Source organism: Elephas maximus, chromosome 3 (genome assembly GCF_024166365.1).
Source record: "Elephas maximus indicus isolate mEleMax1 chromosome 3, mEleMax1 primary haplotype, whole genome shotgun sequence".
NCBI lineage: Eukaryota > Metazoa > Chordata > Mammalia > Proboscidea > Elephantidae > Elephas > Elephas maximus.
In genome coordinates, this window is record NC_064821.1 from 11,720,992 (window position 1) to 11,977,436 (window position 256,445).

The 256,445-nt window shown below is 45.8% G+C and overlaps 1 protein-coding gene across 2 annotated transcripts; it reads right to left on the reverse strand.

Moving 5' to 3' along the window:
• Window positions 1–8,840: 8,840 nt before the first annotated feature.
• Window positions 8,841–188,540, reverse strand: INSR (insulin receptor). 2 transcript variants are annotated; one of them, XM_049876620.1, is made up of 22 exons: window positions 188,430–188,540; window positions 159,686–160,237; window positions 72,944–73,265; window positions 68,560–68,708; window positions 65,953–66,097; window positions 63,935–64,149; window positions 62,436–62,562; window positions 59,755–60,005; window positions 57,047–57,214; window positions 52,497–52,698; window positions 48,944–48,979; window positions 40,155–40,429; window positions 37,469–37,608; window positions 28,059–28,218; window positions 25,116–25,218; window positions 23,457–23,524; window positions 22,481–22,725; window positions 20,575–20,685; window positions 20,326–20,485; window positions 18,647–18,776; window positions 17,674–17,808; window positions 8,841–13,879 (listed from the first exon to the last, which is right to left on the reverse strand). In XM_049876620.1, the coding sequence occupies exons 1-22, from the start codon at window positions 188,527–188,529 to the stop codon at window positions 13,525–13,527; spliced, it is 4,149 nt and encodes a 1,382-aa protein (XP_049732577.1). In that variant the 5' UTR covers window positions 188,530–188,540; the 3' UTR covers window positions 8,841–13,524. The 2 variants fall into 2 exon arrangements, with proteins under 2 accessions (XP_049732577.1, XP_049732579.1); XM_049876622.1 differs by lacking the exon at window positions 48,944–48,979.
• Window positions 188,541–256,445: the final 67,905 nt, after the last annotated feature.

Genomic DNA, 256,445 nt, shown 5'->3' on the forward strand with positions numbered 1-256,445 from the left:
GACGGTCCCCGCCAGCGACAAGGACGAACGTGTCCGTACTCAGCCTGGTTCCCCCCAGCTTTGATGTCAGCGCTGAGTGGGATGATGTCAGTCAGCGGGGAGTGACCCCTCTGGGGATGCAGCAGCTGGCCCAGCGCTTGGGAGGGCGCTGGCGGGGCGGTCCGCCCTGCCAGAGTGCCGGGGAGAGGCGGACAGAAGGCAGAAGGTCGGACAGAAGGCAGAAGGTCTTTTTAAGTATGGCATACAGCAAGAAGCCACAAATAAAAGATTAATAAGACTGACTTCATTAAAAAATATATATGCAAGGCACAAACAAAAGACAAATAGAGGAAAATATACTTGGCAAGAGGCCCCTTCATAAAAGGGGGAGTCACTGGAACGCACTGTTAATGGTGATGGTAGCACGACATGATTGATGGAATCGGTATCGCTGAATTGTACACGTAAAAAATGGTGACTTGGCAGATGTTCTGTTATATATTTTACCACACCAAAAAAAAAAAAAGCAGTAACAACCACCTCACCACCTTAAACCAAAAATATCCCCGGAAGTCCTCTTAAAACCACAGTTTAGCTTGACTAGTAAAGAATGTCTGCCTTGAGCATTGTGCTCTTTTAAGGATTTATCTATATGGGATCAAATTGTCAGCAGAATAGGAAGATTAGTTAGGAAGCTTTGGGGGCAATGAGTCTAAGTTAATGGGGGAGGAACAACTCAGAAAAAGGAGGGTGAGAATGGTTGCCCGACTCAATGTGATCAATGTCACTGAACTGTACATGTAGAAACTGTTGAATTGGTGTATATTTTGCTGTGTTGCTCAACAACAACAAAATACATTTTTAAAAAAAGACCTCACCATCGTGAAAAAAAAATTTTTTTAAAGGTTGGCTATTGTTATTAATTGTTCCATTTATAAAATAAAAGTTAAAAAAAAATTTTCAGTCCATGCTGCTGGTCCCTCCGGAAAAAAAAAAAAAAAGAAGTTGGGAGATAGTCAGTCCAGAAGGGGAAAATGTTCTCTCAGTTATATTCCTGTCTATCTTCTAAATTCCCAACTTCTCCACAAGCCTGGATCGTGGATTGAATATGACACGAGCAGAGCTGCAGCCAACGTGCAGGGGACGTGCTGTGTGAGCAAGAAAAGAAACCACTGTTGTCATAAGCTGCTGAGCCCAAGCAAGGAATGGGCCAGAGGACTAACCACTGTCCCCTCTCTCTCCGGTTTCTTGTTGGTCCTCCTTCTTAGAAACCACCAGAAACCAGAGCACAAGGGTGCGTGTTGATGAAACCCACCTGAGTCAGCCTTCTGAGGCAGAGAACAATGTGGAGAAGCATGGAGGGTGGTCCTGGAGGGACAAACAGAACACATCCAGACTAGCAATGGACCAGACCCTAAGCTCCCTTCCTCATAAACAGTCAGTAAAATAGGGATAGACACTATTTCCCTGATGTGATAGAAAATATGTTGTGGTTAGGTACTGTCAGGCCAGTTCCGACTCATAGCAACCCTGTGTATAACAGAACGAAATATTACCCAATCCTGTGACATCTTCAAAATCTTTGTTATGCCTGAGCCCACTGTCGCACCCACTGTGTCAATCCATCTCATTGAGGGTCTTCCTCTTTTTCATTGACCCTCAACTTTACCAAGCATGATGTCCTTCTCCAGAGACTGGTCCCTCCTGATAACGTGTCCAAAGTATGTGAGATATAGGCTCGCCATCTTTGCTTCTAAGGAGCATTCTGGCTGTACTTCTTCCAAGACAGATTTGTTCATTCATGGATAATATTTAAAAAAAAACAAAACAAAACAAAAAACCACTGCCATTGAGTCAATTCTGACTCATAGAGACCCTATAGGACAGAGTACAAATGGCCCACAGGGTTTCCAAGGAGCAGCTGGTGGCTTTGAACTGCCAACAGCCAAGCTCTTAACCACTGGGCCACCAGGGCTCCAAATAATATAAAGTCAGTTAAAAATAATATAAACTCACTTAAATAGCTAGGCATTGTGCTGAGGGCTTTCAGGTATTAACTCATTTAACCTACACGACATCTACAAAGAAGGTGTTGTTATTATCCCTATTTGTGGTGGCCACGGGAGCACGCTGTTCAAATCTCACTTCAAGAGAACTTGGGGGAGCTCAGTTAACTGACAGCTTCCAGCTGCCACACCCCCAGACCTGCCGCAGGGTTCATGCCAAAGGCAAGTTGTCCCTGGCCTGCTCCCAGGCAATGACTGAGCTTGATGGGGGTACCAGAGCCCGGCCATTTCTGCCCAGTTCAGGGGCCCTCTAATGGGCAAGGTTTGCTCTGGGGCACTCATCAGAACGGCACTGAGAAAGACTTCTCCTCCCTCTCCTCTTCCTCCTTTACATGTCTGATTCCATTTTGGTGTCTGCTTTTGGGAGGACCTGAACTAGGAGACTGCTTTACCAATGTGGAAACTGAGGCACAGGGGAATTAAATAACTTACCCAAGCTCACACACCTGGTAAAAAAAAAAGAGATTCAAAATCTGGAGGTATCACACCTGAATCATTTCTCTTAGCTGTTCTGTCATGAGAGACAGAACAAAAGCTGAATGGATGCCCTTTGTCACAATTTTGTAGCCCTTCTGTTCTTGGGTGACTTTGAGTCAATTTTTGACTCATAGCAACCATACATGTCTTACATACTTTGTACATGTTGTCAGGAGGGATCAGTCCCTGGAGAAGGACATCATGCTTGGGTTGGCGGAAAAGAGGAAGACCTTCAGTGAGGTGGATTGACACAGTGGCTGCAACAATGAGCTCAAGCATAACGATTGTAAGGATGGCTCGGGACCGGGCAGTGTTTCATTCTGTTGTGCATAGGGTCGCTATGAGTCGGAACTGACTCGATGCCACCTAACAACAACACCAACCCCGCATGACAGAGTAGAACTGCCCCACAGGATTTTCTAGGCTGTAATCTTAACAGAATTATGGCGTTGGTGAAGAATATTGAATATACCATGGACTGCCAAAAGAACGAACAAACCTGTCTTGCAGGTACAGCCGGAATGCTTCTCAGAAGCAAGGATGGCGAGACTATGTTTCACATACTTTGGACATGTTCTCAGGAGGGATCAGTCCCTGGAGGAGGACATCATACTTGGTAAGGTAGAGGGTCAGCAAAAAAGAGGAAGACCCTCGATGAGATGGATTGACAGAGGCTGCAACAATGGGCTCAAGCATAACAAAGATGGTGAGGATGGCTCAGGATCAGGTGGTGTTTCGTTCTGTTGTACTTAGGGTCACTATGAGTCAGAACTGACTCGACAGCGCCTAACTATCTTTGCAGCAGTAAATCACCAGGTCTTTCTCCCGTGGAGTTGGTGGGTGGGTTCGAACTGCCAGTCTTTCAGTTAGCAACCGAGCACTTAACTGTTGAACCACCAGGACTCCTTTGTAGCCCCTCTAAACGCATTGCCGTTGAGTTTATTCCAACTCAAAGCAACATATAGGACAGAGTAGAACTGCCCCCATAGGGTTTCCAAGGCTATAAATCTTTATGGAAGCAGACTGCCACATCTTTGCCCCATGGAGCAGCTAGTGGGTTCGAACTGCTGACCTTTCAGTAGGCAGCTGAGTGCTTAACCACTGTTGTGCACCAGGGCTCCTTGATTCAGGATTTTCTGCTCTTTCAATTCATTTTCCAAAGGCCCACAACAGAGCCATTCTTTTTTAATGCCAAAGTATGCCCTGAAGGTGGCAGTATATCACCACCCTAAATCCACAAACCAAAAGAGTACTTTTCCCAATTCAACCAAGGGTAGCAACAAGCAAGGCCCTACTTTCTGTTTTGTAACCTGCAGGCATGGATCCTCCTTAGGGTACATTGTGGCTTACAAGCTCTGCGAGGACTTTCTTTTCCAACACACACGTCAGCTAACAAAAGGGCCCAAACCCAGAGCCACAAAATGCCAAATAAAATTCCTATCTCCCTTATCCCCTGCGCCCCAAGATCATGTGCCAGAAAAAGCACTGAAACTTTTATAAAATCGCAGCAAAGCAAAAGCAAAAACTGAGAACATCCTAGATAGTCATCCACATGAGGGCTGCGAATTTGCATTTGTTATGGTAACAACATTCCCTGCGGACGCTGTAGTGAAGGGTTCTAAGGGGCAAAATATTTAATGACACAAGAAGCATCAAAAGATGATGGAAGGAATACACAGAGTCGCTGCACCAAAAAGAATTGACGTTCAGTCATTTCAGGAGGTAGCACATAATCAAGAACCCATGGTACTGAAGGAAGAAGTCCGAGCTGAACTGAAGACATTGGCAAAAAACAAGGCTCCAGGAATTGATGGAATATCAGTTGACATGTTTCAACAAACAGATGCAGCGCCGGAGGTGCTCACTCATCCATGTCAAGAAATTTGGAAGACAGCTTCCCGGCCAACCAACTGGAAGAGATCCCTATTTATGCCTATTCCCAAAGGTGATTCAACAGAATGGAGAAATTATTGAACAATTTCGTTAATATCAAACGTAAGTAAAATTTAGCTGAAGATCATTCAAAAGCGGCTGCAGCAGCACATCGACAGGGAACTGCCAGAAATTCAGGCCGGATTCAGAAGAGGACGTGGGACCAGCGATATCATTGCTGACGTCAGATGGATCCTGGCTGAATGCAGAGAATACCAGAAGGATGTTTACCTGTGTTTTATTGACTCTGCTAAGGCATTCGACTGTGTGGATCAGAACAAATTATGCCATTCTTTTTTAATACCAAAATATGCCCTGAAGATGGCAGTGTACCACCACCCTAACTCCATAAACCAAAATGGTATTTTTTTTTCCCAATTCAACCAAGGGGAGCAACCAATGAGGCCGTACTTTGTATTTTGTAACCTGCCGACATTGATCCTCCTTAGGGTACATCGTGGCTTGCAGAGAATGGCAATTCTGGAACACTTAATTGTGCTCATGAGGAATCTGTACATGGATCAAGAGGTAGTCATTCAAACAGAACAAGGCGATACTGCATGGTTTAAAGTCAGGAAAGGTGTGCTTCAGGGTTGTATCCTTTCACCATACCTATTCAATGTATATGCTGAGCAAATAATCCGAGAAACTGGACTATATGAAGAAGAACGGGGCATCAGGATTGGAGGAAGACTCATTAACAACCTGCCTTATGCAGATGACACAACCTTGCTTGCTGAAAACGAGGAGGACTTGAAGCACTTACTGATGAAGATCAAAGACCACAGCCTTCAGTATGGATTACACCTCAACATAAAGAAAACAAAAATCCTCACAAATGGACCAATGAGCAACATCATGATAAATGGAGAAAAGATTGATGTTGTCAAGGATTTCATTTTACTTGGATCTACAATCAAAACCCACAGAATCAGCAGTCAAGAAATCAAAAGATGCATTTCATTGGGCAAACTGGCTGCAAGAGATCTCTTTAAAGTGTTGAAAACAAAGATGTCACTTTGAGGACTAAGGTGCACCTGACCCAAGCCATGACGTTTTCATTCACCTCATATGCATTCGAAAGCTGGACAGTAAATAAGGAAGACAGAAGAATTGACGAACTGACCTCTTTGATTTGTGGTGTTGGCAAAGAATATTGACTATACCATGGACTGCCAAAAGAACCAACAAATCCGTCTTGGAAGAAGTACAGCCAGAATGCTCCTTGGAAGCAAGGATGGGGAGACTGAGTCTCGTATAGTTTGGACATGTTGTCAAGAGGGATCAAGTCCCTGGAGAAGGATATCATGCTTGGTAAAGTGCAGTGTCAGCAAAAAAGAGGAAGACCCTCCACAAGATGGATTGACACAGTGGCTGCAACAATGGGCTCAAGTATAACGATTGTGAGAATGGTGCAGGTCCAGGCAGTGTTTCATACTGTTGTATATATGGTTGTTACGAGTCACAACCGACTCAACGGCACCTGACAACAACAACGTGAAGCTTCTATGACTTTGCCTTGCTCCTCTTGTGTTGACTTTCTCAATATTGTGTACTGTCTTACCCTTCACCAGAGTTACCACTTATCTATTGTCTAGTTAATGTTTTTCCCGCCCTCCCTAGTAGCCATCAAAGGTTGTTTCGTTCTGTGTAAATCTTTTCACGAGTTTTTATAATAATGATCTCATACAATATTTGTCCTTTCGTGATTGAATCATTTCACTCAGCAGAACGCCCTTCAGATTCATCCATGGCTTGAGGTGTTTCACAGGTTCATTATTGTTCTTTATCATTGCGTAGTACTCCACTGTCTGCACGTGCTACAGTTTACTCAGCTGTTCATGGGCATCTAGGTTGGTTGTTTCCATCTTTTTGCTATTGTGACTAATGCTGCAACGAACATGGGTGTACATATGTCTCTTTGTGTGACGGCTCTTATTTCTCTAGGATATATTCCTAGAATGGGATTGCTGGATCGCATGGTATTTCTATTTCTAGCTTTTTAAGGAAGTGCCATATAGTTTTCCAAAATGGTTGTACCATTTTGCCTTCCCATCAGTAATGCATAAGAGTTTCGTTCTCCCCGCAGCCTCTCCAACATTTGTTATTTTCGTTTTTTTTTTTTTTTTTAATTAGTGCCAGTAATGTCGGGATGAGATGGTATCTCATTTTAGTTTTGATTTGTATTTCTCTAAAAAAAAAAAAATTTTTTTTTTTTTAATGTCTAGTGATCTTGAGCATTTCCTCATGTATCTGTTAGCTGCCTGAATGTCTTCTTCGGTGAAGTGTCTGTTCATATCCTTTGTCCACTTTTTAATTGGATTTTTTTTTAGGGGCGATTATAAATGGTATTGCTTTCCTGGTTTCCTTTTCATAGTTCTTTTTATTGGTGTGTAGGAATCCAACTGATTTTTTTGTATGTCTATCTTGTATCCTGCTACTCTCCTGACTATTAGTTCCAGTAGTTTTCTTGTGGGGCCTTTTGGGTTATCTATGTATGTATAGTATCGTATCATCTGCAAATAGGGAGAGTTTTACTTCTTCCTTACCAGCTTGGGTATACTTTCTTTTTCTTGCCTTATTGCTCTAGCTAGGACTTTTGCACAGTGTTAAATAGGAGTGGTGATAAAGAGCATCTTTGCCTTGTTCCTGTTCTCAGGGGGAATGTTTTCAGCCTCTCTCTGTTGAGAATGATGTTGGTTCTTGGTTTTGTATATAAAAAAAAAAAAAAAATGCCCTTTATTATGTTGAGGAATTTCCCTTCTATGCCTATTTTATTGAAAGTTTTTATCAGGAATGGGTGTTGGACATTATCAAATACCTTTCTGCATTGATTGAGATGATCATGTGATTATTTTATTTTTGTGGTGGATTACATTGGCTGATTTTCTAATGTTTAACCATCCTTGACAACTGGTATTAATCCCACTTAGTTGTGGTGAATTATTTTTTTGATACGATGCTGAGTTCTACTGGCTAGATATTTGTTGAGAATTTTTGCATATATATTCATGAGATATTGGTCTGTAATTTTCTTTTCTTGTGGTGTCTTTGCCTAGTTTTGGAGCACTGGTGGTGCAGTGGTTAAGCATTCAGCTGCTCACAGAAAGGTCAGCAGTTCGAATCCACCAACCACTCCTTGGAAACCACATAGGGCAGGGTTTGGTACCATGGTTATGCTGGCTTCATAGAATGAATTCAGAAGCATCCCTTTCTTTTCTACGTTCTGAAATAGTTTGAGTAGTACTTGTGTGAGCTCTTCTCTGAATGTTTGGTGGAATTCTCCAGTGAAGCTATCTGGGCCAGGACTTTTCACTGGGAGGGTTGGGTATTGTTTGTTTTAACCTTTTCAATCTCTTCTTTTGGTATGGGTCTGTTCAGATTTTCTACTTCAGTTTCTGTTAGTTTAGGTAGGTAGTGTGTTTCTAGAAATTTGTCCATTTCTTCTAGGTTTTTTAATTTGCCAGAGTAGTTTTTCATAGTACTCTGTTATGATCCTTTTTATTTTGGGTGGAGCTGGGGGACAGTGCAGGATGGGATCCAGAGATTCGGGGGTCCTCACTGGTGCCACTTGGGGGTTTGGTGCTCGATAGGGTGGGGCTGGGGCAGCACAGGGTCACTGCCGGAGGTCTGTGCAAATGTCACTAGAGGGTACAGCGCTTGGCGTGCCATTCAGGGTGGCAGGAGGGGAGAGGATGTGATGTGCAAAGCAGGTGCTCTGTCTCTCCCTGGCAGCTCCATGAAGTTGCCTTCCCATACTCCCTGTCTGGGGTCCTTGGCAGCTGTGCACATAAGCTGGCAGGGGACCTCCACTCCATACCTTTCCTCATTCTTTGTCAGTTTCTTCTTCCATTCAGGGCTCGATCTAGTTCTCTATCCCTTCATTTTATGCTTAGGGTTCCAGGATTGACGTTTGCGTCTGTTTTAGTTTTTCGCATCTTTGCTGCAGAGGGACGGTGTGGTGCTTCTGTCTATACCGCCATGTTGGCTCTGCCTCCTAAGCCTCAAATTTTTAATAGGCTTTACAGGGGTTAGGTCATACCTATAGGTTGTATGTAAGTTGGACTTTCGTAACCTGTAACCTGCCCTACATGGGGTTACTTGGCTTTTTCAAAGTCACACAGGGAGCTGAAGAGAGGGAGCCTGTCTCCTAATGCACTACGCTATGTATTCAGCCCAAAGGACAGCTGTTCAAAATCCTCTTTTAATCCAAGGTCCCTCCCTGGCCAAAGGATATCCTCACACATGCCCATCCACCCACCCTGAGAGCAGATCCTCGATCTCAGGGTGATAATAGGAACCCACGACTTCCTGGGAGATTTCCTTTAACCTAACCCACAGCCACAATGCTACACAGGCCACAGGTCCTAGCATGAACATCACTCAAAAACAAGTATATTCTCAGATAATTTATTCAGAATTTTAATATAAACAGGTAATTAATTATCCAATATTTTACATGCAGAACGATTTCAATATTCCCAAAAGGCATTTTCTGTACATGTCACTACTTGGCTCTTGTAGGAAAACATTGAACAAACAATAATTGAGTTTTTGTGGGTTATGTGTGTTTCTGAGCTTTCTGCTTAAGTCACGGCACACTGGATCCCGCACTGCTGACCGTGGACAGGAGATGTCTGCTGATACACAGGGCCAAGACCACCCAGGCACACAAATGAGCAAGGAGCAGCAACTTTGACGCCAAGTACGAAGACTAAACAAGCCGTGCTTGAATGTCTGTGTGGACACGCACTCATTTTGGGCCATTCCTTCCTTCTGACGTGGGGCCTGGAGTCCCAAGTCCATTACCTATCTGCTTTTTAACAAGGATTTTTATTGCCAACACCCAAATAAAAATTTAGCTGGAGCCTGGTTTGAGGCCTTCGCTGGCACGAGAAGGTGACACTGAGCTAAAAAGAAATCATTGTTTCGTACCCCTAAGGAAACATTCACCTTCAGTCACAGCCCCTGAAAGTCCATCACATTCTTTCGGTTCAAGCGTTGATCTGTTCTTCCACTCCCAGCCTCTCCTCTGCTGTAAATTGATACTCTGAAGATCATTCGGGAAGGCCTTCTGCAGTGACACCACTCCACGTGCATTTTGTATAAAATCAGCATTCCCCATCCCCACTCCCAACAAAACCATCATTACTAGAGTCCAAGGTGTCAAGGGCTCACTAGGTGGCATCCAAAAGACATTTAACCCCAAGCTTCCACCCACTGTGAAGTAGAAAAATGATTGTCATTGAGACCACAGCACATCCAATCACTTACCGAGACAGCCAGCATGGGTTGCGCCCTGACAGTGTTCCTGCCCAGAGACCAGTGGTACAGCTGGCTACGAGCAAACATCTAATACCCGAAAAGAACCTTTCATAGCAGACTGTCACCCTGGTGGGAGACGGTGGAAGATCTGTCCATCAATTAGTGGCATAGTCTCCAACGGTCACAAGATCGGATGTGTAGACCTTTGCATCAATCCCCACATCTTCTCTCGGTTGTGTTCAGTCTATTTCCAGAGAACCAGCAGCACTCCACCCTCCTACTAGCTTAGAACAACACACCCAGCACTGCGCCAAGAATGCAAACATTTTCAGATCTGTGCTTGTCATCACTGATCCAGGGTGAAAGTGATGTGTTTGGTATTCTTCTCCCAGAAGAAGAAACTACTACATGTCTTCCACCAAGTTAATGAAATGGGTTTTAATAGTAGTGAATCATCTTTAAAAACAAATGCAAAGCTTCAACCTAAGCATGGCTCCGTTGCTTTTCTAAACCCATCATTCCAAACCCCCAGGAGATACATCACTTTAAAGAACCAAAGTTCTATTGTTACAAAGTCAACAGTTTCTGATGCAAAAGAAGGCTTTTGACCCAACAGCTGCTTGCTCTTTTCACTGTGGCAGAAGAAACAGCTAAATGTAGTTGGTGAAATCCCACTACACAGGGGGGCCCAACATGCGTCCCTTTTCCAGGGCAGGTGGAGAAGGGCGAGTCTGCAGGGCAGTGCCCCACGTTTGAAAAGAGCAGCCCTGCCCGACCTGCACATGGGCTCTCAAAGCCACACAGGATGAAGCACTATCAGCTGGAAGTCAATGAAACCCCAACCCGGGGGCCTCACATTTTGTTGTGCTCGTGGGTTTTGGATTGGGATTTCCCATAATGCCCCCTTTCCACTCAGGAAATAAAAAGGGGCATAGACTTGGGTGTTTGTGTCTGAGGTACCCATGAGTATGATTTGTTCTGCTCCCAGTGAGCATCCTCAGCCTAAAAGGGGTAAGAAAAATCCATTGGAGACCCAGGACACTGGATGCTCACTGAAGGAGTATGGATGGGTAGGGGGAACACTGGCTCTGAACCAAAGCTGTCTGCTTCAGCAGGAGATGCAGCGCCCACTTCTCACCAAAAGAGGGTAGGCCAGGTTGGGGTACCCCACACATCAGATATGTCATGGCGGCCTGAAGCTTGGTTCATGTTGGGAAGCAGTGTTGATGGAGGACCCCTCGCCCCCTCCGCCTCCAAAAAAAAGGAAAAACAGGCAGGCAGATGGAATTCCGAAAGAATATTGACAACCAGGAGAAAAAGGATCTGTGCTCACACGCGTTACACCTTCCCCATCCCGACTCCCTCCCTCACAATTCTTCCTGGTCCCTGGTGTTCGGAATCGGCTGATCTGGGTTTCCCCTGATTCAGACGGGATCTAGGCAGAATTCTGAAGTCTCGAGATGTCCGTTATTAACTACATCCTAACAATACACTGAGGTAGACTGTGCTGAAAAACAAAAAAATCATCACCCCACATCCACCTGTTTATTTTCTTTGATAAAAATTTACATGCGCTTCATTTTTTACGAAAGTGATTTTTACAGTGATTTTATATATTAAAATAAATAATTTTTCCCCTAAATGTAAGAAAACCTTTCTGAATTAGAAAAACATGAAAATTGCTGCTAACGTAGTTTGCGGCCACTACAAATTCACTATGAAAAGAACAACACACCTAGATCTACGTGTTTTATAATTTACTGACAGACCCTCTTCTATTTACAAAACGAATTTGGCGAAAATAAATTTTGTACTCTTGCTTCTTGTATCCGATCACTGAGGCTCGCTGGCAATATTTTACATGCTGTTAATTTCTCAGATCATATAAATAAGATAGCAATGGACCATTGGGATTTGTGTCTACCTGTGTTCTTAACTGAGAAGGCTCGGAGGTTGAGGATTACGCCTCTATTCCATTCTTAGTCCCACAACTGTTACGAGAAGAAGAGAAGAAAGCAGTCAAAGACTTGTGAGAAAATGCACTCAGGGATAACCTGTGGGTGACGGTTTTGAGGAACCCAAGAAAAGAGTTCACTGTGTCCTTTATTTGAGCAGCTGTAGTTCTCTTCCCAAAGAGAAGAAACTACGGATTCAAGGCCATCCGCGATTCCTCGGTGGTGTAAAGGTCCTTTGCTGGCTTCCCCTCCAGACTCCACTCTCCTGGGGATTACAATGCCATAGGCACCTGAGAGTTCTGCCCACGCCTGGCACATCTGAGGTCGCTGGGCGCAGGGCAGCTTCTAGAAGGTCAGTCCTGAGGACAGTCAGATGCTCCAAGGGTCGAGGGGGCCAACAGGTGTTTTCAGCATGTCTTGCTTTATAGTGTTTGTTTAGTGTTCTCAAAATTTCACCTGTCTAGGTTGCTCTTTGGGATTGGATGCTGTCGCGTTTGCACAGTTACTGCAGAAAACGCACACCCAGATTGGAAGGAAGCACGTGCAGTACCCGCGGGGAACCAAAGGACCACGGAGCCACAGGTGCCAGCGAAGACAGGGCTTGGCTCTAGGTCGCCACCAGCTTAACCGAGCAGGAATCTTCCAGCAGATGGTGCTGTCACAACCAAACCACCTATAAGACACAGTTGCCCACACCCTTAACATGGCCTACAAACGTCCAAAAGGGTTAGCAGCTAATGTGGCTTTATTCCCAGAAAATGGATGCCTTTAAGACCAAACAAAGAGGTCACCTGCTTTATGATGCTCCCAAGAGTCGATAACTCACGAGGTTAATGCTGGACATTTTTTAAAATTAAATATGTTACAAATATATTCTTGAAACATTTTGTCACCTCAGTTCCCTTTTTTTTTTTTTTTGTCTTTTTCCTTTCTTTTTGTCCTGGCTTTGTTTGGTCTTGAAAAGATCCATTACTCCAAACTAAATGTTACTCCCTCGGCTCCTGGAAAACGTTTTTCACCAAAGTTAAGGGAGAGGAGTCCTGAGGCTCAAGTTAGGACACAAGAAGATTCTGTCCCGGGCACAATCTCCCGGTCAATGAGGAAGAAAGGAGGGAGGGAAATGGGCTCACACACTCAGGAAGAGCAGAACCTTCGGGAGCCAACCCCAAAGCATCAACCCAGCGTGAGTACTCTGCACACACACACCCACACACACACAAACACACACACACCCTGTGTCTAACCGGGACACACGCACACACACACGTGCACACACGTGAACGCACACCAGACTGCAGACTCTTATCTTCTGAAAGCAGCAGCTATTGGTCAATTTGAGGAACTGATTTTGTGAAAATTAAAAAAAAAATTTCCTTCAGCCTGGAAAAAAAAAAAATCTTCCCGAAGCTCTAATGTTTGGAATTCTGCTGGAACAGACTTTTTCTTTTCAAACTTCTGTTCCACAGACAAGTTTTAGGTTTTATACTGTAGCTGAGACACCAGCAAGGGAAAAAAAAAAAAAAAAAAACTTTGTAGAAACGGGTGCTTTCTTTCCATCTACTAGAAAAAAGAAAATAATAATAATAACATCCTGGCTTGAAGCCACGGTTGCCGGCAGCCCGGCAGCCAAGGAAACCCCTTCCCCTCCATGTTCACAGTTAAATCCGCTGACGATGAGTCAAATTGGCAATCCAAAAAATGTGTTTTAAGTCTTAGGATGACCACAAACGTAGAGTCGTTATCTCTTGAGTTCGGGGTGACACTGTAGCAGAGTCGTGAGAATCCTGAGATTTCTGAAGGCCTTCACACCAGAGGCAGGCGGAGACAGGGACCCCTCCCAACGGGCACCGTTAGGAAGGATTCGACCTGGGCAGAGGCAGAATCCGCCCGTTCTTCTTGCCCCCGTTCATGTGGGTGTAGGGGATGTGCTCGTCGTAGTTCCGCTTTAGGCTCAGCGAGGACCCGCCGTCCCGGCCCCTGGCCTCGTCCCTCTGAGAGTGCGAGGACTGATCCAGGGGGATGTTCTCCATGTCCTCAAACTCCATCTCCAGCTCCTCACTCTCGGGAGCCTTGTTTTCCTCGCTGTGGAAGAAGGAAACTTCCGGAAAGCTGGGGTGGAGGTCGTCCTTGAGCAGGTCGACGATCTCCAGGAAGGTCGGCCGCATCTTGGGGTTGAACTGCCAGCACATTCGCATCAGGCTGGTGCTGTGGGACAGAGGGACACGTCAGTGGGCAGACACGGGGCTGGGGGCCTGCCTAGTGGCCCCCAGCCCTTCGGCTGCCGGCCACAGACAATGAGAGCTCACATCAGATGGCGGCCATGTGTTTGGGCAACAGTCAAGGCAGGAGCGACAATTCTATTGGTGCTGAAACCTGCTTTTGCAGAGCAAGCCAAATGGACTGTCCCATTCTGAAACCAGGTCAAGAAGGCTTTTCCCGAAGGTGACACCTGTTGAACAGTTTTCATCAATCTGTAGTGACATCCCCAATTTTTTCTCTCACTTGGTTTATTTCCCGGACTCAGGGTGGAGTAAACGGTTAAGGTGCTCAGCTGCTAAACAACGGTTTGGCGGCTTCAGTCCACCCAGAGGTGCCTCGGAAGAAAGGCCTGGTGATCTGCTTCCCCCAAAATCAGCCATTGAAAACCCTATGGAGCCCAGTTCTACCCTGAAACACACGGGGTCCTTATGAGTCAGGGTCAAATTGATGGCAACCAATTAGGAGTCTGGGTGGTACGAGCAGTTAATGCATTCAGCTATAACAAAAGGTTGGCAGTTCGAGTCCACCCAGAGGCGCCTCGGAAGAAAGGCCCGGCAACCTGCTTTCCCCAAATCAGTCACTGAAGCCCGTGTGGAGCGCGGTCCTACTGTGACACATGGGTTGCCATGAGTCAGAGTCGACTCAACAGCAGTGGGTTTGGTTCCGGGGGCTGCTTGACAAGGCTTCCCTGTGCCAACCAGCAGTCCTTCTGGGTGAAAAGATCATTCAGGGTTGGGGTGCTTGGGACTTGTGGGGATCCCAAACTTAGAGGGCCAGATCCAGAGGCCCTTCCACAAGCCTAGCCCTCATTCCCAGGTGGGTGGGTAGGGGCTCAGGCATGGGACCAGTCCTGACCGCCAAGTGGGCCACAGGGCACCCACCTGACAGAGACACGCTGCTGTGGGGGTCTTCTCTACAGATGCATGCTATGCTTTTTGTTTTTCCCTCGTGCCCCGTGGCACAAAAGGCCCCAGCTGTGCATCCTCACAGGCCACCTGGGACTTCAGGGCTGTGATTTTCCTCTGCCAAGAACACTCAGGATGAGGGCAGAGAGGGTGTGCTTTCAACGTTACCTCTTCCTTTTCCCATTCTAACTCCTTCTAGGGCAAGGGTTGGCAAACTCCTGCCTGTGGGTCAGATCTGGCCCCTGACGGTTTTTGTAAAGTTTTCTTGGTGCACAGTCATGCTCATTTGTTTCCAGATGGTCTATGGCTGCTTTGGTGCTGGAACGGCAGAGCTGAGTAGTTACAACAGAGGCCGTGTGGTCCACAAGGCTGAAAATATTTATAACAGACCCTTTCCAGAAAGTTGCTGACCCCTACCATGTTGTTAGGTGCTGTCAAGCCGATTCCAACTCCCAGCCACACTACAGGGCAGAGGAGAACTGCCCCGTAGGGTTTCCTAATCTGTAATCTTTACTAGAGCAGATCGCCGGGTCTTTTCTCCCAAGGAGCTGCTGGGGGGGTTCGAACTGCAGACCCTTTGATTAGCAGCTGAGAGCTTAACCGTTGCACCACCAGGGTTCCTTACCTCTACCCTAGGGTCTGCTTAATCTCCCTGGACCTGGAACTAAGGCTGACAATGAATTGTTGTGACTATGAAAGGATATCAGGAGCCAATGTTTAGAAATGTTTACCTGGAGTTTCTATATAACCCTGCCTTGTACTCTTTCAGGGTTTTTTAAGCTGATGTCTCATTTTTTGGGGGATGAAGCATTAAAATGGGTCCCCTCTGTGGATTTTCAGGTGGGCAACAGCAATAGTTTTTCTTAATAAATACTAATAGAGAACTTTACAGATAATCATAGAAACTTAGAAAGGATTCAAAAATACAGAGAAAATACAACTCACACACAAAGTCTTTGATATATATATATATATAAAACCAAACCCACTGCAGTTGAGTCGATTCTGAAGAAACCTGTTGCCATCAAGCCGATACTGACTCATAGAGACTCTATAGGACAGAGTAGAACTACTCCACAGGGTTTCCAAGGAGGGGCTGGTAGATTTGAGCTACTGACCTTTAGGTTAGCAGACATAGCACACCATAGCTATTAACCCTGTGCCACCAGGGCTCTCTATATATGCATGTATATATGTATATATACATATACACACACACACACACACACATATATATATGGAAACCCTGGTGGCATAATGGTTAAGTGCTATGGCTGCTAACCAAAAGTTTGGCAGTTCGAATCCACCAGGCGCTCCTTGGAAACTCTATGGGGCAGTTCTACTCTGTCCCATAGGGTTGGTATGAGTCAGAATTGACTCGACGGCAATGGATTTGGTTTTCTGCTTTATGTATGAGTCAGAATCGATTCGACGGGAGTGGGTTTGTTTTTTGGGGATATATATTACATATATATTATATATATATATACACACACACATATATACTGAATATGCTTATGTTAAAATATTAAATGAGAAAAGTGTGTATGTATTATATTTCCAAATGTGTCCAGATAGAAAGGACCAGAATGTCCTTTAGGGTTTCCAGAAGGTCCTTTCTATCTGGACACATTTGAAAATATATACACACTTTTTTCACTTAATATTTTAACATAAGCATATCCATCAAGTTATAAAATATTTTCATAAGCATCATTTAACATCTCAATTGCGACATCGTATTAATTTACTGATTTACTTAGCAATTCTTATATTGTTGGATATTTGGGTCATTTCAATATTCTTTTTTTTTTTAACTTTAAATAACATAGGTGTGAATAGCGATCACAAAGGAGGATAAGAATGGTTATCTAGCCAGAGCTTGGCTAGCACTATATAGCACTAAATAGTATTTTAATTTTTTTTTCTTTCTTTTTGCTAATTTTGCTAATTTAGAATGATAGGCCTTCTTGTACTTTACTTCTATTTATTGGATTATTAGTGAGGCTGGTCAATTCTCTCAGTGTTTAACTGTGTGTGCGTGTTGCCCATTTGGTCCTTTAGCAAAGATTTAAAACAAAGTACAATTTTGGAACACATATGCGTATGCTTTACAAAAGTTCCAGGGTATAAGGAGCAGACGGTTAAACATAAGCTTCTCTCCCACCCCAGTTCCCCAGCTCTCTTTGCCTGAAGCCACCACTGTCACGGGTTTCTTATATAACCTTCCAAAGATGTGACGGGCAAATGCAAGCATTCCTGCAAAGACAGAATATGCAGACACATACATTTCAAGACATGACATGAAAATACAAGCATGCATGTAAAGATACCTTTGCCAGCGAGTCAATTCTGACTCATAGTGACCCTATAGGACAGAGTAGAGCTGCCCCATAGGGTTTCCAAGGAGCAGCTGAGGGATTCGAACTACCCACCTTTGGTTAGCAGCCAAGCTCTTAACCACCGCACCACCACAGTTCCACACGTAAAGATAAGATATGCAAATACATACATGCATGAAGAGAGAGGGTGTGGAAATTCACATACATGTAAAGACACGATATGCAAATACAAGCATGGGTAAAGATATGAAACAAAAATATAGGCATATGTGAAAGACAGGCTATACGAATACAGGCATGCAGGCGAAGATATGATATAAAATACCACACGCATGTAAAGACAGGCTATGCGAACACAGGCATGCGCATAAAGGCAGGATGTGTAACCAGAAGCAGGCATGTAAAGATGGGCTACAGAAATACAGGCATTTGTGTACAAAGCGATGCCTCTTCCATGAAAACCCCGGACACTTCACACCCTCTCTATACTTACACTCTCTCTGGACAGTTGTCAGGTTGGTCCAGATACCCCCCATCCATGACAAATTTCAACACCTGCTCGTTAGACAGGCCTTGGTAAGGCTGCTCCGCCAAGCTGGTGATTTCCCAAAGGACCACACCAAAGGACCTGTGAACGACAGGTGACAGTAGTGACACAGAAGTCATCCAAATGCACCCATACAATGTACCTACACGCACATGCACACACGTGTACACACACACATACTTGTTATCGTCAAGTCGATTCTGACTCACAGAGATATACATACATACACAGGCATTTATACACATATCTCTGTTTCACACATATCCGTTTATGCACACATACGTACCCATATTCACACTCAAGCACACGCACACTCATGCACACAAGCACCCGCGCACATATGCACACATATACCCATGCACCTACGCACACCCATACACATGTACACGCACACACATATATATACCTATCCACTTATATGCATATACACACCCATTCACACTCACTGAGACACATGCACGCCCACATACACACGCACCCACATATACACATATATACAAAACCCACTCACACACATACTACACACACATTCACATTCACACTCAAACACACGCACACCCATACATGTACACCCAGGCACACACATATCCGCTCACACACACACACACATATTTACATTCACACACATACTCACACCCCTTCTTGGCTTACTAAGAACCCGGGTTGGCTGACTGGTCACACAATGCATGCAGCAGTGTACAAAGGCCTGTAAGATAAGCCTCACTTGGAAACTAAGGTCTGCTGGGCCAGGGTCCTCAGTTAGGACTTGGCCCTCGTTTTCTTGATGGAGAAATGGAGGTGTGGCAGGGAAGAGGCCGTGAGGAAGGCAAGCTTTGATCACCCCCTCTTGTAGGGCACGGTAGTGGGGCACCCGGAATTCAAACCCAGCATTCCGTCTGCCAGTCCACGCACAACTCACCACATGTCAGAAGACGTGGTAAAGACACCATCCTTGAGCGATTCCGGGGCCATCCACCGCACAGGGAGCAGGCCCTTCCCCCCTTTCCGGTAGTAATCCGTTTCATAGATGTCTCTGGTCATTCCAAAGTCTGACAACACACAGTTCACACACTCTGAATGTTCAGCCTGTTGCCCAGGAGTCCGCCATCTAGCTGCCCCACCCCTTATGGAGCCCTTAGGTGGGTCCACCCGTTCCCAGTGTGTTCCGCATGTACGGAGGGCAAATTCCAGTCAGAATGGACTCTGAGGGTATTTGTGGGGATGCGGAGAGAGCATGGGCCACCACTGAAGGGGGAGAAGAAGAACCACCAAGTGAAAAAGAGCAAAGCCCTGGCCTGCAGCTCAGAATCCCACTCTCAGCAACACTTCCTTCCTGCCATGATCTCACAGGCATCCCAAACTGAATTTTGACTTTCTCCGGCAAATCTACTGCTCCCAGTGGGTAGGACCCACCAAGCACCAGCTGCCCAGCTAGAAACCCTCCTTTGACCATGCCCGTCCCTTATCCTACCCCCCATCCAAGGCAACAGTGAGTCCTGTCCACTTTCCCTCTGCATCTCTCTCTAATCTGTCCACTCCTCTCCATCACCCTGGCCCCACCCAGGCTCCTCCACCATCTCTCACCTGCAGGGCTCTCACCCCACCATGGCCCTCTGACAGTGCATCATCCAAGACAAGCTACCATAAATAGGATCGTGTCACTTCCTGCTTCCCATTGGCTATGTAGGAGAATGCTTTTGGGATCATAAATAAGATCACATTAATTCCTGATTCCCGTTGGCTAAGTAGGATAACATCTAAATGACTTTACATAACTTGCAAGATCCTTCTGGGTCCAGTTCCTGTCTCTCCTTAACCTCACATCTCATGCTGCTCTGGTCCCCTCTACATTCATCTTATTCAAATCACATCAGCCTTCTTTCTGGCCTCCCGGTCTTTGCATGTGCTGTGCCCACCACCGGGCATACAATCACCCAGGCCAGCCTCTTCTCATCCTGCATGCCTTGACTAAAATGTAACCTCCATATAGAGGGGTTTCCTGAGCCACCACTACCCCTGGCTTTTCTTCATCACAGAACTCTTGATTTCCTTCAGAGCTGTTTCCCTAGCCTTAAGGATCTTGTCAATAGAATTGCTAACTATTTTACTGTTCACCTAGAACAGCACGATCCAACGGAGCTTTTCATGATGAGGGACGTGGTCTTTAGCTGCACTGTCTAATATGGTAGACACCAACCACATGTAGCTCTTAGAGGTCTTGCAATGTGGCCAGTGTGGCTAAGTAACTGATTTTAATTGATTTTGATGGCCGCATGTGGCCAATGGCTACTGTTTTGGACAGCGTAGATAGACTGCAATCTGTATGAGGGCAGGAACATGGTAACTTACCCACTGTTAGATCTTTAACACCAACTATAATGTCTCACACATAGAAGACATGCAATAAATATTTTTTGGGGAAGTGAATGAGTGAGTTAATGAATGAATGCCATTAAATTACAGTTTGAAGACTGAACCCTGGTCCATCATCCTGCCCTTTTTTGTTTTTGGAAAAATTTAGTGACTTAACAACAGAAAAGTCATTCTGAAATCCAACTTGGGCTTGCTCACACATTTCCAAGCAGAAAGCCAACAAACCTCCAATTTTGACGGTGAAATCGTGGGCCACCATGCAGTTGCGAGCTGCGAGGTCCCGGTGCACAAACTTCTTGGCATTCAGGTATGCCATCCCATCTGCAATCTCAGCTGCCATCTGAATCATCTCTTGCAGGGTGGGGGGAGGGCGGCCGGGATTGTTCTAAAGTTGAAACATGGGGTCATGTTCAGTGACACACATGCCCTGGGCCAGGAGCAGGTGCTCTGCTGGGTACCTTGGAGGCAGCTCACCTCAGCCTCTGGCCGCAGCGAACGGAGGTAGCTCTTCAGGTCCCCGTGAGCCATCAACTCCATCACCACCAGCGTCGGCTGACCTTTGGACACCACCCCCAGGAGGCGGACCTGCGGCATAAGCATGGGGTTCTTGTCATTCTTTTTCTTTTTTGTTCTCTTCTGTGAATTGCCTATTCATATTCCTTGCTTGTCTTTTCATTGGATAGGTTTCCCTTTTTCTATCCATTAAGGTTTTATTTATATGTGTTTTATTATAATAATACTTTTATTGTAATAACTTTATAATATACAGTATCATTTTACTACAATGTTTGATGACATGTGTAATAACATTATAAAAATCTGTGTGTGTGTGCGCACATGTGTGTTGCTGTGTGCTGTCAATTCTGACTCATAGAGACCCTATATGACAGAGTAGAACTGCCCTACAGGGTTTCTTAGGCTGTAATCTTTACGTGAGCAGATTGCCAGGTCTTTTCTCCCGTGGAGCTGCTGGTGGGTTTGAACCGACAACTTTTCAGTTAGCAGCTGAGCACTTAACCATTACACCACCAGGGCTCTCTCACTATATATATATATATATATACACACACACACACACACACACACACACCCTTCCCTCACTTATCAACATGGTTAGGTTCCAAAAACCAGGTCATTATGTGAAATCAGTGTTATGTAAAAATGGAGGATGACCACATCATCACATAACTGCCAAATTACATCATCACATAACTGCCAAATTACATCATCACATAACTGCCAAATTACATCACTACATAACTGCCAAATTATGTAACTGCCAAGCCACTGAGAATCATGGCCCAGCCAAGTTGACACATAACCTTAATTATCACGGCCAGCATTACTCTTGCCTCACACCTTGGCATTCGTTACTGCCAGATATACGTTGTTAGTGCACAAAATAGTTGGATGTAGATTTTTTACTACAGTCATAAATATGAAATGTCAGATAACAAGACAGTCAATAAGTGAGAAGGCGTATATATAGTAGAACTGCCCCATACGGTTTCCAAGAAGCAGCCAGTAGATTCAAACTGCTGACCTTTTGGTTAGCAGCCGAGCTCTTCACCACTGCACCACCAGGGCTTCATATATAGACATAGATACAGACATATATTTATATATATATATACACACACACACACATAAACCCATTGCCGTGGAGTCGATTCCGATATTATACACATATATATATATACACATATATATTATAAAAAACCAAAACCCAGTGCCGTCGAGTCGATTCCGACTCATAGCGACCCTAGAGGACAGAGCAGAACTGCCCCACAGAGTTTCCAAGGAGTGCCTGGCAGATTTGAACTGCTAACCTTTTGGTTAGCAGCCATAGCACTTAACCACTACGCCACCAGGGTTTCCAATATATATTATACACATATGTATACACACACACACGCACACACACACACACACACATATAAATGTTGTCTGGTTTGGGAGACCTGGTTCACTTCCCGGCCAATGAGCCTCATCCGCAACCACCACCCATCTGTCAGTGGAGGCTTGCATGTTGCTATGATGCTGAACAGGTTTCGGCAGAGCTTCTAGACTAAGACAGACTAGGAGAAAAACCCTGGCGATCAACTTCCAAAAATTAGCCAGTGAAAACCCTATGGATCACAACAGTCTGGCTTGCCATGAGTCGGGGCCAACTGAACGGCATCAAAGAACAACGATAGAGTTTGCTTTCTGGTGAAATGGGAGGGGCTGGGATTGGAGAATGGCCTGTGACCTTTAGGATGCTTGGAGGGGGCCGGGGTGGGGCAGGGGTCCACACCCAGCATACCCAGAGGAAGTGGCTGAGGCAGGGGAGGCATGGACTGAAGCCTCTGTTGGACCTCAGGGCAAACACAGGACTCACCACATGGTGGCAGGTGAAACCCTTCATGACAGAGGCCTCATTGAGGAACTCGATCCGCTCTCGCAGGCTGGCTGACTCGTTGACTGTCTTCACTGCCACGTGGGTCTCCGCCTCGCCCTTGACAATGTCCCTGGCATTGCCCTCGTACACCATGCCGAAGGAGCCCTGGCCCAGCTCGCGCAGGAGGGTGATCTTCTCGCGGGGTACCTCCCACTCGTCAGGCACGTAGACAGAGCAGGGAAACACTACTCCTCACTCATCTAGAAAGCGTCCTTGGCGGGTCCCTGGGGCTACCCTCCTCGCCCACTGCCGTGCCCTGGCCAGCCTGACCCGAATCGGAGTCCCTGCAAATGCTCCTGAAAGTGACTTCTAAGATTCAGGACCTGCCCTCGAGGAGAGGACGGAAGAGGCTCAGGAAGGAGCCCCAACTTATCCAGGGTCCGAGCCAAGAAGGGCTGAGCTGATCCTGTACCCCCATTTTTTCTGTCTGATTTCAGAACCCTTGCTACAGATGGTGCAGCTTCCCGTAGGAGGCTGTGGTTTCTGCAAATTGCCCAGGGGGTGGGTGAGAAGTTGTAGTAGGTTGAAACAAAGGCTACAGTATTTGGCAGCTCCGCCCATCAGGGGGAATCTATTCCCCTAGCCCTTGTATCTGGGCATGGCCATGTGATCTGCTTTGGCCCATGGGCATTAGTGAGATGGACCCAAGAGAGGCCTAAAATGGGCCTTTGCCCTGGGACTTGGCCTGTCTTGCTATTGGGAACCACCAGAGCAACAAGCGAAGATGCCCCAGCTAGCCTGCTAAAGGCTGACCACATGGTCCCAGCTGAGGCCACCCAGCCCACCAGCCACCTGGCATGTGAGTGAGGCTGTCCTGGACAACCCAGCCCTGGCTTATAAGCCAGCCAACTGCAGCCACGTGACACTCACTGGATGGTAATGGCACCGGGACAGCAGGGGAGGGTACGGTACTCACCATCGCTGGCACTGAGGTACTCAGGGTTTGAAGAAGCATACAGCGGTCCCAATGGACCGTCCGGTTGCCTGGGTGAGAAAAATGAAACCACATGGACTGAAGAGTCCCAGGAACTCTGGGGGAGTTTACAACCCCCTCCCAAAGCAAAAACCGAAAACTCAAAATGGTTGTCACAGAGTTAATTCTGACTCATCCCGACCCCATGTGTGCAGAGTAGAACTGTGCTCCATAGCGTTTTCAAGACTGTGATCCTTTGAAAGCAGATTGCCAGGCCTTTCTTCTGAGGCACCTCTGGGTGCACTTAGTAGTTGAGTGCTTAACTGCTTGCTCAACCCAGGAACTCCACCCCAGAGCAAACAGAAACACTTATCAGCAGCCTGGATACAGGCTGGGGCAGGGACTTATGTTTTGAGTGGAAACTCATCAAACAGCTACTTTGGTGCACCAACATAGGACTGTTCACCACGGGGGGCTTTTATTGCAATTTATGCTTCTCTGCGCAACTGTCTCGGAGTCCCTGGATAGTGCAAACTTTTAGCATGCTCAGCTGTTAACTAAAAAAGTTGGAGGCTCGAGTCCAACCAAGGCGACTTGGAAGAAAGGCCTGGCAATCTACCTCTGAAAAATCAGCCATTGAAAACCCTATGAAGCCCAGCTCTACGCCGACACATGAGTTGCAATCGACTCCACAGCAATTAGAGGTTTTAAGTAAGACAATGAGGAATTGATGAGTTCTTAATATTTATTAAACCAAAAAAACCAAACCCATTGCCATGGAGTCGATTCTGACTCATAGCGACCCTAACAGGGCACAGCAGAATTGCCCTACAGGGTTTCGAAGGAGTGGCTGGTGGATTTGAACTGCCAGCATTTGGGTTAGCAGTCAAGCTCTTAACCACTGCGCCACCAGGGCTCCCAGAATATATTTATTGTGAAAAGATATGATTTGAATTGGGCAGCGTCAAAGTATTCACAAAGGTGAAGACCTGTTGCCGTCCAGTCAATTCCGACTCATAGCGACCGTACAGGACAGAACAGAACTGCCCCACAGGGTTTCCAAGGAGCGGCGGGTAGATTCTAACTGCCAGCCTTTTGGTTAGTAGCCAAGCTCTTAACCGCTGCACCACCAGTGAAAGGCAAGCTTACGTTACTTAATTTTTAACAATGGTCATATTTAACAACTGGCTGGCGAATTTCCTGAAAATTTAACAGTTGTTTCTTGTGAGCTGCTGCCAGCTGGCTCCACCACTCTGCTGGGTGAACAGCTTTTAGATGTTGCTCTTTTTTTTTTTTCCAGTTGCTGTCAAGTCGAGTCCAACTCCTGGTGAACCCATCTATGTCAGAGTAGAACTGTGCCCCATAAGGTTTTCAGTGGCTCATTTTTCAGAAGCAGATTGCCAGGCCTTTCTTCTGAGGCAGCTCTAGGTGAACTTGAACCTCCAACCTTTTGGTTGGCAGCCAAGTCGGTGTTAACCATTTGCACCGCCCAGGTACCCTTGTCTATACCTGTTGTTTGGCACCGCTGAGTGGATTCTGGCTCATACGGAGCCCACGTAATGGAGCAGAACTGCCCCAGAGGCTTTCCTGGGCTGTAATCTTCAGGGAAACAGGTCATTCTCCCACCTGTGCGTGTGTTTTCCCCAGAGTCACTGCACTCACCTCTTTCTCAGGAATAGATAAATACTCCCAATCACAACACTGACGAGAAAGACAAAGATGAGTGGGCCAATGATGATTTTTGCAATATTTGATGGGACGTCCACTGAAACAGAGTAAGAAAATAAAGGTGGAATCGCCAGCATCAGTCTCTTGACGCCTGTACTGGTGGGTTATCCTCATCCCTTCTCTCTCCTCTTGTCCCTGGGCCTCTCTCTGCTGTCTCCCAGACCCTTATTTTCCGGCAACCCTGAAACGGCTCACTGGGGCTGGTTGGCAGGCTGGGAGGTCTGTATTCCAGAGAGCACGCCCCTGCCAGACCACAGCCCATCACCAGCCTGCTTCCCACCTCCTCTCAGGGCCCGTGGTACAGGCAGGTGGCCTGGACAGTCACACAGGACCCCTTGCTTAGCTCAGCACTCCACTGCTGCCACCTGGAAATTCTTCATACTTTTTGAACAAGGATCCCCATGATTTCCACTGCACTATCTCGAGCTGGTCGAGATCCCACCTCACCCCTGTCAGGGGAACAATTCCCCAGTCAGTGTCTTGTGGGTGCCAGAAGGTCCTGCCCATCCTCACTGGGCAACTGGACCATTAACAGCTTTGTTCCAGACACAAAAAGCCACAGATCACATGATTCCATGTACACGAAATGTCCAGAGTAAAAGACAGAAAGCACTTTGCTAGTTGCCAGGGGCTGGGGCAAAGGGGGAATGGGGAGTGACCACTTAACGGGAAACCAAAACCAGATCCGCTGCGAGTTGATTCCCACTCTTGGCGACCCCACGTATTTACAGAGTAGAACCAAGCTCTGTTGGGTTTTCTTGGCTGGAATCTTTGTGGAAGCAGATCACCACGCCTTTCTTCCAAGGCACCTCTGGGTGGACTCAAACTGCCAACCTTCTTTAGTTAGCAGCCAAGTGCTTGGACTGTCTGCACCACCCAGGGACTCCAGTTTGATTGTCAGGTGGGGAAGTGTTTTGGAACTAGGCAGAGGTAGTGGCTGCACAACGTGGGGAAGGTACTAAATGCCCCTGAACCGCTCACTGTAAAACGGCTGATTTTATGTTCTGTGAATTTCACTTCCATTAAAAAAATATTTTGCAAAACCACAGCTTTGTGGGCGTCCTGGTTGCCAGGATGAGCACCAGGCTAAGCAGAGAAAAGTGCATTTCCCATAGAACGCCTCTTAAAGCTGCTGAATAATGTTAAGCAGCTTCTTCATTTTTTAAAACTTCCATGCGTGGCTGAATTGTCTGTAAATACAGACATGCCCATGTACTCAGACTCTTGAAAGCCCAGGAAGAGTTGAGGAGAGAACTCGGCCCTTTCAGGTCTTTAAAATAACACTTTACTGAACAGGCACTGTTCCAAGAGCTTTACACAACGACCTTATTTAATTGTCACAGAAGCCAAGGACGAAGCCCCTGGGGGTTGTAATCGCTTACGCACTCGACTACTAACGGAGAGGCTGGTGGTTTGAACTCACCCAGAGGCACCCAGGAAGAAAGTCTTGGTGACCTGCTTCTGAAAGGAAACAGCCTTGAAAACCCTATGGAGCTGTTCTACTCTGCACACCGGGGGTCGCCATGAGTTGGAATCCACTCGAGGGCAACTGGTTTGGTTTTTTGGTTTAAAACAAGGAGGTAGGTGCTCTGAGGAATCTCGATTTACAGATTGGGAAACAAAAGCTCATAGAGGAGAGAGGTCTTGCCCGAGGTCACAGAGATGCTCAAGGGCAGAACAGGGATTTGAACTGGGGCTGGCTGAGCGAGCGCTAACTACTGCACAACACTGCCCTCCACAGAGGGCATGGTTCTGAGGAACCCTCCCCTCCTCCTCCTTCTGAAGTGACAGCAAATGGCCTCACTCTGTCCTGGGGAGCTCCCGGCACACAGAATGTCTCTGTCAGCAGTGGGCGATTGAATGGCACAAGAGAAATGGAAACCGTCCAGTCACGTGCTCCGTTTGTGGGCCCCTTTCTTGTCTCGACTTCCTTCCTCAGGGGTAGGGTGAATTCAGAGGCTTGTACCAAGTGGTCTCTATAGTTTGGGGCATGGAGGGCAAAATCTGAGCCTTGCTGTCCCTTTTCTGTGCTTCTCAGACTCTACAGTCCTGCCCACTCCTCAGATTCCAGCTGCCATCAGAGCCAGAGCTGGGATTAGGGTGAGGCAGGTGGGGCATCCAGGGTGCAAAACTGGAGGAGACGCTTCCGCTCCAGGTCCTGCAAGAGCAGGGGTGGCCCCTCCCCAAGGGGTGAGCGACTCCTTCCATTATGCACCCTGGGTGCCTCGCTCGTCTGGCCCCAGTCCTGACTCTGATCAGAACCACCCCTGCAAGCCCCATTTCCCACTGTCTGCTCTCCCACAGTTCCCAGCACAGGAAAGTCCCACCTCACCCCTCACACCCCAGCTCCTGCTTCTCCCGGTCTGCAATCTTCACCTCTGCCAAGTCATTTGTGTGTTTGCTCATTCAAGTGTCTGGGTTGCTACGGTAAGCCCAAGCTGACCTTCTCCCTCCTTGGCTCCACTCCTTCATTCAATCTCCAGGTCTCTGCTGAGATGTCACTGCCTCCAGAAAGTCCTCCCTCACTACCTCAGCCTTCCCCACTTCTCCCAGCCTCACTGGCCCCACCGCATCTGGCTCACTCGCCCGTCCATCATCAACACTTGCTGACTGCACGCTGGGAGCACTTCCTGCTTGGGAAGCTCCACTCCATCCAAGGCTTGGGGGGTGGGCATCTTGGTGGGGAGGGCTCATCTCATAATAAAAATGGACATAATAGTAACAGGAGTTAAGGTGTTGATTCAGAGTTGCCCAGTGCCAGCTCTGAAAACCTCTTGAAACCATTCCAGTGTTCAGCACTTGCAGTCTCCAAGCTACCCCGACCCATTCCGGGGCCAAACACAGACCCCACCGACCCAAGTTGCCATGGAGACTTACAGTAGTCTGTTACGTAGAAATGGGTGGCTTCGGTCCAGGAGCCATTGCCCGCCAGGGAGGTGGCCCGCACGCGCACGCTGTAGTTGCCTGGGGGCAGCCCTCGCAGCCGGCAGCCCCGCTCCAGGGCAAAATGCCTACGGGAGACGCAAAGGTGCAGCTCCTGGAAGACAAGGTGAGGAGGGCATGAGGAAGCTGGCTGTGCTGTGTCCTTTGGGGAAGGTCCCTTCCAGGCGGGGCCTTCACAGGCTGGACCCCACTCGGGGATGACAACGTGGAGTAAGAGAACCATAGCTCTGTGGATAAGGAAACAGACCCAGGGGTTACGTTAGTGGTAAGAGCCAAACTTCCTGAGCCGGGAACCAAGCTTTTGGCCTAGATCAGTTCATTCAATTCTTACAGCAACCCTGTGGTTTAGATACTCTTCTTCTCATGTTGTCGTTGTTGCTGTCAGCTGCCCCTGAGTCTGCCCCGACTCATTGTGACCCCACGCACAACGCAGTGAAATGCTGCCCGGTCCTGCGCCACCCCTACGATTGGTTGCATATCAGACCATTGTGATCTACACGGTTTTCACTGTCTGATTTTCAGAAGCTGATCACCAGCCCTTTCTTTCTAGTCTGCCTTAGTCTGGAAGCTGCGCTGGAACCTGTTCAGCACCAGAGCAACACGCAAGCCTCTACTGACAAACAGGTGGTGTCTGTGCATGAGGTGCTTTGGTCAGGCATTGAACCCAGGTCGTCAGCATGGAAGGCGAGAATTCTACCACTGAACCACCACGGCCCTCTATTCTTACAATAACAAAATAACAAAAACAAAAACCCGTTGCCATTAAGTTGCAGCTGCACTCCATAGTGTTTTCAATGGCTGTGATCTTTCAAAAGTAGATAGGCAGGCCTTTCTTCCGAGGTGCCTCTGGGTGTTCAGATCGGCAGCCTTTCGGTTAGCAGCCAAGTGCTTAACCATTTGCTCCATCCAGACACTCCTATCCTCACATTGGAGACGACAAAACCACAGCTTAGGGCAGAGGCTGGCAAACTATTTCTGGCTCTTTCTGTAAAGAGCCAGAGACAATTTCAGCTTATTGGGCCAGACAGTCGCCGTCAAAACTACTCTGCCACTGTAGCGTGAAAGCAGCCATATAAGATGCAATATCTATAAACAAATGGTGGTGCTGCGTGCCAATAAAACTTTGCAGACACTGAAATTTGAATTTTATATAATTTTCACATGTCATGAAATGCTATTCTCCTTTTGATTTTTTTTTTTCAACCATTTTAAAATGTAAAAATGATTCTCAGCTCACAGGCCATACAAAAACAGGTGGTAGGCCAGATTCGGCCTGAGAGCCATGGTTTGCTGACCCCTGATTTAGGAGATTAAACGATTTGTCTGAAATCTCCTGGCTGGTAAGTGGTAGAGTCAGCCCTGGCACCTAGAATCGCCTGGCTACAAATTCCTCCTTGAAGCCACGGTGGGATATTATCATCCGGACTCCAGCAAGTTAGAGACAGGGGGAAAAGAAGGGACCCACATGGTCTCTGCATTAGCACCAAACGGTTCGATGGGCTTGATGCCTAAGGACAAATAAAAAGCTGCTTCCTTCCCACAGGGGTCCCTGTGTGGCACAGTTAAGTGCTTGACTACTGACTGAGATGATGTTCGTGGTTCAAACCTACCCAGAGGTGGTTTGAACTCACCCAGAGGCACCCAGGAAGAAAGTCTTGGTGATCTACTTGAAAAATCAGCCATTGAAAGCCCTATGGAACAAACCACGGCCTCATCTACCCTGAGACCAGAAGAACTAGATGGTGCCCGGCTATTACGATTGACCATTCTGATTAGGGCCACAATAGATTGATCCCTGCTAAAATGGGAGAAAAACATGGAACAGAACTGAAATTCTTAAAAAGTTCTGAATTAATGGACTGGTTGAGACTAGAGGACTCCCTGAAACTATCACCCTGAGATACTCCTTAAACCTTGAACCGAAACTATTCCCTGAGGTCACCTTTTAGCTAAATAACAGATTGGCTCATAAAATAAAGAACAGTACCCATGAATGAGTACTGTGTATGAGACCAAATGGTCAACAATTACTCTAAAGCAAAGATGGACAGATAAGGGGACAGGGAAACCAGATAACTGGAAATGAAACATCTAGAAAGGAATTAATGAAAATGTTGACACATTGTGAAAACTGTAACCAATGTCACTGATCAATTTGTGTAAACCCAGAAAAACCAAACCCATTGCTGTCGAGTTGATTCCGACTCATAGCGACCCTAGAGGACAGAGTAGAACTGCCCCACAGAGTGTCCAAGGAGCACCCGGTAGATTCAAACTGCTGACCGTTTGTTAGCAGCCATAGCACTTAACCACTATGCCACCAGAGTTTTAACAATTTGTGTAGTAATTGTTAAATGGGAACCAAATTCGCTGTGTAAACTTTCACTGAAAACACAATAAAATATCATTTAAAAGAAAAACAAACAAAAACCCTATGGAGCACAGTTCTACTCTGACACACATGAGGCCACCCGGAGTTGGCATCAACTTGACAGCAATTGGTGTGGTTTGGGTTTTTCTTCCCAAGGTGCTGCCTTTTGATTTTTTTTTTTTTTAATCATCATTACGGTCTACCTATGCATCACTGTTCATTGCAGCTAGTCACAACAGCCAAAAGGTGGAAACAACCCAAGCGTCTATCAATAGATGAATGGATAAACAAAACGTGGTAGTATGCATACAATGGAATATCAGTCATAAACAGGAATGAAGTCCTGATACATGCCACAACATGAACGAATTTTTAAAACATTATGCTGGGTAAGAGGCAGAAAGGGCCACATAAATCAGAGAATACATCAGACTGAGATCAGAAGAACTAGATGGTGCCTGGCTACAACCGATGACTGCCCTGACAGGGGGCACAACAGAGAACCCCTGAGGGAGCAGGAGAGCAGTGGGATGCATACCCCAAATTCTCCTAAAAAGACCAGACTTAATGGTCTAAGATTAGAAGGGATCCTGGTGGTCATGGTCCCCAGACCTCCTGTTAGCCCAAGACACGAACTATACCCAAAGCCAACTCTTCACACAGGGATTGGACTGGACTATGGGATAGATAATGATAGTGGTGAAGAATGAGCTTCTTGGATGAAGTAGACACACGAGACTATGTTGGCATCTCCTACCTGAAGGAGAGATGAGAGGGCAGAGGGGGTCAGAAGCTGACTGAATGGACAAGAAAGGAGCAAGTGGAGGGAAGGAGTGTGCTGTCTCATTAGGGGGAGAGCAATCAGGAGTATATAGCAAGGTATATATAAATTTTTGTATGAGAGGCCAACGATTTGTAAACTTTCACTTAAAGCACAATAAAAATAGAAATACAAAAAAATATGCTGGGTGAAATAAGACAAACGTAAAAGGACGAACAGTGTCTGATCTCACTTGTGTGAAATATCTAGAATAGGCAAATGCACAGAGACAGAAAGTTTATTAGTGGTTACCAGGGGCTGGGGAAGAGGGAAGGGGGAGCTAGAGCTTAAAGGGTACTGAGTTTCTGTTTGGGGAGATGAAAAACTTTTGGAAATAGACAATGGCGATGGTTGCACAACACAGGGACTGTAATTAATGTCATTAGATTGTACACTTAAAAAATGGTTAGCAAAGGAGAACAAAAAAACGAAGACACAAGGAAAATATCAGTTCAAAGGACTAAAGGACCACACCAGTCACAGCCTCCACCAGCCTAAGCCCAGAAGAACTAGATGGTGCCTGGCTACCACCACCTACCGCTCTGACAGGGATCACAATAGAGAGTTCCAGACAGAGTGAGAAAAAAAATGTAGAACAAAATTCAAATTCACAAAAAAAGACCAGACTTACTGGTCTGACAGAGGCTGGAAGAACCCCCAAGATGATAGTCCCCATACCCTGCTAACTCAGAGCTGAAGCCACTCCCAAAGTTCACCTCTCGGCCAGATTAGACAGGCCTATAAAACAAACAAAGCACACAGGAGGGACACGCGCCTTTGTTTAATTAAGTATATGAGGTCAAAGAAGCAACACCTGCCCAAAAGCAAAGACCAGAAGGCAGGAAGAGACAGGAAAACCGGAAGAATGGACACAGGGAGCCCGGGGTGGAAAGGGGGAGAGTGCTGACCCATTGTGAGGATTGCAACCAATGTCACAAAACAATTTGTGTATAAATTCCTCAATGAGAAACTAATTTGCACTGTAAACTTTCACCTAAAGCACAATAGTTTCAAAAGTAAATAAAAATAAATGGTTAGAATAGTTTTGCTGTTGTTATATATATTGCACCACAATTAAAAAAAAAAAAGGGTCGGGATTCACCTCAAAGTCTGGCAAGAGGAGGAGAAATGAAGTGGAGCACGCACCCTTGTGATAAACATGGAACTAGAGATAAGCCCAGAGCTTACTGTGAGAGGCACGAGGCTTGTTGCAAAATAAAACGACAAAAACCTGCAAGCGTCAGGCCAAAATTTCTGAAAACTTTCTGAAACAGTTCCAGGCTAATAGCGCATGCAGTGAACTGGGCTGGAAAATTGTAGGGGGAGGAGATGGGGGGAGAGAAAGAAATGTAAAAACTTCCAAGCTCACCATGTGACAAGAACAGCTAGAAAACAAACCGGCTGGCAGTGGGGGCTGAGGGGTGGGAGGGACTCCAGTCCAAAGGTTCTTCCAAGTCGGATGAGTCACCAAACAGAGTGGGACAAATACGCAAATATAGAAACCAAAGGTAGCTGCTATCCGGGACAAAAGGAAAATGTAGACAGCTCGAGGGTGGGGACCAGGAAGGGACCATAATGGAAGGAGTGCTCTCAGGAGACACTAAAACACAAAAACCAAACAAGAATCAAAGCCCAATCAAAGACGAAGATGCCAATCACATAAAAGTTTGTGCAAACGTGAGAAAAAAAAAAAAATGGAGTAGTGACACATGCTACAACATGAACCTTGAAAACATGATGTTAGTTTGGACAAATATTGTATAATCCAACTTAAATGAAATACCTAGAATGTACAGAGCCCTGGTGAGACAGGGGTTAAGAGCTCGGCTGCTAACCAAAAGGTCGGCAGTTCAAATCTACCAGCTGCTCCTTGGAAACCCTATGGGGCAGTTCTACTCTGTCCTCTAGGGTGGTTACGAGTCGGAATCAACTTGATGGCAATGGGTTTTTGGTTTATAGACATCAAAGTAGACTCTTGGTCACAAGGAGCTGGGGGGAAGGGGAGAAGAAAGGGGAGATATTACTCAATGGGTTTAAGAAAAGAAAGAAGAAACTAGTTTTTAGGTTTCAAAAAAATTTTTTTTTTAATCTTTTTTCCTATAATCTAAGTTGGTTTGATTTGTTACAACATACTATCGTGAAATCTTCCATGTGATAAAGCTTTAAGAATTCGTACTTTATAAATCCACCTTCTTTACCCTAATGTGAACAGTGATGAATTAAAATTTAGGTTTAAAAAAAAAATTTTGCTGTTGTTGTTGATAACATACGCAGCATAACACCAATTCAACCATTTCTACACATACAACTCAGTGACACTGATCGTATTGAGTTGTGCAGCCACTCTCATCCCCCTTTTCTGAGTTGCTCCTCCCCCATTAACATAAACTCACTGCCCCTAAGGTTCCTATCTAATCCTCCGGTTGCTGTTGTCAACTTGACCCCATATAGATAGTTCTTAAAAGAGCATAATGGTCAGAGCAGACTTTTTTTTTTTTTTTTTTTTAACCAGTTTAGCTGTAGTATTTGGTTTAAGTTTTAAAGATTATCTCAGGGCAACAGTTTCAGGGTTCATCCAACCCCATGGCTCCAGAAAGTCTGGAGTATGTGAGAATTTGAAATTCTGTTCTCCATTTTCCCCCTTTTGATCAGGATTCTGCCAGAGAACCTTTGACCAAGATGTGATGAATTAAAATTTAACTTTACCCTATTATATATGATGTTGTTAGTTGCTGTCAAGTCGATTCGAGCTTTCAGCAATCCCATGTGCTCAACTACAAGCTGAGAGGTTGGCGGTTTGAATCCACCCAGGGGCACTGGGAAGACAGGCCTGGCAATCTGCTTCTGAAAGGTCTCAGGCTTGAAAAACCCTACAGAGCAGTTCTACTCTGCACCTGTGGGGTCGCCATTCTATCTGTACTAGAGGATAAACACTTACTTAATAAAATTATACGAACTTTTATGTTTTAAATTCCTCTAACCAAATGTGACATCAGCATTTTTAAAGAATGGAATGTTTTGTTTTCGGGGTCTGTATGCTGCTTCTTCACAGCTGGATTCAGGTTATGCATTCCCGTTCAGAATGTTACATAAGAGCTGTTGTTTTCTTCTCAGCACATGATATCTGAATGGAGATTCATACATGCGTTGTCGTTATCAGGTGCCGTGAAGTTGATTTAGGTTCACAGTGACCCCATGTGATACAGCAGAACTGCCCCATAAGGTTTTCTTGGCTGTAATCTTTATGGGAGTCTTTCTCCTGTGGGGCCACTGGTGGGTTCGAACCACCAACTTTTCAGTTAGCATCCAAGTGCTAACCATTGTACCACAAGAGGTCCTTTATACGCGCGCGCACACACACACACGTGCACACACACAGACACCAAAAAACAAAACAAAAAACCCAACGTCACTGCCACCAAGTCGACTCTGACTTATGGCAACCCTATGTGTTACGGAGTAGAACTGCTCCATAGGGTTTTCAAGGCTGTAACCTTTACCGAAGCAGACTGCCAGGGCTTTCTCCTGGAGAACCGCTGGGTGGGTTCAAACTGCCAACCTTTAGCTTAATAGATGAATGCAAACTGTTCCGGGCCACCCAGGGACCTTTATATGTACATACTCTTACTGAAAAGACCCCTGGTGGCACAATGGTTAAGCACTCGGCCGCCAACCAAAAGGTTGGTAGTTGGAACCCACCCAGTAGCTCTGCAAGAGAAAAGACCTGGCCATCTGTTTCTGTCAAGATTACAGCTAAACTTAGGAGCAGTTCTACTCTGTCACATGGGGTCACTATGACTCAAAATTGACTCGACGGCACCCAACAACAATAATTCTTACTAAATACAAATAAACAAATTAACAAACTACGAGATGAGAAAAGGGTCAAAACTCCAAAAGATACTGGGGCAAAGGACAGGAACTCACAAAAAGTGGACATCTTTCCAGGGAAGGGGTGGTTTCCCTTGGGCAAGGATATCCAAGCGTAGGGCGGGGGACGTGGTGAGAGGACGAGCAACTCTAAGGACAGGTTCGCAGACGGCGATACTCAGAGGCAATGCTAAGAAAACACCCAGAGATGATTTTGTCTGCTGAAATAGCCAAAAAAAAAAAAAAATTGTTTTTAAATTACCTTCCATCAAATACTGGCGAGAATTTTGGAAAACTGGTGAAATCATACCCCAAAGGTATAAACTGTGTTAAAAAAAAAAAGTTCTATGGTATTTTTTTCTTTATGAAAATACTGCTAGGCAATAAGGAAAAAGTTAGAAGCAACTGTCCAGTCTCGCTTACGAAAAGATGTTTTAAAAGCAAGCTCCCAACTCTCTCCTGAATGTCTCCCCCATTTCTCTGCTCCCCTCAAGGGCTAATACGGTAGGTCTGGCTGGGCTTGGGGTTGGGCTGTGTGGGGCAGAGGCTGCAGTGGGATTCCTGTTAGGGATGCTTGGCCCTACAAGCTGGAGGGTCTATAGGCAGTGGGAGAAGTAGGGTTAGGGTTAGGGATAGGGACAGGACTGGGGTTGGGGTTAGGGTCAGAGTTGGGACTGGATCAGGGTCAGAGTCAGGGGCTAGGATTAGAGGCTGGGGTTGGGGTTAGGGCTAGGGCTAGGGTTAGGTCCAATCCCAATCGGTGACCAACTGCCCGGGTTTACCTAGGACTGCAGGGTTGTTGGGACGTGGGGCTTGTCCCAGCAAACCAGGATGAGCTACTCACAGCTGCAGGAATAACCTAGGGGAGTCCACAGTGGACGCACGTGGTGCTTGCCACAGACTCTGTTCCCCTCCTCACTGCCCACAAGTCCAGAATGTGCCTTGGTATCTGCTCCTCTACCCTCACCCTACCCTAGTTCCAGGGCTGGTTCTCACTGCTTGTTGTCGTTGGGTGCCATTGAGTCGATTCCGACTTACAGCAACCCCATGTAACAGAGCAGAATTGCCCCATAGGATTTTCTAGGCTGTAGACCTTTACAGAAGCAGATCCCCAGATCACAGAGCCCCTCAGTCGGTTTGAACCACCAATCTTTAGGTGAGCAGCCAAGGACTTAACTGTTGTGCTACCAGGGCTCCTTCCCACTGCCTACCCAGGCTAATTTCCCAGAATTAGCCTTCAGGAAAATGCAAATCAAATTCACAATGAGATAGAACTTCATAGTCACTTGTTGTCAGCTGCCCTCCAGTCAGCCCCTGACTGATGGCGTCCCCATGCACAAGAGATGGAAAACACAGCCCAGTCCTGCATCGTCCCCATGATTGGGGTTGCAGATCAGACCACTGGGATACATAGGGTTTTTACTGGCTCATTTTCAGAAGTAGATCTCCAAGCCTTTCTTCCTAGTCCACTTTAGTCTGGAAGCTCCACTGAAACCTGTTCAGTATCATAGCAACACCCAAGCCTCCAATGACAGATGGGTGGTGTCTACGTGTGAGGTGCACTGGCTGGGAATTGAACCTGGGTCTCCCACATGGAAGGCAAGAATTCTACCACAGAACCACCACTGCCCTCGATAATGTCTTAAACCAAACAAACAAACAAAACTAGTTGTTGTTAAATCAACCCCAACTCATGGCGACCCCATGTGTGCCAGAGGAGAACTGTGCACCATCGGGTTTTCAAAGGCTGATGTTTCAGAAACAGATCACCAGGCCTTTATTTCAAGGAGCCTCTGAGTGGATTTGAACTGCCAACTTTTTGGTTAGCAGCTGAGTCCATTTTGTTACTCTTATTAGGTCTGTCTCCTGTTGATCTCTGTGTTCACTGAGCACCATGCACAGTGTCTAGCACCTTCTCTGGGAAGGCACCCAACAAAAGGTCACATATTAAGGCATCAAGTGATTTATTCCCAGACACAGACAACTCTCTCCAAAGTGAAGTGAGCCAGTTATGTCAGAAGGGACAAAAACATAGGCTACCCTCGTCTAACTTGTAGGACAGAGCTGAAAGGCAATATGAGAGACTGGGGAGAGAAATAAAAATTTGTAGGTTCACATTTCTGACCCATTTTCCAGGAAAGTTTAGATCAAGGCTCTAGGCCCGAATGACAAAGCAATCAACAAAAAGTCTGCTTTGGGAGCCTCTGGGACAGGTTTTAAGCAGAGGAAGGAGAGCACTAAGGATAGCCTTGAAGGCCCAAGCCTAAGCATCAAGACCCTTACCTCATCGCCATATCGCCGATAACTCACTTCGTACAGCACAATCAGACCATTGGGTTCCTTTGGCTCCTGCCACATCAAGTGGACGACATTGTTCTCGAAGATTTCATGGGTCACTGGACCGACGATGTCGTCAGCCTTGGCTGTAAGTAGCAGCAGGGAGTAACGGTTAACAGCAGGGACACAACTGATACCTGGGTCAATTTCCAGCCCCACCACTCACCAGAAGAGTGACCTTGAGCTGGTTACAGAGAACGGACATTAAAAAACTCACCTCACAGGACCGCTGGGAAGATAAAAACGTGTTGTTTTCTTTATATACTTTTTCTGTTGAAATAATTTTAGACTCACAAGAAGGTGCAAAAATAGTACATAGGCAACCCAAATGTCCATTAGTGGATGAATGGATAAACAAATGATGGTTTATCCATACACTAGAATGCCATTCAGTTATTAAATGGAATGAAGTACTGATACATGCTATAGTGTGGATGAACCTTGAAAACATCATGCTAAGTGAAAGACGCCAGACACAAAAAGCCAGATATCATATGATTCCATTTATATGCAGTGTCCAGAAGAGGCAAATTCGTAGAGACAGAAAAGTAGATTAGTGGTTGTTTTTTTTTTTTAAGGCTTGAAGGCAGCAGGAAATAGGGAGGGACTATATAATGGGCATGGGGTTTCTTTTTTTGTTCTGGAATTAGATAGTGGTGATGGTTATACAACACTGTGAATATACAAAATGCACAGAATTGTTCACATTAAAACAGTTAATTTTGTCATCTGGATTTCACCCGAATTTAAAAAAAAAGAGAGAGTTCTGTGTACCCTTCATCCAGCTTCCCCCAATGACAACACCCCACATAAATATAGCACATTATCAAAACCAAGAAACTGACCTTGGTACACAACTACTGATTAGACTACATGCCTTATCTGGATTTAAAGGGGTTATTATACAAAAGGAGTCCCTGGGTAGCATAAACTGTTAACGTGCTCAACTGTTACCTGAAAGGTTGGCAGCTCGAGTCTACCCAGAGGTACCTCAGAAGAAAGGCCTGGCAATCTATTTCCAAAACATCAGCCAATGAAAACCCTACAGAGCACAGTTCTACTCTGCCACACATGAGGTTGTCATGAGTTGAGGCTTACTGGATAGCGCTGGTTTGGTTTTATTATATGAAAAGTGCCTCAAACGTGGATGATACATAGAAAGTGCTCAAAACACTAATCACTGTTTTTACTATCATTGGAGGAAAGCACAAACACAGAGACAGGAATCTCACGATAGGGACAGTCTCAGGAGATTTTCAGGACTAGCTCTCCATCTCCATGTTGCTTTATTTTAAAATTAGTAAGTGTTAACCATAGAATTTCCTATATGCTCAAAAGCTGCACATTTTATTATATGTAAATTATATCTCAATAAAATTGATTTGGAAAATGATAATAATTTAAATGGTGTGGTATCAGAGTACAAAAGTGATGGACAAATCATTGAAGACAAGAAACAGTGAGTCCAACTACTACAGCCTCCACCAGATTGAGCCCAGCACTACTACATGGTACCTGGCTACCACCACCAACCGCTCTGACAGGGATCACAATAGAGGGTCCTGGACAGAGCTGGAGAAAAATATGGAACAAAATTCAAACTCACAAAAAAAGACCAGACTTACTGGTCTGACAGAGACTGAAGAAAGCCCCACCCCGACACTCAGCTAACTCAGTATTGAAGTCACTCCTGAGGTTCGCCCTTCAGCCAAAGATTAAACAGGCCCATAAAACAAACAATAGCTCAACCACGTATAGGAAACTAAATGGGCACACCAGCCCAGGGGCAAGGACGAGAAGGCAGAAGGGGAGAGGAAAGCTGAATGAACGGAAATGGGGAACCCAAGTCGAGAAGGGGAGAGTACTGATACGTCGCAGGGTTGGCAACCAATGTCACAAAACAATATATGTATTGTTTAGTGAGAAACCAATTTGCTCTGTAAACCTCCATCAAAAGCACAATAAAAAGAAAGAGTCCAGAAATTGAGCTGCGTATACACAGGAATTGGCTTTCAGAAAGGCCGTTATCTCCTACTACTGGTTAACCCAGGTAAACGCGTGCAGCTCTTCTGGAGGGCCAAGTGACAAAAACAGACCATCATACTATTAACTGCATATACCTTGAGCAGGCAATTCCAGATCTACAAATGGATTTAAAGGAAATAATTGGAGAAGTGCACAAAGATGTTTATCTTGTTTTTAAAACAGAATATTGCAACACAACCCAAATGTCCATCGAGAGAAGACTTTAAACTAAAACCAATGGCATATCTACGGCCATTAGTATGTTTTTATGTGCCCCCCCCCCCCCGCAAAAAAGGGTGTTAAAAACTGTACAGCATGATTCCGTTTTTACAAAAGGTAAGTTCTGGAAGAAGATACAAGAGGTTAACAGGGCTTATTACAGGGATTTAGGGTTAAATGAATTTTATTTTTCTTACTGCTTATACGTATTTAATTTTATTCCTCTCATTGCTTGTGAATAGTTTCTAAAGTTTCATGTCATTAAAAACCTGAGAAATGTGAGTAAGTTAAAGTTCATATACACACTGCCTAGAGTGTGGAGGGCTTCCCTTCGGTCAGCCTGGGTCTCCTGCCCAGTGATGTGCCAACCCGGGGCAAGCAGACTCACCTTCGGGCATAGTTCTGGCGCTGACGTAGGCTGCCACGCTACACCTTTCCTCTGGGGCATCTTGGTTGCAAGCCTGCACCTCGATGCGATAGCCGGTGAAATGACGCAGGCCAGAAATGACCAGCGACTCCTTGTTTACCACTTTCTCGAAGGGCCGGTGCTCTGCCGGGCTAGTGGGCACTCTGGTTGAGGAGACATTGGGGAAACCTGGAATCGTGGGCACGGCCACTGTCACGTTCCCAACATCGCCAAGGGCCCTGCGTTTCCGCGATGGCCTGTAATGACAAGAGGACACACACAGTCATTATCTTCAAGAATAATGCTGGGGATAACGGGCTGAAAATGAAGACTATTGCAAGGGGGCGGGGAATGCACAGGGATTAAAATGCAAATTACTAGGAATTAAACCCAGTGAGGCTTTCAAGATACCCTGGCAGACGTGGTAAGTGTCAGGGCCACCCCATCCCATGAGGGCTGGATGAGTGGTTTCCAGGGGCATCGACTGAGCCTCAGACACTGATATATTCCCTTTCACATGCTTGATTTCAGGTTTCCATTTTGCAGATTAATAGGCCATCCAGGGTCAGAGTTAAAAATAAGATGCCAAAAGCGTGTAAGAGTTAGCCTTTCTGGAAGATCTGCCAAAGGCATTGGCCCAATGGCCCAAGCTACTGGCCAACCAACATCATCCCTTTCAACAGGAGAAACACGTCCTCTAATTTTGATGACTATCCAGGCCACCTGCATAACTGGAGCGATCAAGTTTCCATTCTTGGTAAAGCAATCTTACCACTCAGACTCACAAGGGTAGCTCCACCAAAACTCGTACGCAATTGGCATGCTTTTTTTCCCCCTTAAGAGCACATGGATAGAGGAATGAAGTACCGATTATACTACCAAACCCAACCCAACCCAACCCATTGCCATCGAGTCGATTCCGACTCTTAGCTACCCTATAGGACAGAGTAGAACTGCCCCATAGAGTTTCCGTGGAACACCTGATGGATTTGAACTGCTGACCTTTTGGTTAGCAGCCGTAGCATTTAACCACTATGCCGCCAGGGTTTCCGATTATACTACAGTGAGGATCCGGCTTGAAAAATCATGCTAAGTGAAGGAAGCCAGACACAAGAGGCCACATATTGTATGATTCCACTGGTATGAAATGTCCAGAATAGACAAATCCGTAGAGGCAGAAAGCAGACTAGTGGTTGTTTGAGATTGTGGGGGAAGGAAAGAGGGGAAGTGACTGTGTAATGGGTATAGGGTTTCCATTTGGAGCGATGAAAACAATTCTAGACCTAGGCAGTGGTGCTCATGATAGCACACATCATGAACGATCTTAACACCACTGAACTATATAAAATGGTTGCAACGGTAAATGTGGGGTATTAACATAGTAAATGGGGGCAGAAAAAAACATACACGGTAACCTGTGAAAGCCAGAACCAGTCAAAGAAGGAAAACTCAAATATTTCCTACTAATAGTGACAGAAAAGTGGTGACTACACCCTGTCAGAGGCAGAAAACTTCGGCGACCTGGAAAAACAAGGCAGTCCTGTGGGCTTTCGGCCTTCACAGGTTTCACTATATGAGGAAATAAATGTTGATAGCCTAATAATTTAAGAATTCAAAAAAAAAGTAAGAGAAGAAAATTTAAACTATTGTTAATTTCACTGTCCACTGCTCCCTTTGGGAATTTTTGAAAGATAAATATTACACGAGTATAATTAGGATCAAATTTGTTTTATAACCCACTTTTCTTCACTTATTACATGGGAAGCATTCTTCTATGACATCAAATATTTCCCTCACAACATAATGTTTTAAGTTTCTGTGTTTTTTTTTTTTTTTGTCAATGTTAGGGTTTTCCTCCTCATTAAAAAAAGCATTGCAAAAAAAACTTGGAAAACATTGAATGGCTGTGAAAAAGTCCAGCTAACACATGAACCGTAATTTGCTTAACCATTCTCCTATTTTTCAGTATGAAGGTATTTCCAGTTTTTGTTTTGCTATTATAGATATAATATCTATATAGGAGAAAGTAAAAATTTTTGTTTTGCTATTATAGATATGGAAACCCTGGTGACGCAGTGGTTAAGTGCTACGGCTGCTACCCAAGAGGTCGGCAGTTCAAATCCACCAGGCGCTCCTTGGAAACTCAATGGTGCAGCTCTACTCTGTTCTATAGGGTCGCTATGAGTCGGAATCAACTTGACGGCAGTCAGTTTGGATTATAGATATTGCTGTAATCATTGTCTGACTGAATTTTCAAAACGTTGCCACTGAACTGATTTCAACTCAAGACAACCCCATCCTCTCCGGTGGATTCAAACTGCCAACCTTTCAGGAATCACGCGCTTAGCCATTTCTACCACCCAGGGACTCTGATTGTCTTATTAGTTCCTAAAAGTAGATTCCTGGAAGAGAAACCACTAAGCCAAAGGGGATACTAAACCTTTGGCTAAACTGTGATCTGGAAACTGCACCTCAGGACCAACCTCACCAACACTGAGGACTAACAGGAGTTTTTAGATTTTCAACCTAATGGATAAAAAAATGACGCCTGCTTATTCCACATCTCTTTGTACTACGAACTGGAGCTCTTTTTCCCTCTATCAGTTCTTTGTGTTTCTGCAGGAAATTAATCCCTCTTGTCCTTTGCCTATTTTTCCACGAGGTTTTAGTGCTTTCCTTAATTATTTGTGATAGTTAATGTCATGTGTCAACCTGGCCCAGCTACGGGGCCCAGCTGTTTGGCCAAACATTACTCTGTTGTTGATGTGTGCCACTGAGTCAATTTCAACTCATAGCGACCCTACAGGAGAGAGCAGAACTACCCTACAGGGTTTCCTAGGCTGAAATCTTCACGGGAGCAGATTGCCAGGTCTTTTCTCCCAGGGAGCCCTGGTGGGTTCAAACCGCCAACCTTTTGGTTTAGCCATTGCAACACCATGTTAGTTCATGTTATGAAGTAGTTACATGTGATTAAACTAGCTGACCTTAAGTAAAGCAGACTGTTGTTGTCAGGTGCCATCGAGTCAGTCCTGACTCATAGCGACCCTGTGTACACCAGAAGGAAACACTGCCTGAGCCTGCACCATTGTCACAATGGTTGTTACGCTTGAGCCCATTCTTGCAGCCACTGTGTCCATCCATCTCCTTGAGGGTCTTATCTTTTGTTGACCCTCTACTTTACCAAGCATGATGTCCTTCTCCAGGGACTGGTCCCTCCTGATATCATGTCCAAATATCTGAGACAGTCTCGCCATCCATGCCCCGAAGAAGCATTCTGACTGTACATCTTCCAAGACAGATTTGTTGATTCTTCTGGCAGTCCATGGTATATTCAATATTCTTCGCCAACACCACAATTCAAAGGCATCAATTCTTCTTCGGTCTTCCTTATTCATTGTCCAGCTTTCACATGCATATGATACGATTGAAAATACCATGGCTTGGGTCAGGCGCGCCTTAGTCTTCAGGGTGACATCTTTGCTCTTCAACACTTTAAAGAGGTCCTTTGCAGCAGATTTGCCCAATGCAATGCATCGTTTGATTTCTTGATTGCTGCTTCCACAGGTATTGGTTGTGGATCCAACTAAAATGAAATCCTTGACAACTTCAATCTTTTTTCCGTTTATCATTATGTTGCTTATTGGTCCAGTTGTGAGGATTTTTGTTTTCTTTATGTTGAGGTGTAATCCATGGTGAAGGCTGTAGTCTTTGACCCTCATCAGTAAGTGCTTCAAGTCCTCTTCACTTTCACCAAGCAAGGCTGTGTCATCTGCATAACGCAGGTTGTTAAGGAGTCTTCCTCCAATCCTGATGCCCCATTCTTCTTCATATAGTTTCTCAGATTATTTGCTCAGCATACAGATTGAATAACTATGGTGAAAGGATACAACCCTGATGCACACCTTTCCTGACTTTAAACCACAAAGTATTCCCAGTTTGCTTTTGCCAATGAGTTCTTCTTAACCAATATGAAACACAGTCTTTCATATTTATTTGTAAAAGTTTCTATATCAGTTAAAAAAAAATTTATTTTTCCCTACAAGTAAATTCTAAATGGGGTTATGATGAGGTACACTGAGGTTTCATGGCTATTCCGAAAGGAATATTTCCCTTATTTTATGTTCTAATTATTGCTGGTATATCTAAAAGCTACTTTTTGTTTGCTGATATTACAAATTATTATTATGTTTATATCTACTTTTCACTCTCAGAGTGTCACAGTTGATTTTCTTGGTTTTTTAATGGAATCCACTAGAAAAGGGGCTGGCAAACTTTTCTTGTTAAGGAACATACAGTAAATACTTTATCTCTGCAACAACTACTTAACTCTGCCATGGTCGTTCAAAAGCAGCCACAGATAACACGTACATAAATGGGTGTGCTTCCATTCCAGTATTTCATTTACAAAAACAGGACGCCAGCCCATGTGGTTTGCCTCCAACTACAATAGACTATCTGCAAATATCAGTGACTTTATTTCCCACAGCCCACTATTGACAATTCTAGTCTGTTTTGAGTCTTACTGCACTGGCTAAAAGAAAAAAAGAAAAACCATCCCCGTTGCCGTCGAGTCAACTCACTCATAGCAACCCTACAGGACAGAGTAGAACTGCCCCACAGAGTTTCTCAAGGAGCGCCTGGTGGATTCGAACTGTCGACCTTTTGGTTAGCAGCCATAGCACTTAACCACTATGCCACCAGGGTTTCCGGCAAGAGAAATGTTAATTAGTAATGGTGAGATTGGGTGTCTTTGTTCATAACTCCAATAGGGACAGTTTTAAGAATGGTGTTAGCTTGGCTGCTGGTTTAATATTTTTGCTTTTGTTTGTTGCCACAAGTTGATTCCGACTCATGGTGACCCCATAGGTGCAGAGTAGAACTGTTCCACAGGGTTTTCAAGGTTGTGACCGTTCAGAAGCAGATCACCAGGCCTGTTGAGTTAGGACTGCCAACCTTTCAGCTAGTAGTCTAGCACTTAATCTGTTTATCTTGTTGAGGAATTATTCTATTCCTTGTTTTAAAGGAGGCCTCTTCTATTTTTCTTTTTCTAAATTAGGAATTGGTAATTAATGTTACTGAATAAGGTCTATGATTTTTCTTACTGGGCGCCTTGATGAAATAGATTATCAGACCTCCTGATCATAAACTATTTCTGAGATAAATGATATTGTGGCCAGTAGAGTATTTTATTTAGGACATTTGGACCTAAAGCCAATTATTAGCTTGGCCTGTGGTTTTCTTCCAGTGGAGTTAATGCGAGTGGTGTTATATTGGTTTTCATATAATGAACTGGGAAGATTTACATAGATTTCTAGGCTCTGGGACAGTTTCTATATCTAAGGAAACAGTGGGTCTTTCGGTGTTTGAAAGAACTCATCTAGAAAACTCTCTGGGCCCAGGGCCTTTTTGGAGAAAATTCACTGATAAATATTTTTTAGTCTTCTTTTCCAAGGTTATTAAATCCAAACCAAACCCTGTGCTGTCGAGTCGATTCTAACTCATAGCAACCCTGTAAGACAGAGTAGAACTGCCTCCATAGAGTTTCCAAGGAGCGCCTGGCGGATTCAAACTGCCGACCCTTTGGTTAGCAGCTGTAGCACTTAACCACTATGCCACCAGGGGTTCCAAGGTTATTAGACTACTTAATTTTCTGCTGCTTCCTGAATCAGTTTACTTGGTGCCGTCAAGTTGATTCCAACACTTGGAGACCCTATGGGATAAAGTAGAACTGCCCTATACAGTTGCCAAGGAGCGGCTGGTGGATTTGAACTACCGACCTTTTGGCTGGCAGCCTGAGCTCTTAACCACTATGCCACCAGGCTCCTGCATCAGTTTAGACAAGTTAAATTTTCCTACCTTACCGCAAGTTTCAAATTTACCAGCCTGTGGTTGTCCAGAGGTTTCAACATTTAAAAAATTTCCTCAAACCCTAGCTTTATATCACCTTCTTTATTTCTACTTATTTGTGTTTTTCTCCCTAGATTACATTTACCATGATGTTAGTTGCCATTGAGTTGGTTCCAACTAATGACGAGCTTACGTATAACAGGATATAAGTTAGCCGGTCGCCATGTTGTTGCTGTTAGGTGCTGGGGAGTCAATTTCAACTCCTAGTGAACCCGTGTGACAGAGTAGAACTGCCCCATAGGGTTTTCTAGACGGTAACCTTTACAGGATGAGATCGCCGGGTCTTTTCTCCCATGGAGCGGCTGGTAAGTTTGAACCATCAACCTTTTGGTTAGCAGCCGAGTGCTTAACCATCGTACCACCAGGCCTCCTTCCCAGTCATCATAAAAAACAAAACAAAACAACCCACCAAACCCAATACCATCGAGTCAATTCTGACTCCTAGTGACCCTATGGGACAAAGCAGAACTGCTCCATAGGGTTTCCAAGGCTGTAAATCTTTTACGGAAGCAGGCTACCACATCTTTCTCCCGTAGAGCAGATAGATGGTGGGATTGAACTGCCAACCTTTCAGTTAGCACCTGAGAGCTTAACCACTCCACTACCAGGACTCCCTCCCCAGTCACCACAGGCTTAGCTATTGTTGATTCTCTCTTCCTAATACATTTACATTTTTAAGTCTTTATTCATCAGACCATTTAAGTCTAGTAATTTGAGTCAAAGTCCAGCTTTGGCAATATTCTGAAAGTTATTCACAACTTCAGTATTTTTCAAGCGGACTTCCACAGAAGTTTCAGTGTCCACTCTGATCCAAATCAAAACCCACTGCTGTCGAGTTTATCTCGACTCAGAGCGACCCTATAGGACAGAGTAGAACTGCTCCATAGGGTTTCCACAGAGCGTCTGGTGGATTTGAACCACGGATCTTTTGGTTAATTATTTAAGCCAATAACTTAATCACCAGGAAGTAGAGTATTCTTTTCAAATTTTGGAAATCAACATTTACTTTTTACTGCAGTGTAGTCAGAAAACATGACATCAGACACTAATTCCTACACTGGGGTGCTTACTAAGACTTTCTCCGTGGCCTTTTTGCATTAAAAGACCACAGACATTCTTGGATAGGAAAGAAGACAGCTGCACCTCCATAGTAAGCTACAGACAGACCCACGTTGGCGGGATTCAGAACTTTTCTACACAGGCACAAACTAGCCTCACAAAAACGGCTAAGATATTGGTGTCTAATGAATAACCACCCGTGAGACTGAGAAATTGATATCTGAACAACTTGAAAACAAAACGGTCTTGTCAAAGACGCCAAATGTGTATATACCAAAAGGATTATCTCCACAAAGACCAAACCTGGTAATGAAAGATCTGGGGATGCTTACCATCAACTGCCTCTTGCACTCGCTCCAAAAAAAAAAATTGCCGTGGAGTCGATTCTGACTCACAGTAACCTCACGTGTATCAGAGTAGTACTGTGCTCTATAGGGTTTTCAATGGCTAATTTTTCAGAAACAGATCTCCAGGCCTTTCTTCCAAGGTACCTCTGGGTGGACTTGAACCTCCAACATTTCAGTTAGCAGCCAAGTACGTTCACCATTTGCTCCATCCAATGACTTACTTGACTCCCTACTAAGCGTCATTTTATTACCCTACCATCTCGCACTCATCCAGGAGTGATCTCAACCAGGGGAAATTCTGCCCCCTGGGGACACTTGGCCATGTCGAGAGACACTGTGGTTGTCATGACTGGGGAAGTGGGGAGCTCCTGGCATTGAGTGGGTGGAGGCCAGGGATGCTGCTCAACACCCTACAGCACATAGAATGTGCCCCCACAGCAAAGAATGTTCCAGCCCCAAATATCAAGTGTGCCAAGGGCGAGAAACCCTGGTCTGGACCAAGGCCACAAACGTCTAGGTCTTTCATCACTTCAAGGAACCCTGGAAAGGTCAGCAGTTGGAACTCACCAGCTGCTTCACAGGAGAAAAACCTGGCAATCTGCTTCCTTAAAGATTACAGCCTCAGAAGCCCGATGGGGCAGTTGCACTCTGTCCTTCAGGGTCCCTATGAATCAGAATCGACTGCAACATGTCCTTGCTGCAGATTATATTCCTAGCAGACACTAGAGGTCAGATCAGGCCACACATACTCCTGAATTTAAAAAAACCATACTTTGCTTAAAAAATAAATGCTCTCACCGGGCCTCAACCTGCCTTCCCTTCTCGCTTCCAGTTCTTCCCCCTCCCAGCCAGTCATCCTCTCACTGGCTCCCCAGGAGCCCGCCATTTGTCCCACCTCCTTGCCTCTGCCCACGTTCTTGTTCGGAATACTTTCCCGCTTTTCTCCTCTGAGCCAACACAACTCAAGAGGAAGCTTCCCTAACCCTCCTTCACAGAATGCAGATACCCAGCACCCCTACACTTGTCACCTCAAAGAAAAATGCTCTGCTTCCATATCAGTCTCTCTCACTCTAGTATAAACTGCTGGATTGGGGCACCTCGCCTCATGTGTCTGTGACTCGGTGCTGGGCACAGTTCTGTACACACAGTGGGTGTTGACAAATATTTAGTGAGTGGATGGCGGTAATGTGCAGCCTATCTGGGAGGTGCCCGGTCAGTGCCCTGTGGATTCTATTTTTTCAAAAGCGTGTGTTAGTTAAGATTATTCCCTGAATTCACGCCCAGATCTCATTTCAGTGTGAAGACATTTAAAGGGAGCTTGTGAAGCGTCATCCCATCAGCGCGGCCCCATGTCATGCAATAAGCCCCAGAAGCCCTTAGAAGCTTCATGGCACACAGCATGCTTCCTGCCCGCCTGGCCCGCCGGCCCTGGACGGACGTCCCACAGGTGAGTCGTACCTAGGGTCCTCAGCGCCAGGGCCTGAAGAGGTTTTTCTGTGGAAACAAAATCAACCGCTTTGAGGGCAGATGGAACTTCTGCAGACAGACCTCACGATTCTGACCCCCAGACGGCCCTGCCCCAGACCACTGCCCTTGACCATCATTTGATGGCAGGGATGAAGCACAACTTCCCCAGCTGGTACAGGAGAATCCAGCAAGAGGGGAAAAAAAAGAGTCAGAGAAAATACCTTTCTCTCCCAGAGACCTGGCCTGCTGCTGAGGTTCCCCTTGGGCCTCAAACCTGACTGTGTTGAAAAATCAGGACAGACTCAGCAATTTCCCCACGTCAGGAGAAGGTTTTGTGTTTGATGAGTAAGACAATAACAGCTTCAATGCCGGTGCTGCCCCACTTAGCACTCTTTGGACCCAGGGTCATGGGGGAAAATGCCAGAAAGAAAACAAACAATGAAAACACATTCCACATGGATGGTTCTGGAGAAAAGCCTCACTTGGATGAGTAGTAATGGTGGACATTTGAAGAGATACACTTTAAAATCCTGTTTGATTTCCAACATAAACCCTTTGGGGTTTTGACTCACTTGGGAAATGGCCAACGGTATCAGATATTTTTGATATCTGTACTTTAGATGAAGGTTTACAGAACTAGCTTCTCATTACACAGTTATCACACATATTGTTTTACGATATTGGTTAATAACCCCACAACGTGTCAATGCTCTCACCTTGACCTTGCGTTCCCTATTACCAGCTTTTCTGTCCCCTCCTGCCTTCTAGTCTTTGCCCCAGGAATGGTGTGCCCCTTAGTCTTGTTTTGTTTTATGGGCCTGTCTAATCTTTGGCTGAAGGATGAATCTCGGGAGTGACTTCATTACTGAGCTAAAAGTGTGTCGGGGGCCATACTCTTAGGGTTTCTCCAGTCTCTGTCAAGCCAGTAAGTCTGGTCTTTTTTTGAGTTATAATTTTGTTCTACATTTTTCTCCAGCTCTGTCCAGGACCCTCTATTGTGATTCCTGTCAGAGCAGTCAGTGGTGGTACCCAGGCACCATCTCACTGTACTGGGCTCAGTCTGATGGAGCCCATGGTAGTTGTGGTCCATTAGTCCTTTGGACTAATCCTTTCCTTGTATCTTTAGTTTTCTTCATTCTCCCTTGCTCCCGTAGAATATTTTAGATGGCCGCTCACAGGCTTTTAAGACCCCAGATGCTACTCACCAAAGTAGAATGTAGACCATTTTCTTTATAAACTATGTTACGCCAACTGAACTAGATGTCCCCGAGACCATGAGGTATCAGATACTTTTGGGTAAAAACCAGTCATCACGAGTTGATTCCAAGTCATGGCAACTCCGTGTATGTCAGAGTAGAACTGTGCTCCAGGGGGTTTTCAAATGGCTGGTGTTTTGGAAGCAGGTTGACAGGCCTTTCTTCCAAGGTACCTCTGGGTGGACTCAAACTTTCAACCTTTCATGTGCTAAAGTGCCAGTGAAGAGAGAGGCAACAGTGGAGAGGTGGGAGGGGGCCCAGCTGTGGATATACCAATCTGGACTCAAACCCCAAACAGGCCGTTTGCTGCAGCACCAAGTCACTCATCAGCTCAGAAAAACAGGTTTCAGACCCATAAGAACTTTGGTGGGTTACTGTGAAGATTCATGAAATAATACAATGGAGACAGAGGAAGTATTGGCCACTTACGATATGCCAGAGATTCTTCCAAGCACTTGACTCACTCTATCCTTACTTAACTCAGTGGTTCTCAACTGGGGGGCGATTTTGCCCCCCCCCCCGAGACATCTGGCAATTTCTAGAAGCATTTTTTGTTGTCACAGCTGTGGCGGGGGTACTACTGGCATCTCATGGGCAGAAGCAGCCAGGGATGCTGCTCAACACAGGACAGCCCCCATCACCACAGAGAATGATCCAGCTCCAGCTAGTGTTGAGTTTGAGAATCCCTGAATGACACATTTCACCCTCACAATAACCCTAAGAGACAGGAACTATTATTATTTCCATTTTACAGATGACTACACTGAGGCACAGACAGGTGAGAGAACCTGCCCAAGCTAGTATGTAGGAGGGCAGGAGCTAGAACCCAGGTGGCAGGCCTCCTGAGTCTCACTGTTGACTGCTCCACTATTCTGCCTCTTGGGCACAAAAGCACGCACGCAGCCCAGCACGGGGCACATCGTACCTATATCTCCACGCACCTGTGACTGGATATGAGGACTCTGAAGGTGGAGCCTGCAGAGAAACATGCGTGGGAAGCCCTCATCTAACCCATTTCCACAAACGTCTGTGAATGTAGCTGAGACACCTTGACCTAAAGGAACATGCTTTTTACCTGAGTGTCTTTGCTTGCAGGGCAGGTAAGAAGAGATGAAAGGCCTGGAGTCGCTTTTACTGCTGCGAGGTGTGCAACCCCCTGCAGTCAACAGTCTGGCCTTTGGTCCTGCTTCCTGAGAGCCGACCACGCCTGAGGCCAGTGAGTGGGGTCTGACCAGGCCAGGAGAGACCACCTGCGGCCTGACGGTGACGAAGCCTCAGGAGGCATGATGTCATCTATCATGGCCACGTGGGGAGGCCGAGAGGCCTTGGAAGACAAGGCTCAGTGGAGCTTCCTGGGTGGACAGAGGGAGCATCTGCTCTCGGGAGGGAAAGCGTGTCCCCTGGGGGCATGGAAGCTCTGCGTAGAGACCCCTGCTGGGCCTCGCCCTATGTGTTAGTATCCTTTTTCCTGCTGTATTAAATATTGCCCTTTCCCTGGAATTTGTGAGTCACTGCAATGGAAAATCAGACCCGAGAAACAGAGAACGGGACAGTGCCCACTGACCTGGCCCCAGGTGAATGGGGATGAGAGAGAGATGGGGCCGGTACCCATTGACTTTGTAACTACAAACCTTCTCAGTAGATGAGCAAGTCCCTTTACAAGCTCAAGGAAACTCAGCATATGTAAACAGGGGAAGCCATTGGCTTTTGATGGTGCTGTGAATGGTAGATCCAAACCAAACCTGCTGCCGTCTAGTCAATTCTGACTCATAGCGACCCTACAGAACAGAGTAGAACTGCCCCATAGGGTTTCCAAGGAGTGCCTAGTGGATTTGAACTGCTGACCTTTTGGTTAGCAGCCCAACTCTTAACCACTAAACCACCAGGGTTTCCAAACGGTAGCTAGTGTGGCTAAAATGTAAAGAGACCGCGCTGAGTTTGGACTCGGGATAAATCAAACAGGTGGCAGGCAGGCTTTTCTTAGGACCGGCCTCCATTAGCTAACTGTGCATCTCAGAGCTCAGAAACCTGGAGGCTGGAGCAGTGATTTTGTGAGACACAGGGAAACGCACACATTGAGTCTGAAGAGGTTTCTTCAGAATAGAATTTTTTTTTTTCCTAATTATTTGCTCTTCCTGGGAAGCTCCCTGTTGACCTGCAAGGTCTTTTTCTCTATCCGAGGAAAAGTCTCCACTCAGGCTCCATCCACTCTCCTGTGGCTCAGGGCCCCCACTCCATCGGGTCTCCTAAGTACCGCCTGTCCCCCTGGTGCCCGCGAGGAGTCTGACCTGGGGACGAAAACCACATTGTGCAGGTAATCCTCGAATGTCTTGCGGAACGAGGACTCCTCCAGCTCCTTGAGGATCTGAGAGTCGGTCTTGGGACAGGCACAGCAGTCGCTGGCTGACTCTTCATAGTCACTCTGGTTGTGTTTCTGGGACTCTTCAGACTCGAACGGTGGAGACCAGGTCCGGGAGGGCAGCTTCAACCCTACGGACAGGCAGAGCAAAGGGGCTTGGGTCTCCCGCTGCCCCCGACCCCAGCACATGCACACAAACCAAAGGGGGCTTTCACAGAGAGAGGGGCTGTACACAAGAGACAGAGGGGGCACTGGTGGCTCAGTGGTAGAATTCTCCCCTTCCATGCAGGAGACCTGGGTTCAATTCCCACCCAGTGGGCCTCATGTGCAGTCACCATCCATCGGTGGAGCTTCCAATCTAAGATGGACTAGGAATAAAGGCCTGGCAACCTGTTTCCAATAATCAACCAATGAAAACCCTATGGATGACAATGGTCCCTCTCAACTGATCATGAAGATGGTGCAGGACCAGACAGCATTTTGATCCATTGTGCATGGGCATGGTCAGGAATCAGGGGCCGACTTGACAGCAACTAACGACAGCCAAAGGACAGAGCTTGGGGCCAGGGGCTGGGTTTGAGTTCCACTGCAAAAATTAAAACCTCCCTCTCCAGAGTCCTGTGAGCCTCAACAGAAAAGGCAGGTCAACGTGTTCTGGAAACTATCAGCCACCACAACCCTGTGGGGCTGGGATTGTAGGGGACCCAGACAATGTCCCTGCTCTGCTGGAACTCACATTCTAATGGGCTGGGGGGGGCTGTTCACAATAAATTAATAAATGCATATGCCATGGATAAGACGGTGGTGCATGTTTAAAAGCTGGGGGAGTGGACAGAGGGTGTGTGGCGGTGCTATTTTTTATGGAGTAGTCTTGGAGAAAGGAGCCCCCGGGTGGCAGAAACAGTTAAGCATTCGACTACTAACCAAAAAGTTGGCAGTTCGAACCCACCCGGAGGCATCTTGGAAGAAAGCCGGCAACCTGCTTCTGAAAAGTCACAACCTTGAAAACCCTATGGAGCAGTTCTGCTCTGCACACATGGAGTTGCCATGAGTCAGGATCAACCCAACAGCACTGATGTGTGGTTTTTTTTTGTTTTTTTTTTTTTTTGCTTCAGAGAAAAAGACCTTTGAGCAATCCTGAAATTAAGTAAAGCAATGAGCCAATCCTACATCTTGTTCTCCTTAGGTGCTATGGAGTCAGTTTTGACTCAGAGTCGAGCCCAAATCATTTGCGCCACTCAGGGACCTTTCTTCTCCAGGTACCCATACCACACCTGTTGCCATCCAGTCATTTCCAACTTATAGCAACCCTACAGGACAGAGGAGAACTGCCCCACAGGGTTTCCAAGGAGCAGCTGGTGGATTTGAACTGTCAGCCTTTTGCTTAGCAGCCAAGCTCTTCACCACTGCACCACCAGAGTTCCCTTCTCCAGGTAGCAGTCCTGAAAATACAAAGCTGGTTTTTAAATAACCCCTGGTGGTGTCTTGAGGCCTGGGGTCACATCCCAGAGGCACCTGTTACCTGCCGTGTGACACAATCGCACCTCTTAAGCTCTCTGGAACCTGCTCACACAGCCATGAGGTTTGGACAACACTGCTCCTTACAGAGGAGCCCCGGTAGTGCAAGGGTTAAGCGCTCCACTGCTAACCAAAATGTTGGCGGTGCAAACCCACCCCGCTGCTCAGAGGGTGGAAGACCTGGCAATCTGCTCCTGTAAAGATTACAGCCTAGGAAACCCCACGAGGCAGTTCTACTGTGTCCCATGAGTCTCTCTGAGTCAGAATCAACTCGATGGCATCCAACAACAAAAACACTCATTATGAAGGACCCTCAGAATCATCTTTCCCATGTTGAGCCCTCGAGGCTGCGCTCCACACTCACCGGATGCCTGATGTCTGCTGAGCAAAAGCAAATCCATTTATTGCAGCCCCTTAAGTGCCTCGAGGGTAGACAGTGAACTCTAGATGAGGGTCAAATGCCTTCCGGAGAACAGCGAATACCCACTTGGAAGCATGAGTGTTCGTAAAGCTTTGAAAGCCTGTGGACTTTTAATCCCAGTTGCCATTGTGTCAGAGTAAAGCTATGCTCCATAGGGTTTTCATGGTTGATTTTTCCCAAGCGAATCACGAGGCCTTTCTTCTGAGCCGCCTCTGGGTGGGTTCAAACCTCTAACCTTTAGGTTAGTACCTGAGTGTGTTAACCGACCACACCACCCAGGGACTTCTAAGTTTATTAACAGACATAGAATACCTTGGCTGGTTTGACTTTGAGGGGACTAGTTACGGCATTATGGGTTGAAGAAAGAAAAAACCAATAAGGTAGGATTTTCTTAGTAAAAGGGGCTCGTGACATTTTTTTGCAGAGGAAAGGATGTTCACAGGGCACTGCCAAGGCTCCTGATGCCCATTGTCCCTTTCTAGCATCCACAGCATGAAACTTCTTGTTGTTAGCTGCCGTTATTGGCTCCATGGCAACCCCATGCACAACTTTTCATTAGCTGGTTTTCAGAAGTCCATCTCCAGGCCTTTCTTCCTAGGCTTAGTCTGGAAGCCCTGCTGAAACCTGTTCAGCATCCTAGCAACATGCCAGCCTCCACTGACAGACGGGTGGTGGCTACGGTGAGGTGCCTCTGTTTTTTCCGGAACCATAAAAGTACAGCACTGATGAGGCGGGTAACGACTCTAGCTGGTGGTTTCTGTTACTTGAATACTGGGCCAACAGCTCACAGCCAAGCCAGCAACCAGGCTTGCTCTCAAGTTATATAAAGCAGCCGAGGAGATAAATCACGTTTGTAACCCTCGGCTCAGGAGGGGGATGAGGTCACAGGCATACATATAGCATATGACTGAAGAGTTGGGACGGCTCCCAGAGACCATGTGTCCTCTGCCCCTTCTCCCGAAAAGGAGGCAGATGGACACAGCAGCTTACTCCGTGACTCGCCCAAAGCCCTACAGCAGGTCAAAGAAGGCACCCAAGGGCAAACCCTAGGTTTTCTGGTCTCACCAGCCACCCTCCTCCAACCTCATCCCCAAAGTCGAGGGCTGAGGATATCCCCAATTCCAAAAAATCTGAAGGAAAGCAAATGAAGGAGAGGGAGGAGGGAAACCTAAAGAAAAAAAAGTGACTTAGGATTCTTTGGTTTGGTGGGGATTTTCTTTTAAATCCAGTTTCAAATTAATATTAAACCAAATTTTACAAACTAATTTGAGGTTTCAAATAGGACCTTCCATTTTCCTTCAGATGGAGGGAGTCACATTAAATACACAGGATTAAAAACTGGGGAAAAAAAAGTTCATATAAATGTTTAACGTATTTTTACACAAATAATGCACGTCTTCTATGTTTAATTGCCAACTGTGCCCTCCCCTGTGAAGCATTTTCATAAGCGCCACTAAGCTAGTTTTTTACAGCAATGTAAAAAAAAAAAAGGCACAGCAGCTTATGAAAATACCTCCTGGGGGGAGAGCACAGTTGGCAAACAAATGTAGAAGGTGTGCGTTATTTGTGTAAAAAAACCAGTAATTGAAAGTACGGGAGAGAATTAGAGAGTATTACTTCTTCTAGTCTTCAACCATGATCTGGAAAAGCCTTTTTAAAAACATGTTATACGAAGCTACACTATGTTAAGGTACGTTGTATTACTACACATCACATTAAGTTATGCTGTGTCATGTTACGTTACGTCACGTTAGCTGCTGTCACGTCGGCCCCCAACTCATGGTGACCCCATGCACAAGAGAATGAATACTGCTCAGTGCTATGCCATCCCCGTGATCAGCTGGTCAAGGACTGGATCATGGTGATCCATAGAGTTCTCACTGGCTGATCTGCAAAAGGAGGTCACCAGGACCTTCTTCCTCGTACACCTTAGTCTGGAAGCTCTGCTAAAATCTGTTCAGCATCCTAACAACATACAAGCCTCCACGAACAGACGGTGGTGGCTTCAGGTGAAGTGCACCGGCCAGGAATCCAACCCGAGTCTCCTGCAGGGGAGGTGAGAATTCTGCCACTGAGGCACCACTGGCTCATTTTCTCAAACTAAAGGGTCTAAACGGGGCCCAAACCCTTCCGCGGCTTTGTCGATGACTTCTCAACACTCCTGTTTGTGTTTCTAGCTTTGCAAAGAAGTCCTATATGGGTTAACTCAGCCACATCACATCAGCATGGGGGGTGGGGAATGTGGGGGAAGAAACGAAGAGAGAGAGAGGAGGGGAAAGTTCCAGAAGGAGATGCTGCCAGGGCATGGGAAGTATCTGGTTTGGATGCATGGCTTCAGGATGTGTACTTGTGTTAAGATATTTAGAGACGTGTGTGTGTTTTCACAGGAGATACAATGGTGTGTGCACGCATGTGCATGTGTGTGTGCACCCATGTACACGTACTGGGCAACGTGGGGAAAGAGGGGCTTCCGTGGAAAGGGGACAGAGTGAATGACGTATGTGGAACCAGCCACTCCCAGCACTCCTGCCGGCACTCACCTTTGAGGCAATAATCCAACTCATACAGCTCACTGTCTTCCGCCTGCCTCTCCCAGAAAACCAGGTAGTGAGTGATGTTGCCGTTGGGGTCCGAAGGGGGTTTCCACTTCAAAATAATCTGGGATGAGGAATTAGAAACCGAGATTGGATCCAGGGGGACGGAAGGATCTGGAAGGAGAAAGGGAACAGGTCCGCCATGAGGATAAGAGGATGAGAGTGTGGGTTGTCGAGTGGCCAGCACACAAGGGAATCACGAGGACATTTGCTACAGTGTTATTTAAAATCTGGGAAAAATGGAGACACCTGGAATGATCACCCAACAAGGGGGTGGGTTACCACATCACAGTTCATTTGTACCACACACTGCTGTGTTCTGTGTGTCAAGCAGGAGCCCTGGTGGTGCAACGGTTAAGCACTCAGCTGCTAACTGAAAGGTTGGTGGTTCATACTCACCAGGTGTCTCCCAGGAGGAAGACCTGGTGATCTGCTCCCAAAAAGATTACAGCCTAAGAAACCCTATGGGGCAGTTCTACTCTGTCATGTGGGGTTGCTGGGAGTCGGAATTGACTTGACGGCACCCTACAACAACAATCCTTTGTCATGGGGGTTCTGTCATGTACACTGTGTGGTGTGAGCAGCACCCACTGGATGCTAGTAGCGCCCCCACCCAGGTGGTGACAACCAAAAATTTCTGCAGACTGTGCCCAGTGTCCCCTGGGGTGGAACTGCACCCGTATGAGACCCGTTGGATTCGGGGATTCCACGACCCCTAATGAACAGGAAAATTAATAACAGACATCTTACTTTGATTTTAGGGTTTTTCATGTCCAGGAAACCAACTATTAACCATAAAAAACCTGACCTAAACTGCAAAAGCCTGCCAGAAACTGTTCTATAGCAATATAAATTTGTCTTATCCTGCCAGAAAAGGACAGTCTTCAAACCAAACCCAAACCCACTGCCGTTGAGTCGATTTCGATCTAGTGACCCTATGGGGCAGAGTAGAACTGCCCCATAGCATTCCCAAGGAGCAGCTTATGGACTTGAACTGCCAACCTTCTGGTTAGCAGCCGAGCTCTTAGCCACTGCGCCACCGGGGCTCCAATTTAAATCTCAAAAGGTCTCATGGCTACAGGTGGGAGGAGGGTCAAATTATCAGCAGCCAGGCCAGAAGTAAACTGGTATCAGTTGATCTCAGTAAAGGGCGAGGGCAGGGTTCGATCAATCACATTAAGATTAGCCGGTGACATATCTTCTCTATCACTCCCTCCTTTTCTCTCTATAAGCCTCATTGTACCTAGCTTCTTCAAGCCAATTGTTTTTTCAGGAATCAAAATGGCCTCCCTACATGCATACACAATGAATAACTGCTCGGAATAAACCTTATGTTTAAACTTCAGTGAGCTTTGATTATTTTAACACCCCCCAGAAGACTCTGCTGTCCCATCATCATCTGACCTACTGACGTCCCAGGACGCTGCACACTTCTAAATACACACTCTGGGTGGGGAGGGAGAGAGGAGTGACATCACAGAGCCTGGAAGGTGAACACTGTCTAACTGACTGGAAATTTATTCTGCTGTGGGGTGTGAGCAGGGATCAACCTAATTTTTTTTTCCAATTAAACCCAGGGTTTCTTGGCCTCAGCACTACTGACATTAAACCCACGGCTGTTGAGTTGATTCCGACTCATAGTGACCCTACAGGACAGAGTAGAACTGCCCCACAGGGTTTCCAAGGCTGTAATCTTTACAGACGCAGACCTTCACATCTTTCTCTCATAGAGTGGCTGGTGGCGTCAAACAGCCGACTTTTTGGTTTGCCGCTGAGCACTTAATCACTGTGTGACTGGGGCTCCTTACTATTGACATTAAGGGCCAGATCATTCTCTATGGTGGGGGCTGTCCTGTGCGCTGTAGGGTGTTCAGCAGCAATGCTGGCCTCCACCCACTCGATGCCAGTAGCAACCCCCAAGTCAGGACACCCAAAAGTGTCTCCAGATATTGCCATGTGTCTCCTTGGGGATGAAACTGTCCCTGGTTGATAACTACTGCTCCAGGAAAAAGAACTGATGATTTACAAAAATACAGCTAAATTGCTATAAATACTCCAGCCAAGAAAACTGTGTGTATACGTGTGTGTGTGTGTGTGTGTGTGTGTAAGGCAAGGTGGGGTAGAGATGAAGCAAACACGGCAAAATCTTGATAACTTTTGAAGCTGGGTGATGGTTATATGGGGGAATCACCGTTCTTCCTGCTTGTGTGAATGTTTGAAAATTTTCTAGAATAAAAACCAGAAACCAAACCAGTTGCCATCGAGTCGATTCCGACTCGTGAGGACCCCCTCCCTGTGTGTCAGGGTAGAACTGTGCTCTGTTGTCAATGGCTGTGACCTTTTAGACGCAGGTCTGTGAACGCCAGGCCTTTCTTCCAAGGCACCTCTGGGTAGACTGTAACCTGACAACCTTTAACTTAACAGTCGAGTGCTTAACCATTTGAACCACCCCGGGAGCCTCATGAAGGAAAAAATATACATTCCCCTCAGAAGCCTTGTGGCTACGGCCTCATCCTCTGAAAATATAAACCTCGAAGCCCCGCACCTGTAACAGCAATAACCACGCAAAAGAGCGTCTCACATGACATTGCTGTGCCGGCCTGATAATGGCAAGATGTCTGATCCATGTTCAAGTTCATAGTCACAACACTTACTGGTAGCATCTGTCTGGACATAGATGATGTCACTCTTGGCCCCATAGGTCCGGCGCTCATCAGAAAAGGTGACCAAGGTCTTGACAAAGATGGCGTACTGAGTCCAGGGCTTGAGGCCCCGCATCAGCCACCCAGGGTGGGGCTGTGACTTGGGGTCGTTGGACCTCTGGGGCGGGTCAATGTCCACCACCGTCCAGCTGTTGGAACCACAGGCATCCTGCCCGTCAAATTCTGTCACATTCTGATAGGGGCTTCCAAGACAAAACAGGAGAGAGTGGTTACCACTTCCTCTGAAAACTGCAGAAGTGGACAAGTTACAAACAGTTACACTGGGCTGTGACCTACTCATCCACCCAATCTTCTTTTTTCTTTATTTGTTGTTGGTGAGAATGTACACAGCAGAACATACACCCACTGAGCAATTTCTACATGTACAGTCCAGTGGCGCTGATCACACTCTTCGAGTTGTACAACCATTCTCACCCTCCTTTTCTGAGTTGTTCCTCCCCATTACCGTAAACTCACTGGCCTGTAAACTTCCTATCTGACCTTTTGAGTTGCTGTTGTCAATATGATCCCACAGAGACAGATCTTAAAAGAGCACAACACTCAAGGCAGATGTTCTTTATTAGTTAAGCTAAACTATTCTTTCGTTTTAAAAAGACTCCAGGTCACTCACCCCATCGGATGGCATAAGGAAAGAGATAAAGGAGAGCCCAAAGAAAAAGCAGCAGCCAGCCCCAAAGTCTCAATTTCCTTATAACAACAACAATAATAGCAGCAGCGACCTTATGAGTTATATTGTTGTTGTTAGGCGCCGTCGAGTCGGTTCCGACTCCTAGCGACCCTATGCACAACAGAACAAAGCACTGCCCGGTCCTGCGCCATCCTTACAATCGTTGTTATGCTTGAGCTCATTGCTGCAGCCACTGTGTCAATCCACCTCGTTGAGAGTCTCCCTCTTTTCCACTGACCCTGTACTCTGCCAAGCATGATGTCCTTCTCCAAGGACTGATCCCTCCTGACAACACGTTCAAAGTATGTAAGACACGGTCTCACCATCCTTGCCTCCAAGGAGCATTCTGGCCGCACTTCTTCCAAGACAGATTGGTTCGCTCTTTTGGCAGTCCATGGTATATTATATTATGAGTCATATACTAAATCTTGAGAGATGGAACTATTATTAGTATTAATATTAATTCCTAATTAATATTATTAATCACTGGAAACCCTGGTGGCATAGTGGTTAAGTGCTACAGCTGCTAACCAAAGGGTCGGCAGTTCAAATGTGCCAGGCGCTCCCTGGAAACTCTACGGGGCAGTTCTACTCTGTCCCATAGGGTCACTATGAGTGGGAACCGACTCGATGGCACTGGGTTTCGTTTTTTGGTTTCGTTTTATTATTAATCATTAATTAATATTAATTATTAACTCTAATATTATCAGTATTACCACCTGGACCGCCGTTGTTGCTGTTGTTAGCTGCCATCAAGTTGGTCCCCAACTCACGGCAACACCATACACCACGGGAGAAAATGCTGCCAGTCCTGCATCAAACCCATTACCAGTTGTAGATCAGGCTACTGTGAACCACAGGATTTGCACTGGCTGATTTTCTGAAATCGATTCCAGGCCTTTCTTCCTAGTCTGTCTCAGTCTGGAAGCTTTGCTGAAACCTGTTCAGCATTATAGCAACATGCAAGCCTTCCCAGACATGAGGTGCGCTGGGCAGGAATGGAACCCAGTTGTCCCACGTGGAAGATGAGAATTCTACCACTGAACCACCAACGCCCGCTCCTGGATTACTACCTTCCTTAAAATTCCAGCCCAGCTGTTTACTCAAAACTACTAGGGAGACTGAGCTCCTTCGCTGAGAATGTCTGTGGAGTCATACACATGAGGGGCAGAATGGAATATTCCTCCAGGAAGTCGGCCAATCTGGATTTCCAAAAGAAACATGTTTGCTTCAATGTCTGGCTTTTGACAAAAAGAAACCTCTTTCAAGTGCTGAAGAGCAAAGATGTCACTTTGAGGACTAAGGTGCGCCTGACTCAAGCCATGATGTTTTCAATCACCTCATATGCACGCGAAAGGTGGACAATGAATAAGAAAGAGCGAAGAAGAATTGATGCCTTTGAATTATGGTGTTGGCAAAGAATACTGAATATCCCAGGAACTGCCAGAAGAACAAACAAGTCTGTCTTGGAAGAAGTACAGCCAGAGTGCTCCTTGGAAGTGAGGATGGCGAGACTGCATCACACACTTTGGACATGTTATCAGGAGGGACCAGTCCCTGGAGAAGGACATCATGCTTGGTAAAGTAGAGGGTCAGCGAAAAAGAGGAAGACCCTCAACAAGATGGACTGACACAGTGGCTGCCCCACTGGGCTCAAGCATAACAAGGATTGTGAGCGTGGCGCAGGACCGGGCAGTGTTTCATTCTATTGTACCTAGGGTTACTGTGAGTAGGAACTGGACAGCACCTAACAACATCAGCATCATACACCACCAACTGGTGAGATGGTAAGATGAAATCTATGAGATCTGTTCAGTGCATAGAATGGAAAATAGAAAGGAACAAACCCCAGAGGGGAAGGTAACTGAGTCACACACAACAGGCACAAAGCTCGCTGACCTCCGATCCCCACACTGCCTCCTAAACTCCTCGCTCTTGTACTTACGCCTCTTTATAGAAAAGCATGAACCCCAGGAGGTCTCGGAAGTCGGGGGGCCAATATGGCTCCCACCTGAGCAAGATCTTGTCAAAAGATGTCCGGATGTAAGAAAATTTAAGTAATTCATTTTCACCTAGAAAAGTAAAAAAAAAAAAAAAAGCTACATAAGTACAAATGGTTCGTTTCAGGCCATGGCTGGTGACGGCACATTTCCAGGAGTTGCTGTGAGAAGGGAGAGGACAGTCTGACATCCCCTTGCCGTTCCGATGTGCCCCTCTCTGCGTGAACATCTCACCCCACTGAGTAGGAACAGGGGTTCAAACACAAGAACCAGCCACGTAACTAGGCCCCTAACGCAAGCCAAGTACTTCACCGGGTGCTCAACTGAGTAACAGCTGTCCACTGCAACGCTGGAGGGCAACAGGCCAATCGTTACTGGGATTTGCAAGAGAAACATTCATCTTGACACAAATTTGTCTTGCATACTTACTTTCGAGACTAACCTCAGAAGATCCAACTCCGGTGCAAACGAGCACACACAAACGAAGTATAGAGAGCATGCGGAGGGAGACGTCAGGGTAATCCCCTCTGCCCGGAATCCAGTCCTTTAAGCTCCAACTCCACCTTGCTCTTCCCTCTCTGGGTCCCCATAGGTTGAACCACATTCTGCCGTGAGGAACTAGCTCCTCGTGTGGGTGTTATATAAGCCCTGAGAGGGCACCATTGAGATACCCCTCAGGAAAGAACCTGTGCTGGGGAGTGCAGTTAGCCTCAGCTGTGGGGTCTTCAGGGTCCTCTGCAGCATTTGAGCCAAAGCCTCGCTCTCCCTGGTCAGCACCCACCCATGACTGAGCACAGCCCGGGCCTGACGTTTCTCTCCAACACGGGATTCTCTATGGCAATGTTAGCCTTGGAACTCCCGCTAGGCGTGGCCAGGATGCACTGCGGTCTGAAGGTTCTCCCTGCCCAACTCTTCTTACTTCCCCCTGTCCACTGACAGGGTCAGACCCACCCTGCAGTCTGAAGGTTCTCCCTGCCCAACTCTCCTTTTTCCCCCTTTCGTATTCCACAGACATTACCCCCAGTACCTTGTTTGCACTTCTGACCCCACTTGGAATCTGTTTCCCAGAAGACAAAAACTGACACAGGCATTTACTCATCTTTGAACTCCTCAGCTTTAGCACTGGGCCTGATACATATATAATAAGTAGGTGTCACTCATTTACATATTCATTCACTCACTCATTCCTCCATCCGTCCGTCCGTCCATCCATCCATCCATGTAATGCTTACTTGGGTACCTTCCCGTTATCAGGCACCATCCTCTGTGCAATAGGCATAGAGACAAGATGTACAATGCCTGCTCTTAGTATTTCAGAAAGTCTTCCCTAGATATGGCTGTCTTAGCTCATGATGGGGCGGGGACATCCCCTGGGGGCCAGTGTTGGGAGGGCAACCACGTTCTCTGGTCCATGGGCTGAACAGACCAGGGCAGTACCACTTACAGGATGCCTGATCCCCATTGGTCTTCACGGCAATGTCGTTTCTTTCCTGGCGCCCCTTGGTTCCCGAAACTTCCTCCATCTTATGAATTTCTGACAAGCAAAGCTTGGGGTTATAGTGGAAGAAGAGTTTCCCCCGAGTGATGGTGAGGTTGTGTTTGCTCCAGTCCCATAGCTGCCTTAGGTTCTGATTGTCCAAGGCGTAGAAGGAGTAGTTCCTATAGAAACACACACACATCGAGTCATTCAATGCTCATCTGCTTCAACTCCAAGATGGCGGGACAGGTCTGGGGTCCCTCTAGTTCAGTGCTACGGCCCCAGTTCTTCCCACGTGCTTGGCACATACTCAGTAAGCATTGGTTGAATGAGCAGAGGGGGAGCTGAGGAAATCTTTTTTTAATTTATAAATTTTTTTTTTAATTGTGCTTTAAGTGAAAGTTTGCAGAGCATATTAGTTTCTCATTCAACAATTTATACACAAATGGTTTTGTGACATTGGTTGCAATCCCTGTAATGTGTTGATACTCTCCCCTTATCCACCCCGGGTCCCCTGTTTCCATTTGTCTCATTTTCCTGTCCCTTTCTGCCTTCTCGTCTTTGTGTTACGGCAGGTGTTCCCCATTTGGTCTCACATACTTGACTGAACGAAGAAGCATGTTCCTCGCATGTGTTATCTGTTTTATATAGGCCTGTGTAATCGTTGGTTTAAGGGTGAACTTCGGAAGTGACTTCAGTTCTGAATTAAAAGGGTGTCTAGGGGCCACAGTCTCGGGGTTCCTCCAGTCTCAGTCAGACCAGTAAGTCTGGTATCTTTTTTTGTGAATTTGAATTTTGTTCTACATTTTTCTCCCACTCTGGCTGGGACCCTCTATTGTGATCCCTGTCAGAGCGGCCGGTGGTAGTAGCCAGGCACCATCTAGTTGTTCTGGGCACAGGCTGGTGGAAGCTGTGGTGCTTGTGATCCATTAGTCCTTTAGGCTAACATTTCCCACGTGTTTTTGGTTTTCTTTATTCTCTTTTGCTCTGGATGGGATAGGACCAGTAAATGTATCTTAGATGGCCATTTTTGAGCTTTTAAAACCCCAGATGCTACTCACCAAAGTCAGATGTAGAACATTTTATGAATTATGTTATGCCAATTGACTAGATGTTCCCCAAGAATGAGGAAGTCTTTGCAGCCAGGAAAGTGTCTGAACTTGGTCTTAAAGGGAGGGGTAAGATGGTGGTGGATTGAGATACAGGTTTTGCAGAGGGGAAGGATCAAAGACATGGAAGCAGCTGAGTGCAATGCAGGCCCACCAGAGAAGAGCAGATAAGCCTGTTCTGGCCTGAGGACAAAGGAAACGAGGCTGTAAAAGCTACAGTGGGCCAGTCCCTCAAGAACACCACATGCTAGACTGAGAATGTGTGGCCCTTCTCAGTAGGCAGAGGGAAACCACCGATGGTTCTAGAATAGCTCAGTGACTTGACTGTTCCTTCCAGTGATTAGCGGGCTACTCAGCGTGTAATGGGTGGGGTAAGGGAAGTGTCCAGGCCTGTTCTGTCCAGTACGAGAGCCACATGTAGCTCTTGGGCATCTGAAACGTGGCTACTCAGAACTCTCGTTGTTGACAGCTGCAATCCAGTTGGCCCCTAACTCATGGTGACGCCATGCACAATGGAACGCAATACTGTCCGATCCTGTGCCATCCCCGATACCAGTTGCAGATCGGATCATTGTGATCCATAGGGTTTTCACGGCTGATTTTCAGACGTGGATCACCAGGCCCTTCTTCCTAGTCTGTCTTAGTCTGGAAACTGTTCAGCATCATAGCAACATGCAAGCCTCCACTGACAGATGGGTGGCAGCTGTGCATGAGAGGCACCGGTTGGGAATCAAATTCAGGTTTCCTGCGTGGAAGGTGAGAATCCTACTACTGAATCACCACTGCCCCCATAACCGCCAATGCCCCTAAATGTTTCTAATTCACAAAATTCATTGTCAGCACTCTGGCCACAAACTCAGAACCTGGCCCACATACCCGACTTCTAGGGTCTCTCCTCGAATCAGACGTAACTTCCGGAAGAAGGAAAGTGACACGAGAGCGTAGGATCGGCGAATTTTGAGATACCCTGAAATCTCTTCAATGAGACCTAGGTTGGCCTCTAGCTCAGCTGCCAGGTTGTCTAGGGAAAAGAGAGAATATTTAGTAGGTTTCTACGGAAATATTTTCATTGTCCCATAATCATCCTAAAAAAGAAAAATCAAACCCATAGTCATCAAGCTGATTCCAACTCATAGCGACCCTACAGGACAAAGCAGAACTGCCCCATAGGTTTCCAATCTTCACATGAGCAGATTAGCACGTCTTTCTCCTGTGGAGCCACTGTGTGGGTTCAAACTGCCAACCCTTCGGTTAGCAGCTAAGCTCTTAACAACTGCACCACCAGGGGCTCCTTGGAGTCAACCTACAGGCTGCAAATGAGCTCTGCTCAAAACCCACCATGCTTAGAACACAACTGAAGTCCTTACTGTGGGTTCTGCTGTTGTTGCTCTTAGTTTTCGTGGAGTCGGCTGACTTATGGCAACCCCATGTCCAAGAGAACCAAGTGTTGCCCAGTCCTGTGCCATCTTCATGATTGTTGGTATGTCTGAGTTCATGGCTGTGGCCACTGTGTATTTTGAGTGCCTTCCAACCTAGAGGGCTCATCTTCCAGCACTGTATTAGACAATACTCTATTGTAATCCACAGGGTTTTCATTGGCTCATTTTCAGAAATAGATCACCAGGACATTCTTCCTAGTCTATCTTAGTCTGGAAGCTCTGCTGAAACCTGTCCACCATGGGTGACCCTGCTGGTATTTGAAATACCAGTGGCGTAGCTTCCAGATCATTGCAACATGCAAGTCACCACAGTATGACAAATGGAGAGGTTTTTGTTTTTTTTTTTTTGCCACTACTTGACTTTATGCTATACATTGATTTATTTGTAAGCTCTGCCATGGTAAGGGCTTTGCTTTGTTCACTGTGACTATCTAATAAATGTTTGCAGAATAAAGAGACATACAGGATGCCTTTTTCCTTATGACAGCATTTTTTTTTAATAGGATTAAAAAAAAAAGCTTTATTGTGATGAAAATGATAGTTTTTCTTAAAACATAGTCTGCAAACTCATATAACAGAACTTACTACTTGATTGTTACAAATTCCAATTCCTGGTGTACCACCGTCCACTGCAGCATTATTCACAATAGCCAAAAGGTGTTAACATCCCAAGTGTCTACCCACAGATGAATGGATAAACAAAATGTGGTCTGTCCATACCATGGAATACTACTCAGCCATAAAGAGAAACGAAGTCCTGATATATCTGTTATGGACTGAATTGTGTCTTCAAAAAATGTATGCAAACTGGGCTAGGCCACGATTCCCAGTATTGGGCGACCGTCCCACCATTCTGTCATCTGATGTGATTTCCCTATGTGTTGTAAATTCTACCTCTATGATGTTAATGAGGTGGGATTAGGGGCAGGTATGTTAATGTGGCAGGGGGACCAAGAAATAAGAGCCAGGAGAAGAGCACATCCTTTGGACCTGGGGTCCCAGCACTGAGAAGCTCCTTGACTGGGGAAGCTTGGTGACAAAGACCTTCTCCCAAAAATGACATAGGGAGAAAGCCTTCCCCTGGAGCTGGCACCCTGAATGCGGACTTCTATTCTCCTAAACTGTGAGGGAATAAATTTCTCTTTGTTAATGCCACCCACTTGTAGTCTTTCTGTTATAGCAGCACTAGATGACTAAGCTAACAACATGGACGAACCATGGAAACATGAAGTCAGCCACCAAGGGACAAATATTGTATGATCCCACTATATGAAGTAGGCAAACGTAAGAGATCAAAGTTACCAGGGGTGGGAGGGAAGGCAAAAGGGAGAGACACTGTTTGGGGGCGCTGAGTTTCTGTAAACGGTGTGGGAATAATTTGGAAAAAAATAGTCACAATGTTTGTATAACATGATGAAAGTAATCAACGTCACTGAATTGGAAATGTAAAAATTGTTGAATTGGCAAATACTTTGTTATATATATTTTTACCACTGAAAGAAAAAAAAAAAGAGAGAGAGGGAGAGAGAAAAAAACAAATTCCTACATGCCCCAAATCCAAACATGGACGAGCAGAACCTCTGGGGGTAGGGTCAGGACTAGGCTGTTGATTTCTGGTTTTGAAGCAAACGCCTCCGTGGAGTCCAACTAATGAGAGAACCACTGACGGATGGTGTTAAAATCACCTCTTTGAGTTTCATATTCTTTGCCCAGCCATCGGAGTCCCTGGGTGGGACAAATAGTTAAGTGCTCTACCACTAACTGAAAGGTTGGTGGTTTGAACCCACCTAGAGGTATCTCTCTAGGAACGAAGGCCTGGTGATCTGCTTCGGAAAGGTCAGAGCCTTGAAACCCTATGGAGCAGTTCTATTTCACACACAGGGGGTTGCCATGAGTTGGAACTGGCCTGACGGCAACCAGTGGGGCAGTGTGGTGCCCAATCATCAGAGAGGTTTTGGGTTCGGCTGTTTCCCTCTTGCTCCCGGGCACAGTGGAGCTCAGCAGGTCCCTGCCTGCCCGCCCATCCGCTCCCCAGGGGACTTACTGCCTCCTCGGATGTTGATGATCAGGCTCCCGTTGACCACGGTGCACCCCCGGAGCTCCTGGGCAGACGTCACCGAGTCGATGGTCTTCTCGCCCTCCAGGAGGTGGCAAACCTTGGGGCAGGGGCCCAAGCATGGGGTGCACATGAGGCTGAAGAGAAAGCACAGCAAAGAGGTCAGGGGAGGCACAGGGGGTGCACACAAGACCCCCCACCCCCGACCTGACAGATGGCATGCTCTGCAGGGTCCCAAGTGACAGGACTTTATACCGTTACCCTCTGGGCCGAGTTTCTCAACTCCAGTGCTAACGACATTTGGGCCTGGAACATTTTTTTTTTACGGGAGACAACAGGTTTTTCTTGGTTTTTGTTATCAGGGAGGAAAACACCTTTAATTTAGAGCTAATGTCTTGTATTAGATGTGTCGCCGAAGCGAGCACTAAAGCTAATGTCTTTTAAACAAATGTCTTACCAGCAGACACTAATAGCCACTCTATTTCCAGCATTAAAAAAAAAAAAAAAAACAGAAATGAAATCAAAAGGAATAGAATCATTTTCCCAACCTTCGTAATAAACTGGCAAAAAATAGCTCCATCTGGCAGGCAAAGGTGATTTACACAGTCCTATTTTTAGCCAACAAAGCCATTTGATAGGCTTTATCAAAAAAAACAAGCAAAACAAAACGTACGTACTTTGCAGGCTTCGCAAACACTGAAAGAGAGGCCTCCAAGACCCAAAATAAAGGCTGTTTTCCTTCCCACCCTCCCCACCCAGGGAAATAAAATTTCCCGCCAGAACATGCTCGCTTGGCTAATTCTCAGGCCTTGAGGAGAAAGATTTCCTACGTAAGCAGGTCAGCTGCAAGGCCCTTCAACGTACGTCTGTTTCTGGTTTGTTTGGTGTTGTTTTGTTTTTGTAAAGCTCTCCATACAAAAACCAGGAAACAGATTTTTTTAACTTGGTTATGACCCCGAGACACTGAAATAGCTCCTCAAAGAAGCTAACGGTATGAACAAACGGCCTTCGGTGTGGCAGTGGAAACCTGACTCACCACCAAAGGGAGAAAACACGGCTGTCTCTCACCCAAATGGTAGGAAATGGTTTGATTGCACCATCCTTCGGAAAACAACAAAGCCCTGAGAAGAATCTGGAAGGGGGGTTCTCCCTGTTGGAGACAGTGCATTTGGGTTCACGCGCTGCAGAAAACATCAGACATGAGGGCAGTCCAGTCCACACAGAAGATTCTGGGGGAAACCAAGGACTCGACATCTTCTGTCTTGAAGTTAATCACAGCAAGCTTAGAGATGGGGTGTGTTGTGTGCCCACACAGCAGCACCTTCTCTGTCAGCCAGCATCCGCTAAGGCAGCACTTCTTACCTGGGACTGGGTCTGCTAACCAAAAGGTCAGCATTTCAAATCCACCACCTGCTCCTTGGAAACACTATGGTGCAGTTCTACTCTGCCCTATGGGGTTGCTATGAGTCAGAATCAACTCAAAGGCAATGGGCTTAGAGACACTCACAGCTGTCATAACTTTAGGGGTGCAACTGGCATCGGGTGGGTGGAGGCCAGGGATGCTGTTCAACACCCTAAAAAGAACAGGATACCCCCAACACAGAGAAGGATTTGGCCCCAAATATCAACACTGCTGAGGTAGAGAAACCTTGCAGTAATCATTTGGGAAAAAATTTTGAGTTCCATTCCTGCTCACACTCTACACCAGAATAAACTCCCAGTGGGTTGGACGGTGTAAATCCGGGTGATTGTCCAACTTCTGTGATTCTCCAAACCAGTCGGTTTGTGTATTTAAGCGTGGGCAGCAGCCTAGGACTTCAGTAGGTCCTGATTACAGGACCCAGAGGGGTCAATGGAATCCCCCAACCCAGTGGGTCTCAACTGGGGATGCTTCTGCCTCCCAGGGGACACTAGGCGACATCTGGAGACATCTGTGGTTATTAAGACCTTGGGGCAGTGCAGCTGGCATCTAGTGGGTAGAGGCCAGGGATGCTGCTCAGCGCCCTACAGCACACAGGATGGCCCTGTCCCAGAGAATTACCCAACAACTGTCAACAGCACTGAAGTAGAGAGACCCTGGTCCAAGGAATGAGTTTAAAGACGTCATCCACTGTGAATCCTAAGAAACCCATTGCCGTCAAGTCAATTTTGACTCATAGAGACCCTACAGGACAGATTAGAACTGCCCCATAGAGTTTCCAAGAAGGGCCCAGTGGATTTGAGCTGCTGACCTTTTGGTTAGCAGCTGCAGCTCTTAACCACTACGTCACCAGTGACTCCTAAAAGAGACACAGTCAAAAACAGCATATTCCTCTTCCAGAGCTGGAGCCCCTGCGGACATGGCTGGACAAGGCGGGACCTCTTCCTGGCTTTGGAACAGCCAGCCACGGAGCCAGAGGCAGCCCATCATTCATCCCCGGCCACCATCAACGACTCCAAAGTCGTCAGTGACATGCCATCCAAGTCTCTCTTTCAGGCCAGAGACATTCATTTCCCAGCTGCTGGTGGCTCACTGCTCGCTCACAGCAGGAAGCTGACCTCGGAAATGCGACCTGACCACTGTGCAGCCCATAACCAGTAACGGGTCAGTGCACAGGTACAAAGGCTTGTCCTGGGTCTCGATCCAGGGTATCTCTGCAGGGCCTTCCCTCCTCCAAAGCCCCTCGTGGAATCACCTGAGGGCTTCGCTGGAGACTGCATTGCAACTCAACGTTTCCTGGTGCCCAACCCTGCTTCCCGCGCTCCTCACAGGCATTGCTTCCAAGAACTCGCCCCATTTGACCCCCTGCTGGAAGATCCCTATCTCAGAGTCTACTTTTAAGAGATCGGCCCCAAACAACCACTTGGGTGGCAGGGATTGCACCCATACCATACCTATTGCTGTTGAGTTGATTGCAACCCATAGCGACCCTACAGAACAGAGTAGAACTGCTCCATAGGGTTTCCCAGGCTATAGTCTTTACAGAAGCAGTCATCCATATCTTTCCCCCGTGGGGCAGCTGTTGGGGTCGAACTGCCGGCCTTTCAGTTCGTGGCTGAGCACTTTAACCACTGCACCACCAAGGCAGGGACTGTAGTCCTTGCAATCGCTGCTTCACCAGCTGTTTGTTGGGGTTATTTGCCATTGAGTAGACCCCTGATTCATGCGACCCTAAGTACAACAGAGCAAAACGCTGCCCGGTCCTGTGCCATCCCCATGATCAGTGGCAAGCTGGACCGTTGTAATCCGTAGGGTCTTCGCTGGCTGATTTTCAGAACATGATTGCCAGGTCTTTCTTCCTAGCTGAAACCTCAGCTGAAACCTGTTCTGCATCCCAGCAACACACAAGCCCCCACTGATAGACAGGTGGTAGCTGTACATGAGATGCACTGGCAGGAACTGAACCCAGGTCTTCCACGTGGAAGGTGGGCATTCTACCACTGCACCACCACGGACCCCATGACCAGGCAGTCTAGGTAGCTGCTAATATGGTCAGGGAGACAGAAGGCTAAGACATACAAGGAGATGTCTGAAGCGTTATAGTCCCGGGGATGAGATAGGAAAGAGTCTGGGCCCTGAGGTATGCGTCCAAGGATGAAGAGGGGTCTGGAAGGGAGAGGTAAGCTCTGGGATTAATATGGTTGGGGCGGTCCTCGTGTAGAAGCTAGAATTGCGGACCGTGTGGGGCAAAACAAGAACCGCCTTTGTCACCCTGCCACTTCAACAGAAACATTTTATGACACTGATCCATTTTTTCAGTCTCCTCAGTCCTCTAAGGCAGGAGTTGGCAAACTCTGGTCCATGGGCCAAATCTGGCCCACTGTCTGTTTTTGTAAATAAAGTTTTATTGGGACACAGACACAGCCATTTGTTCACATAGTACATATGGCTGCCTCTGTACTATAACGGCAGAGTTGAATAGTTGCATCAGAGCTGAATAGATCCCACGGCCTGCAAAGCCAAAGATATTCACTAGCTAGCTCTTTAAAGAAGAAATTTGCCAACAACTAACCTAAAGCCCAGGAACAAAAAGAAAACATCTCGGTGGTGCAAATAGTTAACATGCTTGGCTGCTATCTGAAAGGCTGGCAGTTCGAGTTCACCCAGAGATGCCTTGGAAGAGAGGTCTGGTGATCTACTCCCAAAAAACCAGCCACTGAAAACCCTATGGAGTGCAGTTCTACTCTGACACATTGGGGCCACCGTGAGTTGGAGCCAACTGGACACAACTGGTATTGGTACCAAGGGACCCAGGCATTCTGTCATCAGCGGCCCCCTCGCTCAAAGCCCATTAACCTGAAGTTTACATGCAGTTCTAACTGGCAGCACCACCATCCTTCACCCCCGGTCCCACCCTCTTCACCGCCCCGCAGACCCACGCTCAGAACTCACTTGCTGGAGTTCATCGTGTATCCAGAGGGACACTCGGGGATGCACTTGTTGTTGTGAATGACGTACTGGTGGCAGCCCTGCCTCCGTGAGTTCTTGCATTTGTTGTGCAGGTCCTGGCAGAAGCTGAAGTTGACGCAGCGCCAGTCCTGGAAGTGGTAGTAGAGGGGCGGGCAGGTCTCCACGCACCTGCCGTCCAGGTAGAAGTTGCGGCAGGCCACGCACTTGGTGGGGTCGTCGGGCTCGGAGCAGTTGCCCAGACACTCACTGTGGCAGCAGAGGCCTTCAGCGGTACAGCCGTGAGACTTACAGATGGTCGGGCAAACTGGAGAGAGACGGAAAACAGCTGGTCAGTGGCTCTGCCCGATGCACGTCTGCACGGGCAGCAATCCTGAAAGACTTCCCAGTGGACCTCAATATGCCACTGGGTTCAGGAGTGAATGGCAAGCAAAACAGTAACTGCACTTACCACACGCCACGCATTGAAGCCCCCCGAACCAGTAATGTGCTCATAAATCCTTAACAACTGCCTATGAGAGGCCCCCAGGTGACACGCACGGTTTGCACTTGACTGCTCACCTCAAGGTTAGTGGTGTGAACCCGCCCAGAGGCACCACAAAAGAAAGACCTGGTGATCGCCTTTCACATAAAGATTACAGCCAAGAAAACCCTACGGAGCATAGCTCTATCTGCAACACATGGGGTCACCATGAGTTGGAACCGTCTCAATGGCAACAGGTTTGGTTTTTGCTTTTAAGGGAGATAGGAGAGACTACTTTATAGCACTTGCCACCAAGGCCAGTTACAAACTACCAACCTGATGTCCCATCACTGATGTCAGTGTGTCATTCTGTGGTTGGCTTGCATGTTGCTGTGATGCTGGAAGCTATGCCACCAGTATTCCAAATACCAGCAGGGTCACCCATGGTGGACAGGTTTCAGCAGAGCTTCCAGACTAAGACAGACTGGGAAGAAAAGCCTAGGGATCTACTTCCGAAAATTAGCCAATAAAAACCTTATCAATTACAACAGGATATCATCTGATGTAGCGCTGGAAGACCCCCTAGTTTGGGAGGTTCTCAGAAGACACAGTGGCCACAAAATGAATTCAAGCATACCAACGATCGTGAAGATGGCACGGGACTGGGCGACGTTTCATTCTGTTGTACATGGGGTCACCTCACCATGAGTTGAAGCTAACTCGATGGCAACTGTTATGGATTGAATCGTGTCCCCCAAAACTGTGTGTCAAATTGGCTAGACCTTCATTCCCAGTATTGTGTGACTGCCCATCATTTTGTTACCTGATATGATTTTCCTATGTGTCATAAATTCTGTCTCTATGAAGTTAATGAGATGGGATTAACGGCAGTTATGTTGATGAGACTCAATCTACATGATCAGGTTGTGTTTTATGCCAATCTCTTTTGAGATACAAAAAAGAGAAGCAAGCAGAGACATGGGGGACTTCATACCAACAAGAAAGAAGAACTGGGAGCTGAGTGTGTCCTTTGGACCTGAGGTCACTGTGCTGAGAAGCTTCTAGACCAAGTGAAGACTGATGACAAGGACCTTCCCCCAGAGCTGGTACAGAGAAAGCCTTCCCTTGGAGCTGGCACCCTGAATTCAGACTTTTAGTCTCTATGGCTATGAGAGAATACGTTTCTCTTTGTTAAAGCCATCCTCTTGTGGTATTTCTGTTATAGCAGCACTAGATAACTAAAACAGCAACTAACAACAACAACCTGATGTCACCAAGCCCAGAGCTGGCATAAGATACACAGTAGCACACTGTTCTATAGTATTTCTGCCCTATCGATACAATCGTAGCAAATAACCTCAGAAGTATAAATAAAAGTAAAATGGAGAAGGATTATTAGGAAGTGGTAAACTCTGAGCATTTATTACCTTTGTTTCTAATGTAACTTGTTTAATTGTAAGTTTATACAATTTAATTCTTTATAGCAGCTGTGTTTAATAACCAACTCACAATTTACTGGAAATTTCATAATAGGCTCTGGCCAGCCAGCTCCACCATGCCACTACACCACTATGAAGTAGGTAAGTTATTATCTCTGTTTTACAAATGAGGAAACTGAGGCACAGGAAAGTTAGGCAACTTGCCCAAAAGCCATTTATTGCTTCAACAACCATTTGCTAAGACATTATTCTGGATATTGCAGGTACTGTGGGAACAAGACAGCCACAGACCCTGCTTTCTAGAGTACACAGTCGAACAGAGGAAACACGTTAGTTATAAACCCTCTCAGGATATGCGGGATTTATGGTTGCCCACTCACTTTTTCCAGTTCTCAGGTTTATTGGGAAGCCACGTTCCCACCAACAGTGCGTGGTGCCACAAGGCAGGGGCTTTTTTTTTTTTTCTTTCTTTCTTTCTTTCTTTAAATCATGCTTTAAGTGAAAATTTACAGTTCAAGTTAGTTTTTCATACAAAGATTTATACACACATTGTTATATGACCCTATAACATAAGGGTTGCTCTCCTTATAATGTGACAGCACACTCCTCCTTTTCACCCCGGATTTCCCATGTCCATTCAGCCAACTCCTGTCCCTTTCTGCCTTCTCGTCTCACCTCAGGGTAGGAGCTGCCCATTTAGTTCCATGTGTCTACTTCAGCTAAGAAGCACACTCTTCACTAATATCATTTAATGTCTTATAGTCCACTCTAATCTTTGTCTGAAGAGTTGGCTTCAAGAATGGTTTTAGTTTTGGGCTGACACAGAGTCTGGGGCCACGTCTTCCAGGGTCGCTCCAGTCTCTGTCAGACCATTAAGTCTGATCTTTTTACTAGAATTTGAGTTTTGCACCCCACTTTTCTCCTGCTCCATCAGGGCAGTCATTGGTGGTAGCCGGGCACCATCTAGTTCTTCTGGTCTCAGGCTGATAGAATCTCTGGCTTATGTGGCCCTTTCTGTCTCTTGGACTAATATTTTCCTTGATTCTTTGGTGTTCTTCATGCTTCTTTGCTCTAGGTGGGTTGGGACCAATTGATGCATCTTAGATGGCTGCTTGCTAGCTTTTAAGACCCCAGACACCACTCACCAAAGTGGGATGCAGAACATTTTCTTAATAAATTTGTCATGCCAACTGACCTAGGTATCCCCTGAAACCACGGTCCCCAGACTTTATAACTGTTTGAAACTAAAAAAAAAGGTGTGTGCCACAAATTATTCTTTCTACACGATATTATTGCATGAGGTGTGTGACTTGTTGGTAGGAAAAATAGAAAATTTTTATGTGGGAACCCATATGTCCCAGTAGACTCCAGTGGGACAATGTGATTTTTCAGGGTTCCAATTAGTGGGACAATGTATTGTCCCTGTGGACCCTGAGGGTAGGCTTTTGAAAGGGGGCTAGGAAAAAAATTCATACCACCTACCAAAAATTCAGACACACTCAATGATTCAGCATGCTTCCATTAATGAAAACACATGGTATCAACAAAAAAATTCAAAGCAGAAAATAATAGGATCTTAAAAGGGATTATTCGAACACGCCACCACCACCAGCTGCTGTCAAGTCAGCCCCCGACTTGTGGTGACCGAAGGCGTGTCAGAGTAGAGCTGTGCTCTATAAGGTTTTCGACAGTTGAATTTTCAAGAAATAGACTGCCAGGCCTTTCTTCCAAGGCACCTTTCAAGGTCAGCAGTTGACCACATTAACCATTTCTACTGGTGGCATAACTGTAAAATGCTCAACTGTAAACCTAAAGGTTGGCAGTTCAAACCCACTCAGTGGCACCTAGGGAGAAAAGACCTGGTAATCTGCTCCCGTAAAGATCGCAGCCTAGAAAACCCTATGGGGCAGTTCTACTCCGTTACATGGGACCACTATGAGTCAGAATGGACTCAACGGCACCCAGCAACAACAACCCTCCAAATCTGTTTATTATTCTTAGCTGCTAACAAGTCAGCCCCCAGCTCATGGGGACAACAGAATGAAACGCTGCCAGGCCCTACACCATCTTCATGATCAGTTACAGACTGAACTGCTGTGATCCATAGGGTTTTCACTGACTGATTTTCAGAAGTAGATGGCCAGGCCTTTCTTCCAAGGTGCCTCTGAGTGGACAAACCATCATTTTAAAATGTCTCTCTGTCCCCATTCTTATTTGGCCGGTTTATGTGAGCGACCATGTTTACAGTTGTAATCATAGTGAATATACAAAGGGGTCACAGTTTTCGTGTTGCTCTGTGGTCTTTGTAAGCATCACTTTAATCATTTCCTTGTTGTCAGACGTTAAAGGCATTCCAATGTCATACACAGCCTCAGTGAGACAGAACGACAGAGGCGAAAGTTAGAAATGTTTTATGATTTAATCTATAACATCAGCTCTAGCACCAAAGGGACCATTTGCCATGGAGTTGACTCTGACTTCCGGTGGTCCCACATGTGTCATAGTACAACTGTGCCCTACAGGGTTTTTGGTGGCTGATTTTGTGGAAGCAGATCACCAGGCCTTTCTCCGGAGGTGCCTCTGGGTGGACTTGAACCTCCAACCTTTTGGTTAGCAGCTGAGCGTGCTGACCATTTGTGCCTCCCTGGGACTCCTTGGACACACAAACAAACGTGTAACTGCATATGGCAATAGCACATACTTCAAGCACAACTTGAAGAATGAAAACAAGAAAATGAGTGGGGAGGAAGGAGAAGGCTCTCAAGGTGGGGGGCAGAGCCCGTGCGAAGACCTGTGGCTGGAGAGAGTTGTCTGTTTAACACAACGGAATGTGTCCATGGAAGGCTGACTCCACCTGGCTCCCTCAGTAGCCTGTCACTCCTCCCGTCCTCCTGATGTCTCACTAGTCATCAGCCCCGATGACAACTAACAACAACAACCTGATGTCACTGAACCCAGAGCTGCCGGCGAAAGATACGGAGTAGCACACCGTTGTACAGTATCTCCACCATATAGATACAGTCAGCTTCCCTGAGTGTGAACAGACATCGATGCTCGCCTGTTCTCCGAGGCGCTTCCTTCTCTCGCTCCCTGCAGTTTGATACAGTTTGGAAATATGGGATTGTTAGTCACCCAAAAAGAGTCCTGGTGGAGCAAGGGTTAAGCGCTTAGCTGCTAACCGAAAGGTTGCGGGTATAAACACACCAGCCGCTCCACGGGAGAAAGACTTGGCCACCTGCTCCCATAAAGATTACATCCTAGAAAACCCTACAAGGCAGTTCTACTCTATTATATCGGGTCACTATGAATCAGAATCATTGAGATGGCACCTAACAACAATGACATTCACCCAAAATCCTCAGACTCCGTGACTGTTGCAGCAAACTTTGCCCACCAGGTAGACCCAGGGAACAGAAGTGATGCCCCAAGGCCACATCCACATGCGAGCAGCACAGTCTGATGGAACTTTCTAGAATGATGGCAATGTTCTATCCTGGGCTGTCGAACATGGTAGCCACCACCCCCACCTGTGGCTACTGAATGTGGTCAGTGCCACTGAGGAACCCAACTTTTAATCTTTTGATTATATTCAATTTTAGTTCTTTTTTATTTCAGTTTTCTTAGTCATGGGTGGCTTGTGCTCCTGTACTGGACAGAGACTCCTTGCCAAGGCCTGCAAGGCCGCCTGTGGTTTGGTCCCTGCCAGACCCTCGAGTCCCTCTTCCCACCCAGGCACCAGCCACTCTGGTCTTATTTCTGTCCCTCGCACACTCATGCTCGGCCTCACCACAGGGCCTTCGCACTGCTGTTCGACCTGGCTAGAGCACCCTTCTCCCTCATCCCTTCATGACTGGATCCTTATAAGACCTGCCCTGACCCCCCCATAGGAAATCACTCCCTGCTTCTCAAGTCATGCTCCAACATGTTTCCTGCTTACATTTTCCTTAGAGCTTGGGTCATTTTAGAAAATCATCTTGCATGCTTGTTGACTGTCCGCCTAGAGGAGAGTCCAAGGGAGTGCCTGTGACAACCAGGCCTGCGAGCCCCATGCCTGTGATAGGTGCCTGGCAGGAACTCAGTGAACATGTGCCCAGTTAGAGAGAAAAAAGACAAGAGGAAGGACTTCACAGCACTTTCGAGTCTCCACCATGGTGTGCAACCATCACCATCAACTGTTTCCAAATTATTCCACCACCATTAACATGGGGTGTGATTAAGGGGCCCTGGTGGTGCAATGGTTAAGCATTTGACTGATAACCAAAAATGTCAGGAGTTCAAACCCACCCGGGAGCTCCTCGGTGATCTGCCCTGTGAAGCAGGTCTACTGTGTCCAACACGGTCGCGATGAGTCAGAATTGACGGCACACAACAAAGTTATTTTTATCGTCATCGTTATTCTCACCATTGTCATTATCACTCATCTGACTGCAGGGACCTGAGGCTGAAACTCAATTGGAGGAAGCAATAAGCCAGAGAACAATTATCTGGGGCTCCCTCTTGGGGAGTACATGAGAGCAGGAAGGGGCCCATTTCCTGGGCTGGGGCCTTTTAATTCAAAAGAGGCGTCAACAAAGGCCTAACAAAAACTTCCCGAACACATAAGGCTTTCAGCCTAGACAATGCGAAGAAAAATTATACAACACACTTGGGAACAGGGCAAAAGATTCACTGCTGGAGCCCCGTTTGAAGGCAAACCCGAGGATTACAGAATTCTCTAGCACAGGGGTCGTCAAACTTTGCCCATAAAGAACCACACAGCAAATATTTTAGGCTTTGCGAGCCGCAGAGTCTCTTGAAAAGACAATTCTGCCGCTATATCATGAAAGCAACTACCAAAAAAACCAAACTCATTGCCTTTGAGTCAATTCAACTCATAGTGACCCTATAGGACAGAGCAGAACTGCCCCATAGGGTTTCCAAGGAGTGGCTGGTGGATTCGAACTGCCGACCTTTTGGTTAGCAGTCAAGCTCTCAGCCACTGCGCCACCAAAAGCAGCCACAGACAACATGTAAATGAACAGTCGTGCCTGTGTGACAACAAAACTTTATTTACAAAAACAGGTGGTGAAATGTATCAGTAGTTGACCATTTTCTATCAGGACCTGTTAGCAGCCATTGAGTCTGCTCTGACCGATGGCAACACACCACGTACAACAGAACGAGACATGGCCGTCTCTGCACCATCTTTACCATCACTGGTATGTCTGAGTCCATGGTTGCGGCCACTGTGTGTTTTGAGCGTCTTCCAAGCTAGAGGGCTCATCTTCCACAACTATATTGGACGATACACTGTTGTGTGTGACCCACAGGGTTTTCGTCGGCTGATTTTCAGAAGTAGATGGCCAGGCCTTTCTTTCTACTCTGGCTCAGTCTGCAAGCTCTGCCAAAACCTGTCTGCTATGGGTGACTCTGCTGGTATGTGAAATACTGCTGGCATAGCTTCCAGCATCACAGCAACACAAAGCCACCAGAGTACGACAGACAATTAGGACCTGGACTCTGAGAAGTTGAGGGTTAACTTATAGATGGATACATCGCAAATCGTTTTTCTCAAGTAGAAACGACAACCCCTAAAGATTACAGTTTTACTGCTCTGTAGGACACTAAGCAGTCTTGTATCCAACTTTTCAATAGTATTTCAGTGATAAATACTTTGGCTTTGTCCCCTGCTGGTTCCCACACTAATGGATTAAAGAAATCTTTGACACTTTTTTTGCAAAGAGTCGTGTTTTTGACTTTTTGAAACTTCTACCCTTAGCGGGATGGGTAAATGAACTGTGGCACATCTGCACAATGGAGTATCAGTAAGCAGTACAAAGAAACTATTAAGCCATGAAAAGACACAGAGAAATTTTAAATGCATATTGCTTAGTGAAAGAAGTCAACCTGAGAAAGCTAGGTATTATGGTATTATGTAATTCAAACCATATGACATTCTGGAAAAGGCAAAACTATTTAAAAAAAAAAAGACTATTGCCGTTGAGTTGATTCCAACTCCTAGTGACCCTACATGACCGAGTAGAACTACCCCATAGGGTTTCCAAGGCTATAAGTCTTTACGGAAGCAGATTGTCACACCTTTCTCTCAAGGCGCAGCTGCTGGGTTCGAACCACTGACCTTTTGGTTAGCAGCCGAGTGCTTAATCACCGTGCCACCAGGGTTCCTTAGCAAAATTATGTTGTTGTTGGGTGCCATCAAGTCAGTTCCAACCCATAGCAACCATATGTGCAACCAAACCAGACACTGCCCTGTCCTCCGCCATCCTCACAATCATTGCTGTTTTGAGCCAGTTGTTGCAGCCACTGTGTCAGTCTGTCCCAATGAGGGTCCTCCCCCAGTATCTGTCAGTTTGTCCTATTGTGGTAAGTTGGGTGTTGCTGTGATGCTGGAAGCTGCCACCAGTTGTTCAAATACCAGCAGGGTCACCTGTAGTGGACAGGTTTCAGTAGAGCTTCCAGGCTAAGACAGACTAGGAAGAAGGACCTGGTGATCTACAAAACTGGCCAGTGAGAACCTCATGAAGAGCAGTGGAACAGTGTCTGACATGGTGCCAGAAGATGGGCCCCTCGGGTTGGAAGGCACTCAAAACACGACTAGGGAAGAGCTGCCTCCGCAAAGTAGATTCGGCCAAACTGCAAGCACAGTGAAAAGATGAGTGGTGGTCAGGGGTTCAGGGGGAGGAGGGAGGGTTCAGGAATAGGTGAGCACGGGGCCTTTCAGGCCGGTGGAACGACTCTGTGTAATACTGTTACGGTCAATAACTAGCAACGACAATAGTCAATAAGTAAATGCTCTTGATCGGTTACATAAACCTACCCTCAAAATTCCAGTAGTGACTGTGCGAGAACAGATGACAGGCATCTTTAAGAGTTTTTGCAACCTGGGGTGGAGAAGTGGAGAGTGTTGACACATTGCAGGGTTGGCAACCAGTGTCACAAAACAACTGGTGTATTAATTGTTTAATGACAAACTAATGTGCTCTGTAAACTTTCACCTAAAGCACACATACAGCCACATACACAAAGAGAAGTTTTTGCGAACGGTTCTCTTAAAATCGTCAACCTAGAGGATTGGGAAACTATGTCTGTTAGCGTATTTTAATAATAGCTCTGTTTTTATGGACTATTGAATAAACTTTTGGCATCTCATTTATTCGTGCATTCTACAAATACTTATTGGATGTCACAGCATGCCAAGGACTATAGCAGACATGTGTGAAGCACAAGGAAACCTCTGTTCTCTTATTCATTCAACAAGCATCAGAACACAGGGGATACAGAAGCCCCACCCCTGCCCTCAAGAAGTTCAGTCTAGCACTGTCCTGGCCCCCTCCTGCAGGAAGAAAAAGAAGAGAGGGGGGAGGACAGGAGAGAAGGAGGGAAGGAGTGAAGGAGGGAGAAAGGGAGGGAGGAGGCAGGGAGGAAGGAAGGAAGAAAAATTCAGAGCATAAAGAGCATGGCAAGAGTAAACCGTGTTACATAAAAGTTTCCTTTCATTTATACACATTTCGTGCACTGAGACTTAATGGAAAATGCACTTCTTCTTCAGAAGTTCCAAAGTCAAAAGACATTTCAAATACCGCCACCAACAACGGGATAAACTGACAACATAAGCCCCAGATGCAATGTGCTGAGGAGGACACAACGTGTGCGGTTTTCTTTCCAAAGATTAACGATCTGATTTGGTGACATTCTATAAAATAACCAGCTTGCACTTCTGAAAAAGCATCAATGTCATAAAAGACAAAGAAAACTGAGGAACTCTTCCAGATTGGGGGGGGGGACCCAGTGCTGTCAAGTTGATTCCAACTCACGGCCACCCCAAGCATTACAGGGTAGGACTGAGCCCTGGTAGCTCAGTGGTTAAGCACTCCGCTGCTACGGTCGGCAGTTTGAACCCAGCAGCTGCTCTGCAAAAGAGACCTGGCAATCTACTCTCAAAAAGATTACAGTCCAGGACACCCTATGGGGTATTTCTACTCTGTCACATGGAGTCACTATGAGTCGGAATCAACTTGATGGCACACAACAATCTTTAAGAAGGCATATATCACCAGGCTTTTCCTTCACAGTGCTGCCAGGTGGGTTCAAACCACCAACCTTTAGGTTAGTAGTCGAGCACAATCATTTGTGCTATCCAGGGCTATTCTAGATTAAAAGAGTCTACAGAGACATGAAAGAGCCCTGGTGGTACAGTGGTTAAGGGCTACGGCTGCTAACCAAAAGGTCAGCAGTTTGAATCCATCAGCTGATCCTCAGAAAACCTATGGGGGCAGTTCTACTCTGTCCTACAGGGTCTCTGTGAGTCGGAATCTAGTTGACAGCAAAGGGTTTGGGTTGGTAAAGAGACATAGCATGGATATAGTGTGTGTATCTTTAATTAGAGAGAGAGAAAAAATAAAACAGGATGAAACGTACACGGTTGAGGAATCTAGGTACAGTTCTTGGAACTTTCTATAAATTTGAAATCACATCAAGATAAAAAGTTGCCAATTTGTCAAACAACAAAACAGTGGTGTGTAGCAGAGTAGAACAATGCTCCACACGGTTCTCAGTGGCTGATGTTCTAGTAGATCACCAGCCCTCTTCTCTGAGGCACCTCTGGGTGGACTTGAATTCCAACCTTTCAGTTAGCAGCCTAGGACGTTAACACTTCGGGCCACCAAGGTTAAAAGCTAAACTAGTAGGAGACAAACATAGCACTCCGTTATAAATGACGTGCACAAAAATGTAGTCGCTGACTTTTTTTTGCCTTCCTTTTTAAGTTCAAATCGGTCTGGTTTTTTCTTAATCAATAAGCTATATGCTAAAAACCACTATTACATGTTTCCATAGAAAGACAAATGTTAATAACATTTTGCTATTCCTTTCCAAAGTCTGTCCTTTAAACAAAGAAAAAAAAAAATCAAGCTTTATTCTTAAAAAAAAATGACTGCTTTCCAGAAATTTCCAAAGAACGGTTGCGTCACGGAGCTGCGGGCACGTTCACGACATGGCCCTTAGCTCTCCCCGAAAGTGTGAGTTTTATAAACTCCTTAAAATAATTTACTTTGTTTCCAATCAAAGCCTTTCTTTCCCACGACCACCCTGGACCAGATGGCAGAGTCCCCGGAGCCCCGGGGCGCAGCCTGCACGTTGTCAGGAAATTCCTCCCCTTTGAACCAAGTAAACGATTTAATGGCAAGGTCGGTGGCACAGCGTGAACTTTTGACAGCTCCTCCGCAGACTACCTTTGGAGCCTGGGATCCCCGAGGAGCAGCGAACCGCAGTCAAAGCACCGCAGCCCCGAAAGTGCGTGCACTTGAACCGGGAAAGCGCGAGTAAGCGCGAGTGGTTCTCCCCGCCAATGCCACCCCCACGCGCGCTGATAGACTCTCTGCCTTCGAAATCGAGCTGCGGAGGCTCTTCTGAGATATACGGCGCGCACCGACCAAGAGGGGGGCGGAGCCCCAGGGGGCCACCCCCTCTAAGGCAGCTTCAGGACTGGTCGGGCCCAAGCCACGGGGGGCGGGCCCAAGGCGCACAAGGCCCCGCCCGCGCGAGTCTGCGGCGGCCCGCGCAGCACAAAGCTCTTGGCGCACTCCGCTCCGCGGAATCCAGGCCGGGCTGCGGTGGCGGCCACAGCGCCGCCCTCGCGCTCAGCCAATGGGCGGGTGGGCTGCTGACTGGCCCCGCCCCGGGCGCGGGGCTCGGCTCGCCAAGCAGCGCTGGGTCGGGGGCGCCCGGGAGGGCCGTTGGGGGGGTGCAGACTCTGCGGGGCGGCCCAGAGCGGACTCAACTGTGCAAAAAGTGAAGGGAAAGGAGAAACCGAGGACGCGAGCCGCCCCAAGCAGCAACCGGGTGGCTTGGCGCGCGGTGCTGGGCGTGTGCCCGGGAGGAGCCCGGGCCACCGCGTGGCAGCACCCAGGATGGCCGAGGAGTGCCCTGACCCCGGGCCTCGCTCGGGAGGGGCCCAGAGAGGGGCAGCGGCTCGCCAGGGTCACAGCGCCAAAACACCCCAACTGGGGGGTCCCTGCATCTCTGGGCTCCCAAGGCAGCGCTCTCCAGCTTCCCCTCAACGTCTCCACCCCATGTTGTTGCTGGGTGCCCTGGAATAGATTTCGACTTACAGTGACCCCACGTGACACAGCAGAACTGGCCCATAGTTTTCTAGGCTGTAATCTTCAAGGGAGGTCTTTTCTCCACCGGAGGCCCCGGGGGTGGGGAGGTTCGAACTGCCAACCTTTCGTTTAGCAGCCAAGTGCTTAACGGTTACATCACCAGGGCTCCTTTTCCACCAGAAAACCAAGGGTTAAACTCGTGAAAATTTGCGTGCTGCTTTTGGGGGTGTCCTCAAGCCAATGCTCCCCGTGCATTTTAAACACATTCAAACCTGCGTGACCCACGTGTGTTTACAATTCCAGTCAATGGAGGCTGCCAACAGGCATTACCTCATTTAGCCACCCCCACAGGGTCACACAGCAAAATTCCCCAATATACACTTTAAAATGTGCATTCCATTTGTAGAATATAACATTCAAACCACATCTGTTAATAAAATCTCATTAATCCTCTAATCAGGAGGTACCAGTCCCTGGGGAAGGGCATCATGCTTGGTAAGGTAGAGCGTCTGCAAGAAGGAGAAAGACCCTCAAAGAGATGGATTGACACAGTGGCTGCCACAGTGGGCTCAAGCATAACTATTGCCAGGATGGCACAGGGCCAGGCAGTGTTTCATTCGGTTATACATAGGGTCGCTATGAGTCAGAACTGACTGGATGGCACCTAACGACTCCAATCCTCTAAAGCAGCAGTGGAGTCAATAGGGGTGGTATCACCCCGAATGTAACTCAGGGGTCACCCCATCCCACAGACCTCCTCCCATACCAGACCATACAGAATCCTTAGTAATGACTTTTTATACTGTTACTAGTAAATTGTAATTCCCGTGTATCATTCCTTCTTTTCCTTTAATTACTACACTTCATTCCTGAAAAAATTATTGATACAAGTTCAAAAATACTAATTATGACAATACTGTAGCTAAAACACCAGAAATTTTGACAAAATTAGTGACTATAAGAACCCTGGCAGCAAGAAAAACAACAGCAGGTGCTGGCAGCATAGACAGACGAAACCACGTGATTCGAAGCATTACTGTAATTGGGTGATGATGACAGCTCTGACCCGAGGGCGTGAGAAGGTTCAAAAAGTAAATTAGCACAGAGTTTTAGCCTTGTAGGTAGATTGACACACTTAAGCTGGGCTTTATAAAAAATGTGTTTGTTGTGATAACTAACTAGAAAAGCCGTTACTGTCAATTCTGACTCGCAGCGACCCTACAGAACAGAGGGGAACTGTTCCATACAGTTTCCAAGGAGCTACTGGTGGATTCAAACCGCTGACCTTTTGGTTAGCAGCCAAGTCTTAGCCACTGCACCACCAGGGCTCCTATAACTTACAGGAGTATTTTTATGAGAAATAATCAATTTCTACTGAAACACGGCACAAAAATTTTATAGACAGTCATTTTAGTGTCACCTGGTGCAGCCCACGCCCCCCCACACACACTCCTATAGTGATGCCACTGTACAATGCTCAACTACTAGTTGAAAGGTTGCTGGTTCAAACCCACCCAGTGGCACCCAGGGAGACAGGCCTGGTAATCTGCTTCTGAAAGGTCACAGCCTTGAAAACCCTATGAAGCCGTTCTACTGTGATACACATGGGGTCGCCAGGAGTCTGACTGGACTCAAGGGCAACTAACAACAACCCTGTATTGAGTTGGAATTGACTCCTTAGCAATTAACAACAACAACCCGATTATGCAAAATACAGGAAAGACTAATTGCCAAAAAAGGACATCAGGTTTGGTAAAGTAGAGGGTTAGTGAAAAGGAGGGAAACCCTCTATGAGACGGACTGACACGATACCCACAACAATGGGCTCAAACGCAGCAATGATCATGAAGATAGCGCAGGACCAGGCAACAGTTCATTCTGTTATACATAAGGTCACCATGAGTCAGAGACAACTTGAAGGCAACTAACAGCAACAACCCTATTATTCAAACGACCATTCCCCTTAGGAACAAAACAGTGTGCACTCAGCTAGCAAGTTGCAGAGTCTGAACTTAAACCCGGGTCTCCATGAGAGACTGGGACTAGGTATGGCATCCCAGGGTTACACTGGATTTTATTCACCTCTTCCCCACCCCGGCTCACCTGCATCTGGCCCCATCTAGGCACTGGAATATACCATGGACTACCAGAATAATGAACAAATCTGTCTGGGAACAAGTACAGCCAGAATGCTCCTTAGAGGTGAGGATGGTCTCACACACTTTGGACATGTTATCAAGAGGGATCAGTCCCTGGAGAAGGATATCATGCTTGGTAAAGTAGACAGTCAGCCAAAAAGAGGAAGGCCCTCAACAAGAGAGATTGACACAGTGGCTGCAATGATGGTCTCAAGCATTAACAATTGTGAGGATGGTGCGGTGTTTCATTCTGTTGTACGTAGGGTCGCTATAGTTGGAATCAACTCAAGGGCACCTAACAACAGGCATTGGGATGCAACAATGGATCGAGACATGATCCCTGCCCTCCCAGGATACACAAAAGACTGCTAAGTTCCATGGAGGGTTACTTATTATTGCATCCCAGAGCTAGCCGTAGTAGGTGCACACAGTAGAGACACCGTACATCCCGTAGGAAAACGGTGGGGGATTAGGTGAGGTGGCTCTCTCGCAGAAGAGGAACGGTATGTGCAAATGTGTGAATCATCAGGCTGCCTTCAGGGAACTATAAACAGTTCAGAGTTGACTAAGGGCAAAGTACAGGGGATAAGAGGGGGGAGACCTGGCCAGAGAGGAAGGATGGGGAGCCTAGGGGTCTGGACTTTACCCTGCAGGAGGAGCCAAAGAAGGGTTTTAAGCAGAAAGGGCAAGACCCACTTTTGGGGGATAGCTTTTCTGGCTCCATGGTGGATGGGGTACAGAGGGAATGGGGAGAAGAGGCTAGGTTCTGAGGCAATCAAGGTGATTTGCCAGGACTTATCAACTGGACGGCGCCCAAGTTTCTACCTCGGGCAGCTGGACACCACCAATGAGAAGAACAACCCATAGGTGCTCAGATTTAGACATGGTGGTTTGAGGTGGTGGTGTCCAGAACATCAGGGCTGGAGACACACTTTTGGTTGCATTTGTGGTTGCCAAGTCACACCTCAAACCACCCTAGCCTGATCCTGACAACCACTGTTACTAAGGTGCAAGGGCTCCTGTTCGCTTGTTGTGGACACTGTTAAAATTTTTCCTCATTTATGTACGTAATAATTACAGGTTAGGTAACTAACTACCAAACCAAAAAACTCACTGCCATCGAGTCAATTCCGTCTCATAGCGACCCTACAGGACAGAGTAGAACTGCCTGATAGGGTTTCCAAGGTTGTCATCTTTATGGAAGTAAACTGTCACAGCTGAGAAGTGGCTGGTGGGTTCCAACCAATGACCTTTCAGTGAGCAGCCAAGCGCTTTAGCCACTGTGCCACCAGGGCTCCTTTAATTAGCTATAGGAGTAGCTAAAAAAGTTGTTGGGTTTCAGCCTACTTAGATTTTCTTTTTTTTTAATATAATTTCTTTTTGTTTTTGTTGTTGTGGAGGATAAACACAGCAAAATATACACCAGTATATATGTACAATTCAGTGACACTGATTACATTCTTCAGGTTTTGCAACCATTCTCATACTCCTTTTCTGAGTCATTCCACCCTGATTAACATAAACTTGCTGCACCCCACTCAGGTTTTCTGCTCCTTGAGTCAATGTAAAATTGACAGACTATTTAGAAATTAATGATGATAAGAGAACGCAACTTATAAGATGCAGGCATTGCTGTTCTAAGGGGTAAATTCAGAGCCTTAATTTACTGCTGAAGAAAAAATCAATCCAAATGAAACAAGCACTTAAATCAGTAAGAGAAGTTACTTTAATATTTCCAAAATTATTGGCAGAGCTGTCTTTACAATGTTTTCAGAATTTTAAGTTATATCTCCACTTTCATTAATTTTATGTTCACTATTTGTCCTCCCCCCTTTTTTTTTCCTTAGTTAGACTATTCAGTCTTCCCTCTAAAATAGTGCTGTCCAATAAACTTTCTGCAGTAGTGGAAAAGTTCTGTGTCTTTGGTGTCCAGTTTGGAAGTCATAAGCCACATGTAGCCACCATGAGCTAGGAACGTGGCCATGTGACTCAGAAACTGAATTTTTAACCTAATTTTCGTGTGGATCATAACCTATTGGGCAGCACAGTTCTAAAAGGTCCAGCTCTTCAACTTGTCAGTTCAATTTGTTTTCCAGTCAATTTGTTGTTGTTGTTAGGTACCATCACGTCGGTTCCAACTCATAGCAACCCTATGTACAACAGAATGAAACACTGCCCCGTCCTGCACCATCCTCATAAAGGCTGTTATACTTGAGCCCATTGTTGCAGCCACTGTGTCAGTTCATCTTGTTGAGGGTCGTCTTTTTTGCTGACCCTCTACTTTACCAAGTATGATGTCCTTCTTCAGGGTCTCCTGCATGGAAGGCGAGACTTCTACCACTGAACCACTGCTGTGTCCCTTTGCTAGGTTAGGCCTTTAAAAATTAATTTCCAATTATCTTTACTGGCAGCCAGAGATCACAGACAGTGCAATGTGTGCTTTTTGGACTGTACTAGGTTTTGTTTCTTGTTTTTTAAGATTTAACAGATGATTAATTCTTCTGAATCTTCCAAGAGCACTTTAAAATGTGTATTCTGCTGGCGGAGCACAAAGTTCAGCCCATATCTGTTAGCGCGATCTTATTAACCATGTTATTAAACACCTTGTTGCCTAATTGAGTCTCACACACACGAGCAGGGCTATGTGTGCATCTCCCCCAGGTTTCTCCGTGTCTCCTTGTGCCCCTAACAATTTACTCTCTAAAGTTCGATTCTATGCTAGCTGACTTGCATTATGGATCATCCCTTCAATCCATGCAATGCCTCTTTTTTTTTTATTGTACTTCAGATGAAGGTTTGTAGAACAAACTAGTTTCTCATTAAACAGTTAGTACACATATTGGTTTATGATACTGGTCAGCAACTCCCCAACGTGTCAACACTCTCCCTTCTCAACCTTGGGTTTTGGGTTCCCTATTACCGGCTTTCCTGTCCTTGCCTACCTTCTAGCCCTTGGCCCTGGTCTGGTGTGCCCCTTTATCTCATTTTGTTTTATGGGCCTGTCTAATCTTTGGCTGAAGGGTGAACCTCAGGAGTGACTTTATTACTAAGCTGAAAGGGTGTCAGGGTTTCTCCAGTCTCTGTCAATTGCCTGGAATTCTTTATTTTTCTCTGGCTCATTTTTGCCAGTATGTTTAAATTTTCGGTGTCATTTTTGGTACATTAAAACCTGCAAAAGCCGGAACCTGTATAAGGCAGAAACCTATCAGAGAAGGAAAATTCACATATTTTCCACTAATGCAAGTCCCTTGCTGTCAAGCCAATTCCGACTCATAGTGACCCTATAGGGCAGGGTAGAATCACCCCATAGGGTTTCCAAGGAGCGGTTGGTAGATTCGAACTGCTGACCTCTTGGTTAGCAGCCGGGCTCTTAACCACTGTACCACCAGGGCTCCTAATACAGAACGAGAGAAAAATGGTAAGACCGCACCCTGTCAAAGGCAGAAAACTTTCAAGACCCTGAGAAACAAGGCAGTCCGGTCGAGTTCCGGCTCTCACAGGTTTCACTGTGTTAGGTATCACCATTCTTTAGTAGTGGGGAGAGGAGGAGATAGAGAGATAACAACCGCAGCCTCCAAGGGAACAAAGAAGTGGGGATGGGGAATGTCAGCACTTGAAATCAGTCCCTGCAGAAGGTTTGAATTGTCAGGAGGGTTTCCCTGGGGACAATCTCAGCCGGAAAGAGGTCTGATCACATGACTGATGGCTCTTCAGTAGACAAGTACGTGGTGGTCCTGAGTGCGGGGAGGTCAACAGAAGCCAGTTTCCTGGGAGCGGCTACACCCACAACTGACAAGGAAATGAGAAAATTCCCTCACCTCCTAACGCGCAAAAGTAAACAGGAGAATGTAGTGAACTTCTGCAGGGACACCACGAAACAGAATCCTAAGCCAGAATGATTTCAAATTCAAATCCAATTTCAAATCCCATCGTGACAAAAGGGAGACAAACTTTCAGTTTCTCTCCTTATTGCTCTCGGTTCGACAGCCAGTCTGGCTGCTTTATTTTCCAGTCGAGAAGTTCAGTGTGTCGTGTCTCTGTGCCAGGAGCCCTGTGGCTGTTCTTGGGACACGCCCCGTGTGTACACCTCAAACACCGCTACGCTTTTAGAAATGACAGAGTCCCTGAGATCATCTTTAAACCTTAAACCAAAACTATCCCCTGACGTCTTCTTTAAACCAGACAATAATTTAGCTCAATTAGTAAAGAATGTCTGCCTCGAACACTGTGCTCTTTTAAAAACTATCTAAACCCAAAAAACCTGTTGCCATGGAGTCAATTCCAACTCTTAGCAAGCTTATAGGACAGAGCGCAGCTGCCCCATAGGGTTTCCAAGCAGCGGCTGGTGGATTTGAACTGCTGACCTCTTTGTTAGCAGCCAAACTCTTAACCACTGCACCACCAGGGCTCCCAGAACTATCTATATGGGATCAAATTGACAACAGCAACTTGAAAGGTTAGATAGGAAGCTTGGGGGCCGGGCAGTGAGTTTATATTAATAGGGAAGGAACAGTAAGGGTAAGGAAGATGAGAATGGTTACACAATTTGAAGAATGTAACCAATGTCACTGAATTGTACATGTAGAAATTGTTGAATTGGTTGTATGTTCTGCTATGTATATTTTCAACAACAAAAAAACTAAATTATTTTTCAAAAAAGAAAGAACATGACGGGGTTCCTCTGAATGGAGGGAAATCCATTTCCCACCCGTACTATGTCAGTGAGAGCAATGAATGAGTTTGCCCCGTTGTCATGGGGTCTTCGGACTTCGCTGGCTCCTCAAGAACACTCTACAGCACCTCTCCTTCTACCTGAGTCCCTGGACGCTGCAAACAGTGAACGCGCTCAGTTGGTGGTTCAAGTCCACCCAGAGGCACCTTGAAGAAAAGCCTGGAGATCTACTTCCGAAAAATAAGTCAAAGAAAACCCTATGAATCACAATAGAAGAGTTCCAATAGCAGGCTGGAAGATGAGCCCCCTAGGTTGGAAGGCATTCAAAATACACAGTGGCTGCAAACACGGACTGCAGCAGAACAATGATGATGAAGGTGGTACAACTGGGCAACATTTAGTTCTGTTGTACACAGGGTCACCGTGAATCGGAGCTGACTCAATGGCAACTAACAACCACAGCATGAGGACAGTAATAGTACCTCGGACTGTCTTGAGGATCAGGTCAGGTGATGCACAAAACGTAGTCAGCACAGCATCAGGCACCTTGTAGGGCCTAGGGCAGGGTTTTTAGTGTGCCATCAGCACTTACCAGTAACCAGTTGCCACTGAGTCAATTCTGACTCATGGAAACCCCACGTGTGCAAAGTACTACTATGTTCCATAGGGTTTTCATGGCTGTGACCTTTCAGAAGCAGACTGCCAGGCCTTTCTTCCGAGGAGCCTCTAGGTGGCTTCAAACCACCAACCTCTCAGTTAGTAGCCACACACTTAACCATCTTCATGCTATCCAGGTACTCTGTCATCAGCACTAGGAGCAGCTACTTAAGGTGTCTCGTTTCTCAGTTTCAGATTCGGCCACATAATTGAGATTACAACCTTCTGAAAATCAGCTAATGAAAACCCTGTGGATCACAATGGTCCAATCCTGTTGTGCATGGAGTCGCCATGAGTGGGGGGCTGACCTGACAGCAGCTCACAATAGCCACAGCATCACACTGGGGGGGGCGGTGTTGGATGGTTGTTGTTACTGGGTGCCTTCGAGTCAACTCTGACTCGTAGTCACCACATGCAGCAGAGTAGAACAGCCGCCCAGGGGTTCCTAGGCTGTAATCTTGACAGGGTAAGGCACTCTGGTGGCACAGTCGTTACAGTGTTTGGCTGCTAACTGAAAGGTCAGCGGGTGGAACCCACCATCGGCTCTGTGGGAGAAAGATGTAGCAGTCTGCTTCCATAGAGATTACACCCTTGGAAACCCCACGGGGCGCTTCAATTCTGTCTTAGAAGGTCACTATGAGTCGGAATCGACTTGATGGCAATGGTTTTTTTTTTTTTTTTACAGTAACAGATTGTCAGGTCTTTCTCATGCAGAGCCACTGGGTGGGTTTGAACTGCCAACCTTTCAGTTAGCAGCCAAGCACTTAACTATCCCGCCACCAGTGCTCCTTGTTGGATGGTTCAATGACCAAATTTAAAGCGTCCCCCAAGAAACATTCATTTCCTCCCCCTTGAGGCATTCTTGGGGAAACCGTGTTCATCTCCCCTTCTTGTGTGTTACCCCTCAAACCCAGCAGACATAGTGGGTGGACTGAGATGCAATATCACTGACGTCCCTGGCCTGATGGCAGGTTTGGAAGTCCAGCTGGTCACTGCAGTCTGCTCACATCAGCAAACCCAAACAGGTACCTGTGCCAGGCAGGCCAGGTAGGCACGAGGAGGCAGAAATGATGGCCATCCCTGCCCTCCAGGCCCCAGAGCCAAGTGCATAAAGGTGACAACCAGCCACCTCTACGTCCGTTGGAACAAAATCCACACCCCCTACGCTCTCCTGTCAACCTACAGTAACCTCCACCCCAGAAGGAAAACTTAAAAAAAAAAAAAAAATTGCCATCGAGCTGATTCCAACTCATAGCAATCCCATATGTAACAGATGAGAATTGCTCCACAGGGTTTTCTTCCCTGTTATCTTCACGTAAGTAGATTGCCAGGCCTTTTTTCTGTGATGCCTCTGGGTGTGTTCAAACTCAAACTGCTAACCTTTAGGTTAGCAGTCGAGTGCAAACTATTTGCCCCACCCAGAGACCTCCTAGAAGGAAAGAGCCTAAAAGAACTGTCAGGGGATCAAAGTAAAAACACGAAACATGCTCTTCCTAAAGCCCAAACTATCACATCCTGGTAAAATAACCACACTTCCCATTGATACCTACAGGAACCACTTGGAAGTTTCTAGAAGAGCTTGCCTACAGTAGCAGAAAAACTTTAGCCTTAAAGGGAAAACACAAAGTATCCAATTTTCCTCTCAGAAATCAAGATTTAATAGCCTCCTAAGGAAACCATAATTGGAGGGCGATTGGGCGCATTCCTCCCTGAGGGCCGTGATTATGGAATGCAGTGGAAGGTTGGGAGCCTGGGCCTCAGCAGCTTTCAGCTCCAACTAAAACGAGGAAGACCCAAGCCAGGAAGTATTGCTAAGTTAGTTCACACACACAAACGTGGAGGGGGGGCGCTGGAGCGGCACAAGGAAGTTGGAAGGAGAGAAATTCTCACGCAGAGAAATAAAGCTAGGCTCTCAAATAAAACATGAGTCTAGCTGGTTATGTCTCCCCACCCTGGCTAAAGAAACCAGAGTGTCAGGAGCTTGGCCTTGGGTGTGGAAAGGCATTAACATTGAAGAACTGCCCCCCCTTCCTGCCCTTGCACCCCCAGAAAACCACCTGAAACTACCAAAAATTTCTGCTTCTTGGAACTCAGCTACAGCAAAGACAACGAGCCCCTCGGACATGTCACTGGTCTGGTGCCACGTAACCCTTAGGTGGCTGCCAGAAGAAACTTCAGGGCAAATTTGTTCCTGGTTCTACAGTGGTTAAGTTCTCAGCTGCTAACTGAAGGGTTGGAGGTTTGAACCCACCAAGCAGTTCCACGGAAGAAAGACCTGGCAATCTGCTCCCATAAAAATAACAGCATAGAAAACCCTATGGGGCAGTTCTACTGTCACATGGGGTCACTATGAGTCAGAATCAACGAGATGGCACCTAACAACAACTCCTCAGTGAAAGCTCCACCTTGCCTTGCGTTTCCCACTTTGAAATCTGAAGATCAAAGGTGATTCTTGGCTCTAAAACAGACCTCTCCCCGGAATTTCCTTCCTATTTGTTTCCTTGGCAATTCTTATCCTTGCCTGCACAGTATTCACACGCGTTCCACAGGATGCAAAGATAAAATCCAATACACTTTCCATAATGACACCCCCCTCCAAAAAAAAAAAAAAAAAATCCTTGGAAAACTAAACAGCAGGTACCCAAATAGAAACTGTGCTTTAGGAAAACGGGGTCTAACACACCCAGACACAAAACAAGCGTCATAACTTTGACCAGCTTCAGAGAACAATTCTCACACCGATGAGAAACCCACGGCCCTCGGCTGGCTGGGAGCTCCATGGAAACTGGGGTGGGGGTAGCCAAAATAAGCACTGGGCCTCCAGTGCCCCCATCCTTCCAGAGAGGCTGAGGAACTACTAAACCAAGGAGGATGGTTTAATGGAGGGACCCGAGGCAGTATCTTCCTGAGACCCTCCACATAAGAATAGGTGGGCCAACACGACAACTAAGAGCCCAAGAGACAGAAAGGGCCACATGAACTAGAGACCTACATCATCCTGAGAACAGAAGAACTAGTTGGTGCCCGACCACAATCGATGACTGCCCTGACAGGGAGCACAGCAGAGGACCCCTGAGGGAGCAGGAGATCAGTGGGATACAGACCCCAAATTCTCATAAAAAGACCAAACTTAATGGTCTGACTGAGACTAGAGGAATCCCGGCGGCCATGGTCCCCAGACCTTCTGTTGGCACAGGACAGGAACCATCCCCAAAGACAACTCATCAGACATGAAAGGGACTGGTCAGCGGGTGGGAGAGAGACGCTGATAAAGAGTGAGCTAATTATATCAGATGGACACTTGAGATTGAGTTGGCAACTCTTGTTTGGAGGGGGGATGGGAGGATAGAGAGAGAGAGAAGCCGGCAAAATTGTCACGAAAGGAGAGACTGAAAGGGCTGACTCAAGAAGGGGAGAGCAAGTGGGAGTAGGGAGTGAGATGTATGTAAACTTATACATGACAGACTGATTGGATTTGTAAACGTTCACTTGAAGCTTAATAAAAAAAAAAAAAAGAATAGGTGGGCCAGTGGTTAGGAACCAAGGCGCGAGAATCAGACAGATTTGGGGTGGAATCCGCTACTCCATGACTCTGGGACCTTGCGCAAGGGTTTTAACGTGACCGAGCCTCAGTTTCCCCTTTTGTAAAGTTGAGGATAACTAGGTCACCTATGGAGCCCCCGGAGTAGGGCAAACAGTTAACACACTTGGCTGCTAACCAAAAGGTTGGGGGTTCGAGGCCACCCTGAGGTACCTCGGAAGAAAGGCCTGGAGATCTACTTCTGAAAACTCAACCACTGAAAACCCGATGGAGTACGGTTCTACTCTGACACAAACAGGGTCACTGTGAGTTGGAGAAGACTCAAAGGCAACTGTACTGGTGGGCCACCTACTGTTGCTGTGAGGGTCATTCTGCACCTCAGGGGAGGCAGGTCCCTGGGTGGCGCAAACGGTTTATGGTCTACTACTAACCTAAAGGTTGGCAGTTTGCGCCTGCCCAGAGGCACCATGGAAGAAAGGCTTGGTAATGTGCTACTGTTAAGATTACAGCCAAGAAAACCCTATGAAGCAGTTCTACTCTGTAACACATGGGGTCACCACAAGTCAGAACTGGCTCTATGGCAGCAGAGCAGGTGAGACACAGGACAACCAGGCAATAAAAATCTGAAATCCAGGCTGGTCCCTGACAACCTCTCTGCTCTTTATCTTGCCCATTTCCCCTTTGCCCTCTGCACATCTGCCTCACATTTTTCTTTCTGTTCCTTAAACTCTTTCATACCCTTTCCCACCTCAGGGCCTTTGCACATGCTGTTCCGGCTACTTGGAACTCACTTTGCCCCCATTTCTCCCACAGAGCTGCACTTCTTCCTTCTGCTCTGAGCTCAAATGTCAGCGTCAGAGGGGCTCTGCCAGCCACTCTACCTAAATGAGCCCCCTACCCCTCTCACTACCCTGAACTAGTTCACTCCTGGAGTCCCTGGGTGGTGAAAATGGTTAACACGCTCGGCTGCTAACCAAAAGAATGGAGGTTCCGGAGGCACCCAGGAAGAAAGGTCTGGAGATGGACTTCTGAAAACGCAGCCATTGAAAACCCTATGGAGTACAGTCCTACTCTGACACACGTGGAGTCGCCATGAGTTGTGGCTGACTCCATGGCAGCGGGTAACCGGTAATTCCGCCAGGCACACCTTGCAGAGAGAGCAATGAACGTGTAAGCCCACTCCACCCCACGCAGCCTGCGTAAACTAGACATTTGCTATTTGAAATCTCCGGCTTCCGCTCCTGCATTTATGCAAATGTTGAAATCAACGCCATTAAAGAAGTGCCTTTTACTCCATTATAGACTCGTGTGGGTTTCAGCATAAAAATAATGCTTGAATTGCTTACTGGTGAAAATACAGAACGTTCTGCACCACCCCCATCTCTGAATACTAGCTCATCCACCCGGTTCCAATTCAAACAGCAAGGTCTGAAATGTTTTCAGCACTCAGGCATCGCGCCTCAAAACAAAAATTCTGTGCATTTCAGATATGAAGACGGTCACTGCTCCGCTGCTGATAATAACAAAGAGCTGGAAATGACCATCGATTGTGGGCTGGATAAATAAATTACGGATGAACTTAGCCACAAAACAAGCATAAACTCAGAACGACTTCCAAGAAATGTTTCTAAGGGAGAAAGCCAAGGAGCAGAGCGGCGAGTAAGTATTATCTGTGCAGGAAGGGGGCAGACGAATGTGAGGCAGCTGCGTGCGTGAGCACAGAAGTCTTCTCCGAGGAGACATACAAGAAGCTCTGGGGCCTTACTTTTCCTTGCAATCCTCTTCACAGATAGTTTCAACCAGTGCAGGAGTAAAACATCAAACCAGAGTGGGTTCCGACTCACGTGTGTCAGAGTAGAACTGTGCTCCGTAGGGTTTCCAAGGCCATGGCTTTCGGGTAGCAGACTACCAGGCCTGTCCTCTGAAGCACCTCTGGGTGGGTTTGAAATGCCAACTTTTTGGTTGGTAGCTAAGCGTTTAACTGTTTAGGCCACCCGGGGAGTCCTACTGTATATATAACATCCCTTTATTTAAGAAAAAGAGAGGAGCAGGCAGTCAGTGGTTCAGTGACAGAATTCTCGCCTACCAGGCAGGAGACCCGGATTCAATTTCCAGCCAGTGTACCTCATGCGCAGCCACCACCCACCCGTCTGTCAGCGGAGGATTGTGCGTTGCTATGAGCCGAACGGGTTTCAGCAGAGCTTCTAGACTAAAATGGACCAGGAAGAAAGACCTGGCAATCTATTCCCAAAAGTCAGCCAGTGAAAACCCTACAGGTGACAATGGTCCGATCTACAACCGATCATGGGGATGGCGTAGGACTGGGCAGTGTTTCATTCCATTGTGCAGGGGGTCGCCATGACCAACGGCAGCCAACAACAAAAAGAGAGACAGGCATAGATCGAGGGAAATCTGAGAGTTTGTGCAACTAAGTGATAAAAACCAAAAGCCAAACCCATTGCCGTCAAGTTGATTCCAACTCATAGCGACCCTATAGGACACAGTAGAACTGCCCCCTAGGGTTTGCAAGGCTGTAATCTTTACAGAAGTAGGCTGCCATATCTTTCTCCCGAGGAGCAGCTGGTGGGTTCAAACCACTGACCTTTTTGGTTAGCAGCCGAGTGCTTAACCACTGCACCACCAGGGCTCCCACAGGTTCTTAATAGTCTATGTTGCCATCATTTAATTCAAGAAGGGAAAAACCAAAAGGACAGAGGGTGTCTCCTCTCCATAACAAATCAGTAAGAGGAACTTGATTCATTCGAAACTTACACAAATTTAGGAAATAGACAAAAACAGAAGACCCAGATCTGAGAAAATTATCTAGATCTTCCCAGCTGAGAGACTAGGGCGAGGCAGGTGAGGCATCTACCTCAGTGCAAAATTTGAGGTGGCGCCAAAAAACTCAGTCATCAAGAGAAATAATATTTCCATGCAAGGTTTTAAAAAATCAAAACAAATGCCAGAAAGTCCATGAAGAACAAAAAATATCAAAATTTTAATTAAAGACAAGATTCAACAGGGCTGAGATATAATGTTGTTGTTGGGTGTCGTCAAGTCGTTCCAACTCCTGGCAGCCCCATGTGACAGAGTGGAACTGCCCCACAGGGTCTTCTTGGCTGTAATCTCTACGGGAGCAGATTGCCAGGTCTTTCCCCTGTGGAGCTGCTGCATGGATTTGAACTGCCAACCTTTCAGTTAGCAGCCAAGCGCTTAACCGTTGTGCCTCCAGTGGTTCAGGGCCAAGAAGCTTAGGGTAAGGTAAACAGGTTTGATGCCCGCCTTTACTTAAAATTTTGAAATTTTTGGCATTCGTTTTGATTTTTTAAAACATTGGATGAAAACACTACTGGATTTGCCTTGATGACTAAGGTTTTTGCACCACCTTAAATGTTGTTTTTTTCTTTTAAATGTTGTGTCCCAGGCAGCGACCCAGATATCTTGGCCGAACTGTCCTTGGTTAAAGGAAAAAACAAACCTGTTGCCTTTGAGTTGATTCTGACTCATGGCGACCCCTTGTGTTACAGAGTAGAACTGAGCTCCATAGGGTTTTCCTGGCTGTAATCTTTACAGACAGAGATCGCCAGGCTTTCCTTTCAGCATCGCTGCTGGGTGGGTTCAAATCACCAACCTTCCGGTTAGTAGCTGAGCGCAAACCATTTGTGCCACCCCGGGGACCCCATCTGTAATTTCCAGGTAATTCTGGAAAAATCATCCCTGGAGATCAAACTGGGGGTTCATTTGGCTTATTTCTCCCCTTCAGTTTTCGAAGTGCCTCCAGGCAAATTTTTTTTCTCTGTCCCCTGCTTTTCCCAAAGCCAACCTTTGAAAGGACGAATGTTCCACAGTGTTTTCTTAATGACCTGGGGCTTCGGGCCAGGTAAGTTCCGGATATTATTACTAGTAACAAATTAAAGTGACTTACAACAAAAGGAAAGCCCACAGCCCAGTGACCCCTGCAAACCAAAACATGCACAACCACGTTTACACAGGGCAGGTAACTGGGCAGAGCAGGTGTCTTCTTTCTCATGGACAGATTGCGATGGAGCTGGAGGCTGTGGAGTGGGAAGCTGTGGCTCGGTCTGGAACAATCCGCAAGCTTATCCAGGGAGATACTACGGGCAACAGGCCACAAACACGTCTTCTGCCAAACAAAGCTGCTTTGCAGGGAATATCAGCTTGTCTGAGAGGCAGGACGGGCCGCCGGCTGGCTCCCCTTTTCTCCTGCCAGTTCCACATCTATGAGTCTGGGGCGCTCGCCCATGTCACTGACTCAGACCAGTTTGGATCCGTGGTGGTCAGCTGCCACGGAGTCAGCCCCTGACTCAAAACAACCCCACACACAGCAGAATGAAATGCTGACCGGCCCTGTGCCAAGCCCACGATCGGTTGCAGATCAGTCTGTTGTGATCCACAGGGTTTTCACTGGCTGATTTTCGGAAGTTGATCACCAGCCCTTTCTTCCTAGTCTTAGTCTGGAAGCTCTGCTAAAACTCGTTCAGCATCCTAGCAACACACGAGCCTCCACTGGCAGATGGGTGGGGACTGCACATGAGATGCACTGGCTGGGAATCGAACCTGGGTCTCCTGCATGGAAGGCAAGAATTCCACCACTGAGCCACCACAGCCCCTGTCCATATATGGTAGGGACTACTCATTATCCTTATCTTGTAAACAAGGAAGCAGACATAGTTCAGTAACTTGCTCAAGGTCACTCACCAAGGACGCGGTTGGTGGGTAGATGGAGCTCGGATTCGAACTCCAGAGTCCCCATTTGAATATTCACAGCGTGTTGTCTTTGAACGCAGGCTTCTTAATTCTTTGCTTTTGCCAACGCCCCCTGCCTTCCAGTAGATTCCTCAAATCAACTGGACGGCAACAGGTTTGGGTTTTTTTTTTTGAACTGTGGGAATCTCTGGCAGCTGCTTTTCTGCCCATGACCACCAAGGCAACATGTGGGAATTGTGATAATGACAACACCCTCCTCCCCACTCACATCACACACTCTCTGCAGTCCAACAACTGGCCTTGGGCTGGGCTCAGGGGACACACAGGGACTCAAAGAATTTTCCATCCTGGTGGCGCCGGGAGGCAGTGCTGTACAGCCAGTTAGAGTCAAGAGCTCAGACATCCCACTTTGGAAAGTGGCACCTGAGGTCTTCAACACTAGCAAGCGGCCATCTAAGATGCATCAATTGGTCTCAACCCACCAGGAGCAAAGGAGAATGAAGAACACCAAAGACCCAAGGCAATTATGAGCCCAAGAGACAGAAAGGGCCACATAAACCAGAGACTACATCAGCTTGAGACCAGAAGAACTAGATGGTGCCCAGCTACAACCTGTGACTGCCCTGACAGGGAACACAACAGAGAAACCCTGAGGGAGCAAGAGAGCAGTGGGATGCAGACCTCAAATTCTCATAAACAGATCAGACTTAATGGTCTGACTGAGACTAGAAGGACCCCGGTGGTCATGGTCCCCAGACCTTCTGTTAGCCCAAGACAGAACCATTCCCAAAGCCAACTCTCCAGACAGGGACTGGACTGGACCACGTGATAGAAAATGATACTGATGAGGAGTAAGCTTCTTGGATCAAGGAGACACATGAGATTATGTGGGCAGCTCCTGTCTGGAGGGGAGATGAGAGGGCAGAGGGGGTCAGAAGCTGGCTAAATGGACACGAAAATAGAGTAGAGGGAAGGGGTGTGCTGTCTCATTAGGGGGAGAGCAACTAGGAGTATATAGCAAGGTGTACACAAATTTTTGTATGAGAGACTGACTTGAGTTGTAAACTTTCACTTAAAAGCACAATAAAAAAAAAAAAAAGAGCTCAGACTCCGAAGCTGGGTAGACCAAGTTCAATGTCTGACTCTGCCTCTTATGCGAAGTTGGGCAGGTGACTCAACATCCTTGGGCCTCAGTTTTCCATCCGTAAAATGGGTGATAAATAACAACGGACCACCTAAAGGTCCCTGGGTGGCGCAAACCATTTGACTTAGCTGATAGTTCTTCCAAGACAGGTTTGTTTGTTCTTCTGGCAGTCCACGGTATGTTCAATATTTTTTGCCAACACCATAATTCAAAGGCATCAATCTTTCGATCTCCTTTCTTCACTGTCCGGCTTTTGAATGCATATGAGGTGACTGAAAACACCATGGCTTGGGTCAGGTGCACCTTAGTCCTCAAGGTGACATCTTTGCTTTTCAACACTTTAAAATAGTCTTTGCAGCAGATTTGCCCGATGCAATATGCCGTTTGATTTCTCGACTGCTGCTTCCATGGGGGTTGATTATAGATCCAAGTGAAATGAAGTACTTGATAACTTCAATCTTTTCTCCATTTATCATGATGTTGCTTATTTGTCCAGTTGTGAGGATTTCTGTTTTCTTTACGCTGAGGTGTAATCCATACTGAAGGCTGTGGTCTTTGATCTTCATCAATAAGTGCTTCAAGTCCTCTTCACTTTCAGCAAGCAAGGTTGTATCATCTGCATAACGCAGGTTGTTAATGAGTCTTCTCCAATCCTGATGTGTGTTCTTTTTCATATTGTCCAGCTTCTCAAATTATTTGCTCAGCATACAGCTTAAACAGGTATGGTGAGAGGATACATCCCTTACGCACACCTTTCTTGACTTTAAACCATGCAGTACCCCCTTGTTATGTTCTAACAATTGCCTCTTGGTCTAAGTACAGGTTCCTCATGAGCACAATTAAGTGTTCCGGAATTCCGGTTCTTCACAATGTTATCCATAATATATCATGATCCACACAGTCGGATGCCTTTGCATAGTCAATAAAACACTGGAAAACATCTTTCTGGTATTCTCTGCTTTCAGCCAGGATCCATCTGACGTCAGCAATGATATCACTTCATTCCACATCCTCTTCTGAATCCAGCTTGAATTTCTGGCAGTTTTCTGTAGATATCCTGCTGCAATGCCTTTTGAATGACCTTCAGTAAAATCTTACTTGTGTGTGGTATTAGGGATATTGTTTGATAATTTTCACATTCTGTTGGATCACCTTTCTCAGGAATCGGCAAATATGGCTCTCTTCCAGTCAGCTAAGCAGGTAACTGTCTTCCACATTTCTTGTCACAGACAAGTTAGCACTTCCAGCGCTGCATCCATTTGCTGAAACATCTCAACTGGTATATTCCATCAATTCCTGGAGCCTTGTTTTTCGCCAATGCCTTCAGAGCAGCTTGGACTTCTTCCTTCAGTACCATCAGTTCTCCTGAAATGTCGGAACATGGACCAATTCTTTTGGTACAGTGACTCTGTATGTTCCTTCCATCTTCTTATGATGCTTCCTGTGTCGTTTGATATTTTCCCCACAGAATCTTTCACTATTGCAACTTGAGGCTTGAATTTTTCCTTCAGTTCTTTTGGCTTGAGAAACGCAGGCGTGTTCTTCCTGTTTGGTTTTCTATCTCCAGCTCTTTGCAATCTCCGGCATCGTTTTTATCACCAAGGCCATATTTTCCAACTACTGATCCTTCATCTTTGTTTCCAAATTTCACATTCCAATCACCGGTAATTATCAATGCATCATGATTGCATGTTTGATCAACTTCAGACTGTGGAAGTTAGTAAAAATCTTCAATTTCTTCACTTTGGCCTTAGTGGTCGGTGCATAAATTTGAAGAATAGTTGTATTAACCGGTCTTCCTTGTAGGCATATGGATATTATCCTATCACTGACAGCGCTGTACTTCAGGATAGGTCTTGAAATGTTCTTTTTCACAATGAATGTGATGCTGGTCCTTTTCAAGTTATCATTCCCGGCACAGTAGACCATATGATTGTCCTATTCAAAATGACCAATACCAGTCCATTTCTGCTCATTAATGCCTGGGATATTGATTTTTATGCATTCCATTTCATTTCTGAAGACTTCCAATTTTCCTAGATTCATACTTCATACATTCCATGTTCTGATTATTGATGGATGTCTGCAGCCGTTTCTTCTCATCTTGAGTCCTGCCACATCAGCAAATAAAGGCCCCGAAAGCTTCACTCCATCCACACCATTAAGGTTGGCTCTACTTTGAGGAGGCAGCTCTTCCCCAATCATATTTTAAGTGGCTTCCAACTTGAGGGGTTCATCTTCGCACACTATATCAGACAAGGTTTCGCTGCTACTCATAACGTTTTTCGCTGTCCAATTTTTTCACAAGTGAACTCTCAGGTCCTTCTTCCTAGTCTGTCTTAGTCTGGAGGCTCTGCTGAAGCCTGTCCACCATGGGCGACCCTGCTGGTATTTGAAACCTTCCAGCACCATAGCAACACACAAGCCACCACAGTATGACAGACTGACGGACTCGAGCATTCACCAATTTCAGGCCTATCAAAACAGGGACCTCGACTGTTGGTTCTAAGACACGGCACTATGTGAACGAAGCCAGGCACAAACGCACCATCATGTCTGATTCCATTTATATGAAATGTCCAGAACCGATGAATGGGCAGACACGGAGAGCAGCCTGGAGGCTGGCAAGGAGTGGGAGAAGAGGGAATGGGGAGTACAAGGTTTCTCTTGGGGTGACGAACATGTTTTAGAACCAGGAGGGGTGGGAGCTGTACAACATTGAGAATGCAGTAAATGCCACTGAATCGTACACTTTAAAACGGTGAATTTTATGTTATATGAATTTCACCTCAATTCTGAAAGAAAATCTTTCAAAATCATAGTTACTACATTCAACAGGACATAAAGGAGAACCCAAACAGCTAAAATGGGACAAGACTAAAAAGGTGAAATTCTGTTCATCTGAGAAGGCATCCTAGAAGAGACACAAGTTAATATGAGTGTTTTCATCATGCTCAGTGAAATAAGAAACGAAGTCCTAATACACATTACAACAACTGTCTTAGTCATCTAGTGCGGCTATTAACAGAAATACCACACAAGTAGATGGCTTTAACAAAGAGAAGTTTATTTTCTCACAGTAAAGCAGGCTGAAAGTCCAGATTCAGGGTGTCTGCTCCAGGGGAAGGCTTTCTCTTTCTGTTGGCCTTCTTATCAATCTCCCCCAGACTAGGAGCTTCTCTGCACCAGGACCCCGGGTCCAAAGGACTCACTCTGCTTCTTGCGCTGCTTTCTTGGTGGCATGAGGTCCCCCTGTCTCTCTGCTTCCTTCTGTCTTTTATATCTCAAGAGATTGCCTCAAGACACAATCCAATCCTGTAGCCTGAGTCCTGCCTCACTAACACAACTGCCGCCCATCCTCCCTCATTAACATCAGAGAGACAGGATTTACAACATATAGGAAAATCACCCAGGTATCATGGCCCAGCCCAACTGATACACACTTTTTTTTTGGTGGGGGGGCCATAATTCAATCCATGACAACAGGATTCACTGCAGCTCTATTCACAATAGTGAAAAGGTGGTAACAACCAAAATGTCCATCCACAGACAAACAGATAAACAAAATGTGGTTCACCCATACAGTGGAATATTATCCAGCCATAACCAAAAACCAAGCCCCTTGTGGTCAAGCCAATTCCAACTCATAGCCATCCTATAGAACAGGGCAGAGCTGCCCCATAGGGTTTCCAAGGAGCAGCTGGTAGATACAAACTGCTGACCTTTCTGGTTAGCAGCCAAGCTCTTAACCACTGTGCCACCAGGGCTCCTTTCAGCAATAAAGAGAAATAAAATCCTAATACATGCTACAACACGGATGACCCTTGAAAACATTATGCTGAGTGAAATAAGTCAGTCACAAAAGGACAAATATGTATGATCTCACTTACATGAAATAGCTAGAACAGGCAAGCATATCAGGAGCCCTGGTGGCACAACGGTTAGGGGCTTGGCTGCTAACTGAAAGGTTGGCAGTTCAAGCCCACCCAGAGGGTCCGCGGGAGAAAGACCTGGAGATCTGCTCCCGTAAAGTTTACAGCCTAGGAACCCCTATGAGGCAGTTCTACTCTGTCACATGAGGTTGCTATGGGTCCAAAATGAGCTCGATGGTACCTAACAACAATGAACAGATACCAAAGTTTATTCGTGGTTAGCAGGGGCAGGTGGAAGGGGGTGAGGAGGACTCGAAGCTTAAGGGACACCGAGCTCCAGTTAAGGGTGACGGGAAAATTCAGGAACGGGCAATGGTATTGGTTGAGCAACATGAAGAACATATTTAATGCCACTGAACTATACTTGTGAAGACTGTGGTAATGGCAAATGTTCTGCTACCTATATATTTACCCCAATAATAAAAATATTATTAGTAAGGGTTTTAAAGGAAACAAGTGCTAACTGAACAGGTCACAGACACTTGAACTTCCCCAGACCAGTCATATATGAACAGCCCAGCCAAGCACTCTATGAATCAGCTCCTTAAAAACACACCTTTTAAGGATGGCAACTTTACAGAGGTGTTTTCTCTTGTAATTAAGCTGCTTACTACTCATCTGAAGGGGGGAGGGGGGAATTGATTTTAAAATCACAGGGACAAGAGGAACTATGTTTCCCAGCAGTGACGTCCCTCCATCCACGGGCCTTGAAACTGCTTCTTCAGACATTTTTTTCATTTCTTTGCATGTCCACCAAAGCGCCTGAAAAACCAGGGTCTGGGTCATATTTCCCCCGTGCCTGCCCTCCATCAGCGTTTGCTGAACAAATAAACCAAGGGATTGGAGACAGCAGAAACTTTAAGACACCTGGCCTGCCGACCGCCTGACCGGAGGAAACCAGTTGCTGGCACTCAAGTTAAAAGTTAAAAGCCTCCCCAAGGTCACAGAGCCAGGTCTCTCTAACCTGGCCTTGGGTTCACGTTCCTTTCTACCATGTTTACTCAGGATGGAAAATACATTTCCAGCCGGCGGCCTGGTTGCACGTGTGGGGAGATTTCAACACAAAGTTCAGGGGGTTTAGAACCTGCAAGAGCTAGAGGTAATGGAAGACACCCCACGGCAGGCATTGTCTCAGAGGATTTGCAGAAACTGTTTCATGTAATCCACACCAAGACCTCCCAGGTGGGTACGATTGTTTATCCCTGTATCACAGATACCGCCGCCTGTCAGTACTATGGTGGCTGGCGTGTTCCTGTGATGTTAGAAGCTATGCCACTGGTATCTCAAATACCAGCAGGTTCAGACTAAAACTAGGAAGAAAGGCCTGGTGGTCTGCTTCTGAAAAATAGCGAATGAAAACCCTATGGAGCACAACAGAACATTGTTGGATATAAACCAAAAAAACCAAACCCAGTGCCATCGAGTCGATTCTGACTCATAGCGACCCTATAGGACAGGGTAGAACTGCCCCATAGAGTTTCCAAGGAGTGCCTGGCAGATTCGAACTACTGACCCTTTGGTTAGCAGCTGTAGCACTTAACCACTATGCCACCAGGGTTTCCTTGTTGGATATAGTGCTAGAAAATGATGCCCCTAGTTTGGAAAGTAGTCAAAATATACGGTGGCCACAACCATGGACTCAAGCATACCAATGACTGTGAAGAGGGCGCAGGATTGGGCAACATTTTGTTCTCTTGTACTTGAGGTCTCCGTGAGTTGGGGGCTGACTCAGCAGCAGCTCACAACAACACAATATCACAGATGAGGAAACAGAGAGGGTTTAGTAACTTCCAAGGTCACACAGCAAGGAAGTGGTTGAGCCAGGATTCGAACCCAAGTGTACAGGCTCCAGAGTCTCCACTAGTCAGGTGAACGCTGGCCAGGCTTGGACAAGCAGCTCAGAGCCCCGAGCCACGCACACCCAGGATGTAAAAATTTAAATCAGTGACACAGTGGAAAGTCACCGTTCTTCGTATTTATCCTCTTGTGTCATTTGTCTAAATCTGAGGAGAACATCACTGCCAAAATGTCACAATGACCTCCCAGACTCTTGATCCAGGCAGGGCAGCCAGCCGTCCTCCTGCTATCCACATCTGCTCCAACGATGTCTTCCCTTGTGTCATTCTGTCATTGCTCGAAAGACACAAAGAGACTCAAAGCAGAATGCTCTGCTTGGAGAGTCACCAACTCCTGGAAAACGTTTAGCCTCCTTTTCTGATGTCAGAGTCCCTGGGTGGTGCAAACGGTGAACACACTTGGCTGCTAGCCAAAAGGCTGGCAGTTTGACTCCACCCAGAGGTGCCTTAGAAGAAAGGCCTGGTGATCTGAGTTTATGTTAATGGTGGTAGAATGATGCAAAAAAGGATAGCAATAATAGTCGCACAAGAATGGAGTCTATGTCATTGCAAATGCAGAAAATGTTATACTGGCAAACGTTCTGGTGTGTATATTTCACCGTAATAAATAAAGAAAAAAACAAGAAACAGAAAACACAAACTTCTTCTCTTACAGCTCTGGGGGTAAGAATTCCAAAATGAGCTTAACAGGGCTAAAATCAAAGTAAAAGTAAAGTAAAGGAGGGTCAGCTAAAACGAGGAAGACCCTTAACGAGATGGGTTGACACAGCGGCTGCAACAATGGGCTCAAGGATAGCAACAATTGTGAGATGGCGCAGGACCAGGCAGTGTTCCATTCCGCCGTGCACAGGGTCGCTATGAGTCGGAACCGACTCGACGGCACCTAACAACAACAGTAACGGAACGGAATCAAAGTGTCAGCAGAGCCAATCCTTCCAAAGGCTTCAAGGAGAATTTGTTCCTTGTCTCTTCCGGTTTCTAAGGCTACTGGCTTTCCTTGGCCACATCACTCCAGTCCCTGCTTTCCATCATCCTGTTTTCTCTCTCTTCCCTGTCTTCCTCTTTTAATTGCAAGAACCCCTATGATTATGTTCCAAGGAACCCTCGTGGTAGAAAGGTTAAGCGCTCAGCTGCTAATCAAATGGCTGGAGGTTCGAACCCACTCAGCAGCTCCACAGGAGAAGGACCTGGCCATCTGCTTCTATAAAGATTACATCCAAAAAAACCCTATGGAGCGGTCTGTAACACATGAGGTCACCAGGAGTCAGAATCAACTTGACGGCACCCAGCAACAACATGATTTTGTTCCACAACCCATCTGTCAGTTTGTTGTACCGTGCTGGCTTGTATGCCGCTGTGACCCTGGAACCTATGCCACTGGGATTTAAATACCAGCAAGGTCACCCATAGTGGACAGGTTTGAACAGAGCTTCCAGGCTGAGACAGACTAGGAAGAAAGGCCTAGCTATCTACTTCTGAAAATCGACCCATGATAACCTACCGATCCCAATAATCCAATCAGCAACCAGTCATAGGGACGGTGCAGGACCGGGCAGCATTTGGTTCAGGTGCATGGGGTCGCCATGTGTTGCGGCTGGCAGGACAGCAGCGAACAAGAGCAATGCTGTGTGTAACGCACTCAGTGTGTGGGGGGGAATGATATACAAATCTGAAGGGTCCCCTTCCCTGGACTTTGCCCCAGGTTAGCAAGGGGTCCTCCAGTTCTGAGCCTCGACTCTTGGCCCCTTGTATTTCTCTAGTCAATGATGTCACTGATTAGGGGTTTAACAGGCATCTTCTGAGGGTACAGGGACCAGGATTTTCTGCTTTACCCTGCTACATCCTTACCTCCTAGCACGAAAAACAAAAAAACCCAAACCTGTTGCCCTCAAGTCGATTCCGATTCATAGCCACCCTGTAGGACAGAGCAGAATGGCCCCATAGGGTTTCCAAGGAGCGGCTGGTGGATTCAAACTGCGACCTTTTCATTAGCAGTGGGTCTCTTAACCACTGCTCCCCTCCTAGCACAGCAGCTGGGAAATACATAAATCCAGCCCACATTAAATGACACAAATCACTCTATTTCTTCAGATTCCTTGGTCCCCTGAGGGGGGGGTGGCAGTTGTGAATTACCCTCTTGTTGGCCCCCAACTCACGGCGTCCCCATCCACAACAGACACCACGCCTGGTCCTGCGCCATCCTCATGACCCATTGTGGATCGCACTGTTGTGCTTCATAGGGTTTTCCCTGATTTTCAGAAGTAGATTGCCAGGCCCTTCTTCCTGGTCTTAACCTGAAAGCTCTGCGGATCCCTGTTCCAAGGGTGGGGATACAGTTTTTGTCAGCAGACAGCAATGCCAAATCCCTGACTCTGTATGTGGGCGGCTGACAATTAATTGGCTCCAGGTTTCCACTTGGCCTTGGAAAGGAGCAGAGGAAAATGGCAAGTGGGCCACCATCCAGATTGTCCCAGCCTTGTGCAGGAGTTCTCAACCCGGGGCAATTCTGCCTTGACCCCATACATTTGGCAGTATCTGGAGACATTTTTGGTTGTTACAAATTTGGGGGGAGGGAGTTGTATCTGGCATCAAGAGGGTGGAAACCAGGGATGCTGCTCAACACCCTACAATGCACAGGACGGCCCCATCCCAAACAAAGAATTATCCACTCCCGAATACCAGTACTGGGGTTAAGAAACTCTGGACGGCCCCCACCCCAGGGAACGATTTGGCCCCAAACATCAACAGTGCCGAGAAAGAGTAATCCCACCCAGAATGGGAATCCCCCTTTTCCACTCCAACAAAGCCAACATCACCATGTCTTCCTGACTTTCATGCGAAAGAAAAAAGTCCTGTCTTTTAGATGGCCGGCTGCAACACTAAAAAAAAAAAGGCTGAAAGAGGAGATAAATACTAGAAACCAGCTCAATTTTACCTCCAAACACCCCACTCCAAACCAGTTTCTAAGTTGCAAAAATGCTGATAAAAATCCCTTATGCTGACAAGACACACCTCCTCCCACTTCAACTCCACTTGAGCAACAGCACTGCGGCAGCCCGGCTTGGACCCGGAGAAGTATGCCAGAGGAGAGTTATTACGCTCATTTCCTTTAGTAAACAGTTCAAATCTTACCTTGGAAACCAATGAAACAAGGAAAGTTGGCCCTGGAACCACATGGAAGCCTTGCCTCTCAACACTTAGCATCAGATACTCCGTGATTTTTACACTCCAGGTGGTCAACACGGATGTTTCTTGAACAACTTGAGTTTCCAGCATGAAATTTTTTCATTTATTGTCAACAGAATTGGAGTTAAAGATTTGTTGCTACTGCTGTTAGCTGATGTCACGTCAGCCCCACGTACAGTGAAACAAAACGTCGCCTGGTCTTGTGCCATCCTTGAGATTGGTTGTGGATTGGACTAGTGTGCTCCATAACGTTTTCACTGGCTAATTTTCAGACACTGATCGCCAGGCCTTTCTTCCTAGTCTGTCTTAATCTGGAAGCTCAGCTGAAACCTGTTCAGCATCCTAGCAACACACAAGCCTCCGCTGACAGACAGGTGGTGGCTGCGCATGAGGTGTACTGGCTGGGACTCGAACCCGGGTCTCTGCACATGGAAGGTGAGAATTCCACCAGACAACCAGAACACAAGAAGCGACAGAGATTAGAAAATTAACCAAGTCACTATGCTGTGCTAGGCAGTCCCTCTGGGACGAAGTGAGATGCGTGCTAAACAACTGCTTAATCATTGAGTAAACTTTGTGTTCTTGCCTAAAAATCACTTACGTTTTCAAAAGCAAGTTTGCTATCCAATCTTGCCAGCTGAGAACAACTTCTGACGTGGGCCTCCCCTTTCACCAAGAGGACTGGTAGCTATTGCACAGTCCAGAACGTTACACAAGAACTTTTCCATTGAGCTATGCAGGGTGCAGGCTAGAAAAGCAACCCACATCGATGAAAACTACATCAGCAGGGTAAGTTTCTGCAGGTGCCATGGAGTCAACTCCAATTCATGGCAACTCCCTGAGTGTCAGAGTAGAGCTGTGCTCCACAGGGTTTTCAATGGCTGATTTTTCAGAAGTAGATCACCAGCCCTTTCTTCCAAGGCGCCTCTGGGTGAACTCGAACCTCCAACCTCTTAGCTAGCAGCTGAGCATGTTAGCCATTTTCACCACCCAGGCACTCCCAGCAGGATCACGGTTTGGTTCCCCCTTCCTCCCCACAGAAAACTGAAATGTAGCCTCAACTCTTAACACTGTATCCTGAAAGGTGGTTTTTTTTCTTTTCCACAATCAAGGCAGTATGATACGAGGACCTTCAAGCTAAGGTGATGTTATGACACAGAAATTTAGGTGGCATTGCTCAGAAAAACTGCTTGCAATCTTGGCCCAGACCATCCCAAACCTGGGGCTTCTCTAAGGACACAAGAAACAGTCCCAGGAAACCCTGGGTCCCCTGCATAAAGGCAGTTTTTCTCTGGTCACACTGTGGAGGCAGCTCTGAGACCTGCCCTGACCCCAGGGAGGTCCTGCCCCAGTGAGGGCATGGAACCCGGAGAGTTCCCAGGCCCAGGACCCTCTGTGGAAAGGTAGGAAACAGAAACCTATACACCAGTGTTCACTGCAGCACTTTTCACAGTAGCCAAAAGGTGGAAACAACTGAAACGCCCATCAACAGATAAATGGATAAACAAAATACGGCCCATCCATACAATGGAATACTGTTGTTGTTGTTGTTAGGTGCCATTGAGTCAGTTCTGACTCATAGTGACCCTACATACCACAGAACGAAACACTGCCTGGTCCTGAGCCATCCCCACAATCGTTGCTATGCTTGAGCCCCATTGTTGCAGCCACTGTTTCAATCCATATCATTGAGGGTCTTCCTCTCTTCCGCTGACCCTGTACTTTACCAAGCATGATGTCCTTCTCCAGGGACTGATCCCTCCTGACAACACATCCAAAGTATGTAGGATGCAGTCTCATCATCCTTGCTTCTAAGGAGCATTCTGGCTGTACTTCTTCCAAGACAGATTTGTTTGTTCCTCTGGCGGTCCATGGTATAGTCACTATTCTTTGCCAACACCATAATTCAACGGCATCAATTCTTCTTTGGTCTTCCTTATTCATTGTCCAGCTCTCACATGCATATGATGAGGTTGAAAATACCAAGGCTTGGGTCAGGAGCACCTTAGTCTTTGGGTGACATGGAATACTACTCAGCCATAGAGAGAAACGAAGTCCTGATGCATGACACAACATGGATGAACCTTGAAAACATCATGCTGAGTGAAATCAGTGAGTTGCAGAAGGACAAATACTGTATGACCTCACTTATATGAAAGAGGTAAACATACAGAAGCCAATGATTGTTAGTGGTGACCAGAGGTGGAAGGGAGGGGAGAAGGGAGAGTTTCTTTTTGGGGGGTACTGAATTGATGTTAACGGTGGTGGACTATTTTGGAAAAGGAAGGCGAGTGGTGGCCCAACATGAAAGACGTCATCAATGTCACTAAATTGTAAATGTGGAAGTCGTTGTGCTAGCCAATGTTTTGGTGTGCATATTTTCACCACAATGAAAAAACAGATATATAAATTTTTAAAAAGACACCATTTTCCACCCCCGTGGGAAGCCACAACTGAGCTTGTCCATTTGGCAGAAGGTGATAAACCCAAGGCTCCATTCTGCTTGAAGATGGGAGTGAGGGGGTTAAAGGCCATTTTAACAGCTTAACAAGTTGACTTTGCTGTCCTTACAAATGGACAAATGTCATTCATATCCCCTGGATATATGAGACAGTCAGGAGTCCACGATCACATCCCATTTACGAAGTGTGGCTAAAACAGGAAGACCGAGAGCCTTAACAATCATATAATTAGCCTCTTCAGTAAAGCAATTGAGGCATTCCACTCAAATCAGGAACGAGCCTGGGCTGCGCACGCTGGACTCTGTTATTTAACACCGTCCTGGAAGCCCCTGCTGTAACAAGGTTAACAGTAATAACCGGCATCATTACTGAAGAGCGGTGAATCACTGCTATCTGCAGGTGCTATTATCACAGAGTCGGAAAAATTGAAAGGAATCAACTGTATGGCTTTTAGAACTAGTAAGTATTTAATAAGGTAAGCAAAGAAAACATGATTTTTATCCTGTATTTTGGAAAATAACCACTTTTAATACTTTTTAAAAATCTCTCATATTGGATGGATGGAGGGGGGTGGGCAGATGGATGGGTGGATGGATGGATGGAAGAAGGAATGGAGAGAGGAAGGGAGGGAAAAAGGAGGGAGGGAGGGAAGGTGTACAGGAGGATGGATAGATGAAGGGTGGGGGGAACAGGTTGATGGACAAATGGATGGATGGGAAAATGGATGGATATATGAAGGGACAGAGTGATGAACTGATGGATGGACAGATGGACGCGTTGGCACGTGGGCGCATGGGCGGGTGGGCAGATAAGACGGATGGATGGATCAAGGGGTAGATGAATAGGTAAATAGGTAGATGAGTGGTTGGTATGGATGGATGAGTGGGTGAGTAAAGGAATAAATGGGTGGGTGGATGAGTAGATGGACAGAAGATGGTGAACGGATGGATGGATGGGCGGGTGGCCAGGTGGGGGGGCAGGCGGGTGGGCGGGCGGATGGATGGATGGATGGATGGATGGATGGATGGATGGATGGATGGATGGATGGATGGATGGATGGATGGATGGATGGATGGATGGATGGATGGATGGATGGATGGATGAAGGAACGGATGGGTGGAAGAAGGGATGGAGGAAAGAAGGAGGGAGGTTAGGAAGATGTGTAAGAAGATGGATTGAGTGAGGGGGAATGGACTGATGGATAGATAGACGAATGGAAAATGGATGGATATATGGAGGGATAAAGTGATGAATGGATACAAGAATGCATGGATGGGTAGATGGAGGAATGAGGGTATAGTCTAACCACCCAACCTGGTGGCAAACCTCACAAAAAGTGGACAGATTCTGTCTGAAGAAAAAAAATCATAAAACATTTTTAAGAATACGAAAGAAATCTATGGTGTAGAATAGTATAAGTAAATATTGTTAAGATGCTACTTCTTTCCAAATCAATTTATAGGCTTAACATTCCACAATAAAACCCACAAAGGGCCTTCAGATCTGTTTTTTTCCTTTTTTTGGAGCTTGGTTACATTTTCTAAATTTTTGGAAGAATAAACAAAGCTAGGGTGCTTTTGAAAAAAAAATAGGGAAAATTACCCTGAAAGATATTTTTATGATCCTTTTTATTGTGATGTGAATGCAAGAAGAAATGCAGAGGTCGATGGTTTAGAATACGTAGCTCAAAAAGCAGACCCTGATAGATACAAGCACACAAAATAATAAAGGGTTATCACAATATAGTGCTGGAAGATGAGCCCCCTAGATTGGAAAGCACTCCAAATACACAGTGGTTACAAAAATGGACTCGAGCAGACTGACAATGATCGTGAAGGACCAGCAACATTTTGTCCTGCTGATACATAATGTCTCCATGAATCAGAGCCAACTTGACAGCAACTGACTACAAAACAAAGCCCAGTGACATGGGCCATTCAGCCTACAACGCTGACAAAGTTGACTGTGCAAGATTCTCATCACACAGTAAAGGTGTGGCAAGCCCCAGACAGATGTGAAAACGAGAACTATTTAAAAAACAACAACTGAAATATAGGTGAATGTTTCCTAAGCATGGAATGAGAAGAACTTCCCAGGACAGAAGCAATGGTAAACCACAAACAGAATGGCTGACAAGAGCACACGTCCAACTTTAGGAGATTTAGAAGATGTGAGTGTGAATTCCACAGTGAACTTTCTAGACCTCGATCACCTTTTCCAGCTTTAAACCTACTTTTTTTAAACCCACCTATTTGCCCATTCTTTCATCTATCCATCCATTCATCTACCTCTTCACCCATCCATCCATCTCCCACCCACCTACCTACACATCCATTTATCCATCCATCCATGCATTCATCTGTCAATCCATCCATCCACCCACCCATCAATCCATCCGCTTGTACACCCATCCACCCACCCACCCATCCATCTATCCATCCACGCACCTATCCGTGCATCTGTTCACCCACCCACCCACCCAACTGTCCATCCATCCATCCATCCACCTACACACCCATCCACTCACCCACCAATCTACCCATCCATCCACTTATGGTTGGAGTTCACCTATCAGGGCCACCATGGAGGTGTCCTGGGATCTGTAAGATGCCACTACCCAGCCACTGCCAGCCCATGAGTCCAGCCAGCCCCACCTGAACATGAGAACCCATTTCTCTCTTCTCCACCTTCCTGACAGTCGCCCCTTTGCCCTGCACAGACTTAAACTCACACACTTCATTCCAGAAACAGATTCAGATGGTTTACTCTTTCATCTACCGAATATTTCTGCTGCCTGCCATGTTGCAATCACTGAGTGGATACTGAAGACATAAAAGATGAAAAAGCCACCCAGCTCTCCAAGTGGGAGAAGATGCTCCCAACCCTTTCCAAGCTGGTAACACAGTGGAATAAAATCCAAACTCCTTCCCACCACCTTCAGCTTATTCTCGGCATCTGTACCACTCTCCTCTCCGGGAATACTGGCCTCATGAGAACAGGAACTTTGGTCTGATTTGTTCACTGTCTTGCCCTTGGTGCCTGAAACAGTACCTGGCACATAGGAGGTGGGCTGAAAGCACCAGTTTGTGAATAAGCAACTTGGGCGGAGGTGATGGACTTGAAGTCTGTCTAGGAGGTTAAAGAGACAGGCCTTCCATATAACCCAGCAATTCCACTCCCAGGTATCTGCCCAAAATAAGTGAAAGCAGGGACACAGATACATGTACACCAATGCTCACTGCAGCACTATGCGCAATAGGTGGGAACAGCTGAAATGTCCATCAACAAGTAGATGACTGGATAAACACAATGTGGTCTATACACACAATGGAATATTACTCAGCCGTAAAGAGAAATGAAGTCCTGATGCATGCCACAACACCGGTGAACCTTGAAAACATTATGCTGAGCGAAATAAGTCAGTAACAAAAGGACAAATGTTCTATGATCCCATTGATACAAAATATCTAGAATAGGTAAACGTAGAGAGATCAAAGTCTACTAGTGAGTATCAGGGGAGGAAGGAGCCCTGGTGGCACAGTGGTTAAAGTGCTCGGCTGTGAACCAAAAGGCCAGTGGTTCGAACTCATCAGCCATTCTATGGGAGAAAGATGTGGCGGTCTGCTTTCGTAAAGGTTTACAGTCTTGGAAACCCTATGGGGGCAACTCTACTCTGTCCTATAAGGTCGATATGAGTCGTGGCAGTAGGTTTAGGGGAGGGAGGGGGAAAGGGGTAGTCATTGCTTAGCATTGCTCAGGGTTCTGAGCTTCTGATAAGGGTGATGGAACAGTCCAGAAACGATAGTGGTGATGGTTGCATACCATGGAGAACATGGTGAATGTAATTTATGTCACTGAACTGTACATGTAAAAAACGTTGAAATGGCAGATGTTTGGTTATAAACACACACACACACACATATCCACCACAATAAAAACAGGGTTCACCACAATAAAAACAGAGAGAGCGAGAGAAGCCTTGGTGATGGACAGGGGTTGCGGGGTGGAGGTCTTAGTTATCTAGTGCTGCTATAACAGAAATACCACAAGTGGATGGCTTTAACAGAAGTTTATTCTCTCACAGTCTAGGAGCCTAGAAGTCCGAATTCAAGGCATCAGCTCCAGGGGAAGGCTTTCTCTGTCTGTCGGCTCTGGAGGAAGGTCTTTGTCATCAATTAGCCCCTGGTCAAGGAGCTTCTTTGGGCAGGGACCCAGGTCCAAAGGATGCACTCTGCTCCCAGTGCTTCTTTCTTGTTGATATGAGGTCCCTTATGTCTCTCTGCTTGCTTCTCTTTTTTATATCTCAAAAGAGATTGGCTTAAAACACAACCTAATCTTGTAGATTGAGTCTCATCAACATAACTGCCACTAGTCCCATCTCATTAACATATAGAGACAGGATTTACAACACATAGGAAAATCGCATCAGATGACAAAATGGTGGACATCTACACAATACTGGGAATCATGGCCTAGCCAAGTTGACACATATTTTGGGGGGACACAATTCAATCCATGACGGGGTGAGAGACAGAAAAGTCACCTGCTCCAGGCTCAGGTCAGGAACAGAGGTGCAGCCCACCCTGGAGGCAACTGGGTCAGCTTGTGCAAGCTATTTATGTTTCTCTAAGCCTCAGTCTCTTCCTCCATAAAATGGGAAGAACAACGATGCCCACCACATCTGCGCAGCTAGTGAGATAATCCACGCAGTATCTGGCTTGCAGTGGGACCCCACCCCCATAAATATTAGCTCACAGACTCTCCTTGTTGTTAGCCACCATTGAGTCGACCCCCAACTCATGGCAAGCTCATCCAAACAGAATGAAACACTGCCCAGTCCTGTACCATACCCGTGATCGGTGGCAGATCGGACCATTGTGAACCAGAAAGATTTCACTGGCTGATTTTTAGAAGCAGATCACCAGGCCTTTCTTCGCTTAGTCTGGAAGCTCTGCTGAAACCTGTTCAGCATCCTAGCAACACACGACCCTCCACTGACAGGTGGCTGGGCGTGAGGTGCACCGGCCAGGAATCGAACCCAGGGCTCCTGCATGGAAGGCGATAATTCTACCCCTGAATCACCCCTACTCCTATACAGTCTCGTAGGAGAGATTAATTCAGACTGTTGTTGACACAGCAAGGCCCTCCAGCACTCCACGGAACCACAGAGGTCTGTGCAGAAGACAAACTATCTAGGGAATGTGTTTTGAACAAAGTGAACGCCAAAGGAACACGTGTCTGCAGCCAGAGCTGTGGCCTTTCAAAGCCTACAGCCTCCCCGCCTGGCTCGGGGCATCGGGACCTCACGCCCTTGGCTCGCTCAAGGTCCTGGGCGGCCTCTGGATTGAGAGCCAGAAGCCACGAGCCACTGAATTACAGAAACTTAGAATTGCCCACTTGCTTGGGATAGCCTGCGTGGAGGAAATTAGAAAGCAGGGAATCTCCAAGGAACATTCTAGAAGTTTAGTAAAAGGTGGGACGGCGGGGGGGGAGTTCCTGATCCTGAACTTGCTTGCCTGTAAACGCCTCAACGACAACAATAAGCCATGTCTGAGTCCCAGGCATGTACCGTAATTTTTGCATGATTGGCGTGAGAATTCTTGTAGTGACAAGGATTCCTAGATGAGCTACCCTCACTCTTGCCCCAGATCCTTCGTTGCTTTATCCATTCCTTTCTCCGCTCTCGTCTTCTTCAAAAAATAATTCAAACAATTACGATCAATAATGATACTAATAAAAACACGCCTGATACCGTCGAGTCAATTCCAACTCATGGCAACCTCATGGGTTAGAGAGTAGAACTCAGCTCCGTAGGGATTTCAATGCCTGATTTTTTTTTTTTTGGAAGTAGATCCCCAGGCCTTTCTTCCACAGCACTGCTGGGCAGGTTCTAACTGCCAACTTTTCAGTTATTAGTCCGGCACAGTTTGCACCACGCAGGGACCTAATGATACTAGTAACCATCACAGTAGTACGACATGCCTAGGGGACAGGTGGAATTAATTGGGAAAGGGCAGAATAAAACTGCCTAGGGTGATGGAAACATTCTTTCTTCATCTTGCTTCCAGTGGTAGTTATATGAATGTATATATACATCAAAACTCATTAAACCGAACATCTAAGCATTTTATTGTGTGATAAATATCTCAATTAAAAATGAATTAAAAGTAAAAAGTAATTACCGCCCATCTGTCAGCAGAGGCTTGTGTGTTTTATGACGCTGAACAGGGTTTCAGCAGAGCTTCCTAAGATGGACTAGGAGGAAAGGTCTGGCAATCGACTTCTGAAAATTGGCCAATGAAAACCCTGTGGATCACAGCGATCCAATCCACATCTGATCAAGGGAATGGCACAGGACAGGGCAGCATTCCGTTCCACTGTGCGAGGGGTCATCATGAGTCAGGGTGGGCTTGAGGGCAGCCAACCACAACCAATCATAATAACAGCAACAATGTAACTACAACTTGCTGAGTACTTACCATTTACAGCATTATCTTTCTGAATCACAACTTTGTGGATACATCTCTATTCCTAATTTATAGGTGAGAAAACTGAGAGTCCCCAAAGAAGTCTAGTAACTTGCCCAGGGTCCCACAGCTAGGAAGTGGTGGGGCTGGGTTACAAACCAAGCCTCTAAGCACTGCACCGCAGTGTCCTCTGACACGTGCTAGGTAAGGGGTATTTAGATATAAAACAGGACCGCAGCCTTCCAGAAACTTCCACAATCAAGCCCTGATGCTAAGTGCTGGGAAACAGATGGTCAGTGACAGAAACTCCATGCCATACTCTTCCATACCCCCTAAAGCTGCCCACTGGTCCACCCTGCCACCCAGCAGATCCAACACTTTCATACTGAGGACATCCAGTCCGTATAACGTTGAGCAGCCCAGGAGAGTCAAACATCTTTTTTTTTTTTGCTCCTAACTAATGAAAGATGTATTTACTCTGACTCTTACCGAAGTTCTTTAATAACCCGAAACTACAGATTACAAACATGTGGTTTTGTATGTGTGTGTATACATGTCATGTTTTGTTTTTAACAAAAGAAATATGGATAACTGTATTTTTTAACACGGCTTTTGCTCAACTGCTTTCTCTTTCACCCTCCTTAAACTGAACCCTGATTTTATAGCTCTAAACGAGTCCTTATTCACTGCCTGGTCCTGCACCACCTTCTCAATTGCTGGTATGCTCGAGTCCATGGCTGTAGCCATGGTGTACTTCGAGTGCCCTCCAACCTAAGAGGCTCATCTTCCAGCACTGTATCAGGGAAAATTCTGTTGTGATCCATCGAGTTTTCATTGGCTGATTTTCAGAAGTTGATTACCAAGCCTTTCTTCCTAGTCTTAGTCTGGAAGCACCACTGAAACCTGTCCACCGTGGGTGACGCTGCTGTTATGTGGAACACTGGTGGCATAGCTTCCAGCATCACAGCAACACGCAGGCCACCACAGTACAACCACACTGACAGACGGGGTGGAAACGAGCACTGACTTTGTGCTAAATGTTTTACGTGCATTATCTCAGTTAAGTCTTCTAACAGTTCCATGAGGAAGCTTGGATTATATTTCCCATTTTACAGGTGGGAAAACAGAGATACGAAAAGGATACACAATCCGCCCAGTGGGTTGTAGCTGAAACTCATCAGAGCCCTTGATCTCTAAGACAGAGTGCTTCCTTGAACACGGCTGTTAAGTTGTTTTGTTTTTAATCTTTGGTTTTGATAATTTGGCATTTGTAGATACCACCCTAGTGCTAGGAGCTTCTAAACAGCCTTTGAAAATATAACCATGTATTCCTGCCAGGTCCTTTATGGATCAGGGTTTCCTATTTACATCTTAGCTTTGGATTTCCCTGGAACTCAGCATGATACATCCTCATACGTGATGGAATACACGCTCGGTGTTTGAAACGTGGTATTAAGTCGTTGCCAGTATGGGATTCTTCTGAAGGCCAAAGTTCCAGATGTACAAAAACAACGGTAGTGAATTTCACCTGATTTGACTGCACGGTTTTTGTACCGTGAATAGAATGCTGTGGATCCATTTGAAATGTGTGCAGTATCGTATATGTGTCAACAGTTAGCTGTTAAGAACGTAGCCTTGGGACACTGAGCTTCCGTTAAGGGTGATGGGAAATTTAGGGGAATGGGGAATGGTGATGGTTGACCAACCTGAGGAACACAATTCATGTCATTCAACGTGTGAAGGTTGTCGAAATGGCAAATGTATTGTTACCTATATATTTACCACCATTAAAAGAAGTGCACCATCAACAGATGAATGGATAAGCACAACGTGGGCTATACACGCAGAGGAATATTATGCACCCATAAAGAGAAATGAAGTCCTGATGCACGTCACAACACGGATGAACCTTGAAGACGTGATGCGGAGGGAAATAAGTCAGTCACAAAAGGACAGATACTGTATGATGACACTTTAATGGCATAGGCAACAATATAAAAACTAAAGCTTATTAGGGGTTACCAGGGGTAGGAATAGGGGAAAGGCGGTGTCACTGCTTAGGGCGCACTGAGTTTCTGTTAATGGTGGTGGAATGATTTCGAAAAAGATAGTGGCAATGACTGCTTCTGCTTAACTACTAATCTAAAGGTTGGCAGTTCGAACTCACCCAGAGGCAACTCGAAAGAAAGGCCTGGCAATCTGCTTCCATAAAGATTACAGGCAAGAAAAACCCTATGGGGCATGGGCTTGCCAAGAGTCAGAATCCACTCAATGACAACTTTTTTTTTTTTTAATGGTTGCACAACACAAAAAATGTAATCAATGTCACTGAATTATACGCAAAAAAAAAAAACTGTTGAACTGGCAAATGTTCTGTTACGTGTGTTTTTGCCACAATTAAAAATAAATGCAAAAAGCAAAATAAATAGATGCTATTGTTGCTGTTGGGTGCCATCGAGTCAGTTCTGACTCATAGCAACTCTATGCACAACAGAACGAAACATTGCCCAGTCCTGTGCCGTGCTAACAATTGTTGCTATGCTCAAGCCCACTGTCGCAGCCACTGAGTCAATCCATCTCGTTGAGGGTCTTCCTCTTTTTTGATGACCCTCTACTTTACCAAGTAAGATGTCCTTCTCCAGGGACTGATCCCTCCTGATAATATGTCCAAAGTTTGTGCGACGGAGTCTCACCATCCTTACTTCTAAGGAGCATTTTGGTTGTACTTCTTCTAAGACAGATTTGTTTGTTCTTTTGGCAGTCCATGGTATATTCAATATTCTTCTCCAACACCACAATTCAAAGGCATCAGTTCTTCAGTCTTCCTTATTCATTGTCCAGCTTTCTTAAGCATATGTGATTGAAGATACCATGGCTTGTGTCAGGCACACCTTAGTCCTCAAGGTGACATCTTTGCTTTTCAACACTTTTAAGAGGTCTTTTGCAGCAGATTTGCCCAATGCAATGTGTCTTTTGATTTCTTGACTACTGCTTCCATGGGTGTTGACTGTGGATCCAAGTAAAATGAAATCCTTGACAACCTCAATCTTTTCAAAAAATAAACAGATAGATAAATGCAATTGTGAAAAAAACATGTATAGTCTTGAGGGTCATTTACAAACAGATATCTCTGGGGAGAGAAAAGGATTTATGATTGGAACAGGATCTTCCAAGGAGCTTGACCTGAGCTGAGCTGGGCTGGGCTGGGCTGGGCTGGGTGTTCCCTTATGAGTATTTGCTAAGCCATACAAGTGTTGCACACCCTTCTCTTGTGCATCTTTCTCGATGCAACATATTCCAGAGGAAAAGTGTGAAAATTGACAATTCAGAGTACCAGGGCCTAAGGATGAGACTTCATAACACTCACTTTCATATCTTCAAATCATGAAAACAAGGGTTTGTTTTTTTTTTAATCCCTTCTTAAAAAATATTTCTGGAAATAGGTTTTTCACAGATGCTCATGAGAGCGTCTGCCAGAATCCAATCATCATTCTAAATCAATCATCTCTCCTTTCTGCCTCAACACCGGCCTGCTGAACTTTAAACCCGGTCAACAGTCTACAAACGGGACGAGGCTCGGCCTCCAGCTTTTCCACCCTTGAAAGACGCTCAGAAGGTTATTAACCAGTTAACCAGCTCCCGTGAAGTCAATTCAGACTCAGGGTGGCTCCTGTGAAGTTAATTCAGACTCAGGGCGGCAGCGTGTACGTCTGAGTAGAACTGTGCTCCACAGGGTTTTCAATGGCCGAGTTTTCAGAAGTAGACTGGTCACCAGGCCTGCCTTCTGAGATGCCTCTGAGTGGGTTCGAACCGCTAACCTTTTGGTGAGTAACGTAGCGCTTAACCAATAGTGCTACCTAGGGACTTCTATAGAGCTCTACCAGGTGCATCTTATTGTGTGTAAATTAAAACTCAATAAAGTTGAATAAAAAAAATGTACACCCACAGTTTGGGATGTATCCTCACATCATAAACTTTCCATGTAAAACCAGGAAGAAGAAGGCACGAAGGCGAAGTTTCAAAGGGAAGGGCTTCTTCCCCCTTGAATCCATTTTTACACTCGTGAGTCTCCCAGAGGGCTGAAAGAGAACCCTCCCAGCCTAGACTTGGCCGGGCCACCCAGGCCCTGAAAATGAGTCGAAGAGATTCAGATTAAACATGTTGTTGTTTTTAGGTGCAGTGGAGTCGATTTCAATTCACAGTGGCCCAACATGACAGAGTAGAACTGCCCTATAGAGTTTCCTAGGCTGTAATCGTTACGCGAGCAGATCGCCATGTTTTGCTCCCACAGAGCTGCTGGGTAGGTTTGAACTGCCAACCTTTCAGTTAGCAGACGAGTCCTTAACCGTTGCGCCGCCAGAGCTCCTTAGAGTATGCGGAATCACAAATTAAATCCATAACAGTTTTCAGTCCCACATTAAGGAAGTCCCCATCTCTCAATACCCCAAAACAAATTAAACAGAAGAAAAAAATAAAGCACTGAAAAGAAACGAGCTATCAAGCTACGGAAACACATGGCACCACCTTAACTGCATATTGACTGAAAGAGGCCACTGAAAGTGAAAGAGGCCATTGAAAGGACTACACACTGTATGATTCCTACTAGGGGACATTCTGGAAAAAGCCCAACTATACCAAAAAACCAAGCTCGTTGCCATTGAGTCAATTCTGACTCATGGCGACGCTGTAGGATCCCTGGTGGATTCGAACTGCCAACGTTTTGGTTAGGAGCCAAGTTCTTAACCACTGTGCCACAGGGCTCCAAGCGAAACTACAGAGACAGTGAAAAGATCAGTGGTTGCCAGGGGCTCAAGGGGAGGTGGGGAGGGATGAATGAGTGGATTCCAGGGCCATTTTAGGGCAGTGAAACTATTCTGCATGATACTGAAATGGTGGATACACGACATTATGCATTTGTCAAAACCCACAGGACTGTGTGACACAAAGAAGTCCCTGAGTGGCACTCGACTACTAACCAAAAGGTTGGGGGTTCAAACCCACTTGGAGGCACCTCAGAAGAAAGACCTGGCACTGTCAGTTGTAGTTTGTTTTTAAATTTTGACCATTCTGATGGGCATGCCGTGTATCTTAACGTCGTTGTCTGCATTTCCTTAATGACTGGTGACTCTGAGCAGCTTTTCATGTGATTAGCTGGCATCCACATAGCTTCTTTACTGAAGGGTCCGTTCAAATATTTTGCCCGTGTTTTTATCACGTTGTTTGTTCTCTTACTGTTGAGTTTTGAACAATCTTTATATATTCTGTGCACAAGTTGTTTGTCAGTTACATGATTTGCAAATATGTTCCTCCCACCTGTGGCTTGTCTTTTCATTCCCTTAACAGTGTCTTCTGAAGAGTTAAATATTTTAATTTTGGAGAGAAAAAAAGAAAGAAAGAAAGACCTGGCAATCTGCTTCCGAAAGATCACAGCCTTGACAACCCTACAGAGCACAGTTGCGTGGTTCTACTCTTGACACATGTGGGGTCGCTGTCTTAGTCATCTACTGCTGCTATAACAGAAATACCACAAGTGGACGGCTTTAACAAAGAGAAGTTTATTCTCTCACAGGCCAGTAGGCTAGAAGTCTGAATTCAGGGCGCCGGCTCCAGGGGAAGGCTTTCTCTCTCTGTCAGCTCTGGAGGAGGGACCTTGTTATCTGTCAGTCTTCCCTTGGTCTGGGAGCATCTCAGTGCAGGAACTTCAGGTTAAATGGATGCGCTCTGCTCCGGCACTGCTTTCTTGGTGTCATGAGGTTCCCAACTCTCTACTTACTTCCCTTTCCTTTTTATCTCCCGAGAGATAAAAGGTGGTGCAGGCCACACCCCAGGGGAACTCCCTTTATATTGGATCAGGGATGTGACGCAGTAAAGGTGTTACAATCTCATTCTAATTCTTTTAATATAAAATTACAATCACAAAATGGAGGACCACCACCGAATACTGGGAACATGGCCTAACCAAGGTGATATACACATTTTGGGGGGGGCCATAATTCAATCCATGACAGTCAGAGTTGACTCCAGGACAACTGGTTTGGTTTTCCTGGTTTGGTACAACACAAAAAGATACTTGCCCTGCTCAGGTGAGAAATTTCAACTCACTTTACCTAAAGGACGTAGGACCTATGCAACAATGGAAACTAATGTAAACTTCGGCCTTTAGTTAATAACGATACATCAATATTGGTTCATCATTATAACAAATGCACCACAGGGCTGTGAGATGTTAATAATGGGGGGGGGGCATGGGAACTTTCTGTACTTCCTGCACAGTTTTCTGTCAACCTAAAACTACTCTAAAAAATAACGTCTGTTAAGAAAAATAAATAAGTGAAGCACTAATTTCCTGGGAAAATGCCACTGTCACATCAACATAGAAAGTGATCTGAGACAGGAGTCCAGCTTTGCGTTGACGCAAGAGGGAAGGGAAGGGGAAGTAAGTCCAACGACGGGACAGGTCTCAGGCCTCAGAGAGCCTCCAGAGTCCAGGGTGGAGGAGCTACGCACTGTTCCCACTTCCCTCCCCGTTCTCTGCCAGCACAGAGTCTCCCGTGGGCTAAGATGCCCCTCAGTGGCCCCCTTCCTCGGATTATCAGGGGCTACACTGCAGCCAAGAAGCCCTGGCAGTGCAGTGGTTAAGTGCTCGGCTGCTAACCAAAAGGTCAGCGGTTCGAACCCACCAGTCATTTGGCGGGAGAAAGATGTGGCAGTCTGCTTCCATAAAGGCTACAGTCTCGGAAACCCTATGGGGCAGCTCTACCCTGTCCTGTAGGGTCACGATAAGTTGGAATCAACTTAATGCCAAAAGGTTTAAACTGCAGCCACGTGACCTCAAAACACGGGTGACCATTTCTCCAGCTGGATTTCTAAAAAACCAGCTGCTGTCATGTTGACTGCAACTCATGGCAACTCCATGCATGTCAGAGCAGAACCATGCTTCACTGGGCTTCCAATGGCTGGTCGTGCAGAAAGAGATCACCAGGCTTTTCTTCTGAGGTACCTCCGGGTGGACTCAAATCTCCAATCTTTCAATTAGCAGCCAAGAGCGTGAACTGTTTGCACCATTCTACCTGGTCATTATTTCCAATCGAAAAAATCAAATGAAGCACACAGTGAAATGCTGAATAGAAAAATACAAAGGGAGGGGGCTGAGGTTTCAGACTTCTGCCCCCCAAAATCACAGCTCCCGAGGCCAAAGAACACACACCTTCCACATGACAGCTCAGTGTCGGACTGGACACAGGGTAGGTCTGCAGTGAAGTTGGGTGGCCTGCATGTTTGTTCCAGCATCAAGCCACTCTCCAAATGAAACCATCCACTGCCCAGGGCCACCAGACACTTGCCCTGCTCAGGTAGAAAATTCCAACTCACTTTACCCAAAGTGCGTATGATCGGTACGGCATGAGTGTTGCTGAAACTTCTCTGACCTGTTCCTCTGAATTTTCTCAACAAAAACCCCAGTGCCTGGGACAGGGAATGCAGACCTGTGCTGGGTGATTGTACCTGGTTAGGCTTTGAGAGAAGTAGTCATGGTTCAGTGGTAGAACACTCGCCTTCCATGTGGGAGACCTGGGTTCGATTCCCAGCCAATGCTCCTCATCCGCGGTCACCACCCATTTCTCAGTGGAGGCTTGCACGTTGCTGTGATGCTGAACAGGTTTCAGCGGAGCTTCCAGACGAAGGCAGACCAGGAAGAAAGGCCTGGCTATCTACTTCTGAAAAATCAGTCAATGAAACCCTACGGATCACAACAGTCCTGTCTGCAGCTTATCACAGGCACGGCGCAGGACCAGGCAGTGCTTTGTTCCATTGTGCATGGGGTTGTCAGGAGTCGGAGCTGGCTCGACAGTTAACAACAACAACCAGCTCAGAAAAGTCTAGCCCCCAGACGCTCTGTTAACCCAGAACTAAAGCCATTCCGGAAGCCCGCTCTTCAGACAAAGATTAGACCGGACTATAAAACAAAATAATACTTGTGAAGAGTGTGCTTCTTAGTTCAAGTAGATACATGAGACCAAATGGGCGGCTCCTGTCCAGAGGCAAGATGAGGAGGCAGGAAGGGACAAGAACTGGTTGAATGGATGCATAAAACCCGGGGAGGAAAGGGGGAGTGTGCTGTCACATTATAGAGACTGCAACTAGTGTCACATAACAACATAGGAACAAATTTTTGTATGAGAAATTAACTTGAGCTGTAAACTTTCACCTAAAAAACCAAAACAAAAAAAAAGAAAAGTCTAGCAAATGGATTCCTGCTGTGGAATCCACCCAGGAGAAGCCCAGGCCATTAGCAAGCGGCCCCGCCTTCACCCAACACCTGACATCCAAATCGGAATGATGACGGCACCTGTGACATCCGAAGCAAGGCCTGCCGAGTCGGCCCCTTCCTGGGACACACGCCCAGCACTGCTAGGCGGCAGCTTCCATCTCCCTGCAGAGTCCCGGATGCAAGAAGACCCACTTTCAGAATCTATCACCTCTGGCTCAGGGAGGGATTGTGCAGATCATACTTTGTTCTGTTAAAAAAAAATTTTTTTTTTTTTTTAGATAAGATAGGACAGGAGCCTTGTTGGGTTGCAGCTCACATTTGTACAGAATGTCACAAGGCTATACCACACCTTTCCATGCCACGTCTCCACTGATAACTAGGACAACCCTGCAGGGCAGGTAGGAAGCCTGCAGGGAGCAGCTGAGAGGCTGAGGTGGGGTCACTGAGACACACGGGGGCGCAGACCACATTGCACAGAGCTGGTTCAGAATCTCTGACATTGGCCAAGCTACTCTCCTGGTACCTCAGTTTCCTCATCTATCAAATGGGAGACTACAATAATTTCCAGCAGAGTTGTCACAAGGATTACCACGCTTATTAGCAACACAAACCAAAACCAAACCCATTGCCATAGAGTTGATTCCAACTCACAGCGACCCCATGTTACAGAGTAGAAACTACAGGGCTTTCTTGGCTGTAATCTTTAGGGAAGCAGATTGCCAGACCTTTCTTCCTCAGGACCCCTGAGTGGATTCAAACCACGGATCTTTAGGTTAGTCATTGTTGTTGTTGTTAGCTGACATCCAGTCACTTTCGATTCATAGCGACTCCATGTGACAGGGTAGAACTGCCCCATAGCGTTCCCAAGGCTGTAATCTTTACAGAAGCAGGCTGCCACATCTTTCTCCTAAGAAGCAACTGGTAGATTGGAACTGCCCACCTTCCAATTAGCAGTAGAGCACTTAACCACTGCACCACCAGGCCTCCTCTATTAGCACACCAAAACCAAACCCGTTGCTATCAAGTTGATTTCAACTCATAGGGACCCTAGAGGACGGAGTAGAACTGCCCCATAGGGTTTCCAAGGAGTGGCTGGTGGATTTGAACTGCCAACCTTTTGGTTAGCAGCTGAGCTCTTAATCACTGCGCCACCAGGGCTTCTCTATTAGCACACCCAAACCCAAAAAATCCATTGCTGTTGAGTCAATCCCAACTCATAGCAACCCTATAGGACAGGGTAGAACTGCCCCATACAGTTTCCAATGAGCGGCTGGTAGATTTGAACTGCTGACCTTCTGGTTAGCAGCCATAGCTCTTAACCACTATGCCACCAGGGTTTCTCTGTTAGCACACCCAAAAAAAAGCAAACCAAACCCGTTGCCATGGAGTCATTTCCAACTCATAGTGACCCTATAGGTCAGAGTAGAACTGCCCATAGAGTTTCCAAGGAGCGCCTGGTGGGTTTGAACTGCCGACCTTTTGGTTAGCAGCCATACCCCCTAACCACCACACCATGAGGGTTTCCAAGAGAAAGCGGCCCATACGGGGATCAAACCCAGGATTGGGGCATTATTAACACCATGCTCTAACCAACTGAGCTAACTAGCCAGCCATTATTAGCACACAGTGAGGATCAAATTAAGTAAGACTCAAATGGAGACCCTGGGTGATAACAGTAAACTCACTCAACTGTTGGCCAGAGCAGAAATTTAAAACCTGATATAGATTCATATCTACAAGGAAAGATAGTTTTAAATCTAAGAGAAAAAAAAAGTAGATTTTTCTCTGGCCTCATAGAGTCTCATTTTTATTAATGCATAACATGATTCCATTTGACACATAAATGTTTGCAGAGAAAATTATGGAAGATTTCGCATCAAAGTTAAGAAGTTATGGCTCTGGGGTGGATTTTAGGGTGACTTAATGCTTTTGCTTTTATCTATATTTTTCCAAGCAGCAGTCAAGAAATCAAACAACAGCACATGAAAAGACACTCAGCGTCATTAACCGTCAGAAGCAAAAACCAAAAAAAAAAAAAAAAAAAAAACCCAGTCCCTCTGAGTCAATTTCGACTCCTAGCAATGCTGTCGGACAGAGCAGAATTGCCATACAGGGTTTCCAAGACTGTAAATCCTTAGGGGAGCAGATTGCCACACCTTTCTCCCGCAGAGTAGCTGGTGGATTTGAACCACCAACCTTCTAGATAAGCAGCCAAGTGCTTTAACCACTGCGCCATCAGGGCTCCTAGCCATCAGAAAGACGCTCAAAACAGCAATAAGATATCATTTCACTCCCACTAGGGTGGCTAAGACAAAAAAAACAGAAAATAACAAATGTTGGCGAGGATGTGGGGAAACTGGAACTCTCATCCATTGCTGGTGGGAATGTAAAATGGCACAGCCACTGTAGAAAACAGTTTAGTGGCTCCTCAAAAAGTTGAACACAGAACTACCATATGACCCAGCAATTCCACTCCTAGGTACAGACCCTGGAGAAGTGAAGGCAGAAACACAGACAGAAACTTGTACACTAGTGTTCACTGAAGCACTTTACACAATAGCCAAAAGGTAGATACAACCAAAATCCCCATCAACAGATGAATGGATAATAATAAGGCAGAGTCACTGAAGCTCCATAGACACATCCAGACTCCCTGAGGGACCGAATTGCTGGGTTGAGGGCTATGGGGACTATGGCCTCAGGGAACACCTAGCTCAATTGGTATAACACAGTTTATAAAGAATATGTTCTATATTCTATTTTGGTGAGTAGCATCTGGGGTCTTAAAAGCCTGTGAGAAGCCATGTAGGATCCTCCACTGGTCTCACCCCTTTGGGAGCAAGGAAGAATGAAGAAAATTAAAGATATAAGGGAAAGATTAGTCCAAAGGACTAATGGACCACATCTACCACGGCCTCCACCAGACTCAGTCCAGTACAACTAGACACACTTCAGCTACCACCACTGACTGCTCTGATAGGGATCACAAGACAGAGCTAGGGAAAAACGTAGAACAAAATTCTAACTCAAAAAGAAAGACCAGACTTTCTGGCCTGACAGAGACTAGAGAAACCCTGAGAGTATGGCCCGTGGACACCCTTTCAGCTCAGTAATGAAGTCACTCTCAAGTTCACCCTGCAGCCAAAGATTGGACAGGCCCATAAAAACAAAACAAGACTAAAGGGGTATACCAGCCCCGGGGCAAGGAATAGAAAGAAGGCAGGAGGAAACAGGAAAGCTGGTAATAGGTAACCCAAGGTTGAGAAGGGAGAGTGTGGACATGTTGTAGGGTTGTTAACCAATGTCATAAAATGATATGTGTACTAATTTTTTAACGAGAAACTAATTTGTTCTGTAAACCTTCATCTAAAGCACAAAAAAAAAAAAAAACAGATGAATGGATAAACACAATGTGGTCTATACACAAAATGGAATACCATGCAGCCGTAAAGAGAAATGAAGTCCTGATGCATGCCACAATGCGGATGAACCTTGAAAACATCAAGCTGAGTGAAATGAATCAGTCTCAAAAGGATAAGTACTGTACGATCTCACTTATATGAAATACACAAACATATAGAAACTAGAGATTATTAGTGATTAAACCACTGTGCTCGAGTCGATTCTGACTCATAATGACCTTATAGGACAGAGTAGAACTGCCCCATAGGGTTTCCTAAGCTGTAATCTTTACAGAAAAGGAGCCCTGGTTGCAAGTGGTTAAGCACTGGGCTGCTAATCGAAAGGTCAGTGGTTTGAACCCGCCAGCCACCCTGCGGGAGAAAGATGTGGCAGTCTGCTTCAGTAATGATTACAGCCTTGGAAGCCCTATGGGGCAGTTCTACTCTGTCCTGCTGGGTCACTCTGAGACAGAATTGACTCAACAGCAATGAGTTTTTTTTTTTTTCGGGCGGGGGGGGAGATCTTTACAGGACCAGATTCCCAGGTCTTTCTCCTGTGAAATAATTATACATGTAGAAGTTGTTGAATCGGCATATGTTGGGTCATGTGCCCTGGTGGCACAGTGGTTAAGAGTTCGGCTGCTAACCAAAAGGTTGGCAGTTCAAATCTACCAGCTTCTCCTTGGAAACCCTGTGGGGCAGTTCTACTGTGTCCATAGGGTTGCTATGAGTCAGAATTTAATTGACAGCAACAGGCTTGTTTTTTGTTTGCTTGTTTGTTTTGGGGGGTTGTGTATATTTTCACCACAATAAAAAAAAGAATAAAATAAAAGAAACCCATGGCAGGACCATGCTCTCAGACTCCAGCTGCAGCCAAGACAGAAAACAGAGGGTTTGGGTAATGGGACTGATACTCCAGGCGGATGTTAGCAACCTCGCCAAACCCATTCCCCCCTAACACAACTCTTAGTCATGAACAATAAAAAAGTACAAGGCGCACAGGCTCCAGATGGCAGATTAAAACCCTTATTAGATTTCAAACAAAAACTCCTACTGTAATACTTCTAATGTGATACGGGCCCATAAAAATAAAGATGAATCACAGACCGATTTAAAGAAAAGGTTTGACTGCCTGACGTCACAGCAAGTTGCCTTGGCTTGAAGCATCCTCACGTTGAGAGCAAGGCCCAGAAATAGACCCAAGGGCCAAACAGCAGGTCAGCTCACAGGTCAAGTTCAGCCCTGGCCCAGCCCTCACTCCTCCAAGCCAGCATCACCAAACCACAAGCACATGATGAGGGAAGGAGAGAGAAAGTACATTTGGAAAAACTGGTTCCAGCTGTCTTGGGAGGCAAGGCAGCTGGGGTAATCAAGCGAGCGTGGAATCAGAACTTTCCAGAAACAAATTGTAACTCTGGTAGGGCAGGGACATTTTGCCAGCAGTCAAGCCTTTATTTTCACACTCCACGTGCTTGTGCAATGGTTCAGCGCCCGCCTGATAACCAAAAGGTTGGCAGTTCCAACCCACCCAGCGGCTCTGTGGGAGGAGTACCTGATGACCCACTCCCACAGAGATTACAGCCTAGGAAGCCCTACGGGGCGGCTCCACCCTGTCACATGGGATTGCTGTGAGTCAGAATCGCTGCAATGGCACCTAACAACAACAACCACGTGCACACTGGTTGCAGGGTAATTTTTCCTAGTGGAGTTCTAGGCTCCAAGCTTTGACTCTAAGCTCACTTACGCTTCAAGCTTTCACAGACATTTACAAGAGCCAACCCAGCAGCCACTTAGCCACCAAGAGACCGCGACAAATTATAAAATGCAGAAATCATCCAGGTCCCATTTGGGGGCTGCTCATGCAAAACTACAAGTTAATTTATTTTTAAACCCCATCAACTAGAGACTGAGGCAATCATTAAAATGATAGTTTTTTTTAAGCCCTGACAACCAGTGATTAAAACTCACTCAACTGGAGAGGCAGTGTACCTGTTGCCAGAGCCCTGGTGGCACAGTGATTAAGAGCTTGGTTGCTAACCAAATGGTTGGCAGTTCGAATCCACCAGCCGCTCCTTGGAAATCCTATGGGGCAGTTCTACTTGGTCACATGATTTAGAATCAAAACAGATTATGGACTAAATCCCAGTGCCCTCTACTTTCCATATCTCACCCCCTGCCCCATTATCTGTGTGAACTTGGGCAAGTCATTTAACCTCTCTTGGAGCTTGGTTTCATCTGCTGTGAAACAGACTATAAAACAAGGATAATTCATAGGCTGACCATTAAAATTAAATGAGATAATTTATATAAAGTGATTGAAAGAAAGCAGGCACACGACAGCAGCTTTTCTATTAATGATGATCAAAAATAAATCAAAATTTTCATCATAGACGGCTGTACCTCATGATTAGTGTAACTGACATCACTAAACTGTACACCTGAAAAATGTTAAATTGGCAAAAATTTATCATCATAAACTCTTTAGAAAATGAGAACAAATTAAATTAAAAAGCCAAAAAGAAAAGAATGAGAACAAAATTGTTCTATAGCCAAAATCTGTGAGAGTAGCCAAAGCCACATTAAGAGGTAAATTCATGGCTTTAAAAGTCTTACTTGTATTAAAAGAATGAGACTGAATTCTTCATTCACACATCCTCCAATTTATTCCTAAAAGGATTTAGGCGGCTAGTGAGTCACCTGAATATCTAACACCAGAATAAGAAGAACAGAAAGAAAAGCATGTCCCCAAATAATCTAAAAATAAAAAGAATTAAAATTTTAACAGTAATTAATAAACTGGGGGGGGAGGCAAATGAAATAAATCCCAGATATGCTTTTCCGAAAAAAAAAAAAAAAATAAGCAAAAGTGGCAAATACAGAGAAAAAGGAGAATATACAACAAAATTATAGTAAGTATAAACTTTTACCTAAAGCACAATAAATTAAAAAAAAAAAGACCCTATAGAACACAGTTCTACCTGACATACATGGGGTCGCCATAAAAAAAAAAAAAAAAAAAAAAACTATATTAAGTATAATTGCATGCTGCTAAATGTGGAAAACGCCCTGGTGGTGCAGTGGTTAAGCACTCGGCTGCTAACTGAAAGGTCAGCGGTTCACACTCACCAGCCCTCCATGGAAGAAAGATGTGGCAGCCTGCTTCAGTAAAGATTACAGCCCTGGGAACTCTACGGGGCAGTGCTACTCGGTCTTACAGGGTCGCTGAGTCAGAATCAACTTGATAGCAATGCATTTGTTTTTTTGGTTATTGGCTGCGTAGACTTTGTAATGCCTACTTTTCATCACAAATTCAGTCGGAATCAACTCGACAGCAGCAGGTTTAGTTTTTGAGTTTAAATGTGAAAAAAAAAAAAGGAGCCCTGGTGGTGCGTGGCTGCTAACCAAAACATCAGCAGTTCCACAGAAGAAAGGCCTGGCGATTTGCTCCCATAAAGATTACAACATAGAAAATCCTATGCGGCAGATCTACTCTGTCATGTGGGGTCGCTATGAGTCAGAATTGACCCAACAGCACCCAACGACAAATGTGAAAATCTCAATGAAATGATTACTAAGAAAACATGAATCATAAAAGCTGATTCCAAAAGATTTTACCTGAGGTTTAAAAAAACGTTTTAAGCTGAATTCTCTAAGAACCTAGTATGATTTTTTTTTTTAATTATCAAAGAATTATTCCCCCAAAAGATCATAGCACTATTTAAGATTTCTTTAACAAATACTTCAGGGGGGTTGTTCAAGGGACTGTTAGTCTTGACGCTATAATTCTAAAGCATTTTAAATGGAAATTACCTAATTCATTTTATCTGGCTAGAATATCTGATAGTAAAACCTGATGAAGAGATTACAAAAGAAAACAACACAGCACAATTTCACTCATGAACACAAATGGCAAAAATCCAAAAAACGAAACAAAGCAAAACAAAACTTAGCAAACCAAACAGAACATTATGCTAAAAGAATAATTCATCATGACCAAGTAGCGTTTACCACAGGAAAGCAAGGATGATTTTATATTAGGAAATCTATTAAACATGGATGTCAAGTAATACCGTTGTTAAATATTTAATATTAGTCTAGAAGTCCTAGTCAATAGAAATAAGATTTAAAACAGAAAAGAGATGTACACTATTAGAAAGGATAAAAAAAAAAAAACACATTTGTAGAGGATAAAATTGCATATAACAAATGAAAAAATTAAAAACCTACTATCAATTTTACAAGGAGCCATGGTGGCGAAAACACTCACCTGCTTAGCTGCTAACTGAAAAGGTTGGTGTTCAAACCCACACAATGGGTCTGCAGAATAAAGGACTTGGGGATCTGCTTTCATAAAGATTACAGCCAAGAAAACCCTACAGAGTGCTTCTACTCTGTCACAAGGGGTCACTATGAGTTGGAATCGACTCAACGACAACAACAACGACAATCAATTTTACCAAAGGATCTGGATTCAGGATAAATCTGCTTATTCACAGTGACAACAACTAACAACAAAAACTACGATATGAGAACCAGGCATTCTCATAACAAGAAACATACAGGTAAATATGAAAAAGGAACAACATAAAAGATTTCACCAAATGGAGAAAGTGATCACGTATCTGCCTGGAAAGAAAAAATATTAAGGTATTGACTTCTTAAATTCATGTAGATTTATACAATTTTAAAATCAAAATCTCAATGGATTTTGTAAAGATTTTTTTCTTATTTTGTTGGAGAGGGTAGAATTGGAGATTCTTAGGTTCAACAAGAACAATAAACACTCCAAAAAAGTGTAATAGAGAAAAATTACATCCACCAGTTATCAAAATATGTTCTAAATCTATAATGATTAAATCAGTATGGTAATGGGGAGGAAGAGACACAGATGAACGAAATAGAATTGATATTGCAGAAGCAGGCCATGGTTTCTGATTGAATTAACACGTGATAAAACATCAAGAATCACTGGGGAAAGAATTGATTATTCAATCAATGGAATTGGGGAAATTAAATAACTATTCAGAAAAATCATTTTAGATTCTCAGTCACACCACACGTAGTTCTGGCGTCTGACTGAACTCTAAGTCCTGGCTAACATGTTTCACGAGCCCCACTGTTTCCGATCCTTGGGTTCTGTGGACAAAAAAAGAGAAAAAAAAACAGCCACAAATGCGTCCCCTCTCATCAACAGGTGAAACCTATCTCCCCACCCCTTCAATATGTTGACTTAGACATGTGACTTGCTTTGGCCAATAAGACATCGGCAAACATGATCCAAACACAGATCTGAAAAGTGTGTCCTGGAGATTGACCTCTGCCTGTTCATGGAACCTTGGGGTCATCATGTGATCCAAGACCAAGCTAGCCTCTTGAAGGATGGGTGGCCACAGGGAGGAAAACCAAGGCGTCCCAGCTGACAGCCAGCACCATCTTCCATACATGTGAGACCACACTAGGTTTTCCAGTCACCAGGCAACCCACTAGCTGATCCCAGACATGTGAGAGAGTCCAGCCTGACTAACCCTAACCCTGTCGTTTTGTTGAGTGCTGTCAACTTAGTTCCGACTCATAGCAACCCTTGTACAACAGAACGAAATGCTATTCGGTCCTGCGCCATCCACACAATCATTGCTATGTTTGAGCCCATTGTTGCAGCCACCCTGTCAATCCATCTCATTAAGGGTCTTCCTCTTTTTTGTTGACCCTCTATTTTACCATGCATGATGTCCTTTTCCAGGGGCTGGTCCCCCCTGATAATATGTTCAAAGTATGTCTTAACCCTAACCCTAAGTCTCACCATCCTTGCTTCTAAGGAGCATTCTAATTGTATTTCTTCCAAGACAGATTAGATTTGTTCACTCTTCTGGCAGTCCATGGTATAGTCAATATTCTTTGCCAACACCATAATTCGAAAGCATCAGTTCTTCTTTAGTCTTCCTTATTCATTGTCCAGCTTTCACATACATAGAAGACAACTGAAAACACCATGGATTGAGTCAGGTACACCTCAGTCCTTAAAGTAACATCTTTGCTTTTAAACACTTTAAAGAGGTCTTTTGCAGCAGATTTGCCCAGTGCAATGAGTCGTTTGATTTCTCAACTGCTGCTTCCAGGCTTCCACAAACCCTAGCCCTAAAACCCTAGCCCAGACCAAAATGCCTGCCTAGCTAACCTACAGAAACACCAGCTAAATAAACGACTGTTGTGTAAAGCCATTACATTTTGGGGTGTTCCGTTTCACTATATAAGCTAACTTGATACAACGTCCATGAGAAAGCTCCGTTGCTGTTGTTAACTGCCCTCGAGTTGATTCCGACTCATGGCGACCCCAAGTGTGAAGAGTAGAACCGCTCCATGGGGTTTTCCAGGCTGTGACCTTTTCAGAAGCAGATTGCCAGCCTGTCTTCTGAGGCGCATTTGGGTGGTTTGAATCGCCAACCTTTCAGTTATTAGTCAAGCGCTTAGCCTTTTGTGCCACTCAGGGACTTCATGTCCTCCCAATGGAAAAAAAAAAAAAAAACTGTGATTTCAACTACTCCCTGTAGGTTCCCATTGTTGTTAAGTGCCGTCAAGTCGGTTCCGACTCGTAGCAACTCGATATACAATAGAACGAAACACTGCCTGTTCCTGCACCATCCTCACAATCATGTTCCCACTACTGGTGTCAAAGAGGAAAAATTAATAATAGATGTCTTACTTTAAGGTTTTTTTCTCACCCACAAAACCAAATATTAACCGTAAAAATTCCTGACCCAAAATTATTAGCAGGTAGGCCAAAGACCACCTACCAAATAAAAAAAAAAAAAAAACCAACCCAATTGTCGAATGGATTCCATCTCACAGCAACCCTATAGGACAGAGCAGAACTGCCCCATAGGGTTTCCAGGGCTGTAACCTTTACGGAAGCAGACTACCACATCTTTCTCCAGTGGAACCACTCGTGGGTTTGAATTGCCAGCCTTTCACTTAGCAGCTGAGTACTTAACCACTGCACTAGCAGGGCTCCCAGAGACCACTCAGTAACCTGGTATCAGTTGATCTCAGTAAAGGGGGAGGGCAGGGTTCAACCAATCCCGTGAAGATTAGCCAGTGGGGCTCTTTCATTCTCCTCCCTCCTCTTCTCTTCATTATAACTAGCCTATCTTGAGCCCTTTGCTTTTTTTTTTAATCAGAATGGTCTCCCTATACGCATATAGAATAACTGCTCAGAATAAACCTTATGCTTCAATGTCTTTGAGTTTTGATTATTTTTAACACTGGCAATCAAGAGTTGACTGAGCCACTCAGTGCCCAGCCAGGAAGAAAGACTCAGGCTGAGGTCCCCTCCCACACAACCTCCCTCCCCTTTTTGAGAGTTCTCGTCCTCGTTTTCTCATCCATTCTATTCCACTTACCCTGAGAAAGCACTCTGTTCCCTGTTGCTCAGCCAGAGAAGAGGACAGGAAGAAGCTGACGCATTCCTCATTCTTGGTCACCCATGGTCGTGACACACTCACACTTAGCACTCGACACACCTGCCCTTTCCTTGTTCCCCTTGTTGCTGGGGTAGACCTATAATAACCTCATTGTTGTGCTAAGCTTTCCCACGCCACTCCTTCCTCTAGCCCAGCGCCTCTCAAGGAGCTACAGAGGTTGAAAAAACATTCAGTGTCATATTTTATATTTAGGGGGAAAAATTTAAGGTAGAGAAAAAGGGTGAGGTTTTCATTTTTAGCAAAAGAGCACGTATCAGTTAAAAGTGGAGAAAAATTGTCTTTCCACGCGGTGTTGTTGTTACATGCGGTGGAGTCAGTTTTGACTCGTAGTGACCCTATGTGACAGTAGAACTGCCCTATAGGGTTTTCCAGAATGGAATCTTTACAGGAGCAGGTGGCCAGGTCTTTCTCCCTCAGAACTTCTGGGTGAGTTCAAACCGCCGACCTTCCGATTGGCAGCCACCAGGGCTCCTTTCCTTCTATGTACATCTAGCCTACTCACAGCAACATTCTGAGATTGGTTCTCCTATCATCCCTCAGGAGTCTCTGGGTGGTGCAAACGGTTACATGCTCAACTACTAGCCACAAGGTTGGCAGTTTGAATTCACCCAGAGGCACCTCTGAAGAAAGGCCCGGTGATCTGCTTCTGAAAGGTCACAGCCTTGAAAACCCTACAGAGCACAGTTCTACTCTGTATACACGGGATCGTCCTGAGCGGAAATGGACTTGATAGCTGCTACCAACAACATCACTCCCTCGTTACAGATGAGGAAATGGAGCTTCAGAGAAGCTAAACAACTTGTCCAAGGTCACTAGGCAGATAACAGGAGTCAACTTCAGGCCTATCTGACTTCAGAGCTGTCTTTTAACCACTGACAAAAATGTTCTAGAACAGCTTTGCCCAATAGAACTTTCCGCCATGACAGAAATGTTCTGTGTGTGTGTCGCCCAATAAGGTATTCAACATTTTGAAAGTACTACTGAGGAAGGAAATGTTAGATTTTACTTCATTTTAATTCACCTAAATTTAAACAGCCACAAGTGGTTAGTGGAGCCACCTTACTGGCAGTACAGCTGGTTCTACGTCACCACCAAGACCACACCCCACAACATCTTTGCCCTCCCTGAATCCCATCTAAACCCAAAAACCAAACCCACTGCCGTCGAGTCGATTCCGACTCACAGCAACCCTATAGGACAGAGTAGAACTGCCCCACAGAGTTTCCAAGGAAGGCCTGGTGGATTTGAACCGCCGACCTTTGGCTAGCAGCCGTTGTACTTAATCGCGACGCCACCAGGGTTTCCAAATCCCATCCAGGCACCTGAAAACCCACTGCCGTCGAATTCAGGTCTGACTTATAGCAATCCTGTAGAACAGAGCAGAACTGCACCCATAGGGTTTCCAAGGCTGTAAATCTTTACGGAATCCAACTGAAAGGTCAATTAGAACCAGAGAGGCTGCTGGGTTTGAGCCACTGACCTTTCAGTTAGTCGCCAAGTGCTTAACCACTGCGCCATCAGGGCTGCTTTCCACCCACCCAAGAGTGGCAATTAAGAGCTAAGAAGGTCCATGAGGAGGTGCTCAACAGCTTTAATCCTCTGCTGTTGTTCGCTGCCATGGAGTCTCCTTGGGACCCCTGTGATCCTTAGGGTTTTCATGGGCTGATTTTCAAAAGCAGATTACCAGATCTTTGTTCCTAGTTCATCTCAGTCTGGAAGTTCCACTGAAACTGGTTCAGCATTATAGCAACAGGCAAGCCTCTGATGACAGAGGGTGGTGGCTGTGCATGAAAAGCCATGGCCAGGAACTGGACCCAGGTCTCCCAGATGGAAGGTGAGAATCTCACCGCCGAGCCACCACTGCACGAATACTGAATACACCACGGACTGCCAGAGGAACGAACAGATCTGTCCTGGAAGGAGTACGGCCAGAATGCTCCTTAGAAGCGAGGATGGCTAGACTTTGCTTTGCTTACTCTGGACATGTCATCAGGAGGGACCAGTCCTGGAGATGGACATCGTGCTTGGTAAAGCAGAGGGTCAGCAAAAGAGAGGAAGACCCTCAACGAGATGGACTGAAACAGTGGCTGCAACAATGGATTCAAACATACCTACTATTGTGAGGATGGTGCAGGACCAGGCAGTGCTTTGTTCTATTATACACAGGGCTGTTATAAGTCAGAGCTGACTCAAGGGCACCTAACAACAACAACAAGGCCTTATGGGGATAGATAAGCCCTGCAGTTATTAGGACCCAGAGCTGCTCTGGCCCACAGGCTCTCTGTCGTTGCTGAGGGGCATCACCTAGATAAGCAAGTCTCCCCCACATTTCCCCTCTCCCCCAGGAGTTCTCTTGCCCTTGTCCCCTTCTGGTGTCCCCTAAGCCCCACACACCACTTGCCTTTGGAAGGTCTCCTGCTTTGAGGGACTGCCCTACATGCAAATCTGCCGGGAGCCCACCATCACCCATTTGCCATGGAGTCAATCCCAACTCAGTGACCCTACAAGAGAGAGCAGAACTGCCCCCACAGGGTTTCCAAGACTGTAAATCTTTATGGAAGCGGACTGCCACATCTTTTCTCCCAAGGAGCAACTGGTGGCTTTGAACCACTGACACTTCAGTTAGCAGCTGAGCACTTAACCATCAGAGCGCCTCCCTGCCAGAAGCAATGGAAAAACTTGGAAATGTGTTGGCCTCTGGGGTAGATAACATTCTCACTTTGGGTCAAGGAGAAAACAATCGATGTCATTCTCTGACTTCTTTAATGCTGAATTTGTAACTCCTGGGACCTGGGTCTACGTTAGCCTCCCTGATCCTTTCCGAGACCTCAGGGCCAGCGTGCTGCTATGTCCACTTTCTCATTCTCCCCAATGCCTCTTTTTCATTACACCAAATGCCCATGGTTGTTTTTCACAATCCCTAACACGAGACACTAATATAATGTTCCCAGTGGTTTTGTTGTTAGTCAGTCCCCAACTCATGGTGACCCCATGCACAGTAGAAAAGATGCTTGCCCAGTCCTGCTCCATCACCCTGATTGGTTGCATATCGTACTGTTGTGATCCGTAGGGTTTTCATGGGCTGATTTGTGGAAGCAGACTGCCAGGCCTTTCTTCCTAGTCTGTCTTAGTCTGGAAGCTCTGCTGAAACCTGTTCACCATCATAACAACACACAAGTCTCCACTGATGGATGGTGGCTGCACATGAGGTACGCTGGGCAGGAATAGAACAGGGTCCCCCACATGGAAGGCAAGAATTCTACCAGTGACCTACCACTGACCCCTCCAAATGGCTTGTTGTTGTTGTTGTTAGTGCCCCTGAGTCAGTTCCAACTCACAGTGACCAGTGGCCTTATGTAAAACGGAATGAAACGTTGCCCAGTTATGCGCCATCCTCACAATTGGTGCTATGTTTGAGCCCATGTTGCAGCCATTGTGTTAATCTAATTATCCATAAAATTTTCACTGGCTAATTTTCAGGAGGTCACCAGGCCTTTCCTCCTAGTCTGTCTTAGTCGGAAGCTCTGCTGAAACCCGTCCACCGTGGGTGACCCTGCTGTTATTTGAGATATTGGTGGTATAGCTTCTAATATCATTGTTATTGTTAAATGCCATCGAGTCAGTGCCAACTTACAGCAACCCTCTAGGAAGAGCAGAATTGCCCCATTCGGTTTCCAAGGAGCAGCTGGTGGATTTGAACTGCCAACTTTTTGGTTAGCAGCTGAACTCTTAACCACTATGCCACCAGGGCTCCAAAAACCCATTGCCGTTAAGTCGATTCCGACTCATAGCAACCTGATAGGACAGAAAAGAATTGTCCAATAGGGTTTCGGAGGAGTGGCTGGTGGATTCGAACTGTTGACCTTTTGGTTAGCAGCCAAGCTCTTAACCACTGCACCACCAGGGCCCCTCTAGTATCATAGCAACACCTATCCCAACGCCTAGAAGTTCCAAAATCACCCAAGCTGTGCCCCAGGCTGTGGGTCTCTTTTGAAGGCATCCTTTCAAAACCGAAGGACTGGGAAGAATTACACCCCCTGTGGACCAGTCAGAATCCTTAAGACAATCCTCCAGCTTTTTTTCGTCATCACTTGGGATGTCTTTCCTTTCCCCGACTCATGGATTGTTTTCTTTCTGACCTTCGTCTGGACATCTTCTACCCACTCAGTCTTCAGTCACAGGCATGAACCCTAACACAGAACTGCTTGCTTATTTCTCACCCTTGTAAAATTCCTTTGAAAACAACCCTCATATCTCGCTCACTTACAAAAATAATTTTCTTAGCAGAACTGTCCTTGGTAAAGAAGGCCAAGTTACATCCTGAAGTCCAGTCTGTACCTTGTTTATCATAAACGAAAAGAGGAAGGCCGATGGGCTCTGTTCTAGTGCCTAACAAAATTCTCAGATATTAGAACAAATATCAGCTGACACATCACCACTCGTGTCGTTGTCATTGATGCTGTGCGTTGCCGTCAAGTCGATTCCGACTCATGGCAACCCCACGTGTGTCAGAGAAGAACCACACTCCAGGGAGTTTTCAGTGTTTGTCAACTTTTCGAGGCAGGTCGCCAGGCCTGTCTCCCGAGGTGCCTCTGGGTGAGTTCGAACCGGCAACCTTTCAGTTAGCAGTTGAGCGCTTACACGTTTGAGCCATCCAGGGATTCTAATAGGATGTCAGGTAGAAGTAAGTACTGTGGTGAACAATAGGGCAAAGGGAGAGAGAGAGAGAGAATGAGAAGAGAAATGAACTACAATTAAGAGTGAGGACACTAGGGAAGGATTCGCTGATGCTATTTGAATAGACAACCAGTACAACAAAAGGCCAGGAGCCTTGGTGGCACAGTGGTTAAGAACTGGACTCTGCTGACCTTTTGAAATCCACCAGCCACTCCTTGGAAACCCTGTGGGACAATTCTACTCTGTCCTATAGAGTCGTTATGAGTCGGAATCAACTCAACGGCACCTAACAACAACAAAAGGCCAAGCAACATGCTGGGTACAGAACTTTCAGGAAAGAGGGATCATGTGGAAAATGCAGGGCCAAATACTGTTTCCCCCTCCCAGAAACCATGGTGATTAAAAAAAAAAAAAAAACCTGGCCTAGAAGCCTGAGAACACCTCATAGACAAAAACTACAGGCCTTGAATATCACCTAACATGCAGCGACATCTTTGTTGCTAGTTGCCATCGTGTCGATTTTGATTCCTGGTGACCCCACGTGTGCAGAGCAGATTGTTCCGTTGGGTTTTCAAGGCTGTGACCTTTCCAAAGATCGCCAGGTCTTTCTTCTGAGGCGCCTCTGGGTGGGTTTGAACCACCAACATGTAGGCTGGTAGCGCAGCGTTAAACATCTGCGCCACCCAGGGAGTCCTCACCACCCACAGTTATGCAAAAGAAATGGAGCAATCACCATGATCTTTGAAAATGATTTACAGCCAATATTGCTAGGGGTACATGGAACTCTGCCAGGGAGTCACAGTGCCTAATGGGCACAGGATTTCCTTTTGGGGCAATGAGAATATTCTGGAAGCAGATAGTGGTGATGGTTGCACAACACCATGGAGGTCCTAAATGCCACTAATGGCAAATATTAACATTGCTGTTGTTCGTTATGTGCCATTGAGTTGACTCTGACTCATGGAGACCCTATAGAACAGAGCCAAACTGCCCTATAGGGTTTCCAAAGCAGAAATCATTACGGAAGCAGACTGCCACATCTTTCTCTCGCTGAGCCGCTGGGGGCTTCGAACCGCCAATCTTTCAGTTAGCAGTCGAGTACGCATGTGTATTTCATCACAAAAAATTTTTTTTTTTTTTTAAATAAAAGAAAATAACCCTTGAACCCAAGTCTGACCCTTTCTCTGGAGCCAGAGGTCAAAAGGGCATGTTGAAATGGACCACGAGTGTGTGGTCAGCAGTGCCCAGCCTCAGGGACACTCCCAAGCCAAACAGGCCCGTTCTCCAACAGAGAGAATGTAAGGAAAAGAATGAACAGAGGGGAACCTACAGATCAGGGTTTCTCTACCTCGGCACTACTGACATTTGGGGACGGATATTTCTTAGTCACAACCTTGGTTCTGCAGATGACATAACCCTGCTTGCTGAAAGTGAAGAGGACTTGAAGCACTTACTGATGAAGATCAAAGACCACAGCCTTCAGGATGGATTACACCTCAACATAAAGGAAACAAAAATCTTCACAGCTGGACCAATAAGTAACATCATGATAAACAGAGAAATGACTTAAGCTGTCAAGGATTTCACTTTACTTGGATCCACAATGAATAACCATGGAAGCAGCAGTCAGGAAATCAAACGTCGTGTTTCACCAGACAAATCTGCTGCAAAGGACCTCTTTAAAGTGTCAAAAAGAAAAGATGTTGACTTAGAACTGAGGTGTACCTGACCCCAAGCCGTGGTATTTTCAATCGTCTTATATGCATGTGAAAACTGGACAATGAATTAGAAAGATCAAAGAATTGATGCCTTTGAATTATGGTGTTGGTAAAGAATACTGAATATACCATGGGCTGCCGAAGAACGAACAAGTCTGTCTCAGAAGTACAGCCAGAATGTTCTTTAGAAGCAAGAATGGTGAGACTACACCTCACATACTCTGGACATGTTATCAGGAGAGATCAGTCCCTGGAAAAGGACCTCATGCTTGGTAAAGTAGAGGGTCAGCAAAAAAGAGGAAGACCCTCAACAAGATGGACTGACACAGTGGCTGTGATAACACGGCAACGATTGTGAGGATGGCACAGGACAGGGCAGTGTTTCATTCTGTTTCACACGTCTCTATGAGTCGGAACCAGCTCGACAACACTTAACAACATTTCTTTGTCTGTCTACGGCCGTATCACTCTGAATGTACCCAATCTTGTCTGATCTTGGGAGTTAAGCAGAGCGGGGCCTGGACAGTGCTCAGATAGGAGAACACCAAGTACTGTAGTTTTTTACCACCACCCAACTGTCAGTTGGTCGTACTGTGGTAGCTTCTTGCATGTTGCTATTATGTTGGAAACTATGCCACCAATATTTCAAATACCAGCAGGGTCACCCATGATGGACAGGTTTCAGCAGAGCTTCCAGACTAAGACAGACTAGGAAGAAAAGCCTGGAAATCTACTTCTGAATATTAGCCAATGAAAGCCCTGTGGATCACAACAGAACGTTAACCCAGTGCTGGGAGATGAGCCTCCTAGGTTGGAAGGCACTCAAAGCCCACAGCAGCCGTAACAGGACTTGAGCATGTCAATAACTGTGAAGAGGGTCTAGGATTGGGCAGCATTTCATTCTATTGTACATGTGGTCGCCACGAGCTGGACCCAACTAGACAGCAACTAACAACAAGTCTTTGTAGTGGGGGCTGTCCTGTACATGGTAGCATGTTGAACACCATCCCTGGCCTCCACCCACTAGATGACAACAGCAACTACCACCCCATCCCCAGTTGTGACAACCAAAAATGTCCCCTAGGGGGCAGAAGTGTCCCCATTGGAGAACTACTGCTGTAGACCCAGAGAGATATATCAATTTTCTTTAATGGGCAAGACTGAAATATATTGTCCAGAGGTTCATACTGGGGTGATAAAACTATACTGAAAGAAGGAAATGACCACTACAAAAGATAAGACAGTTACTACACTTTGGGGGGAGAAAACAGCGGTATAGTTGGGATGTGAGTCTACAGGGGGTCAGGGGAAGCGGGGGCTGGAAAAGTGCTATTTTTATGCCGGGGTGGAGGGTTACAAGTGTGTTCACTTTAGAGTTAACCCATTAGGCTATACATTTGTTTTGTGTGGTTTTCTGAGTTTGTCTTTTCTTTGATAATAAAATGGCTTTAAAATAATGAAAGCAAAAGGAAAAGAGAAACCTTGACTCAATAAGTTAAGCTTAGAGTTACCACGATGTCATTTGCTGTTGTTGTGTGCTGTCAGGTCAATTCCGACTCACAGCGACTATTATGTATTGGATTGTGTCCCCCAGAAATGTGTATGAACTTCGCTAGGCCGTGATTCCCAGTACTGTGTGATTGTCTGCCATTTTGTGATCTGATGTGATTATCCTATGTGTTGTAAATCCTACCTCTATGATGTTAATGAGGCGGAATTAGAGGCAGTTACGTTAATGAGGCAGGACACAATTTACAGAATTAGGGAGTTTCTTGAGTCAATCTCTTTTGAGATATAAAAGAGAGAATCAAGCAGAGAGAAGCGGGACCTCATTACCACCAAGCAAGAAGAGCCAGGAGTGGTGTGCGTCCTTTGGACCTGGGGTCCATACCTCCGGATGCTCCTAGACCAGGGGTAGATTAATGACAAGGACCTTTCCCTACAGCCAACAAAGAGCTAGCACCCTGAATTTGGAGTTCTAACCTCCTAGGCTGTTAGAGAATAAATTTCTGTTTGTTAAAGCCACCCACTTGTGGTATTTCTGTTATAGCAGCACTAAGTAACTAAGATAGTAACCCTACAGGACACAGCAGAACTGCCCCAGAGGGTTTTCTACCCAGCAATTCTACTCCTAGGTCCATATACCCAAAAGAATTGAAAATAGGTACTCACACAAAAACTTGTATACAAATGTTCACAGCAACACTATTCACAAGAGCAAGAGGTGAACAGTTCATCAATGGATGAATGAATAAACAATATGAAGCCCATCAATACGTTTGAATATTATGCAGTCATAAAAAGCAATGAAGGTCTGAGACCTGCCACAACATGGATGAGCCCTGAAAACATTATGCTAACTGAAAGAAGTCAGACACAAAAGACTACATGTTGTCTGATACCGTTGATATGAAATGTCTAAACAAACAAACAAAAAATCAATTCTGGCTCACAGCAGCCCCGTGTATTACAGGGTAGAACCGTACTCCATAGGGTTTTCTTGGCTATAATCTTTACGGAAACAGATCACCAGGACGTTCTTAAGCAGTGCCACTGGGTGGGTTTGAACCACCAACCTTTAGGTTGGTAGTCGAGCACAAACTGTTTGCACCACCCAGGGATCTACACATGAAATGCCCAGAACAGGCGAATCCATAGAGACAGAAAGTAGATTAGTGGTTGCCAGGGGATTGGGGAGGGGAGAATGGGCAGTGACTGCTTAACGGGTAGAGGTGTCCTTTTGGGAGATGAGAAAGCTCTGGAACTAGAGAGTAGGAATGGTTGCACAACACTGTGAGTGTACTAAATGTCACTTATGGTAAATATTATGTTATATGCATTTCACCACAATAGAAAAAAAAAATTTAAGGATAAGAAAATAAACTGTGAATCCTTTGGATCAAACCCGTCTTGCTTTGCATATCTCCTGCCATGATATTCTACTTCTCTGCCAATGTGCAAGTCCTTAGCCTTGTCACCACCAACCAGGTAGCCCGTGGCAGGGTCCCGTTGGCTGCGGATGATCAACAAAGAATGCTGGTGAGTCCCACACCCTGTGTTAACGTGACGGTGACCGGGCACCAGGCCTCTAACCCTCCCCTTATCCGATCCTCGAATGGGAACGGTTTCCTTCAGAGGCAAGCACTTGGAAACACTCAAGGTAAAACCTCGCCCCTCTGGATTACTGCCAATGAGCCTGGGGGTCATTAAAGACCCAAGGCTCCCCCTGATTATGACGCAAAGAAACTTCTGTAATAAAAAGACCAGGTGACTCTTTACTCAAACCCCAGGCACATGACAGTTGTGTGCTTTCTCTGACAGGTGCCCCAGCACCAATTGGAAGATGGAGCTGGCCCCTCCATCCAGCGCCTCCATGTCCTGTGGTGTAGGTGTCCACGGACACTTCCCAAACCTGGAATTGGAGGAGAGGAGCCACTCTGCTGCTACTCATAGGGCCACAGCAGGAGAGGGCGAGCAGAGAAAGCAATTCTTTCCCTTTTTTCCCATTCTAATTTATCTCAAAGTTTTAGCAAACATTTAGCCTGAGCTAGCAGACTTTAAAGCCTGGGACAGGGGAAGGGGACAGGGGACAGGGAGGTAGAGGGAGGAGGACACAAGAGGAGGGGGAGGAGAGGGGAGGACGGAGAGGGGAGGAGGGGGAGGATGGGAGAGGGGAGGACACTGGAGAGGAGGAGGGGAGAGAACAAGAAAGGAGGAGAGGGGAGGAGAGAAGAGAGGAGGAGAAGAGAGAAGAGAGGACAGGGGAGGAGAGGGAAGGTGGAAAGGAGGAGAGGAGAAAAAGACCCCATCTCCTCCCTGGGAAAAGCAGCTTCCTTCCATCAGCGCAGGTGGGGGAGAGAGGAGCACAGGCTACCTGGGGTGCCTTGGCTCCCACAGACCCTGCTGAGCTCATGGAGCTCCTGAGACATTTCAGATGCTCAATCACCAAGACCAGATCTTAATTCTGACAAAGGGTCTGGTGACATGATGGGAAATAACTGGTCAATGAATTCAGTCAAATGGCAGGGAGAAAAAGAAAAACCCGTCCTACCGGTTACCAGGCATTTCTTCAAGGCAGCCAGCCAGGAGCCCCATTTCCATAATTATGGATTTAACTTTACCCCACCGTCTCCCCAGAAGGACTGCACCCATTTATTTCTCTACGTGAAAAAACTCAACTGCCATCAAGCTGACTCCGACTCATGGCGACTCCGTGTGTGTCGGGGTGGAACTGTACTCCATGGTGTTTTTAATGGCTGATTTTTCCAAAGCAGATCACCAGGTCTTTCTTCCAAGGCACCTCTGGGTGGACTCGAACTGCCTCAGTGTAATCTTCATCACCCCTCAATGGCCCCTACAAGAAAATTCCTGGCATTCTGGCACATGAGCACCGTGTGCTGGCTGGAGACTCTCTGCAGCAATGAAGTAGCCTACTCAGTCTCCCTTACAAAACGCCTCTGAGCTTTTGCCTCTGCTATTCCATCCCCTGGAACACCCTTCCTTCTCACTCTCCTTCTAAGCCTTGTTTACCACACAAGCCAAAACCGGAAGAAAAAAAAAAAAAAAGCCAGTTGCCGTTGAGTCAATTCTGCTCATGGCAACTCCATTTTACAGAGTGAAACGGCTCCATAGGGTTTTCTTGGCTGTAATTTTTATGTATGCAAATCACCAGGCCTTTCTTCTGAGGTACCTCTCGGTAGGTTTGAACCATCAGCCTTTAGGTTAGTAGACAAGCACCATTTGCGTCACCCAGGGACCCAAAGTGCATCTTTTTAGCCACTCTAATACGAAACAACCTCCAATGACAACTCATCTCCCTGGGGGTGGTGGGGAGGGGGAAGCTCAAAAACTTGCTCCCTAGAGCACTCCTTTCCTGCCATCCAAAAGCCAGTCATCTCCAAAATCAAAAGCTGATTTTTTAAAAAATCTAATCATTTCTGTTGCTACCCAACATGATAAAGGAATTAAAATAACCATGGATTTTTTTTTTTTCAGTGTGGTGCTTTTTGTGTAAATGGTTAACACACCCAGCTTCTAACCGAAAGGTTGGGGGTTCAAGTCCACCCCAGAGGTGACTTGGGAGAAAGGCCTAGCAATCCTCTTCGAAAAAATCAGCCACTGAAAACCCCGATAGAGCACAGTTCTACTCTGGCACACACGGGGGGTCGCCATGCGTCAGAGCACTCAGCAGCAACTGTTACATTTTTAAAAGCTCTGTAATGAAACAAAAAGGAGTTAAGTATGAACAAAGAGCTCAAATGGACCATCCTGCTAACTTCAACTGTCTTTCTTTGCTTTATTCAATGCCTATGTGCACATGTACGGCTACCCTATTTTCTACATCGACTACAGTGACATAGCCATGAAGGAATTTAAGGTATCAATACCGCATGGTATTATCTAGAGAACATCATGATTTCCAGGTGCTCCAGCTACAAACGTGTCTGAGAATCACGGGACCAGATGACTCATGTGGCAGGCGGGGGGGGGGTGCTGTCCTGCCTTGTGACATCCCCTGAAGGCTGCCTTGAATGGCTAATTCACTCTCGCCTTTTCTGAGCCAATCTGAGAGCTCCTGAGAGCCAAGGGTGGCATCTGATACTCTGCAGCCTTCTCCCGTAGGTGCCAACCAGGGGCCGTGTTGGGCCGAGGCGGGGACGCCCTCAGCTTCCCCTTACAATAGCCTTTATCCATCCCTGAATGTCCCCCTCGTCTTTATAAGTGCATGACCAAGAGCCGACCAAAACCAAACCAAACCCCCTGCCATCAAGTCAATTCCAACTCATGGCGACCCCGTGTGTGTCAGAGTAGAACTGCACTCCATGGGATTTTCTTGGCTGTGTTCTTTATGAAAGCAGATCGCCAGGCCTTTCTTCCATGGTGCCACTAGGTGGGTTCAAATCACCAACCTTTAGGTTAGTGGTCGACTGCAAATCGTTTCTGCCGCCCAGGGACCTCAAAGACGATTATGATTATTAAGATATCAAGGGTAAGTTAAAAATTTGGGGGCGAGGGGTTTCAGTATGAGGCTGCAACTTCTACCTAAACAGAAACCCTTAAAGAGTGACTAACCCATTGCCATCGCAGTCAATTCTGACTCATGGGGACACTGTAGGGCAGGGTAGCACTGCCCCAACAGGGTTTCCAAGGCTGTGATTTTTATGGAGGCAGGCTGCCCCATCTTTCTCTCACAGAGCTGCTGGTGGGCTTGAACCGCCAATCTATTGGTACGCAGCCAAGCCACTGTGCCACTAGAGCTCCTTAAAGAGAGAGTGAGTACACATTTAGTTAAGTCTGTTGCAAACATAGTATCAAAGCTTCCAGAGAATCTGATGTGGAGGTGGGTGGGTTTTAGTTTCCTAGGGTAGCTGTTAACCGAGTACCACAAACTGGGTAGCTTATACCGAAAAAACCAAACCCTTTGCCACTGAGTCGATTCAGACTATAGCAACCCTACAGGACAGAGTAGAACTGCCCCGTAGGGTTTTCAAGGAGCGCCTAGTGGATTCAAACTGCCGGCCTTTTGGTTAGCAGCCCCTCTTAACCACTACACCACCAGGGCTTCCCCGCTTCCCGGGGAACCAAAATTATCATCTCATAGCTCTGGAGGCTGGGAGTCTGAAATAGGGTGTCAGCAGCGTTGATTCTGTCTGGGCGCTCGGAGGGAGAACCTGTCCCACGCCTCTCTCCATGCGTCTGATGACGGCCAGTGCCCTTGGTTTGTGCATCCCTCCAACCTCTGCCTGTCTTCACGTGGCGTCTTCCCTCTGCCGGTCTCTCTGTGTCTCTTCTCTTTCACGAGGACACCACTCAGACTGGACTAGGACTCACTCTGGTTTGGTCTGTCCTTGGGTTAACAAAACTGATAACATCTTCAAAGACCCTATTTCCAAACGAGGTCATGCTCACAGGTACTGGGGGTTAGGACTTTAACATGGCTTTTGGGGGAACACAGTTCAACCCATATCAAAACCAAACCAGATGCCGTGCAGTCAACTCCAGCTCCTGGTCACCCCACGTAAGTCCGGGTCGAACTGTGCTCCACAGGGCTTTCAATGTCTGACCTGAAATGGAAGTAGGTGGCCAAGGCTTTCTCCCAAGGCACCTCTGGGTGAACTTCAACTTGAACCTCCAACCTTTCAGTTAGCGGCCAAACATGTTAACTGTCTACACCACCCAGGGATTCCAGTCAGTCCGTAACTGTGTAAACTCAAACCCAGGGAGAAGAGGTGTGCTCCTCTGCCCCCCACTCTCACACTCTTGCCAACAGCCCATATATGACTTCAGTGACAGACCTCCCCTGGTACCCAGCACACACAGGGCCCCACCTACCCTCTGAATGGCAGCAAGCAGCTGGGGTGGTCTCCGAAAAGGAAAATGTGAGTGGTTTTAGCTAAAGTAGCTGATTAGGCAAACCCTGTGGCTTCTGGTCCCCCCTGAAATCCCAGATCCAGGGCTCCCCAGAGCATCGGAAACTGTGGTACCAGGTGAGCAGGTGGTCCTCCCTCCAAGCTACAAGTCCAGCAGGCACCCCTCATCCGCAGGTCACACAGTGGACCTTCCTCTGCAGCCCAAGCCGAAGGTCAGACACGAGGTCCGCCCAGAAAGGAGGGGGCCACGGCACTTACTAGAAACTTCTCTATTTCCACCATTCATGCATCTGGAACACTCACAGGGTGCCAGGCTAAGTGCACTCCTTGTACTGTCTCCTTTAACCCCTCCAAATCACAATTCTAAGGTCCCACAATTATATGCATTTTTCAGATCAGAAGACTGAGGCTTCACTCAACTCACGACCAGGGAAAAGCAAAACAGAGCTCCAATCCAGTTCAGCCTGACTCTGAACAATTCTCATTAGGCACTTAGAAACAGGTCGACCTGTGGGGCCTTAATGACACCCCAGTTCTTTGGGGGAGATGTTTATTCCCTGACCCTGAAGACTAGTTTCATCCCTTGGGATCACCCTGTAACTCTTCCCCCAATGTACTTAGTCACATATTCAACATCTGCATTTGCCACTAGGCGGTGTGCTTCGAGGAGGCTGGGACCAGTGTCCTGTTGCCCTCAGCACCCCACTGCCTGGCCCAAAGTTGCTGTTGCTGGGTGCTGTCAGGTCAATTTTCAACTCATACCAACGCCATGTGACAGAATAGAGCTTCCCCATAGGGTTTCCTAGGCTGTAATCTTTACAGGAGCAGATCGCCAGGTCTTTCTCCCACCGAGCTACCGGGTAGGTTCAGATCCCCAAACTTTCTGTTGGCAGCCAAGTGTTTAACCATTGCTCCACCAGGGCTTCTCTGGCACATGGTAGTGTCTCAGTAAACATGCTGAGTGGCCTGACGTCTCTAGAAGCCGTCTTCACTCTGCCCGTCCAGGGGTCCCTGCAGGCGGCCTCTCCTGGCATCTTCACCCAAATCCATGTGCTAGGTGCTGGAGGCGGGTCTCTCAGGCCACAAGCAGTGAGTCCACACTAAAACCAGTAGCCCTCCAGTTGACTCCAACTCCTGGCAACGCCATGTGTCAGAGTAGGACTGTGCTCCACATGTTATCAATAGCTGACTTTTTAGATTGCCAGGCCTTTCTTCTGCAGTGATGCTGAGTGGGTTCGAACCACCAACTTTCCAGGCAGCAGCCAAGCACACGCCCTCTGCGCCAGCCAGGAACCTTCGATGTTCAACAAGCCTTCTAACACCACAGCAGCAAGGTTAACCGTCAGCATTTCAAACTCTGGAGGTGACTCTTCCTCAACACGCAAGAATGACGGATCAAAGAACAACCATCCCCTGACACCTGCAGCCAGGGACTTTCACCTGAGCAATCCTGCCACTGACAACGACCCAAAGCCAAACATCAGGGACCCGGTACCCCAGCAGGTGCCAGCGGGAGCACTCCTGCAGCCGCACCGCCCCCATAGTGCCCGTGACGCAACTCCCAGCCCTGGAAAAACAAGCCTGTTCTCAAGAGCCAAAGACAAAAGCCTGCTCAAAACATCAAGGGACGGACAATGATCATGGGCAGCACACTCGACCGCTCCTAGCACCGCTGTTTATTTTGACGAAAACGGATGCAGAGATTAAATCCACCAAGGAATGTCCTGAATTACGTCTCAAGACCCATTTCCAACAAGCAACTCAACCGAGAGAACTCAGCGTCGGACTTAAAAAAAAAAAATTCCCATTCTACCAGCTAGAAGCGCCTCCCCCATTTCCAAGCACGGGGGACACCCTGAAAAAGCGCATTTTTGTTTTTGTTTTTTTTAATGGTGGCAAAATCATTTGACAAAAAATTTGCCATTTTGACCATTTTCAAGTGTACAATTCAGTGACATGACTTACATTTCCCACATTGTGCAACGACCGTCACCACCATTTCCAAAAGTTTTTCAACACCCCAAAGAGAAAGTTGGTAGCCCTTAAGCAATAATTTCCCATTTCCCCTCTACCTAGGCCCTGGTAAACACTAATAAACTTTGGTCTCTATGCATTTGCCTATTCTAGACATTTCATATAAGCGGAATCATACAGTATTTGTCCTTTTGTGTCTGGCTTATTTCACTCAGCATGTTTTTGAGGTTCATCCATTTTGGGGCATGCCTCAGGATTTCCTTTCTCTCTCTGACTGAATAATATTCCATTGTATGTATCCACTGTTTGTTCATCTACCCAACTGCTGAGGGACTGTTGGGTTGTTTTCACCTTTCCGGTATTGTGAACAATGCCGCAGTGAACATGGGTGTACAAGGATCTGTTTGAGTCCCTGCTTTCAGTTCTCTTGGGTCTATACCCAGGAGTGGAATTGCTGGCTTCTATGGCAACTCTATGTTTAACTTTTTAAGGAACTGCCAGATTATTTTCCATACCGGCTGCACCATTTTACATTCCCACCACCGATGCACGGGGGTTCCAATTTCTCCACATCCTCACCAACGCTTGTAATTTATTTTCTGATAATAGCCATCCTAGTGGTCTGACACGCTTCAGCAGAGCTTCCAGACTAAGACAGACCAGGAAGAAAGGCCTGGCGATCAGGTTCCAAAAATTAGCCAAGGAAAACCCTATGGATCACACCAGAACATCGTCTGATACAGTGCCGGAAAATGAGCCCCCTAGATTGGGAAGCACTCAAAATAAGTGGCTGCACCAATGGACTCGAGCATACCAACAATCACGAAGATGGCACAGGACCAGGCAACGTCTGCTTCTGCTGTACACGGGATCGCCATGATTTGGAGCAGACTCGATGGCAACTGACAACAACAAGGTAGGTGTGAAGTGGTATCTCATCGTGGTTTTCATAACGCATGCTTTTTCTTTTTATGTCTCAGACTTGGCACAAACCCCAACTCTTATTAGCTGTGTGGCCTGGGGCAAGTTAAATAGCTTCTCTGGTCTCTAAAACAAGGAGCACAGTACTCCCCCTTACACCTGTGCACGCTTTCACACAGTATGTCCCACACAACCTTTTCTCACTTACCATAAGAGAAAGCCAACTTTCTATCTCCAAATGTATCTAAAATGTCACCTGAACCCGCTTATTTACACACACCCAACCCCCGCCTCCAGAGTTTCCCCGTTCTTCTACAAAACTCCAAAACTATGGTTAAGACGGTACACAATACTGGGGAAGCCAGCACAACTTGTCTAAGGCAAGGTCATGGAAGCTCCACAGACACAGTCAAACTCCCTGAGGGACTGAATTACTGGGCTGAGGGCTAGAAGCCATGGTCTCGGGGAACACCTAGCTCAGCTGGCATAACATAGTTTATAAAGAACATGTTCTACATTCTACTCTGCTGAGTAGCGTCTTGAGTCTTAAAAGCTTGCTGAGCGGCCATCTAAGATACTCTACTGGTCCCACCCCGTCTGCAGCAAGACAGAATAAAGAAAACTAAAGATACAAGGGAAAGACTAGTCCAAAGGACTAATGGACCACAACTACCACAGCCTCCACCAGACTGAGTCCAGCACAGCTAGACGGTGCCTGGCTACCACCACTGACTGCTCTGACAGGGATCACAATAGAGGGTCCTGGACAGAGCTGGAGAAAAATGCAGAACAAAATTCTAACTCAAAAAAAAAAAAAAGACCGAGCTTATTGGTCTGACAGAGACTGGAGAAACCCCAAGAGAATGGCCCTGGACACCTTTATAGCTCAGTAATGAAGTCATTCCTGAGGTTCACCCTTCAGCCAAAGATTGGACAGGCCCATAAAACAAAACGAGACTAAATGGGTACACCAGCCCAGGGGCAAGGAGGGGACAGGAAAGCTGGTAATGGGGAACCCAAGGTTGAGAAGGGGAGAGTGTTGACATGTCGTGGGGTTGGTAACCAATGTCACAAAACAATGCGTGTACTAATTGTTTAATGAGAAGCTAGTCTGTTCTGTAAACCTTCATCTAAAGTACAATGAAAAAAAACTCCAAAGCTATGGGTGGTCTCACTCCTTCCACCAACAGCTTGCCCAGCCACGATCCTCTTTCTCGGCTATTCATAGCTTAGCTTCTTTCTGTCCTGGACCTGCCAGCATTCACAAGATTTTTCCACGGCATAATAAACACTGTTCCCTCCCCAGAGCCACTACTGACACAAACAACCACATTCTCTTTCCCTTCCCTGCCCCGTCTCTGAAAAGAGGCACAGGCTCTATGCCATTCCTCACTGTGCTCACCTCCCACTCCCGGCTATCCGGCATGTGAGACAAGGACAGGGTTCCTCCCCAGGGCTCCAACGATGGAATCCTCACTGAAAATTCCAAGGATTCTACTCATGACTCAACCTCTGTAGCTTCCCAGTAGCTATGAGCTCAGGTAAAAATGACCCTCCTTCCTCCCTTCCCTTATCTTTTGTTATGTAACCCTTAAGATACCCACTTCAATCACATTCGCTAATTCTTCCCAGAAAAAATTTCACAACATGTGAAAGAGCCCATGGAACAATAAACAAGTCACGGGTATGTATGTGGAAGTTGCCTTCCTGGAGGCGAAAACATTATAAAGCTACAAATGGTGGTGGAATCATTTGGAAAAGATAGTGATCATGGTTGCACCACATGAAGAATGCGAGGTAATCAATGTCTCTAAATTATACATGTGGAAATTGTTGAATTAGAGAATCTTCTGTTATGTGTTTCCACCACGATAATAACCGAAAACACAATATAAAGCTACAATGGTTAAAAACGACGTAACACTGGGGCAAGGAGAAGCAGACATATCAACGGGTACCCAGAAACAGACCCGGGATCCACGATGACGGGGGTGTAGGTTTCTGCAAGGCACGGTGCTGGAGACCCAACTAGTTATTTAGGGAAAAATGGACACCCTCTTCAAATTACGCACACAAACAGATCCCAAATGTCCAGGACGAATACTTTTAATGATTAAAATTAAAATAGAAAACTGGGAAAATATTTCATGGACAGAAAGGGCTTTCTAAGCATAAAGCCACAGAAACCAAAACCAAGCTCATTACCATCGTGTCAGTTCTGACTCATGGCAACCCCACATGCTACAGGACAGAATTGCTCCTTTGGGTTTTCTTGGCTGTAATCTTTGTGGAAGCAGACCTCTAGGCCTTTCTTCTGAACTGCCACTGGATGGGCTTGACCACCAGCCTTTAAGGCTAGTTGTCCTAGTTATCCAGTGCAGCTATAACAGAAATACCACAACTGGATGGCTGTAACAAAGAGAAATTTATTTTCTCACAGTCTAGGAAGCTAAAAGTCCAAACTCAGGATGCCAGCTCCAGAGGAAGGCTTTCTCTCTCTGTCTGCTTTGGGGGAAGGCCCTTGTTGTCAATCTTCCCCTGATCTAGGAGCTTCTCGGCACACGGACCCTGAGTTCAAAGGACGCACCCGCTCCTGGCTCTTCTTGCTTGGTGGTAATGAGGTCCCCTTGTCTCTCCGCTTACTTCTCTTTTATATCTCAAAAGAAACTGACTCAAGATACAACCTAATATTGTAGACTGAGTCCTGCCTCATTAACATAACTGTCCCTAATCCTGCCTCATTAACATCATAGAGGTAGGATTAACAACACATAGGAAAATCACATCAGATGACAAAATGGTGGACAACCACACAATACTGGGAATGACGGCCTAACCAAGTTGACATATATTTTGGGGGGACACAATTATACTCCATGACAGTAGTAGTCGAGCGCAAACCAACTGCACCACCCAGGGAACTATAAAGTAACAGGAGGGGTATGCAAAATTTGAGCTCTGGACTCCATAAATATGTTCAGCTCCTCTGATAAAGGCATCCGAAGCATACTCAACAGAACATCTGAAAATAAAACTGACAAAATTGACATCAACAAAAATCACCTACGGATTAATTTTTCAAAACCACCAAGGTACTAAAAAATAAATGGATAAGGGATAAGAACAGGAAGAGAAAACCTAAATGGCAAATAAACATTTTTTTCTCAAAGGTTCACCCCGGTAGCAATCAAAGGAATGCAAATATAAATGACGAAAACACATCAGCACCTCCCTCCCCCAGCAAATTATGAAAGAGTCTCAAAGCTGGCCAAGGTGTCCCCTCATCCAATGATACAACATTTCCGGAAAGTCACTTGGTAATCGGAATCAAGTGCCTTTGACGTTGAAATTTCACTTCTGGAAAGCAGGTCTCAAGAAACAAATGCTAGAGAAAGCTTAGGCCCAAAAATGTATATCCCCCTCCTTGTGAAAACTGAAAATAATCTAGACACTCAACAATAGAGACGATAAAGTAAATCAAGACACAACCGTTCTATTAAACACCCATTATAACAAACCTTCAACAAACCACTACCACCAGTTTTGGTTGTGGAATAATGACTGTCTTTTTGTTAGCACATTTCTCTTTTTCCAAATGTCTACCAAGAGCAATTTTCCTTCTGTAGTCAGATAAGAAATAAACTTTGTTATTTTAAAGTCCATAATCTCCAATTCCTACTCATCTCCCACGTAAGAGGAACATTCAACTGTCTAGCACACGAGCTAGCAAACTATCATGACTCACAGGAGAATGAAGAAAACCAAAGACACAAGAAAAATATTAGTCCAAAGGACTAAAGGACCACATGAACCACAGCCTCCACCAGGCACAATCTGGCCCACCACTTGTTTTTATAAATAAAGTTTTATTGAAACACAGCCAGCCCTGTTTGTTTACACGTTGTCTACAACTGCTTCCCTGCTACAATGGCAAAGTTGAATAGGTGTGCCAGAGATCAGATGGCCCGAAAAGTCTAAAGTATTTACTAGCTAAGCCTTTACAGAAAATATTTGCCAAGCCGTGGTCTAGTGAATGACTCTACCTGGATCCATTCAAATGCCACAAATTCTTGTCCCCAAACCTAAGGGCCAAGCCTTCTAGAAAACTTTTACAACCCTGCATCCCCAGCATACCTTTCTGGCAGTGGCTATGGGTCCAACACCGCTCAACAAACTGCCCATTGATGACAGTGGCTGGGCAGTTGGTCTTGCCCTTGGCAGTGCCCGGACAGATGTCCCCGCACTCTTCATTGTCGTCTTTGTTCAGCACGATGTAATTATCCTCCACAGAGTCCAGGATGCGTGACCAGTCAATGGTGGCCAGGTAGCACAGCTCATTGTTCTTCTCGATGCGGACAGCCCCCCGGGTGATATTCATCAGGTTGTAGAGGCCAAGCTCCTTCAGGTGCACCATCTCGAAAATGACCAGCGCATAGTTGAAGAAGAGGCGTGAGCCCCGGATGACTGTGAGGTTGGGGAACAGGTCCTTGAGGCTCTCGAGCCCATAGACCCGGAAGAGCAACAAGTAGTCAGTGATCATGATGAGTTTGGGGAAACTGAGGTCTCGGAAATCTTCGGGCCTCGTTTTAAACATCAACAATATCTGCAAATGTCCTTCAATGACAGAACAGTTCTCCAGCTCGTGCAGCCGGGTGAGGTTGTTCCGAATATCCATGCCAGGACACACTGGAAGAGAAAACAGGACAGGTAAGCAAACACGCCACATGTAGATCGTAAGGATCAGTGAAGGGCCGGCTTTATGGGTATGTGGCCTAAGCAGCCACCCAGGGCTCCACGCTCAGAAGGGCCCCATGCTTGGGTCTCTGCCCTGATAGCATACGCTTTTGGCTGCTTGCTGAAAAGTTGGAGGTTTGAGTCTACCTAGAATCACCTCAGGAGAAAGGCCTGGCAATCTCCTTCCCAAAAACCAGCCACTGAAAACCCTATGAACAGGGGCCATCATCTCGGGGGACATCTAGGTCAACTGGTATACCACAGTTCACAAAGAACATGTTCTACACATCCTACTTTGGTGAGTAGCTTCTGGGTCTTAAAAGCTTACCAGCGGCCAGCTAAGATACACCTATTGTTCCCATCCCATTCAGGGCAAAGCAAAATGAAGGAAACCAAAGACACAAGGAAAATATTGGTCCAAAGTACCAAAGGACTGCAATGAACCACAGCCTCCACTACCCTGAGCCCAGAAGAACTAGATGGTGCCTGGCTACCACCACAGAGTGCTCTGACAGAGATCACAATAGAGGGTCCCGGACAGAGTGGGAGAAAAACATAGAACAAAATTCAAATTCACAGAAAAAAATCAGACTTACAGGTCTGACCAAGACTGGAGGAACCCCTGAGACTATGGGCCCCAGACGCCCTGCTACCTTGAACTGAACCCATTCCCAAAGTCTACCTTTCAGCCAAAGATTAGACAGGCCTATGAAAAAAACAGAGCCCTGGTGGCATAAAGGTTAAGAGCTCGGCTGCTAAGCAAAAGGTCACAGTTTGAATCCACCAGCCACTCCTAGGAAACCCTAGGGGGCAGTTCTACTCTGTCCTGTAAGATGGCTATGGGTCGGAATCGGCTCAGCAGCAACGGGTTTGGGTTTTTGTGTTTTTTTTTTTAATTAAACAAACAGTGTCCTGGTGGCACAGTGGTTAAGAGCTAGGGCTACTAACCAAAAGGTCAGCAGTTAAATTTAACCAGCCGCTCCTTGGAAGCCATATGGGGTGTTCTACTCTATCCTACAGGGTCGCTATGAGTCAAAATTGACTCAAGGGCAACAGGTCTACAAAACAAACAACAACACATGTGAGGAATATGCTTCAAGTATATGAGACCAAATGGACAACACCTGCCCAAAAGAAAAGACCAGAAGGCAGGAAGGGACAGGAAAACTGGAAGAATGGACACAGGGAACCTGGGGCGGAAAGGGGGAGAGTGGTGACACATTGCAAGGATTGCAACTAATGTCGCAAAACAACTTGTGTATAAATTTTAATTTTTATCGTGCTTTAAGTGAAAGTTTACAAATGAAGTCAGTCTCTCACACAAAAACTTATATACGCCTTGCTACATACCCCCAATTGTTCTTCCCCCAATGAGACAGCCCACTCCCTCTCTCCACTCTCCCTTTTCATGTCCATTTTGCCAGCTTCTAACCCCCTCTGCCCTTTCTCCTCTCCCCTCCAGACAGAAGATGCCAACGTAGTCTCAAGCGTCCACCTGATCCAAGAAGCTCACTCCTCACCAGCATCCCTCCCCAACCCATTGTCCAGTCCAATCCCTGTCTGAAGAGTTGGCTTCAGGAATGGCTCCTGTCCTGGGCCAACAGAAGGTCTGGGGGCCATGACCACCAGGGTCCTTCTAGTCTCAGTCAGACCATCAAGTCTGGTCTTTTTACAAGAATTTGAGGTATGCATCCCACTGCTCTCCTCCTCTTCCCTCAGGGGTTCTCTGTTTTGTTCCCTGTCAGGGCAGTCATCAGTTGTAGCCGGGCACCATCTAGCTCTTCTGGTCTCAGGCTGATGTAGCCTCTGGTTTATATGGCCCTTTCTGTCTCTCGGGCTCGTAATTACCTTGTGTCCTTGGTGTTCTTCATTCTCCTTTGATCCAGGTGGGTCAAGACCATGTGTATAAATTTTTTAACGAGAAACTAATTTGTGCTGTAAACTTTCACCTAAAGTACAATAAAATTAAAAAAAAAAAAACCTGTGGAGCACAGTTCTATTCTGCACACACGGGGTCGCCATGAGTCAGAAGCGACGGAGTGGCCATTGGTTTGGAGTCCCTGGTGCACAGGACTAATGCTCTCAGCTCCTAACTTCAAGGTTGGAGGGTGGAGTTCACCCAGAGGCGCCTTGAAAGAAAACCAAGGCCACTGTTGATGCAGACTCATAGCGACCATATAGGACAGAGTAGAACAGCCCCATAGTGTTTCTAAGGCTGTAACCTTTCGGAAGCAGCCTGCCACATCTTTCTCCCTCGGAGCACCTGGTGGGTTCAAAGTGCCAACCTTTCAGTTAGCAGCCAAGCCTTTAATCACTTCGCCACCAGGGCTCCTTCCTTGAAAGACAGGCCTGGCCATCTCCTTGAAAGGAAGGCCTGGCGTTCGACTTCTGAAAAATCAGCCCCTGAAACCCCCACGGAGCACAGTTCTGCTCTGACACGCACAGGGTCGCCGTGAGTTGAAGTCAACTCAGTGGCAACTGGTTTTTTGTTCTATTTTCTTTTTTTGGTCACAATCTTGGAATTCTTAAGAATGGGGGCCCCACATTTTCATTTTGCACCAGGCCCGCAAATTCTGTAACCAGCCCTGATTCATGATTTCAGCAAAAAGTCTCCGTGCTTAAGTAATCCGCTTCAAAAGGCAAAGAAATGATTCCTTTGGCAGTACCTGTTAAACCAAGGAGTCTTAATTAATCACATGGAACCTGATGCAACTGAGACAAAGGGATTACAGAGGAGATTGAGTAACATGGCACGTCAGTGGGGAAGATCTCCAGGAAATGATTTATGAGAATAAAGGTGCCCGCATCAGAAATGGGGCAAGGAGAGCTTAATGTATTTGTTTTGTCAATTTTCCCACCTTGCTGGCTCTCCTACCTGACCTGCCCTCCTGACCTGCAGTCAAGGCCTGATTACCCTTTACCTGGGTGTGACAAGGCCTTCCTACCCAGCCTGATCTCCCCTAGGCGAACGGCCTGCCTACCCACTCTCCTGAAAGTGGTCCCTCCCAGGCTCCAACACCCTCTGTAGCTCCCGCTGGCCCTACGCTTCCCACTCACAGCCCTCAAGGTTCTGCCCCTCCATCACCTACACCATGCGGGCACTCCAGCTAAATAGGGCTGCCCACCCTCTAGCACAATGCCAAGGCTCCATTTCTTCCCCTACCTCATGATCTAGGAGGAAGAATGAATGAGGTTATACAGGGCAGACACTAGAGTGATACCTACCACACATTGTGTGTGGGTGTGGGTATGAGTGTGATGGTTATTTTTCTGAGTCAGTTTGCCTGGGCTACGGTTCCCGGTGGTTTGGCCAAACACTAGACTAGTCGCTATTCCATAATGTAGTCTAATACAATGTAATGTAATCACTTTCCATAATGTAATCAATCAATCAATAGAAAGGGGAGTCCCTACAGGAAAGCTGGTAATAGGGAACCCAAGATCGAGAAGGGGGAGTATTCACATGTCATGGGGTTCTTAGCCAATGTCATAAAATAATATGTTTACTAACTTTTAATGATGAACTAGTTTGTTCTGTAAACCTTCACCTAAAGTACAATGAAAGAAAAAAAGTGAAAAAAAAAAAAATAGAAAGGGGAGTCCCTAGAGGTATGGTCTACTTTCAGTCTATAAACAGACCTATGGATCTTGGGACACAAGCCTGCAGAAGTCTCCAGCCTGCTGCCTGACCTACAGATTTTGGACTTTCCAGCCCTCACAATGGTGTGACTAGTTCCTTAAAGTAAATTTCTCTCTCTCTCTCTATGTATATATATATTTATATACATACATATATATACACACACACGTACACACACGTACACACACGTACACACATCTCATTGGTTCTGTTTCTCTAGAGAGCCCTGACTAAGACAGTGCTCATTTAATGTCAGCCGTTTTGTTGTTACGCAGCAGCGCTGGTTCAGTAGTAGAATTCTGCTGTCCCTGTGGGAGGAGGGTTCAATTCCCAGTCAATGCACCTCGTACACAGCCATAACCTGTCAATGGAGGCTTGTGTGCTGCTAGGATGCTGAACAGGTTTCAGCAGAGTTTCCAGGCTAAGATGGACTAGGAAGAAAGGCTTGGTGATCAATTCCCAAAAATAAGTCAGTGAAAACCCTTTGGGTCCCAAAGGTCCAATCTGCAACAGGTCATGGGGATGGCGCAGGACCGGGCAGCGTTTCGCCCCACTGTGCAAGGGCTCACCGTGAGTCAGGAGCTGACTCAAGGGCAGCTAACAACAACAATGTTGATGTTGCTTATTCCCCCAAATATATCATTGTCATCTCTGGGTTCTGTGTCTTTATTACCCTAGAAGGAGGGTTGGCAAAAAGACCCCTGGTGGTGCAAGAGTTAAGCACTCAACTGCTAACCAAAAGGTTGGCAGTTCAAACCTACCCAGTGGCTTCGTAAGACAAAGACCTGGCAATCTGCTCCCATAAAGATTACAGCCAAGAAAAACCCACGGGGCAGTTCTACTCTGTCACAGGGGGTGGCCCTGAGTCAGAATCAACTTAACAGCACCCAACAACACAAACAGGGTTGGCAAACCTTTCCTGTAAAGGCCCAGATAGTAAATATTTTCAGCTTTGCAGGCCACACAGTCTGTGTTGCAACTACTCAACTCTGCCACTGCAGCACAAAAGCAGCCACAGGCAACGTGTAAATGAATGGGCATAGCTGTGTGCCAATAAAACTTTATTTACACAAACAGGAAGCAGACAAAAATTTTTGCATATGGGCTATGGTCGTGAGTGAAATAAGTCACTCACAAAGGGCCAAATATTCTATGATCTCACTTATATGACATATCTGTTACGTTGTTGTCAAGGTGCTTCCAACTCATACCGACCCTACGTACAACAGAAGGAAACGCTGCCCAGTCCTGCACCGTCCTCTCCGTTGTTGCTGTTGAGCCCACTGCCGCAGTCACTGAGTTAATCCATCTCCATAAGGGTGTTCCTCTTTTTTGCTGACCCTCTACTTTACCAAGCTTGATGTCCTTCTCCAGGGAGTGATCCCTCTTGATAATGCGCCCAAAGTACATAAGACGAATTCTCAACATCCTCCCTTCTAAGAAGCATTCTGGTTATACTTCTTCCAAACAGCTTTGTTTATTCTTCTGGAAGTCCATTCAATATCCTTCACCAACACCGTAATTCAAAGACATCAATTCTTCTTCAGTCTGCCTTAGTCAAGGTCCAGCTCTCGCATGCATACGGCGACTGAAAATACCATGGCTTCATCAGGTGCACCTTAGTCTTCGAAGTGACATCTTTGCTTTTTAACACTTCAAAGAGATCTTTTGCAGCAGATCTGCCCAATGCAATACATCATTTGATTTCTGACTGCTGCTTCCACGGGCATGGACTGTGGATCCAAGTAAAATTAAATCCTTGACAACTTCAATCTTTTCTCCACTTTTCACGATATTACTTATCAGTCAGTTGTAAGGATTTTCGTTTTCTTTATGTTGAGGTGCTTGCTGAAAGCAAAGAGGACTTGAAACACTGATGACGATCAAAAGACTACAGCCTTCAGGGTAAATTACACCTCGACATAATGAAATGAAATAATCTAGAATAGGCAAATGTACAGAGACCAAAGTTTATTAGTGGTTACCAGAGGCAAGAGACTCCCTGAGTAGTGCAAATGGCTGAGCAACTGGCTGCTGACCAAAAGACAAGGTTGGAAATCCACCCAGTGGCACCTCAGAAGAAAGGGCCTGGTGATCTACTTCCAAAAAATCAGCCATCAAAAACTCTGTGGAGCACAGCTCTACTCTGACACACATGGGGTTGCCGTGCGTAGGAGTCAACTTGATGGCAACTGGCTGATGTTTAGCTATTCGTTCTTGAGCACATGAAATATGGCTAGTGCAACTGAGGAAATGAGTATTTCATTTTATTTAATTGTAATAATTTAAATTTAAATAGTCACATTGAACAGGGCAGCCTTAGCCCTGCTATTGGTTGGCAAAGCCCTTCACATCTTAGCTCCTTATTTCTAAATCTACCTGATCCTTCAAGAGCCAGCTCAAATGCTACCTCCTCCGGGCAGCCTCCCCTGACTTCCCTTCCTTTCTCCTTGTGCCCCCTTAAAGGTCCCTGGGTGACACAAATGGTCTGTGCTTGATTACTAACCTAAAGGTTGGAGGTTCCAACCCATCCCGCAGCACCACAAAAGAAGGGGCTGGCAATCTGCTTCTGTAAAGATCACAGCCAAGAAAGCTCTATGGAGCGGTTCAACTGTGTAACACCTTGCATCACTGTGAGTCGGGATCAATTTCATGGCAACGGGTTTGGGTTTTTGTGTGTGTGCCCCCTTACAACACTTCTAAGAATCCTCTTTAGACAGCTTCCCTTTCCCAACACACACACCCGGCCAGCCCATGGCCCTCGGCCCAGGACCTGGAATATAAGGCTCAGTCCCCAGTCCCCGCTTATTTTATTACAAGCTACTAAACCTTCTCCCAGTATCTTTGAGGCAAACAGATTGTTCTAAAGAAGAGTAGCAAATCCTCTTAAAAATCTCCCTCTGAGAACAACTCGTAAAAGCAGCACAAATTAGAAAGAAAACAGCAAACAATTGGGAAAAACAAAGCAGCAATGTTTCAGGGTCACATTCCTTACAGAACAGATTAAGCTAAGTCAAGGGAAAAGACACACACACTCACACTCACACACACAACTCTATATGCACACTCACACTCACATACCATCCCATATACATACACACCACATACACACTCACACCCATAACACACTCACACCCACACTACACATAGGCCCCATACACACACTCACTCACACTCACAAACACACCATATACATACTCATACACACATGCTAACTCACCCACTCACACCCCACATGACACACACACAAACCACATACACATGCATTCACACATACCACATACACAACTCACACACACTCACATTCACACACTCATGTACACACTTGTGCACACACATCCACATGCTACTTGCTCACACACTCACACATACACACTCACACACTCCATACACACACACACCAGACACCCCGACACACCACGTATACTCACACACATACATACCACATACACACACACACCCCATATACACCCATACACTCACACACACACTCACCAGGAAGCGGGGGAGGAGGGAGCCCCAGCACCCAGCTACCAGCAAACCTTCACCCCCACCTCGCCACTCACTGTCCTGGGTCTGAACTGAGCAGGGGGGCTACAGCCAAGCCCAGGCTAGATGGCAGCTTTGAGAAGACAAGGACACCAGTTCCACCCACACACTCGTGACCTCCAAGCTTACCTTACTTACCACATCCTCTGCAGTGAACAACTTCACACTTTGTCACCACACCGATGTCTCTGCTGCTAGGTTATGGCTGGCATCTGTCTCTCCCCCAACCCCACAACATCTTCCTACAGAATCAAAGCCCCTTTTCCCAAAGTTACAGTCCCTGACATGGGCGGATGACTCACTAAGCAAGGTAAGCACAGGCTGACTTGTGCTTACTTACTAATCCATAGTGAATAATTTCACACGGGTTTCACCATGGCTACTAATCTGTAGTACATGGGTTTTGCTCACTTCATATTTGTAAGTAAGCACAAGTCAGCCTGTGCTTACCTTGCTTATTGGGTCATCAACAGGTACTGAGTCACTGGTGCCCTAACAAGACCCAGCCCCACCTCTGGAACACAGGGGCTGAAGGACACAGAGCCCACTAGTAGCAGGCAGGGCTGGAGATTCAGCAAATAAAAATACAGAATGCCCAGTCAAATTTGAATTTCAGATAAACGACAATTTGCTTTTTTAAGATAAGTATATCCCGTGCAATACTTGGGACAGCCTTATCCTAAAAATTTATTTGTTGCTTATGTGAAATTTAAATTTAAATATGAGTCCTGTATTTGTTTGGCAAAACTGTGACAAAGTTCAGGTGCGGCCACAGCTCTGGATTTCCCAAGCCTGGACCTCACAGTATATTTCTTTTACACACACACACACACACACACACACAGAGTGTTCAAAGGTTAACCAGCTGTTGTCCATTAAGAAAATGAAAATCCAAACGCCAATGAGATGCCACTGCAGCCCCCTAAGCTGGTTACTGTCAAGTTGACCCCGACTCATGGCAACCCCAGGTGTGTGTCAGAGTGGAACTGTGCTCCGTAGGGTTTTCAGGGGCTGATTTTTCTGAAGTAGATCTGCAGCCCTTTCTCCTAAGGCGCCTCTGGGTGCACTTGAACCACCAACCTTTCAGTTAGTAGCCAAGCATGCTAGCTGTTTGCACCACCCACAGACTCCTTCACCCCCCCTAAGATTATCGAGATAAAAAAGACAGATAATAATATGGTAAGGATGTAGAGAAATTGAAACCCTCATAAGCTACTGGTAGAGATGCAAAATGGTACAGCCACTTCGAAAACAGTCTGGCACTTCCTCAATGGTTGAACATCACAGTTTTTATCATGTTGTTGTGTGCTGCTGAATCGATTCCAACTCATAGCGATCCCATGTAACTGAGTAAAACTGACCCCATAGGGTTTCCTAAGCTGTAGTCTTTACGGGAGCAGGTCACCAGGTCTTTTCTCCCAAACCACGGCTAGTGGGTTCAAAGCACGACCTTTCGGTTAGCAGCCAAGCACTTAACCACTGCACTCCAGGGCTCCTTAGAGTTATATGACCCAGCAGTTCCACTCCTAGGTATACACCCAAGAGAACTGAAAACCTACATCCACACAAAAGCTTGTACACAAATGTTCACAGCAGCATTATTCACAGTAGCCAAAAAGTGGAAACAACCCAAATGTCCACCAAGTGATGAATGGATAAACAAAATATGGTCTATCCATGTAAAGGAATGTTATTCACTATTTTGATAGTCAAAGGAATGAAGTCCTGATACATGCTTCAACATGGACGAATTTTAAAACATTACACTAAGTGAAAGAAGCCAGACACAAAAGTCTACATACGACACAATTTTATTTTTATGAAATATCCAGAACAGGCCAGTCCATAGAGACAGAAAGTAGATTGATTAGTGGTTGCCAGGGAAATGGGGAGGGATTGCTAATGGATACAGGGCTTCTTTCCGGTGTGATGAAAACATTCTAAAATTGACATGGTGATGGCTGCCCAACTCTGTGACTGTACTAAAAACCACTGACTTGTATACTTTAAATGTATGAATTCTATGGTATGTGCATTATGTCACAATAAAGCTGTTATAAAAAAAATAAAGATTAAACAGCTATAATTGTAAGGGGCAATAAAGAATTTCTTTAAAAAAAAAAACCTCCAAAGAATCAAACTTTTAACTTATTAAAGCTGTATATGACCCTATTAATCCAAGACAACAGAGCAATTTACTATGGGGACAGAAGAAGGTGCCAGAAATAGATGGGAAGGCTTCTGCTGGCTTTTAATCCCTCCGGGTGGGAACCAGAGGCTTCAAGTTCCTAATAAGTTGCACATGGCTAATCATCGCTCTACACACAGGTAGAGGAGATGAGAATGACAGCGATGGCCCAGATGACAGCTAATATTTTCTGAGCACTTCTTACATAAAGGGAGTCCCTGGGTGGTACAAACAGTTAACACGCTCAGCTGTTAACTGAAAGGCTGGAAGTTCGAGTCCACCCAGAGGTGCCTCTGAAGAAAGGCCTGGAGATCTGACAAAGTGTGTAGGGTCTAGAACAGTGCTGTCCGATAGAAATACAATGTGAAGCTCATACGGAATTTTAAATCTTCTATAAAAAGATTAAAAAAAACAGGCAACGTCTTCATGAACCACGGCCTCCTCTATCCTGAGATCGGAAGAACTAGATGGTGCCCAACTACTACTACCAAATGTCTGATCAAGGACACAAGAGATGGATCTTGATAGAAAAGGAGAAAAATGTGGGACAGAACTTCAAGATTCTGGACTTATTGGACCCACTGGGACTGGAAGAATCCCTGAAACTACTCCCCTGAGATACTCTTTAAACCTTGAAGCACCTTTTAATTAAACAGCAGGTCAGCTCAAAACGTAAAGAATGTCACCCTTGAGTATGTGCTCTTTTAAAAGATGATCTATATGAGGCCATATGGACAACAGTTACTCTAAATCATAGATGAGAAGTTTGCAGGACAGTGAGATTAAGTTAATGGGAGTGAAACAACTAGAACAGAAATAACGAGAATGTTGACACAACGTGAAGGATGTAACCAATGTCAATGACCAACATGTGTAGAAATTGTCGAATGGGAGCATGGTTTGTTGTGTATGTTATCATCAAAAATAAAATATTATTTACAAAAAAGAAACAGGTGAAATTAAGACATTTTATCTAATCCGACGTACCCAAAATATCATTCCAACATGAAATCAATATCTAAAAAAGTACTAATAAGATATTTTACAGAATTTTTTTCATACCAAGCCTTGGAAAAGCAGTATGCATTTTACACTCACAGCATTGAAAACCCTATGGAGCACAGTTCTGTTGACACACGGGGTCTCTATTCACCTGGAGCAGCAGAGGAAGGAAACGACCCAGGAATCAGAGAAGGAAATGCACTACAGGTCCAAATGCGTCCATAAACTACTACCTCCTTTGCCATGAGACCAGAAAAACTGGATGGTACCTGGCTACCATTATGAACATTTGATCAAGGACTGAATAGATGAACCCTGATCAAAAGGAGGAAAATCATGGAACAGAACTTCAAATTCATATGAAAACCACTCACTGGATCCATTGAGACTGGGAGAACCCCTGAATCTATTGCCCAGAACCAGTTTTTAACTTTGAACCAAAGCTATCCCATGATGCCATCATTAAACTAAACAACAGTTCAGCTCAACTAATAAAGAATGCTTGCCTTGAGCATTGTGCTCTTAGATAAATGAGTTCAAATGACAACAGCTAATCTAAAACATAGATGAAACACCAAAGAAGACACAAGGAAAATATGAGCCCAAGAGACAGAAAGGGCCACGTAAACAAGAAACTCCATCAGCCTGAGACCAGAAGAACTAGATGGTACCTGGCTATCACCAATGACTGCCCTGACAGGGAACACAACAGAGAGTCCCCGATGAAGCAGGAGAAAATGGGGTGCAGAACTCAAATTCTGGTAAAAAGACAAACTTAATGGTCTGACTGAGACTGGTGGGATTCCAGAGAACATGGCCCCTGGACTTTCTGTTAGCCCAAAACTAAAACCATTCTCACAGCCAACTCTTCGGACAAAGATTAGACTGGACTTTTTTTTTTTTTTTTTTTTTACATAAAATGTTACTGGTGAGGAGTGTGCTTCTTAGCTCAAGTAGACATGAAACTAAAAGGCAGCCCCTGTCTGGAGGCGAGATGAGAAGTTAGAGGGGAACAGGAGCTGGCTGAACAGACATGGGAAATACAGGGTGGAGAGAAGGACTGTGCTGTGACATTGCAGGAGAGCAAGTAGGGTCATAGAACAATGAGTGTATACGTTTTTGTAGGAGAAACTGACGTGAATTGTAAACTTTCGCTTAAAGCACGATAAAAAAAAAAAGGTCAGTTGATACAAAATAAATAAAGCACAGATGAAAGCTTTAAGGGGCAGAGAGTCTAAATCAATACTGATGAATCCATACAGGCAGACTAGAATGGTGATGCAACGCCAAGTATATAACCAATGTATTTGAATGGTACATGTAGAAATTGTGAATGGATGTATGTTTGGTTGTGTATTTTGCCACCAAAAAAAAGTTTTTTTAAAGATCTCCAGGATATGTGATTAGCAGTAGAGAACAAGAGATAATCCGTCAGTGTGACGTGCTGTCATTCATGTAAAAAGGGTGGGAAGGAAATGGATATACACATTGGCTTGTATATGCAAACATCCTATTCCTCGGAAGGATAAACACACACCCAAAAAAAAAAAAAAAAGCAACACTGTTTGTCTCTAAGGTGGAGAAACGACCGGCTGAAGGACCAGACGGGAAAAGAGTTTCACAGCCTTGATCCTTTGTTCCTGTGGATTTTGCCTTTGGGACCCAATCTATCGTATAACCAAAAAGCTCCAATCATAGAATGGAGTATTACTCAACCATAAAGAGAAATGAAGCCCTGATACATGCTACGACATGGATCAGCCTCGAAGACATGCTAAGTGCATTAAGTCAGACACAAAAGGTAAACATCGTCTGACTCCCAATGGTGTGAAATACTGGGAAAAGGCAAATGCATAGAGACCAAAGTTGATTCATGGTTACCAGGGGCGGGTGGGAGGGGTGAAGGAGGACTCAGTGCTTCGGGAACACTGAGCTCCTGTTAAGGGCGACAGCAAACGTGGGAGTAGATTAGGGGTGATGGCTGAACAACATGATGGAAGTAATTAATGTCATTGAATTGTACACGTAAAAACTGTTGAGGTGGCAAATGTTTTGTTACATACACATTTACCAAAAAAATGTTTTTAAAACACTCACTCTTTGAAAGAATTATCTATATCAGAGAAGCCCTGGTAACACAGCAGTTAAGCACTCAGTTGCTAAACGAAAGGTTGGCGATTTGAACCCACCAGCCGCTCCACAGGAGAAAGATGTGGCAGTCTGCTTTTGTAAAGGTTTACAGCTTTGGAAACCCTATGGGACAGTTCTACTCTGTCTTACAGGGTCGCTATGAGTCAGAATTCGGTAACAGGTTTACGGGATCTACAGGGGATCTCAGAAAAACTGGAGGTGTAGTGGCTAAGTGCTACAGCTGCTAACCAAAAGGTCAGCAGTTTGAATCCACCAGGCGCTCCTTGGAAACCCTGTGGGGCAGTTTTACTTTGTCCTATAGGCTCACTGAGTCGGAATTGACTTGACAGCAACTGTTTTTTTTTTGTTTTTGTTTTTTTGATATGGGATCACATGGACAATAACAACTCAAAAGGTTAGATAGAAACCTTGGGCGGCAGTGAGTTTATGGTAAGAGGGGAGAAACAACCTGGAAAAGGAGGGTGAGAGTGGTTGTACAACTCAAAGAATGGAATCAATGTCACTGAATTGCACATGTAGAAACTGTTGAATGGGTCTATGTTTTACTGCGTGTATTTTCAACAACAACAAAAAATTACTTTTTTTAAATGTTGAGAAGGTAAATGTTTTGTTTTATATGTTTACCACAATTAAAATTTTTAAAAGCCCCATACAACTGAAATTGAATTAAAAATGAATGCAGGGCAAGGACAGAAGCTAGGGAGTATTACTCCCGGAACCCCGGGAAGGAAGGAGCCAGCATGGTGGAAGTCAGGTTTATGGACTGACTGGAGATGGTAGGGGCTGGAACGCCTTCCTAGCCCCACGAAAGCTGCCAGCAGAGCGCAGAGAGGGTGAAAATGCTGTGCAAGAAGCAATAGCTCACAGAGAGAGGAGACTGAGCGCCGTTGTTTGAGCCCAGATGGAAGAGTGTGACTGAGTGGAAGGTGGGAGCTGGCTTCAGGCCACAGACACCAGTCAGGAGGTCCCAGGGCACTGATGTAGACTCTTGGGTACCTGGGGGGTGAGGCCAGTGGCACCCATAAAGCCAGGTAGAGGGTTCCTCTCCAGATCACTGGCTAAATAAAATGTGGTCCATCCATACAATGGAGTATGATTCAGCCGTAAAGAGAAATGAAAGGAGCCCTGGCAGCACAATGGTTAAGCGCTCGGCTGCTAACCACCTAAAAGGTCTGCAGTTCAAACCCATCCAATGGCTCCAAGGGAGAAAGGCCTGGTGATCTGCTCCTAAAAAGATGACAGCCTAGAAAACCTTACAGGGCAGGTCTACTCTGTCCAATGGGGTCGCTATGAGTCAGAATCAATGTGACAGCACCTAAGAGCAACAACAAAAAATGAGTCCTGATACATGCTACCACGTGGATACACGTTGAAACATTGTGCTGAGTGCAATAAGTCAGGCACAAAAAGACAAAAAGTATATATGATCCCAAAACCAAAAAAAATACTAAACCCCTTACATCAAGTCAATTCTGACTCATGGAAACCCTATAAGATACAGCAGAACAGCCCCACAGGGCTTCCAAGGCTGTGATCTTTACGGAGCAGACTGCCACATCTTTCTGTAGCAGAGTGGCTGGTGGGTTCAAACCACCGACATTTTGGTTAGCAGCTGAGCATTAACCACTGCGCCACTTATATGAACTTTCTAGAATAGGCAAACGGATAGAGACCCAGATTCCTTAGTGGACACCAGGGGCTGGGAGGAGGAGGGGTCAGGAGTTATTGCTTAAAGAAGACTGAGTTTCTGTTTGAGGTGATGAAAAAGTTTTGAAAATAGCAGTGATGGTTGCCCAACAAGGCGAATACAGTTAAATGTCTCTGAACTGTACACTTTAAAAATGGTTAAAATAGCAAATTTTTGGTTGTATATATTTTACCACAATAAGATTAAAAACAAAAAAAGAAAAGTGAAATGGAGAACAAAAATAATGCCACCTGTGGCCCACGGACCCAAGAAGGTCATGCTGAGACCTGCACCACCGAGACCGTCGGAGCTTTCTGGAAATTCCTTGCAATGTAATCAGTCTTGAAGGACGCACCGAGGGGATCTCCACAGGAGGCACTGAGAACCAGCAGAGAGAAAGCAGAAGGAACCCTGAGGAGAGCATGGTGGAGGCTGTCCCCCAGAGCTTCTCTATCTTTGTGTGGAGAAGGCAAGCGCCCAGCCAGCCATACTCACATGGCAGAGGAAAAGGTCAGAGGAGACCCGTGAATTCCATGCACTGCAGATGGACCTGGAAAGATAGGCTCCCTAAAGCAGAATTCTAAAGGGTAACCACAGGAAGTCCACATCAGGAAGAAAGGGCAGGCAGAGGCGACCAATAAATACCCGGGAAGGAAAGCCCATGGGTTGGGACACAGGAAAGAGGCCAAACACCATGTGCGTGCATGTGTGTGTGTGTGTGTGTGTTTCCAAGACAGAGGCTGATATAATCCCCATTTTCCAGAAGAGAAAAGAAACTGAGGCTCAGAGAGCAACATGGCATTCTCAAGGTCACACAGGAAGGATGAGGCAGAGCTGAGACTTGAACCCAGGTCCCTCAGACCCCAGCACCTATGCCCTTGGCCATCACACAGAACTTCTCAAAGTGTAGTCAAGAATCACCTAGGGTGGGGACAGGGGAGCGTGCACATTAAAATGCAGATTCCTAGGCAGGCCCAGTTCTTCACCACCATCACGTACTGTAGTGGCTTGCATGTTGCTGTGATGCTGGAAGCTATGCCAATGGTATTTCAAATATCAGCAGGGTCACCCATGATGGACAGGTTTCAGCAGAGCTTCCAGACTAAGACAGACTAAAAAGAGGGAGATGTACATAGACCAGGAGGCAGTCATTTGAACAGAACGAGGGGATACTGCATGGTTTAAAGTCAAGAAAGGTGTGCCTCAGGATTGCATCCTTTCACCATACTCATTCATCTGTATGCAGAGCAGATAATCCGAGAAGCTGGACTATACAAAGAAGGATGGGGCATCGGGACTGGAGGAAGACTCACTAACAACCTGCGTTACGCAGATGACACAACCTTGCTTGCTGAAGTGAAGAAGACTTGAAGCACTTACTGATGAAGATCAAAGACCACAGTCTTCAGTATGGATTACACCTCAACATGAAGAAAACAAAAATCCTCACAACTGGACTGATGAGCAACATCATAATAAATGGAGAAATGACTGAAGTTGTCAAGGAATTCATTTTACTCAGATCCACAAACAATACCAACGGAAGCAGCAGTCAAGAAATTAAAAGATGCATTGCATTGGGCAAATCTGCTGCAAAAGACCTCTCTAAAGTGTTGAAAAGCAAAGATGTCACCTTGAAGACTAAGGTGTGCCTGATCCAAGCCATGGTATTTTCAATTGCCTCATATGTATGTGAAAGCTGGACAAGAAATAAGAAGACCAAGGAAGAACTGATGCCTCTGAATTATGGTATTGGTGAAAAATACTGAATATACCATGGACTGCCAGAAGAACAAACAGATCTGTGTTGGAAGAAGTGCAGGCCGAATGTTCCTTAGAAGCAAGGATGGTGAGACTTCATCTCACATACTTTGGATATGTTATCAGGAGGGATCAGACCCTGGAGAAGGACATCATACTGGGTAAAGTAGAGGGCCAGTGAAAACGAGGAAAACCCTCAGTGGGTGGACTGACACAGAGGCTGCAACAATGGGCTCAAACATAGCAGTGACTGTGAGGATGGCGCAGAACTGGGCGGTGTTTCGCTCTGTTTGTACATAGGGTCGCTGTGAGTTAGAACCGACTCATCTGCACCTAACAACGACGACGACATATCCCAGATATTGTATGGGATATGCTGTTGTTGTTGGGTGCCATCAAGTAAATTTTCAACTTACAATGATCCTATATGACAGAGCAGAACTGCCGCATAGGGTGTCCCAGGCTGCAATCTTTACAGGAACAGATCACCAGGTCCTTCTCCCGCAGAGCGGCTGGTGGGTTCAAACGGCCAACCTTTCGGTTAGTAGCCAATCGCTTAACCACTGCACCACCAAGGTTCCTTGCATGAGATATACTTAGCATTAAAAAGAGAGAGAAATACAGCCTCCATGAGTCACCCAGGAACTTGCAAGTAAGAAAGCGAGGTTCCCCAGGGAAAGGAAATATCTGGCAGCTACAGAATGATCAAAGGAGGAAAGTAGAAATATCCCTCAGGCAGGAGAGTGGAGAAGGTGCTAAACGGGGCGGGATGGAACCACTGCGATGGCGCGGCTGTGAAGGGTTGCTGTGGCAAGATCAGAGGGACACTGAGGCAGCAGCACCAACAGGACTTGGTACCCAGGGGAGGTAGGAAAGAGAAGGGGTCATTAATGAGCCCGGATGAGGCAGGGGTGGCTCAGTGGTAGAATTCTCGCCTTCCATGCAGGAGATCTGGGTTCAATTCCTGGCCAAAGTACCACAAGCACAGCCACCACCCATCTGTCAGTGGAGGCTTGCATGTTGCCAGGATGCAGAACAGGTGTCAGTGGAGCTTCCAGACTAAGACGGACTAGGAAGAAAGGCCTGGCAATCAATGTCCAAAAATCAGCCAGTGAAAACAAAACAGTCCAGTTTGCAACCGACCACGGGGATGGTACAGGATTGGGTAGTGTTTCATTCCCTTGGGCATGGGGTCTCCACGAGTTTAGGGGCCGACTTGACAGCAGCAGCAACAACAGCAGTGAACTGGGGGAGCTGAGGGAGGACCGGTTTATGGTAGCCAGGACAACAGGCATAATTTGGGACATGTTGAGTCTCAGGGGTTTAGGACCCTGGGGGATGTGGGTCTGCAGTTTGGGAGCAAACAGTAACAATGGGTAATATTACAAGGAAGGGGAGAAAAAGGAAAGGAAGTGGGGATCTGGGAAGCTCGACACTTAAGGACAGGGAACCAGAGAGAGAGCCAATGCCACACAGTCACTCTGACACCAACATCCCCTGCGAGCCTGCCTGGCACTGCTTTCAAAGCTCAGAAACATCTACGGTAAATTCCTCTCATCAATTACTCAGTTCTGTCATCATAATACATCAAACATCAAACCACAGGGTTGGAAGGGGGCTTGCCCGCCATCTCAAAGAGTCTTGTTGTTGTTGTTGATGTCTTGTGCCCAATTCAATTCCAACTCGTGGTAACCCCCATGTGTTACAGAGCAGAACTGTTCCACAGGGTTTTCTTGGCTATGACCTTTACAGAAGCAGGTCACCAGGTCTTCCATACACAGTACCTCTGGGTGTGTTTGAACTCCAACCTTTCAGTTACCAGCCAAGCGCAAACCATCTGAGAGTCCTACCCCCTCCTTAATAATAAGACAAGGACCCAAGCCAAACCACTGCCATCGAGTCGATTCGGACTCATAGCGACCCCATAGGGTTTCTGAGGCTGTAAATCTCTATGGAAGGAGTCTGCCACTTCTTTCTACCACAGACTGGCTGGTGGCTTCAAACTACCGACCTTTGGGTTACCAGTCCGTTGCTTTAACCACTGCACCACCAGGGCTCTTTACAGACAAGGACAGGCAGCACCAAAGACAGAGGAGGGACACCAAGTTTCACAAGGCCCTACAGCACTTTGTAAAAAAGTAGCAGGGGGCATTGATACAATGCAAGTGGGTGGAGTTTTGAGGGTGCTTTTAAATTTAAGCTCATCCCTTCTCTGATCTTCTAGAGGGAAACAAAGGAGACACTCCTGGAAAGAAGTTGGTAACAAAGAATCACAGAAAGGCAGTCAGAAGGCAGCTGCCTACTAGCTTGTATCTCTTATATGGAATAGCTACCTTTTTCCACTAACAAAAGCAGTTTTGGGAAAGTATCACCCTTTAACGCATTTCCACAAAGACAAAGGAGAAAAGCAAGAAACTCCAAGTAACATGAGCAAGAGACTCTCCTATGTGAACCTGATGAGGAATAAAACCTTGCAGAATTGGAAGAAAAAACTCAGATCTGAAATCCAGCTTGAATCCTCACAGTCTGCCTTGAGCTCCAACTGGAACCTCTATCCAGCTGGCATCTGGCAACACACAACTGCGGTTCCTATCCTGCTAGAAATGAACAAACAAAAAACAATTGCCGTCCAGCTGATACCGACTCGTGGCGACCCCATGTATGTCAGAGTAGAACTGTGCTCCATCGAGTTTTCAGTGGCTGGTTTTTTGGGAAGTAAATTGCCAGGCCTTTCTTCCGAGGCACCTCTGGGGGAACTTGAACCTCCAACCTTCCAGTTAGCCACTGAGCACGTTAACTGTTGTACCATCCAGGTGCTCCAGAAACAAAATGTTTCTAATTGTCCCAAAAGCTGCTACGGCACACTTTGGCACTAGGATCAATACTGGGAATACACCTTACTGAAACACAAGTGGGAACTCTATACCTCCTCCTGAACTGTCCACATGATAACCAAGGGCTTGTACACAGATGGAAATGGGACGAAAAGGCCATATACGTTCCCAGGGATTCTAAATGGGAAATGGTATATCCAAGTTCACAAATTTTAAACCCCCTACTTAAATTTAAAATTTTCCATATTAAGCATGTTAATCCAATTGTAAGATATCCCAAAAAAAAAGTATAGGGATAAAGAACTGGTCGGTGGGTGTCAGGGGATAAAGGTGAGGTGAGGGTTGTTATTGTCATTAGTTACTGTTGAGTCAGCCTCAACTCCTGGTGACCCCGTGTACAACAGAACAAAAGGCTGCCCGGTCCTGCACCATCGACCCGATCGTTGGTATGCTCGAGTCCATTGTTGCAACCACTGTGTATTTTGTGTGCCTTCCAAACTAGAGGGCTCGTTTTCCAGCACCATATCAGCTGCTAACAGAAAAATCAGGGGTTCACACCCACCAGCTGCTCCTTGGAAACACTGTGGGGCAGTTCTACTCTGTTCTACAGGGTTACTATGAGTGGGAATTGACTCGACAGCAACAGGTTTTTGGTTTATATTGGACAATATTCTGCTGTGGTCCACAGGGTTTTCACTGGCTAATTTGCAGAAGTAGGTCGCTACACCTTGCTTCCGAGTCTCAGTTTGGAAGTTCTGCTGAAACCTGTCCACCATGGGTGACCCCACCGGCATAGCTTCCAGCATCACGGCAACACGTAAACCATCACAGGAACGCAGACAGACAGACAGGTAGTTGACACAACTCTATACAAGGGTTAAAAGTGGTACATCGAAAGAAAAAAAGCCAATTTTACAGTACAGTGTTTTTTTTAAATAAGACAGTTGTCTCCAACGACAAGAAGGGGGTGGGTGTGGGGACAGGGTGTTGAAGGTTTGCTTTTCCTCTCCATATTTTCGTAATTTTTTTTTTTTGCGATAAGCATGTATTACTTGTCACTTCTTTACTCAAAAAATCCAGACTACAAAAGCCGGAACTCAACGGGAATGCCTTGTATTTCCAGGTCTCCTAAGTTTTCCGCCTTTGACAGTGTCATGGATTGAACTGTGTCTCCCAAAAATGTCTGTATCAACTTGGATAGGCCATGAGTCTCAGTATTGTGTGGTTGTCCTCCATTCTGTGATTGCAATTTTATGTTAAAGAGGATTAGAGTAGGATTATAACACCCTTACCCAGGTCGCATCCCTGATCCAAGGTAAAGGGAGTTTCCCTGGGGTGTGGCCTGCAACACCTTTAATCTCTCAGCAGATAAAAGGAAAGGGAAGTGAGGAGCGGGCCTCATACCACCAAGAAAGCAGCAACAGGAGCAGAGTGCTCCTTTGGACCCAGGGTCTCTGCGTGGAGAAGCTCCTAGTCCAGGGGAAGACTGATGAGAAGGCCAACAGAGACAGAAAGCCTTCTCCTAGAGCTGATGCCCTGAATTTGGACTTTTAGCCTCCTAGACTGTGAGTAAATAAATTTCTCTTCATTAAAGCCATCCACAGAAATAAAAGTATTTCTGTTATTGCAGCACTAGATGACTGAGACAGTCAGGGTGCTGTCTTACCACTTTTCTATCGCTCCTTTTAGTGGAAAATATTTGAGTTTCCTTCTCTGACAGGTTTCTGCCTTATATCAGTTCCAGCTTTTCCAGGTTTTACTGAACAATCCAATTGTGAAATATAAACCAAGCCACCCCAGATGTGCTCTTAACAGGAATAAACACAAGGCATCTTGGGAGATGATCGCTCACCAGACACCACTTCCTCTTGGGTTCTAGAAGCAGGGCTGATGGCTCGGAATTCTCATTCAAGGCCAAGATCGTTGTTTAAATAAATCCTCAAGTCTCACACACGCAGCCATCAAGGGAATCTGGCTGCTTTTTTCTCCTCCTTGGAGCCCGTAAATTCCACGAATAGTGTGAATTCCTTTATTATCGTTTACTCTTTAAAGAGAAAAACCCAGCATCCTTGGAGGTTTCATCTAACTTTACTCATTCAACTTATACCGGGGACCACATGAGCTTTTAAAAACCAGTTGCCACGAAGGACCCTTGAAAACAGAAACCTGTGTACCAATGTTCACTGCAACACAGTTCACAATAGCCAACAGGTGAAAACCACCAAAATGTCCATCAATGCATGGATGGATACACAAAACATGGTTATACACACAATGGAATACTTTTTTTTTTACAATGGAATACTACTCAGCCATAAAGAGAAACCAAGTCCTGATGCATGCCACAACACAGGTGAACCTTGAAAACATCATGCTGAGTGAAAGGAGTCAGTCACAAAAGGGCAGATACTATATGATCTCACTTACATGAAACATAAGCAAATATCTAGAAACCAAAGATAATCCATGGCTACCAGGGGTAGGAGGGGGGAAAGGAAGTTTTTGCTTAGGAGGCATGATGGTGTTAATGGTGGTGGAACAATTTAGTAAACGATAACAACAATGGTTGTACAACCTGAAGAATGTAATCAACGTCAGTGAATTGTACACGTAGAAACTGCTGAGTTGGTGTGTGTTTTGTTGTGAATATTTTCTCCATAATGAAAAGAGAAAAAAAAAAAAAGACAGTTGCCATCAAGTCGACTCCACCTCACAGCAACCCCATGTGTGTCAGAGTAGAACTGTGCTCCGTAGGGTTTTCAATGACTAATTTTTCAGAAGTACATTGCCAGGCCTTTCTTCCAAGGCACCTCTCAGTGGACTCGAACCTCCAACCTTTTATTAGCAGCCTGGCTCTTTAACTCTTTGCACCACCGAGATACTCCACACAAGCACGCCACGAAGAATGAACCTCCGTGAAGTTCATTTCAGGTCTGGGATCAGCAAATTTTGTCTGTAAAGGGCCAAAAGAGTAAATATTTTGGGATTTGCAGGCCATGCTTTCTCTGTCGAAACTACTCAACTCTGCCTTTGTAGAGCAAAAGCAGCCATCAAGGACAGCCTGCACAACACACGATACAGAGGAAGTCAGAACAACTGGACTAAACCAAAAGCTAAGAAGTCTCCTGAATACAACCAAACACTTTAAGGGGCAGAGTGGAGGGAGAGGGCATCTGGGGACCATGGTTTCAGGGGACGTCTAGGTCAACTGGCATGATAAAGCTTATTAAGTAAATGTTGCGCATCCCACTTTGGTACGTGGCGTCTGGGGTCTTAAAAGCTAGCAAGTGGCCATCTGAGATGCATCATCAATTGGTCCCGACCCACCTGGAGCAAAGAAGAATGAAGAACACCAAAGACACAAGGAAAATATGAGTCCAAGAGACAGAAAGGGCCACATAAACCAAAGACTCCATCAGCCTGAGACCAGAAGAACTAGATGGTGCCCGGCTACCACCAATGACCGCCCTGATAGGGAACACAAGAGAGTCCACAATAGAACAGGAGAAAAGTGGGGTGCAGAACTCAAATTCTAGTAAAAAAGACCAGACTCAATGGTCTGTCTGAGACTGGAGGAACCCTGGAAGACATGGCCCCTGGATTTACTGTTAACTCAGAAAAAAAACCATTCCTGAAGCCAACTCTTCAGACAAAGAATAGACTGGACTATAAGACATAAAAAGATACTCATGAAGAATGTGCTTCTTAGTTCAAGTAGATACATGAGACTAAACGGGCAGCTCCTGTCTGAAGGCAGATGAGAAGGCAGAAAGGGAAAGGAGCTCATTGGACAGACACAGGAAATACAGGGTGGAAAGGAGGAGTGTGCTGTCACATTATAGAGAGAGCAACTAGGATCACATAACAATGTGTGTATAAATTTTTGTATGAGAAACTAACTTGAGCTGTAAACTTTCACTTAAAGCATAATAATAACATTTTTTTTTTAAAGTCTGTACATGAATGAGCATGGCTGTGTGCCAATAAAACTTTATTTACAAAAGCAGGCGGTGGGCAGGATTTGGCCCCTGAGGGCCATCTATTCTAGATGGAGTCAGACCAGTAAATAAAAATAAAATAAAAATCTAAGTAAATAAAAATCTAGGCTTAGAGAGGGTCATAATAGAGTCCTGCGAGTGTGGCTGGCACGAGCTGCTTGCAATCAGCTGCTAACTAAAGGCTGGTGGTTCAAATCTACCCAGTGGCTCCACAGAAGAAAGGCCTAACAAACTGCTTCCATTAAAGATCACAGCCGAGAGAACCCCAGGAAGCAGGCCTACTCTGTAACGCACGGAGCCAGGGACCAACTCGACAGCAGTTCATACAACAAGATCCAGGGAGCCACGAGACATGAGGGCCAGCTTCTAAGCACAGGTAGAAGAAGCAGCAAAGGTGAGAAATGAGAAACAGGTGACAAGTCACCTTCTAGCGGCAGGGAGTGGGCAGTGTCAAACCCAGAGGGGTCAAGTGAGGTGAGGCCACAGAAGACGTAACTGGGAGGTGAAGGATTACCTTTGTGGAGAGCCACAGCAGGGCGGTAGAGACACAAGCCAGACGCTGTGGGCAGAGCAGTGGGTGAAAGGGGAGCAAGCGAGGTGGGTGGGGGCCCAGGCTTGGAACCCAGGCCAGGTGGTGGGGAGTGGCGTTGGGGAGCATTGAATGTTTAAAGGCTGAAACAAGAAAGGCTTGTGGGTGGAAGGAGCTCCTTGGATGGAGAGAGGGGAGCAAGCAGGGGCCCAGGCGGAGAAGCGTCTTAGACAAAGATGAGGCCAATTCTGCTGCAGTGGTTCTCAACTGGCATCTAATGGGTGGAGACCAGGGATTCTGCTCGACACCCTACAGTACACAGGATGCCACGCCACCACCACTGCAGAGAATGATCCAGACCCAAACGTCAAGGGTGCCAAGGGTAAGAAGTCCTGCTCTCATAAAACAGGAAGGGGACGGTGGTGGTTTTGCCAAAAGCCCTGATGGCATGAACAGTTAAGCACTCAACTGCTAACCTACAGGTTGGGGGTTCAAACCCACGTGAGAAAGACCTTCGATCTGCTTCCATTAAGATTACAGCCTAGGAAATCCTATGGGGCAGTTTTACTCTGTAGAACACATGGGGTCACTAGGAGTCAGAGTAGATGCAATGGCACCTAATGACAACAACGTTGGTGGTTCAGTGGCAGAATTCTCACCCTCCATGTGACAGACCCGGGTTCGATTTCTGGCCAATGCACCTCATGTACAGCTACCACCCGTATGTCAAGGGAGACTTGCTTGCTACTATGAGGCTGAACAGGTTTCAGAAGAGCTTCCAGACTAAGACCAGGAAGAAAGGCCTGGCAACCTACTTCTGAAAATCAGCCAGTAAAAATCTCATGGATCACAATGGTCCAAACTCCAAATGATCATGGCAATGGCACAGGACCAGGTTATACATGGGGTCAGGGGTTGATTTGACAGCGGAATGGAAGTGGGATCAGGTGGGGACCCCAGGGGGATAACAGAGTGGGGCAGGGGCCAGATGCAGTCTCCAGGAGAGAAGCAGAGGTCTGGAATCATCGCAGGGAGGTGACTGAGCAGATGGCAGTTCTGCCTGGGGACTAGGGGATCTTTTGTACCAAACACACCAGAGAAACATCTCGTGGCTGTCCCTCGAGAAATCAGGAGTGTCTGAGAAATGAGGGGTACCTGAGAATCAGGGGTACCTAAGAAATCAGGAGTGTCTGGAAACAAGAAAGCATCTTATGCCTCAATTGGCCAACTAACTTGAACCCAGGAAACCTGTGGGGTCCGATTTTCATTAACCCCGCACTGCTTTAGTTCTCTGACTTTGCAATGCCGGTAAGGAACCTGGGGCCAGAACCACCCAATCTAAATGGAAACAGAGAAGGCAGCCCTAGCCCAGGTCCACCCAGCAATGAAGACTCCACGGGACCACAGGTGGGGGTGGCACAGCCCCATACAACATCTCCAAGAAACAGTTCTTCGGTCCTTAAAAATGGCATTTATTTCCCTCCTCCCCACCTCGCCCAAAATGCCGTATTGGCTGACGTTAGGGATTAATAAAGGAGCCCTGGTGGTGCAATGGTTAAGCGCTCAGCTGCTAACTGAAAAGTCAGCGGTTTGAGCCTGCCAGCAGCTCCGTGGGAGAATGACCTGGCAATCTGCTCCCATAAAGATTATAGCCTGGGAAACAAAACCCGACAGGGAAGTTCTAACTCTGTCATATGGGGTCGCTACGAGTAGGACTCTACTTGACAGCATACAACAACAACAGAGATTAATGATCTGGAAAGATGGTCCTCCCCCTACTCCCCACGTCTTCAAGGGGCATCACATCTCATCTATTTGATAGAATCCTGTTAAACATTACCCCAGGGTAGGGCTGGGGGAGGCTTAGGCACATGGCAGGAATTAGTTACTGAAAGAATGATCTTTGCTTAAGAAATTAGCGCTCTGGGTTCTAATCTCGACTGTGCCACCTGCTGGAGCTCTGGGCAGCTGTCTTTATCTGCAAAACTAAGCCAAGAGCAAACCCGTTCCCGCCAAGTCCATTCCAACTCATAGCGACCCTATAGGACGGAGAAGAACTGCCTGATAGAGTTTCCAAGGAGCAGCTGGTGGATTTGAACTGCCGACCTTTTGGTTGGCAGTGGAGCTCTTTACCACTGCACCACCAGGGCGCCCCTCATCTGCAAAAAGGGATAATAATAGGCCCTACAACTAGCAGCCAAAAGGTTGACAGTTCAAAACCACTCAGAGGTACCACAGAAGACAGGTCTGGCGATCTGCTTCCAAAATGTCACAGCCTTGAAAATCCTGTGGAGCAGTTCTACTCTGCACACATGGAGTCACCATGAGTCGAAATCGAATGGAAGGCAACTAACAACAACAACAACAACAACTTCCCGAGGATGAACTCAGGTTATATACGCACAGCACAGAGAACAGCGCCTGCTAAGTGTCCGCTCTTACTGTTAAGTATTATCTGGCGAACAAGCAGCTCCTTCGGAGGCTCTGTTCCTAGCCCCATTCAAAAAGAAACATTTACTGAACACCTACTGTATGCCAAAGGAGTCCTGCTGGTGTAACGGTTAAGCACTCAACTGCTAACGGAAAGGTTGATGGTTTGAAGCCACCCAGCAGCTCCACAGGAGAAGAGATTTGGCACTCTACTCCGGTAAAGATTACAGCCTAGAAAACCCTACAGGGCAGTTCTACTCTTTCACACGGGGTCGCTATGAGTTAAAATGGATTGGACAGCACCTAACAACCACAGCCATGTGCAAGGCACTGTTCTAGGCTCTGGAAATGTTAACAGTGAACAAAACAGACAAAAAGCCCCTGACCTCATGGAAGCTGTAAATACAGAAAAACCCAAAAACCAAACCCAGTGCCATCGAGTTGATTCCGACTCATAGCGACCCTATGGGACAGAGTAGAACTGCCCCATAGAGTTTCCAAGGAGCGCCTGGCGGATTCGAATTGGCGTCCCTTTGGTTAGCAGCCGTAGCACTTAACCACTACACCACCAGGGTTTCCGTAAATACAGAAAGCAGCAGTAAATCTGAGGCCTGGAAGCCCAGGCACAGATCCACAATTAATTACCAAAGCTAGATGGAACAGAAGCGCGAGGAGCCACACACACACACAAGCGTGCCCAGGCAGAAGTACACACTCATACTCGTGCACATACAAGAAGCCGGGCACAGGTCTAATCACTCGTCTTGGGTTTTCCTAATGAGAACCCAAACCAACTGCGACTCTTCGCAGTCTACCTGGTAGACCTGATGCCTACCAGGTACTCAGGGTCTCGGAGAAACCAAGTGGCACAGCCACTCAGCAAACTTGGTTTGTTACCTTCAAAGCTTATGCTTTCTCATCTACCTCGTTTACATCAGGGAACTCAGGAGCTTCTATGACTTCCCTCTCTAACCCCTTCCCCACCCATGATCTATTTCCTTTTATGGAGATAGGTGAAGAAGTAACCCAACAGATATGTTTAAAGCAGAGCTTTAGACCCCATGGTGGGAAATCCCAATTATATCAGTCCCGGCCCACAAGCAGAGCAAGGAGGATGCTGGGGTAGGGGTTTAGGGCAGCCCATGGGGCCAGGGGGAGTGTGAGGCTCATTAAGGCCAGAGACACTCCCAGGGCTAACAGGGAAAGAACCCTCATGAAGGGTGAAGCTGAGGGGTGGGAAGGGTTTAGGGGACCTAGGGCGAGGGATTGCAAACCAGAGCCTTGACCTGGAATCCCACTGACAGAGGTTCAAGTCCCAGCTCTGGCACTGACTTTGGAGCAGGTGAGTTCTGTGAGCTATCTGAGCCTCAGGTTACGCCTCTGTGAAATGGGGGAATAGCACTATCAGCCTCCAGGGGCCACTGTGAGGGTCCAGAGAAATAAGATGGACCAACCCCAGGCATACAGTGATACTATTTATAACAACCATGATGTATGCCACCCCTAGTTGTTACTACAACGGCTGCAGGTGTTGCCACGGTGCTAGAGTTTGGCTCAGGATATCTGGAAGCAGGACACAAATGTGTAAACGCGGACCGTAGTGGTGGTCACCAGCTTAATCCCAAGGAAATCGGAGTTGTTGTTATGTGCCCTTGAATTGATTTCAACTCATAGCGACCCTATAGGACAGAGTAGAACTGCCCCATAGGGTTTACAAGGCTGTAATCTCTACCGAAGCAGACGGCCACATCTTTCTCCCGCGGAGAGGCTGGTGGGTTCAAACCGCCAACCTTTCTGGTTACCAGGGAGCGCTTAACCACTGCACGACCAGGGCTTCTTGGGAGTCGACGAGGGGTCTACAATTCCCCACCCAGGGGCAGCGCCACCCAGCAGCGGGAACCCCAAAGAACACCGCCCCCCCCCCCAAGTCCGGCACTATCTGCGTTGCATCCAACCGTGTGTGCACGCCAGGCAGGCATTGGGCTGTCGGAGGCCGCCCGAACCTTAGGATCCGACTTCCCAGAGGCGACCCAGCGAGGACGCGTGCCCCGCCTCGGGAGCGCGTCGGGACCGGGGGAAGGGGGAGTGGGGATGGAGGAGCAGGAGTGGGTCCGAGCGCACTCAGGAGAGGCGCCCGCCGCGGGGCGGGCACTGGGGCAAGGTTCCTCGGCCCGGGGCAGGCGCGCGGGGAGCCGAGCCGCGAGCCCGAGCGGGCAAAGGCCAAGGTCAGCGGCCTCCCGCCCCCCGCGAGGTCGACGCGACCGTCCGGGCCACCCGCTCCCGGGCGGGCCCTCGCGCCCTAGCGGGGACTTCATTTGAACAGCGGGGTGCCGTCGGCCGCGATGTCCCCGCCCACCCCCGCGCCCCAGACTCACCTTCTCCAGGGTACAGGTGGCCGGCGGCGCCCACCAACAGCGCGGCCACGGCCACCAGCAGCGGCGCGGCCGCCGCCCCCCGCTGGCCCCCGGAGCCCATGACTGCGGGAGCGCGGGGTCCCAGCAGCTCAGAGCGCGCGGCGCCCAACCGCGAGGGTCATGCTCCGAGCGGCCGCCCGCCCGGGAGGCGCCGGTGGCCGCGCGTCCTCCTCCTCCGCCCGGGAGGGCCCCAGCAACGGCCCGGGAGGGGCGCGCGGCCTCGGCGCCACCAACACAGCGGCGCGGCCCGGCCCCGGCTCGCGGTCCCTGGGCCCGGAGCCCGCGCTGCGCCCCGGCTCCCGGCTGGCGGTCCCGCGCGCCCTCGGCCGCAGGCGGTGGACGCACCGACAGACGGACACTTGGACGGACTGACGGGCGCGCGGCGGCGGCACCTGGGCTGGCGGGCGGCTGGCGGGCGGCGGGCGCGAGGCTGTTCGGCCCGTAAACAACGCGGCCCGTCAGCTGGGCCCCGCGCGGACCGCGGGAAAAGGCGGCGCGGATCACGCCTCGGAAGGGACTCGGCGCCGGGGAGGCAGGCAGAGTGGAGGGGGGCGGAGGGAGGGAGGGGGCGGGGGGAGGGAGGGAGGCCCCGCCCCATCCCGCCCCGCCCCCTCCCCCCGCCCGGCCGGGCTCTGGAGGCCCCCGGGGCTCCCCAGACCGCGCCAGCGGCTCGTGTCCCGGAGCGTGAGGCCGCCCTGGCCGCCCCAGCGAGACACATCTTTGTCTTTCTTGTGCACTTCGGTATTTTGTTCATAGTGCATTTTTTGTTGTTGTTCGTTGGAATTTTTTGTTAATACTGCATTTAGATATTATTTATCTTGGTTACTTGGGTTTGGAGCACGTCCTTAAATTTTGTAGACGAGCGGAGCGCCTCACTCACCTCACCCTAGTCCCAGCCTAGAGCGCGCCAGCCACTCCGATCTCCCCCTCCCCCGAGTCGGGGTGCCCTGGACTCCCCGTCTAGGGGCGGGAGCCACGCCGGGCCTCTGGGGACAGTCACATGCCCGGCGCCCTGTGTGTGCCGCGCGCTTCGTAGTTGTAGTTGGAGAAATGGCGTCTAGGAGAATGTTTCGGAATATCCTGACAGAACAGACCAGGCCCTTGGAGATCCTGGGCTGGGGGTAGGTGGACACGCCTGATTTTCAGTATGCAGACCTGGGGTTCATCTAGGAGTCCTGGCTGGTGTAAACGCTTAAGCGCTGAACTACCAACCAAATGGTTGGCGCTTCAAACCCACCCAGAAGTTCCTCGGAAGAAAGGCCTGGAGATCCACTTCCGGCGGTCACAGCCTTGAAAGCCCTGTGGAGCACAGTTCTACTCTGGCACACATAGGGTCACCATGAGTTGGAATTGACTCCACACACCAACTAACAAAAACAACGGAGTTCATATGTGTCTGAATGCGCAGTGATGCCATTTGTGAATAGGGCTAGACAGTGAGTAGTCAGTCACCCTCCTGAAGGGGCCAAGGGGGCCTCTGTATAAGAAATCCAGGACCCCAACCCTCACTCTCTGTGTAGCCTTGGACTAGTGATTTACCATTTCTAGGTCGGTCTCACCTCTTTGACAATACCTGCAGGCCTGGGGAGGCACACAGGAAATAAAGCTTGGGAAAGTGACCAGCACAATCCTAGGCCCTGGGCATTCATTCTTCCTCCCCTTTATTAAACGACTATTTGTGTGACAGGCCCTGGCCTGACTCTCTTCTCCCTCTGGGCCTTTACCTGGCTATCAGCCCTGTCTGTAACATTTCAGCAAGCCCTCCCGTGGCTGACTCCACCTCTATGCTACAATGACACCTTTGCTCACCAGGCTTTGCAAATGCCACCCCCGAGTCCTTTGTTCCTTTCCTCTGATATTTTAATAACACACCTAAAACTACCTGGAATCCCTATTTTTTATTGTTTACCTTGTAGTACATCTTCTCCCCTCCCTGTGAACCAGAAACCCAGTCAGTCCGGTTCGTTACTCCTGCTGCCTGACACACTGTTGGTTAATAAATATTTGCTGAATGGAAGAAGCTTAAACAATAAGTAACGGGGAATTACAGTCAGCAAAATAAACATGTTCTATTTCCTTGTAGAGCTCACAACCTAGTGGGGGAGAGGGTCATTAATTACACAATTCTGTGTGTGTGTGTGTGTGTGTGTGTGTGTGTGATGAGGTGGGAGGGTGGTCAGGAAGGACTCCCTGACCAATTGCCATCCAGCCAACTCAGACTCAAGACAACCCCATGACTGTCAGGGTAGAACTGTGCCCCATAGGGTTTTCGATGGCTGATTATTGGGGAAGATATTTATGGATTCATGAAATGGTTCTCAAAGAATATACGAGAAACCAGTAACTTTTTTTTAATCTGTTTGAATTGTTTTTCACCATGTACCGTATATTACTTACTTTTTTTAAAAATCAGCATGTCTAAGAGAGCTAAATTTTTTCAGACCATTACCATAGCTGCAAAGTGAAATAAAATAAAATACCAAGGAAATATTTTAATAGCAATGGCTCCAACCCATTTAAAAAAAAAAAAAAAAACTATAATGCTTTCTTTTAAAAAAAAAATCAAACACTTGCCATTGAATCAACTCCAACTGAGATTACAGACATTTGGGACCAGATTATTCTCTGTGGAGGGGGCTGTTCTGTGCATTGTAGGATGTTTAGCAGCGTCCCTGGCTTGTACCCATGAAACACCAGAAGCACTCTCCTCACCCCAGTTGTGGTGATAAAAATGTCTCCAAACATTGTCCAATGTCCCCTCGGGGCAGAATAACCTCCAGCTGAGACCCACTGGTCTATAAGAATAATTAGGTAAAAATAGGGAAGAAACATCTGGAAAAGAAGAATAACTGGGAAAGGCACTAACATTCTTCAGATAATAAAATCCTATAAAGCTATGTTGTTATTGTAGGGTGCCACTGAGTTGATTCCAACTCATAGCAACCCCATGCGACAGAGTAGAACTGCCTCATAGGGTTTTCTAAGCTATAATCTTTACAGGAGCAGATCACCAGGTCTTTCTCCTGTGGGGCCTCGGAGTGGGTTCAAACCACCAACCTTTCTGTTAGCAGCTGAGAATTTAACCATTGAGCCACTGGGGCTCCTTTATGAAGCTATAATGAATATAAATAAGCACAAATATAGGCAGCTGAATTCATATATCAGAAGGGGTAACCTAGAAATAGACTCCAATTTTTAATATACTATTTCTAAAGGCATCTCCCAGTCTGCGGGAAAGGGAAAAATCATTATCAACACTGTGAGTTACTAGAAAGGTCCAAGATAATCGTATGGTAATTGGAGAGGGAAATCTATAAAGTCTTCAACGAATGGATTTCAAAAACAAATTCTAAAAATGCATTTAAATATAATTTGCTAAATTAAAAATTAAAGCATATTGGAGGACATTCAGCTTCTACCAGAGGTGATGAAAAAATTTTACAACAGATCATGCCAGTGGTTTAACAACATGAAAACATATTTAATGTCACTGAATTGTACATGTGAAGAATGTGGAAATGGCAAATGTGTTATTACAAATATATTTATCACAACTTTTTTTTTAAGTGTTTATCCCTAGGGAGATTGTCCCATTGATTTCGTTGCACAGTACCTGGGGTCTTAAAAGCTTGCAAGCGGCCATCCAAGGTACAACAATTGCTCTCTCTTCATCTGGAACAACAGGGGAAGAAGGAAGAAGGAGAGTCAGGAATAAGGGGAGGAAATGGAATGTGTGGCTAATCGCCTCCATAAACAACTGCCTGCTTTGCCATGAAACCAGGAGAACTGAATGGTGCCTGGCTACCTTTACCAAACATTGTGATCAAAGATTCTATACAAGAATTCTGATCAAAATGGGGGGAAATGCAGAATAGAACTTTAAATTCTTATGGAATCTAGACTTTCTGAAGCCATAGAGACTGCATGAACCCCCAAAACCATTGCCCTGCAATAATCTTTACATCTTAAATCTTACACCAAAAATATCCCCTGAAGTCTTCTTTAAACCAAACAATATTTCACTGAATTAGTAAAGAAAGTCTGCTTTGGCAATGCACCTTTTTTTTTTTAGTTGTGCCGTAAGTGAAAGTTTACAGATCAAGTTAGTTTCTCATACAAAAATTTATACACACGTTGTTTTGTGACCCTAGTTGCCATCCCCACAGTGTGACAGCACACTCTGCCTTTCCACCCCAGGTTTCCCATGTCTATTCAACCTGTCCCTTTCTGCTTTCTCATCTTGCCTCTGGACAGGAGCTGCCCATTCAGTCTTATGTATCTACTTGAATTAAGAAGCACACTCTTCACGAATATCACTTTATGTCTTATAGTCCAGTCTAATCTTTGTCTGAAGAGTTGGCTTCGGGAATGGTTTTAGTTTTGGGCTAACACAGAGTTCGGGGTCCATGTCTTTTGGGGTTCCTCCAGTCTCAGTCAGACCATTCAGTCTGGTCTTTTTACTAGAATTTGAGTTCTGCACCCCACTTTTCTCCTGCTCCATCAGGGACTGTCTGTTGTGTTCCCTGTAGGAGTGGTCATTGGTGGTAGCCAGGTACCATCTAGTTCTTCTGGCCTCAGGCTGATGGAGTCTGTGGTTTATGTGGCCCTTTCTGTCTCTTGGGCTCATATTTTCCTTTTGCCTTTGGTGTTCTTCATTCTGCTTTGCTCCAGGTGGATTGGGACCAACTGATACATCTTAGATGGCTGCTCGCTAGTTTTTAAGATCCCAGATGCCACTGACCAAAGTGGGATGCAGAACACGTTGTACTCTTTTAAAGAACTATGTAGGTGGGACCAAATTGACAACAGCAACTGGAAAGTTTAGATAGGAAGCTTGGGCGGGGGAGGGGCCAGGGAAGGGATGGAGGAGAACAGTGAGCTTATATTAACGGGGAGGAACAATTGGGAAAAGGAGCATGAGAATGGTCGTGCAACTTAAAGAATGTAATCCATGTCACAAACTGTGCATGTAGACATTCTGGAATTGGTGTGTGGTCTGCTCTGTATATTTTTAACAACAACAAAAATATTTTTTTAAAGACCGAAAAAGCGTTTAAAAAATTGAAAGCACAGAAAAAAAACTAGGAGGATACAGAACTGGGTATTAATCTTCCAAAGGAAATATCTGTTGTTGTTAGGTGCCGTCAGGTCAGTTCCGACTCATGGCAACCCTAGACGACAGAGTAGAACTGCCCCATAGGGTTCCCGAGGAGCGCGCCTGGTAGACTCGAACTGCTGACCTTTTGGTTAGCAGCTGTAGCCCTTAACCACTACACTACCAGGGTTCCCAAGGTCATTAGGGCGGACCCTAATCTTTATGACTGGTGTTCTTATAAGGAGAGAAAACAGGGGCACTGAGGGAGACGGGGGTGAGAACGTCAAGTGACATGTGACAAAGGTGGCGGAAATTAGGGGGATACTACCACAAGCCAAGTCCCTGGATGGCTACTAGCAGAAAGGTTGGCAGTTCAACTCCACCCAGAGGTGCCTCAGGAGAAAGACGTCGTGATCTGCTTCAGAAAGGTCCCAGCCTTGAAAACCCTTTGTTGTCGTTGCTATTAGGCGCCATTGAGTCAGTTCCAGCTCATCACAACCGTACGTACAACAGAACCAAACGTTGCTGGGTCCTGCACTGTCTTCACAACCATTGCCACGTTTGAGCCCATCGTTGGAGCCACTGTGTCAATCCATCTCCTCCTCTTTTTCACTGACCCTCTACTTTACCGGGACCCTGGTGGCGCAGTGGTTAAGCCTTTGGCCACTAACCAAATATTGGCAGCTCGAATCCACCAACTGCTCCTTGGAAACCCTATGGGGCAGTTCTACTCTGTCCTATACGGTCACTATGAGTCGGAATCGACTCGATGGCAGTGGGTTTGGGTTTTTTCCATGATGTCCTTCTCTAGGGATTGGTCCCTTCTTATAGCATGTTCAAAGTGAGACAAAGTCTCACCATCCTCACTGCTAACGAACATCCTGGTTGTACTTGTTTCGAGACAAATTTGTTTGTTCTTCTGGCAGTCCATGGCATTGCCGTTGTTGTTGTTAAGTGCAGTCAAGTCGGTTCTGACTCATAGCGACCCTACGTACAACAGAATGCAACAATGCCCAGTGCTGCTCCAGCCTCACAACAGTTGCTGTTTGAGCCCGTTGTCGCAGCCACTGTGTCAATCCATCTCGTTGAGGGTCTTCCTCTTTTTCATTAACCCTCTACTTCACCAAGCATGTTGTGCTTCTTCAGGGACTGGCCCGTCCTGATAGCATGTCCAAAATGAGACAAAGTCTCACCATCCTTGCTTCTAAGGGGCATTCTGGTTATACTTGTTCCAAGACAGATTTCTTCATTCTTCTGGAAGTCCGTGGTATATTCAATATTCTTCACCAGCACCATAATTCAAATGCATCAATTCTTCTTCAGTCTTGCTTTTTCATTGCCCAGCTTTTGCGTGCATATGAGGCAATTGAAAACACCATGGCTTTGGGTCAGGTGCACCTTAGTCCTGCAAGTCACAGCTTTGCTTTTTAACACTTTAAACACTATATCAGACGATGCTCCACTGCTATTCATAAGGTTTTCACTGGCTAATTTTTTTTTAGAAGTAGATTGCCAGGCCTTTCTTCCTAGTCTGTCTTAGTCTGGAAGCTCTGCTGAAACCTGTCCACCACGGGTGACCCTGATGGTATTTGGAATACCGGTGGCATAGCTTCTAGCAACACACAGCTACCACAATATGACAAACTGACAGGTGGTGGGAAAACCCTACGGAGCAGTTCTATCCTGCAACAGGGATTACCGTGAGTCTGAGCTACTTGAAGGCAACTGAAAACAACCCTACTGCCACAAGCACAGGAACGCCTGGGGCTACCAGGAACTGGAAGAAACGAGGAAAGACCTTTGGAGAAAGTGCAGCCCTGCTGACACCTTGAATTCAAACTGGTAGCCCCCAGAACTGTGAGACTATACATTTCCTTGTTTTAAGCTGCTCAGTTTGTGGTAATTTGTTAAGGCAGCTCTAGGAAACTAATGGAGCCCTGGTGACTCAGTGGTAAAGAGCTTGGCTGCTAACTAAGAGGTCAGTACTTCGAATCCTCCAGCCACTCCTTGGAAATGTCGTGGGGCAGTTCTACTCTGCCCTATAGGGTCTCTATGAGTCAGAATCGACTCAAGGGCAACAGACAAGAAACTAATGCAATACTGAAAGTGAAATTACCAAAATTAAAATATAAGCAATATACAGTGATGGGAAAATATTTTATACGACACAATGGAGTCTCTGTATCATATATAGTGTTTTCCAGCTGATAAGGGGAAAAAGAAACGGACTGTCTCAGGTAACAAGCAAAGGGTATGAAGAGAAGGCAAGGGCTCCGTTGCTCTTTTATTTTTATTGTGCTAAAGTACACATCACGTGAAATTTTCCCTTTGAACCATTTTAGAGTACGCGATTCAGTGGCATTTAGTACGTTCACAGTGTTGTGCAACCATCGCCTCAGTCTAGTTCCAGAAATTTTTCATCACCTGTGGGACAAAGACCTCTGTGTGGCTTTTTGAAAATAGCCTGAGAAATTAAGGTGTTCTTTGTCTTTCTGAAGCAGCCAGGCCAAACTTCAACCAAACCCATTGTCTTTGAGTTGATTCCGACTCATGGCAACCCTGTTTGACAGAGTAGAGCTGACCATAGGGCTTTCTAGGCTGTAATGTTTGTGGAGGAGCCCTGGTGGCAGCGTCGTGGGTGAGCGCTTATGGCAGTCTGCTTTCGTAAAGATTTCAGCCTCAGAAACCCTATGGGGCAGTTCTATCCTATCCTATAGCGTCGCTTTGAGTCGGAATCAACTCGACAGCAATGGGTTTTCCAGAGATCGCTAGCTCTTTTTTCCCAAGGAGTGGCTGGTGGGTTTGAATGGCTGATCGTTCGGTTAGCAACTGAACACTTTAACCACTGTGCCACCAAGGCTCATTACCAAAAAAAAAAAGAAAACAAAATCCATTACTGGCAAGCTGATTCCAACTCCTATAGGACAGACCCTACAGGACAGAGTAGAACTGCCCCATAATGCTTCCAAGGAGTGACTGGTGGATTCAAACTGCTGACCTTTTGGTTAGCAGCTGAGCTCTTAACCACTGTGCCACCAGGGCTCCAGGGCTCCTTTGGCTACACTTAAACACGTGTAAACGAGTGGCAGGGTGGAGTGAGAGATGACGCAGATCCCATCCTGGCAACAGGCCTGAGGAGGAAAGGAGCGTGATACAGCCATGCATATTCATTGACTGGATCCATGGTAACTCTGCACTAAGCCTCCAGTCATGCATACTCCTTGAGGTCTCAATAACTAGGGGACCATGGCCCTTGAAGCTCTCTCTCTGGGGCTTCCAGGATGGGTGAGAACATCCGTACACAACAGAGGGCGTGGCATGTCCCTGAGGACAACGGTTGTGCCCACTTTTCTAAGAGTATATGTATGCTTGTTGTTGTTGCTGACAAGTCAATTTTGACTCAGAGTTTGGGTTTTGGGTTTACTAACTCCAGCTTTGTTTTTTATCTGACAAAGTCTTGAACCTGCAATTGTACTCTCCTTAGTGTGCCCTTGATTCATTCTGTGTTGTTGTTGTTAGGTGCCGTCGAGTCCGTTCTGACTCATAGCAGCTGTATGCACAACAGAACAAAACGCTGCCCGGTCCTGAGCCATCCTTACAATCGTTGTTATGCTTAAGCTCATTGTTGCAGCCACTGTGTCAATTCACCTCGTTGAGGGTCTTCCTCTTTTCTGCTGACCCTGTACTTTGCCAAGCACGATGTCCCTCTCCAGAGACTGATCCCTCCTGACAACATGTCCAAAGTACGTAAGATGCAGTCTTGCCATCCTCTCTTCTAAGGAGCATTCTGGCTGTACTTCTCACAAGACAGATTTATTTGTTTTTCTGGCAGTCCATGGTGTATTCAATATTCTTCGCCAACACCACAATTCAAAGGCGTCAACTCTTCTTCGGTCTTCCTTATTCATTGTCCGGCTTTCACATGCATATGATACGATTGAAAATACCATGGCTTGGCTCAGGCACATTCTATATATGTTGAATCTATTCAGTGCTACGAGGCACTGGTGGCTCAGTGGTAGAATTCTCACCTCCCATGCCAAAGACTGAAGTTCGATTCTGGCCAAAGCACTTCATGCACAGCCAGCTGTCAGTAGAGGCTTGGGTGTTGCTAGGATGCTGACAGGTTTCAGTGGAGCTTCCAGACTAAGACAGACTAGGAAGAAAGGCCTGGTGACCTACTTCCGAAAATCAACCCATGAAAACTTTATGGATCACAATGGTCAATGGACGACCGATCATGGGAATGGCACAGGACCGGGCAGCGTTTTGTTCCGTTGTGCACAGAGTCGCCATGAGTTGGGGGCTGACACAACACGGCTAACGACAACAAGCACCTCATATGAATTAACTCATCTCACGATAACCCTATAAGGTAGATTATTATCCCACTTTATGCTGTTGAAATTAAACCTTCATGTCTCTTAATGGCAGATAATTCTTTGTGTTGGAGAAAGCTGTCCTGTGCATTGTAGGATGTTTAGCAACATCTTTGGCCTCTATTTACTTGATGCTAGTAGCGCCCCACCAGTCAAGACAACGAAAAATGTCTCCAGACATTGCCCTCGAGACAAATGTCCCCGGAAGGAAAAATCACCCCATTGAGTACCAGTGGCTTAGATTTAAAAGCACAGGAGGAGCTAAGCAGAGACTTGAACCAGGCAGTCTGATTCCTTAAATCACTTTGCTCTACTGCCTCAGAGAAAGAAACTTTCAGCCCCTTCCCACTCTGAGATAGATGATAGATGGATGGATGGATGGATGGATGGATGGATGGATGGATGGATGGATGGATGGATGGATGGATGGATGGATGGATGGATGGATGGATGGATGGATGGATGGATGGATGGATGGATGGATGGATGGATGGATGGATGGATGGATGGATGGATGGATGGATGGATGGATGGATGGATGGATGGATGGATGGATGGATGGATGGATGGATGGATGGATGGATGGATGGATGGATGGATGGATGGATGGATGGATGGATGGATGGATGGATGGATGGATGGATGGATGGATGGATGGATAGATGGATAGATAGATGGATAGATAAACAGATGGAAAGATAAACAGATGGATGGATGGGTGGCTGGATGGATGGATGGATGGATGGATGGATGGATGGATGGATGGATGGATGGATGGATGGATGGATGGATGGATGGATGGATGGATGGATGGATGGATGGATGGATGGATGGATGGATGGATGGATGGATGGATGGATGGATGGATGGATGGATGGATGGATGGATGGATGGATGGATGGATGGATGGATGGATAGATGGATAGATAGATGGATAGATAAACAGATGGAAAGATAAACAGATGGATGGATGGGTGGCTGGATGGATGGATGGATGGATGGATGGATGGATGGATGGATGGATGGATGGATGGATGGATGGATGGATGGATGGATGGATGGATGGATGGATGGATGGATGGATGGATGGATGGATGGATGGATGGATGGATGGATGGATGGATGGATGGATGGATGGATGGATGGATGGATGGATGGATAGATGGATAGATAAACAGATGGAAAGATAAACAGATGGATGGATGGATGGGTGGATGGATGGATGGATGGATGGATGGATGGATGGATGGATGGATGGATGGATGGATGGGTGGGTGGGTGGGTGGGTGGGTGGGTGGGTGGGTGGGTGGGTGGATGGATGGATGGATACAAAGATGATAGACAGACAGACAGACAGATAGAGCTGCCATCAAGTCGACTTCAACTCATGATGACCTTATGTACAACAGAACGAAATGTTTCCTTGTCCTGAATCGTGCTCATGATTGCCAGCATGTTTGAGCCCATTATTGCAGCCATTGTGTCAATCCATCTCATTGAGGGTCTTCCTTGTCTTCGCTGGCCTTCTACTTCACCAAACATGATGTCCTTCTCCAGTGAGTGGTCTCTCCTGATAACATGTACAAAGTAAGCAAGTCAAAGTCTCAGACAATATTCTGTGATCCATAGGGTTTTTGTTGGCTGATTTTCAGAAACAGATCACCAGGTCTTTCTTCCTAGTCTATAAGCTCCGTTGAAACCTGTCCACCATGGGTGACCCTGAAATACCATGGCATAGCTTCCGGCATCACAGCAACATGCAAGCCACTACAGTACCACAAACTGACGTGGGTAGTGGCACTCTGAGATGCTCTGGTTGAATTAAAACAACCTTAAAAGTCCACGCCTTAGTTATCTGTTAATAGTCCCAAACTGGAAACCACCCAAATGTCCATTGACAGTTCAATGGATAAACGAACAGTAGTGTATTCCTACATAAACAATAAAAAAAAAAAAGAATGAATTATCAATACATACAACAGCATGAATGAATCACAAAATCATTATGCTGAGTGAAAAAAGCCTGACTCCTCCTCCCCCCAAAAAACCAATAATAATACATGCTGCATGATTCCATTTGTATAAAATTCCAGAAAATGCAAACTCATCTATAATGAGAGAAAGCAGATCAATAGCTGCTGGGGGACAGGGAGGGACAGGAAGGAGGGACTACAAAGGGGCATGAAGAGACTTTTTGGAGTGATGGATATGTTCACTATACAAATGGCAGGGTCGGTTTCACAGGTGTATATATATGTCCAAACATCAAATTATACACATTAAATGTGTACAGTTTGTTGTGTGTCAATTACATCTCAATAAAGCTGCTTAAAGGAGCCCTGTGGCACAATCGTTAAACCTTTGGCTGCTGAGCCTACCCAGCTACTCCGTAGGAGAAAGACTCTGCTTCCATAAAGATTACAGCCAAGAAAACCCCACGGAAACAGTTCTACTCAGTCAAACGGGGTCACTATGAGCCATAAATCGACTCAAGGGCATTTAACAACAACAAAGCTGTTTAAAGAAAAAGTTTGTGCTTTATGAGTTTGGAGTCCCTGGGTAGTACACACAGTTAACGAGCTCAGTGGCTGACTGGAGGGCTGGAGGTTCCAGTCCACCCAGAGGCACCTCGGAAGAAAGGCCTGGTGATCTAGTTCTGAAAAATCAGCCTTTGAAAACCCTATAGAGCACAGTTCTATTTTGACACACGTGGGGTCACCATGAGCCAGAATCAACTAGAAGGCAACTGTTTTTTTTTTATGAATTTAAATTGGTGGTTTTTTGGCAGATTTATGTTTTCATCTGTAGTCTGAGGTTTAAGGACACAATTATTTAGGCCTCTTGTAGAACAGAATGGTTTGGTGCCATCTGCCATTTCTTTCTGGAATAAGTGAGTGGAACTTTCTATTTATTAAAAAAAAATTTATTAGCTCTCAATAAAGGGGTTATAGTTCCATAAAAGCTGCCCACAACACAAAAAGCTACTGAATTGAGACCACCGCCTTTAATTACTAATTACCTAGCTCAACCAGCATTAAAACGATAAGCATTCTTGGTGACGGAGACCATCAGGATATTAGAGATTTTAACTATGCTTCAGAAATTTTTACGGGGCAGAATTAAGTACTGCAGATTTGTGGTGAAAAGTAGGCATTGCAAAATCCATACAGCCAATAACCGAAAAACCAAACCCATTGCCACCCAGTAGCATCCGACTCAAAGTGACCCCCATGGGACAGAGTAGAACTGCCCCACAGGGTTTCCAAGGTTGTAATCTTTACGGAAGCAGACTGCCACCTCCCTCGAATGGCTGGTGGGTTTGAACCGCTGACCTTTCAGTTAGCAGCTGTAGCTCTTAACCACTACACCACCACTCTACAAGAGCAACTCATCTTCAAAGGGCTTCTACGGTTGATGTTAGTTGCTGTCCAGCCAGTTCTGGCTCATGGCAACCCCATGCATAACAGAATGAGACGCTGCCCTGTCCTGCAGCACCCTCACGATCTTTGGTATCTTGGAGTCTGTCATGGATTGAATTACGTCCCCCCAAAATGTGTGTATCATTTTGGCTGGGCCATGATTCCCAGTATTGTGTAGTTGTCCTCCATTTTGTGATTGTAACTTTATGTTAAAGAGGATTAGAGTGGGATTGTAACACCCTTACTAAGGTCACATTCATGATCCAATGTAAAGGGAGATCCCCTGGGGTGTGGCCTGCACCACCTTTTATCTCTCAAGAGATAAAAAGAAAGGGAAGGAAGCAGAGAGTTGGGGACCTCATACCACCAAGAAAGCAGAACGAAGAGCAGAGCGCATCCTTTGGACCCAAGTTCTCTGCACAGAGAAGCTCCTAGTCCGAGGGAAAACTAATGAGAAGGCCAACAGAGAAAACTTTCCCCTGGAGCTGATGCCCTAAACTTGGACTTTTAGCCTACTTTACTGCGAAGAAATAAATTTCTTTGTTAAAGCCATCCACTTATGGTATTTCTGTTATAGTGTCACTAGGTGACTATGACAGGGTCCATTGTTGCACCCACTGTGTCAATCCACCTCATGGAGGGTTTCCCTCATTTTCACTGACCCTCCATTCTACCAGACAAGCTGTCCTTCTCTAGTGATTGGTCTTTCCTGATGACATGTTCAAAGTGAGCGAGCCAAAGTCTCGCCATCCTCGCTTCTAGGGAACATCCTGGTTGTATTCCTTCTAAGACTGCTTTCTTCTAAGGAACATCTTGGCTGTGTTTCTTCTAAGACTGCTTTGTTCGTTCTGCTGGCAGTCCATGGTATATTCAGCACTCATCACCAGCACCCCATCTGAACGCATCAATTCTTCTCCTGCCTTCACGACAGACTATTTGAGGGCTAGCCACAAATAATACATAGGTATTTCCCACGTTGTTAATGTACCTACTTGGACAAATTCCACATATTCTGTGGTAACTTCTCCAGATACTTGTAATGCTTTGATGTGCAATGTGGAGTTGGAAAGAAACATCTCAAGCCTGTCTGGCACTTTTTATCTCTTCAAACAGTTTTACACCAGTCATCACCTGGGAACTTTAGAAATGCCCTTTGGTGAGTAAGTTGAAGGATGAGCAAGAGCTGGCTTCTAGAAACTGTATTCTGGTTTATAATCGTTGTTGTTAGCGACCATCAAGTCGGCCCTTTATTTATGGCAAGCCCACGTACAACACGGCGAAATGCTCCCCAGTCCTGCGCCATCCCCGTGATTGGTTGCAGCCGCTTTAGTAGCAAAGGTTGAAAAACTGTGTTTAACTCACCGTGTTACAGGGAGACTCTCATAGATTGAATTGTGTCCCCTAAAAATATGTGAATCAATTTGGCTAGGCCATGATTCCCTACACTGTGTGATTGTCCACCATTTTGTCACCTGATGTGATTTTCGTATGTTTTGTACATCCTACCGTTACGATGTTAATGAGGTGGGATTAGCGGCTGTTTTGTTAACGAGGCAGGACTCAATCTACAAGACTAGGTTGTGTCTTAAATCAATCTCTTTTGGGATATAAAAGAGAGAAGTGAGCAGAGAGACACGGGGACCTCATGCCACCAAAAAACAAGAGCCAAGAAAACAGAGCATCCATTGGACCCGGGACCCCTGAGGTGAGAAGCTCCTCGGCCAGGGAAGATTGATGACAAGGACCTTTACCCAGAACCGACAGAGAGAAAAAGCCTTCCTCTGGAGCTGGTGCCCTGAATTTGGACTTCTAGCCTCCTGGACTGTGAGAGAATAAATTTCCCTTTGTTAAAGCCATCTACTTGTGGTATTTCTGTTACAGCAGCACTAGATGACCGAGACTCTGTACAGTATTTTTTGGTCAAAAAAATGTGTTTAGCACTTTTTGTGGTTGTAATACACCATTTAGTAACAAACATTGAAAACTGTGCTTAACTTACCTAGCTGTGAGGAAGACTACCTAAGAGTGTTTCTCAGACTGGAAGTGTGTTTAGCACTTTTTCGGGCTCATCACGCTCTACTTTGTGGCAAAAGTTGAAGGAAAAAAAAGTAGTACAATGGGTTGAGAAGAAGCCTGCATGTGGTAATTTATTGCTCAGAAACTGTGTAGATAACTCTTAGTGGTTATAGCACACTATTTGAAAGATGAAGCACGGTGTTTAGCTCGCCTCGTTGTGATGGAGACTGCCTATATTGTTTTCTCGGTCAGAAAATGAATTTAGCACTTCTTTGTTGAAACCCAAAATTTTGTGGCAGAAGTTAAACCCTTTGTTTAATGCATCTAGTTCTGTGGGAGGCTCTGTATATGGTTTTCTCTGTCAGTAAACACATTTTTCCACTTTTGCCACCAAACAGTGTGTTTCAGCCACAAAAAAAAAAAATGCTAAACACAGTTTCTGAGGCAAGAACACTATTCAGAGTCTCTCTCTCGCAACCAGGTGAGTTAAACACAGCTTTTCAGCTCTTACCATGCAATTGTGTGTTTTAACCAAGAAAAAGTGCTAGAACATATTTTCTTACTGAGAAAACAGCATGGCAACTCTCCCTCACAACTAGGCGAGACAAACATTGTGTTTCAACTTTTGCCACTAAATGGTGTGTTACAAGGAGCCGTGGTGGTGCAACAGTTAAGCATCCGGCTGCTAGCCGAAAGGTTGGTGGCTCGAACCCACCTAGCAGCTCCGCAGGAGAAAGACCCAGCAATCTGCGTCCATGAAGATTACAGCCAAGAAAACCTTATGGGAACAGCACTACTCAGTCACAGTGGGTTGCCATGTGTCAAAAATTGACGTGAGGGCGCCTAACTAACAACCACAGTGTCTTATAACCACTAAAAAGTGCTCAACATATTTTCTGACTGAGGAAACAATACAAGGATTCTGTCCTGCACCTGGGTGAGTCAAACACTGTTTTTCAATCTGTGCCAACAAATAGTGTGTTGTTGTTGTTGTTAGTTGCCACCGAGTCGACTTATGGCAGCCCCATGTGTGCAGAGTAGGACTGTGCTTCACAGAGGTTTCAAGGCCATGACCTTTTGGAAGTAGATTGCCAGCCCTTTCTTCCGAGGTGCCTCTGGGTAGATTCAGAACTGTCAACCTTTTGGCTCGCGGTCGAGTGCTTAACTCTTTGCCTCACCCAGGGACTCCTAAATAGTGTGCTACAACTGCTAAAAAGTCCTCAACACATTTTCTGACTGAGAAAATGCTACAGGGAGCCTCGCTCAAAACCGAGAAAGCAAAACTCCACACCCTTCGCTGCCGAGTCAGTTCTGACTCATGACGACCCCACCTGTTACAGAGTAGAACTGAGCTCCATAGGCTTTTCTTGGCTGGAATCTTTATGGAAGCAGACCAGCAGGCCTTTCTTCTACTGCGCCACTGGGTGGACTCAAACCACCAGTCTTTCAGTTAGTATTTGAGTCCTTAACTGTTTGCACCACCCAGAGACCCTACCCTCACAATCATATGAGTTAAACACAGTTTTTTAACTTTTGCCATGAAACAGTGACATTTCATTCCACTGTGCTTGGGGTCGCCACAAGCCAGGGGGCCAACTAGATGGCAGCTAACAACGACAACGTTCTCCACCAGTCCCATGACCTCTCACCTCCACCTCCCCCACACCCAGCTGGTGACCTTCCGTCCACACTCACCCTTATCGCCTTCCTTCAACCCTTGAGGAAGGAAAGGGGTGTCCTTGTTCTCACTGAGGCTGGCCCTCCCCCGCCATCCAGGTCCTGTCCCGGCACAGCTGCAGGACCCCGCCCGTCAGTTCTTCTGTCTCTCACAGGCCTCTGACCTTCACTGCTTCGTCACCCCAGCTGTGGATGCAGATGGGCCAGGCTCCAAATTTTGGCCCTGCCACTTCCTTTCTCTGCGAGAGCCAGATCTGTCTCTCGGACCCTCAAGTTCTTCATCTCTAAAATGAGGATAAAGAAATAACTGGCCTCATAAGGTTCTGGTTCGGATGGTGTGGACAGGGCTTCCAAGCCAAACCTGTTGCCTTCAAGCAGGTTCTGACTCATAGCAACCCTGTAGGACAGAATAAAACTGCTCCATAGGGTTTCCAAGGCTGTAATATCCACGGAAGCAGACTGCCAAACCTTTCCCCCATGGAGCAGCTGGTGGGTTCCAACGGCCAGCCTTTTGGTTAACAGCCAAGTGCTGCACCACTGCAGCACCAGGGCTCCCTGGACCGGGCTTAGTGCATGGTAAGTGCTCAATAAAATGACTACTGTGTTTGCTGGCTGTGTCCCCTCATTAAAAAAAAAAAAAAAAACTGTGATCCCTAAGGTTTTCAATGGCTGGATTTTCAGTAGTAGATCATCAGGCCTTTCTTCCAAGGCACCTCTGGGCAGGTTCGAACAGCCAACCTTTCAGCTAGCAATCAAGCACTTAGCCGATTGTGTCCCCCAGGGATTCTTTGTCCCTTCAGAAAGGGTACTTAATTCTCTTCCTTCCTAAAACAACAAGAATCACTCTTACCCCGCCCACATTGCCTTTCCCTCCACGGCCCCTTTTCTTTGCACTCAGGTGTAATTGGGGGTCCCTGGTTTATGTCTAGATTGGAGAGAAATAGAGGGAGGGGGTGATGTAGATTTTAAATAAGGTGGTCAGTGAAGTCACCTCTGATGAGGTCACACTAGAGCAGACCTGAAGGAGGTGAGGTAGGAAGAGCCTTCCAGGCAGAGGGAATAGCCTGTGCAAAGGCCTGAGGTAGGACCGTGCCTGGTGTGTTGGAGCAACAGTGAGAAAGCCCATGTAGCCTGGAGCAGAACGATGGAGGGGGAGAGAGAGCGAGGGGGTGGGCATGCTGTGCAGGGCTTTGTGGGCTGCAGGGATAACTTGAGCTTTTACCTGAGGGAGGTAGGAGCCCTGGAGGGCTGTGATCAGAAGAAAAAAAAAAAAAATTGTCATCTAGTCAATTCCGTAAATCAGGGCTGCAGAACAGGATTTCAACAGCTCTGATCTTGGTCACTGGTTGGTACAAATGATTAACACCCTAGGCTGCTAACCAAAAGGTTGGAGGTTCAAGTTCACCCAAAGTGCCTCAGAAGAAAGGCCTGGCAATCCCCTTCCAAAATACCAGCCATGGAAAACCCTATGGAGCACACCTCTCCTCTGACACACATTGGGTTGCCATGAGTTGGAGTTGACTCAACGGCAACTTTTCTTTTTTTTTAATCTTAGCCACATGTCTGTTCTTGCAAAGTCCTTCTCCCATCCCAAAATTTTATTCAACAAGTGTTTATAGAGCACCTACTGTATACCATCTCCAGCTGGAGATGGAAAACCAAAAACCAAAAGGGAAGAACACACTCGGCGTTTCTCAAGCTGAAAGAACTGAAGAAAAAATTCAAGCTTCGAGTTGCAATAGTGAAGGATTCTATGAGGAAAATATTAAATGACTCAGGAAGCATCAAAAGAAGATGGAAGGAATACACAGAGCCATTATACCAAAAAGAATTAGTCGATGTTCAACCATTTCAAGAGGTGGCATATTATCAGGAACCGATGGTACTGAAGGAAGAAGTCCAAGCTGTTCTGAAGGCATTGGTGAAAAACGAGGCTCCAGGAATTGATGGAATATCAGTTGAGATGTTTCACCAAACAGATGCAGCGCTGGACGTGCTCGCTCGTCTATGCCAGGAAATAGGGAAGACAGCTTCCTGGCCAACTGACTGGAAAAGATCCATATTTATGCCTGTTCCCAAGAAAGGTGATCCAACCAAATGTGGAAATTATAGAACAATATCATTAATATCACACACAAGCAAAATTGTGCTGAAGATCATTCAAAAGTGGCTGCAGCAGTATATCGACAGGGAGCTGCCAGAAATTCAGGCTGGTTTCAGAAGAGGATGTGGAACCGGGGGTATCATTGCTGATGTCAGATGGATCCTGGCTGAAAGCAGAGAATACCAGAAGGATGTTTACCTGTGTTTTATTGACTACGCAAAGGCATTCAACTGTGTGGATCATAACAAATTATGGACAACACTGCAAAGAATGGGAATTCCAGAACACTTAATTGTGCTCATGAGGAACCTTTTCATAGATCAAGAGGCAGTTGTTCGGACAGAACAAGGGGATACTGATTGGTTTAAAGTCAGGAAAGGTGTACGTCAGGGTTGTATTCTTTCACCATACCTATTTAATCTGTATGTTAAACAAATAATACAAGAAGCTGGACCATATGAAGAAGAACCGGGGCATCAGGATTGCATTATGCAGATGACACAACCTTGCTTGCTGAAAGTGAAGAGGACTTGAAGCACTTACTAATGAAGATCAAAGACCACAGCCTTCAGTATGGATTACACCTCAACATAAAAAAAAAAAAAAATCCTCACAATTTGACCAATGAGCAACATCATGATAAACTGAAAAAAGATTGAAGCTGTCCAGGATTTCATTTTACTTGGATCCACAATCAACAGCCATGGAAGCAGCAGCCAAGAAATCAAAAGACGCATTGCATTGGGTAAATCTGCTGCAAAGGACCTCTTTAAAGCGTTGAAGAGCAAAGATGTCACTTTGAGGACTAAGGTGCACCTGACCCAAGCCATGGTATTTTCAATCACATCATATGCATGTGAAAGCTGGACAATGAATAAGAAAGACCGAAGAAGAGTTGACGCCTTTGAATTGTGGTGTTGGTGAAGAATATTGAATGTACCATGGACTGACAAAAGAATGAACAAATCTGTCTTGGAATAAGTACAGCCAGAATGCTCCTTAGAAGCAAGGATGGTGAGACTGCGTCTTACATACTTTGGACATATTGTCAGGAGGGATCAGTCCCTGGAGAAGGACATCATGCTTGGCAGAGTACAGGGTCAGCGGAAAAGAGGAAGACCCGCAACGAGGTGGATTGACACAGTGGCTGCAACAATGAGCTCAAGCATACCAACGATTGTAAGGATGGCACAGGACCGGGCAGTGTTTCATTCTGTTGTGTACAGAGTCAGAGTCGCTATGAGTCAGAACCAACTCGACGGCACCTAACAACAACAACTGTATACCAGGCTCTGTCCCAGGTGCTGGGGATGTAACAAAGGAGAGACTCAATCCCAACAGCTCTTAGGGAAGATGGATAAGGAGTGAGCAAATAAACAAGGCAGATTCTGAAGGTCACAAGAGTTCTGAAGGTAACAGGCAGGGGGAGGAACGGGCAAGGTCAAAAGCAGACACACAGACCCCCAAGGTGGATTACAGAGGGCATTTTGTGTGAAGATTCAGAGACACTGGGAGAGAGGCACCCGACAAAGATGAGGTTGAAGGGTGATCAGAGCCTCCTACGCCTGGCGAGGGAGGAATTTGGACTTTATCCTGAGTGTCATCAGCAACCAGGGGAGGGCTTGAGACAGGAATGGAGTATGATTCCCCAACCCAACCGCTCCTCCACCATCTTGGCCAATGGATGCTCTTTACTTCTTGCTGTTATTGTTGTTGTGTGTCACTGAGTCGATTCCTACGGGGTCACTATGAGTTGAAATCAACTTGACGCCACCCAAAAACAGGGCAGAGTAGAACTGCCCCATTGGGTTTCCTAGGCTGCACTCTTTATGGGAATCGATTGCCAGGTCTTTTCTCCAGCAGACACGCTGGGTTGGTTAAAACCACCAACCTTTCGGCTAACACCTGAGTACTTGCTGAATGGTTGCTCCACCAGGGCTCCTTTGCTTCTTGATGTAAGGGACAAAATCATCATTGGTGTCATCTTGTCACTCACTCCCAGTCCTTCAGAAGATCCTGTTTGCTTTGCCTGCAACGTGCATCCAAAACTTGCCCGCTTCTCCCCTCCTCTGCCTCCACCTGGTCCAGCCACATTATCACCCACCTGGACCAGTGCAGTCACCTCCACCCTGGTCCCTGGCTTCACCCTTGCCCCCACCCAGTCTGTTTTGCCTGCAGCAGCCAGAGGGCACCGGTGAGTACCTGAGTCAGGGCCTGTCCCTCCTCTGCCCACAGCCCTCCGGGGCTCCCACCTTCCCCGGGTAAAAGCCCAAGTCCTCCCCAGGACCCACAAAGCCTGCTCTGTCCCCTCCCAGTCATCCAGGCCCCTGCCCTGAAGTACTCACTATTTATTCTCCGTCACACCCAATTAGTCTTGCCTGGTCTAGACGTTGGGTTCTAGATGGAGCCCTGGTGACAAAGTGTTTAAGAGCTCAGGCTGCTAACCCAAAGGTCGGCAGTTTGAATCTACCAGACACTCCTTGGAAACCCTGTGGGGCAGTTCTACTCCGTCTTATAGGGTCGCGTGAGTCGGAATCGACTCAACAGCACCTAACTGAACCTAATGGCTAATGAAAGGAGTCCTGATGGCACAGTGATCATATGCTAACTGAAAGGTTGGCAGTTTGAAACCACCAGCTGCTCTGTGGGAAAAAGATGTGGTAGTCTGCTTCTACAGAGATTTACAGCCTTGGAAACCCTATGGGGTCGCTATGAGTCGGAATCGACTAGACAGCAATGGGTAATGGCTAATGCAGGAGGCGCTGGGTGACACAAACAGTTAAGCTCTTGATTACTAGCCAAAATTTTAGCAGTTCAAACCCACCTGGAGGCATCTCAGAAGAAAGGCTAGGCAATCTGCTTCCAAAAGCTCACAGACTTGAAAACCCTATGGGGCAGTTCTACTCTGTACACATGGGGTCGCCGTGAGTCAGAAATGACTCAAAGGCAATGGGCTTGGTGTTCATTTGGAATGCTGACTGGGGAGGAGCCCTGGTGGTACAATGGTTAAGTGCTCAACTGCCAACAGAAAGGTTGGCATTTTGAACCAAACTTTCAGTTGGCTTTTCTGCAGGAGAAAGTCCTGGCAATCCGCTCCTGTAAAGATTACAACCTAGGAAACCCTGGGGGCACTTCTACTCTGTCACATGGGGTCACCATGAGTCAGAGTCAACTAAACGGTGCACAAACAGCACAATGGCTAATGGTTTTGAGTGTCTTTCCATGTATTTGTTGCCCATTTGAATGTCCTGGTTTGTTTCTTTTTGTTGCTGTGGTTGGCCTTTGTCATCTGTCTTAGGACTTAGACATCTCACTGGTCTCAGGCATGCAGCCCTGGCTCCTCCAGCCACCACCCACACAGACTGAAGGAAAGATCTTCCATATCATCACGTCTCACCAACTCCCTTTTGAAAACCTTGGCAGGAGCCACCATCACTGCCTGTGGTATTTCCTAACACGAAGGAGCCACCATCACCAACTGCGGAAGGAGGCACCATCACCAACTGTGGTATTTCCTAACGTGAAGGACACAAAGCCATCATTACTGCCTTCCTCCCTGTGCCTGCAGGGCTCCATGCTCACCTGTACCCCAGGTATTGTTATTGTCAGTTCATTCATCTGTGTCTCCACTGGACTTGTAAGCTGAGAGCAGGAAATGTGTCACCCAGGATGCTGTCAGCTCCTAGTATCGGAAATCCCAGGTTGAAGTGATTTACACCTTGTTATTGTTGATAGCTGCCATCAGGTTGGACCCCAACTCATGGGGACCCCGTGAAACGATGTCCAGTTCTGCGCCGTCCCCATGATCGGTAGCAGATAGGCCGTTGTGATCCATAGGGTTTTCACTGGCTGATTTTTAGAAGTCTATCTTCAGGCTTTTCTTCCTAGTCCTTCTTAGCCTGGAAGCTCTCCTGAAATCTGTTCAGCATCATAGCAACATGCAAGCCTCTACTGACAGACTAGTGGAGGCCACGCAAGAACTCCACCACTGGGCCACCCCTGCCTCACTGGAGTCTCACAGGCCACTGTGAGGACTTTAGATTCTACCTCCTAGATCTGTCATGATGTTTCAGTCACATTACGCAGGGGATATACTTTACACGGGAAGTCTCTCTCCTAAAACCAAACCCATTGCCATTGAGTCCATTGCAACTCACAGTGAGCATATAGGACAGAGTAGAACTGCCCCATAGGGTTTCCAAGGAGTGACTGGTAGATTCAAACTGCCAACTTTTTGGTTAGCCAAACCCATAACTACTGTGCCACCAGGACTCCATGGACTCCCTAAGTGGCACAGTTAAACACTTGGCTGCTAACCAAAAGGTTGGAGGTTCAAGTCCACCCGGAGGTGCTTTGGGAAAAAGCCCTTGCGATTTACTTCTGAAAAATCAGCCACTGAAAACCCTACAGAGCACAGTTCTACTCTGCAACACAAGTGGCCATGGGTGAGATTTTTTTTTTGTTATTTGTCATGGATTGAATTGTGTCCCCCCAAAATATGTGCCAACTTGGTTAGGCCATGACTCCCAGTATTGTGTGGTTGTCCTCCATTTTGTGATTGTAATTTTACGTTAAAGAGGATTACGGTGGGATTGTAACACCATTACTAAGGTTGCATCCCTGATCCAATATAAAGGGAGTTTCCCTGGGGTGTGGGCTGCACACCTTTTATCTTATAAGCGATAAAAAGGAAAGGGAAGCAAGCAGAGAGTGGGGACCTCATACCACCAAGAAAGCAGCCCCAGGAACAGAGCGTGTCCTTTGGACCTGGGGTTCCTGCTCAGAGAAGCTCCTAGTCCAGGGGAAGGTGGATGACAATGACCTTCTTCGAGAGCGGACAGAGAAAGCCTTCCCCTGGAGGTGACTCCCTGAATTTGGACTTTTAGCCTACTAGACTGTGAGAGAATAAACTTCTGTTTGTTAAAGCCATCCACTGTGGTATTTCAGTTATAGCAGCACTAGATAACTAAGACAATACTTAACACAGCCTGAACTGACACAGTGGCTGCAACAATGGGCTCAAGCATAACAGCAATTGTGAGGATGGCCCAGGACCGGGCAGTATTTCATTCTGTTGTACACAGGGTCGCTATTAGTCAGAGCCAACTGGGTGGCACCTAACAACAACAACAACAATACAGCCTGATGCTCGTTCAGGAAACAACAAGCAGCATTATTTCTCGAGGGCATCCACAAAAAAGAAAATGGAGCCTTCTGTAAATTGCAATGAAAACAGATAACCATAAACAGCCCAGTAAGAAAACAATAATCTCCCACCATTGTCACCGCCCCCAAGGGCAGATTATCAACAACCAATAAACCTCCTAGAACCCAGCCTGAAGGTCAGTTTTGAAGTCATAACCTCAGTCCATCCATTGGTCAAGGCCAAAACAAGCAATGGCCTGATAAGCCGACTTGATTCTGAGTAGGCTCCCACACCCAGCCTACCCTGTGCTCAATGGAAAGATACTTTCCTCTCCTTGGCTGAGAGATTGGAATGTGCTCAACAGCACAGGAAAAAAAAATTATATCATTCTAAACATGGAAGGGGACACATTCTATCCATCCATCCATCCTTCCATCCATCCCTCCGTCCATCCATCCGTGCATCTATCCATCCATCCGCCATCCATCCATTCATTCCTTCATTCACTTAGGACAGAGTTTCTCACTCTCAGCACTGTGGAGCCAGAATATTCTCTGTGGTGGGGCTGCCCTGTGCATTGTAGGATGTTGACAGGCATCCCTGGCCTCTTCTCACTAAATACCAGTAGCACCCCTCTCCAGTCGCAACCACCAAAAATGCCTCCAGACACTGCCAAGTGTCTCCTGGGAGTAAATCGCCCCCAGCTGAGAACCACCAAGTTAACATAGTGCTAGCTGCTATAATAGATTTTCTGCTGCTATGGAGTGGATTCTGCCTCATGCGGCCCCACGCATTTGAGAATAACAGCACTCCATAGGGTTTTCAATGGCTGTAAAAAAAAAAAAAAAAAAAAATTTTTTTTTTTTTAATCTTACGGAAGTAGACTGCCAGGCCTTTCTCCCATGGCGCCTCTGTGTGGTAAACCCCAACACTTCAGAGGTTTAACACAATAGCTTGCATGTATGACAGTCTCTTCATAGGCCTCAGTTCCCACATCTGTATAATGGGTACTTCTGGTTGCTGGGTTGTGATTCAGGGATGCGTCTTCCGTCTTTTTAAAATATTTTTATTGTATTAAAATACGTATGACAAAACAGCAGCCATTTTAACCATTTTCAAGTGTAGAATTCAGTAACATCGATCACATTCCCCACGTTGTGCAACCATCACCACCAGACATTTCTAAATGTTTTCTATCACCCCAAACAGAAACTCAGCACCCCTTAAGCAATAGCTCCCCATTCCGCCTCCCTCCCACCCCTGGTAACCACTCATAAACTTTGGTCTTTATGCCTATCTTTTGCCTGTCCTAGATATTTCATATAAGCGGGAGCATACAATGTTTGCCCCTTTGTATCTGACTTACTTCACTCAAAATGTTTTCAAGTTTCGTCCATGCTGGAGCGTGTATCAGGACCATTACTTCTCTTTAAAGCTAAATAATATTCCATTGTATATACATACTTCAATTTGTTAATCCATTCTTCTGTTGATGGACACGGGTTGCTTCTATCTTTTGGCTATTGTGAATAACGCTGCAATAAACATTGGTGTAGGAATATCTGTTTGCATTCCTGTTTTCAGTTCTTTTGGGTATACGCCCTGGAGTGGAATTGCTGAGTCATAAAGTAGTGGTATGTTTAACTTTTTGAGGAACCACCAAACTGTTTTCCACAGCGGCAGCACTATTTTGCATTTCTACCAGCAATGCACGAGGATTCCTATTTCTCCACATCCTTGCCAGCACACACTCCTTCTGTCTTGTAAACCTTTGCCATGCCTAGGATTTCTACATCCTGCCAGTAGAAGAAGAGAGAGCCCAGAAAAGGCATACACACAGCACACAAGTCTTAAACGTCTTGGCCCGGCTAGGGCCTCATCATGTCTGCACTCATTCCATTGGTGAGAACGGGTCACGTGATCCCACTTAGCCCCAAGGAATGCTGGGAACTGCAGTCGCTCCTCTGGTAGCCGCTTCCCTGGGCAAACTGTAGCTATGGAAAGAGAACCATAGATTGCAGAGGACAGTCCTTTCTGCCACGACATATATTCATTGAGTACCTGTGACATGCCAGGTGCTGTTCTAGGCATTGGAGACACGGCAGCAAACAGACACGCAAAGCATCTGATCTCATAGTGCTAAGATGCTAGCAAAAGGCACTTGGTGCATCTATGTAAACCTCTTCTTCCCAGTATAGCAAACTAGGAATCATTTCATGGGATTAAAACAAGAATGTGGAGGAGGCCAGGGGCACTAAGAAATAACTTTACACTCTTTTTTTTAATAATTTATTTTATTTGTTATTGTGGAGAATACACACAGCAGAACAAACACCAGTTCAACAATTTCTACACATACGATTCAGTGACATTCATTACATTGTTCACGTTATGCAGCTATCCTCGCCCTCCTTTTCTGAGTTGTTCCTCCCCCATGAACATAAAGTCACTGCCCCCTAAGCTTCCTATCTGCCCTTTCCAGTTGCTGTTGTCAATTTGAAGAGCATAATGCTCAAAGCAGACATTCTTTAATCAGACTAATGTTTGATTTGGAGCCCTGGTGGTGTATTGGGTAAGAGTTTGGCTACTAACCAAAAGGTCGGTGGTTTGAATCCACCAGCCGCTCCTTAGAAACCCAATGGGGCAGTTCTACTCTGTCCTATAAGGTTGCTATGAGTCGGAATGAACTTGATGGCAACGGGTTTGGGTTTTTTGTTTGTTTGGTTGGTTGGTTTGAAGAAGACTTCAGAGATATTTTTGGTTTAAGATTTAAAGATTATCTCAGGGCAATAGTTTTGGGGGTTCATGCAGCCCCAATGGCTCCACAAAGTCTGTATTCCATGAGAATCTGACATTCTGTTCAGAACTCTACAGTCTTGAATCCAGTGCTAGAACAGGCTTGACAAATAGAAGGGACTTGCTGCATTCACAGGAAGGGAGTTAGATGGATGGATGGGCATTTCATCCCCAATTTGCTCCGTCCATGCTGGGACCCACCCTTAGTTCCAAAGCTTAGTTAGGCACCAGGGCAGGGCTTGTGTCTTTCCAGTTTCAGCAGCCTCGCCCAGCTCAGGATGTTGAGGGAGTTTCCACTTGGGGGCTCCAATTTCCCTGTGACTTAGAAGATTCCAACCTGTGCCTTGCCCAGTCTTGTAAGAATGATGGCAGCTCCTATTTACGGAGCATTTGCTAAGTGTTTTACAAGCAGTTAATCCTCACAATGGCCTTGGGAGATGGGAACACCTCCATTTCACTGCTGGAGAAGCTTATTAATCATTTTACCCTGTCTATATTTTTTTTTTTTTATACAGTCAAGCGAGGCCAGTATTGGTGGTTCAGGGGTAGAATTCTCTCCTTCCATGAGGGAGACCTGGGTTCAATTCCCAGCCAACACACCTCATGAGCAGCCACCACCCACCTGTCAGTGGAAGTTTGCGTGTTGCTATGATGCTGAGCAGGTTTCAAAGGAGCTTCCAGACTAAGGCAGACTAGGAAGAAAGGCCTGGTAATTTACCCCCGAAAATCAGCCAGTGAAAACCCTATGGATGGAACAACCAGAACGCAATTAGAGAGAATGTTGACACCTTGTGAAAAAATGTAACTAATGTCATTGAACAAATTACCAAACGTGAACCTAATTTGCCGCGTAAACCGTCACCAAAAACAAAATAAAATATTACTTAAAAAAAAAAAAAAAAACCCTTTGGATCACAATGGTCCCATCCGAAACTGATCATACTGATGGTTCTGTCACGCATGGGGTCACCATGAGTCAGGGGCCGATTTGATTGCAGCTAACAACAATGACAACAATTACCTAAGTGCCTGGCACGGTGCTAACTACTTTACATTATCTTAGTCAACTCTCATAACATTATGCATTTATTCACAGCCATTAGCTAAGCTCCTATTATGTACCAGGCACTGTTGGGGGCACTGGGGATAGAACAGTGAATTAAACAAAAAACACCCTTGCCCTATGGAACTTACATTCCAGTGGGTGAGACAGATAATAAAAAAACAAATAAAGAGGCTTATATTTACATATAAGGAGCTCTGGCCGTGCAGTGGTTAAACACTTGGCTGCTAACAGAAAGGTCAGTGGTTTGAACCCACTAGCCACTCCAAGGGAGAAAGATATGGCAGTCTGCTTCCATAAAGATTATAGCCTTGGAAACCCTATGGCGCAGTTCTCTTCTGTACTATAGTGTCGCTGTGAATCAGAATCGACGCAACAGCAGTGGGTTTATATTCATACATAAAGTTAGTTTTAAGTATGAAAACAAATCAGGATAAAGGCAAAGAGAGTGGCAGGGGCTACTATTTTGGATTTACTAGTCAGGACTGCCTCTCCAAGGACGTCTGTTTGTGCAGTGGCCTGAATACAGTGACAGAACAAGCCACACGACTATCCGGTAGAAGAGAACGCCAGACAGAGAAGAGCAGGTGCAAAGGCCCTGGGGTAGGAGCTACTTTTTATGATTGTTTCCCCTTTTCAGATGAAGAAATCAAGGCTTGGAGGTTGGGTAATTTGTCCAAAGTTCACAATTAGTCATTTTTGGGGACAGGGTCCAAACGAGAGCAGTCTGACTTTAGCCACTGTGGCTTTGACTACTAGACTATACTGCCTCCCATGAGAAGAGGTGGGAGGTATGCAGCCACTGTGCATAGAAAGTGAGAATGGGCTGAGAACCTATTTCAGCCCAACTGGTGTCCCAGGCAAGACAGAGTGTGAAAATTCAGGCAGAGAGAACAAAAAGGAACAGACATCTGGGAGGCCAAAAGAGAAACAAGTCTCACCCACTGGAATGTAAGTTCCATAGGGCAACGGTTTTTTTCTAATTCACTGTTCCATCTCCAGTGCCTCTAACAGGGCTTGGGAATTTGTGTTTTACTTGGTAAAATCTTGAATAGCAGTCCTGGAGAAGAGAGCTGTCAAAATTAAATAAGCTAAGTCAACAGACATACAAAACAGGAAAAAAACTCCAGTACATATGACAAGGGTTAGATATATATCCTTAATATGCAAAATGTTCTTATGAATCAATAAGAAAAAAGTCAAGCATTCCCCAAAAATAAATAGGTAGGAAACACACATGAGTAATTTCCAGAAAAAATCATATCAAATGGACAAGAAGCTTTTGAAAATAGGTCCAAGCTATCTAACAATTACATATATAAGAGAGTATGATTTTTCACTCCTTATAATACAAAGATTAATAATACCCAAGGCTTGCAAACACATAAGATATAAGCACTTTCATAATATGCCATATTGGTGCAGTCTCTTTGGAAAGCAAGTTCCAGTCTACTTGTAAGACATCATGTTGGTAAAGCAGATGGTCAGCAAAAAAAGAGGAAGACCCTCGATGACATGGATGGACACAGTGGCTGCAACAATGGGCTTAAGCACAACAACAATCGTGAGGAAGGTGCAGGACTAAAAAAAGTTACAGAGAATACTACTACCCCCATTGTGTTAAAATGCATATGTATTATTTATTTGTTGAGGACTAGATAGAGAATATAAGAAAACACACATACGCAACTGTGGGAAGGTATACAAGTGTTCACAGAGGTTAGGGATCACCACAGGAGACTTCCACATGCTCCGTTTTTGTGTCACTTTGTTTTGTTTCTTACAACACGTGTTACTTTATCATTGCTGTTGTTGTAAGGTGCCGTAGAGTTGTTTCCAACCCCTAATGATCCTGTGTACAACGTAACAAAACACCGCCCGGTCCTGCGCCATCCTCACAATTGTTATTATGCTGGAGCCCATTGTTGCAGCCACTGTGTCAATCCAGCTCATTGAGGGTCTTCCTCTTTTCCACTGACCCTCTACTTTACCAAGCATAGTGTCCTTCTCCAGGGACTGATTCTTCCTGCTAATGTGTCCAAAGTACATGAGACAAAGTCTTGCCATCTGGCTTCCTAGGAGCATTCTAACTGTACTTCTTCCAAGATACATTTGTTCATTCTTTTGGCAGTCCATGGAATACTCAATATTCTTCGCCAACACCATAATTCAAAGACGTCAATTTTTCTTTAGTCTTCCTTATGCATTGTCCGTCTTTCACTGGGATGTGAAACCAAAAAACCAAACCCATTGCCACTGAGTTGATTCCAACAGGCACATGAGGCAATTGAAAATACCATGGCTTGGGTCAGGTGCACCTTAGTTTTTAAAGAGACATCTTTGCTTTTTAACACTTTAAAGAGGTCTTTTGCAGAAGATTTGTCCAATGCAACATGTCATTTGATTTCTTGACTTCTTCTTCCATGGGTGTTGATTGTGAATCCAAGTAAAATGAAATCCTTGACAACTTCAGTCTTTTCTTCATTTATCGTGATGTTGCTTAATGGTCCAGTTGTGAGGATTTTTGTTTTCTTTATGTTGAGGTTTAATCCCTACTGCAGGTGGTGGTCTTTGATCTTCATCAGTAAGTGCTTCAAGTCCTCCTCACTTTCAGCAAGCAAGGTTGTGTCATCTGCATAACTCAGGTTGTTAATGAGTCTTCCTCCAATCATGATGCCACGCTCTTCTTCATATAGTCCAGTTTCTTGGATTGTTTGCTCAGCCTACAGATTGAATAGGTATGGTGAAAGGATACAACCCTGGCGCACACCTTTTCTGACTTTAAACCATACAGTATCACATTGTTCTGTTCAAATGACTGCCTCTTGGTCTATGTACAAGTTCCTCATGAGTACAATTAAGTGTTCTGGAATTCCCATTTTTCTCAATGCTATCCGTAACTGGTTATGCTCCACATAGTTGAATGCTTTTGCATAGTCAATAAAACACACGTAAACACCTTTCCGGTATCCTCTGCTTTCAGCCAACATCCATCTGATATCAGCAATGATGTCCCTGGTTCCACATCCTCTTCTGAATCCAGCTGAAACTTCTAGCAGTTCCCTGTCAGTGTACTGCTGCAGCTCCTTCTGAACGATTTTCAGCATAAATTTACTTGTGTGTGGTATTAATGATATTACTTGATAATTCCCACGTTCTGTTGGATCACCTTTCTTTGGAATGGGCACAAATATGGATCTCTTCCAGTCCGTTGGCCAGACAGCTGTCCTCTAAATTTCTTGGCATAGATACCTTATTATTATTATTGTATTTTATTGTGTTTTTGGTGAAAGTTTACACTGCAAATTAGGTTCTCATTTCACAATTTCTGTATATATTATTTAGTGACATTGGTGTCTACATTCTCATTATTTCCATTCTAGTTGTTCTGTTTCCATTAATCCAGCTTCCCTGCCCACCCCCACCCCCCTTACATTCTCATCTTTGCTCTAGGGTAACTATTGATTGTTTGGTCTCATATAGATGATTTTTTTTTTTTTTTTGAGGAAAGCAATACTCACAGGTGATGCTCTTTATTTTATAAGCCAATCTATTATTTAGCTGAAAAGTTACCTATAGGAGTGGTTTCAGTGCAAAGTTTAAATGGCATCAGGGCAATAGTCTCGGAGGTTCCTCTAGTCTCCACCGGTCCAGTAAGTCTGGCCTTTTTTTTTTTTAAGAATTTGAATTTTTTTCTAGTTTATCTCCCATTCTATCCAGGACTGTCTACTGTATCCCTTGGTCAGAACAGTCAGTAGCAGTAACCAGGCACCATCTAGTTCTTCTGGCCTCAGTATAGATGAGGCCATGGTTCATGTAGGCTATAAGCCCTGTAGACTAGTTTCTTCTTTGAGTCTTTGGTTTCCTTCTTTCTATTCTGCTCCAGATGAGTAGAGACCAATAGTTGTATCTTAGATGGTCGCTTGCAAGCTTTTAAGACTCCAGACGCTTCTCACCACATTGAAATGTAGAAAATAAAGTTTATGAATAATGTTATGTCAATTGACCTAGTTGTCCCACAAGAATATGATCTTAAGCCTTCAAATCCAGTCAACCAATCCCAGAAGGTGCCCCCTATGTGCTCTATTACTCATGTGTATACATATTCCTACAGATATGCCTATACGTGCACAAACTCAGCTGCTAACCAAAACGTCATCAGTTCAAATCCACCAGCTGCTCCTTGGACACTCTATGGGGCAGTTCTACCCTGTCCTATAGGGTCGCTGTGAGTCAGAACCAACTCAACGGCATCTAACAACAATAACAGCATGCACATATAAACATACAGATCTACCTATGCAACCATACCCATGTTTTTTGGTTGTTATTGCAGTTTTTGCAAAATTGTGTATATTATAGCATTTACCAATTATTCTTGTGTATTTCTTAGTTAAACGTTTTAGTGTCATCATTTACCTTGGCCAGGTTGTACACACTTCACCCACATCGGTACTGCCTTTTCCATCACCAAAAATACCAAGCGTTGACTATCTAGGGAGTGATTCCCCCTCCTATCCCTGGTAACCACCTATGAATGTTATTTTCTGTATGCATACCTATTCTTGTCTTCTTATAAAAGTGAAATCATGCAATATTTGTCCTTTTGTGATTGACTTATTTCACTCAGCATAATATCTTCCAGATTTGTCTACATCGTATTTTAAGAACTCACCATTGTTCCTTCTAGCTGCATAGTATTCCATCACATGTATGCACCGCATTTTGTTTATCCATTCATCCACTGATGGGCACTTAGGTTGTTAACATGCATTACTTTTAAAATAAGGAAAACCATTAAAAATCTTAATGGAATTAGGATTAATTGCTGGTGGGAATGTAAAATAGTATAACCACCGAGAAAAATAGTTTGGAGGTGCCCCAAAAAGATGAGCATAGAACTACCATATAACCCAGCAATCCCAACCCTAGGTACACATCCAGGAGAAGTAAAGGCAGAAAAGCAAACAGAAACCTGTACACCAATGTTCACTGCAGCACTTTTCACAAGGGTCAAAAGGTGGAAACAACCAAAACGCCCATCAACAGCTGCCTGGATAGACCCAATGCGGCCTACACATACAATGGAATACTACTCAGCCGCAAAGAGAAATGAAGCCCTGATGCATACCACGACACCGGTGAACCTTGAAAACATCATGCTGAGAGAAATAAGTCAATCACCAAAGAACAAATATTGAAATTAGCAAATATATAGACACCAAAGATTATTAGTGGTTCCAGGAGTGAAGGGGAAGGGAAAAGGAAGAGCTTTTCTTAGGGGGTGTGAGTTTATGTTCATGAGGGACAAACAATTCAGAAAAGGAACATAAGAATGATTGCACAACTTGTAGAATGTGAACAGTGTCACTGAATTGTACACATAGAAATTGTTGAATTGGTATATGTTTTGTTGTGCATATTTTCAGCACAATTAAAAAAAATCTAAATGTGGGGAGAATTATAATGAAAAATAAAAATTCTCATGGCTGTGCTCTGGTGGCAGGTCAGGCCCCCGGGCTGCACAGAGGTGAGACCGTTGGAGGCAGCTGGCCTTTCTCTTGTACCTTCTGGAAGGCACTCTGGCATCAGCTCAGCATTGCAGGTTGAAAAAAATCCCAGGTTCTGGTATTGGAGACTGGCCGCAGGGACAAAGGAAGGAGGCGTCTGCAAATATAGGTGGGTGACAACTAATTCGCAACATGGGACACTTTAGAGTTTCGATATTGAAACAATGTGTTTATATTTGCACACTGGAACAATGTGTTTGATGTTTGCCTGGTGGAGAACCAGTCTTGGGAGCTCAAAAAGATGGACATAGGCTGCTCACAGCTGGCAATTTCCTGATCCGTCAGATCGGTCTTAGAAAAAATACAACCAGAATGCTCCTTAAAAGCAAGGATCGCAAGACTTTGGTTTGCTTACTTTGGACGCATCATCAGGAAAGACCAATCACTAGAAAAGAACATCATGTCTGGTGGCAAAGAAGAGGGTGATTGAAGGTGAGGGAAACCCTCAGTGAGATGGATTGAGACAATAGCTGCAGCAATGAGCTCAAAAATACCAACGGTCATGAAGGTGGTGCAGCACTAGGCATCGTTTTGTTCTAAAAGGGATCTCCATGAGCTGGCACTGACTCTGTGGCATCTGTCTTAGTTATCTAGTACTGCTAAAACAGATATACCGCAAGTGGATGGCTTTAACAAAGAGAAATTTATTCTCTCACAGTCTAGGAGGCCAAAAGTCTGAATTCAGGGTGCCAGCTCCAGGAGAAAGCTTTCTTTCTCTGTCAGCTTTGGAGGAAGGTCCTTGTCAACAATCTTTGTCAGTTGAGGAGCTTCTCAGCACAGGGAGCCAGGTCCAAAGGATGTGCTAGTCTCCTGGCTCTTATTTCTTGGTGGTACGAGGTCCCTCTGTCTCTATGCTCACTTCTCTCTTATGTCTCAAAAGAGATTGACTTAAGACATAGCCTAGTCTTGTAGATTGAGTCTTGCCTCATTAACATCACTGCCTCTAATCCTGCTTCATTAACATCATAGAGGTAGAAGTTACAACACATAGGAAAGCCATATCAAATGACAAAATGGTGGACAATCACACAATACTGGGGATCATGGCCTAGCCAAATCGATACACATATTTTTGGGGGACACAGTTCATCCATAACACTAACACAATGTAAATGCTGTGTAATGCTACCGTTTTGCTTTATGAAACTTTCTTTATATATATATATAAAAAATATATATATACATATTTTCAATTCATGGTTGGTTGAATCCTCAGATGTGGAATTTCTGGATACAGAGGGCTGACTGTATGAGCATCCCAAGAGTAAAAAGAGGAAGCTGTACTACCTTTTTTTTTTAATTTATTTTGAACAGATATATTGAGATATAATTTCTATGCCATTGTCTTAGTTATCTAGTGCTGCTATAACAGAAATACCATGAGTGGGTGGCTTTAACAAACAGGTATTTATTTTCTCACAGTTTAGGAGGCTAATAGTCCAAAATCAGGGTACCATCTCTAGGGGAAGGCTTTCTCTCTCTGTCAGCCCTGGGGAAGGTCCTTATTCCTTGGCTCCTTGCTGATTTTCACAAGGCATGGCACCTGTCTTCTCCCATCTCTGCATGCTCCTCTGTCCTAATCTGCTCTTTTTATATCTCTAAGGTGATCGGCTTAAAACACAACCTACAAAAGATTAGTTCAAAGGACTAATGGATCACATCTACCACAGCCTCCACCAGACTGAGTCCAGTACGACTAGATGGTACCTGGTTACCACCAGTGACTGCTCTGACAGAGATCATAATAGAGGGTCCCAGACAGAGCTGGAGAAAAAGGTAGAACAAAATTCTAACTCAAAAAGAAAGCCCGGACTTGCCGGCCTGGCAGAAACTGGAGAAACCCCAAGGGTATCATCCCCGGACACCCTTTTAGCTCAGTAATGAAGTCACTCCTGAGGTTCACCCTTCAACCAAGGATTGGACAGGCGCATATAACAAAACAAGACTAAAGGGGCACACCAGTCCCAGGGCAAGAACTAGAAGGCAGGAGGGGACAGGAAAGCTGATAATTGGGAACCTAAGTTGACAAGAGAGAGTTTTGACGTGTCGTGGGGTGGTTAACCAATGTCATAAAACAATGCGTGTACTGTTTAATGAGAAACTAGTTTGTTTTGTAAACCTTCATCTAAAATACCATAAAAATAGTAAGAATAAAAACACACCCTACACTGATATGACCTCTTTAACATAACAAAGAACACCCATTTCCAAATGGGATTATAACCACAGGTATAATAGGGATTAGGATTTACAACACATATTTGGGGGTGGACACAATTCAATCCATAACAAACATAAAACCTACCCATTTAAAGTACACGATTTAATGATTTTTAGTAAATGTACTGAGTTGTACAATCATCTCACATTGCGGTTTCAGAATATTTTCATCATCACCCCAGTAAAATAACTTGTGCCTGTCTACTCATCCCCCAGCCCCGGGCAAAGACGAATCTATTCTCTGTCTCTCTGGATTTGCCTATTCTGGACATTTTGTACTACCTTTTATGACCTGGCCACGTAGGGCCACAAAGTAGTTACTGCCTCTCCTGAGTTCAAGGGAAAAGTACGTAAAGAACCTTGTGATGGAGGAGTACTACAGTCATGATGTAAGAAGAACATGTGGGATGGGAGGTACTGTTGTCCCCATTTTTAGAAAATACAATAGGCTCTCTTGGGTGCTTATTGCAAAGCAGCTTCTACCCACCCACATGTTTTAAAACCAAACCCCACCTTATCGGCCCTGCTTCAAACAATATGAGTGTTATTCTTCAATAAATTTTTAGAAAAAAATAATTACCGAGAACAGCAGTGACAAAGAGAGACGTGGTCCCCGCTCTCGTGAATTCATGTTCTAGGGGGAAGACAGGTCATAGCCACATAAACAAATAAAATAATTTCAGATTTTGCTGAGTGGCAACTGCTGGACAGAAATTAACACAGAGTAATGGGATAACCACAACCCATCTGTCACTTTGCGGTACTGTTGAGGTTTGTAGGTCGATACGATGTGGAAGCTGTGCCACCAGTATTTCAAATGCCAGCAAGGTCACCCATGGCAAACAGGTTTCAGCGGAGCTTCCAGACTAAGACAGACTAGGAAGAAAGGACTGGCAACCTGCTTCCAAAAATCAACCGGTGAAAACCCTGTGGATTACAACAGAATACTGTCGGATATAATGGTGAAAGATGAGCCCCCCTAGGTTGGAAGACACTCAAAATACACAGTGGCCACAACAATGGACTCAAACATACCAAGGATCATGGAAGTGGCACAGAACTGTGCAATATTTCATTCTGTTGTACGTGGGGTCACCACGAGTTGGAGCTGACTCCATGACACCTAACAACATAACAACAATGGGATAAAGACTAACTGGGAACTTTGATATAAGCTTGAAATTCTTCATAATTAAAAAAAAAAAAAAAACTCTTTTTAGAGAAGATCCCTGTGAAGAGGGGATATATGAGCAGTGACCTGAAAGATGAAAAGAAGCAGGTCTCAGAAGACCTGGTGAGAGCAACAACCAAGGCAAAGGCTCTGAGGTAGCAGTGAGTCAAGTGCATTTAAGAGACAGAAAGGAGAACAGTATGGGTCAAGTGTGGGGTTGTTCTTATTGTTGTAAAAAAAAAAAAAAAAAAAAAAACTCTTAGCTGTCAAGTCGATTCTGACTCACGGCGATCCTATACAATAGAGTAGAACTGCCCCACAGAGTTTCCAACGAGGGCCTGGTGGGTTTGAACTGCCAACCTTTTTTTTTATTATTATTTTTATCGTGCTTTAATCAAGTCAGTCTCTCACACAAAAACTTATATACACCTTGCTACATACTCCCAATTGCTCTCCCCCTAATGCGACAGCCCGCTCTCTCCCTCCACTCTCTCTTTTCAAGTCCATTTCACCAGCTTCTAACCCCCTCTACCCTCTCTTCTCACCTCCAGACAGGAAATGTCAACATAGTCTCAAGTGTCCACCTGATCCAAGAAACTCACTCCTCACCAGCATCACTTTCCATCCCATAGTCCAGTCCAATCCCTGTATGAAGAGTTGGCTTTGGGAACGGTTCCTGTCCTGGGCCAACAGAAGGTCTGGGGACCATAACCACCAGAGTCCTTCTAGTCTCAGTCAGACCATTAAGTCTGGTCTTTTTATGAGAATTTGGGGTCTGCATCCCCCCTGCTCTCCTGCTCCCTCAGGGGTTCTCTGTTGTGTTCCCTGTCAGGGCAGTCATCGGTTGTAGCCGGGCACCATCTAGTTCTTCTAGTCTCAGGCTGATGTAGTCTCTGGTTTAAGTGGCCCTTTCTGTCTCTTGGGCTCGTATTTACCTTGTGTCCTTGGTGTTCTTCATTCTCCTTTGCCCCAGGTGGGTTGAGACCAATTGACGCACCTTAGGTGGCCACTTGCTAGCGTTTAAGACCCCAGAAGCTACTCTCCAAAGTGGGATGCAGAATGTTTTCTTAATAGGTTTTATTACACTGACTGACTTAGATGTCCCCTGAAACCATGGTCTCCAAACCCCTGCCCCTGCTACGCTGGCCTTCGAAGCATTCAGTTTATTCAGGAAACTTTTTCGCTTTTGGTTTAGTCCAGTTGTGCTGACCTCCCCTGTATTGTGTGTCGTCGTTCCCATCACCGAACTGCCAACCTTTTGGTTAGCAGCTGTAGCTCTTAACCACTGTGCCACCAGGACTCCGTTAGTTGTATACATATGTCAAAATGTATAAAAATTGCACATTTTTAAAAATGTGCATTTCATTGTATGTCAATTATACCTCAACAAAGCTGTACGATAAAAAATAAAAACCATGGAGTCCCATTTGAGCTAAAGCAGTTCTACACCTTTAACTGCCAAATCTAACCATCTAACCACTTCTATCTCCGCCATCTCCTACCTCCACCTGCTACGTGGCAGCTTCCATTCCTGCCCCAAGGTGTCCATTCTCAGCACTGCACCGATGGGGATTTTCTTTAAAAAAAAAAAAAAAATACCTGGTAGATGTCCCACGCGCACAGCTCCAGATGGTCCTTTAAAGGCCCCTCCTGGCTGCCCCTGCTGGCCTCAGACCACACTCCCTATGTTCCAGCCACAGTTCCTAGAAGATGCTCAGCCAGGATCGCCTTTTGTTGTTGTTGTTAGCTTCCGTGGAATCGGCTCTAACTCAAAACTACCTTATGTATAAAAAAAAAAAAAATTGCCTGGTCCTGCACCCCCTTCACGATCATTGGTATGTTCGAGTCTGTTGCTGCAGGTATTGTGTCAATCCATCTCATGGAGGGTTTCCTTCATTTTTGCTGACCTTCTACATCACCAACTGTGATGTCCTTTTTTACCAACTGGTCTTTCCTGATGTCTTGTCCAAAGTAAGCTGAAGTTTTGTCATCCTCGCTTCTAAGGAACGTTCTGGTTGTATTTCTTCTAAGACTGATTTGTTTGCTCTTTTGACACTCCATGGTATATTCAGTATTCTTGGCCAACACCACAATTCAAATGTATTAATTCTTCTGTCTTCGTTTTCCATTGTCCAGCTTTCTCATGTATTTGAGGCAATTGAAAAGATCATGGTTTGGGTCAGGTGCATCGAAGTGACGTCTTTGCTTTTCACAACTTTGAAGAGATCCTTTGCAGCAGATTTTCCCAACGCAATATGTAATTTGATTTCTTGACTCCAGCTTCCATGGGTGCTGATTGTTGATCCAAGTAGAATGAAATCACAACTTCAATTTTTTCTCCATTTATCATAGGGTTGCTTATTGGTCCAGGTGTGAGGATTTTTGTTTTCTTTACGTTTAGGTGCAATCCATACTGCAGGCTGTGATCTTTGATCTTCATTAGAAAGTGCTTCAAGTCCTCTTCACTTTCAGCAAGCAAGATTGTGTCATCTGCCTAACGCAGGTTGCTAATGAGCCTTCCTCCAGTCCTAATGCCCTGTTCTTCTTCATATAGTCCAGCTTCTGGGAGTATTTGCTCAGCATACAGATCAACAAATTCTAGGCCTTTGTGTTTGCTGTTCCTTCCCCCATGACTCTCCTCTGTAGGATCTTCCCAGGGCTGGTTCCTTCTCTTGTTTTGGCTCGAATGTCCCTTCCTCAGAGAGGCACTCCCTGATCACCAAAGTGGCCCCTGTCCACCCCGTCCCTCAGTATCTTATTGCACCATTTTGGTCCCTATATTCATTTGCAGACTTGATTGTTATATGCCTTGCTAGCCCTACCAGTCAGCTCCAGGGAGTCTCTGTTCACTATCATGTTCCCAATGCCTGGAACAAGGATTGGTACACAGTAGGTATCCTGGGAATCCATTCATTTCTTCAATAAATATCTATGGAGCCCCTCCTCTGGGCCAGGTCCAGGAGTTGGCACTGGAAACCTGTTGCCTCTGCAACAGGGTGGTTACAGCTGAATCAAATAATCAAACAAAAAAATATATTATTACAAATGATAACCTGTGCCACTCATTCATTCATTCAGCCATACTATGCCAGTGCTCAGTTATAGAACATGGATGTGGTCTTTCACTCCTCTGTGGCTGACAGTTATCTCAACTGGAAAGCCCTCTTCTCTGTCTAGAAAACTCCTATTCACCCATCAAAACCCAACTTAAGGTTTACTTCCCTCAGCCCTCCTCTTTCCTCCACTCCATGAAATAAATTCCTTCTTTCACTGTGCTACTGGGGAAGTAAATGGACCACTGCTCAAGAAGTTAGAAAGATAGAAACAAAACAAGCTGAGGAAAGAATTAGTATCGCGTGACAAAAGCAAATCTTCGTCAGTTAGAACAAACTGAAACACTAGCATAAAGGAAGGAATCCGGGGACTGAATAGTCACATCTCTAGCCAGTTTACGCAAGAAACAGAGAAAGAAAACAAACACGATTATCTAAAATCAGAAGTAAAAAAGAGGTTATAAACACAGATATGCAGATGACACAACCCTGCTTGCTGAAAGTGAAAAGGACTTGAAGCACTTACTGATGAAGATCAAAGACCACAGCCTCCAGTATGGATTACACCTCAACATAAAACAAAAATCCTCACAACTGGACCAATGAGCAACATCATGTTAAACAAAGAAAATACTGAAGTTGTCAAGGATTTCGCTTTACTTAGATCCACGATCAGTGCCCATGGAAGCAGTAGTCAAGAAATCAAATGACGCATTGCATTGGGCAAATCTGCTGCAAAAGTGTTAAAAAGCAACAATGTCACTTTAAGGACTAAGGTGCTCCTGACCCAATCCAAGGTGTTTTCATTCGCCTCATGTGCATGTGAAAGCTGGACAATGAATAGGAAGACTGAAAGATGGATGACTTTGAATTATGGTGTTCTCGAAGAATATTGAATATACCATGGACTGTCAAAAGAATGAACAAACCTGCCTTGGAAGAAGTACAGTCAGAATGCTCCGTAGAAGCAAGGGTGGCCAGACTTCATCTCACATACTTGGAACATGTTAGCAGGACAGAACAGTCCCTGGACAAGGACATCATGTTTGGTGAAGTAGAGGGTCAGCAAAAAAGAGGAAGACCCTCAATGAGAGGGATTGACACAGGGGCTGCACCAATGGGCTCAAGCATAACAATTGTAGAATAGAGCAGGACCTGGCAGTGTTTCATTCTGTTGTACATAAGGTCGCTATGAGTTGGAACTGACTCAGTGGCACCTAACAACAACAACAATACAAAGAAGATTTTTTTTAAAAAGGGAATATAATGTACAACTCTATGCTAATACATTTGAAAATATCAATGAAAATGAGTTTTCTACAAATGTGTCCATTAACTCAAGAAAGAGTTCATCTGAATGGAAAAATAAATAATCATGGAAGGAACTAAAGATATTATCAAAAAAAAAACCTCCGATAAAGGTCAATCCGAAATGATTATGCCATTGTTCAAGCTTCAAAAGTTCAAAAAATAAAGATTTCCAAAATAGGTAGAAACTTTCCTAATCATTCTATAAACAGTCCAACCCTGATATAAAATCTAACCACCTACAAGAAAAACAATCTAAAGACCAAGCTCACCAAAAAAAAAAAAGGAGAGAGAGACAAGAAAAGTATTCAATTAAACACAGGTTCCCAGTCTCTTAGGCATAATTCTGAAAACCAAAAAGCTCTGAAAATGGATTTTTTGGGTAAGTTTGACACCAAAACTAAGTTGGTGATCTTGACCCAAAGTGATGTGAGGCTATTTATGGTATTTATTTATGACCCTAATGTAGCTATTCATACATTTTGGGGGGCTGAAATATTTGTGTGCTCAATTACAAGATCTTCTTGCCAACCCTGCTGGGAGTACTAAGTGAGAAAACAGAATATACACTCTACTGTAAACTATATGAGGTCCTTGGGCAGCACAAATGATTTGCTTTTGGCTACTAACCTAAAGGTTGGCAGTTTGAACCCACCCAGTGGCACCTTGGGAGAAAGGCCTGGAGATCTGCTTCGGTAAAAATTACAACCAGGAAAACCTTAAGGAGCAGTTCTACTCTGTAACACATGGGGTCACCATGAGTCAGAATCGACGATTTGGAATTGACTCGACAGCAATGGGTTTGATTTTGGTTTTTTGTAAACTCTATTGTATGTGTGTGTGTGTTAAAATAATAAGTCACCATGACCAGAGAGGTTTATTCTAAGAATGTAAGTATGGATCAGTGTTGGCAGCAGTGTGCTGGAACTGGTTCATACTGGGTCATACCCACCACAACAGCCACCTATGTGCTTGACTTCCTAACTCCTGGTCCGGTGATGTCACATTGGTAGCTTGAAATAAGCAGGAGCATTTCCACCACAGAAATTGGTAAATGCTACAGATCAGGGCTTTTTATATTATTTGCATTTACCACTCTCTAACCATTAGGAAATCTTTTTTTTTTAACGGCAATACGTACAACTAAACATACATCCATTCACAATTCTACTAGAACAATTCAATGACATGGGCTCCACACTTCACATTGTTCACCATTCTCACTGTCTATTCATATTGTTCCATCACCATTAATTTAGATGCTTTGCCCCTCAAAGTTCTCATCTGTGCTTTAGATTACACTCGGAGAGATAATTCTTTATAAGAGCTCTATGCTCAAGGCAAACATTATTAATTGGGCTAAAATGTTGTTTAGTTTAACGTTAGCTTCATGGGATAGTTTCAGTTCAAGATATAAAGATATTAATGAGTTAGCTGCGTCCAGTCAGCCCCTGACTCTTGACGACCCCATGCACAACAGAACAAAACACTGCCCGGTCCTGATGGTTTGCGGATCGGACCGTTGTAATCTGTAGGGTTTTCATGGGCTGTTTTTTGAAAGCAGATCGCCGGGCTTTTTTTTCTTAGTCTGTCTTAGTCCGGAAGCTTTGCTGAAATCTATTCAGCATCATAGCAACGTGAAAACCTTTTAAGAGACAAAAAGAACAGACGGGTGGTGGCTGCACTTGAGGTGCCCTGGCCGGGAATCGAACCCTTGTCTTCCTCATGGAAAGTGAATTTTAGCACTGAACCACCAATGTCCTCATTCATTAACAGTAGGTAAAAAAAAAAAAAGTTGTGCATGTTCAGCTTCAAAAAAGTGATTCACCCCTGAAGTAAAAACTTAGTAAACTGACACTGGAAGAATATTTTATTGCCAGAGGAGCCACGTAGCCTCTGGTTGAACACTCAGGCTCAGAAGCTCTGTTGCCTGTGTTTAATCCTGATTTTTCCCCTTCCGGTTGTCTCTGGGGTTCTCTGAGCCTAAGTTTCCTTGTATGTAAATGGGACTAATAGATACCTCAGAGGGTTGCTTGATAGAATTAAATGAAACAGTCCTAGTAAAGTGCTGAGAAAAGTGTCTGGCAAATAGTTGTTACTGGTGCAGCCAGTCGGTTTCAACTCATAGCAACCTCTGTGACAGAGGAGAGCTGCTCCATAGGGTTTTCTAGGCTGTAACCTTTATGGGGAGCCCTGGCGGTGCAGTGATTAAGAGCTCAGCTGCTAACCAAAAAGGTTGGCAGTTCAAATCCACCAGCAGCTCCTTGGAAACCCTATGGGGCAGTTCTACTCTGTCTTATAGGGTCGCTATGGGTCGGAATCGACTCAACGGCATCAGGTGGTGAATCTTTACTGGAGCAGATCACCAGGTCTTTCTCCCGTGGAGTCCCTGGATGGGTTCATACTGCCAGCCTTTCAGTTAGCAGCCGCGCTCTTAACCATTGCACCGCCAGGCAAGTCATAAGCGCTTAATAAAATGGCAGTGGTGGTTCAGTGGTATGATTGTTGCTCTTCACGCAGAAGACCCAGGTTCGATTCCTAATCCATGCACCCCACGCCCAGCAGCCGCCACCCGTCTGGTAGTGGAGGCTTGCATATTCCTTCTGTGCTTCCTGTGATGATTTATACAAAAGAACAGAAAATCCTTAAACAGACCACACTATAGATAATTCTTCGGTATTTCTAAACTAAGAACTTTAAACCAAAGGGCAAAGGGCTGCTAGTTCAATAAATGGATCTAGGACAATCAACTAATCATTTAGAAAAAAAGTCTTTTTTTACCTTCATTTCTATCCACACAACCAAATAAATTCTAGATGTATAAATCTATCTTTTTTTGTATCTGAACCATAGCGATCGCTTCATAATAGTGATTATTCTCATCCAGGGATATTTATTTGTTCAGTTTTTTAAAAATCTCTCAACATTTTTATGATTTTATTTACACAAATCCTATACATTTATTATCAAATTTATTCCTACATGCTACATATTTTTGGTTACTATTATAAATTGGGCCATTTCCCTCATTATAGTTTCTGTTCATTACTGGCTTGTAGGAAAGCTATTAGTATCTATAGATTTATTTTGTACCCTATTGCTTCCTGAATCCCCATTACTCTTAATAGTTTTTCATTTAGGTTTTCTAAGGTAAACAAATTTAATCATTTCTAAGTGAAGATTATTTGATCTTTTTTTTTCTTACCATTTATGCTTTTTTATTATTATTATTTTCTTGTTATACTGTGATGGTTAGAACATCCAAATGCTAAATAGTAGTGACAACAGGAATACTTATTCTTTCCTTAATTGTAACAGGGAAGCTTGTGTTTCCCCATTAAACATGATGGGGTGGCTGAGATAGAACAATTTCTTATTTACAAAGTACTCTCCATATGTAACAACTAGTAACAACAGCTACCATCTATTGTTGATATTAGCTACCATTGAGTTGGCCCCAACTCATGGCGACCCCAGGCGCAACGGAAGGAAACGCTGCCCGTTCCCGCGCCATCACAGGAAGCACGGAAGGAATACCCAAGCCTCACTACCAGACGGGTGGCGGCTGCTGGGAGTGGGGTGCATTGATTAGGAATATTTGGTGAATGAATGAATGGAGTTGTATACACAGGGTGGCTTCCTTCCTTCCTTCCTTCATGACCATTGGTATGTTTTGAGTCCATGGTTGCAGCTATGGTGTCCATCCAGTCATTGGGGGTCTCCCTTGGTTTGCTTTTTTTTTTTTTTTTTTTGGCCCTTTACTTTACCAAACATGATGTCCTTTTCTAGTGATTGGTCTTTCCTGATGACATGTCCAAAGTAAGTGAGTTGAAGTCTCACTATCCTCACTTCTAAGGACCATTCTGGTTGTATTTCTCCTAAGACTGATTAGTTTGTTCTTTTAGCAATCCACAGTATATTCGATGTTCTTAACTAACAGGTTCTTGACAAATATTTGGTGAATGAATGAATGGAATTGTATACTCAGGGTGGCTTCCTTCCTTCCTTCAATGCATCTTCTTTTGAGCATCTAGTAATAAATAATAATGGCTAACATTTGAGCAATAGAAGCCATGGAAGAGCAATAGTTAAGCACTTGGCAGCTAACAGAAAAGCCAGGGATACAAATCCACCCTGGAGGCTCAAGGAAGAAAGACCTGGTGATCTGATTCCATAAAGATTACAGCCTAGGAAACCATGTGGGGTCGTTCTACTCTGTCACATGGAAATCTACTCAATGGCATCCAACAGCAACACTATTTGAGCACACGTGTGTCAGATATTGTTTTCTGAGCACTTGAAAGAATTATTATCATACCCATTTTATAGACTAGAAAAAGCAGGCACAGGGATGTGAAGTGACTTGACTACATGGATCGTAAGTGGTGGAGCTGGGCATTCAGCGGTAAATAGACCTGACAGGTTCCTGATCACATGAAGCTTTCGTCCTAGCTGCAGAGAGAGAGGATAAGCCCAATAACAAAGAATAAACTGAAAATGAGAAGAAACCATTGCGAACATCCATTAATAATCAGAATACGGAATATACAACGTATAAGTCTACAAAAACTGGAAGTTCTCAAAAATGAAATGAACCACATAAAGATTGATATCCTAGGCATTACCCAAAAAACCCATTGCCATCAGGTCGATTCCATCTCATAGCAACCTATAAGACAGAGTAGGACTGCCCCATAAGGTTTCCAAGGAGCAGCTGGTGGATTCAAACTGCTGATCTTCTGGTTAGGAGACTGATCTCTTAACCACTGCACTACCAGGGCTTCATCCTAGGTATTAGTGAGCTGAAATGGACTGATACTGGCCATTGCAAATCATACAATCATATGGTATACTATGCTGAGATTACAAATTAAAAAGGAACGGTGTCACATTCATCGTCAAAAAGAATATTTCAAGATCGATCCTGAAGTACAACGCTCCAGTGATAGGATAATGTCCATACTCCTATGAGGAAGAGCAGCTAATACGACCATTATTCAAATCTGCACACCAACTACTAATGCCAAAGATGAGGACATTGAAGATTTTTATCAGCTTCGGCAATCTGAAATTGATCAAACATACAATCAAAATGCATTGGTAATTACTGGTGATTGGAATGCAAAAGTTGGAAAGAAAGTAGAGGGATCAGAAGTTGGAACATATGGCTTTAGTGATAGAAATTATGCCAGAGAACACATGATAGAATTTTGCAAGACTAATGGCTTCCTCATTGCAAATACCTTTTTTCAACAACGTAAACAATGACTACACATGTGGACCTCAGCATATGAATATACAGGAATCAAATAGACTACAGCTGTGGAAACAGACCACGGAGAAGTTCAATATCATCAATCGGAACAAGGCCAGGAGCCAACTGCAGAAAAGACATCAATTGCTAATATGCAAGTTCAAGATGAAGCTGAAGATAATTACAGCAAGTTCAAGGGCACTAAAATACGACCTTAAGTATATTCCACCTGAGTTTAGACACCATTTCAAGAATAGATTTGAAGTATTGAACACTAATGACAAAGACTAGATGGCTTGTGGAGTAACATCGAGGGCACCATACATGAAGAAAGCAAAAGGTTATTAAAAAGACAGGAAAGAGGACAATGATCTCAGGCCTAGCTTTCAAGAATAGATTATCTAATATAATAACAGAAGCACAAACAGTAAATGACGAAATAAGTAAATGGAGCCTCATAAAAATTAAAAGCTTTTGTTCATCAAAAGACTTTACCAAAAAAGCAAAAAGACAAACTACCAACTAGGAGAATATCTTCAGAAACCATATATCCAAAAAGAACCTGATAACCAAAATACATATAAAACTTCGACAACTTAAGAACAAAAAGACAACTGAATCATAAATGGGAAAATACTTGTATAAACATTTCACCAGATGACATTCCAATGGCCACCAAACACATGAAAAGATGCTCAGCGTCATTAGCCATCAGAGAGATCCAAATCAAAACCACAGTGAGATAGCATTAGACTCCCACTAGGACGCCTAAAGGAAGCCCTGGTGGCGTAGTGGTTAAGAGTTCCACTGCTAACCAAAAGGTCGGCAGTTCGAATCTACCAGCTGCTCCTTGAAAACCCTATGGTGCAGTTCTACTCTGTCCTATAGGGCCCCTATGAGTGGGAATCGACGGCAACAGGTTTGGTTTTCATTTTTCTTTTTAGGATGGTGAGGATTTAAAAAAAAATCAAAACAGAAAATAACGTGTGTTGGTGAGGATGTGGGGAAATTGGAACAGTCATCCATTGCTGGTGGGAATGCAAAATGGTGCAACTGCTGTGGAAAACAGTATGGTGGTTCCTCAAAAAACTAAAACCAGAACTACCATATGACCCAGCAATTCCACTCCTAGGAATAGTCCCAAAAGACTTGAAAGCAGAGACTGAAAAAGACACCTGTACACAAATGTTCGTTACAGCACTATTCATGATAGCCAAAAGGTATAAGCAAAGTAAATGCCCATAAACAGATGAATGGAAAGAACAAAATGTGGTCTATAACACAATGGAATACTACTTAGCCAGTAGGAGAAATGAAGTCTTAATACATGCTACAGTATGGATGGAGCTTGAAGACATTATGCTGAGCCAAATAAACCAATCACAAAAGGACAAATATTGTATGACCTCACATATAAAAAGACAAGAACAGGCAAATGTATAGAGACCAAAGTTTATTACTGGTTACCAGGGATGGGAAGGAAGGGGGAAATTGTGGGGGGGGGGTGCGTTACAGTGATAGAAAAATTGCATCGATTAAGGGTAGCATTGTACAGCCAATTATTGTAATTGCTTTGAATAAGTAAAAAGTTAAACTGGCCAAAAAAAAAAAAAAGACAGGAAAGAAAGAAAAGACCAAAATGGATGTCAGAAGACACTCTGAAGTGTGCTCTTGAATGTAGAGTAGCTAAAACAAATGGAAGAAATGATGAAGTAAAAGACCTGAACAAAAGATTTCAAAGGGCAGCTTGAGAAGACAAAGTATTATAATGAAATGCGTAAAGACCTGGAGTTAGAAAACCAAAAGGAAGAACATACTCAGCGTTTCTCGAGCTGAAAGAACTGAAGAAAAAAGTCGAGCCTCCAGATGCAATATTGAAGGATTCTGCAGGGAAAATATTGAACAACGCAGAAATATCAAAAGAAGATGGAAGGAAAACACAAAGTCACTGTACCAAAAGAGGTGGCTGACATTCAACCATTTCAACACATACCATATGATCAAGAACCAATGGTATTCAAGGAAGAAGTGCAAGCTGCACTGAAGGCATTGACAAAAAACAAGATTCCCATAATTGACAGAATACCAACTGAGATGTTTCAACAAACAGATACAGCGCTGGAAGTACTCAATCAACTATGCCAAGAAATTTGGAAAACAGCTCCCTGGCCAACTGACTGGAAGAAATCCATGTTTGTTCCCATTCCAAAGAAAGGTGATCCAACAGAATGCAAAAATTATCGAACAATACCATTAATGTCACACACAACTAAAATTTCACTGACAATTGTTCAAAAGTGGCTGTAGCAGTACTTTGACAGGGAACTGCCAGAAGTTCAAGCTGGATTTAGAAGAGGACTTGGAATAAGGGATATCATTGCTGATGTCAGATGGATCTTGGCTGAAAGTAGAGAATACCAGAAAGATGTTTACCTGTGTTTTATTGACTATGCAAAGGTATTCAACTGTGTGGATCGTAACAAACTACGCATAACATTGCAAAGAATGGGAATTCCGGAACACTTAATTGTGCCCCTGAGAAACCTGTGCATAGACCAAGAAGTAGTCGTTTGAACAGAGCAAGGGGATACTTACTGTGTGACTTAAAGTCAGAAAAAGTGTGCGTCAGGGTTGTATGCTTTCATCATATTTATTCAATTTGTATGCCGAGCAAATAATCCAAGAAGTTGGAATATATGAAGAAGAATGTGATATCAGGATTGGAGGAAGACTTATTAATAGCCTTCGGTATGCAGATGACACAACCTTGCTTGCTGGAAGTGAAGAGGACTTGAAGCACTTACTGATGAAGAGCAATGGAAGTAGTAGTCAAGAAATCAGACGTTGCATTGCAGTGGGCAAATCTGCTTGGTGAGGCCATCGTGCTTGGTAAGGTAGTTGTTGTTAGGTGCCATCGAGTCAGTACAACAGAATGAAACACTGCCCAGTCCTGCGCCATCCTCACAATCGTTGTTACGCTTGAACACGTTGTTACAGCCACTGTGTCAAACATCTCCTTGAGGGGCTTCCCCTTTTTCGCTGACTCTCTTCTTTACCAAGCATGATGTCCTTCTTCAGGGACTGGTCCCTCTTGATAACATGTCCAAAGGATGTCTGACATCCTTGCTTCCAGGGAGCATTCTGGCTGTACTTTACCACTATATCGGACAATGTTCTGCTGCTATTCATAAGTTTTTCACTGGCCAATTTTTTCAGAAGTAGACCACCAGGTTGTTCCTCCTGGTCTTCTTAGTCTGGAAGCTATGCTGAAATCCACCAACCGTGAGTGACCCTGCCAGTACTTGAAACACCCGTGGCATAGCTTTCAGCATCGTAGCAACACACAAGCCACCACAGTATGAGAAACTGACAGACGCATGAGGAATAAGATAGAGGGGCAGCAAAAAGAGGAAGACCTTCAACGAGATGGATTGACGTAGGGCTGCAACAATGGGCTCAAACATAGCAATGATTGTGAGGATGGCGCAGGACCAGGCATGTTTCGTTCTGTTCTGCCCAGGGTCGCTATGAGTCGGAAGAGGCTTGATGGCACCCAACAGTTGTTTGTTTATTGCGGTATATAGAGAGAATGTGTCTTAGTTATTTAGCGCTGTTATAACAGAAATATCACGTGTGTGGCTTTAATAAACAGAAATTCATTTTTTCCAGTTTAGGGGGCTAGAAGTCCAAATGGAGGCCACTAGTTCCAGGGGAAGGCTTTCTATCTCTGTGGGCTCTGGGAGAAGGTCCTTGTCTCTTTTCAGCTTCTGTTTCTTGGTTCCTTGGAGATTTCATGTGTTGTGGCATTTATATCCCCCCATATGTGTTTTCTTGCTGCTTGCTTCATTTGTGCTTTTTAATATCGAAAGAGATAGATTTAAGACACGCCCTACCCTAATACTGCCTCATTAACATAACAAAGAAAACCCATTTCACAAATGGGATTATAACCCTGGGAAAACCTATTGCCAGTGGAGTCCATCCTGACTCATAGAGACCCTATAGGACAGAGTAGAACTACCCCAAAGTGTTTCCAAGGAGCGCCTGGTGAATTTGAACTGCCAACCTTTTAGTTAGTAACCATAGCTCTTAACACTACCCCCCAGAGTTTCCATACCCATGGGTGTAACAGTATTTAAAACACATATTTTGCGGGACACAATTTAATCTATAATAAGAAAACACCAGACCTGTCCTATAGGGTTGCTATGAGTCAGAAATCAACTTGATGGCCACAGGTTTGGTTGCTTTAAGATACAAATAGTCCCCAACTTACAATGTATTCAAGTTACAACGAACTGCACTTATGACAGTCTTTTTCTTTTTTTTTTTTTTTTCGTATATCTTATTATTACGGAGCCCTGGTGGCACAGTGGTTAAGAACTACGGTTGCTAACCAAAAGGTGGGCAATTTGAATCTACCAGCTGCCCCTTGGAAACCCTATGGGGCAGTTCTACTCTGTCCTATAGGGTTGTTATGAGTGGGAATCGATTCGAAGGCAACGGGTTTGTCTGTTTTTGTATCACTGGTAATATGTACGACATACAATGTTGCGTCATGTGATTCGCTGATGTTATCATTCTCAGATGTTTACTCAAAGATATTCAATGTTATGATTTATAAAGTTACTGATAATAAAAGGCAATAATAATGGAAAATAAAATGAAGTATTCGACTTACATCAGAACCGACTTAGGACGGAGTCATTAGAACAGAACCCTGTCATAAGTTGGGGACTTCCTGTACAAGAGAGCACCAGGCAGTGCAAACAGCAAGTGCAAAGGTCCTGGGGCAGGGGAGAGGTCTGCCTGGAGAACAGGCAAGAGTGGAGTGAGCAGGGGGAGAGGGGTCCAATTTATTGGCCAACCAAAACCAAACCCACTGCCATTGAGTGGATTCCGACTCATAGTAACCCTGTAAGACAAGAGTAGAACTGCCCCCATAGAGTTTCCAAGGAGCGCCTGGTGGATTTGAACTGCCGACCTCTTGGTTAACAGCCATAGTACTTAACCACTACGCCACCAGAGCTTCCAATTTATTGGCAGAAAGATCTAAAATGGCATTTGTGAAAGTCTGAGTATGGGGCCTGGCACACAGCCAACACCCCAGAAAAGTGAAAATTATTATTACTGCATTCAGAGAGTTGGGAGCTGCCATAGCTGCCCTGGAGGAGGAACTTTGGAAAGTCCCCTGGCCTTCAGAAGTGTCCGCCCGTGGGAACTTCTCCAGGGCTGGGCTCAGGAAGGGCCCTCCCGGGAAGGCTCTGATCAGTCAACAAGTCATCCTTCTTTGGGTCCTCAAACACAGCCCTGGGTTCACCCCTACCCACCTTCGGGAAGGGGACTTGGCACCAGTTTTCCACGCTCTCTCTTCAAGGATATGAGACACCTACGTCAGATAGTGGCTGACTCATTTTTTTTAATACAGTAGCCATGCTCAGGAAGGAAAACTGGGGTTAAAGTTTATTTTTATTCAAAATATTTGCATGAGGAGCCCTGGCGGTGCAATGGTTAAGCAGTCAGCTGCCAACCGAAGGGTTGTCGGTTCAAACCGAGGAAGAAAGGCCTGGCGATCTGCTCCTGTAAAGGTTACGGCCCCTCTGGGGGCAGTTCTACTCTGTCCCATGGGGTAGCTATGAGTCAGAATCAGCCTGATGGCACCCAGTGACAACTGCAACCCATGTTTTTAACATGCTTCAAATGGCTGCTGGTCAGTGCGGAGTTCTTAAAAAGCCAAACCCATTTATATTTTAATGTGTTTTTGTGCCACCAGGGATAGAGAACCTGAATCATGGAGCAAACACATTCAAACTGGGCTTCTCCTCCACGTGGGAAGAACCATAGCCCCAACCCCACTTTATGAGGCTGTAGAAGCGCTACTCTGGTTGATGTAATTCTTTTCAATGCTGTTAGAAAGTGAAGTCTGTTTCCCAGCCCTTGAAAGTGGGCTGAACTTGTTGTTTTATAACATTTAAGACACTTGATTTGACTCACTGCATTGAGTGGAGAGTCTAGGAGATAATTAGATAAAGATATACGTGTGTGTGTGTATACATGTATATACATACACGGATACACATACATATGACGCATTAGTGGTAGTTCAATGGTAGAATCCTTGCCTTCCACACAGGAGACCCAAGTTCAATTCCCAGTCAATGCACCTCGAGTACAGCCACCACCCATCTGTCAGTGGGGGTTTGCGTGTTGCTAGGATGCTAAACAGGCTTCAGTGGAGGTGCCAGACCAAAGTGGGGTAGGAAGAAAGGCCTGGCAATCTACTTCCAAAAAATCAGCCAATGAAAATCCGATGGATCACAATAGTCTGCTCCACAACCAGTCACGGGGATGGTGCAGGACTGGGCGGAAATTTGTTTCATTGTGCACGGGGTCACAATGACTCAGGGTTGACTCAATGGCAGTTAACAACAATACATATACTTATTGTCTTAGTTATCTGTGCTGCTATAACAGAAATACCTCAAGTGGATGGCTTTAACAAACGGAAATTTCATTCTCTCACAGTTGAGGAAGGTAGAAGTCTGAATTTAGAGCACCAGTTCCAGGGGAACGCTTTCTCTCTCTTGTCAGCTGTGGGGGAAGGTCCTTGTCATCAATCTTCCCCTGGTCTAGGAGCTTCTCAGCACAGGAACCCCGGGTCCAAAAGACATGCTCCACTCCTGGCTCTTCTCGCTTGGTGGTAATGAGAGCCCTCTCCTCTCTGCTCTATTCTCTCTTTTATATCTCAAGAGATTGACTCAAGATACAACCTAATCCTATAGACTAAGTCCTGCCTCATTAACATAACTGCCTCTAACCCTGCCTCATTAACATCATACTAAAACTCATTGCTATAGAGTTGATTCCAACTCATAGCAACCCTGCACAGAGTTTAGAATTTACAACACATAGGATAATTAATCAGATTACAAAAAGGTGCATAACCACACAATACTGGAAATCATGGCCTAGCCAAGTTGACACACATTTTGGGGGGACACAATTCAAACCATAATATATAGAGATACATGATATTGACGATACAGCTAGAGATAGAGAGATACAGATACAGGTGTATAGGTATATATGCTAGTTATGAATACATGATCGTCTTAGTCATCTAGTGCTGCTATAACAGAAATACCACAAGTGGATGGCTTTAACAAACAGAAATTTATTCCTTTATAGTAAAGTAGGCTAAAAGTCCAAATTCAGGGTGTCAGCTCCAGGGCAAGGCTTTTTCTATCTGTCAGCCTTCTCATCAATGTTCCCCGGGACCAGAAGCTTCTCCACGCAGGGACCTCGGGTCCTGCTGGCACTGCTTTCTTAGTGGCATGAGGCCCCCTATCTCTCTGCTGGCTTCTCTCTTTTATATCTCAAGAGATTGCCTCAAGACACAATCAAATCTTGTAGACTGAGTCCTGCCTCACTAACACAACTGCCACCCACCCTCCCTCATTAACATCCTAGAGGCAGGATTTACAACATATAGGAAAATCACACAATACCGGGAATCATGGCTCAGCCCAATGGATACGCGCATTTTGGGGAGGCGTAATTCAATCCATGACAGTGATATAGATGATATAGACATAGATAAAAATACATAGAGGCAACGAAACATAAATATTGTTGTTTGGTGCCATTGAATGAATCAGTTCTGATTCACAGTGACCCTATGTACAATAGAACAAAACACTGCCCAGTCCTGTGCCATCCTCACAATCGTTGCTATGTTTGAGCCCATTGTCGCAGCCACTGTGTCAATCCACCTCATTGAGGGTCTTCCTCTGTTTTGTTGACTCTGTACTCTGCCGAGCATGATGTCCTTCTCCAGGGCTTGGTCCTTCCTGATAACATGCCCAAAGTAAGCAAGATAAAGCCTCACCATCCTCACTTCTAAGAAGTCTTGCTTACTTTGGACATGTTACATCTTAGAATTCTGGCTGGACTTCCTCCAAGACAGATTTGTCCTTTCTTCTGGCAGCCCATGGCATATTCAATACCCCTTGCCAACGCCATAATTCAAGGACATCAATCCTTCATTGTCCATCTTTCCCATGCATGTGAGGCAACTGAAAATACCATGGCTTGGATCAGGCGCACCTTAGTCCTCAGAGTGACAGCTTCGCTTTTTAACACTTTAAAGAGGTATTTTGCAGCAGATTTGTCTAATGCAATATCGTTTGCTATCTTGACTGTTGCTTCCATGGGCATTGATTATTGATCCAAGTTGAACGAAATCATTGACAACTTCAGTTTCTTCACCATTTATCATGATGGTACTTATTGGTCCAGTTGTGAGGATTTTTGTTTTCTTTATGTTGAGGCGTAATCCATACTGAAGGCTGTGGTCTTTGATCTTCATCAGTAAGTGCTTCCAGTCCTCTTCACTTTCAGCAAGCAAGGTTGTGTCATCTGAATAACACAGGTTGTTAATGAGTCTTCCTCCAATCCCGATGTCACGTTCTTCTTCATATAGTCACTTGACATATGGGACTGGATGATTTGCTGTTGTGGGAGGCTGTCCTGGACATTGCAGGAATTTTAGTAGCATCCCTGGCCTCCACCCACCAGATGTAATCCATGAGTGTGCTCACAGGGATATGTCCAAGCCAGCAGGACCCCCACCAGGCATGACAAACAAACATGTCTCCGGACATTGCCATGTATTCTCTGAGGGGGCAGAATCGCCTCCAGTTGACAACCACTGGTTTGGAATTCCCCAGGTCTGGGTTCAAATCCTGCCTCTCTGGGCCCCCCTGGCTCTGAAGTGGGGGTAGTATTGACACCTGCCCCTTCGGGTTGTGCTGAGGGTTTGGTGCCATAATGTCCACTCAGAGGCACTTGGTAGTTTGAACCCTCCCAGCAGCTCTGCAGGAGAAAGACCTGACCATCTGCTCCCATAAAGATTACAGCCTAAGAAACCCTGTGGGGCAGTTCTACTCTGTCACATGGGCTGGCGGCAAGTGGAAAATTAACTCAATGGTACCCAGCAACAACCAAAAACATTTTTTGTTACTATTGTCCAGTGTCATATTGAGCTCTGGTGCCATAGTGGTTAAGAACTCAGGCTGCTAGCCAAAAGGTTGGAGGTTCAAATCCACCAGCTGCTCCTTGGAAACCTATGGGGCAGTTCTGCTCTGTCATTTAGGGTCGCTATGAGTTGGAATCAACTCAATGGCACACAACAGCAACAGTGTCATGTCTGAACATTGGCGGTGCAGTCAAAAAGCTGGTTCCAGCTGGCAAAGCACTCCCTGACTCCCAGTACACACGGTCCCAGATCCTGTCCCCCGAGATCCAGGCAGTCCTTTCCAAGGAGACTGTTCCTGCTCCAGGGAGTTCTGGACCCAGCCATGGGAACCGCCAGGAGGACCGGAAGCTGCTGGGAGGAATTTCCTCCTCTGCATCCTGGTTCTTTGAAGGTGCATTGGGCTTGGGGGGTGGCCAAGGTCTCGGAAGCAAGGTTGAGAGAGAGAGAGGGAGGCCAGACAGACCAGGCTTTTCTGGGCCTGAAACAAAGTTCATGAGATGGCTGGGGCTGAGGGCACATGGGAGCACCACACGTACACAAGCTCAGATATGCCCATGTGGGCGCACATGCAGACATGTTGGGGGTATGTATGCACGTGCTTATGAAGACCCGTGCACAGACGTGCTCAAGCACCCGTATGCACATATGTGGGCACGGTCACAAGAATGTGCTCAAGTATGCCCATTTAAATACCAGACACGCTCAGGTCCATGCGGGCACCTCTGTGGTCACACACAGGCATGCTCAGATACACCCATGCCACACACAGGGGTGCTCACGTGGGCACACACACAGGGATGCTCGGGGTACATGTATGCTTGTGTGGGTACACTCACAGGTGTGCTTGGGACTCATCTGCACACACGTGGGCATGCACATAGGTGCTTTGGACAGAATTAAACCCAGGTTTACTGGGTGGAAGGGGAGAATTCTATCACTGAACCACCAATGTCTGCTAGGTGCTCTGTGAAAACCTGTTGCTGTCCAGTAGATGCTGGCTCATGGCGACCTCATGTGTATCAGAATGGAGCTGTGCTCCACAGTAGATCGCCATATAGATTGCCAGACCTTTCTTCAGAGGTGTCTCTGGGTGGACTCGAACCACCAACCTTTCAGTTAGCAGCCAAGAGCTTAACTGTTTGCACCATCCAGGGATTTCAGGTGTTCCATACCCAAAACCAAGCCCATTGCCGTCAAGTCGATTCCAAACATAGCAACTCTATATGACCCTATAGGACTGGCCCATACAGTTTTAGTTAGCAGCCAAGGGCTTCAGCACTGAGCCACCAAGGCTCCTTCTCAGGCGCTCTGTAGATATCCCTTAACGTTGAGTCGCAATTAGGTGTCATTGTTGTTGTACTATGCTTATTAATCTCTCTGTTGTTCAGACTTAATGGTCTGACTGAGACTAGAGGGACCCTGGAGGTCATGGTCCCTGGACCCTTTGTTAGCCCAAGACAGGAGCCATTCCCAAAGCCAACTCTTCAGACAGGGACTGGACTGGACAATGGAATAGAAAACAATACTGGTGAGGAGTGAGCTTCTTGGCTCAAGTAGACACATGAGACTATGTTGCAGCTCCTGTCTGGAGGGGAGAAGAGACAGCAGAGGGGGACAGCAGCTGATTGAATGGACATGGGGAATACGGAGTGGAGAGACAGAATATGCTGTCTCATTAGTGGGAGAGCAGCTAGGAGTATATAGCAACGTGTATGTAACTTTTTGTATGAGAGACTGACTTGATTTGTAAACTTTCACTTAAAGCACAATTAAAAAAAAAAAATCTCTTTATTGTTTGTCTCTCTTAGTACCCAGTGATCTTCCTGGAAGCAGGGAACGTCTCCTTCTTTCTTTCCAGAAACGTTTCTGAGCACTTAAACTGTGCATCAAACACAGATACTGGGGATACAGAGGTGAAGGAGACAGACAAATATCCCTGCCCGCCCCCCACCCGGAACGGACATTCCAACACATGTGAACAAAAAAACCATGACCCGTCTATTGGTTTGTGGTGCTCTTGTGGCTTGCATGTTGCTGTGATGCTGGAAGCTACGCCATGGGTATTTCAAATACCAGCAGGGTCACCCAAGTTGGATAGGTTCCAGCACAGCTTCCAGACTAAGACAGACTAGGAAGAAAGGCCCGGCAGCCTACTTCTGAAAACTAGCCAGTGAAAACCCTATGGGGCAGAACGGAGCATTGTCCAGTAGAGTGCCGGAAGATGAGCCCCCTAGGTTGGAAGGTACTCAAAATACACAGTGGCCACAGCAATAGACTTGAGCACACCAACGATTGTGAAGATGGTTCAGGACTGGGTAACGTTTCTTTCTGCTATGCATGGGGTCACCATGAGTTGGAGCTGATTCGACTGCAGCTAACAACAAAGAAATGGTTTCAGAGAGTGACAAGAAAATAAAACAGGTGAAGGTTTGGAGAATGGCAGCAGAGAGAAGCAGGGTTCCCTGAGAAGGCGCCGTTGGGCCATCGAGTCAGCTCCCACCCACGGCTACCCCATGTGTGTCAGAGTAGAACTGCTCCGTAGGATTTTCTTAGCTGTAATCCTTATGGAAATAGATCACCAGGCCTTTCTTCCCTGGTGCCACTGGGTGGATTTGAAGGGCCAACCTTTTGATTAGTAGCTGAGAGCAAACCGTTTGCGCCACCCAGGGATTAAGAAAGAGTTGGCTGCGGGCATATCTGGGGAAAGAACTTTCTAAGCCAGGCTCGAGGCTGTCAGTGCAGTTCCAGGCAGCTTGTCTGGCTCATAGCGGGTGAATGAATGAATGAAAGAAGGAAGGAAGGAAGGAAGGAACGCACACAAAGGCGGACCTCCTGCTCCACCAGGCCAGACACACACCCCAGGCAACATGAACACGTGTCCAGATGACTGGAACACACTCCTCCCATTCCCACTGCAGACCTGGGCTTCCTTTCCCCTCTGCTGCTGCACCACAGTGGGGGCCAGCTCCTCCCAAAAGAACCCTGAGTCCAGTAAGACACGGAAGGGGTGACCCCTTGCCCACCCACTGCCCTTCCTCACCAGTTCCCAGACTCCTGGCATGGCCTCCGAGAGGAAAAGGAAGAGCGTCAACCCGGGCAGCCTCTGCTTTGTAGTCCACCTGCTGGGGTGGCAGTCCTTCTTCCCAGCCCTCTCCCAGCCAGGGTGACCAGAAGGGGTGGCTGGAAAATTCCAGGCTCAGCAAACACAAAGGCTCAAGTGGCGGACAGTCCACTGGGGACTGGTGGGAATTGAGGCTGCAGGTCCAAAGTGCTGACCTTGGACCCTCCCTGAGCCCTGGCCACTGGAAAACCAGGCCGAGAGCCAGGCAGCATCCTTGTTCCTCTTTGCCTTCCCATCCCCCATGTCCACACCAAGCCAAGCTCCTTCTGCCTCCTGAACCCTCCTTAAAGCCACCACTTCTGTCCCTCCCCTGCCTGGGCCAAGACACTGTCCTCTCCCCCTTGGCTCGCACCTTTGATCCCTCCTCCTCATGCCATCCAGAGGGATCTTTCGAAAACAAAGCCCAGACCTCCCTACTCCCTGCATAAAACCTCCCATGGCTCCCTAGTGTCCCTGGGGTAAAACCTAAAACTCTTTCCAAACCCAGCCATCAGACTCAGCACATAATGGCCTCTACCTCCATCTTCCTCCACTCTCCGTTGTAGTTCTCATTGCTGCAGAGAGGTGGCCTCACATCCAGTTCCCCTGTGGTCCTATGCTCACTAGGGGTTTCTCCTCTCCACTCACTGGGGCATCACTTCCTGGACCCCCAAGTCTGGGGCTCAAGAGCCAATCACTTGGGCTCCCACTACAGCATTTACCGTATTGTTTTGTAATTCCCTGTAGATCTGAACTCCACGAGCGCACCACCTGTGTCTGTCATGGACACTCCACACCTGGCACAGTGCCTGTGCAAAGAAGATGCTCAACAAACAATCTGCTACTTCCAGTGTGAGGCCGGGAGTCCCTGGGTGGTGCAGACAGTTAACACTCTTGGTTGTTGTCATGAATTGAATTGTGTCCCCAAAAAACATGTATCAACTTGGCTAGGCCGTGATTCCCAGTATTGTGTGATTGTCCACCGTTTTGTCATCAGATGTGATTTTCTTCTGTGTTGTAAATCCTATCTCTATGATGTTGTTGAGATGGGATTAGTGGCAATTATGTTAATGAGGCAGGACTCAATCTACAAGACTGGATTTTGTCTTGAGCCCATCTCTTTTGACATGTGAAAGAGAGAACCAAGCAAAGAGTCAGTGAGACCTCATATCACCAAGAAATACGCGCTACGAGCAGAGCACATCCTTTGGACACCGGGGTCCCTGCACTGAGAAGCTCCTCGACCAGGGGAAGATTGCTGACAAGGACCTTCCTCCAGAGCCAACAGAGAAAGAAAGCCTTCCCCTGAAGCTGACACCCTGAATTCAGACCTCTACCTACTAGACTGTGAGAGAATAAACTTCTGTTTGTTGAAGCCATCCTTCTGTGGTATTTCTGTTATAAAAGCACTAGATGACTAAGACATGCTAACCAAAAAGCTGATGGTTCTAGTCCACCCAGAGGTGCCTCAGAAGAAAGGCCTGCCAATCTACTTCAAAAAAATCAGCCATTGAAAAACCTATAGAGCACAGTTCAACTTTGACACACATGGAGTCACCGCTAATCAGAGTTGTCCTGACGGCAGCTTGTTTACTGGTGGAGGGCAGGGGGTAGCCTGCTGCTGTCTGAGTGGCTGTTCATTGGTTTGCTGGGGGTTACCAGGTGATCCCTTCTCTGCCCTGTCTCTTAGCCAAGACAACCCTCATGGGCCAAAAGGAGACCTTCTCAGTGGTATCCAGTATAGAATCTGAGTCTAAAAGTTTCAAGCAGGACTCCCCCAGCAGGGGGCTTGGATGCCCCCAGGAGCGGGATACTCACTCCCTCTCATTGTTGGATGACCTTGACTATTAGAGGTAGAAGAAGCTGAGTATATCCCACTTTGGTATATCCCACTCAACAGCCTAGAATGACTTTGCCCCATCCAGATAAACCTCAAGAGGGAGCCTTGGCTGGAAAAAGATACTACTGCAATGGGGGCTGACAGTAGTAAGTCACAGCTGAGGGACGATGGTGCCTCAGTGTTTTCCTAGTGGACTATGACAGGAAATCTGAAGATCCAAATTTAAGGAACCTCGTGAAGAATGCAGTGAAGGGAAGAGCAGCTCTGGGACAGAGCACTGGGTCCTCGGACAGGTCTTCAATGGGTGCGGTGGTGGGCAGAGACTATCCGCTTCGCTGGCCACAGGAGACCGGGTCACCTGCAGAGACAGGCAGGGTTAGCAATACAGGTGCACGGCCCCCAGTCCAGCCTGCCCAAAGTTATCCCTCCCAACCTGTCCCTCCCACAGCAGATGTTCCAAAGGTTTCTGTGCACTGCAGCCTTTGGGAGACAGCATGTCACAGGGCCTCACCTCAGTGAGCCTTGGCTTCCCTATCTGTAAAATGGGGGCAATGGGACCTACCTCCCAGGGAGGGTTGTAAAGATCAAATGACAAGCTGCATGTAATGACTTCGAATGGCCATGTGGAAGGTGCCCAGAGGGTGGTGGCTCCTCTCTTATTTGTCATAGCCAGCCCTGGAAGCCACTTTGGAATGCATCTTGTCATTGGAAGTATGTAAAGAAATGACCCTTCTGTGGATATCTCCTTATGGGGACGTTGGGTTCTTGGGTTATATTCAGATGTGGTTTTCCTGTTGAGGCCTCTAAGGCACTCTGTGGTTCCCCTGGATGTCCAGCAGCTGGGGAATGGGCGGGTCCTCAGAAAAGAGGGAGGGGTAAAAGGGGCCCAGCATTCATCCCTGCACTGTGCTCTGTCTGAAGTTGTGAAACCAGCCCACAAAGGAACTCTGAGCAAAGTTGCCACATTTAGCAGATAAAGATACCGGAAGCCCAGTTGCCTATATTTTATCTGGCGTCCTGGTCCCTGATCCACAGTGCACCAGGGATCCTCTCTCGACCCTATAAGTAATGTCTCCTGCATACAGGTAGGTCTATTTTTCTAATGGGGACGTTGGTGGTTCAGAGGTAGAATTCTCACCTTCCATGCGGGAGATGCAGGTTCGATTCCCAGCCAGTGCAACTCGCGTGCAGCCACCAACTGCCTGTCAGTGGAGGCTTGCATGTTGTTATGATGCTGAATAGGTTTCGGTGGAGCTTCCAGACTAAGATGGACTAGAAAGAAGTACCTGGTAATCTACTTCTGAAAATCAGCCAATGAAAACCGTATGGATCACAATCATGAGGATGGTGCAGGACCGGGCAGTATTTCATTCCATTGTGCATGGGGCCGCCATGAGTCAGGGGCTGACTCGATGGAGGCTAATGACAACAACTTCTCTAATGTGGATAGGTGCTGCTTTTCTTAAAAAGCACAAATGGATTTAAAGGCATTAATGAATTAATCTTAGATTCTTGCCTGTACACGTGCACGCACACGCGTGCAAGCACACGCACACACAGAGGGAGTTAGATCATTGAAAGGGGACCAAAAGGGGAATGTTCCCCCAGAAGGAACTGCAAGTGCAAAGTCCCTGAGGCTGGAAAGAGATTGGCAGAAGAAACCATGAGAAGGCCTGGCAGTTGCTTACCATGACTGGTCTCATCTAATCCTATGAGATGGAAATATTGTCACATTACGGAAAAGGAAATTCAGTTGCTCACCCAAGGTCACACAGCAAGTAATTGGCTGAATCAGAATTTGAACCCAACCCCCCACACTCTTAGCCTCTGCAAATTCTATTGCATCCCAATTCAATCCAGGGATTTTAAAAGCCACAGTGAAAATCATACAGTGTGCCACCAAGTTTTTTGATGTCATAAAGTGTACCTAATGCAATGAGGTACCACTACACATCAGTTGTGGTTGTTAGGTGCCGTCAAGTCAATTTTCAACTCATATGACAGAGTAGAACTACTCCACAGGGTTTCTAGGCTATAATCTTTACAGGAGTGGATTGCCGGATCTCTCTCCCACAGAGCGGCAAGGTGGATTTGAACTACCAACAGTTTATTTAACACCTGGTCGCTTAACCACTGTGCCACCAGGGCCTCTTACACATCAATTAGAATGGCTAAAATTAGTAAGTGACAATATCAAGTGCTGACAAGGGTGTGGAGCAACTAGAACTCTCATACATGGTTGGTGAGAAGCCAAAATGGTGAAGCCACTTTGGGAAGCAGTTTTAAAGTTTCTTATGAAGTTAAACATACATTTACCATATGACCCATTTTCTTATCTAGTGCTGCTGTAACACATATCCCACAAATGTGTGGCTTTAAAGAAACTTATTTTCTCACATTTCTGGAAACTAAAAGTCTCAGCTGTGTCGATTCCTTCCTTGTTGGTTAGCCCCATGCATTACTTGGCATTTCTTGCCTTATAAATGATCCTCATATGGTATCTGTATTCCTTGTGTGGTTTTCTGTGTCCATTCTGCTCTCTTCATAACTGAGAAGTGATTAGATTTCAACCCACCCTACTTGGGTATAACCTCTTCACATAACAAAGAAAACCTTGTTTCCAAACAGGATCATATTTACAGGAACAGGGGCCAGGATTTTTAATACCTATTTTTGAGAGGATACAATTCAATCCATAACACCCATTAATCCCACTCCTAAGTATTTTCCCAAGAGAAACAAAAACTGATTTTCTCATAGAAATCTCTACACAAATGTTTATAGTGACAATATTCATAATCACCCAATACTCAATACAACTTAAACATGTGTGAACAGGTGAATGGATAAACAGTGGTATGCCATACAATGGAATACTACTCAGCAACGAAAAGGAAGGAAACACTAACACACAGAGCAACATCGACAGATCTCGAATGCATTGTGCTAAGTGAAAGAAGCCAGAGTCAAGATGCTAAAACAACTGTGTTGTTGCTGGATGCCGTTAAGTCAGTTCTGCTTCATAGCGACCCTATGTACAACAGAATGAAACACTGCCCAGTCCTGCGCTGTTCTCACAAACCTTGCTATATGCTTGAGCCATCTTGTTCAGGGTCCTCCATTTATATGACATTCTGGAAAAGACAAAACTATACGAGCAGACAAGAGATCGGTGATTTTATGGGTAGAGAAAGAGAATGCCTACACAGAGCCAGGAGGGAATTTACTGGGCAAGGGAATTGCTCTGTGTCTTGATTATGACATGGTTATATGGCTATACGCATTTGTCAAAACTCATAAGACTGCTGCCTCCTAGTTCCTTGCATAGTGCCCAGGGTCTTAAAAGCTTGCAGGCAGCCATCCAAGGCACAACAATTGTTCTCCATTCACCTGGAGCAACAGAGGAAGAAGGCGCATCAGGGATAGGAGGAGGAAACGGAATATGTGACTAATTGCCTCCGTGAACAACTGCCTCCTTTCCCATGAGACCAGAAGAACAGGACAGCGCCTGGCTGTCATTACTGCATGCTTTGATCAAAGATTCTATAGAAGAATCCTGATCAAAAAAGGGGAAATGCAGGACAGAATTTCAATATATCATGGACTCCACACTTTCTGGAGCCATCGAGGCTGGGTGAACCATCGAAACTACTGCCCTGAGATCATCTTTAAACCTGAAACCAAAAATATCCCCTGAAGTCTTCAAACCAAACAATACCTTAGCTTAACCAATACAAAAACATCTATAAGGGATCAAATTGACAACAGCACCTCCAACGGTTAGATAGGAAGCTAGGAAGCAATGATTTTATGTTAACAAGGGAAGAACAATTCCGAAAAGGAGGGTGAGAATGATGGCAAAACTTGAAGAATGTAATCCATGTCACTGCATTGTAAACGTAGAAATTATTGAATTGGTGAATGTTTTACTGTGTATTTTTTTTTTACAGCAATTAAAAAACTCATAGAACTATGCACTAAAAAGAGTACGCCAGAAAAAGTGAAGAGATATTTACATGTAAATCATATCTCAATTTCTAAAACTCCAAGAAGGGGAAGGCCTTATACTCTGGAAATGGTACCACGCTGGGTGTCTTCCTCCTTGGGTCTTACCCAAGACGGGATGGACAAAGGCTCTCGAGTCCTAGAAAACACACTTTTACCACTAAAAACAAGATGACCCAAAGCAGAGGCTGCTATGGGGCGGCCTCAGATGTGGATTTTTACGGCCGATACTTGTGAGAGCCCTGGAGGCACAGTGGTTAAGAACTTGGCTGCTAACCAAAAGGCTGGCAGTTTGAATCCACCAGCCACTCCTTGGAAACCCTATGGGGCAGTTCTACTTTGTTCTGTAGGGTCGCTAAGAGTCGGAATCAACTGGATGGCAATGGGTTTTGGTTTATATACATGTCGTGGGAGACAGGTTCTAATGACATGATAATATGTGCCGGTACTCTTCTCTGCATCTCTGCCAGCAGTAGGTGTTATTGCTTTTGAATTTTTTTTAAATCATTTTATTATTGTGTATTTTATGACAATTGTTTGAAAACTCTTGTTCAGCTTTAAGAAACGCATTAAAGCCTGTGAAAGCTGGAAACTATGCAACGTGGAAATTTATCAGAGAAGGAAAACTCATGTATTTTCCACTAAAACGAGTGATAGAAAAGGGGTAAGACCGTACCCTGTCAAAGGCAGAAAACTTTAGATACCCGGAAAGACAAGGCAGTCCCATCGACTTCTAGCTCTTACAGGTTTCACTGTATTGGAAATCACGGAAAATTTAAACCTGCAGAATTTTCCAAATGGATTTTCTAATTTTCACTTTAATTTCAATGACAGATACACACTGTTACTCTTTTTTTGTTCTTGCCACTCCCTTTAATGTGAGGTGATGGCACACTGTTCCTGATATTTGCACTCTCTGAACTCCAGGGAGTTAATTTTCATATGTTCTGCGGCTACTTGGTTGTGCTCTTCTGAGAAGTGGCTGCTCGTGTTTCTCAGTTTTCTATTTTTCTTGTTTGCCTTTTTCTTATTAATGTGTAAACACTGTTTGTATATGAAGGTTCTGACCCTTTTCGGAGAGTCCCTGTGTGCTGCACACAATTAGCACACTCAGGTGCTAAATGAAAGGTTGGAAGTTGGCGTCCGCTCAGAAGTGCCTCGGAAGAAAGGCCTGGTGATCTACGTCTAAAAACTCAGCCATTTAAAACTGTAAGTAGTACAGTTCTACTCTGACCCACATGGGGTCTCCATGAGTCGGAATCAACCTGACAGCACCTGGGCAACCCTTCTCAGACAACCAATTGATCTTTACTTTTTGGTTTTGCTCCTCATATTATTTCCCCAAATGTCTTGTTAATTTATACATAATTGGATATTTCTGTCGTTTTCATTCATGGCTTCCAGATTTCCTGACATGGTTTAAAAAAAAAAAAATACAGGCTTTCAATGCTAGGTTGTAAAAATAGCCTTGAAAATTCCTTCTAGAATTTGTATTAGTTTATTTTACGTATTTTATCTTTAACCCATCTGGAGTTTACTTTGTTTTCCTCAGCGCAGAAATAGTGCATGCTACCACGTTCCTATCAAAAGTAGGAGAAGGTAGAGTAGACCCAAGGCCACCTGTGTCTCACACTCAGGTCCCTCAGGTCATGGCCTGGCCCCTACAGGCCTTTGGGTTTTCAACCCCTGGCCTGTTTTTCTTGCCTCATTTGTCCAGAGGAGAAGCCACGGAAAATTACTGCCCTCTAGTGGCCATTGCGGTAATAGCGGCTACAAGCTGAAGAAAAAGTCACCTGTTAAAGCCATAAAAACAGGATGGTTTCATCCGCAATTCAAACTCTCAGATGGATTCACACACGTTATGGATTGAATTATGTCCCCCAAAATATGTGTTGTAAATCCTAACCTCTATGCCTGTGGTTATAATTCCATTAGGGAATGGATTTTCTTTGTTATGTTAATGGGCAGGGTTAGTGTAGGCTGTGTTTTGAGTCAATCTCTTACAAAATATAAAAGGAGTAGATTGAACAAGCAGAAATGGGGAAGATAGATGCCAAGCCACATGGAGATCTCCAAGAAACCAGGAAACAAAAGTTGAAGAGACAAAGATCTTCCGCCAGAGCCAACAGAGAGAGAAAGCATTTCCCTAAAGCCGGCACCCTGAATTCAGACTCCAAGCCTCCTAATTGGTGGATGTCTGAAGCTGTTCCTTCTTGATTTAGGAAATAATATTGGAATCATTATTCCCTGTCCTTGAATGTAGAGAATGTGACTCAGCTGGAGTTGGGCTCACAAGAGCTCACAAGGACTCACAAGGACACATCAACTGGGCCCTGGGATAAAGACGATAAATGAGAAAATCTTAGAAATCATCTTTTAAGAAAAATTCTTTTTAGGGAGCCTTTCACATAAGCCGGAACACGAAAGACTTTCCACTCTTATCTTTTTCTATTAACATATAAACCAAATCCAGTGCCATCGAGTTGATTCCGACTCATAGTGACCCTATAGGACAGAGTAGAACTGCCCCATAGAGTTTCCGAGGAGTACCTGGTGGATTTGAACTGCTGACTCTTTGGTTAGCAGCTGTAGCACTTAAACACTACTCTACCAGGGTTTCCCTATTAACATATAGTGAACAGAAATTTGTTGGGCCAATGAAGACCCTCCTGACTGTCGTTCCTGAAACCTATACCAGTGATCCTTAAGGAAGACAATTCAAATGTAGGATGACAATTTCTAGCCAATCAGTGAAAATGTGAAGCTTTCAAAGGTTTTACCCATTTGTAATGTTAATATATACTGATGACTCCGTAACCTTCCTTGGACTCCGGCAGATATGGCTGTGGCAGCGTGCTTGTTCATTTTCCCACTTCTGTCTGTTCTGTAATATTCTCTGGACTCGGACAGACAGGTCTGTAGCAGCACGCTTGTCTGCTTTCACACCCTTGCCTACTCTGTGATATTCTCCGAATTCAAGCAGATACAGCTGTGGCAGCATTCTTGTCTGCTCCTCAACTTTTGTCTTTTTGAATATATGCTGAATAAAACTTTCTTGTGGCTTTAGTAAACTTTGTGATGTTTTTTCCCCTACAACATTCTCATTTTGAATCGTGCCACATCAGCAAATGAAGGTCTCGAAAGCTTGACTCCATCCACGTCATTAAGGTCGACTCTACTTTGAGAAGTCAGCTCTTCCCCAATGGTATTTTGAGTACCTTTTTTTTTTTTTTCCAACCTGAGGGGCTCATCTTCCGGCACTGTGATCAGACAATATTCTGCTGCTATTTATAAGGTTTTCACCGGCCAGCTTTTTCAGAAGTAGACTGCCGGGTCCTTCTTCTTAGTCTGTCATAGTCTGGAAGCTCGACTGAAACCTGTCTACCACGGGTATTTGAAATACTGGTGGCGTAGCCTCCAGCGTCATAGCAACATGCAAGCCATCACAGTACGACAAACTGATAGACACCTGATGGCAAACTGACAGACAAAAGCAGCATCAGAATTGGAGGAAGACTCATTAACAACCTTCAATGTGCAGATGAAACAACCTTGCTTACAGAAAGCAAAGAGGACTTGAAGCACTTACTGATGAAGATCAAAGACTGCAGCCTTCAGTATGGATTACACCTCAACATAAAGGAAACAAAAATCCCTACAACTGAACCAATAAGCAACATCATGATAAATGGATAAAATATTGAAGTTCTCATATTTCACTTGG

What these genes read in the sequence shown, in the direction of transcription:
- INSR (XM_049876620.1), bottom strand. Translation starts at nt 188,529, where the DNA reads ATGGGCTCCGGGGGCCAGCGGGGGGCGGCGGCCGCGCCGCTGCTGGTG. An exon ending in CCATAGCCACTGCCAGAAAG is followed by an intron (nt 73,266 to 159,685) that starts GTATGCTGGGGA and finishes GTCTCTCTCCAG; the next exon opens with TTTGCCCGACCATCTGTAAG. An exon ending in GTTTCACCTGCCACCATGTG is followed by an intron (nt 20,686 to 22,480) that starts GTGAGTCCTGTG and finishes CTTATGCCGCAG; the next exon opens with GTCCGCCTCCTGGGGGTGGT.